General features: G+C 46.9%; 1 protein-coding gene across 1 annotated transcript; it reads right to left on the reverse strand.

Moving 5' to 3' along the window:
• Window positions 1-71245: 71245 nt before the first annotated feature.
• LOC146829404 (putative defense protein 2) lies at window positions 71246-189775 on the reverse strand. The gene is made up of 5 exons (XM_085606689.1): window positions 189458-189775; window positions 149114-149226; window positions 116986-117101; window positions 111538-111599; window positions 71246-71605 (listed from the first exon to the last, which is right to left on the reverse strand). Exons 1-5 carry the CDS (start codon window positions 189657-189659, stop codon window positions 71571-71573), a joined length of 528 nt encoding a protein of 175 aa, XP_085462815.1. The 5' UTR covers window positions 189660-189775; the 3' UTR covers window positions 71246-71570.
• Window positions 189776-288358: the final 98583 nt, after the last annotated feature.

The following is a 288358-nucleotide window of genomic DNA, read 5'->3' on the forward strand; positions in this document are numbered from 1 at the left end:
AGCTTTTTCCCTGATTTCCTACTGGACTGGCAGGGGGGACAGGACCTACATAATGCATCTGAGGCAGTCTTCTAGGGCCAATAGAAGTGGGAAAAAAGCCTGGCAAAGGTATTGTCCTGCCCCAGTTGTCCTGCTAGGGGATTGTCACAAGCCAACCCCAGTAGGAAGGTCCTGTCCCACTGAGAGACCACCAGCACACAGGCTGCCCAGGTCCAGATACCTTAGGCTCACAGTAATGGAGGTTATTCTCTTAATTGATTGGATGATCTCCAGGGGTATCATTTGCTGCCTGGGCCTTAGCTTGCCTCCTCAAGGCCTCAGAGTGGGGCACTCCTTCTGGGCTTTGCATAATTATTCTCTGGTGGGTCCACCCTCAACTTGCCATCCAGCGAGCTAAGGCAGGTCTCTCAGGACAGGTGTGCCCTCCCCGGTAGGCTCTAGAGCCTCCTCTTCAGGTGCCTTGTCAACCTGGACCGTGGGAACTTTAGGGTCCTTAGTTCATGTGCCCCTTGCCCTTATTATTCTTGGCAGCTGCCTGGGCCATTCTGCCAGGCTTCAGGCTCTCTTGACTCCCTTACTGGGCAGCCATGAACCTTATGGTCATACAGACCCATTCAGGCAATCCTAACATCTCCAGGTGTGACCTGAGCTCCACCTCTTTCCAGATAGTGTGCTCTAGATTGTTGCCCAACAGACAATCTACAGACATAGAAGGACTTGCAACTAATTTTAGCAAACCTGACCCCTCCCTAATCAAAGGGAACCAGAACTACCAGTAGATGAGTCTTGTGGTTGTCTCCGACTATGACTTGGTGAACTATTTCAGGGAAGTCCTGCTCTTAGGACACCAGCTGACACCTTACAGTAGACATGCTGGCTCCTGTGTCCCTCAGAGTTCCACCCGTAGCCCATTGATGGTAGCCCCTTGTTTATACTTAGAAGCATTGGAAGGCATATTGACTTTTGGCACCATCTCCTTATCCCCAAGGGACACTAGAGTAACCTCTGTCTGACCTCCCAAGCTAACTAGGGCCACCGTCTTCCCAAGCGCTACACTTGCCAACTCAGTTGTCTGCACACCGGTGGAGAACTGTCCCCTCCTGGGACATTTGGTGTCTCCCTTGCAGTGCCCATGCTTGTAGCACTCAGCGCCCTGGGGGACAAACTTCCCTGTCTGTTTTTCAAAGAATACTATCACAAAGGGGAGACAAGAGGGGCGTTATGGGGCTCACGCCTGCCCTTACTAATTCAAACACAAAAATTGTCGTGATACCCTCAGAGAAATGCTGTTTGCTTAATCAGCAAGTCAGCAGGTTAGTACCAGAGACCCAATAAGGTCTCTGTGTGCTGCTAGTTGTTACCTAAATTCAAGTCAATTCCAAGAATTGGATGAGGATGGCTCACTCACGTAATGTGACATGCTTCATCATTTGCAAAAACCAAAGGAAATGATGGACGGAGTGTTGAACATTGCAAGCACTCACCCCCAGTCAACTGATCTGGGTTTAATCCATCACTTGCCTCGTTGTTCGCCATAAGTTGGCAGGGTATGCTCAGACGTGAGTCCCTTGCTCACTTTGCCACTGGATTCAAGCAAGCCTGGCTGAAGACGGCTGAAATGCCAGAAACCGGTCCTAGGAAGCTTGTTTCCGGTCCAGGGAAGACATGGCTTGGCAGTTCGGGCTGGACTGTTCCCATGAGGCACAGGGTCAGACTGATTTGCATATGGCCATGTCTGAACTGGGGTGGCAGAGTGGGCTAAAGAACAGTGATGCATTAAACCCAGATCAGTTGACTGGGGGTGAGTGTTTGCAATGTTCAACACTCCGTCCATCATTTCCTTTGGTTTTTGCATGCTTCATCTTTTGCCACCCCGTCTCACCCTAAGATGTTACTACCAGGGCGGACTCAACAACAGAATTGGGCTTTTCTGAGGGAGTTCTTAGATATTTCTTCTCTCAGGACAATGATTTAGTTCCAGTTTATGACTTTAAAAAAAACATGGGATAATCCACTAAAGTATCCTTTAATTTGGTGGTATTCCTGGTTGATTAAAAGATTACCAAGGGGTAAATACAGGAGGCATACTCAGGTGTAAGGACCTGTATGCGTCACTATACAAATAATTCTGCCAACATGTTTCTGCCTCTAATCAGCCGTGGGTCTAAGGTATTTGTCAGGGCCATGTCTATGCCCCCTACACTGCAATTAGTAAGTGCTGGTTGGGCTTAGATATAAACAGAGGACCTACCTCTCAACTGGTATCATAATTAGTGATAACCTATGAGATAAATTAGCAAAAATTGTTGTTCATGAAATAGGTGAACAAGGAGTTACAGTTGACTTAACTTAGCACAATATTCGACCAGGGAAATGGTCACTTTTACCAAAAATGTTTAATATATGGAGCACTATATGACTCTGTTAGACCTGTCAGCCCTTTGGGTGGTCCCTCCTCATCATTATTTATTTTGTCCCACTTTTGCCTCAAACCCTGTTTGAATTTTTCCTTTTTGGGAACCACCAGACTTTTTAGTGTTGCTGCAGATTCAGGGAGCCATTTTAGCTACCCCTGAAACTTCTGTCTGAGGGCCTGAAGCACAAAATGGTGGCCACCTGTGACATCACCAGCATCCACTGGAACCTACCAGCACCTTCCAGAACATTCCAGAACTCTGTGACAGTTGGAGGCGGTTTGGAATGTTGGGGAGTTAAGAGAGAGAGTTGGCAGTTGGAGCTGGCAGTTGGCACCTGACTGGTGAAGAGAGAGCAGCACAACAGTGAAGGAGGAAGGAGTGAAGCAGCAGGGGTGGAAACTTGTGCCTGGAGTGGGGTCCATAAACCCACCCTTGATACTTGTCCCTACTGATGGATCCCAGCCTGTAGCCCTGTGTGGGAAGAAGCCAGAAAAACTCATCCTAAGGACCTGGACAGCAGGAACAGGCCTTAGAAGCAGAAAGCAGCAAGATCCTGACCTGGAAACTGGTTTCCCTGGAGTCCGGCGTCGAGTAGCCTAAGACCTGGAGCCCGAGGTGGAGAAGCGGCGCTGACTGAAGTAGCAGACGTCGTACCCGGAGCCGCCTGAGGTCGTGAGAGGGCGCCGACGGAGGTCGTGAGGAATACCAAAGGTCGAGGAGGAAGTTAACCGAGGTCGAGTGAGCGGCGTCATCGGAGGAGTGGAGTCCGCCCTCCGGAGTCGTCGGAGACCGAGGTGAAGTGTACCGGAGGTCGGGAGTGAGGATCGCACTCCGGAGTCGCCCGGAACCTGAGAGGAGGAGCACCGGAGGTCGGGGGTGAGGATCGCACCCCGGAGTCGCCGGAAGTCGACATCGAGGCCAGGCCGGCCGACGTCATCGAAGCCGAGAGCGCCATCGGACCGGAGCCGCCCGAAGTCGACATCGAGTAGAGACTGCCCGACGCCGTCGAATCGGAGGTCGAGATCGAACCGAGGCCGCCGACATCGGACCGGAACCGCCTACCGGCGTCGTCTAGAACTGACATTGTGCCGAGGCCGCCGAGACCGAACCGGAACCGCCTCACGGCATCGACACGACTCCAGCGGCGTCGGAACATCAGAAAAAGGGCAGTAAGTGGAGTAGAGGGCGCCTAAGGCCCTGTGGAGACCTGAGAGACTGCTCTAAGGGGCTAGGGAGGTGCTGGAACCAACCTGACTGTGCCAGGGGTGAATTGGGACTAACCTAGAGAGGTTGTGTGGAGAGAGAAAGCCAGGGCACTGGTATTCCCCCCTTGATCTACCTCAGTTTAGGCCTCAGCCTTGTCCCAGCCAGGGAGTAGAACCCCTCAAGCCTTCCACAACCCTACAAGCTGTGCCTGGGCCAAATCAGCCCTTAGGAATTGAAAAGTGATCTGATTACATGAGTGCTGCTGTATACTTTTAATTATTTATTGGGGGCACTGTATTTATTGAGTTTTTACATATTTATTGCTTCACTATTTATTGGTCTACAGGACTTGTTGGTGTACAATATTTATTGGTTCAGTATTTAATGCCTCAGAATATTTAATTGCCTGTATTACCTGCACTTATATTTATGTCCCTTGTATTTATGATCATCCCTATTTATTGAATCTCCAGACAGTATTTATTTGACCTGCACTACTTATATTTGTATATTGTGATTGTCTTATTTATTTTTCCAATCAGCAACCAAGAGAAAAAGATAAAGAAGATTATTTTCATAATTTTTACGGTGTAGAGTCGTTTTTGGAACGGATGCACGCATGGTTATTGTATGGGTATATTGTATGCTTAGCACGGTGCCTGTTTCCTGACCACTCGAGCCAAGCTACCACAGTGTGTTCGGGGAGTCCACCACCACCCTGCGGAGTGGGAGTGGGCTGTTTCCAACATAAATTGGTGGCAGCGGTGGGATTGAGCTGTGCCTACGTATACTCAACAATAACTGTGGGTAGTCCATAGGCCTACACCGGGAGTTTTCTCAAGAGCGGCCTTCCTAATTGTGGGTTTTTGTTTTTTCCAAATTTACTCTGGTGGTGGGAGGAGGTATTAATAAAGGTACCCCCCTGCATAGTTACTGCACAAAAACCTGTCCTCTAACCTGAGTGGGCGAGATGGAGTTTGTACTAGAAAATCTAGAAACGTACACGGTGGCCCAACTCAGGGAGTTTTGCCAGCGGGAGGGGGTGTACTGTCCCCCAGGAGCAAAGAAGGGTGCACTCCAAACCAGCTTAAGGGCTTGGGGGGAGGCACGCCGAGAAAGCAAGGCTGAGGAGGAGGACAGGGATAGAGAGCCTGACACCGAGGGGGCTGAGATGTACCAACCTGAGGTGGGGAACCTGTCAGCAGGGCCCAGAACCATTTCTAGGAAGGGCAGCAGTGCCTCTAGCGGTGGCTTGTCTGAAGTGGAGCTAACAGACCGGAGGGAGAAAAGACAGCTCACATGGGACTTAGCAAGGCTGGAAAAGGAGAAGGAGGAGCAGAGGATGGCCCATGAATTGCGACTGAAAGAGATAGATCTTCAGATCTTGAGAATCGGGGCACAACCTGTTCCTAATGGTGGCAGCCAAACCCAAGAGATCACCAGGAAACCATACCTGCCAAAGGACATAGTAGCTAGCTATGGGGTGGGTGATGATATCGCCAAGTGGCTAGCGGCCTATGAGGTCTCATTGAGGGCCCATGGGGTTCCAGAGAAGTACTGGGGAGGGGGATTGTACAAATACATGCCTCCAGCTGGTAGGGATGCTTTATTGGCCCTCGAGGAGGATGAGCAGACCCACTACCCCACCATGAAACTGGCGCTCATCAGAAAGTTTGGACTAACACCTGAAAAGTACAGACAGAAGTTCAGGGGTAGTCACAAGCTGGGCACGCAGAATTGGGTGGACTTCCTGGACTATGCGAAGAAGGCAATGGAAGGTTGGATTCAGGGCAGTGAAGTGAGGAACTACGAGGAGTTGTTTGACCTAGTACTGAAGGAACACCTGCTCGAGAAATGTTTCCCTGAACTGCGGCAACACCTGGTGGATAGCAAGCTGACCAGTCCCCGGAAGCTTGCTGAGGAGGCGGACATTTGGGCTAGTACCCGGGTGTCCACAAGGGGGACTGGAGGGGATACTCAAAAGGCCGGACAGGGCGCCCCCCAGAAGAAAGAGGGAGGGGAAAAGAAAAAGGAGTTCTCCAAAGGCCCCCAAAATAACTTCCAAGGAAAGGGAACAGGATTCACCCCTAAGGCTAACCCGCCCAGAAACCCTAATCCTGGCCAGAGTCAGCAGCCAAGGGTTGTCCATTGCTATGAGTGCGGTGGCGTTGGACACTATAAAGGAGATCCGAAGTGCTTGAAACGACCACCCCCTCCCACTGGAGGAAAGACCCCCGGAGTAGCTAGTGTAGTGCTCGGGGAGGAGATGCCCTTAACTAAGGGAAGGGAGTGGGCGGGTGTCACTTTAGTGTCCCTGGGAGAACGGGAGATGGTTCCTAAGATCCAGGTGCCCGCAAATACCGCAAAGTATGGGCAATGGGTCACCATCAACGGCCAAAGAGGGGAGGCTCTGAGAGACACAGGAGCCAGTATGACTATGGTGCGTAGCCAACTGGTGTCTCCAGAGCAGGTAATTCCCGATGTACTCCACCCAGCCGCGATGGCTGACGGCAGAACAGGCCACTATCCCGTGGCCGAGGTTCCCTTTGAATGGGGGGGGGTTGCAGGTTCACTTCGAGTTGCCGTAAGCCCTGCCGTGCCAGTCGATTGTCTGCTGGGGAATGACATGGAGCACAACGCTTGGAAGGAGGTGGAATACCGGACTCACACTGAGATGCTGGGTACACCTGATTGGGCCTGTGTGAGCACAAGGTCCGCGACTACCCGAAGAGGGAGTTCATTTCGGCTGGAGCCTGGAACAAAGGCCCAGCCAGCTGCCAGTCAAGGGAAGAACCGAGGACAGGAGGAGCCTGCCTCGGCGTCTCCACCCCGTAGGACGGATAGGCCACCGGAGGTGGTGGACCAGGAGTCTGCGGAGGGGGACGTTACCAACCTGGAGGACCTACCCATCCCGGCCGAGTGGCACGTGGAGGGAGGCCCGTCCAGGGAGGAATTCTGCCAGGGCCAGAGGGAGTGCCCTACCCTTGAGGGGCTGAGGCGACAGGCCGAAGCCCAGGCAGCAGGGAACGTTGAAGGGAACTACAGTGTTTACTGGGAGGATGGCCTCCTCTACAGTGAACCCAAGGCACCCCTACATGGATCGTCACGAGCCTTGGTAGTTCCTCAACGTTATCGAGCCTTCCTTCTGGAGTTGGCTCACGAGATACCATTGGCAGGACACCTGGGGCAAGACAAGACCTTCGCCCGTCTTGTCCCACACTTTTATTGGCCTCAGATGAAAGTGTCGTCCGATACCTACTGCCGGACATGTGTGTCTTGCCAAGCCAGTGGGAAAACAGGGGTGAAGCTGAAAGCTCCCCTGGAACCACTTCCTGTCGTTAGCACCCCCTTTGAAAGGGTGGGCATCGACATTGTGGGTCCGTTAGATCCACCGACTACAGCTGGTCACAGGTTTATCCTGGTTCTGGTGGATCATGCCACACGGTACCCAGAGGCAATACCTCTGAGGACCATAACAGCACCTGTTGTGGCTAGGGCCCTGATGGGAATCTTTACCCAAGTGGGTTTTCCCAAGGAAGTTGTGTCCGACAGGGGGACCAACTTCATGTCAGCGTATATGCGGGCGATGTGGAAGGAGTGTGGAGTGACCTACCGGTTCACAACTCCTTACCACCCCCAGACCAATGGTCTGGTGGAGAGGTTTAATAAAACCTTGAAGGGCATGATCAGAAGTCTGCCTGAAAGCCTGCGGAGGAAATGGGACGTCCTCCTACCCTGTTTACTTTTTTCCTACAGGGAAGTGCCACAGAAGGGAGTGGGCTTCAGCCCCTTCGAGCTTCTGTATGGGCACCCTGTACGTGGACCTCTCAACCTGGTGAGAGACGGATGGGAAAGAACTCCCAGAAAGCTTCCCCAGGATGTGGTGAGCTACATGCTGGCCTTCCGGAGCCAAATGGCTAAGTTGTGGAAGCAAGCTTCTGACAACTTGGAAGCCAGCCAAGCAGTGATGAAGGCGTGGTATGACCACAATGCTCACCCGGTGGAGTTGGAGCCTGGCCAGAAGGTGTGGGTGATCGAACCGGGAGAGCTTAGTGCCCTCCAGGATCGCTGGTCAGGACCCTTTGAGGTGTTGGAGAAGAAGGGTAAGGCTACCTACTTGGTGGACCTGAAGACCCCTCGTCAGCCCCTGCGGGTGCTGCATGCCAACCGCCTCAAACCCCACCACGAGAGGCCCGAAGTCATCTTGATGATGGTGACTGACGGAGGAGAGGACGTGGAAAGCGAGCCTCTCCCTGATCTGTTTGCGTCTCAAGAGAAGGATGGGTCGGTGGAGGGAGTGATTCTCTCCCCATCTCTAACTCCTGAACAGCAGGAGGACTGTCGCCAGGTCCTGGGGCAGTACTCCTCGTTGTTCCCCCTTGTCCCGGGTAGGACTCACCTGTGCGTCCATGACGTGGACACAGGAGACAGCCCACCTGTGAAGTCCAAGATCTACCGGATGTCAGACAAGGTGAAGGCCAGCATTCATAGTGAAGTCACTAAGATGCTGGAGCTAGGAGTGATCGAACCTTCTAGCAGCCCCTGGTCTAGTCCGGTGGTGTTAGTACCGAAAGCTGCACCACCGGGTGCCCAACCAGAACTGAGGTTCTGTGTGGACTACCGGGGACTGAATTCAGTGACAAAAACTGATGCTCATCCGATCCCTAGGGCGGATGAATTAATTGACCGGCTGGGAGCTGCCCAATATCTAAGTACCTTTGACCTTACTTCGGGGTACTGGCAGATCTCTTTGACAGATGGAGCAAGGGAAAGGTCAGCCTTCTCCACGCCCAATGGCCACTACCAGTTCTGTGTGATGCCCTTTGGGCTCAAGAACGCACCTGCCACGTTTCAGCGCCTGGTAAACCAGATCCTCACCGGAATGGAGAGTTTCTCCGCTGCTTATCTGGATGACATAGCCGTCTTCAGTAACAGCTGGGAGGATCACTTGCGTCACCTGCAAGCTGTTCTCCAGGCCCTGAGACAAGCTGGATTGACGATCAAGGCCAGCAAGTGCCAGATCGGGCAGGGGTCGGTAGTGTACCTTGGACACTTGGTGGGTAGGGGAGCGGTGCAACCCCTCCAGGCGAAGATCGAGGCCATCATGGCCTGGGAACCCCCCAAGACTCAGACTGAGGTCCGAGCATTTTTGGGCCTCACGGGATACTACCGCCGCTTCGTGAAGGGGTACGGTACCATCGTAGCCCCCCTCACGGAGCTCACGTCCAAGAAACAACCTCGACGGGTAGTCTGGACGGAGGCTTGTCAGCAAGCCTTTGAGAGATTGAAGAAAGCTATGTGCGAGGCCCCGGTCTTGAGGGCCCCAGACTTTTCCAAGGAGTTCATTGTCCAGACAGATGCATCAGAACATGGCATTGGGGCAGTGTTATCGCAACTCAACGAAGAGGGTCTGGATCAACCTGTGGTCTTCCTATCCCGGAGACTACTTCCCAGGGAACAGAAGTGGAGTGCAATAGAGCGTGAAGCCTTTGCAGTGGTATGGGCTCTGAAGAAGTTGCGGCCATACCTGTTTGGCTCGCACTTCCTGGTTCAGACCGACCACAGACCCCTTCGTTGGCTGATGCAAATGAAGGGGGAGAATCCCAAGTTGTTCAGGTGGTCTATTTCCCTACAGGGGATGGACTTTCAGGTGGAACATCGGCCTGGAGTGGACCACGCCAATGCAGACGGTCTCTCAAGGTATTTCCGCCTTAGGGATGAGAACTCCCAAGGGGTTGGGTAGCTCTCCCCACTTTCAGCTGGGGGGGACGCGTGTTAGACCTGTCAGCCCTTTGGGTGGTCCCTCCTCATCATTATTTATTTTGTCCCACTTTTGCCTCAAACCCTGTTTGAATTTTTCCTTTTTGGGAACCACCAGACTTTTTAGTGTTGCTGCAGATTCAGGGAGCCATTTTAGCTACCCCTGAAACTTCTGTCTGAGGGCCTGAAGCACAAAATGGTGGCCACCTGTGACATCACCAGCATCCACTGGAACCTACCAGCACCTTCCAGAACATTCCAGAACTCTGTGACAGTTGGAGGCGGTTTGGAATGTTGGGGAGTTAAGAGAGAGAGTTGGCAGTTGGAGCTGGCAGTTGGCACCTGACTGGTGAAGAGAGAGCAGCACAACAGTGAAGGAGGAAGGAGTGAAGCAGCAGGGGTGGAAACTTGTGCCTGGAGTGGGGTCCATAAACCCACCCTTGATACTTGTCCCTACTGATGGATCCCAGCCTGTAGCCCTGTGTGGGAAGAAGCCAGAAAAACTCATCCTAAGGACCTGGACAGCAGGAACAGGCCTTAGAAGCAGAAAGCAGCAAGATCCTGACCTGGAAACTGGTTTCCCTGGAGTCCGGCGTCGAGTAGCCTAAGACCTGGAGCCCGAGGTGGAGAAGCGGCGCTGACTGAAGTAGCAGACGTCGTACCCGGAGCCGCCTGAGGTCGTGAGAGGGCGCCGACGGAGGTCGTGAGGAATACCAAAGGTCGAGGAGGAAGTTAACCGAGGTCGAGTGAGCGGCGTCATCGGAGGAGTGGAGTCCGCCCTCCGGAGTCGTCGGAGACCGAGGTGAAGTGTACCGGAGGTCGGGAGTGAGGATCGCACTCCGGAGTCGCCCGGAACCTGAGAGGAGGAGCACCGGAGGTCGGGGGTGAGGATCGCACCCCGGAGTCGCCGGAAGTCGACATCGAGGCCAGGCCGGCCGACGTCATCGAAGCCGAGAGCGCCATCGGACCGGAGCCGCCCGAAGTCGACATCGAGTAGAGACTGCCCGACGCCGTCGAATCGGAGGTCGAGATCGAACCGAGGCCGCCGACATCGGACCGGAACCGCCTACCGGCGTCGTCTAGAACTGACATTGTGCCGAGGCCGCCGAGACCGAACCGGAACCGCCTCACGGCATCGACACGACTCCAGCGGCGTCGGAACATCAGAAAAAGGGCAGTAAGTGGAGTAGAGGGCGCCTAAGGCCCTGTGGAGACCTGAGAGACTGCTCTAAGGGGCTAGGGAGGTGCTGGAACCAACCTGACTGTGCCAGGGGTGAATTGGGACTAACCTAGAGAGGTTGTGTGGAGAGAGAAAGCCAGGGCACTGGTATTCCCCCCTTGATCTACCTCAATTTAGGCCTCAGCCTTGTCCCAGCCAGGGAGTAGAACCCCTCAAGCCTTCCACAACCCTACAAGCTGTGCCTGGGCCAAATCAGCCCTTAGGAATTGAAAAGTGATCTGATTACATGAGTGCTGCTGTATACTTTTAATTATTTATTGGGGGCACTGTATTTATTAAGTTTTTACATATTTATTGCTTCACTATTTATTGGTCTACAGGACTTGTTGGTGTACAATATTTATTGGTTCAGTATTTAATGCCTCAGAATATTTAATTGCCTGTATTACCTGCACTTATATTTATGTCCCTTGTATTTATGATCATCCCTATTTATTGAATCTCCAGACAGTATTTATTTGACCTGCACTACTTATATTTGTATATTGTGATTGTCTTATTTATTTTTCCAATCAGCAACCAAGAGAAAAAGATAAAGAAGATTATTTTCATAATTTTTACGGTGTAGAGTCGTTTTTGGAACGGATGCACGCATGGTTATTGTATGGGTATATTGTATGCTTAGCACGGTGCCTGTTTCCTGACCACTCGAGCTAAGCTACCACAGTGTGTTCGGGGAGTCCACCACCACCCTGCGGAGTGGGAGTGGGCTGTTTCCAACAGACTCTAATTAATTAATAACATCACCCCATGCCTTATTAGATGAAGCCTTTAAGGAAGAAATTAGGTCTGACATCAGGGAATACTTTGATCTGAACACGGGCTCGGTTAATACCGAAGCCTCATTGTGGGAGGCTTTTAAAGTAGTGATCAGAGGGAAATGCATAGCTCGCCAAGCGGAAGTACTCAAGGCAATCAGGGGACACTTGCCTCGTTGGAGACCAGCATAAGAGCGCTGGAAAGCGAATTTTATGCCACAGGGGACCTGCAGGTGACTGGCTTGATCAAAGCTAAATTATTAGACTATTCTGAGGAGGCGCAGCGGGAGATCAAGTTCCTGGGAAAGCATGCAGAGGCCAGGAGGTATGGGGAGGGAGACAGACCAGGGCGAATGCTGGCAGGCATGACAGGGGCGCCCAGAGCTGCAACATTCATACATGAAATCCACACTAAGATTGGGGAGGTGCTTCGCGGTAGGGAGGAGATTTTGGCAGCCTTTTCGGCCTTCTACGCTAGTTTATATAAAGCTACGCTGACTGACTGCCCTGAGGGTCTGCAATAATTTCTAGACTCAATCGCACTAGCCTGGTTCAATGATAATCACAGGAAATACATGGATCTTCCATACACGGCTACTGATATTGCGCAGATTATAAAAAGTTTACCCCTCGACAAGGCCCCGGGCCCTGACGGGCTGACCACAGCTTTTTACAAGGCCTACGCTGACGAACTGGCGCCAAAGCTGCTAGAAGTATATGGGGAAGCCCTGGAAACGGGAGTGTTACCTAGTTCAATGAGGGAAGCTATCATAATTACGCTACTAAAGCCAGGGAAAACAGAATCCCAGTTGGATTCGTACAGGCCACTTTCACTGATCAACGTGGACGTCAAAATCTGCGCTAAATTGATTGCTAATAGATTACAGCCATTGCTGCCCATGATTGCGCTTCCTGACCAATCCGGGTTCATTCCAGGGCGTTCGACTTCGCACAACCTATGTACCATTTTTTCAGTATTACATTATTTGCATCCTGAGGTCCAAGCTGCAGTGGTGTTTCTTGATGCCACAAAAGCATTCGACACCTTGGAGTGGCCTTTTTTGTTCACAATTTTAGGTCGTATGGGGTTAAGTCCGCTTTTTATTAATAGTGTACGGCTGCTTTACAGTTCCCCCAGGGCCAGGATCAAAGTTAACGGGCTGCTGTCTGACCCACTCTTGATATCCCGCGGTACCCGACAGGGGTGCCCCCTCTCTCCACTTTTGTTCGCAATAGCGATGGAACCACTCGCTGCGCGCGTACGCCAGCACCACACGGCACGTGGGATTGGATTTAGTTCTAGATGCCTTCTGATATCGCTATATGCGGATGATGTCACCCTCTTCCTCACTAACCCGAAAGAAAACCTGGACCCCGTTTTGAGGGAATTCATCAGATTTGGGGGACTGGCTGGGATAACCATCAACTGGTCCAAGTCGGTAATTTTCCCCCTAACAGCGGGTACGCTGCGATCGGACTCCGAGTATCCGTTAAAGTGGGAGGCGGGAAAAGTAAAATATTTGGGAATATGGATTAGCCGGGATGTGCAGGAGATCTGGAATTTAAACTTTGGGAGAGCCATGACATGGCTGGAAGAGAAGGTCAAAATATGGTCGAAGCTCCCCCTGTCTCTGACCGGTCGACTGGCTTTAGCTAAAATGATCGTACTACCTAAGTTTTTGTATTTATTCACGAATGTCCCTGTTCCCTTGACATCGCACTTCTTCAACACTCTGAGGTCACATCTTGTGGCACTGGCGTGGGCGGGTGGACAGGCGAGAGTATCATGGGATTTGCTCACACTCCCATTGCGACAGGGAGGAATGGGAGCGCCAGATATGCGTTTATATGCGCTGAGTGCTCAGGCCCAGTACTTACACTTTTGGGTGCACCCAACACCGTTCCAGCCGCATGTGGCGGTGGAGTGTGATGTGATTGCGCCTACTCCGTTAAAGGTGGCAATATGCAAACCTGCTGGCCGCCCTAGGGTGGACATAGACACTGCAGGCACGCTTAGATGGGCTTGGGAGGAACTGCGCAGGAGGGCGGGGACCCGGTGCTCTACGCCCCATCGCTGGCACCATCGCGGAATCCATTGTTGCCATGCGTGGTGGACGGAATCGATAGCACACTCGTGCAGAAACTGGGGCTTCGCACCCTTGCGGACCTGTTCCCTGACAATGTTTTTAGACCCCCCCCATCTGGGGAGGGAGGCCGTGAGGTGCCCTTTGCTGAGAGATTTCTGTACCATAAGCTCCGGGCGGCATGTAAAGCCCTTAGTGGGGATTTTCCGGCTGCCCCGCCGGTCCTGGCCGCCCTGGAAAACGTGGTTGGTTCCCCATCCCCTCGTAGGCTGGTAACGCGGATTTATAAGATCACGCAGGACTCGGCCCCGGTGGTTAGTCCCAAGTCCTTGCAATACTGGAATGATGAGCTGACCCTCCCGCTGTCTGAGGATAAGTGGAGGTTCTGCTGCGGGCAGTTAACTGAGCTGTCGCCAAATTACAGGTTACGTTTAATTCATTTCAAGTTTCTGCACAGATTTTATAGGACTCCTATAGGGCTGCACAGGATGGGGTTGCGCGCGGATGATGGGTGCTGGAGGTGTGGTTTCTCCCCTGCTACGTTTCTACACATGGCATGGGAATGCCCAAGGTTGACGGACTACTGGGCAAAGATATTTACCTCTATTAATCAAATAATTGGTAGATCTGATGTGCCTACGCCCGAAGTGGGGCTACTGGGATATGTCAAAGATACCCTGCCGAAAGCGCGTAAACTACATGCTCTGCTATTATTGTTTGCAAAAAGACAGGTGGCGGTGTGCTGGGGCGGGAAGCGGCTGCCGTCGATGGAGGGCTGGCTCGCTGCGGTAACATATGGACACACACAGCTGTCTACATTTTGGGAGCTCATGCCACCCACGTCCAGGCCGAGGGACATCTGGGAGCCCTTTCTGCAGTGGGCACCAAACCAAAGAGACGCGGATATGTAGATGCGAGGGAGCTCTTGGTTTGGGATGGCCCTGGGGGGGTGTGGGGGCCGGTAATCTGGCGAGATTACCTGCTCTTACACATACATTAACAAATGGTGCGCACACATGTATAGGTGTCACGAAACAGATGTGATAATCTGCGTAATTCTGCCGGAAGATACAGATGTAGAGCTGTAATGGAGGGAAGATATGACACTGCTGGCTCTTGTAGGGTTAGATACAGGCAAAGACGCAACTATGCATAAGGTAATGCAGATAATACCCAGATAAATGTGTGTTTTAATGATACATCCTTTATTCTCCAGGATTGCCCCACGTACCGAACATAAGTTGATGTGGTGATAAAATGTCCAACTGGCTTGTTTGTTATGTTGTTGTAATGTGATTTACATTATTGAAAATGCCAATAAAAAAAATAAAAATAAAATAAAATTAATTAATAACATTATATATGTCACCAAAGGCTAAAGTTAGTCTACTCACCCTAATCACTCATCTGCTGTTAATTAATTTGTGGAGGACAGCAGACAAGAAAGGGGCTGCTGCTGGTCATATTCTAAACTTAAAAACAAATGAAGCCCGTCTGGGCGCTGCGATATCATGGTGTATATATAATGGATACCAATCTGGACACGTCACATGTGTCTTTATTTCAATACATCCAAGGCTATCCGTTCTGTTTTAGTCCTGAGAAAGACCCGACATGATGTATAGTCAATAACACTTGAAAGCAGGGTCGAAACGTTGACAACATTACGTTATGTCCTATGTCAGCTATACTTGGAAATCTGTGATGAAGATATAAGCACACACTGAAAAAACTTGTTTGGACATTTTGATTATATGTGGTTCCAAGGTCTCCTGTCTGTGTATGTGATAACTGGTAGATTTTGATTTTCAATATGTATATGTTAATGTGATGTACTGTTCTTTATTTTTTCTGGCCAGCCGTCTAAAAAAGAGGAATATATGAAAAGATATATGTATGTTTTGATTATCTGAAAAATAATATATTTAAAACATAATTGATGTTTGTATTGTGTTGTTGGGTTTAAGATATTATTCTCTTCAAAGACTGGGGTTATTTGAGTCAGGGGAAGTTTCCCAGATGTTGAAAGGGTTTACTTATAGGCACTTCCAGTATTTAATGTTTAATGTATAACATTATTTACAATTCCTTTACCTAACGGAACTGTTTCTAGCTCATAACTATATATCCAGGTTCAGAGGGACACAGGATAACCCCATTAGATTTAATGCCATGGGAGATGCCATCAGTGGTTCAGCACATTTCATCAGATTCCTGGAGGGCTCCCCTTTCAGAAGCAAGAGGAGAAACACAAACAAACATACACCTCTATCCATACAGCAACAGGGCCAGAAGTATTAGAAGAAGCTAAGAAAGATTATTGTAAGCACATGTACTACGCCAGTGAGCATCACATATTTAGGGACTTCGTTTGAAGAAAAGGCAAGCTCTATACGGAAAGTGTCCTCTGGTTGCATTCTAGGTTTTCAGCAGTTAGGACCACTAGGTTCTGTGAGAAGGTAAGGACTTCTACATAGGGATAAATGTGGGGTGTACGCTCCTCCAAAGCAGAGGAAAATCCCCTTGCAAGCGTTAACTATGTCACATGAGAGGTATAAGAGGCTTGACACTTGGCTCCTGGTCCACATCAAAAAAGTGTATGTGATATGGTTGAGACAGCCCATAAGACTGGCAGCATGTATGACTACAGATCCTTTATAGTGCCACAAGAGTGAGCACTTACAAAGGTTTGCAAGAAATTGAGCAGATTCATGAAATTCGGTCGAGGAGAGCTTGCTGAAACAGACCAGTATTCCTCTGTTTGGGCCACAAGGAGTTTGCCGGGCTCTATGTCCTTTGATCAGGAGAGCTGAATACTGAGGAGGGAAAGATTGAGACACACAGGTTTGAGAGCAGAAGAGAATACTGAGGATGGAAAGACTGAGCCATATAATTTTTTTTTTTTTTAAAAAAAAAAACCTTTATTCGTATAAGTCAGATACACAGCTATTCAGCCGACATCCCGGAGGTTCGGCAGCTCATCAATCGACACATGAAGTCATCCATAGCTCTTATGCAGGATAAAGACAAAGGTTTCAATTTTTGAAAACTATCTAGAATGAACAAAACAAGCAAGGCAGTATACATCATAAGTTCGTGTCAGTTCCCAACGAGGGGGCGGCCCCATTTCCAACATCAGATCAAAGCCACCGATCGAGAGGATGAGGGAGAAGCAGAGGCGCTAACATTCTAACGGAGGTGCATCAGAAAGACCCAGGTTGGAAGTGAGGCTAGGGGGAAAGTTGCTCCTCTGGTGGTTCAGTGGCAGGAGGCAGACATATGCCCCCCCTATACTGGTTCCAACCTCCCCATACCTTATGCCATTTCTTAGGCCTCCCCCGCGCAATATACACCGTTTTCTCCCGAAACATGCTCCAGTCCATGTTGTCCTTCCATGCATCCAGGGTGGGAGGGCTATGAGAGCCCCACAGTCGTGCTATATCTCGCTTAGCCACCATATTGCCTAGGGTCACCCATTGAGTCTGCGCAGCATCATAATCTGTAGGACCCCACACATTCAAAAGACAGCGCCGCGCCTCTGGATGCAGTACAATACCCGTGACCTCCTGCATCACAACGTGAATCCGCTTCCATAACTCCGCAATCACACCGCACTCCCATATAATATGTAGAAAGGTGCCCACCATCCCGCAGCCCCTCTTACACAGCCCATCCTCGGAAAAACCCATATGGACCAGCCGGGGCCCAGTGACATAAACTCTATGCAGTATCTTAAGCTGGACCAGCCGTAGCCTGGCGGGGATTGCGGCCTCCTTAGGAGAGGAGACGGCGTACTGCCAATCCTCATCGTCCAGCTCAAGGCCGTCCCTAGTCCACTGATCCCGCACCCCCAGGAGGAGGTCGGTCCGAACGTTCACAAGCTTTTTGTAGATTAGGGAGATTGTGCTCTCCGGCATATGGCCGTCCAGGATCCGGTCCTCCAATGGAGAGGACTCAGGCACCTTTTCCCCCTCAACGAGGACCGACCGCAGCGCATGGCGCACCTGCGCATACCGGAAGTATTCCGTGCCCTCCAGCGCATATTCCTTCCGCAGCTCGTCAAACGACTTAATCCGCCCCTTGGTCAGCATGTCCCCCACCCTGGAGATGCCAATCAGATCCCATTTCTCGAATCCCTTAGAGTGCCAAAGTTTCCCCAGCACGTCGGAGTCATACAACGGAGTGGCGAGGGTGAGCCTATCCTTCCAGCCCAGTGAGTTCGTGACTGTCCTCCACACGTGCACCGCCACCCCGGTCGGCCCCGTGAGGGACCCAGCCGGGGGCCTCGAGTAAAGTGCTCTATAGTAGCCACCCCCACGCAGCAACCACCGGTCCATAGCAAAGCCAGGGCTAAGCGCCGGGCCGTAGACTCCATGATTGATCGCGCTCAGTTGGGAGGCCCAATAGTATCTTCTGATGTCGGGAAGCGCGATACCCCCATCGTACCAAGGGAGAGTTAATTTTGCTATCGCTATACGCGGACGGCCGTCCCACAGCAGCGTGCGCTGTAGACTCTCAACCTCCCGAAAGTAGCTGGCCGGCACCAGCTCCTGGGTGTTCTGCAGGGCATAGAGAAAATGGGGAAGAGACATCATTTTGAATAGCACAGCACGGCCAAGGAGGGAAAGCGGCAGCCGCCGCCAGCCCGCCACGTCCCGCCGCAGGCGCGCCAACGGAGGGAGCAGGTTCCTCTCATACCGTACCGTTGGGTCGGCAGAGATATAAATCCCAAGATACATGAAACCCTCCCGGGCGATCTGGATCGGGCAATTCCGCGGGGGAACCGGGACGTCTCCACACAGGGCATACAGATATGACTTACCCCAGTTAATGGTTAGTCCCGAATTCCTCCCAAAGGAAGTCAAAATGTCGCAGACAACTATGAGGGACTTCCGGGGTGAAGTGAGATAGAGCAGAATATCATCGGCATAAAGGGAGATGCGGTCTTCGTGGTCAGGTGACCATTGAATCCCCCTCACATCTGGGTGCCATCGTATCCAGGCCGCCAGCGGCTCAAGAGCAAGAGCGAACAACAGCGGCGATAGAGGGCAGCCCTGCCTGGTACCCCTCCCCAGGTCGAAGGGACGGGACGCCCTACCGTTGACTGCGATTTTAGCGAGAGGTCCTTCATATAATAGTCTCACCCAGCCCACAAATCCGGGTCCGAAGCCGAATTTCGCAAGCGCAGCCCACAGATATGCCCACTCTACCGTATCGAAAGCCATCGTTGCATCGAGCGCTGCCACAATGGCCGGCTCCCGCATCGTCCCCACCCTTGCGATCACTCCGTGGATGCGCCTAAGGTTCAACGCGGTGTTACGATGCGGGATGAAACCAGATTGGTCAGGGTGGATCAGATCACCGATCACCCTGACCAGACGGTTAGCGAGGATTTTGGCGAGGATCTTCGGCTCGGCATTAAGGAGCGAGATCGGCCTATATGAGCTGCACCTGTTCCTAGGCTTGCCATCTTTATGAATGACCACGATTGTTGCCAGGCGCTGGTCGAGCGGGAGGCAGCCCGTCTCCCGCGCCTCCACAAACATAGCTCGCAAATGCGGAGCGATCTTATCCGGCCGGAGTTTGTAGAACTCAATTGGCAGGCCATTCGGGCCCGAGGCCTTGCCCGTACGCAATGAACGGATAGCCCCCGCGATTTCGTCGACTGTGATATCGCCATCAAGATCGTCCCTGTCTATGTCGGAGAGGCAAGGCAAAGCAAGATCGCGCAGGAGTTCACACAAATCCCCCACTGGCCTGTCCGACACGGAGGTATAGACCGTGTGGAAGTAATCCGCAAAGCACTGGACTATGCCATCCGGCTCCGCGACCACGACGCCATCCTCTGTCACGAGGTCTGGCACAACACGATTGACCAGCTCCTTTTTATCCAGCCACGCGATTAATTTCCCGGCCTTGTCCCCGACGTCGTACAGACGGCCCCGCTGTTCCCTACTCAAGGCTTTGGCCGCGTCCGTCACAAGGGCCTTGTACTCCGATTGCTTAAGGCTCAAATTGTGCAGCGCCGCCGCCGTGACCTCCCCCTCCAGAGCCAGCTCTAGATCCGCGATCTCCGCCTCAATCTGGGCGACCTCCGCGTCTCTCCGACGCTTGGCCGCTGCTATCAAGGAGAGGGCCTCACCCCTAAGCACTGTTTTGAACGCTTCCCACAAAGACACCGCCGACGTGACCGAGCCGAGATTTTCCTGGAAATAACGATCGACCGCCTTCAGCACCGCACTGCGAGTCGTAGGGTCCCTGAAATACCACGGGTTAATTGGGGCCACCCTACCCCCCACTCCGCAACCAACATCCATACAGATCCACACCGGCGAATGGTCAGAGATACCCCGTGCCATGTGCCTGGCCTCAGAGACAAAGGAGGCGTGTGCAGCTAGGGTAAGCACATAATCAATTCTGGAGAGACTGCCATGCGCCCCTGAATGGAAAGTGTATTGTCGCTGTGTGGGATGCAACAGTCTCCAACAATCAACCAGACCAAGGGTATCTACAAACTCCGGAAGCCACTTCTGAGCCCCCCCCCGAACTCCTTGGCGGGTGTCTGTCAAGCAATCCGGAGCCAACCGCATTGAAGTCGCCACCCACCACCAACATTCCCTCTGGGAGATCCAACAATGTCCTCTCTAAGTCCGCAAGTGTAGAAGGCTGCAGTGCAGGAGGGACATAAACCGACACCAGGACCAGCGTCCTGCCCTCCCACCTCCCCGCTACTGCCGCAAAGCGTCCCCTGTCATCAACAGTAGTGGAGTCGACCTCGAATGGCAGAGAGGACCTGACAAGTATTCCCGCCCCTCTAGAACCCGAGGAAAACCCGGAGTGTGCGACAAATTTGTAGCCTTTCCTGTTGAGTGCATAGCACGTGTTACCAATCAAGTGCGTCTCTTGCAATAAGACAATATCAGGGGTACATCGCTTCAGAAATTGCAGGACAATCCGACGCTTAATACGATCCCCCAAGCCATTTACATTCCAACTGAGTATTTTTAGGCCCCTACCCCCCATCCCAACATGTAAGGAGAACACCACCCCCCGCGTGGAACCGCACTCGAGTCACAGAAGCTTGCATCTTTACGCCTTGCATAACCAAAAACAACAACAACCCCAACAACAACCCCCATCCACCCCCCACCCTGCACCCCTGCGTAAGCTCTAAAATGCCCCCCAACTTGCAGTGTGCCTGTCGCCCCATACAAAGACTAATCTACAAAAAGAACCCCAGAGGAGGAAAAAGCTCCCATACTGCCCCCGTTACCCCCCGGACTATCACCCTCCCGGGGGAACCGGAGTTCTAGTACTTAAGTCCTGGCTCATTGTTCATCCCCACCACCGTCTGCTCCACCGGAGCGTTCCACGCCAGTCCGTCCTTGGGGCAATGTGTCCAGCCAATCTCCGACCATGTCCGGTGATTCAAAAAAGAAAGTCCGCTCTTCGAACACCACACGCAACCTGGCCGGGAAGAGCATGGCGTATTTCAGTCCCATCTCTCGTAGCCTTCTCTTGACCGCCAGGAAGCCTTGTCGTTGCTTCTGCACCATCTGGGTAAAGTCCGGATAGAAACTTACGGTAGTGTTCTGGAATGGCATCGGGCCGGACACCCGCGATGCTTGCAGAATGGCATCTCGGTCCCTGAAGTTAAAGATCCTGGCGACAATCGGCCTCGGAGGGGCCCCCACCCTGGGCCTCCCGCCAGGGACTCTGTGGGCCCGCTCGACAGTAAAGAACTTACTGAGGCCTTTGGGCGCCAGATGGTTCACCACAAGGTCCTCCACAAACAGGTCCACCGACTGCTCCTCCGAATTTTCCGGGACCCCAATAATGCGCACGTTATTGCGCCTTGCACGGCCTTCGAACTCTTCCAACCGTCGGGCAAAGTGATCATTTGCAGTCCGCAGGGTACGGACTTCCAGCCGAAGGCCGGAGACGTCGCCCAGGAGGCCGGCAGTCTTGAGGTCCAAGGACTGAACCCGCTCATTAGTTTTCCCCAGGTCTGCCCGAATCAGATTGACGTCGATCGATATGGCGTCCACTTTATGCGCCAGGGTCTCAAATTGTTGCCCGATAGAGGACTTCATCCCTTCAATGTCCCCCATGATATCTTGCAGGGTTGGTTCCGCGGAGGGGGGCGACACGTCCTTCAAGGCCTCCAGTGCCCGGCCCGATCCGCCCGGAGACCCCTTCTGGTGGGCATAGCGGTCCATGTTGTTAGTCTGGGTGTAGCCTCCCCGCCTGGTACTCTTGGGCTTCTGTTTTTCGGCGTCCGATTTGCTCGACATCGCAATCTGCCGCGGAGACAATCTCCTTGCCCACACAGAGTAGACAAACCTGCAACCAGTGACTGGCACTACTCACGCCCAAGCCCGGGCGCGGTAGAGACAGGAAAGCGAAAGTGAAAGTGAAAGTGAAAACACCTTCCTTCCGACGACTCGCCCCTCGCACGGCCGCTGTTGTTCAATTAGTGCACGGGCACTGTGCCAACGCAAGTCCCGGGCACCTTTCGGGGAGTAGGCCACAAACTTCCAGGCAGTACAACTTCGGTCTCCGGTGGGCGATTTCGATCCGGACAGCGGCTCTCGCCTCAGCAACGGCTCCCCTCCAATATTCCGGGCGTCGAAAGCAGGATAGTAGACAGGATAGCTGCCGGAGGGAGCGAGGGTCTCGGGAGCTCTAGGCTCACGCGGCCATCTTGATCACGCGCTAAGCTCCTCCGAGCCATATAATTTTTGATTGGTGTTAAGGACAGCCAAAAAGGGAAAATTGCTGCAGTAAAACAGGGAGTCAGTGGAGAAACTTGAATCTCTTTAGTCAAAGATTTGATGAAAGAGGTCAGAGATAGTGGTTGCAGAAGGGTGAGTAAAAGTTAGGGGTTGGGCTCTCAATAGGATGTATTTTAGTTTGCATTTTGCAGTGTAACTCATGCTGGTATTAGCAAATATTGTGGCAATATTTGGAATCAAAAATCTATTACTGTTCATTTCACAGAGGTCATTGTCACAAATAAGCCCTGCAAGAGATGTTGGGACCAATTCTCAAAGAACTGAAAACGTGTTAAAAAAACATTGACATGCCATAGTTTTCTTCCTATGATTTATGTTCTGCTGTAAGGGTTCAGTTATTTGTATTAAATTATAGAAATACAAATTTAGGGATACTTGCCCAGCAACCGTACCACCAAGTTCACTTTTTCACAGCCTCAGCTCATCTTCTATACCATGCACTTTTTTTCTTTTTTATATAACAGGAACTTGGCACAAGGGCATTAGAGTGCTTTACATGAGCACGTCACATTTGTTTTGGCACTAACAGATTAAGTGATTTGCCAAGAATCACAGGACTTGAGCTAATGCCAGGACTCAAACCTGGGTCGCCAGTCCCAAAACTGGCAACTTTTGCCATTAGTACACATCTCCTCACCTATGAAGCATCCTCCACTTAGTCATTAGGGCTCATCACACCTACCAACTCCTGCTACACCCCAACAAATCCTACTCCAACTCTGTCCAATATTCAAAGTGGTCCCTCCCCTCCAAGTCTGTTCCTCCCAAACTATGAGTCCCAGTAGATTACCATCCACCATCATAAGTGCTCTAAGAGATTGAGAGCATGTAAGGGTGCTGCACTCTTTCAAGAACCAGTGCAGCACTGGTTTCCAAATTATACTAAGGATTTCTCTCTCCCACACAGAATGTTAGTGATCCTTTGCCTGCATGGTATTGTGAAAGATGTTTGTGCATTTATGTTTTTGTGCAATATTAACAACGTGCAAAAAGTGGTAACTACATTTCAAGGTCCTTCCATTAGGTCACTGTACCCTTTTCATACATTGATAATAGTTTGTTCATGTATCAATTTTGTTTCACTATTTCCGGATGACTTTAGCATAGAGGGGTAGAATAATTATTCATATTTAAGTAGTGGAATACTGCTTAGGTACTACGGCAATATGATGTTTTATGAGATTGTGCTCTGATTTGCTATAGATGTATAATTTTCAATAATACCAACTTGAATCTGCACGTCTGTTACTTTCATATGTGAAAAGAATGTATGCAAACTCTTGGTCCTGTTTTACTAGGGATGCTGTCTGTTTCCTTCCCAATTTTGCTGCTTATTTGGGATTTAGAATATTTTTAATTTTATTTTTCTCAGTAATATTCTATTTGCTGATTGCCTTCATTGCAATTCACCTGTATAACACTCTTGAATTTTTGTTATAAATCTTTAAACTATTCCACTGATCTAGAAGTCATTTATTGAGTGGATCCTTTCACTTAATTGGCTGTATTTTCTGATTTTTGATGTGTTGGGAAGTGACTCCCTCGGGGGATCCATTGCCTCATAAAGCTAAGGCTTAGCATCATCTTTAATTCATTGAAACTGTGGGCTTAATTTTTAGGTACATTTTGGGTTGTCAAAATTGTGAGGACCACGCGCACACAGTATATATCATATTTTTGCATGCCATTTGCTACCATTTATCCCTGACCAAGCCAAAATCAATTGTTTCACACTCATTAACAATAGATTGATAAATGAATATAGGCCTTTCTTCTGACTCCTTCCTACCTCCAACATCCACAAAGAAAACACAACCTGAGATCATTGGTAGATGCACCTGTGTCATGGACATGATGGTGGTGACCAAAGGATTTGAGTTATTGTGTCCACCTGGGTTCAGTTCCCGATGGGTCTATCACGTGCATTTCTTTTGGCATCCAGTGGAACTGGAGGAGGATCTCAGCTGCTGTGTTCCTGCTCTGTTCATGTGAAATGCTCTTATAAATATTTTGGAGCAGCTTGTCCTACTGTGACTCCACAGAGAACTGACCAACTTCCTCTTCAAATTTTTGTTGGTAACCCCCTTCCCTAACGTGTTGCCTTTCTGGAGTATTTCATATTTTCTAGATATGTCCACCTGTCTAAGAAAGTTTTCAACCTGCATCAGCGGGCAATTGGCTACTGCTCTGTGTAAGGTGAAACTGTTTGTCTTCCTAAAATACAATTTCTCTCTTTATTTGTCTAAAAGGGCTCATCATCCTCTTTTTCATATTTCCCAGTTTTTTGCACTCACCAAAAAACATTCCTTTCAATACCTGGACCAAACTCGAAGTTTCCCAGGATAGATGTATATGGAGATATGAAACTTGTTAGGCCCTGTCTGATCCCTATCCTATTCTACACTGTATGTGGCAATTGTTATCAGAGACCTGATCATATTGAAGAGTCTCATCTTTGTGAGGTATCCAAAGAAGCACCCTGCTACTGAATAGTCCAAGAAGGACCAAGTCTTCTTGGTCTACACTTTACAATTCTATACTGTAGCAAAGATGTGTCACCTGGTCTTATAATAATAAGTGAGGCATGCCCAGCCATTCTTTGGCCCAAACCTTGTGATCCAGCGAAAAGCCAGGATAAACCTTTCACACAGCAACGCATCATTTACAATGGGCTCATATACACATTCAGATTTCCTGACTTTCGCTGGGGGTCAAGTTTTTTTTTCTCTTTGATCTGAATTAGTCAATGCCTAACTAATCTTCACAGACCAACACTCTTGCTTTGGTCAATGGACCATTAGTTGAGTAGTTGATGATGATATTAACAAATTCATTAATTTATCTTATAACTTTTCAGTAAAATGATCACAGACTCCAAGTAAGATTCAATAGATTTTATCTAATAATTCAATCAAAATGAACTCGCATTTGTACAGCTTCACAGGGCAAACTCCATCAAATTTCATGGGAGAGAAAATGAATTTGACAAATAACATTCAAATACACAAATACATTCAACAATACCAACGCATTAGGAGTGATAGATGAAGAGACAAAAGACACAATAACTCATATTTCAAAGAATCTGCAAAAATTTAAGATGAGGAATAATTACTTAAGTAAGAAACGGGAAACCCAACCCATGGCCAAAAGGATTGGTGGAGGTCGCCTGATTTAAGAGTCAGTTGATAAAGACTATAGAACAGGTGTAGGATAGGATTATACTTACTACACTTCTCTAATACCCGACGCACCGGAGCGCATCCTCTCTTACACTCTCTCCCTCTTTGATATTCTTCTGCAATTCTTCAATCTATTTAGGTTGTCTTAAGCATTGAATCTTCTCAGTCTGTTCTTCCCAGTAGCAGTTCTTGCCCACTCCTCACTCAGCATCAACGTCTCTTCGTAGCAGCTCTCTTTAGCTTAATCTTAAATCACTCAAATTATACCCTTTAATTTTGCATGTCTGTAATGAAAGGTCTCAGATCTCCCCTGGACCAAGGCACTTTCCCAGGGAGAGAATATCAGTTCCAAACTTATAGAATATAACATATACACAGCACTTCCTAAGGTTGGCAAACTTTCAACACTCCCCCAAAGGCAAGGCAAGAAAACAATATACACATGAGTCTCCTCTAGACTAAGGTAACGCACACAACACTTCTCTAGTGCGAGATATACTTTGCACATCACTTGCCAGGAGTAGAACAACTTCCTATAACACAATTACCTACTAGAAGGGAATTCACCCATCCTTCTACAACAGAATACTTGGCCAAGAAGAGTCCACACCTCCTGCTACAAGGAAAAGAAGAATTCAAACATATGGAATATATACATTTATTAACACAATACTTCAATCACGGGCAGGCCGAATATATGTTGATCATGGCAGACTCTCACATACCAAATAACCGAATGAAATACACAATCAAAGCAAATATATATGTAGAAATATATATGTATGGATATAAGAATCAGAAAATAAGAAGGAAAGGAAAGAATCAGTAAAGAATCAAGAGACAGTTAGTAGCAGAGACACCTCATCTACTGCTTCATCATTTCACCCCACTTTGCTCAAGGAGAGTCCATTGCTTGAACCGGGCGAAAGCTCAGAGGTGACACCAGCCTCCACTCTTCCGTGACAACACGTCTGCTCCACGACGTGAACTTCCCTTCTAGTAGGTAATTGTGTTATAGGAAGTTGTTCTACTCCTGGCAAGTGATGTGCAAAGTATATCTCGCTCTAGAGAAGTGTTGTGTGCGTTACCTTGGTCTAGAGGAGACTCATGTGTATATTGTTTTCTTGCCCTGCCTTTGGGGGAGTGTTGAAAGATTGCCAACCTTAGGAAGTGCTGTGTATATGTTATATTCCATAAGTTTGGAACTGATATTCTCTCCCTGGGAAAGTGCCTTGGTCCAGGGGAGATCTGAGACCTTTCATTACATTTTGGCGTAGTCGGCAGGATGTGAACGTTGATTTAAAAGGGGAAGAAATATGTTTTCTAGAAATTAAAAGCTGGCTCTCAGATACCAATTGATTTATTTGAATGGGGGTAGCCCATATGGTGTGCTGGCTCGTGAAGTGAGCTAATTGTGCTGGGTTGAGTGAGAAGTGGTGTTTGTGTGTTTAAGTGTGTTTTGTAAAAAGTGCTTATAAATAGCTTGCTACGTTAGGCAGAAAGGGCTGGATCCCTTTCAAGTGTTTGTTAAGGAATGCATATAAAATGTTTTCACGTGGGAGTCCTCCGAGGTTACAGACTCTGGAGTTGCGATGAAGGGTGTTAATCAGCAGGAGATTAATGACATTTTAGACAGAGACAGCGGTGTTATTTTAAATGTGTTGGTTGATATGCATCAACCATTTGAGCATTTGCAAAAAGAACACTGTAAGCTGAAGAAACAGTTAGCTGATACCCAGTTTGAAAATATATTTTTGAAGACAGAATTAAACGTGTACCAGGCTCTAAAACCATTTGTTTTGCCCAGCTATTCCAATAGCCAAAATAATTCAGATATGAAAAATGTGACAGAGAACCCAGTCAGACTACAAGCTACACAGACGGTTTTAATTAATTCTTCTGAGGAGGTTTTTCAGCCAGAAAGGAATGTGCAGGGAGGTAAACAGACCAGTGTTTTAGTCTTAACGATCACCGGTTGCGGAGATAAATCAGACATGACAGTGAATGATACATTTTGCTTCAAAAGAGAAATGCAACAATATGATTTTGAATGTGAAGAACAGCAGATTGTGTACAATAATTCTGATATGTGGTTAATTCAGAAATCTGAAAATGTATTTTGTGAGTTAATTCAAGAGCAATGTGCCCTTTTTAGTTACAGGGAAGTGCAGGGTAAGAAGAGGTCACTTTTAAATTCAGATGCTGGACAAATGCTGTGCTTTTGCGCACTAAAAGATCCTGGACAGAACAGAATTGGAGAAACTGTGATTTGCCTATGGGAGGAAGCAATGGTTCTTAAGTGGCATGTACAGACAGAAAAACAGTTTGCACAGGATTTAATAGAAGGTCGAGAGGCGGAGTTTGAAACACAAGATTTCCAAGTGAAGGTGCCCCATATTACAAAGGAAATTCATTTGAAACAGTACAGAATGCCAGATGGGCGTGAAGGGATCAGTGAGATCATGCAGGGCTTGACAGATGCAGAGGTGGTGACCCTAATCACAAATGCTTGAAATGATTTTGTGTAACCTGTGTGCAAATGTGATAATTCTTGGCGCATGCCAGTTGATTATTGCGAATTGGACAAACATACACCTTCTTTGACTGATGCTGTCCCAGATATTGTTACAGAAGAAGCATGGGACTTGGTATGTGACTTTTGATATTGCCAATGCCTTTTTCTTTTTGATACCAATAGCCCCTGAATGTCAAGAGCAGTTCAGTTTTTTTTTCATGAGGTGGTACACAAATGACAGTTAAGAATTTGCCTGAATTAGTTAGACAGAATGGTGGAGCATTTTCAGATTAAAGAATGTGAAGTCTTGCTGGAGGTCAGGAGAGGTTAAAGCTGTTTTTCCTCTCTGACATGTAAAGAGTTGTTCTGGGAGTGGGTGCACGTAGAAATCTGGCACACGGGAAGAAATGAAATACACTGTTGGTGCTTCATTTGAAAGCGTCTTTGAGATGGATGTTTGGGAGGCTTGCAGTGAGATCATCCAGCAATGCTGAGAACAGTTCAGGCTTTCTGTGAAGACTGAGGAGGAATTCCTACAGGAGAGGTCATCCCAGCTCCTCGCCCCAGTAGACAAAGACAGCTTCTTGGAGATAGATGTTTGGGAGGCTTGAAAAGGCGCAGGTTTCCATCCCCCCATGAGGAGAGTTGCAGAGCAGATAGGAGCAGGCATATGCAAACCCATCCTACATTAAGGCTAGGGTAACATAACAAACTTAAGTCAGTACAAAATGGTGGTGGTTGAGGGTCATCATAGGGTGTCAGACCACAAAAGTGGCTCATTCACTACAATGTCCCACCCTCAAAGGTTGCAACTGTCTGTGAATCCTGAACTGTGATTCGGCCAGGGTAGGGGAGTTGTCATCACCTCATGCGGTCATCCCAAAATTCTTAATTAATTCTTTGTATAGTAAACCCTTCCGACTTAATTTATTCAATTCTCATGACATGACACTTCCTTTCACATGCATTTCACAAAATAGATAGATCCCATTTTAATATCATTTCTTCAGTTGAGGAATTTTCTCAAGCACACGTCCTTGGTTCTTGGCAGCCTGTCAATGTTACGGGCAGCAGGTCATTTCCCAGATCTTAGTGCGCAGACTCAACTTGAGTTACGTTTCACCTGCCATCTTTTCTTTTGGCTTAGCACATCAGGCCCAAAACATTCACTATTGACGAAAAAACAAAAACAGATGTTAGGTTCTCAAATATGTTATTATCACTGTTTACCTCCCCCTTCTACTCTATCCCATGTTATTTATTTCTTTGCTAAGCAAAGCGTTAGTAGCAAACCTTCTTGTTAAAATTCAGGTGAGCATATGCCAGGCATGCAGTACTTCAAGACCTACAGTTAGCAACTTATTGCACATGCGAGAGACTTTTCTTCTCACATGGGTTAACCACGTGGTTATTAACGCAGGTCGGGTATGCACATGCACAAGGTGATTTTCGGTTTCAAGGGGGATTTCAGTGATGTTGCAAATTATTCTTTGTTATTTAAGCAAGCAGAAAGCCTTTTTCCCTGTGTATGAATGTTGTGTGTATATTAATTTTCTTTCAAGTCTCTATTCCTACTTGTTAGTACTTGTTAACGTGAGGTTGATCCGAGCAAGTTTCTTTTCTTTGAATCCTTGCTCCATCAATTATAGTGATGCTCATCTTCCTTTTACCCTAGATAAAGGCAGAGCAAATGGGCTGCAGGTGGACTGTGAATCTGTGCTCTAACCATATGGACATGTATGGAACAGGAAGAAAATTAGCAGCAGAATCACAATTTTTACCAGACTATCCTCCATGGTCAGAACATGGCCTGGCTCTGCCATTTTCGTAAATCATTCCTAATCGACTCAGCCAGCTGGGGAAAGTTAGCTGAGATCAACACTTGGTATAGCTGATGTTAGAGTGGATGAAGTGGGTCATCTAAATGGGATATTTTGTATTAGCCAAATTAGTTCCTGAGTTGAGATATAAAGGGTAGGGCCTCCAACTTACATATGTTCAATCTGAAACTGGATACTAAGTAGAAATGGTCCAGTTCCCTCAGTAAGGGCTTAAACGAGTTCACAGGATCACCACGCTAAATGTGTATATCATCTACAAACAAGTGGACATCAACTCATTTATCTGTAGCTATATCTCGGTGATGTTTCTGTTTTACCGAATTATTTGAGCCAGCGGCTACTACTAAAGTGCAAACAGCAGCGGAGACAATGCACAGGCCTACCTAGTTATGTGGCTGATTTGTATGTACTCTGTGTTCCTGCCATTGACTCAGACTATAGTCGAGGGGGAGATATAGCCCGCCATGAAAAAACACAGAAAACCTGGATCTAGGCCTCTCTCCTGCACGGTCAATGTCAAAACATTAAAGCTGATAGAGACTTCTAGCTGCAGATTCCTTACCTTTGAATTTCCCGGGCATCAGGCTGAATCTGGAAACTTTTGCTCAGCAATACCCCTTGCGTGCTTCGTCTGGTGGCTCTGTTCGGCTCCAGCGTGACATCACCTGCGTCGTTTAATGTTGCGGTGCCTATATAGGTGCCACCCAGGCGCGGGGTGTCAGTTCTTTTCTTTCTGCGCCAGCAGCTGCAGCCGCTGCAGTTAAGAGTGGTGGGGCCAGGTGAGAGGGGATTTTGAGAGACGACCACGAGAGAAAATTAAACAAATAATACATTTTCCATCGTGTTTGTCTCTCGAAATCCTCCCTCAGTTAGCCCCACTGCTCTTACCTGCAGCAGCCGCAGGTGCGTGCCAGTTAAGCGCAGACCCGGGAAGAGTTACTCCACTACTGCCGCTTTTTAGCAGGTTTTTTCTCGACTTTTGTAAAAATTGTGGGATTCTGACTTCGTGTGTGAGGGATGTCTTCGAGGAAGACCGGTTTCAAGCCATGCGGGACTTGTTCCCCATGATGTCTGTCACCGATCCTCACCGCGTATGTCTGTGCTGTATGGAGCCCGACAACAATACGAAGTAGTCTTTGGACTGTTAGGCGATGGCTCCATAGACCTTGACGGGGCAACCGATGAAGTTACTCGCTGCGTGGCAGTTGACACCATCAAGCAAGACTCAGAGGAGGTCACGGTCACGGTCGAAGAAGAGGAGGGCGTGGGACCACTCACGCAGCCCTAAGTCCTCTTCCTCTCATTAGATGTCCTCGGAACACTTGGGGAAGAGGCATATGAAGAAGAAGAAGCCCAAGCAGACTTCGTCTTCACCTCAGCTGGCATCCCTCGTTGAGAGAGGTAAGGAGCACCGACGCTCTAGGCACGGTTTCACAGAGCCGAAGCCAGAGTCAACTTGACGTCTCCCACCCTTCCTGGGAGCTGGAGCGATTCCCGCTCAGATAAGAGTTTTACGCGGCCATGCGGCATGCATTTGAGTGGAAGGACCCCCTGGTGTGCCTTCAGGCCCCGCGGAGTGGGAAGGGACCCCATTGGGTTTGACGCCGTCTTCTCTGACCATGACGCCGTTGCTGCCCCAGGGATACAATCATGGATCCGGTTCGACACCTGGTGTGCCAACGCGACCTTCCCCGATGTTGAATCCAAAGTCGGTGCCAACGACGTCACCAATGCCCATCAGTTGCACAAACCCCATCCTCATCCCAGATGATACTGAGCCAGAACAGCGTCGATTGACGCCGATTCCGATGTCAACAGAACCCAGAGGTTCTATGTTGTCGCTTGAGCACTTTGAGGATGTGCTAGGCTCAGGAGAGGAATAGGAGGGGTCTTGGGACCCTCTTGAAACCCAGGAAGTCTCTGAGGAGGAGGATCCTTCTCTAGCATGCTCGCTCCATTAACAGTGGCTACGGTGGAGGGGGCATCCTATACCATGGTGGTTAAGTAGGCAGTCAAGGTCCTTGGACTGTAGCTGCCCTCTGTGCAGGTCAGGACTAATCTCCTGATTGAGGTGCTTCAACCTGGGGCTTCCACTTTCAAACCCTTGTTGCCCTTTAATGAGGCACTCACGGACGTCTTTCTGGGAACATTGTCCAAACCTGGCACAGGAGCTCCTGTGAATAGGATGATTGCACACCGCCTTTGCCCAGCACCGGGCAACCCTAGGTTTCTCAGCCAACATCCCACCCCAGAGAGTCTGGTGGTGCAGGCTTCTACGTCCCAAGGCGCATTCCTTTCCACCCCTCCAAATAGGGAATCCAAGTGGTTGGATGCATTTGGGAAGAAGTTGTTTTCTTCTTCCAGCCTGACATTGGGGTGAGTACCGCATGCTTATTGGGCTGTTTCTCCTATTCCTTTTGGGAGACGGTTGCACAAGTGCTTCCACAAGTCTTGGAGAAGGTCCCGCCTGTGCTCCCCTAAGCTGTCAAGGATGGGAGAAATGCAGCAAAATTCACCATACGTTGTGGCCTAGATACGACCGATTCGTTGGGTAGGTCGATTTCAACGATGGTGGCCTTGAGGAGCCATGCCTGGCGTCATACAACTGGCTTCTCAGGCAATGTCCAAGCCAATTCGATGGACATGCCCTTTGATGGAACCTACCTTTTGGGGGGAAAGGCAGACTCAGCCCTGGTCAGGTTCAAGGACTCTCGAGCTATGGCCTGATCCTTGGGCCTCTCCTCCACCCCGTGGCCAGTCTTCCTTTTGCCTCTTTTGTGGCAACAGAAGGGGTTTCCAGCCACGTCAACCTCATTCTAGCCACTGCCCTGCACTGACTGCCCAAGCCATGCGAGGACGTGGTGCATTCCGACCTCGGAATGGAGGCCAGAAGTCATTGGCCACACTGCCCCTAATAGCCGCAGCCTGCAAGCACTCCTAAGCTGATTCTTCAGGACCACACTACTCCAGTTGGTGGGAGAATTCATCCTCATCTCCCCCGATGGAGATCCATAACATCGGACAAGTGGGTCTTGCAGATTGTCCAGGAGAACTATTCTCTGCTTTTCCTTTTCTTTCTTCCTCTTATTCTGCCAAATCAGGAATGGCTAATGGAGGATCATTTAAAGTTGCCCCAAGAGGAGGATACGACTCTCTTGGCCAAGGGAGCTATAAAAAGGGTCCCGGTTTTAGAAGTAGGCAGCGACTGTTATTCCAGCTACTTTTCTGAATTCGAAGAAGGGGCTACGGCCCATTTTTGATCTTTGGACCGTCAATCTCTTCCTCAAAAAGGAGAAATTCAAAATGCTTACTCAGGCTCAGGTTTTGTCTGCCATAGACCAGGAAGACTGGATGGTAGCATTGGACAAACAGGATACGTATTTTCACATTCCCATCTTGCCGGGCCACAGGCACTACCTTTGGTTCAAGGTAGGCCATGAGCACTTTCAGTTTGCCATGTTCTCTTTCGGCCTTACCAGTGCCCCTCGGTGTTCACCAAGGTGATGGCGGTGGTCACATCTCATCTGTGCAGGTTAGGGGTGTCAGTCTTCCCCTACCACGAAGACTGGCTGTTGAAGGCGTCCCCGCCCAGGCAGTTGTCTCCCACCTTCAGACTGTGGCCAACCTTCTGCATTCACTGGGTTCTCTATAAACATACCGAAGTCACACCTGACTCCTTCTCAGACGCTTCCTTTCATCCGAGCTGTTCTCGCTTATCCTCCCGAGCAGCGAGTCCAGGATATTCAGGCTATGATTCTGATATTTTAGCCTCTATCCTGGATTTCGGTGAGGCTGACTCTGAGGCTGTTGGGCCTCATGGCCTCCTGCACCCTGTAGGTAAGACACACCAGATTGCATATGCGGGCTCTGCAGTGGGACTTGAAGTTCCAATGGGCCCAATATCGGGGAAATCTCTCCGACGTGGTTCAGATCCGGGAAGGAACTGCAAAAGATCTGCAGTGGTGATTAATGAACCACGATTGGGTCAATGGCAGACCTCTCTCCCTTCCCAACCAGATATCACAGTCCTGACAGATGCGTCACTTCTTCATATTTCCCAGTTTTTTGCACTCACCAAAAAACATTCCTTTCAATACCTGGACCAAATTTGAAGTTTGCCAGGATAGATGTATATGGAGATATGAAACTTGTTGGGCCCTGTCTGATCCCTATCCTATTCTACACTCTAAGTGGCAATTGTTATCAGAGACCTGATCATATTGAAGAGTCTCATCTTTGTGAGGTAACCAAAGAACCACCCTGCTACTGAATGGTCCAAGAAGCACCAAGTCTTCTTGGTCTACATTTTACAATTCTATACTGTAGCAAAGATGTGTCACCTGGTCTTATAATACTACGTAAGGCATGCCCAGCCCTTCTTTGGCCCAGACCTTGTGATCCAGCGAAAAGCCAGGATAATCTTTTCACACATCAACGTATCATTTACAATGGGTTCATATACACAGTCAGATTTCCTGACTTTCGCTGGGGGTCAAGTTTTTTTTCTTTGATCTGAATTAGTCAATGCCTAACTAATCTTCACAGACCAACACTCTTGCTTTGGTCAATGGACCATTAGTCGAGTGGCTGAAGGTGATATTAACAAATTAATTAATTTATCTTATAACTTTTCAGTAAAATGATCACAGACTCCAATTATGATTCAATAGATTTTATCTAATAATTCAATCAAAATGAACGCTCATTTGTGCAGCTTCACAGGGCAAACTCCATCAACTTTCATGGGAGAGAAAATTAATTTGACAAATAACATTCAAATACACAAATACATTCAACAATCCCAACACATTTGGAGTGATAGATGAAGAGACAAAAGACACAATAACTCATATTTCAAAGAATATGCAAAAATTTAAGATAAGGAATAATTACCTAAGTAAGAAACGGGAAACCCAACCCCTGGCCAAAAGGATTGGTGGAGGTCGCCTGATTTAAGAGTCAGGAGATAAAGACTATAGGACAGGTGTAGGATAGGATTATACTTACTACACTTCTCTAATACCCGAAGCACCGGAGCGCATCCTCTCTTACACTCACTCCCTCTATGATATTCTTCTGCAAATCTTCAATCTATTTAGGCTGTTTTAAGCATTGAATCTTCTCAGTCTGTTCTTCCCAGTAGCAGTTCTTACCCACTACTCACTCAGCATCAACGTCTCTTCGTAGCAGCTCTCTTTATCTTAATCTTAAATCACTCAAATTATACCCTTTAATTTTGCATGTCCCACCCTCAAAGGTTGCAAATGTCTGTGAATCCTGAACTGTGATTGGGCCGGGGCAGGGGAGTTGTCATCACCCCATGCAGTCATCCCAAAATTCTTAATTAATTCTTTGTATAGTAAACCCTTCCCACTAAATTTATTCAATTCTCATGACACTTCCTTTCACATGCATTACACAAAATAGATAGATACCATTTTAATATCATTTCTTCAGTTGAGGAATTTTCTCAAGCACACGTCCTTGGTTCTTGGCAGCCAGTCAATGTTATGGGCAGCAGGTCATTTCCCAGATCTTAGTGCGCAGACTCAACTTGAGTTACGTTTCACCTGCCATCTTTTCTTTTGGCTTAGCACATCAGGTCCAAAATATTCCCTATTGACGAAAAAACAAAACAGATGTTATGTTCTCAAATATGTTATTATCACTGTTTACCTCCCCCTTCTACTCTATCCCATGTTATTTTCTTCTTTGCTAAGCAAAGCGTTAGTAGCAAACCTTCTTTTTAAAATTCAGACGAGCATATGCCAGGCATACAGTACTTCAAGACCTACAGTTAGCAACTCATTGCACATATGTGACACTTTTCTTCTCATATGGGTTAACCACGTGGTTATTAACGCAGATCGGGTATGCACATGCGCAAGGTGATTTTCGGTTTCAAGGGGGATTTCAGTTACGTAGCACATTATTCTTTGTTATTTAAGCAAGCAGAAAGCCTTTTTCCCCCGTGTATGAATGTCGTGTGTATGTTAATTTTCTTTCAAGTCTCTATTCCTACTTGTTAGTACTTGTTAACGAGAGGTTGATCCGAGCAAGTTTCTTTTCTTTGAATCCTTGCTCCATCAATTATAGTGATGCTCATCTTCCTTTTACCCTAGATAAAGGCAGAGCAAATGGGCTGCAGGTGGACTGTGCATCTGTGCTCTAACCATATGGACATGCATGGAAAAGGAAGAAAATTAGCAGCAGAATCCCAATTTTTACCAGACTATCCTTCATGGTCAGAACATGGCCTGGCTCTGCCATTTTCGTAAATCATTCCTAATCGACTCAGCCAGCTGGGGAAAGTTAGCTGAGATCAACATTTGGTATAGCTGATGTTAGAGTGGATGAAGTGGGTCATCTAAATGGGATATTTTGTATTAGCAAAATTAGTTCCTGAGTTGAGATATAAAGGGTAGGGCCTCCTACTTACATATGTTCAATCTGAAACTGGATACTAAGTATAAATGGTCCAGTTCCCTCAGTAAGGGCTTAAGCGAGTACACAGGATCACCACGCTAAATGTGTATATCATCTGCAAACAAGTGGACATCAACTCCTTTATCTGTAGCTATATCTCGGTGATGTTTCTGTTTTACCGAATTATTTGAGCCAGCGGCTACTACTAAAGTGCAAACAGCAGCAGAGACAATGCACAGGCCTACCTAGTTATGTGGCTGATTTGTATGTACTCTGTGTTCCTGCCATTGACTCATACTATAGTCGAGGGGGAGATATAGCCCGCCATGAAAAAACACAAAAAACCTGGATCTAGGCCTCTCTCCTGCACGGTCAATGTCAAAAAATTAAAGCTGATAGAGACTTCTAGCTGCAGATTACTTACCTTTGAATTTCCCAGGCATCAGGCTGAATCTGGAAACTTTTGCTCAGCAATACCCCTTGTGCGCGACGTCTGGTGGCTCTGTTCGGCTCCAGCGTGACATCATCTGTGTCGTTTGATGTTGCGGTGCCTATATAGGTGCCACCCAGGCGCGTGGTGTCAGTTCTTTTCTTTCTGCGCCAGCAGCTGCAGCCGCTGCAGTTAAGAGTGGTGGGGCCAGGTGAGGGGGGATTTCGAGAGACGACCATGAGAGAAAATTAAATAAATAATACATTTTCCATCGTGGTTGTCTCTCGAAATCTTCCCTCAGTTAGCCCCACTGCTCTTACCTGCAGCGGCCGCAGGTGCGTGCCAGTTAAGCGCAGACCCGGGAAGAGTTACTCCGCTACTGCCGCTTTTTAGCAGGTTTTTTCTCGACTTTTGTCAAAATTTTGGGATTCTGACTTCGTGTGTGAGGGATGTCTTCGAGGAAGACCGGTTTCAAGCCATGCGGGACTTGTTCCCCATGATGTCGGTCACTGATCCTCACCGCGTATGTCTGTGCTGTATGGAGCCCGACCACAATACGAAGTCGTGTTCGGACTGTCAGGCGATGGCTCCAAAGACCTTGAGGAGGCAGGCGATGAAGTTACTCGCTGCCTGGCAGTTGACACCATCAAGCGAGACTCAGAGGAGGTCACGGTCCCGGTCGAAGAAGAGGAGGTCGTGGGACCACTCACGCAGCCCTAAGTCCTCTTCCTCCCATTAGAGGTCCTCAGGGCACTCAGGGAAGAGGCATATGAAGAAGAAGAAGTCCAAGCAGACTTCGTCTTCACATCAGCTGGCATCCCTCATTGAGAGAGGTAAGGAGCACCGACGCTTTAGGCACGATTTCACGGAGCCAAAGCCAGAGTCAACTTGACGTCTCCCACCCTTCCTGGGAGCTGGAGCGATTCCCGGTCAGATAAGAGTTTTACGAGGCCATGCGCCATGTATTTGAGTGGAAGGACACCTGGTGTGCCTTCAGGCCCCGCGGAGTGGGAAGGGACCCCATTGGGTTCGACGCCGTCTTCTCCGGCCATGATGCCGTTGGTGCCCCAGGGATACAATCCTGGATCCGGTTCGACACCTGGTGTGCCAACGCGACCTTCCCCAATGTCGAATCCAAAGTCTGTGTCAACGACGTCACCGATGCCCATCAGTTGCACAAACCCCATCCTCATCCCAGATGATACTGAGCCAGAACAGCGTCGACTGAAGCTGATTCCGATGTCAACAGAACCCAGAGGTTCTATGTTGTCGCTTGAGCACTTTGAGGATGTGCTAGGCTCAGGAGAGGAATAGGAGGGGTCTTGGGACCCTCTTGAAACCCAGGAAGTCTCTGAGGAGGAGGAACCTTCTCCAGCATGCTCTCTCCATTAACAGTGGCTACGGTGGAGGGGGCATCCTATACCATTGTGGTTAACTAGGCAGTCAAGGTCCTTGGACTGTAGCTGCCCTCTGTGCTGGTCAGGACTAATCTCCTGATTGAGGTGCTTCAACCTGGGGCTTCCACTTTCAAACCCTTGTTGCCCTTTAATGAGGCACTCACGGACGTCTTTCTGGGAACATTGTCCAAACCTGGCACAGGAGCTCCTGTGAATAGGATGATTGCACGCCACCTTTGCCCAGCACCGGGCAACCCTAAGTTTCTCAGCCAACATCCCACCCCAGAGAGTCTGGTGGTGCAGGCTTCTACGTCCCAACGCGCATTCCCTTCCACCCCTCCAAATAGGTAATCCAAGAGGTTGGATGCATTTGGGAAGAAGTTGTTTTCTTCTTCCAGCCTGGCATTGGGGTCAGTGAGTACCGCATGCTTATTGGGCTGTTTCTCCTATTCCTTTTGGGAAACGGTTGCACAAGTGCTTCCACAAGTCTTGGAGAAGGCCCCGGCTGTGCTCCCCTAAGCTGTCAAGGATGGGAGAAATGCAGCAAAATTCACCATACGTTGTGGCCTAGATACGACCGATTCGTTGGGTAGGTCGATTTCAACGATGGTGGCCTTGAGGAGCCATGCCTGGCGTCATACAACTGGCTTCTCGGGCAATGTCCAAGCCAATTTGATGGACATGCCCTTTGATGGAACCTACCTATTGGGGTTGAAAGGCAGATTCAGCCCTGGTCCGGTTCAAGGACTCTCAAGCTATGGCCTGATCCTTGGGCCTCTCGTCCGCCCTGTGGCCAGTCTTCCTTTTGCCTCTTTTGTGGCAACAGAAGGGGTTTCCAGCCACGTCAACCCCATTCTAGCCAGTGTCCTACACGGACTGCCCAAGCCATGCGAGGACGTGGTGCATTCCGATCTCGGAATGGAGGCCAGAAGTCATTGGCCACACTGCAAGCACTCCTAGGCTGATTTTTCAGGACCACACTACTCCAGTTGGTGGCAGAATTCATCCTCATCTACCCCGATGGAGATCCATAACATCGGACAAGTGGGTCTTGCAGATTGTCCAGGAGAACTATTCTCTGCTTTTCCTTTTCTTTCTTCCTCTTATTCTGCCAGATCAGGAACGGCTAATGGAGGATCATTTAAAGTTGCCCCAAGAGGAGGATACGACTCTCTTGGCCAAGGGAGCTATAAAAAGGGTCCCGGTTTTAGAAGTAGGCAGCAACTGTTATTCCAGCTACTTTTCTGAATTCGAAGAAGGGGCTACGGCCCATTTTTGATCTTTGGACTGTCAATCTCTTCCTCAAAAAGGAGAAATTCTAAATGCTTACTCTGGCTCAGGTTTTGTCTGCCATAGACCAGGAAGACTGGATGGTAGCATTGGACAAACAGGATACGTATTTTCACATTCCCATCTTGCCGGGCCACAGGCGTTACCTTCGGGTCAAGGTAGGCCATGAGCACTTTCAGTTTGCCATGTTCTCTTTCGGCCTTACCAGTGCCCCTTGGGTGTTCACCAAGGTGATGGCGGTGGTCACATCTCATCTGTGCAGGTTAGGGATGTCAGTCTTCCCCTACCTCGAAGACTGGCTGTTGAAGGCGTCCTCGCCCAGGCAGTTGTCTCCCACCTTCAGACTGTGGCCAACCTTCTGCATTCACTGGGTTCTCTATAAACATGCCGAAGTCACACCTGACTCCTTCTCAGACGCTCCCTTTCATCCGAGCTGTTCTCGCTTATCCTCCCGAGCAGCGAGTCCAGGATATTCAGGCTATGATTCTGATATTTTAGCCTCTATCCTGGATTTCGGTGAGGCTGACTCTGAGGCTGTTGGGCCTCATGGCCTCCTGCACCCTGTAGGTAAGACACGCCAGATTGCATATGCGGGCTCTGCAGTGGGACTTGAAGTTCCAATGGGCCCAGTATCGGGAAAATCTCTCCGACGTGGTTCAGATCCGGGAAGGAACTGCAAAAAATCTGCAGTGGTGATTAATGAACCACGATTGGGTCAATGGCAGACCTCTCTCCCTTCCCAACCAGATATCACAGTCCTGACAGATGCGTCACTTCTGGGATGGGGCAGCCATCTGGAAGAGGCGGAGATCAGGGGACACTGGTCTCCAGCAGATTTGGGGCTCCACAATAATTTATTGGCGCTCCGAGTGATCCGATTGGCATTGAAAGCATTTCTTCCCTCTGTCAAGGAGAAGTTAGTGCAGGTGTTCACAGACAACACCACCGCCATGTGGTACTGTAACAAACATGGTGGGGTGGGGTCATGGACCCTTTGTCAAGAGGCTCTTCGTCTCTGGACACGGCTGAAACAACCCTGTTGGTTCAACACCTGGCAGGTTCTTTGAATACCAAGATGGACGAACTAAGTCGTTGATACCTAGCAGATCACGAGTGGTGTCTCCAATCGGAGGTGGCGCAAGGTCTCTTTCAGCAATGGGGAGAACCTTGGTTAGATTTGTTCGCCTCCGAAGAGAAAGTGCAGTGTCAGTGGTACTGCGTGCTGGAGTTTCCAGGGCGGCTATCGCTCAGCGACGCCTTTCGTCATAAGTGGAGCTCAGGCCTTTTGTATGCCTTTCCACCCATACTACTCCTGCCCAGAGTTCTGAAGATCAGAAACGACCGGACCCAAGTCATTCTTGAGGCTCTGGACTGGGCGAGGAGAGACTGGTATCCAGAGCTTCTGAGAATGAGTATCGATCCTCTGATCAGGCTGCCCCTTCAGGAGGATCTTTTGTCGCAGCAGCAGGCGAGGGTTCTCCACCCGAACCTGTCAACTCTGCGCCTCCATGCATACAGATTGAGCGGAGGCAGTGATAGCTTTTGACCTACCTCCCGAAGTCTTAACGTTATTCTGGAGGCCAGGCGGCCCTCCACTAAGATGGTATACGCCTGCTGTTGGCAGAAATGTGAGTTATACTGTACAGAAGGTCTATTGACCCTCTTCCGGCTTCTTTCTACTGTCCTTTTATTCATTCTAACCCTTGCCCAGCAGGGCTCTGATTTTGGGGACTCAAGGGTTACCTTTCTGCTCTGTCGGCTGTTTTACGGCTGCCAGACCAGCGATCTCTCTTCAAGTCTCCAATTGTAAATAGATTTTTAAAAGGGCTGGCTCACTTTTTTCCACCTACGTACTTTGTCATGCCACAGTGGGACCTTAATTGGGTCCGTACCTATCTAATGTGTGCTCCTTTTGAGCTTTTGCCCAATTTTCGCCTCTGGCTGTTGTCTGTCAAAACAGACTTCTTGGTGGCGATCACATCTGCCTGGAGGGTGAGTGAGTTGCACGTGTTTTCTTGCTAGCCTCCATACCTTATGTCCTTTCCTGGCAAGGTGGTGCTTTGCAGCAGAGCTTCATTTTTGCCAAAGGTTGTGACCCCATGCCATCTGGGTGACTCCATCACGCTGCCCAGCTTCTTTGCTCCCCACACCCTTCTAAGGAAGAGGAGTGTCTCCACCGACTGGACCCAAAAAGAGCATTGTCGTTCTACCTCGACCGCACAAAAAAGTTTCGGGTGGATGGCCAACTCTTTTTGGGGTACCTGGGAGCAAAGAACTGAAATGTAAAAAAATGTAACTAAGACTGTCATTTCCTTTTCAGCGTTCAATGAAAGAATAAGTACTTCTGTGTGTTTCTTAAGTGGTATATGCAACCTGCCTCTTGGGTATAAATTCTGCTTAATGGGATGTAATAATTGTGGCATAAACCCTCATAAAACCTTGTTGTTAGGACAATGGCAAAGACATTCACATAAATATTTAAGAGAGAAATGGGGCAATATGACTCACATGGCTCTGGATCTTTGCGTGGCTTCAGAAGGACTGAGATCCTTGCCTCAGCCATTGGAGGAATGACATTTCTCATTTCAACAAAGTTAATAAACAGTTTAGACATAAAATTTGACATCCCTATCCACATCGCTTTGTAGAAAGGGAGGGGCATTTGGATTTGTCACTTTCTGAGGCTAGAGGAATTTCAGCACTTCAATCACCTCTTTTTGAGTGATGGGGTGCTTTAGGTCTTCCTGAGCTAAATCTGATATTTAGTCCTGCCTTTGTCAGATAGCCATATTCATCATGAACCTTGAATCCCGGATGTATAGCTGCTGTTAATAAGTATGAAATGCTCTGAGCCTGCCCACCTCACCACAACTTAGATGAAATATTTGTATTCATATGCTGTCCAATCTCTGCTTCTATAGCTATTCAAGAATGTTGTATTTCTTCTATTTCAGCACTATTGCTCTATTTCACATTTGATCTTATCATCCTCTATACACATGTATAAATTGTTCAGTTAGCTGTTACCTGGGTGATACCCTTGCCCAGACTATTGTGAAAGGTTCTATCTTTGCTCTTTTTTATTTTAAGACAAACCATATGTTTTAGTAATGTGACAAGCATTGCAAATACACATAATGCATTTCTTCTCTTAAATCTGATAGGAACAATAAGATCTTTCATTCAAATGTCCTCTTCCCTGTGTTTGTTACATCCTCTAAACGTGTACTCCCTTTCTAACTTTCAAGTTTTGTGTCCTTTAGGGAGGCAGATGTTGGTGCATTTTTCCCTCATTGCCCTGTAGAAGAGAGCCTACTCTTAATGTTAGTGCATATCATCTCTGCTTCATCCTCGTTCTTCCCTTTTATTTTATGGAAGGGATTTGTTTATCAAATCCTCATTAGATGTCTACCTAGCAACCAAATTCTTTGAATATTTTAATTTTCGAAATTTTGAATTGTTTTTTTTAAATTTGGTATCTCATCTGCCTTTTTATTCTTGCCCATGTCGTTATTCTTGTCAATCTCTTTTAGATTATACTGCAGCCGGATCTCTTTTAAAAGTTTTTTTGTAACATTTCCGGCTATATAACCACCTTAATGTACTCTGGAGCGTTTTGCTTAATCTTTTGTTTTTGCAATTTTATATAGCATGGACCTGGCCCGAAGGCATCAGAGCACTTTACAACAATTGAATGATGCAAGGGTTACTGTGGTATTCCATGATCTTAGTTTCTTGCTGCTCAGCCTGTGTGAGTGTGATGCAATAGAATGTTTATGAGTGCATGGTTTGGATGAGTGGTCAGCTGGAATGAGTGGGGCTGAGCAGCATGATGCTGTTCCCAGTGGGGCTGTTATCATCTTTACAGTAACTGAATAAACCTACATATTATACACTAATGGCTACTGGACTGATTACCTACTAGGACCTTACTTCGTTTCCAAAAGTGGTGACGATTGGAAAAGAAGAACCACGTGTGAAAAGCCAAGAAATTGCATAAGAAACTAAAAGAAGATTGTTGGGTCTGAAGAGAAGCTTGAGCAATGCCCTGGATGCCCCTCCGGTGTCTATTACAACCGACGGCCTACAGAATAGAAGTATTGGGGGTTCAACCTGTGTGATTTAAAGACTGTCAGCTTATAATATTTGTTTGACATATGTGGCTTGAAGCCAAACAGCCTACAGAATTGAAGTGTTAGACGTTGGTTATTTGTGCCTTGAAGTCGCAGAAGCCTGCTGTCATCTGATGTTTGGAAAGCCATATGCAAGTGTGTTATCGTGTTTCAAGTAAACTGCCAGCATTTAGTTTAATGACCAACCAACAGCCTTCAATTGGAATTGCATTTGAATGTTTTGACCTGCTCTGACCAGCTTTGATGCAGCTCACAACAATTACCTTTGGAAATATTGAATTCGGAATGAGACCGGTTGAGCTATTGCACGGTCTGATTGAACTGTGCTGTTGTCAAACTTTTGAAGACAACCTGCTTCTATGTAGGCGGCGAGCAGTTGGCAGTGTGCTTATTAGGCAGTGCTTCTGAGGAGGGGAGTCAGTAACTTAGGCCACGCTGAAATACGTTTGTGTGCATTAAAGTTTGTCTGCTGTAACCCCAGAGTACAAGCGACATTGTCTAGCTTTAAAAATGTGAAGAATGCACTCATGGGTCCTTCAACAGCAACATCGCAACTACAAGATACTGCTGCTTCCATTCTGGAAGCAGCACTGTGGGAGCACAGGCGCTGCTGCCTGATTCTGCTGAGACATCAGAGCAGCCCTTCTGGAATTGCACTGTGGGTGGAATGGGGTTTCGGGGGGGGGGGCGGCCGACCAACTGTAGGCCTGCCCCCCCCGGGGAGTTTTGGGCCGAGGGGGCAGCCGTAGACACGTACTGCGTGCCTAGGGGTCCTTTTGGGCTCGTTGGGCTGGGGTTGAGTGGTTTTTGGGCAGGAGGGTTTAAAACCGGCCATTTCGTATCGCGAGCCACCATTTCGGTGGCCGTGACACGACAGCTGGTTCGAGGGAGGCGGCCAGTGGTGTCGGTTTTTTGTTTCATAGGCCTTGGTGAACGGAATCGGGGCGTTTTGCAGGCGAAGTTTGCTGCAGGGCATTGGCGGCGAAAGTTGGTTGTCATCGCCACGTTTGGAGTCTGAGTGCGGGGACCGGCGTTTTCCGAGGCGTGCGATGGCCACGTGTGACGATCCGCGAGTAGCAGAGGTGCTTCGCTTGCTGGAGGTCGCGGGCCGCATGGATCTAGTGCAGCCCGACGTACGGGTAAGGCCCCCCAGGCGTGCCGCGAGTGGAGTGGCGGCAGCGGTGCAAGCGTGCACCGGCGGATGCAAGGAGGCGCGGCCGTGTGGCGCACGCAGCCGCCCCGGTGAAACGTTTGAGGGCAGGGAGGCGGGCAGGGTCGAAGCCGGTATTGAGGTTTATGGAGGGGGCGGGAGGGGCGGTGGTGACGCAGGGCTCGAGGGGTGGGTCTGTAAACACTGCCACAGCTACCAATGCCTCTTCAGGGGCCAAGGGGGCAAAGGGGACAGGCGTTAGGCGTGGTGCGGGGGCTAGGGGCGGGGGGGCTGTGGCGGGGCGCAAGGCGGTCGGGGCTGGGGAGGCCCCCATAGCAGGCCCCAGCAGGGCGGTTTCTCCGTTGCTGATCGAGAGTGAAGGTGAGGGGGCAGCGGAAGGAGGAGGCATGGTGGGGACTTCAGTAGTAGGGAGGTCGCTGGTTCGGGAGTGTGAGGGGTTAGGGCAGGAGCGGGGGTTCACGGGGGGGCCTCTGGGGGGGACGGGCCCGGTAGTCAGGGGGAGTACTCACGGGGGCCTGGGGGCGCGGGGGGCTGGGAGCGGGGTGGGGGGTGTTCCGGGGGGGCAGAGAGCTGGCGCGGGGGGTCCTCGTTCCGTGTTGGGGGTTGGGGGAGGGTGGGGAGGGGGGGAATGGTGGGCGAGAGTGGGCCGGACATGGGGGTGCGGAGGGGGGTGAGAGGTGGCGTTAAGGCGGGCGGCGGGGGCGGCACGGTTCAGTGGGAGGGGGAGGATGTGGGGTGGAGCGGATGGGGGAGGGGTGGCGTGGGGGGTCTAGTCCTCAGGGGCAGGGGGCGGGATGGGTGGGAGGGGCTGGGGGGTCGCTGGGGGGTGCGGCAGGTCAGGGACAGGTTTACCACCGGCATGTCGGACGCCACTTTTTTCTTTCGGCAGGTAGGCGTGGAGAGGGGCTCGGGAGAGCTTCATGCGGCTCCAATCCACCGAGGGGATGGGCTGGCTCTGCCTCATGCGGGAGGCCGCGCTCCGACGAGGGACCTGTCACGGGCGCCATCCAGGAGTCGGGGTGGTAGGTCCCCGCCAGCCTCACCTCGTAGGGTTGATGTTGCCTCCGGGGGTGGGGGCCGGAGTTGCTACAGTCCAGGCAGGGCACGCGGGCAGGGCACAGAGCGGAGGAGCGGGAGTGTGGATTTAGAGGACTTGCTGCAAACATGTAGGGAGCGGGCGAGGTTGAGCCGGCTGGAGCCCGTAGAAAGCGGTCGGTGGCCGGAACGTGGGCCGACAGGGCTGGAGTCCGAGGAGGGCGGCCCTTACATTTGGGATGAGGAGGGGGAGAGTGTGGAAGAAAGGGAGATTCGGGAAAGGAGGGGGAGGGAGGGGGGGAGCGTAATAATGTTTGTGCTAGTTCATTGCAGCCCCTCCTGCGCAACTGTTTAGGCGGCGGGATCCGGTGAGGACGCCGACCTTGACGCCAGGTAAGGCGAGACTAGGAGTGGGGACGGGTGGTGCCGCACCGGCGGGGGTATCGGTGGGCACGGATGCGAGGGGCGATGATGGGGGGGTGCGTTTGAACAAGGGTGTATACGTGCGGGACACAGGGGTGTGGACAGATGGCGCAGGGAGCGAGGGATCGGGGGCTTTGCGTGATAAGGGGGTTGGGGGGGAGCCCGCAGTGGGTACGGGGAAGGAGAGTCATGAGGTGCCAGTGCATAAACTCCCGTATATATCCCATTTTTTGTGACCTATGTATCAGGGCACTTTACCATGTTTACCATGTTACTGGAACCACTTGTCTTTATCCGATCCCCACTCAGTTCTCACTTTCCTCTAGCTACCGTCAACCTCTCCACCATTTTCCACTTTTCCACTCTTTTACTAGTTTTTTTACCGCCCTCTATCTTATTTTTGCTGAGGTTTTCTTTTTATCATCCTCATTCCGTTTACTCGCGTTTATTCACTATTCCAATATGGCGCTCATGAGTATTTTCTCTTTAGAGTAGTCCGCTCTTTGTTTGCCATTGTTTACCATGTTACTGGCATCACTTGTTTTTTATCCGATCCCCACTCAGTTCTCACTTTCCTCTATCTACCGTTAACCTCGCTACCATTTTCTAGTTTTTTTACCGCCCTCTATCTTATTTTTTCTTGAGGTTTTCTTGTTACCATCCTCATTCCGTTTACTCGCATTTATTTACTATGCAATATGGCGCCCTTGATTATTTTCTCTTTAGAGTAGTCTGCTCTCTTTGTTTACCCAGCCGGGACGTGTTTAAAAATCGGCGCTTCTGAGACCGATAGTCACCATCCTTTGCTGCGGACCTCACATTGGAAAGCTACGGTTCATTGATATAGGTAAGCGTTTCCATTTGGCGCTTCGTTCTTCGAGCGACCTGCTCTACGTGCAGCACGCTCTTTACCTTGCTTACACTCGCTTTCATCCCCATTTTTAGACTTTGCACGGCGTTGAATCCCGATCACCGCATGTATCCGTTTTGTTCCGCTTGGTCATCCTTAAGGTAACCCTCAAATGTTTACTTATTACTGAGGGGTTCACATCACTTGATCTTGTTCACCACGGGCTTCACTACGTCAGAGTCTAGATGTTTTTTACACGTTTTTCGTTCCGTTTCTAATTCATCTTTTCACGGCTGGTTCTCGGTGCACGTCATTTTCTTTGCTTTTCCTCCCTGCCATGAACTTTTTGCACTCTTTTTTCCACTCGGGTTCTTACCACACTTCTCGCTCATGTAATGACATCTAGTTGTTCACACAGTACACGGTTTTAATCTTTCCTCTATGTGTTTAATATTATGTTATTCAGGATTATGAAGCATGGTATTGTTTCTAAGCTGTTCTTACCCTAAGGTCCTATGTCTTGAAATTGATTGCAATCCGTTTATTTACCTATAGGATTACTATCCCCTGATGAAGAGTCCTTTGACTCAAAATGCATTGGGATTATCCAAAGGATACTTAAAGTAACTTGGACATTCAAGATTTGCATTGAATCCAATATATATTCACATATGAGAAGTATCATTATGATGAATGACATTGACAAATAAAGAAGAATTCTTGGAAAACTAAACTACATAAAGGCTTCTGTGGATTTGATTTAAAACTTAGTAGGTCTTTTGCAGACCACTTGCAGAGTGCAACAGAAGTACTTTACATTTTTACAGGACATGTATATTCTTCCACCTTTAGTCCTGTTTATTTTGTTTTCTGAAGGAAGGAGATATGTTGTATTCTATGATCTCTCAGTTCCTTGCTGCTCAGCCTGTGAGTGTAATGCAATATAATGTTTGAGCATGGCTTGGATGAGTGGTCAGCTGGAATGAGTGGGGCTGAGCAGCAGGATGCTAATCCTAGTAGGGCTGTACCATCTTACCTGTGACTGAATAAACCCACATAATCTACACTACTGGCTACTGGACTGATTACCTACTAGGACCTTACTTCGTTTACGAAAGTTACAGCGCGTTAAAGTAACACAAAGTAAACTCAGGCACTTGCTTCAGCAGATGTGACTACTCAATTGTAGCAGTTGGTCAAAGGTCGTACACAGTTCAAGCATTGATTAAGATGGTGGGGTCACATAACAAATGTAGTTCATATCCTGATGGAGAGAGTACTTAAGTATGGTCGAGGGTGTCTATCAAATAGGAGGAGCATGAGGTCCTTTTTGTAGGTGAATAGGCAGGTGGTTTGGCAGAGGGAGGAAGAGAGTTCCATATTCTTGTGGCACTGCCAGAGAGTGAATGTCTCATGTACCATTCTTTTTTAAAAATATATTTCTTTTTTATTAAATATTATCGACATGACATACCACATTGAAACATGTTTAGGAGACAGCATACATTTTAAGTATTTTAGTTCTGGGTTACAGAATTCAAGTCACAGTGCACAATATGTAACAATCAGGGGGGTGTAAGATTCTCATCTTCATCCAAGAGTGCCGGTGGGGTGCAGATATCTCCCCTGTACGAGTTCCAAGGCCCCCAGACCCTGTTCCATTTCTTGGGACACCCTCTGGCTATATAGACTCACTTCTCCCTGAACATGCACCAGTCTAGATCTTCCTTCCATATTTCTATTTTGGGTGGTTGGAGAGCTCCCCAGTGTCGTGCGATGTTCCTCTTTGCGATCATTACTGCTAGTGTTGCCCATTGCTTAGTGTAGGAGGTGAGGTCTGTTGGTTTCCAAATGTTCAGGAAGCACCTGCGTGCCTCCGGGCTCAAGTCTATTGTGAGCACCTCGCTGAGTGTATGGCATGCCAGTAGGTTTGTATTTGTTCACACTCCCATATAATATGGATAAAAAGTCCCGTCTTTCCACATATACGTCTGCACTCCCCACTGTCAGCCTTACCCATACAGACCAGTCCTGGGCCAGTTATGTATATCCTGTGGAGAATCTTGAGTTGTACTAGTTGCAGTCTGGCTAGGATCGCCACTTCCCTTGGGGAGGAGACTGCCTCTTGCCAGTCTTCCTCGTCTAGCTCAAGGCTCTCTTATCCATTTCTCTTTGAGAGACTGGAGTGGGTCTTCCATATTATTAGTTAGTTTTTTATAGATCAAGGAGATGGCCTTTTCGGGCAGGTGGCCATCAAGTATTCTATCCTCCAAGGGAGAGGCATCGGGGAGGGAGGACCTCCTAGTGAGGTGGGTCTGGAGAGCATGTTGGATTTGGAGATATCTGTGTTCAGTGTCCGCCAAGCTATACTGTTGTTGGAGGGAGGCAAACTGGAGGATTTCATCTTTAACCGAGAGATTCTTGATCTGGGAGATTCCTATAAGGTCCCATTTATCAAAGCCCCTGGTTTGCCACAGGCTCCCCAGTTTTTCAGAGTTCCACAGGGGTGTTGCCAGGGTGAGCCTACGGTCCCAACCCAGATGTTTGTTCACGACATGCCATATATGGACCGGGTGTGAGGTTGGTCCTGTTAGGGGGTATTTACAGGGTCTAGAGTAGAGCGCTCTACTGTAGTCTCCCCCTGGGAAGAGCCATCTGTCCATGGCGTATCCCGGCTCGTCAAGGCGACCATAGGTCTCCTGATTTATGGCCGCTAGTTGGGTCACCCAATAGTATTTTTTAATATCTGGGAGGCTGATGCCTCCGTCGTACAAATTTAGGGTGAGTTTGGTTAAGGCGATTCGGGGTTTTCCGTCCCACAGTAGATCCCTCTGGAGGCTTGAAAATATGATTTGGAGACCGGATCCAATGAGTTCTGGAGGGAGTGGAGGAAGCGGGGCAGTGCCATCATTTTAAAGAGGGCGGCTTTACCCAGCAACGAGAGGGGCAGAGACTTCCAGTTCCCTATGTCCTGTTTCAATCTCTGTATTGGTGGCAGGAGGTTTCGGGCGAAGCGGAGCGGGTGGTTCAGCGAGATAAAAATGCCCAGGTATTGAAAGCCATCTGTCGTTAACTGGATTGGACAGTTCCTCGGGAGGACAGGTGGTTCTCCTGGTAGGATATAAACAATGGATTTGGCCCGGTTTATGGTGAACCCGGAATATCTGCCAAACACTGCTAGAATCTCCATTGTGCATTTTAAAGAGGCTCTTGGGGGAAGTCAGATATAACAGTATGTCATCTGCATATAGGGATATCTTATCTTCCCAGTCTGGGGACCAACGCATTACGTGAATAACTGGGTCCTTGCGAATCCACGCTGCCAGGGGCTCCAGAGCAAACAGGAGTGGGGACAAGGGACACCCATGGCGTGTATAACGGCTTAGTTGAAATATCTCCGATTTGCGATTGTTCACCACAACTTGAGCCATTGGTTCTGAATATAGTAATCGGATCCAGCTCACAAATTCTGGCCCGAATCCCATCTTGTCGAGTACAGGCAAAGAGGTATGGCCACTCCACCATATCAAACGCCATAGTGGTGTCTAGCGAGACCAGTACTGCTGGTTCTTGGATAGTAGCTGCTCTTCCCAGTACTCTGTGTACTCAGCACAGGTTTAAGGTTGTGTTGCGATGTGGCATGAAGCCTGATTGGTCAGGATGTATTAGGCTGTCTATCACTTTTACTAACCGGATCGCCAGCAGTTTTGCGAGGATCTTGGGTTCTGCGTTGAGAAGGGATAAAGGCCTATATGAGGCACAGCTGGTTTTGGGTTTACCTTCTTTGTGAATGACCACAATGTTGGCTATCCTTTGATCCGTCGGGAGTGGCCCTTTTTCTTTGCTCGCTATAAACATCGAGCGAAGGTATGGGGCTAACCTGTCAGGTCCAAGCTTGTAGAGCTCGATTGGTATGTCATTGGGGCCTGAGGCTTTCCATGAGTGAATCCCCCGTATTGCCTGAGCTATTTAATCGTCTGAAAAATCAGACTCGAGGTATTCACGGTTTTCGTCTGTTAGAGTGGGAAGTGAAATATCATGAATTAAGGCATGATTGTCTTCTTCTGTGTATTACCCTTTCGTGCGGTACACTGTCTGATAGTGTTTGACAAACCGTTCAGCGATTTCTTGTGGGTCAGTGATAGGATCGGTATCCTCTACCTGTAGCTCATGTACAAGACGGCAGGCCCACTCCTTCCCCGCCTTATTCCCTTGCTCATAAATTTTACTTTGTGTTTCCCTCCCTTGAGCCCTGGCTCTGTCTGTTGCTAAGGCTTTGAACTCATCTCGTTTTAGATGCAAGAGGTGCAATTTCTCAGGGGTTACCATCAATTCTAGCTCTTCTTCCAATCTAAGTACCTCGTCTTCTGCCTGTACCATGTCTTTCTGTTTGTCTTTTTTCTTACCCGCGATCAGGGATAAGGCTTGCCCGCGGATTACCGATTTGTAGGCTTCCCATAGTGTTTGGGCAGATTCCACTGTACCCACATTTTCATGAAAATAATGGTCTGTGGCCTGGGTTATTTTCATTCGGGTGTCAGGGTCTCTGATACCACAAATTGATGGGGGCGACTCTCCCAGTACTCATTCAAAGCGGTGAGTGACGATCGGAGATACCCCTGCCTAAGTGGCGGATCTCTCGAATATTGAGTGCTTGCAACGCTGTGATGGTCACCCGACAAGGTGTATTGGACCCTATCTGGGTTATGTATCCTCCACCCATCCACCAACCCCATGGCCTCGAGAAAGTCGGGTAGCCACCTATGTGCATGTCTGATGTCTTGTGGGGGGTGTCGATCCAGTGCTCCAGAGACCACTGCATTAAAGTCCCCCCTATCATAAGGAGGCCCTCTGGGAGCGACAATAGGATTGCACCCAGGTCCCTAAAAGCATCACTCTGAAAGCCTGGGGGTACGTACACTGAAACAAACGTAATGACTCTACTCTCCCAGAGACCTGAAATTCCTATCTATCTACCCCGGTCGTCGGACCATGTGGATTGTATGGTGAAAGGGAATGAGTTCTTAATTAATATGTCTGCTCCTTGCGACCCGGTTGTGAAACCTGCTTGTGTCGACATTTTGTATCCTCCCCTGTTCAGTGCCTTACATGTGTTCCCCACCAGGTGCGTCTCCTGTAAGAGGATAACATCAGGGGCCTGTCTCTTTATGTACTGGTGAACCATGCTACGTTTGACTTTATCGCCAAGCCCATTGAAGTTCCAACTGAGGATCTTAACCCCCGTGTCCCACTGTGTACCCATCTGAATACATGCAAGTGTACTGCTCCTGTGCTGCGCTACATTTTGGTGTTGTCGAGAAAACAATTACTACATAAAACTCAAAACTTAACAACTTTAACGTCCCTTCCCGACCACACCCCCTCCCTGTGTCCCTGCACTCTGGGCTTCAAACTGCCCATGATTCAACTTGCAGAGTGCCTGTCGCCCCACAAGTTACCTAAACGTAGAAAAGTGGGGCACGTGGTGCTTCCTCCCCCTCCCTATTACAGATATTACTATTGTGCAATGCCCTTATGTGCAGGCCGGAATTTACTCCGTTTTATACATTAGGAAGATTCTTATCTTATATATGTGTCCTACGGCATGCTCCGGCGCGCTCCCCGATCCCACGCCACGGGCAGATGTCCCTTACAAGCTGATGCTACCATTACCTTCGTCCGTCGGCTCACACCCACCCCATCCCATTAATGTTACCCCACATACTGCATGGACTGCCGTTCAACGGCTTTCCAACCAGTCCGCTGCTGATTCAGGATGTTCGAAGAACCAGGCCCTACCATCAGCTTTCACCTGAATCCTGGCTGGGAACAACATGGTGGTCTGGTATCCTTTGTCTCTCAGTGTCTTCTTGATTCCCAGAAAGGAGCGTCTTTGCCTCTGGACCAGCCGGGTAAAGTCCGGAAAAAAGGTTATGTCCGCGTTATCACACCGAAGTGGAGGTCCTGTTCTGGCATGTTGGAGTATTACGTCTTGGTCCTGGAAGTTGAGGACTCTGGCCAGGATGGGACGAAGAGGGGCCCCAGATTTCGGATGACCCCCGGGGACTCTGTGAGCCCTCTCGATGACAAAGAATTTCCCAAGCCCCTTGGGTTGCAGGTGGTTGAGGATAAGGTCTTCAATGAAAAGATCAGTGGCCTGCCCTTCTGATTTTTCAAGGACCCCTAAAATGTGTACATTGTTGCGCCGTAGACGCCCTTCATAGTCATCTAGTTTGGCTTCCGTGAATTTCCGAAAATATTACAATTATTTGACGTCTGTTTGCAGCTGGGAATCTTCCACGAGGCTCGCGGTTGTGTGCTCCACTTGTTTGACTCGCTCACTATTTTTGTTCAGGTTCCCTCATAGCAGGTTGACTTCCACGGTGATCGTGTCCATCTTTTGTTCCAACGATGTCTTGATCCCCGCAATCGCTTCCAAGACGTCTTTGAGTGTGGGCTCTGGATCTACTTCTCCCTGTGTTCCTCCGTTCTTGCCCATGGGTGAAGGATCAGGCAAGGGTGTTTTGGGGAGAGTGTATCGTCCAGCCTGTTCTGCTGCACTGGTTTGTTGCCGCTAGTGGATGACATCTAGGCCTGGGCTACAAATCCGTTCCGCTCGCGGAAATTGCGATAATTTGACATTTTCGCGTTCCGCGGAGAGCGCGAAAATGTAAAAATTTCCGTAATCCGCATTTTACCGGAAATTTTTCGCTTGCTTGCGCTGTAAAATAATACATTCTCGCGTGCGTGCGATCGCCTTACCTGAATCCCCGCGTTCGCCGACAAGTTTTCCCGATCTGGTTGCGTTCTCTACGAGATGTTGGATTGTTGGTAGCCATTTGCGCTGTCTCGCGACAGTTCGCGCCCGCAGTAACGTCATTCGTCGCGCGATCACGTCTTTCTTCTCGCGATCATGCACCGCGAGACAAGTGAAAACAAGATGGCCGCGCAACGAGCAACCGCATGGGTAAGGTGGCGAGCCGCGACCACGCAGAAAATACCGCGAACGGGCGGGAAAAAAACTTCCGCATCTTCGCGATATTTCCGCGTGTTTGCGGAGATTTTTAACATTTTCGCGATAATTTGCGAAAGTGAATTTCGCAAATTCCGCCCACCCCTAATGACATCATGCCTCGAACAACTGTCTCAGGCGCGCCGGTAGTGAGAGAATGTGACAAGGCCAGCAATCTGCATCCACTCTGGGCGTTGAGGATGACGATTCCACTCTGCTCGGGGCTGCTGATGGTATCGTGGGGCTGGTCTTGTCTTTAGGAAGATGCTGGGCAGACGATTGGAATTTTGGTCTCATACCTCGTGCACCTTTCCGGCATCTAGTATGAGTTGCTGTTGCTTTCACCTGTGGAGGTCTGGAGTGTAGTGGCAATAGGGTGTTATACCAAAGGGGAATTTAGTGGTGTTTACAGAGCAGTAGAGCCCAGTGTTTATGTACTCTAGATAGTCACAGGCTGCTTTTTGCTCCAGTCCAGAAGTCTGTGAAGTGCACTGGCAGCTATGAATTCAGGGGAAATGTAGTTAATTGGAGCTCACTCTGGACATAGCGTTCGTGTATCTGTGGCAGTCCTGATGTGCTAGCCTACCACGTATTCTCCATTGTGATTGCCGTGAGATGCAGGGTGAAGCCAGCGTCTCTGTTCCCGTTATGGGGCCACGCGGCCTCTGCCCCCGGCCTGTCTCGAATTGATGGCCTGTGATATGGTGGAACTTGGAGCCAAGCGGTGCGGCGGACGTGAGATCCGCGAATCAGCCAGGCGGGGTATGTGCGCACACATGCCGCCTCTACGCGAGGCCCTGGCACTCTTTCCTCTATCAGGCCGCAGTCCCGGTGCGCTCCTATCTGGGGCACTGAGCACTTCGCAGAGACCGCTGCCCTGGGAGGAGACGTCAGATGCTCTCCGGTTGTCAAATTAGTTTACTGACTGTGCAGATCCGGATTTTGTGGCTTGGGCCACCGGGGTACCTGGACATGCGCTCCGTTTCCACCTCCACGCGAGGTCCTGGTGAGCGCCCCCCAGCAGGCCGCAGTCTAGACGTGCCGTTCCCTGGGTCTCCGGTTGATGCGCAGAGCCCGCCACTTCAGGATTTGGTAACGGATACCTTCCGATAGACCAATTCCACTTCTGGGCTACAGATAGATGTAGCGGATAGGCGGGGGAGGATAGGGAGTCACCTAACCTCGCTAAGCAGCGGACATCGCGCTTCGCAGCTCAGCCATGCCCCTCATGTACCATTCTTGACTGAAGGTGAGGGGGTTCCACAAGCAGGGATTGGGAATTTATGGAACCCCTATTTGCTCCATAGATTTTCAGTTTCTCGTTTAGCTAGGAGGGTGAAGAGGAGCACTCTGTGGGAAATGCAGGCGGTATTGAATTGATGATTAAATGGGAAGCCATTGGAGGGTTTGCAGGGCTGTGGAAATGTTGTCAAATTTCTTGAGACCTAAAACAAAGCTCCCTGCTGCATGTAGTGTGCGCTCAGTGGGCCTATGTAAACTTTGGGAATGCCTGAGAGAAAGGAAATTCCGTAATCCAGTCTGGAGAGAACGAGAGATTGCACCAATGTTTTGAGGTCTTGTTATGTTACTAATTCTTATAAGGCGCAACAGCTACCCGAAGGTTTCCCGGCACCACCTGATAGAAGCAAAAGAAGATGCAAGTCTATTGATTAAACAGCCAAGTTTTTAAGCCCTTTAGAAAGTTACCATAGACGGTTTCATTTCGAAGTGCCAGGGGAAGAGAATTCCACATCGAAGGACCCAGTCAAAAGAAGGACCGACCACCCACTTGCGACAATCTGCTCCTAGGGACAGAAAATTTGGCGTGAGTGGTCGATCTAAGAAGGCGAGGTGGTACATAAGGACAAGCTAGGGCATTCAGGTATTGGGGTGCCTTGCCCAATTTGATCTTAAACATGTAGCTCAGGGTTTTGAATTTTATTCGATTTTCCACCCTGAGACAATGGAGCTCTCGGAGATAGCCTGAGATGGAATACATCCTGGGTACCTGGCACAGCAGCCTAGCAGCCGCATTTTGCACCACCGGTAATTTGCGTATCACACCCTTATTGGCTCCTAGATACAAGATGTTACCATAATCCATTCTAGAAGTAACAAGAACATGAACCACCGTTCTTTGAGTGGAATCAGGCAGCATCCAGAGAATTTTGTTGAGCTATCTAAGGATCGTAAAACAAGTTGAAGCCACCTTAACCACTTGTTGCTTCATCTACAATTGATCATCAATGATGAAGCCTAAATTGTGGACTTGGTGTTTAGGCTGCGTTAGAGCACCCATTTCAGAAGGCCAGTGTTGAGGACCCCAAAGTTCTTTATTATTCCCCAAGATTAGCACTTCAGTTTTCTCGCCATTAAGCTTAAGCAAGTTGGCTTGCATCCAACTTGCAATATTCCGTAATCCACTTTGCAGGGAAGATGGCTTTAACACCTGTTCAGCAGAAAGGGAGAAGATTATTTGGGTGTCATCCGTGTAGTAAAAAATAGACAACCCAGCATCTTCCGCAATGGCAGCCAGAGGTCTAACATATACATTAAACAACAGGGGGCTAAGACTGGAGCCCTGCGGTACCCCATAAGGTGTAACATGGGATTTGGAACTGGCCATAGAGGAAAGTACCTGGAAAGTGGGGGGGTCTCTGTCACTTTCTCAAATTGAAGGGTTCTCTGTTTGGGATCCTTCCATCCCATGCCTCACCTATGGTGCCAGGAGTGGTGCTGTGCCGGCAGAGTTCTTGCCAACCGGCCTCATTAACGCATCAAATGTTAGTCATGCACCGTGGGGAGCTGCGTAACTGCCGTGTAGCGGCTGGTGAGCGGCAGACTAAGCTGAGAGCAGGAATGCAGAATGGCGAGCCCCCGGCGAGGCCATGCAATGAAACCAGCGTGGAACAAAGCCTGGCGTGTATCTTCTCAAATACTTCTGAGGAGGTCTGCAGGAGGTGAGACTGTTTATAAAATGGCAGACCTTAAGGTTTGTTCTGGCATTTAAACAATGGGTGGCTTCACCATGTAGCACTCGATATGTGGCACCGCCCACATTGCTGAGGTACCCCACATGCACTGGGGGTAGTTGCAGGCCCAGGTCTGCAGCGGGCTAGTTATTTTCAGGGCAGTGTGTGGCAGCAGACAGGTGTGGTATCTGGCCGGCTGGTTTCTATGGCATCCGTCCCTTGTTCAGCGGAGCTCCCTCCCGCCGCCCGCGCCCCCGATCGCTGCAGCATGCAGCCCTATCTGAACGCATGGCAGCACACACCAAGGGGGGGTCGCGGGGCTGGGCCGACAGCCGGACAGCATGGGCGCGGGGGTATAAACTGGCAGGGGGTCGGGAGAAACACCGGGACAGTACACACTCACCGCTCCAGCGCCCAAGTCCGTGCGCGTTACTTCCCTCACTCTGAGGCCCGTCAGCACGCCAGTCCGCTGTAGCTCTGGGCACCGCGACTCGGGCTCCTCCCGGTCTCACCCGAGGTGTTGTAACTTCATGACGGCTGCCGATCCAGAATCCACAAACGATCACCGGCGTGCAGCACCGCTTCATCCGCTCAGTACGCCACTGCCCGCTCAGAATGAGCCGCGATGTTCAGGGGAAATTTCAAATGGGCCTGTGCGGTCCCCGGAGCTCCTCTACCAAGCGGCCATCTAAGCCTCAGGCTTAGCCCTCCCCTCATCTGTGGCCTCATTAATATCAATGTGCGGTGTAATCAAAATTAGGGTAGGAAGGGCCATAATGGCCATGGCTGGATGTGTCCCTGAACCATATTCTGTCTTTCTTGGGTTGCCCGGATGTTTTGGTATATGAGCCAGATAGAGTGAATGGGATCTGCTTGTGGTCGAACCAGTTAGCTGGAATGGGATCGTATGACTGTAGGTTGGGGAAATTGGAGATTATCAGTTTCAGAATGGCGCATTTGTGGTGGGTGGGTTTATGGCAATGTTGTTGGAGATTATTGTCTTTGAGAAAGGAGATAAAGATGTCCAAATAGCTATTACCCTCGTTTCCCCAGTGGATGTTGAAGTTCACCAAGGAAGAAAGTGTTGTCCGAGATAAGTTGAGAGGTGAAGAGATCTATACATTCCTTGATGAAGGAGTAGTTTTCACCTGAGGTAAATCACATTCAGTCTGATGTAGGAGGCAGAGGATGTGGGCATTTCCAATGATATGCATTCGAAAGACTGAAAAGGAGTCATTGGGAGGGTCCCGCATCTCAGGGAGTTACTGGGGAATGAGTGCAAGACCTCCATCTTGTTTATCTTCTCAGTCTTGACGCAAAATGGAATGATTGGTAGGAAGTAGGTCTAGATGGTGGTTAGATGAGTTGTTGAGCCATGTTTCAGTAAAAATCTGGGTATTAAGGTTATGGCCAGGATCACGTCCGATATCTCTAGACAGTGTTCGATTGAAGACCGACAAGTGTGTGCCATGTAGTTCAGGGAGAAGAGGTTGTATTTCTGTGTGGCTGTTCAGGCAGGAAAGTTGGGATTTGTATCAAGTTAAGGGGGAATGATCATAAACCGGGACGGTGTCTGTGAGTTTGACTGCAGTCTGAGATGATGATGGAAATTGGGCGGCCCACTGCATGAAGAGAGGAGGAGGGGGTAGTGGAAATTGAAGCTGAGTAACTTTCTAGGAGATAGGATAGCTCTGAGTTGTCTCGGGGAGATCGTGTTCATTTGGCTAGACGGCTGTCTCTCGGTATACTGGAAGATTTGGGGGGAAGGGTCAGCGGGGGTGATGAGGGGAGCAGCAACGATAGGACGGAAAGACTTTTAGATGGGATAGAGCCGATGGGAGGATGTTGATTCTTCGTGAGAGGTGTTAGAGTGAGGAAAGTAGCTTTTTGACTGGAGGCCAATTGTGTTTCTCAATTATGGTTGGGAGAGACGTGGGTTGTTGGTATCTGGTGTTGGGAGAAGTTAATGCAGTGGTTGATAAAGGAGGGAAGGCTTATTGGCCGACTGTTTGGCGGAGACGAGGGTGGAGGAGGCAACCGGAGGAGGTAGAAATGGTTTGTGGGAGGTTGGAGAAGAACGGTGCAGAGATTGCCTGTGGGTGGGGGGTGTTGAAGGTCTGGTATTGGCGGTGAACAATGAGTTGAGGGGGGCATATCAGATTGCAGAAGGGTCCAGGAAGAGAGGGGTTGTCTGGGTGGACCATAAGGGGAGGAAAGTGAGTGAGGGGTTTTAGGGATGAATAGAGAAAGAGAACATGTGGATCACTGGAGGGTTTGATGGTGATATAAAGTTGATCGTGGTCAGGATTGTGTTGTTGGCTTGGAACATGATTTTCCCGTTATTGCCGATGAGGCCAAAGGGGAAAAACATTTAAGTGTGCATCCAAAAGGTATGTTAGAGAGAGAGTTAGATGGGAGGTAATTGCATAAGACCTGATCCTTAGGTCAGTGTTTTGTGTGAATAGGGGGAGGTTGGTTTTGAGGGCGCCTTTGCGTAGGCAATGGTATTGGTCTGCAAAGAGTGTTTCTGGGTAGTCTCTCGAGGTCCTATGTTTAGGTTTTTCATTGCGTGTTAAGAGGGTATTTGATCTTGAAAGCTTTGGTAGCAAACATGGAGGGATGTGATAGGTTGAGGCTGGGAGCAATGGTCAGTGCCATTATGTTGGAGACTGATACAGGACAGCTTTAACACTGGCATTGACAGATCCACCAGATCTTATCAAGAGAAAACTTCACTTTTGAAGCACTTAATATACTGGGACTTGTTTTACCATTTCAAAGAGGTGGCAGGTGAAATGAAATTCCATATTTGTAGCTGTAACTCTCTTTTTGATACTGCTTATTGACCATGGGCAAAATTAGCCCCATTCTTACTTTAGTTTTTCATCAAATATAAATTTGCAAGTGATGGTCAGCAGAACAGAGTTGTGGAGTGTTCTGTCACCCTTTTTTTGCTTGAAACTCTGATGTTGATATTTTCTTTGACCAAGCCCTTTCAAATGGTAGATATTCAATGTTCATAATTTCTTAGTTGTTAATTTTATATGCATTATTTTCTTGCTAATTTTATGTGATTTATGTCTTAAATGTAATTTCTTTCTTTTTAACACAGTGATTGCAAAGTGCCTCAATAGAGGACATCCAGCCTCTAATGACACTTTCCAACCAGCATTTTATGTTCTCTGTGTACCTTGGCTCTCAGCCGCATTCCATCAAAAGTCCCTGCTTCCCGCTCCATGAATAGGGACGTAAGCTTAGAGTCTTTCTTTAGTGTTTAGCACAAGAGATTCGAAACACTGTAAAGGTCAGCAAGATGAAGTTGTTGTACTTCAGGTTTTAGCAAAGTGAATGCTATGCACAGAAGAAAGAGTGTGTGGAAAACCGAGACACCCCTCTGCAGCTGAGGAACTGGCAAAGGCTTGTTATGAAAAGATGGGCCAATCAAAATCTTCTATCACTATGTATACAACTGTTTCGTTATCTAGCCTCACAGGTTTGGGATTCTGAAGAGACAGGTAGAAGATGTTGCAGCAAAAATCATTTGTCATGAAAATAAGTCATATCACTGAGAATGTAGTTCTCTAGATTTGTATGTCTTTCACAGTACACTCTCAGCACAAATATGACAAAATCTTTCTTTTCAGAATTGTTTATAAAGCCTCTGATTCAACAGTTCTGAATACACTCATGGATTGGAAATAAAAAATATTATGTTTATATGATTCAGAATTTTCACCTGAATTCTTCATAAGGGATTACTATTTACAGTTATAATTTCATTGCTATTTGAATTGATGCAGTAGTAAATACTTGTGAATATAATTTTTTTAATGTTCTAACCTGTGAAGTACTGAGGTAACGATGTTTAATTTTGACAGTTTACCTATGCCTAATATGTCAGAATGTATGTGGTTTGGGCTAATTTGTATTTGGAAATGTTTTGCCCACCTATGTCCAAGATTTAATGACCGATGTAACATTTGTTTTCTTTTTTTAAAATTATCATTTATTTATTAAATGTTAATGATTTCTTTTATTTCTATGGTAAATGTAGGTATAGTTGAACAAAATATTGACATGATAATAACATGACCTTGCTGTGTAAAGTTAGTACACGTTCACAAAGGACACCATTTGAACTACTACATATAAACATATTTTAAAAACGAGCTCTGGTGGAGTACTATCACTTTCTTTCATGTAATATTTAGTTATAATTAAGGCTCCCTGTTTTCCGTTTTTACTGATTTTTACATATAAATACAGACAGAAAACATTTATTTTCTTGTCTGTATTTATTTATTTATTTATTTATTTATTTTTTTTTTTAAAGTTTTTATTGAACAATAATTCGATTACAAGCACGGGCCTACAACCACCAGGGCCGGCCGCTAAGTACAGAATGAAATATACATTTATCAAAGCTGCAGTCGGTTCCCGGGGGTCGGCCCCGTAGTGAGTCCGGATAGTTCTAGAGGCACAGGAGACTTAGATCCAAAAAACACAGAAAACTAAAAGAAAAACAAAAGGCGAGGCATAAAGACAAACGGCGCAGGTCAGGCTTCCTCCGGGGAACTCCAGGTCAGACCATTAAGCAGCACACGAAAGGAAGGAGTACCGGGAGGCTGGGGACGGGGGGGGGGCCAAGGGAACTGAACGTCCATATGTAGTCATTCCGAAAGGTGCCAGGAACCGTCAAGGGTCAGGGGGACATGGCGATATCGGTGTCCACCAGGGGGGGCGTACAGATACCCCCGCGATATGCATTCCATTGCCCCCAGATTCTGCCCCATGTCCCCGGCCTACCACGGGCAACATACACAGTCTTCTCCCTGAACATACACCAGTCCATATTCTCCTTCCATACTGACACGGTGGGCGGCCGCTGGGCACCCCAAAGCTGCGCTATATCTCTCTTGGCAATCATGTTCCCCAGGGCCGCCCACCGAGTCTGAGCCGCGCTATAATCATTGGGCTCCCACACATTCAGGACACAGCGACGCACCTCCGGCAGCAGCACAACCCCAGTGACCTGTCCCATAACCGTATGTACCCGGCGCCAGTAGTCCGCCACCTCGCAGCACTCCCACAGGATATGGAGAAAGGTGGCACTGAGCCCACAACCCCGCTTACAGAGCCCATCGTCGGAATATCCCATCGAGACCAAGCGAGGACCTGTCACATACACCCGGTGAAGAATCTTAAGCTGTACCAACCGGAGACGGGCTGGAATGGCGACCTCTTTGGGGGACGACAGTGCAGACTGCCAGTCCTCGTCGTCCAATTCCACCCCATCCCCCGTCCAAGCCTCCCGAAGGCGCACCAAGAGGTCAGCCCGATGATTAATCAGTTTCTTATAAATTAAAGAAATAGTGCTGTCCGGGACATGTCCGTCAAGTATGCGGTCCTCGAGGGGCGAGGAAACCGGGATCGTGGTCCCCTCTCCAAAGACCGAGAGCAGGGCGTGTCGAACCTGGGCATAGCGGAAGAACTCCCTGTCCGTAAGCTCATATTCGGCCTGAAGAGCCGCGAAAGTCTTAACCGCGCCCTTATGCCACAGGTCTCCCACTTTGCTGATACCAATAGTGTCCCACTGGTCAAACCCCTTCGTAGTCCAGAGGCTCCCCAGGCGATCGGAGGCAAACAAAGGAGTAGCACATGTCAGTCGCTCACCCCAGCCCGTGGCCGCAGTGGCGGCCCTCCAGGTCCGCACAGCAATCTTAGTAGGACCCGTAAGGGTCCGGCCAGCCGAGCGGGAGTACAGCGCCCTGTTATAGTCCCCGCCGGGAAGCAGGAACTTGTCCATCTCATACGCCGGGTTCAGGCCAGGCGCATACGTGGCATGGTTGATGGCCGAAAGCTGCGCGGCCCAATAATACCTGCGAATGTCGGGAAGCGCGATGCCCCCGTCATACCAGGGGAGAGTAAGCTTAGCAAGAGCAATACGCGCCCGCCCGTCCCACACCAGTCTCCTCTGCAGGCTCTCTACCTCCCGAAAGTAGGCCACTGGGATGACGTCGAAGGAATTCTGGAGTGCATAGAGGAACCTGGGAAGGGACATCATTTTGAACAGCGCGGCCCGACCCAGCGGGGACAGGGGCAGCCTGCACCACCGGGCCGTATCCTCTCGCAATCGCCGAAGCGGACGCAGGAGATTCAGCTCATAGCGCGCCACCGGGTCCAGCGAAACGTGTATCCCCAGATACTTAAAGCCGCTCAGTGATACCTGGATCGGAAGCCGAGGCGGTAGGAGTGGAGGACCACCGGAGATCGGATAGACGCAGGATTTAGACCAATTGATCGTGAGACCGGAATTATTCCCAAAGGAAGTCAGAACGTCAAAGAGGACGTTGAGCGACTGCCGCGGTGAGGTGAGATATAGGAGAATATCGTCCGCATACAGCGAAACCCGATCTTCAAAGCCCGGGGCCCACCGGATCCCTCGAAGCGAGGGCTCCCAGCGGAGCCAAGCCGCGAGTGGCTCCAGGGCGAGAGCGAAGAGCAAAGGGGACAACGGGCATCCCTGCCTCGTGCCCCTGCCGAGGGCAAAGGGCCGAGAGACCCGCCCGTTCACCACCACCTGAGCCATGGGTCCCGTGTACAGAAGCTTCACCCAGCCAATAAATCCTTCCCCAAAGCCAAATTTAGCCAAGACAGCCCAGAGGAATGGCCACTCGATGGTGTCAAAAGCCATCGTGGCATCCAAAGAAACCAGCACGGCCGGTTCGGAGAGGAGCTCCGCCCTGGCAAGGGCGCCATGAAGACGCCGCAAGTTAAGAGCGGTGTTACGATGCGGGATGAATCCGCATTGGTCCGGATGAATCAGATCGCACACGACGCTCAACAGACGATTGGCAAGGACTTTCGCCAGGATCTTAGGCTCCGCATTTAGCAGTGAAATAGGCCGGTAAGAAGTACAGCGATCTCGCGGCTTGTCCTCCTTGGGGATAACGACTATCGTGGCCAAACGCTGATCGGCCGGGAGGGAACCCGCCGCCAGAGACTCACGGAACATGCGACTGAGGAAGGGCGCAAGCTTGTCAGGGCGCAATTTATATAGCTCAATGGGCAGACCGTTGGGACCCATAGCCTTGCCCGTGCGAAGGGAGCGCATCGCGGTCGCTATTTCATCCACCGACAAGGGGGCGTCCAGCCGCTCACGGTCCTCAACGGACAGGAAGGGCAAGGCGATATCCCTCAGTAGAAGGCGAGAGTCGTCCTCATCCCTGTCAGTCACTGGGGAGTACACAGCCCGGAGGTGGTCGGCAAAACATTCCACAATCTCGTCAGGCTCCGTCACACACACACCATCCGCAGCACGCAACTCCGGGACCACACGATTCACTCTCTCCTTCCTGTCCAGCCACGCGATCAACTTTCCCGCCTTGTCCCCGGCATCGTACAGTCGACCCTGCTGCTCCCTATACATAGTTTTGGCCGCGTCAGTGACCAGGGACCTATATTCAAACTGTTTCAGGCTGAGGGCATGGAGCCCGTCCGGAGTAACATTCGCCTCCAAGGCCGACTCCAGCCCCAAGATGTCAGTCTCCAGCCTCACCACTGCCTCACTCTTGACCCTCTTAGCCACCACTATCTGGGAAAGGGCGTGTCCGCGGATCACGGTTTTAAAGGCTTCCCACAGGGACATTGCAGAAGACACCGACCCCTCGTTATCCAGGAAGTATTGGTCCATAGCCTTAACCAGGCTGTCACGAGTCGTAGGGTCTCGCAGGTACCATGGGTTAATGGGAGCGATCCGCCCTGCAGACCGCGGCCCGGTGTCAAAAACAAGCCACAGCGGAGAATGGTCGGAGATACCCCGCGCCAGGTGCCTGACCTCTCGAATCCGACCAGTCTGCGCCGCGGGCATAAGGAAGTAGTCTAACCTAGAGAGACTCCCATGCGCCCCCGAGTGAAAGGTGAATTGGCATTGGGTCGGATGCATTAATCTCCAACTATCCACCAGGCCGAAGGTCTCCAGCATCCCACCCAGCCATGCCTGGGCAGCGGGGAGGGTCCTTGGTGGGTGACGATCCAGTTCACCCGAAACCACAGAATTAAAGTCCCCGCCCATGAGCAGGAGGCTGTCCGGAAGGTCAAGCAGCATTCGACCCAAGTCAGTGAAGGTGGAGTTCTGGAGGCCCGGGGGGACGTAAACTGAAACCAGGGCAAGGGGCTGCCCCTCCCACCTCCCAATCAAACACACATAGCGCCCTCTGTCATCCGAGACTATCTTAGTGATCTCCACCGGAAGTGAGGTTCGCAGCAGAATGCCCACCCCCCTGGAACCAGTTGTGAAACCAGAATGGGCCACGAGGCGGTATCCCCCCCTGTTCATTGCATGACAAACATTGCCAACCAGATGCGTCTCCTGGAGAAACACCACATCAGGAGTCAAACGACGCAAATATTGCAGTACTACACCCCGCTTGATACGGTCCCCCAACCCATTAACGTTCCATGACATAAGCCTCAACCCATCCCCCCCATCCCCCCCAATAGATCAAGGGTCCCCCAGCCTGCAGCACAGTTCCCAAATGTGGACAAAAATCAGTACCTCGCCCTGTAAACAAAAAACACACAGCAAAACAAACCCTCCTCCCCCCCATCCCCACCCCAGGACCAACTCCCCCCACCCTGCACCCCTGCGGGCCAAAAAACCCCCCCAACTTGCAGTGTGCCTGTCGCCCCACTAACCCCATTCTACGAAAAGAACCCAGAGGAGGTAAGGGACCCGTCCCCGCCCGCCCCCCTCACTGGTCCTGGTAAAACACAATATGCAAATGAAATAAGACCCGACTGTACAGTGCAAAAAGGCAAAATCAAGGACCAAAAGTCATTCTAAAGGGGACCCATCACCTGCGGTGCCCGCAGAGGGTCCGGGACGGCCACCTCCGTCCGGCAGAGAGTCCAGCCAGTCACTTACAGCCACAGGAGAGTCAAAAAAGGCTGTCCGATCCCCATGTTCCACTCGGAGTTTTGCAGGGTAGAGCATCGAATACTTTAGGCCCAGCTCACGGAGACGACGCTTCACCCCTTGGAATCCCATCCGTTGTTTCTGGACCAGTTGCGTGAAGTCCGGGTAAAAATTGATGGTCGAGTTCTCATGACGAACCGGGCCGTGGGTCCGTGAGGCCTGCAGAATAGCGTCGCGGTCCCTGTAGTAGAACAGTTTGGCCACGATAGGCCTCGGGGGGGCCCCCGGCCGTGGCCGACCGCCCGGAACTCGATGGGCCCGCTCCACGGCAAAGAACTTACTTAGGCCAGCCGAGGACAACTGTTTCAGGATAAGTTCCTCGACCACGAGGTCAACCGGGCGGCCGTCAGAGGACTCTGGTACACCTATGACGCGGATGTTGTTGCGTCGGGCCCGTCCCTCGAAGTCCTCAAGCCGCCGGGCCATATGGTCGTTAACCACCCTGATGTCTCCAAGCGCAGCCCGCAGATCCGACACCTCCGCACCGAGGGTGGAGGTCCGTGCGTCGAGAGCCTGGACCTTCTCGTTAGTTTTGGAGAGGTCGGCCCGGATCAGGGTGACATCGATCGCGACAGTGTCAATCTTACGGGCCAGGGCCTCATATTGCGTCGCGATGGTTTCCCTGATGCCATCAATGGCGCCCATAATGTCCTGCAAGGATAGTTCCGTAGTGGCGGTCGCGCCTCCTTCCGCAGTATCCGAGGGGAGGCCAGCAGCGCCAGAGGGCCCCCTGCCCTGGGTGTAGCGGTCCATGTTATTGCTCTGGACTGCCCCCCCGCGGAGGGAAGCCTTGGTCTTGCGGCCCTCGGGACCCCCTTTGCCCCCCATGTGAACACGGTCACCCGAGGGGACCTCCAATCAAGAGGTGTAAGGCACCAGCAAGAAGACACAAAATGTCGGTATAGGGGGTCCGAGGCGATAGGCGCTCTAGTGGCAGATGAAAGAAAACCTCATGCAGAGGCCCAGGAAGCACCTCTCCACCCCGAGCGCACCTCCCTGCCGGTCTCCTGAAGTGCAAAACCGAAACCGAAAGTGGTGGATCGGCAGCTGGCACCGCGCTGAAGCCGCTGTTGTTCAATTGCAGCCCGGTCCCTCGGGTCACCTTCACCCCGGTCACCTCCGTCGGGTGGGTCCCAAAAGTTCCGACGACGACAACTCAGGATTCCCAGGTCCGATTTGAGTTTTGAAAAGAGATATACGCTCAGCTGGTCTTTATCTCCCAGATTCCATAAGCCACGTCAGGATATTCTCAGGATAAATTCCGAGGAGCAGAGAGGGTCCGGGGAGCCCTGTGCTCACGCGACCATCTTGGATGCGCGCTAGGCTCCTCCCCCGTATTTATTTTTAAATGTGGATAAAAATAGAAATTGGGTTGCTTTTGGAGTAATTCTAAATACTGTCTGCCATGATTTCCAGGCCAATAGCTGCATGGATTGATAGGTAAGGGGTTAAAAAAGAAAGTAATGTTAGTAAAGAGGATTTAACAGCAGTAGATATGCACAAGGTTGATACTGAAATTGATCATATTTTCATATAAGTGCATTGATTTACCTTCTGCGGATGTTCACAGCATTGAAACCTGACAGGTATTCAAGCATGAGTGCATATTTATCGGTTAAATAAATGTGAAATATACTAATTTCAGCTTAATTTCTCCACAAAACACAAAATAAATATGGATAAATACAGATAAAATTAGCAAAATATAAATATGGATAAATGCAGACGGAAATGTTAAAAAAATAAATACCATAAAACCGGGAGCCCTAGTTATAATCTATTTGATATTAATTAACTGCTAAGGCTTTTAATTTCCAGTGTCTTATTTGTAATATTAATGCAGGTAGGATTTAAATGTATGGCTTCGGAACTGATTTGCCTTTGGCAGGACCTCGATTCACTGTGCCAGGAGTGGCTAAAATATACAAATACAAACATCACACCATGATAGCTGGCTCCCTCTACTGACTCCCTGGCTGCAAGACATCTACTCTGATGAAGAAGGACCAGGACATTCACATGAAGTATATAAATTTGGCATAAATTTGAAAAAGTAATGAATGCCTACTTTGATTACTGAATCCTCATCTCTTGCTGACCATAAGAAGCAGTTGGGAATGGAAAGAGTCCTCTTAGTCCTCTAGAGCACTATAGGAAGTGGAGCTAGTACCTTACCTACCGTCCTCCCTCTCTGTCTACCATCTACCTATACCTGTGCACTGTTTGGAACATTTTGAAAATCATTACAATTATTATGGGCCTCATTATGATGGTCGAGGGACCGCCACCGACAGGCTGTCAGTGACGGTCCATCTGCGATTGTAACAGGGATCTCCGTCCGCCATATTGCAATGGCTTCTGGACGGTGACAGGCGGTCTTTATCTGACCGCCTGTCGAACCTCCCTGATGTTCCAGAACGGCAGTGGTGCCTGTCAGGCATGGCCATAGGGATTACAATATACCTTTCTGCCGCTCTTTCTGCGGCGGCAAAACCAGAGCAAATCGGCAGACGGAAATGGATTTGGGGCCAAAAGCTGCCCCCCTAACCTCCTGGGCCAGGGACTTAGGCCCTGGGGGGATCCTATGGTGCCCCCCTTCGTATCCCTACACCATGTGGTAGACACCGCATGGTGCCTTCCACATAGTGCAGGGATATGTGTGGGGTGTCTGTTTTGTCTTGAGGCGGGTGCTGCAGAGCGCAGCACCCGCCGCAATACAAAACATGGACAATGCGACAGCCAAGGTGGTGGACGCATCCTAATGTGCCCTGTGGGACAGCCGCCTTGTAGGTGGGCGGTCCCAAATACAACTGGATGGCGGATGTAAGAAAGTCTGTCCACCATCCTAATGACCCCCTATGTTATGAATTTATTTTTAGGAAAAATTCCTTCTTGGGTTTTAACTGTGGAATATTGCAGACTTGCTTAAATAAACTGCTTTCCTTAACTCTATATTTCTTCCACAGTATATTCCATCAAGACTTCCTTTTCAAATCAAATCTTTCAACTATAAATTTGGGAGCCTGACATAATTTACATGCCTCAGCAGGGCAATGACAAGAGATATACATTTCATAATATGTTTTAAAACATGTCCTTGAACTCAGAGCAACTAATCCCAGGAGAGCCTTCCCTTTTTCCCACAATGGCTTCTCAATTGATGTCAAACACCAGCAAATGGCGCTATTCTCAACGTGTAAGAGGAATACGAAGTATTATGAGTGAAAGCGGATGAAGTAATGGTTAAACATGTGCATTTCAAATCACTATTTGAAAGATTTCTCTACCATACTTTTTTGCTACTTAAGTATATTTCGTTCCCCACCCATCGTTGGTGTTTTCCTTATGCTGGTCCGAGAAATTAAAACATGTTTATGAAAGAACCCATACAAAGTATTCGTTTTCATATTTGTTTTGCTGGGTACTCAATTCAGTTATCGGGACATAGGCCCTGAATCTAAAAATAGCATGTGAAAAAGAATTTTTAGACGTTAGGGCTAGTCAACCACCAAAGAGTAAAACAAGTCGTATTAATATGCTTTAGGAAATGTGTAAATAATGATTTTAAATAATTAATTTGGATGGAGGATGTTTCATTATTTGCTGATCATTCTGAAAACCTAGTTGGACTTTACTATGTTGTGGGTCGAAGAGTCCAGCCCTAATTTGTCTGAGTAATGTTTAACTTTCATCCCATAATATTAGCTGTTTATTTGTTCAAGATGTGTTGTAGAGAGCAGCATGCTGTCGAAGATGCCCCTAAACTCCTTAATGAGGATGTTTGTTATTTAACTCGAAGTGAAACTTGTCTGTACTAGGGCAAGAGATGTAAATGCAGAAAAATACAGATAGGCAGCGGGACGAATTTATAATCTGTTATCAAACATGGCCATTGGACTTCCAGACCCCTGTGTTCCTGCATTTCTTCATGCTGCTTCTGCACAATAGATGCCACAGTTATCCTTAGCTGTCATGACTGCTAGGTGCTTTTAATATGAGGCTTCCTTTAAGGACCAGATAAGGCAATGCCACAGTGATGCTACGGGCGTTGACGGAGGCATCCATGCTGAAGGCGCATATGCACCACCAGAAGAAGGAGAATGGTTGTGTTCCAGGTGATCTTACAAGCACCAGATGTGACAGCGGCATCAGTCACCAGAGCTGGCAGTGACCCAAGGTCACCAGGGCTGCTGGAGCCACCAGAGTTGCCATTGACACCAGAGCCACTGGAGCTGCCATTGAGACTAGAGCCAACAGTGCTACCAATGAGATCAGGGCTGCCAGTGGCACCAGAGCCACTGGAGCTGCCATTGAGACTAGAGCCAACAGTGCTACCAATGAGATCAGGGCTGCCAGTGGCACCAGAGCCACTGGAGCTGCCATTGAGACTAGAGCCAACAGTGCTACCAATGAGATGAGGGCTGCCAGTGGCACCAGAGCCACTGGAGCTGCCATTGAAACTAGAGCCAACAGTGCTACCAATGAGATGAGGCCTGCCAGTGGCACCAGAGCCACTGGAGCTGCCATTGAGACTAGAGCCAACAGTGCTACCAATGAGATCAGGGCTGCCAGTGGCACCAGAGCCATTGAAACTAGAGCCAACAGTGCTACCAATGAGATGAGGCTGCCAGTGGCACCAGAGCCACTGGAGCTGCCATTGAGACTAGAGCCAACAGTTCTACCAATGAGATGAGGGCTGCCAGTGGCATCAGAGCCACTGGAACTGCCATTGAAACTAGAGCCAACAGTGCTACCAATGAGATGAGAGCTGCCAGTGGTACCAGAACCACTGGAGCTGCCATTGAAACTAGAGCCAACAGTGCTACCAACGAGATGAGGGCTACCACTGGAGCTGCCATTGAAACTAGAGCCAACAGTGCTACCAATGAGATGAGGGCTGCCAGTGGCACCAGAACCACTGGAGCTGCCATTGAAACTAGAGCCAACAGTGCTACCGATGAGATGAGTGCTGCCAGTGGCACCAGAACCATTAGAGCTGCCGGAGCCATCGAAAGCACTGCCAGGGCTGCTAGATCCTCCAGAACCGCACGTAGCTGCCGCATCTGTTAATGCAAGGTAAAATATTGTCATATGTAGTCACCAAAGATTTTACCGATAACATATGAAAGAAGACATTTGAAATTATCATCACCAATAAGTAAACATACTTATAATGATCATAAACATGGACCTTATGTGCAATCAGACCTCCCTTGAACAGAATATATTTTTGAACTGGGACAAATTCCAGGCAGAACAGGTTAATTTTGCTACAATTATAGACTACATTGATTTACATACAAAAAGAAAACAACAGTTACAAATGAACGATGCATTTGGAAAAAATCAATATTTATTTGTGATTGCAATCATTTGAACTTTTAGCCATGCTAGTGGATCAGCTTTATACAGAGGGCTGCAATAAGAGGCAATGTCATACTATGTTATATACTATATATGGAGCACATCAACATCTACTGGCTTCTTGGTGCATCTCAGCGGCAGATTCCTGATTCATGAATTTAGTAGATGCTATATCTGGAGAGCTTCGGGGATTTCAAGGTGATTTTCTGCATATCAAGGTAGACATGGGAAGGAATCCCACTCTGCAGGGTGGTGATCAGTTCCTGTATGGCCTCCTTTTCCTTCAACTCTTTTAGCCACCAGAGCTGCCACATGTAGCTGAAGGTTCTGTTAACACAAGGGAAATACATGGAAGTGATTGTAGTTTTTCTTTTTAACATAAAGAATAATAACAACTGACATCATCAAGGTGTTGAAGTTCTGAAAGGTTGTGCAGAAATCTAGTCCTTTTACTGCTAAGGAAGCTTAAGGTGTCCTGAGAACATGCACAGCTTTGGCCTCCTTCTCTTTGAGTAAATGAACAACTTTTCAAAAGCAAAGGGGAGTGTGTGGCACTCACCTGCTCTTTCTGATTCCCACTTGAAAATCTGGAATGAGTGCAAGTTGCCCTCAGCCACAAGTGGTTTGTGGCACAAACTTGTCTAGGTATTAACAGATTTACCTGGAGGAAGTTGCACAGGAAAACAGTGTGGAAATGGTGAGACACTGGTCAATAAACCATAGAAAACCTGGATGTGAAAAGCGTCTGGGGGAATACTGTGACTCTGCGGTATTTCTTTCGGGTGTTTTACCAGCCCGTTGTCTCACGAGTCTCTGAATGAATCCGCGTGCAGAGAGGCGTACTTAGATAGTCTGCCACGGAGAACACCTGAACCCTGATAATAAAAGTCCTTGCAAGCAATAGGAAGGGCTTAAACTCGATGTGCAAACTAATAGAGAAGCACTGCATTTCTTGCAATTCAGAAGGAATGTGATCAACTTAACTTGCTCCAGTGAGGAAACCAGTGACCACATTTTGAAAGCTCTTAATTTACCCGCAATCTGTCCTTACCCCAGAACATCCAGAGTATGCAACCTGTGGGTTGACTGATTTGACTCTAAAACAGTTGCACACTGTATTGAAAACACTGATACCATGAGCCTCAGACAACCAAACAGTAACAAAACGCATTTCTAAAGCCACTGCAGTGTCTACACATGATGCAAGTACACACAGGGGCAGATCATCCAATTATTATCTTTCGTCTCTCAAAAATGTCACATCAACCTAGAAAACACAACAGGGCATTTGTTAAGCCCATTCCCAAAAAGCACTACAACAATACAACTCAGGAAGATACCAACTACAGATAGTATAGAGGCAGAACAGACCTACAAAACACTTTAGATGCAGAGACCTTTGTGGCTAACTTGTACCAAAGATATATCTCCTGAAGGAGAATTACCCCCACCTAGCAATACTTACCTGTTAACTTACTCACTGTAAATACCCAGTATCATTCTCTTGGGCTCCTGCCCATTGTGTAAAGCTCTGTTGCTTCCCATCAAGGTTCAGACTATACACACATATCACGGCATTACTAATATCCTTGATAATCTGCCTGTCTCAAATCAAGAAAACCAAACAAGTGGTTCAGTGATGAACTGGCCCAAGATAAGCATTCAACAGTCTGGAATGCTGTTAGAAAGTCATCCTTCTCCTGGTTCATCCTCAATTATTTTCTAAAGGACACTGGTGTTCACTGACTCTTACTGTACCCTGGGCTCTGCTAACCAGGCTCAGGGCCAGTGCTATGTGTGAAAAAGTATACGTAATAGGGTACGCTTACCATTGGCAATGATAGACCCTATAAGTCCCTAGTAAATAATAGGGCCAGGGGGTGAAAAGTACTTATAGACCCTAGTATATAATAGGGCATTGAAGCTTAGAGGCTCAGCAGATTTTCTGCACTTGCATGTGCATGCTGTGTGCATGCTGACCTTTTAAGGGCAGTCCTACCTTGCAGCCTGTCTTTTAAAGTCAATTCTCACAATTGGTATTGACACAACCTATAAGTCCCTAATATGCAAAGGGACATGGAAGTTTAGAGGCCAAGCTGATTTCCTGCACTTGCATGTGTGCAATACCAAGTGCCTGCTGTCATTTTAAAGGCAGCCTGGCTTTGCAGATTGTTTTTAAATGTAAAGAGTGTTCCAACTCGGCTTTGGTGGTATAGGAACTTAAAACGTGATAATCTACCTTATTTTTTATATATTAGTTACTCCCATGGTCTCCCTTAGTTTGCCCAGTGGTGGGGGGGTCCTGTAACTATAGGCAGGGGCATATAAAAGATGTTTTATAAGCCGTAGTGAGGGGGGAATGGCAAATGTCCTTTTTCCCCATTGTAGATACTTAGCATTATTTTATTTAGCTCTAAATATTGCTAGGAAATGTGTAAAATATCGTTTAAGGACTTACAAGATTGGTGCTGAATTTACCATAACTAGCACATAAGAGAAGTTATTAAACTTTCTCTTCTGTAAGTCAAAATCCAGCTTTCCAGTGGTCTCTGCTGATTGGTCAGCTTGAACAGGCTGCTTTGATTAGGTGATAAGTGGCCTGGCTGGAGCAGAGTTTATCTGATGAAGAGAGCTCTGATGCTGAGGAGAATGGGTCCTGCAGAAGTGTCTCAGTAAATCAAACTGAGTTCAAAGAGGAAGCAGATTAGTAAGGAATATAAGGTGTACATACCTTCACATCCTGTGCCCCAGCCAGATGACAGGTTTAGAACAGGAATTTACAGAGGTCAGGGGGAGAAGGACTAATGGAAATGAGGCACACTGTGGGTTGGTTTAGCCAGCTCTTACTCCTCAGGAGAGAAATCATCCATGTTGGATTTTGTAAGTGCAGTGCTTTGTGGGGCAAGAAGATGCCGCACTCTGGAGGAAGTTGTCATTCTTTTGGCTGGCACCCAACATCTCAATGGACAGAGGTGCCCCCTCCTTGACACCACAGAACACTGAATAAATATCTAGAAGTTGCATAGTCTCCCAGATCTGCTGCCAGAAACTACAAGGAAAAGAACGACTGCCCTACCCACCGGGCTTGAAGTGAACGCAGGCAATCTTGGTGGGACTGGTGTCGACGTGGGGAGCGCCCGTGGCGGACGGCTAACGGCCCGATTTACTGCGCCATAGAGACTGCTGCGAAGACAAGATGGCGGGTGCCGGCGGCTGCGGGCGGCTGCAGGCTTGACCTGCTCACATAAGGCGGACGCATGATATGCTGCGGTGAGTGCCCGGGCAATTAGTGGGATCATTGGCACTGCAGAGGGTGGTTGCTGAAGATATACCCACGACGATCGCACTACACAACTGCTGGCGGAGCCTTGATCGGGGCTTTCATACGAGGACGCCTATGCTCCTGAGCCCGACGCTGCTGCAATCCCTACTGTGTATAGTGCATGACTGACTGCCTGGGAGCCCGTCGGGGACGGTGGGCTGTAGTCGCTGCTCCCGCCTGTGTGCGTAAGGTAGAGGGCTGCCACTGGGACCGGGGAACTGCATTGCTGCCACGGCCGCTGCTGTACATTGGCAACTCCTGCCCCCTACTCTGTGGACAAACACACTGGCTACGGTGGCAGCCCCTGCCTGATTGGTGCCCTGGCTGTGGAACGTGCTCAGGAGCGAGCTGGGGGTGCGTTTGCAATGCCACCGATGGGACCGGCCAATTGACCAACATTTGTGAGGGGCCCGGAGTTGCTGGTGGTGCGCTCTAAGAGACCGAGCCCGGTGCATTGCTGGAAGTTGTGGCCCGAGGCGCACTGCTGCAGGCATTACTTGGCTGAGCCTTTGGACTGAGCCTATTTGTGGGACTATAGCTGTGGAGGGAAGTGCCCTGGTGGCCCCACAAGTGCACATCCTGGAGCAAAGACGTACATACTGATGCCGTGGCACAATGGGCCGCACTAAAAACAAACAAGCTGACGCAGCCGCCAACGAAAATGCGCAGTCTGCATTTGGCACTGACCCCTCCAATACTTCGGATAGCGTTGTGATACCTCCTACGGGTACAGATACCCACGCTGCTAAGCTGGATTTAATTCCAAAGGAGATACATGACTCACGGTCAGCACTTGAAACACAAATGGGGGCGATGTCCACCAACCTGGGCTTACTACAGGCGGATGACAAAAAGCTTACCGACAAAGTCAAATCGAATGAATTAGCTCTGGACGATCTCATACCCGAGCAGACTATGCACACCTCCTAACTAGAACAATTCCAGTGCCAACTGAGGGGCTTGCAGGATAGGGGGAACAATGCGGAAGGGAGGTCCCGCCGCAACAATGTCCGCATCCTTGGAATACCGGAGTGCAGCGAGGTATCCAACCCCACTCAGTTTGTAGAGGACTGGTTGAGAGATCATGTGGCGAAGGAAGGCCTAACAGCCCTATATAGTGTGGACCGAGCGCACCGGGTGCCGCCTAGTCCACCTCAGTCGGGCGCACCGCCCCGCCCACTGATCGCACGAATACTGCACTATCAGGACCGCGACACGATCCTGCGGGCCGCCAGAGAGAATGCTCCAATATGTAGAAAAAGGAACCTACGAGCGCGCAACTTGAAATATGCACTGCTTTTTCCAGCCCGACTAAAAGTTGTATACAGTCAAAAATCCATTTTCTTTGACAGCTCGGAGGAAGCGGCGGACAGGCTCAAAATAACCTTTACACCGGAGACCTCACAGACCTCACTTCAGTCGGTACAGCTGCGTCGAACCTCTCCGCTGCGGACTGCTGGGATTCACATGCTGGGGAACAGAAGTGTTGTGGAAACTATAGACGCTGACCCAGCTTCGGAACAGATCACAAACAGCCAAAAACATGCGCTTCTGACAGCAGCGGCGCTGGCCACTCACGATGCCCAGACTGCAGCGGCTACGACACACTCATCGGATGCGGCCACAGTGCGCTCTGACTCTGAGACTAGTCTGACATTGTTCCCCCCGATCACTGCACAAATTGCCAGAGACTTCTAGTGTTGCGATCTGGGATGGCCGGGAGTGGTAACGTATAAACTGCTTTGCAATATACATTGCTGTTGGTGACTGCTTTAGTAGGTCTAGTGTAACTAAGCTGTATAGGGGAATGTAACGACATAACAAGTTAATTTTTTTTCTAATGGGCAATGTGAAGTTTGTAAGGACCGTAGCAGTTTATGCCTTCACCCCCCAGGCGTTTGCGATATGGCATTTATTGTTTAGAGTCCATGTTGGACTTCTGTGTCAAGTTTGGTCCTCTGCTGTTTTATGGGGGAACCTAGTATTGGGGAGTTCGTTTGGTAATGCATGCTCGGCCCGAATGCAGCTACTATTTGCAGGGCTTCGATCTCCACACACTACATGGCAATCACACTACCTGCATCACGATGGCATCACATAATAAATACACCTACTACACCTGGAATATGAGGGGCATGGGTTCGATCCATAAGAGGCACCAAGTCCTGGCGCAACTAAATAGAAGGAGGGTTGCTTTAGCTTTCCTGCAGGAAACTCACCTTAACGCTGATGAGGCAGCTAAGTTACAGAAGTAATGGAGGGGACAACTGTTTGCCACAACATACTCAGCTTTTGCCAGGGGGGAGCGATATGGGTGCAAAATAATGTCCCTTTTAAGCTACTAGAGCAAAAAATAGACCTCAACGGCAGATATGTCCTGCTCCATGGCTTGTTGGATGGGGCTCATGTGGTTATGGGATGCATATATGCTCCAAACACTGGTCAAGATAGATATCTGGCGGCTCTAGGTGTGGTCCTAATGGACTGGTCTGACTATCCCATGGTGATAGGGGGCGACTTTAATGCTGTATTGGACATTGAGTTAGACAGATCTCACCCCCCTACACGCAACAGAAAGCAAGAGACAAGCTGAGGCATTCAGAGGGTGGGTGGAGGGTTGGGAATTACGTGACACCTGGCGAGCAAAACACCCAGGGCATAGAGAATATTCCTTTTATTCACCACCACACAGACTGCATACTCGGATTGATAGGTTTCTGTGTTCTAGGAACTTATTAGGTTCCATTACTGCAGTGCTCCACATGGGCAAGACATTGTCAGATCATAACCTGGTGGAGTTAACCCTTCAATGGGGTAAGATCCCCACACCGATACCGACCTGGAACCTGCAACCCATGATGCTGGAAGACTCGGTCTTCGGTCATGCACTCTCAGATGCGATTGCCCATTATTTCTCGGAGAACACAGGGTCTGCTAGTACACGCCTGTCAGAACAGTTATAAGGGGAGTGGCCATTAGCACAAAGACGAGAGTTCAGCTTGCTTTAATAGAACGGCTCACTGAGCTTGAGGGTAAACTGGCTACATTGGAAGAGGAAGTGACGGGGACAAATGAGCAACTGATGCAGCTACGAAAGGCTAACATACAATATGCGGAGCTCCTTGAGAAGCTGCGTGTTGTGGATCACCGGCTCTACACACAAACAACACACGGACAGGTCAGGACCGCTACTGGCACGACTAGTTAGAAATGCTTCCTCGCCCTCACCTATACTAGAAATTCAAAATAGTGAGGGTGATATAGTTAACACACAACTAGATATAAATACCGCATTCAGGCAATATTACGCGCACCTCTACAGACCGCCAGCTGGACATACTTACACGGACTTTGAACCCTTCTTTGATGGGTTATGCTTACCACAGCTCACACAACAGCAGAGTGATGAATTAACACGACCAATAACAGGGATGGAAATCCGACAGGCGATCAAAGCTCTACCACGTAATAAGACCCCGGGGAACGATGGCCTGCTGGTTGAATTCTATGCGGGATACACTGACTTGCTGATACCTCATCTACAGTGCATTTATCATGAGTCGTTGGGGACAGGTGTGCTCCCCGCTACTACACTACAAGTGGTGGTAGTTTCCTTACTGAAGCCTGGGAGGGATGGACTAGACCTTTCGAGTTATAGGCCTTTATCGCTCCTTAACTCGGATTATAAAATCTTGAGTAAATTGTTGGCTAAGCGACTCTGTCAACTTATCCCCAAACTGATACATAGGGACCAATGTGGGTTCGTACCTGGTAGGAATACGGCACTTAACATCAGAAGCCTGCACCAAATAATGCTGGGCACGCTCGGCACGGGAACCACGGAGGGTTGCGTATCGCTTGATCTACGGCAGGCGTTTGACTCATTGCACTGGGACTATATGTTCTATGCCCTCTCACGATTTGGTATACCAGATGAATATATCGCGTGGGTGTAATTATACACGAACCCCACTGCACGGGCGCGCACGGGTCCGCATATCTCACGACAATACACTGTGGCTCGGGGTACCCAGCACGGATGCCCACTGTCATCGTTGTTATTTATCCTGGCGCTGGAACCCCTTCTGCATAGACTCCGTTCTTTCTCAAGTTGCAGGGGGATAATACGAGGTCATACGTCTCATGTCATTTCCGCTTACGCGGATGACCTCATTCTCTATATCAAAGACATGGACATGGACCTTCATCCAATGCCTTCCACCTTTGTGTCATTCCAGGAACTTTCTGGACTGGCTATCGATGCTTCCAAGTCTTATGCTTATTTCTTTGATGGTCCCGCACGGAGCGGTCAGTTTACGTTTGGCCCCTGGACCTTTCATATAGCTCCTGATACTTTTCGATATCTCGGAGTACAGGTCTACCGCGATGCCGCAGATCTTCTGGATGGCAATTTGACATGCGCAATAACTGCTTTTAAATCTCAAGTTTATTTCTGGACTTCACTGCCCCTGTCAGTGGCGGGCCGTCTAGCCATTACTAAAATGGTGTTGTTACCAAGGCTGCTTTATTATTTCACCAACTTGCCTATACTCGTGCCCACTGGGATTTTTAAATCACTGAACTCTTTACCGATAGAGCTAGTCTGGGGCGCAGGACGCAGACGTATCAGCCTAGCGAAACTACAATTGAGTACCAAACAGGGGTGGCTGGGAGTACCAGACCTGCGATCGCATTGTTACGCTAGCCAACTGCAATGGCTGGCATATTGGCTAGCAGGATGTAATTTACAGGAATTGGATATGTCACAGCGAGACAGGGATAGGGGGATCATCCACAGGCTCTTGCTGCCCCAGGCCTTGCTTCCGGCATCAACGCCCCACTTACTACGGATAGCAATTACATACTGGAGGAACGCAGTGAGGTACACTGGACGGACACCACCGTATGCTCCCACCATTCCGCTGCTGGGTATCCCCATACAAACAGGGTTGGTTACTAGCCGTGCTCTGCGAGCGTGGACCGACGCGGGCATTACCACCGTGGGAGAGTTCTTCTCTGAGGGTATACTAATGTTGCATGAAACATTTATACGCGAGCATGGTGCCCCTGATACACTGTTCCTATTACATGCACATATATCCAGATTTATACGCACTACATGGTCACCAGAGGGTACCGAACCCGCCACAAATACGCTGCTTACCATGCAATATCTAATGGGCCATGGAGCACGCCTGACGAAATGGTTGACTTACGGGATCCGTACTGAAACAGCGATCTCACTGCTATCACTACGTGACAAATGGGAAGGGGACGGTGGCCGCGAATTCACAGACAAGGAATGGGACACCATACTGGGCTACCCTAAGAAGGAGTCTCGTAACCCTAAATTTAAATTTATACAATTGATGTTACTCCACAGAGCCTATCTGACCCCGTGTAGACTGTGCGCTATGTTTCCAGGCGCAAGTGCTATATGCCGGCGCTGCTACACACCCAACGCGGGACTGATACCCATGGTGGGGGTCTGTCCGAGACTGGGGCACTACTGAACGACAGTATGCAAGATAATGAAGGATATTGCCCCAGTGCGCAATAACGACACGTTGGAATATTGCATACTGGGACTAGGGCCCGAGGGAAGAAGGGTAATCCTATTTATAGGTTTGCTGATCTTGCGCTCCTGCTAGCTAAAAGGACCATTACCACATTTTGGAAGGCCGCTAGGTCTCCATCTCTACAGGATTGGCATGCGGAAATGATCAGGTGGGGTAAGGTGGAAGGGGCTGAACTACAACGAGAGGAATACAGAGGCCTACGTAAAACACCGATAGCGATGAGTTGGAATGCAATGATGGAGGAGTATGCAGCGGTAGATATATTATCCTACTGAGGGATCATGCTAACAGCTGTTAGGGCCTCGGACCACGGACAAAGATCGCGCAGTCTCCTTGCAGTACCAGTAGGTCTATTCTTCAATATAGCAGGGATACAGGGTACACACGGGACTGATTGTGGAGTTAGGATGCACGCAGTATCAAGAACTGGGCATGTGATTATGCTGCTATTGGAAATAGCTGGCCGGGCTTGCGGGGAGGGGGAGGGATGGGTAAGTTTTGTTAAGGTGGTATAGTTATAATAGGAAATGATAGATTTGATAGACCAAATATGTTATACTGAACTTTTCTGAGGCAGGTGAGTGTGATGTAAATCTACGCAATGTTTTACAGTCAAGGACTCATTCCATGGTTTCAAGACTTTCTTGCAAATATTTAAAGACTCTCCTAGATCCTCTGAAATACAACTGTGTACTCTGCTTGCTTTGTTGTAATCATATGTAACCAGTGCTGCACACGAGAACGTTAATATCTTCCATTGCAATGTCTGGATAATTGCTGAGAAAAGTCAATAAAAATAATTAAAAAACAAAAACAAAGGGACTGCCCTACTGGAATCTGGATCTGCGCCAAAAGGCCTTCACTCGGAATGACTGTGCCTGCAGCACAATCTGGTACTATAGCCCTGGGGACTCTGCCATGCTTCAAGAAGGATTAAGGAGTGGACTCCCCGCAAGCTGCAGGTTAACAGAGCCCACCTGCATCATTTGCACCGAGTCCCTATCCTAGAGTGCATCCAGTGGACTTTTAAGGATTTGGCCAGGGGCAATGTGGGAATTGTGGTCCAGACTTTCCAGAGTCCATCTAGGATATTCCATACCTTTGGACTCTGCAAGGAGAGCTTCAGGAAACATCTCCTGAAGTTTGGAGAACTTTTGAGAAAAAGCTACATAAGGTGACCGACCCGACCGTCAGAGTCAAGCTGACTACCTTCATCTGTGACCCGGCAAGGATTTTAGGTTTGTACCACTGAAACCTCTGGACATCCAGGGTTTGACCAGGGCCTCACGGAAAGTTAAGCCGGCGAACCCTCTCCGAATTCAGCCTGCTGTGGAGGCTCGAGTGCCGTCGGAAGAAAAAGCTCCAGATAAGTTTTGAAGTGTGAAGGTAAAATTTTGACCGGGGCCTCCGACCAGGATTCCATCACGGTCAGCCTGAGACATTTACTGGACCTTATATCATGTTAGTTGACTTATTATTAGTGGTAGATGCATACTTACCCCTACCAATAACCCACTTTCCAATAAATGCCAAAGAAGCAAACCGCAAATCACAACCTGAGGAGGACAAGCCACCCTGCAAGAGACATAGTTGGAGCCACCACCAAGCCATCAAATTTAACAAAAAGCTTTAAATCCAAGAAAATTGACAAGAAAAAAAATCAAGCAAAGAAACAAAGGGAATTTGATTGGCTGGTCATGGAGTACTGCGGTCTCAGGCTTGATGTGAGCTGTGATTGAGTTCTGAAAAAGAGTGAGGTCAACAATGGCAGATCAATCTTACTAGGGTTTAGGTATCCTAGGCAGGCCTTTGATAGCTAGGCCTATGCAGCAATATACACTTTCAGAGAAACGCGCAGGAGGCATATGTAGTAATGACACAATAAAAATATGTGGAATCATAATTTAAGGTTACAGCTATAAAGACTATCATTAAACACAGAGGTATTGCAGGAACAAACTAAGGGTCTGATCTAATAATACCCATTTGCAAACCAAGATGTGCAATTTGCACACCGGTTTGCGAACAGATGCATAATTTGTGATGCAACCTACATACTTGTCGTAAATTGTCTCTTTGCAGGGAGTCCCAAAATGACCTGCCGCATGAATATTGCTTAGACTATTTGCTACTCCCTGTGATTGACTATAATAATTTTATGTTAAATATAAGTAACTCTTTCTATATATTTATTTTAAACGTGTAACAAAATGGGCTGTTAAGTTAATTTTTAAATACATCTTTAATTAATGGAAATATATTAAATGTAAAAAAAATTGGGGAAGTTTATACTAAACCATAAATTCCCATCTCTTTTCATAAAAAGTATTGTTACATACATTTTTTAATTCACATAGGGTATTAAAATAATACAAATATCCAATTTTCTATATTTTTTAACATAATTATATTTATTTATATTTTTAGCTATTTCAAATAATTTAATTTTATTTAACATTATTTCATGTGGGACTTCATTTTAATGTTCCTACCTACATTTTGCTCCGTGGGAGGTTGTTGTAGTACCAGCGGTTGCTCATGTGTGGCGCTGCACTTACTACTGTTTTATTTTTAGTAGTAACTTACAGTCAGATTTTTTGCATAAACAAAAAGTAGTAAACTTACTCAAACCTGTAAATTGCTCAAAAGTATATTTTACCTTTGTGAATCAGGCCCACAATCTACAGGCATATTTGAGCATAAAGCTAATCACCTCTGGGCAACTGTTACCTCAGCACTCAAACCTGATCAGGACCGAAGGACATTCACATTCTGTGTGATGGACAGTAACTAACTAGAAGTCTGAAGCCTTACCAGCACCCTGGTCTGATTGGCTCAGGTCACTCACAGTGCATTCACAGTGTCCCAACTCACTGAGGTCTTTTGGAGGTATATTACTCTGTTCTGGGGCACACTCCACTGATCCTGAGGGACCACGGAAGACAAGAGAGCTCCCCTTCCACCTTCTGTGCAGACTGCATTAATCTCTGGTCCCAGTCTAGCTATCTTTTTGGTTATCCCACTAAAAGGAGGCTTCTTGGTGTACATTGCATCCCATCTCTACGTCATGATTGACGATAGTCAAAATACAACACCTTTATAGGGCTTCTCACCCCTTAGTAATTACCCGCTTATTCTCTGAAGTGCCATGAGACACCCCTCCTTTACTCAGGTTTTGTGGACCATAGTAAGCTCAGTTTCTTAATTTCACGTCCGCCAGAGTTCTTTGGTTTGGGGAACTGGTTCACTTTTGTTTTGATCCCACATTGTACGGAGTAGATTACACTAACCTATGTGGAAGCCTACCTCCCTATCACACTGAGGTCGGCGAGTCCAATAAATAAGCACACAACTCCAGGAAACAGTGACTCAAGATCTGCTCCTTCGTCTTCAAATTAAACATCAAAGGGAATAATATTGTAATCCTTCACCGAGCCACATAGTGCTTTTGAATATGCATCCACCCAATATTTCTAGGTTTGGTCACACTGTTAGGGATTGCCCCCACAATTCGCTCAGGTACTTTTCAGAGGTCAGCCCAAACCTCCTAATAGAAATGTATGGTTTGTAAGATTGTAGAGTTGAAAATTTCATCTGTGCTCCCTGTAGGCAACTTCCCATTAATCACTACATCACTACCCCCTGCCCGAAAAATTTCTATTCTGTCCAAGAACAACCTGGCTCATATATGGGGAGGCAATTGTTGATGCACCGATGACATAACAGGATGCCACTTCCCAGTTAAAGTGGGGCTTAGATTTGCTCACTCCTGCTCATTCACTGTCAATGCTACCACTACACCTTGTGCGTTTGTCTTCTGGGCTTCAAAATCCAATCTTCATATGCTTTATGTGCCCTCTTCATGATCCAACGCTTTTGTTTCCTCAATTACTTCCTAGCTGAAGCTACTTTCATTTTCTCTATTTCTTATAAAGTTTCTTTCTCTTAGGCCAATTGAAGCTGAAATTTCATTTTGGCTTTTGTGTACAACAACCTCAAGCCTTTGCTCTAATTGAGCTTTCAACTTGCTACAGGAGTTCTGCTGCTGGGGTTTGAGATGCTATGGCTGAAGGGCACAGAGGAAGAATGATGGGTCCATGCTGTTGTCTTTACATTTGTTGTTCTACCTTCCTCTCATGGAACTCCATGGTCTCCATATGTAGCTGACCCTGGCCGGTTTTCCACATCACTAGAGGATGGGTCTACAAGCAGAGTATGACAGGATTTCAGTGCTACAGAAAACAACTTCTCACACAATAGCTACATCATTAAGCTCAAGCAATGAGTATCACTCAGCTGAGGAGTCACCAGAGCACATTCAGGTCACATATTTATCAATGTAGGGATGCACAGAAAAGCACTGATTGGACAAGTGTAGAACAAGATAAAGCTTTGTAATAGACTAAGCTGGGCATTGCCCTGTGCTCCACTCTATTCCAACACAGTTCATGCAGGGCATTACACTCTTTGGTGAGGAATATCATTATCTCTTCTACAATGTTTCTTAAGGTTTTTGTAGTGTTTCTAGGGGACATGGAGTGTCAAGTAACAGGTAGATGTGGGAATGATACCTCAACATTCTTTCCATTCACCACTACTATCTCACTGTTTACAGCTAGACATGTTGAACTTTATGCAACTGCTTACCTTATTGGTTCTTGTCAGCGGTAGCAGTGTAAGCACATGTTTCCATCATGTAGTTTTCCTGGAAATTCGTCGTACATCCCGATGGCCATCTTATGAGTTGCGCTCTGTACAGGGGGACTTGTGGCTCGGAGTCTCATTCAACTTTAATTCTGAACTACTCTTCTCTGCGACTGTGTTGCAGTGTGCTGATGAATACTCACTGATGCCCTCCCATGTGGCTTTCTGCAGAGTTTTCTACTGCTGGCTTGAATGGCAGAGCTTTGTGGTTTTCAAGGCCTTCATGGGTCGAGACACTTTGTGGACACCAGTAGTGAAGCTAGTATCATGGTGGGCAAAGCCATCTCCTGGGTCCTGGAGGGCATGTGCAGCATATATCATCTGTCTTTTTGCCCCATGTGAAGGCAGTAAGAAGTCAGATTCAGGAAGTGAGAATGTCAGAGAACTATGTAGGGTTGGTAGGGTAACCACGGCTGTTTCTGGAGTTCTTGAAGGTGTTTTCATTTCTCCGAGTGTTACTATCAAAAGTCCCAGGTAAAGGTACATTTAGATGCAGCGCCATCTTTGGTTTTAAAAGTGCTGACCTTTTAAGCTTGTTGCTGCAAACTCGTTCTTCTTGGTTGCACATGTGTATTACCACTGCCTCAGACCAGCCATGTGTGATGGGTTTGGAATTTGTTTGTCTTGTGGTGGGTTTGGAATAACTACAAATGTATTCCTGCTTGTGCAATATTCACTTCTGATTAGGTCATGGCTGGCGGCTGTATGTTGGTGCAAGACTTGTTTTTTGTTTTTTTAATGAAAGCTGATAGGGAGGTGTATATAGTGTTCAAATGGGTCATCCTGAGTATTGTCTCATGGCTTCTCTTCGGCAGATGTAGATTCCTCTATCAGGTGGAGAGGTCACATAGCGGAAAAAACGTTGTGGTAACTAGCATATTCATTTAGCATAATGATTGATCCTGGCGCTGTAGATTACAATGTTCAAGTGGTATGCTTAAAGTTGTTAGCTCAGTTGTCCCATGAACTCAAGGGGTTGTTATGGAGTTCAGAAGGTAGATGACATTTGGCATTTCAATGAAATGTAGTAACATTTATAGGTCGAGTAGTATAAGCATCTCTAATGATGTAAGCAGCTGGTGGTAAATTAGTCCCTTGTGTGCCACTTTTGGTTTGTGTCCAACTTGTTGGTTGGTATATGTATCCATGTTGGTTCTTACGACACCTGTACCATCTGTCCATCTGTGTTCTTGAAGTCTGGGACACTAAAGCATGTTACATTCACTCTTTTCTGTTGCTTGTTAACTATGAGATAGCGTAAGCTGTCTGAAGTGTAAATTAACTTGGTATTGGCTGGCTGGGATGCAGCTTTCAGCTGCTGTTCTGTTTGGTGCTATTTGAATGCTGTGACATGTCAGTGAGGTGCAGTGATGCTTGATTTGGGTGACATTGCAACAGATGTGAGAAAAAGTGGAGCTATGCACTCTATTGGTTCATGCGATTGTGTGAGCAAGTGCGTTGCAGTTTGTCCTTTAGAGTTTGTTGCAGCTTTTTTCTGATCCGACATACTCATGCTGGTTATCGAAAGCCCTTTTATGGTGTAAATAGGTTTTTTAGTTCAGTAGTACATTTTTACAGGAGTGTTTGTCTGTGCACTAGATGTACGCACTCACTTAAATGTCATTATGTTTTTGTAATCTTTGATTTTACTTCATATGGGTCTCTCACTCCAGCTTTCTTTTTTGCTGCATACTATCTTTTAAATTTGCCATTCTGTTTGGCAAGGATCCTTCTTCTGATGACAACAGGTGGCGGCTCCTCCGCTAAGGCGGAGGAGAGTCACCCCACTGCTCGTTGAGCAGTGGAAAATAAAAATAAAATGACAATAACAAGACGTTATTATCATTTTAGTTTTCTTTGCAAATCCGACCATGTCGTGCGGGGCTCAGCTCCCAGCCATCAGAGGGAGCAGGAGTGGTTTGCACTGCGCATGAATGTTTGGCCAGCCTTCTGGGGACATGGGCCCTTGGACTTCTCTCCACTGGGCTGGCTGGAGAACATGGTACTCCCAGGTACTGCTTGAGCAGCCAAACAGGCCACTCTGACCAATCACAACGCTGCTCATGGAGTGTTGTCATTGACTGGGAGAATCCGGGAGCCTGGGTGCTTTTGGTGCAGCAGAGGAGAAGATGGAGGAGAGACATGCGGCAGCAAAGAAGAAGAAGGTACGTTTATTTTATTTTTTATCCCTTGCCCCCCCACCCCGCCACCCCCGTTCCGAGGCAGCCACCACTGATAGAAAGTATCATTGGTCACAACCTATGGAAACCAAACTAGCAGACATCTTTCTCACTAAGCAACAAACCCACTCCTTGCAATGCAAATAATATCACCACGTTTATGAAATGTCTGATGAATCTACACTGTTGAGCAGACTTGTCTCTGGACAAAAAATATATATTTATGAGAATGTCTGCTTCACAGGTCTTTCGAAGTGCCAATGGAAACTCCTTCATGAAACCCTGTAAAGTGGTTCATTTAAATCCCAGGAGAGAAAGTGTTACTGGAGAAACTCATCTAGTTTTTACCTATCTTGTCCTAGTATCAGATTCAGATGACCAAACTCCAATTTTAAGTTGGTGAATCTATGTTTTAAATCAATAACATGTTTTAACATTATGTCGCAGATTGGCACCAATGTAATACATGTATGGACAAAATATTTTTAAAGAGAGATAACAGATGAAAAAAGAGATATAATAGCAGCTCTTTTGACTATCTGGCGGATTGCTGTTTACTCCCTAGTAAGGTGTCGATTCCGATCCTGGAGAAACCGGGTACGAACCATCGGACGGAGCATTTTCTCCGTCCGACTCGTACCCGGTTGTAACACCTTACAAATATGCAAGTACGATTCGCACGGAAATACTATTTCCGTACGAATCGTACAAAACACCGACCGACGAAAATAAACATACAAATGTGATCCGGGAAAGCGCCGACGTGACGTCGGGACGCATGCAGCCTGCGTTTCACGAACCAGGAAGTACGATTCGTACCCACAGCAGTCCGGACGGCAATATTTTTACGGCACCCAAAAAGTGCCGGGAAAGCGAAGTACGCCGCGAAACGACCAGATTAGGGGGCCCAGTACGCACCGTACCCCCACCCGTGTATGTACACCCGTGTACATACGAGTCGTACCCCCACCCGTGTATGTACACCAGGGTACGTACGCACCGTACCCCCACCCGTGTATGTACACCAGTGTACGTACGAGTTGTACCCCCACCCGTGTATGTACACCAGTGTACGTACGAGTCGTACCCCCACCCGTGTATGCACACCAGTGTACCTACGCACCATACCCCCACCCGTGTATGTACACCAGTGTACGTACGAGTCGTACCCCCACCCGTGTATGTACACCAGTGTACGTACGCACCATACCCCCACCCGTGTATGCACACCAGTGTACGTATGAGTCGTACCCCCACCCGTGTATGTACACCAGTGTACGTCCGCACCGTACCCCCACCCGTGTATGTACACCAGTGTACGTACAAGTCGTACCCCCACCCATGTATGTACACCAGTGTACGTACGCACCGTACCCCCACCCGTGTATGTACACCAGTGTACGTACGAGTTGTACCCCCACCCGTGTCTGTACACCAGTGTACGTACGGACCGTACCCCCACCCGTGTATGTACACCAGTGTACGTACGAGTCGTACCCCCACAGTGTATGTACACCAGTGTACGTACGGACCGTACCCCCACCCGTGTATGTACGGCGCGAAACCCCAGCGCGTAAGGGTTTCGCGCTGTACATACACGGGTGGGGGTACGGTCCGTACGTACACTGGTGTACATACACGGGTGGGGGTACGACTCGTACATACACTGGTGTACATACACGGGTGGGGGTACGGTCCGTACATACACTGGTGTACATACACGGGTGGGGGTACGACTCGTACGTACACTGGTGTACATACACGGGTGGGGGTACGGTGCGTACGTACACTGGTGTACATACACGGGTGGGGGTACAACTCATACGTACACTGGTGTACATACACGGGTGGGGGTACGGTGCATACGTACACTGGTGTACATACACGGGTGGGGGTACGACTTGTACGTACACTGGTGTACATACACGGGTGGGGGTTCGGCGCGTATGCGGGCACATGTCTCCATGGTTGCTATGGGAGTTCGGTCCGTACGGTGTTTTTTTCATACGGTTGTAACATCGGACGCACGGGACGGATCGTACTTGCGCGCTCGGACTTCACTTTTCACATTTGTACGTAAAATCGTCCGGGGATGTGTCGGACACGTTTTCTGACCCGAGGACGTGTGGGGGAATTTTCCCAATGCGATTCGTATGGACTTTTTCCCATACGAATCGTACTTGGCAGTTTGTACGGTACTTGTACGATTCGTACGGTAAAAAATCCGGATACGATTCGTACGGGGAAATTTTTTCCAGGATCGGAATCGGCCCCTAGGTGTGGGGGAACTTTGTTGTCTGAATCGCAAATCAAAGTATCACTTTGATTCCCTCACTCAACATTCGTAATAGTTTGTCCTTTAAATCTGTAAGTGTGAAAGTGAAGGCCAGCTTATACCTGAAGACATTGTAGTTTGTCTTTTTTATCTTTTTAAAGGGGTGTCCACAACTCCACAAATTTGTATCAGAGATGCATTGAGGTACATAAAGCAATATCACAAATCACATTCATATATAACCAGATTAAATATTAAATATATTGAGATCCATATTATATAATAAATATAGTGCACTGATACAACTTGATGGTTTAAACCAAAGATAGCTTTTAAATATATTTAAAGGGTGAAAGTACCAAGTACTAAGAGTGTAAGTTTTTATTCACTCATAGAAACAAACAGATCCCAAAGCTTAAAACATTTTGAGGTAGAACTTTTTTGGGATAGCAAACAAAAGCTCCCAGTGCCTAACTCTATTAATTTTTCTGATCAAGCATCTCATTAATATTCCATTTATCTATATTCAGCTTGCACAGAATTTGAATCATTAATAGAAATTATACATACTGAAATATAGAAGACAACAGTTTATCTAATCTAGTGCATTCCCATATAATATAGGACCAATTTTCTACATCCGTATATTAATATCTAAAACAGTTACCAGGACACTGTGGATTGATATTATTTAAAACTGCAGAGTGTGACATATCAACCATTTAGGATAAAGTTATTTAATTTAATTCCAAACGTCAGGAGCTAGAATTATATTTTCCTGTTTGAGTATTTGCTAGAGATTTGTAGAAAGGTAATTTTTTGATTAATAGTCATAAAAAAAAATTCCCAATCCCTTAACTTCCTAGACACTGAATGTTCAATCAAATTGATTACTATTTCCTTATTTCTAAGAATCTAGCTTGGATCGATACATTTTAAAACAGAATATATGGTATTATATGACCACTGTAACCAGTTTTTAATAGTGGTACCTTATCAATGTCTAACCAGATTAATCATCTATCATTGAACAGAAAGTCGGATAATTTCACAACAAATGTATTGCATAGTTTAAAGACAAGCAGACTCTGTTAGACCAGTTGCGGTGTATTTGGCAACATACACAACCAGGGTGCACTGTGAAGGCGCCAAGGCTGGTAGACGTATTGCCCTGCTGATAAAGGTGTATCGCCTGGACACCCACATCATAGCCATTAAAGATGAAGCAGGTAAGCTGGCGCATAAAGAGGGTGAGATTATTCTACAGAGCCTTCGAAGGTTAATATGTCACTTTATATTCAGGCATGGAAGACCCTAGTGATGAGACTCTAAATAGGTTCCTTAATGAAGTGGGTCTCCCTCGGGTACATTAGAAACTCGTAGATGTGATGGAATCCTCAATATCTGATAATGAGGTTAGAGGCACAATTTAAGTACTGGCAAGGGGTAGGACGCTGGGGTCTGATGGAGTGCCAATAAAGCTTAACGCTACTTAGGCTCAATTAATCCTTAGGTTAACTAATCTCTTCGTCTGGAAGAGAGTGGGGATAGCTCCCGACAACAACAATTATTTCTCAATACTGAAGTCATTGCCAGATTCAGTAAGTATGTCTTCATACTGGCTGTTACTACCTTAAATACAAAGTACAAGGGGGGGTTGTGGCTTGCACGCTGACGAAGATGGCCACCTTCGTGTGAAGCTCTGCAGTGGACCAGGTGCCGGATCTTTTCTGGACAGACAAGTATTCCCTGCACTGTCAATATCAGAGTCCTTGAAGCTATGAAGGGTTCCGGACCACATATTGAACAACAAATGTGCCTGTAGTAAGCAGTTTGCTGAGGTTTTTTCTCACTTTCTGTCAGGTGCGTTTCTCTCATTGAACTCGTGCCTTCCATTTTGAATTCAACCCCTTCAACACTCTGCCTGCCTCTTCCAGTATTTTTGAGTATTTACAGCTTTTGCCCGCATTTTTTTCAATCTTCTTTGACTTTAGTTCTCTGCCTGCCTTTTCGAATGTGTGAATAACAGCTGTTATGTTGCCTGTAACTGCTTTCTGGGCATTTTTGCATGATATTAGGAGTGCTCATTAATATATCTATTGAGCAGGGCTTATTTCTATGGAAAAGTATTGTTTACGCCATATTCCTGTTTGCTTAACAGGCTGTAAGGTGCGGTTTTACCTACATATTTTTTCTCCTATTCTTTTGCTGGCTTTTCCAATATCCTTCTAATTTTTTGAGGAACCTTGACTAGTGTATGTCTCCAGTTCTTTCTGGTTTCCACATACACATTTTTTCCCAGACTCTTTGAAGTATTGCCTTATTGCCCATTCCTGGGCTATTTTTGTTTATGGGGAAACAAAACCTACTCAACTTATTGTTACTACTACTCCTATTTCTCCATCTTTGGCAGACTATAATCCTTTTAGTATTCTTCAAGACAACATGGAGCAGTACCATCTAACATTCTGCTTCCTTCATCTAAGCCTGCATTTAAGTTGATCTCCTCCTCATCGCTTTCGTCAAGCAAACTGATTAAAAAAGATCCTCCTACGCCTGCTCCATCTCCACCCCCAATATCTATGGAATTAATTCTTGAAGAGATACAAGCACTATAACCATATATGGAAGAAACATATGCGTCTCCAAACCATGATGATAAATGGTCAAATATGGAGCACAAAGTTCACCAAATGGAGCACCGAATTGACTCTTTTCAACATTTTGTGAATCAAGTTCCTTTTATTCATGTGGAAATTTCACACCTAAAAAACAAGTTGAAAACCTTGAAAATCGTGACAGACGCAATAACTTACGTATTACGGACTGATGGTGGGACTTGAAGGTTCCAACCTTCTCTCCTTTTTTCAATCTTTTCTTCCCAAAATTCTTGGTTTTCCTGAAACTCCAACATTAAATATCCAAAGAGCACATTGTTTGGGCCATAACCCACGTTCTGCATCTTTGTCAGGCAAACCAAGGGGCGTTATTTTGATTTTTGGGAATATACTGATCTACTGAAGGTGTTACAAGCAGTAAAACTGAAAGGCAAGCTCTCATGGCGGGGATCTACTCTTTTCTTTTCTCAGGACTATACTAAAGCAACGGCAGACAGGAGGACGACATTTTTGCACATGAGACCTGAATGAGGCCAGATATGGCCTTTTCCATCATTGCCTTTTTAAGGTGACTTATAGAAACAGAACCCCAAACTATGAGCATCCTGATCTATTGCAGCAGTTCTTGGATAATTGTAAAGAAGAAGAAATGGAAGTTGCCCGACTATCTAATGTTTGATTATTTGTTAAAATTTCTTTTTGAGTATAACTTTTGTTTTCTGTCATCTTTTATCACTTTGTTGCTATGTTTTTGTATAACACGTTTTCTTTCTCTTATGTTAGTTGTAGTTTTCATGTTTGCTCAGCGCACCTCCTAATCCGTCCGGATAATGTCTTCCCTTTCCCGTTCTTCGTCCTGGGATTCCTACTCGGTTGTGTTGTCTTCCTTAAGTGGATTCACCCCCCTCATTTTCTGTGTATGTTCTTCGTATGTCCTTTGTTTATTCTTTATATGTTTTCTGTCTCTATTTTTTCTATCTTCTCTTGCAGCTTTTATTCTATTCATATTGGCTTTTCCCATGGACTTTCCACATTTCTAACATGTATTTTTCTTCTTTCTTTCTCCTTTCATTCTTTTCCTTGTCTCTATTTACTTAATATTTCTTGCTTTGTGATTATGCCCTTTCCTCACATATACTATCCATTTCTATTGCTATATTGATGTTTTTTCTATGTTGATTTTCACTACATATCTGATATTGTGTGAAACATCCCGAACAACAAGGTCAGAGCCACGAATTCCCAAAGCCCGCAAGCATAACCACGCTTGTCCGAACAATGACTTTGCCTTAACCACACATGTGCGTGGTTAAGACAGAGTCGCTCTAGTGTTCGGGATGGTCGGGGAGAGAGGAGGGTCAGAAAGAGGACACAGACAGGTAAGTGGGGTTTCAGGGTAGTTTTCAAGGGGGTGTGGGTTCAGAATAGTTTTCAGGGGTGTGGAGGATCAGGGTAGTTTTCAGGGGTGGGGGTTTGGGGTAATTTTTAGAGGTGGGGTTAGGGGTAGTTTTTAGCGGTGGGGGTTTGTTCTAGTATTTAGGGGAGGTGGGGGCTCTGGGTAGTTTTTAAGGGGTGGAGGGTTTGGGTAGTTTTTAGGGGTGGGGGTTTGGGTAGTTTTCAGGGGTGGGAGGTTCGAGGTAGTTTTCAGGGGTGAAGGGGTAGTTTCATGTGTCAGGGGTTCGGGCTAGTTTTCAGGGGTTGGGGTTTGGGCTAGTTTTAAGGGGTGGTGGGGTTTCAGGGTAATTTTTAAGGTAGGTGAGGGTTTGGAGTAGTTTTCAAAGGTGGGGGTTCGGGGTAGTTTTTAGGGGAAGTTGGTTTTTGGGGTAGTTTTCAGGGGAGGTGGGGTTTCAAGGTAGTTTTAGGGAGGGGAGGGGGTTCAGGGTAGTTTTTAAGGGGTGGGGGTTCGGGATAGTTTTTAGGGGTGGATCGGGTTTGTGGACATTTTCAGGGGGATTCGGGGGTAATATTCAAAGGAGATGTTTTTATGGCTCAAGGAAGGGTATGATATTATTGTTTTTTGCTGATCGTTGTTATTGGTTTAAATCTTTATATCTGTTATCCATAGTATAGATGACTTTGAGAATTATATCCTAGAATGTTAAGGGTTTAGGATCACCTATAAAACGCCAAATGGTTTTGTTACATGCCTCTAATCTAAAAGGTGATATTGTTTTATTGCAAGAAACTCATGTAACTCAGGAGGAAGTATCTAAATTTAAACATCAATGGGTTGGGCATATTTTCGCCTCTGCAGGTTCAGGGAAGCATAATGGTGTATTCATTCTATGTGATAACTGTTTGGATATACAAGTTATAGGTCAAGATGCTGATACTGAGAGCAGATGGGTATCTGCCTCCTTATTAGTAACTAAAACTCCGATGACAATTTTTAATTTATATGCTTCGACCATTCCAGATGAGTCGTTTTGGCCCCAGATATTGTCTAAATTAATGCATTACAGTGATGATTATTTATTAGTAGGTTTAGACTAGAGCATGGTTTATGACCCACTTATTGATAGACGTTCCAAAACCAAATTCATTCCTTCACACGTACATTCTCCATTTACATAAACTGCACATCAAAGGTCCCTTGTTGATGTCTGGAGATTATGTAATCCTACTCTCCAAGAATATACGTTTGTCTGTCCTGTACATTTTACTCAGTCCCGAATTGACTATCTGTTCCTTTCTAAATCACTTAGTCTCATTCTGATATAGACTTCATATTAATTTAAGACCATGCTGCTGTCACGCTAGATTTAGATCTACTTCCACCCATTCAGAGTCTTAGGAAATGGAGATTTAACAACTCTCTTCTTTTAGATCCCATTTTTACTCCAGATTTTCAAGAATTTGCTAACACATTTTTTGTAGAAAATGAAACTACAGATAGTTCTCCGCAGATTGTTTGGGACATCTTTAAAGCTGCTTCTAGAAACTTCATTATTTCTTTAGTTGCTCATTAAAAAAAAATCTTCATTGAAAAATTCGCAGTCACTTAATTTGAGAATTAAACTATTAGAACAATCTTTTTATCCTACAAATGCGAACACTTAGCTTGAGGAACTAGGTAATGCTAAATGTACTTTTAATACACTTTCAACAAAAATTGCTAATTTGTATTTACTTAGATCTAGTGCTAAATAAAATGGAGGTCAGAATAGGGCAGGGAATATTCTTGCTTATTACTTAAGATTAAAAATGAACGTACTAGGATTGATTCCCTTCTAACTTCTCCTAATCACATTGTTCATAAAAATTAGGATATACTCTCAGAATGTACTCATTTCTTTAAGACTCTCTACACGTTGGACCCTCTTTCTTATCAGGATGATATTCTTCAATATGTATCCTCTGTCACTTCTCCCTCTTCTCTTAATGTAGATTATTCCTCTCTTGATGCAGAAATCCAGATTCATGATATTCTTACCACTATAAAAAGCCATTAAAAGAGGGAAAGCTCCTGGTCCTGATGGTTTAATTGCAGCGTTTCATGTCATTTCTCACAAATTCGTATTCCTAAATTACATCAATTGTTTGTTCATATCTTCCCAGAAATCTGGTGGGTCTTTTCAAGAAGCTTTAATATGTCTCTTTCCCAAAGATAACAAATACCATACATTGTGCAAATACTATAGGCCTATTTCTTTAATTAATTTAGATTGTAAGATATTCGCAAAAATACTTGCCCTCCGTTTAGATATTTTATTGCCCCAATCGATTGGAAAGAAACAATGTGGTTTTGTCAAAAGTAGACATATTTCAGATAACTCCAGATTATTTTATATTGTTCTAAGTCAATTTAACGCATATAAACACTCATTAGCAGCTATTTCTTCAGATGCTGAAAAGGCTTTCGACCGTGTTAATTGGTCTTGTATTTTTTCAACGCTTTCTTGGTTTGCTGTTGGTTCCAAATGTATTAATTATGTTTCTTTGCAATATTCTTCTCCTAAATCTTCTATTTTAGCTAATGGAGTTGTTTCTACATCATTCCTCCTTTATAGAGGTGTCTGACAAGGCTGCCCCCTATCTCCCTTATTATTTATTCTTTCCCTAGAAACTTTTTTAATAAAAATTTGTATGAATTCACATAAGGTTTTATCTATGGGAACACTTTGCTCTTTATCTCACAGCCACAAACTTCTTCACCAGCTTTTTTAACAGAGGTGGAGAATTTTGCTTTAGTTTCCGGCTTCATTTTAAATGTTGATAAATGTGAAATTTTCCCCCTAAATAAATTATGTTTTCATGCAGATTTTACAGCCTCTTCTTTCCACTGGAATTCAGGTAAATTTAAATACCTTGGACAGTGGTTTAGCTCTTCTATTAGAGAGAATGTCACCTTAAATCTGAAAGAATTACAATCAGTATTACTTTTGTTTATATGTCATTGGCATCCCTTGTTTTTATCTTGGTGGGGTCTTCAAAGTTCAAGTTCAAAAGACCTTTATTCGAATTTCATAAAATCCATAAAAGCACAACAATAAGAACAATTCGTTTTCGCAATAAATCAAAATACAATTTCATAATTATTAAAAACCAATACAACTCTCATCAGTCAATTTTCAGGGGTTTTCCATCATTTTACGTGTGCGTATTATCAGTCTAAAAAAAGTGCTAGTGCGAAAAATTAATTCATCTGTATCCAGGGAAAATAACATTGAGCAAGACTCCCCCAGAGAGAGGGGTCTTTGTTTTCTAAAATAAGGAGTTAAAAACCAGTTAATATATTTTAAATAAAATTTACAGAAGAATAGGAAGTGCAATTCATTCTGTGTACTAGTGCCATCGCACGGACATGGGTTATATTGTGTTGTGTGGTGATACTCAGGTGGGGTCTTATAGATACTATCAAATTAATGTTAGCTCCTATAATCTTGTTTTAACTGTCTAATATTCCTATAATATTTCTAATTCTCATTATAAAAAAATCTATAATATTTTATCCAAGTTTTTATAGAACAACAAGAAAGCTAGAATGTCTATTCTTAAATTCAAAAGACCTAAACCACTGGTCTCCAACCATTTCTGTACTGAGAGCTACTTATTTTCAATGAAACACATTGAAAGCTACTAGTATTATTACTGCTGTATAATCTCAATTTCTTTATATGTAAATTTAATTCAACCAAGCAAAAGCTTTTGAATTTAATAGGCTGGGCTGCACACAGGTGATCAACTCAGAGGTAGCTTGAGAGCTACAGTAGGTCAGCAGCTACGGGTTGGAGACAACTGACCTAAACATACGGGAGGTATCAACGTTCCCAATTTTCATTCTTATCATGCAGCTTTCGCTTTCTTTCTTAAACAATCTTCTTTTTTGTTATCTGACAATGATTCTGCAATCAATCCTTTGTGGGTAGATCTTAAAAAATCATTTCTTCATCCATTATCTTTTTAGGAGTATCTCTCCTTAACTTATAAGCCTTTATCATTATCTCTTCCTATTTTTAAAAATGCTTGTAAGGTCCTCCAGCCAATTTTCTATTCTCATCAAAACACTAAAACTCAATTTTTAACTTCATCAATTTGGTAAAATAAACATATTAAAATACATAATAAACCCATTTTTGGAAAGACTGGTTTGCTAAAGGACTTAGATGGACTTCTCAACTTTTTCAAGATGGTGTTTGCATTCCTTTTACGATGGCTCAATCACGTTTTTCTTTCCTTCATCTTATCAAACTAAGTATTTATCTTTAATCTCTGCGGTTCAGTTCCATATAATCAGTTTTCTCCTAACTATATACCTAACTCTCCTGCATCTAGTATAAAATTGATTAAATGTTCCTCTCCTTCTGCATCTCATATCTATACACACTCAACTTCATTTCGAGATAAAACAGAGGTGGAATGTTCTTGGGAGTCCGATTTACAAACCTCTTTTTAAACTTTATTATGGAATATAATTTGGAATAAATAAGTAAGTCTTCCAGAGCAGCAAATACAACTCAAACGTTATTTTTTATTTCCAATAAACTCTTGGGTAAACCAACTAAATTACATAGATTTGATCCCGATATTCCCTCTACTTGTTGGTCCTGCACCAGTACTCCAGCAGATCTTAAACATATGTTATTTGAGTGTCCTTCTGTCCATAATTTTTGGATAAGAGTTTGGCAACAGATAAATACTATTTTTCACACACAAGTTCCATTTTCCATATCTAATATTTTTATAGGCAGCGTTTGTGAGGATTTGTCAACTTAATCTAGCAATTTTCACATAATTGATTTACTTCTTGCTGTTGCTTTTCAGCAGATTACCAAGTCATGGAAGCATGCTTCTTCTATATCTTTTCAGGCATGGTTATATGAAGTCTGATATCATCACAAATTAGACAGAGCATATGTACCCCCAGTTGCTCTCACTATTAAAAGAGATTACCTCTGGTTTCCCATAACAAATTTTTATATTTTTCTGCAAGCAGGTCATGTACACGTAATCCTCGAAATTATGAGGTAGCTAAACCTCTGTTAACTTTTTCATGCTTGTTATTTATAATTGTACCATATCTGCCAGTTTTTATGTTTCTTCCTTTAGTAATATTATAGTTGTTCAATTTGCTTTGATGGTATACGATTGCTATTTTTCCTTCCCCTTCCTCTTTTTTCTTTCTTTTTCTTGCTTTCCCTTTCTACCATTGTTTATGCTTTATTCATTATAATTATTGCCCCAATGATGTCACTTTGGGTGATACAGCCCTTCGCTAAAATTGCAGCTTCTATGCCTGTCCATAGACGGAAGGAGGGTGGATGCCTAACAATGGGGGACTAGGAGGATAAGATGATCTGTGTACTCCCCATTCAGATAAAATGGGCAACAGAAGTGGAAGGTCCTTTAACAGAAAAAGATTGGATTAAAATACACAAGGGGGTTAAACGAATACACGGTTTAAACTGATCCAATGCAATTTTGTGCTTCAAACCCCCAAAATGCTGAATAGAATATACCCAGGGAAGTCCGGGCAATGTCCCCGCTGTGGTGAAAGGTACGCAGATTTTATACATATGACCTGGGCTTGCTCAACTTTAGACCCTTATTGGACCAAAAGTTTAGTCAAACTAAGGAAGCCACAGGATGGGTGATCCCTAGGGAGATCGGTACGGTCCTGTTGGGATTACTTCCTAATCCTAAACACAAAAACCTTAGTAAGAAATTCATGATGCTAGGGCTTGAACTTGCAAAGCGCTGTGTAGCCATATCCAGGATGAGTCACGCCCGCCAGGAGCAGCGATGAGGGTGAAGGATGCTTATGAATGGGCAACAGCAGAGGCTGTTCGATTGTAACAAATAAGACATGATGAGAAAATAGAAGATGATGTACGGCCTGGGAGGCAATGATCAAAGATATATGGGAAACGTAACTACCTGGAGCTCCTTTGCCTTTGAATCCTATTTCTGGGAACACTCAACAGAGAATAGAGTAGTGACTAACAACAGCCTGATGAGCCATGAGCCACTATATATTGTTTTTTAAAATTGAGCTCTGGTGTCTAGTGGGCTTTCTTTCCCCTCGGGGGCAGATTGGGGGTAATCACTCCCATCTGCCCACCCGGGGAGCAGAAAGACTGTCAGCATAATTATTGGGGGAGTGGAGGCATGGTCATGCTCATGATGGGCAGCCCTCACCCCGATATTTATTTTTAAATGTCCCTGGTGACTAGTAGACTTTCTGCTGCCCCAGGAGGGCAGATGGGGGTAATCACCCCCATCTGCCCCTAGGGGTAGCAGAAAGACTACCAGCATATGTTGTTAGGGGGACAAGGCAATGTCCATGATGGGCAACCTCCATCACTATTCTTTTTTTAATTAAGCCCTGGTGTCCCTGGTGGGCTTCCTGTTCCCCAAGGGAGGTCCTCTTGGGGGTAATAACTCCCATTCACCCATGCGGAGCAGAACGACTGTCAGCATATGTTATGGGGTGTTGGGGCATGCCATGTCCATAGAGGGCAGCCAGCACCCCTATATTTTTTTTCTGTATATCCCTGGGGTCCAGAGGCTTTTTGCCCCCCCTTGAGTGGATTGGGGGTAATTACCCCATTCTACCCCTAGAGGGACATTAAGACTGTCAGCTTATCTTTAGCGCTGGGGTCATGGCCATGCCCATGATGGGCAGCCCTCCCGTATTTTTTTATATTTCTCTGGGGGTTAGTGGTCTTTCTGCCCCCAGGGGTGGCAGATTGGGGGTAATCACACCCAATTGCCACCTGAGAGGGGCAGAAAGACTACCAGCATAGTTTTATGGTGGAGTTGGGGCATGGCCATGCCCATGATGGGCAGCCCCACCTCTATATTTGTTTTTATATGTCCATGGTGTTGAGTGGACTTTCTGCCCTCCCTGGGAGTTATATGGGGGGTATTCAATCCCTCAGCCCCCCGGGGGGAGGGGCAGAAAGATGCCAGCACATTTTGTAAGAGGTGGGGGCAAGGCCATGCTCTTAATGGGCAGCCCCCACCCTATATTTTTTTAAATTATTTCCTGGAGTCTAATGAGCTTTCTGTCCCCCCCCCCCCCCCCCCCACCCCCAGGGGGCAGATCGGATGTAATCACCCTCGCTGCCAGCCGAAAGACTGTAAATATCAAATGTAATGGTGGAAGCACAAACCCTTGCCTAGGAGGCCGCTCCCCTATCCCTGGTGTCTAGTGGGTGGATCCTTGCTTGGGAATCACTCTCCTGGGGCGATCCCCGAGCTGCGATCCACAGGGCAGGGATATCATTGGAAAGGAGGGGATTCTTCCCTTGCTGATATCTTTCCCACCCCAATCTGTGATCAGGCTGAGATATACCCCACGAGCACCGATGGAGTCAATGTAAAATGAGCCCATCGGCTAGTTTTACTTCACTTTAGTGTAATGACGTAAGCGCGCCCTGCGTGCTGATCGTCATTACAGTAAAGGTTAAAAAAAAGACACAGGCTGATCGGAAAGCTCTTGCAGAGCAGCCCGAGTTTAAAATATTATAAAGGGGTCCCGCACCAGAGGGTCATTTAAATACCTCCCCAGTGTCGGCCAATGGCTGAAAGATGCACTGGGAAGATAGTACAGGTGTCGACCATTGGCCGACACCCGCACTCAAAGGGTTAATTTAAAGTTAGTGTTAATGTAGATTTATAACATACTGTTCAAACCAGTGCAACCCATGTTAGGTTAATAGTTTTGGTACTAAGAGAAGAGTAACAGGAACAGCAGGGGTAATACTGCTCCACAGCATGCATCTGTATTATTCAAGGCTCTACAGCTCTATGCAATACTAGAATGTGTGAAAAACAAAAGTGTACCTCAGGGTCTATCTCTTTTTGTATTGTAGATATCAATGTGTGACAGAAGCCTGTGTGGTCGCTGTTGTGCTGAAGATTCTGGAGTTAGCCATACCGAACTACTGTGACATCATCCATGGAATGAATGCTGATAATGAGGTGAAAATGAGGGTTGTGATTTCATTAAACAATTTCATGGAACACCATTACTGTGAAATCATTTCACCTAAACTTTTTAATGTAATTTTTTTAGATGAATGGCATTTACCAGAAACCAATTTTTTGAATATAATTTTTTCTGAAATTGGCTATTGCATGTTTATATTTTTAATGTGTGAATGCAATGGTTGCAGGTCTTACTTACATTCTTGTCCCTGGTATTTATTTCAATGCTTTACTTCAGGGGACATTACTTCGGATGTATTTATTTTACGCTGGCAAATGATTACTTTGGATGCTTGGAACTGGCTGACCCCTTACCATCCCTAAACACCATTGATCCCTTTACACCTGCATCCATGCCCACTCACCAAGCCAAATCGACACCCTTCCCTGACACTAAAAGCCCCTTCTAACCCAAACTCCACCCACCCCTGTACCCTAAAAATTCTTAACCTAACCTAAACTACACCCATCCCTGATCTCTAAAACTCCACTATTCCTGAACCCTAAAACCCTCTTAATATCCTAAACTCCATCCATTCCTGAACCACAAAAACACATTTTTATGTCTAAACCTCACCCACCACTGAACTCTTTAAATCCCTTACAACCCCTAATCGCCAACCATCAAAACCCTTTGCCATCCCTAAATATCACCCATCCCTGACCCCTAAAACTCCTCGATACTACTGAACACCATCCATACCAGACCCCTTAAAAACCTTTTTTAAACTTAAACTCTACCAATCCCTGATAACTGAAAACTCCTTTCTACTTCTAAACTCCACCCATCTCTGAACCCTTAAAACCTGCACCACTTTAACTTCCACCCATTACTGCAGCCCCAAAACCTTTCAGCACTCCTAAACTCTACACATCACTCAACCTTAAAATCCAATCACAGCCCTAAATTCTGGCCATCTGCGAATACTAAAAAATCTCTTAACACTCCTACACTCTGCCCATCTCGGAACCCTAAGAACCCCTCACCACTCCTAAATTTCATTCATCCGTGAATCCTAAAAATTCCTAAGCACTTCTAAACTCCACCCATTCCTGATTCCTAAGAAATAATTTCTACACCAGAATTTGCATATTCCTGACCCCTACAAACCCTCATCACCACTAGTTAAGTTCAGTTCAAATAACTTTATTTGGTCTAGTTAGACCATAAAAGTATAAAACAATCACAAAGCATAAAAACATATCAGTGTGTGGTGATCCAAAAATAAATAAATCACCTTCAGCCACTTCACCTTCCGGAAACTCACCACGCACCTCCGCACTCAACAGATCCCCTGCCGCAGCTGGAGCAAAGTCACCGAAGACCAGCTCAACACCACCCTTGCCCGAAGCTCACCTGCCGACCCCACTGACCCCGACACTGCCGCCTGCAACCTCAGGCAATGGATCGACGACTGCTCCAACACTATCGCCCCGATCAAGAAACCCTCCAATAGACGCACTGACAGGAAAGCCAGCTGGTTCACCACGGACCTCCAGGCCTCCAAGCAAAACTGCTGAAAACTCAAGAAGGAATGGCACCGCGAACAAACACTGGACAGCTATGCAACCCACAAGAACGCCATCCGCAGACACCATCACCTCATCCGATCCGCCAAAATAGCCTCCTTCAAAGACCGCCTCGACAACAACGCACACAACAGCAAAGAGCTCTTCAACATCGTGAAAGAACTCTCCAACCCCAGCTACAACACCAACGACATCCCACCATCGCAAGACCTGTGCAACTCCCTAGCCACCTTCTTCCAAAGCAAGATCGCAGACATCCATGACAGCTTCAACAGTAAGACAGCCACCGACACCTCAGACCCTCCGGCCAACATCCACATCGACACCCTGTTCGCCTGGACCAACGTGGACCACAACAACACCATCAAAATCATGAGCGCCATCCACTCCGGCTCCCCGTCAGACCCTTGCCCGCACCACATCTTCAACAAAGCCAGCGCCACCATCCCACCCCATCTCCGCAAGGTCATCAACACCTCATTCAAGACCGCAACCTTCCCAGAGAGCTGGAAGCACGACGAGATCAACGCCCTACTTAAGAAGCTGAAGGCGGATCCGAGAGACCTCAAGAATGTCCGGCCCATCTCCCTGCTCCCGTTCCCAGCGAAGGTCATCAAGAAGATCGTCAACGGACAACTGACCCGCCACTTCGAGGAGAACAACATCTTGGACCCATCCCAGTCCAGGTTCCACAGCAACCACAGTTCCGAAACCGCCCTCATCGCCGCCACCGATGACATCAGGGCCCTGCTGGACAATGGTGAAACCGTGGCCCTCATCCTACTGGACCTCTCAGCCACCTTCAACACAGTTTGCCACTGCAACCTACGCACCCGTGTCCACAACGCAGGGATCCGAAATAAGGCTCTAGAATGGACCACCTCCTTCCCCTCTGACAGAACCCAGAGTGTCTGCCTCCTGCCTTTCCGATCCAAAGCCTCCGAGATATCTGCGGCGTACCCCAAGGATCCTCCCTCAGCCCGACACTGTTCAACATCTACACGGCACCTCTCGCCCACGTAGTTCGACTGCACAACCTCAACATCCCCTCCTACGCCAATGACAGCCAGTTGATCCTCTTCCTCACCAAGGACCCCGTCACCGCCAAAACCAACCTCCACGAAGGAATGAAGGCCGTCGCCGAATGGATGAAGAACAGCCGTCTGAAGCTGAACTCTGACAAGACGGAGGTCCTCATCCTTGGCTCCACCCCCTCAGCCTGGGACGACTCCTGGTGACCGACCTCTCTGGGAGCAGCACCGACACCCACCGACCATGCACGCAATCTGGGGTTCATCCTCGACTCCACACTCTCCATGACCAAGCAAGTCAACGCCTTCGCATCATCCTGTTTCAACACCCTCCGCATGCTCTGCAAGATCTACAGATGGATCCCCATCGAAACAAGAAGAACAGTTACCTAAGCCCTCGTCAGCAGCAGACTGGACTACGGAAACGCCCTCTACGCAGGAACCTCAGCCAAACTCCTGAAAAGACTACAACGCATACAGAACACCTCTGCACGCCTGATCCTCAACATCCCTCGCCACAGCCACATCACACCCCACCTAAGAATCCTGCACTGGCTCCTCGTCAACAAGAGGATCACCTTCAAGCTCCTCACCCACGCACACAAGGCCCTCCATAACACCGGACCGGCATACCTCAACAGACGACTCACCTTCTACACCACGAACCGCCAACTCCGCTCCACTGGCCTCACACTCGCAACCATCCCCCGCATCTGAAGAGCGACCACCGGCGGCATATCATTCTCCCACCTCGCCGCGAAGACCTGGAATACCCTCCCCATCCACCTGTGGCAGACCCAGGACCTACTTACCTTCAGGAGGCTACTCAAGACCTGACTGTTCGAGCAGTAGCAGCACCCTACCACCCCCCCAGCGCCTTGAGACCCTCACGGGTGAGTAGTGTGCTTTATAAAAGCTCTGATTGATTGATTAAAACATCACATAAGAACAGTCGCCTTCTGTTTAATGGCACGTTTAATGTATACAGCAGCAAGAATACTGATCTTGATGGTAGGCAAAGTTTGCAGATAAATGAAAGCCGCTCTGCAGTAGCGAATATTTGCCTCCCTAAGAATGAGCAATAGATAACATTGCCTCAACAGCAAGTAACATTTACCAAAAAAATAAAATGTAAAGTAGGTTGTGGTGATTGATCATCACAGGGGCGCAGAGGTAGTTGTGAAAAATAGGAGCTTTATGATGGAAAGTCAGCCAAAAAGTGCTGACTAGTAAAAATGTGTGATGGTTGTTGCCTACCGATACTCAGTATGGCACAGGACTGACGACCAGACTAATCCCCATAAAAGCCTGACTGTTGGCTTATCTACACCCTTCAGCATTCTGCCTTCAAGACATCCCTCTAAAAACGTGTTCTTCAAAGTAGCAATGCAGCTGGCTAGCGTTCTACTGGGAGGGGGAAACAAATCCTCCCACCCCAAGCTGCGCAGATGCTCTGAATATACTTTATCCTAGGAATAGGCAATGGTCGAGTTTCAGGCACTCTGCAAGCACAGCCCTATTAAAGAAAGTCTGGTTTTTAGTCCAAATTCTAAGCCACTGAAACAGGACTTGAATTTTTATAAGATCGCTAATGTTCCAATCCCCACTTCTGTGTGCCAAATAAGGGAGATAGCAATTTGGGGGACAGCTAAGAGCTTCTTAATAAAGCCATCCTCAATTGTTTCAAGGCACCCCTGATCTTCAATGCCCCACAACCCTGCCCTGTAAGAAGCAATACAACAAACAAATGATGGACGGAATGCTGACAATGCAGACATTCTCCCCCAGTCAAGAGATCTGGGTTAAATCCATCGTTCTTTTGCCCACTACGCCACCCCAGTTTAGACATGGCCATATGCAAATCAGTCTTGACCCTGTGCCTCATGGGAACAGTCCAGCCCGAACTGCCAAGCCATGTCTTCCCTGGACCGGAATCAAGCATCCTAGGACCGGTTTCTGGCTATCAGCCGTCATCAGCCAGGATAGCTTGACTCCAGTGGCGTAGTGAGCACGGGTCCCACGTCTGGGAATACCCATCCCACTTAGGGCGAAAAGCGTTACAACAAACAAATGATGGACGGAATGCTGACAATGCAGACAGTCTCCCCCAGTCAAGAGATCTGGGTTAAATCCATCGTTCTTTTGCCCACTACGCCACCCCAGTTTAGACATGGCCATATGCAAATCAGTCTTGACCCTGTGCCTCATGGGAACAGTCCAGCCCGAACTGCCAAGCCATGTCTTCCCTGGACCGGAATCAAGCATCCTAGGACCGGTTTCTGGCTATCAGCCGTCATCAGCCAGGATAGCTTGACTCCAGTGGCGTAGTCCTGGGGTGGTGTAGTGGGCAAAAGAACGATGGATTTAACCCAGATCTCTTGACTGGGGGAGAATGTCTGCATTGTCAGCATTCCGTCCATGCAGGTCAAACCCCTTATATTGGTCATAATTCTCCACAGTATGGACCTGTTGACAGAGTCGAAAGCAGAACTCAAATCCATAAATGCCAGGTTCAACTAGCCACACTTGGCCACAGTGTATTTGGCAATAAAGAAATATAGATTTAATGACTGCGCAACTGTGCCTTGGCCGGAGCGGAAACCAAATTGGAGTTGTGAATGTGTTGTGCTCCTCATAACTGCAAGCAGTCAAACAAGATTTTTCCCATGATCTTTGCCATGGAATTAATAAATAAGATGGGGCAATAACATTGGGGATCCGTTGGGGGGGACCAGTAACTAGGGCTGCATTGAGGACATTTATCAAGAGTGGGGCCCAAAATTAAGTGTTAGCTTTAAACATATCAGACGGAAGCCCATCTGGATCAGGGGCTCGCCCAACCCGACAACTTGCCACTGCCCACAAGACCTCACCCCGTTCAAAAGCTGGACCAGCAGAAAATTTAACGGAGGCTGCGAAACGGTAGAAGGGCTGGTCGGCGGCTGAGGTAACACTGAAGGAGTATAACCAGGGGTTTTAGAGAGCAAGGGACAACATAGAGCTTGGTGAAATGGGCAACCCAGATATCAGGTGGAATAACAGTATCAGTACCAGGATCTTTTTTAACCTCAAAATAGCTGCGATTCACTGTCGCTCAATAAGTCGTGCATTCCCTTAACTTGCTAGCCTGCACTAATGAGGAAAAAGCTGCCTCTCTAATGTTACCCTTCCTGGTTCTAAGGATATCTTGACACAGAGCTCTGCATCTCGCACAGCATCCTGATCTCTATGGATTTTTTTCATGGCAGCGAGTAGCTGGTTATGTGCATAGGTGTAGTTAACATCAAACACCTTTGCAGATGGCTTATAACTCATTTTAGCAAGAACCAGTAGGAGGTCATATGCTGCTCTGCAGAGATTATCAAAACTATTATGAAGCACTGGACCCGACCCCGATTATGATCAACTGCTAAACAGACCAGGAAACTGGCGATGTAGAGACCATTAAGTGCGCTAAAAAGGAAGGTTAATCAACCTTGGGCCAGGCCTTGATCACCCCACGATTCCTAGAAAATGATAAGCGAGAAGGTTGGACCACTAGAGACATTCTATGCATTTCATGCAGAGAAAGAGACAAAAGTCTATGGTCGCTGAGGTGGGAATCAGCAAGATTATAATCCAAAACCCAATCTCTTAATGATTTAGAGCAAAGAATAAAATCAATGTTGCTTGGGGTACCTCACCCCAAAAAGTGGGTATAATATTTGATTTTGAATTTAGGGCATCAAAGCAAAATATCAGGCTAAATTTAGTCAAGAAAAGATTAAGTTAATCCCCACGAGGACAATGTACAAAGTGGGATAGAGGAACCCCAGCCTCACCCTCCAATGCACAGATATTTTCCTTGGTGAACTGGCAGGCTTTTAAGGTAAAATCCCCCAACAATACCACAGCACTGCCCCCTTGAATAATACTAATACATTTCTCAATATCCTTAAGCAGAGAGCACGCTAGGTCAACCTTGGAATGGTCAAATACATTATTATATAAATTTATCAGCAGCAATCTTGTTGCATCTGATAGTATATTGAGTCACAGGTTGGCCATGTCACCTGTGCCGGAAATGTAAGTGAAATGAGCATGGTGAGACCATCCTTGGCCCTGCCCGTAATCCCAGCCACCGCAGGTGTATGGTAAGTAGCATACCCGTCCACAAAAATAGGGTCAGTAAGCCAAGTCTCTTGGAGACAGGTAACAGTATGGCGTTCAACAAACCTCAGGCAATCATGCCTGTCCCATTTGCTAGCTAAACCAGCAATATTTCACGGGGCTATGGACAATGATTGCTTTATTTGGCTATCAGTGTCCTCAATGGAAATAGGCATTGCTGCTAAAGGGCATAAGGGGCGTAGATTCAGTGTTAGGCCCAACCATAATGTAGTAAAATGGGAGGCAGGTAGTGGAATAGGGAAATGTAAGGCTGTTAAAGACTGAGAGCCTGATTCACAAAGGTAAACTTGCGCTTCAAAGTAAGTTTAAGATTGTTTGCTATTCACAAAGGTATTTACTAGTAATATATTTATGAGTGCAGAGTCTCAACACATAAAAAGGTAGGTCTTTTGATGTGCAGAGATTCCGCACTCGTAAAGATACTACTCATAAATCACTTTGTGAATAGCAAACAATTGTAAATTTACACAAAACTGTAAGTCTACCTTTGTGAATCATACCAATGGAAAACTGATTAAGTGAGGAGGAGTGGCATTGGGCAGTTCTTCTTTCCCTCTTCCATTACAGGCTTCATCAAACCACTTTTATTAGGTAGAACTATGTGGAGTGTTATGAAGACTTACATCACAGGAGAGGCGCAGCATTCTCAGATAACAGCAAACCACAATGGTACAGATCACCATGTGTCACGTTAACATTTGCCGCCAATACTACCAGCTAATGATGATGTTGCTGCTGCTTCTTCCCAACATTGCTGCTATTTTACAGGCTTAAAACACTAGTGTAGAGGACAAGATATGATGACGTGGCACAGGTAGCACAGCAAGGGTGCTGTGAGCCTTGCTGCAAACAGAGGAAATGGATAACCATCCACTGGTTTAGTAATAAACACAATGCCTAATTTGTGCCGGTGGTTTATGGTCCTCGGCACCGGCACTTAATTGCCGGCACCTGAACTAAATTGCCTCAACCTGCACTTATGACAGCTGCCACATGAGTGTGATGGTTAGTAGTTGTGTAAATACAGACAGTGACAATGTGTGGTGCAAACTGCGGTGGCCTTCTGATGAGGGCTCTGGCAATTATTTGATTACAAATTAAGCACTGAATAAAAGAAATGCTACAATGGGGGTGCAGTGGGCATGCCACTGCATCTGGTGCACTATTGTTAGTTACGGTGCTCTGTGGAGCTTTCAAATTATAGGTGGAATTGCAGCACTGTACCTCATACCTTCACCTCTGCATTGTGGCTCCCCAACAATCACCTAAATTCATATGTTCTGGGAGCTCTGGTGCAGCAGGGAGCATGAGAGATGCAAATGACAAGAATGCTGACAAAAGAAACAGCGGGAGGCAGCATGTTTGGATATGTCTACTACCATGCACACTCACATCCGTAACATACAAGTTCCACCTGCGGCCACTCTACCATATAGAGACTCACTACCCAATTTGGCCTAAACAATTTAGGGCTATATTCAAGCTACATTACTCATCAGACCTTAATAAATTACTATGTATATCAAGTCAACAACCATTCACTGTGATCAATGCAACACTATACATAGTATTTATTAGCTCATGTTTAGGTACTGATTTGCACTTACTGTACAGTACTGACTATATATGTATGGCAGATACACATAAGTAATAAATAATCAAATGTATGCATGCTTTGGCTGTTAAAACTGAAGGAGAAACTGCTTTAGAATCATCACAAGTGTTTTGGGACCTATTCACACATGTAAATTTACACGCAAGTAGATCTACCCATGTAAACTTACTCTTACACTTTGTAGTAAATGTACTTTTCTTGTTTAGTCACCATTTTCGAGTGTATTTACTACAAAGAGTAGACTTGCATGTCGCTACTTTCTGAAACAGGGGGTGGAACCAAATGTGTGTGTGTGTAAAGTTGCTACTAGTAATGTTTCACATGTAAGTGGAGGTCTCCGCCACCGGGGCTCCATATAGTAAAGAACAGGGAATTGTTTTCAATGTATTAAACTTTTTTTTAAATTAGTCAAAATATTATCATGTTACACGTTAATGCAAATTAATTGCATATGTTTATTTTAAATGTAGAGCTAAAAGTAATGCTACAGTACTATTAACTGAATTTTGAACTAAATATTAATGTTATTTAAATGCATTAAGTTTAATAAAAAATAAATTAAGATGTATTAATACAATTCCCACCTAAAGTAAAATGTTTACATGCAATTATTGTGAACTAAAAATTACAACATGTATTTATAGAATTAGTTTGAATTAATTATATTATTTAAAAAAAAAGTTATATTTGGTTTGAAACTAAAAAGGCTATTAAAATATTTATAATAAAATAATAGTTTTTGTTATTCATATATCTATTTTTATAACATTCAACTTAGAGTCAATATATTTCCAGAGTCAAAATAAATATTTTATTTTAACGTTATTTTCTATGGGGTCTCCATCTATATTATTTTCTATGGGTGGGTGTTGCAGTGCCAGTGGGTGGGCTTATGTGGTGGTCGACTAACTCCTGAGCTGGAGTACAGTTACCTTTTGGGACCTCTTTGACTGTAGTAGTTTCGGAAGTGCAGTTTGTGAATAACAAGGGGATTTTGTGGGTGGGTGGTTCTTTGTCCGTCTCTAAACTCTTCACCCTGCCCTAAGTTCCTCTTTACTCCCCCTAGTGCCGCCTATTTAGTGGTAAGTATTCCCCATTTTCCACCCACTCCACCGTTTCACCCAGATTTTTTACTAAATATAGACTTTCATGTGTGGAGGTCTCAGCAAGCAGGATGGAGACCACAGCATAGAACAGACAGGAGAGAAGGAGGCTGAGGTTTCTGCATGTAGATTTATGAAGAGAATTTTGTAGTATGTGAGGAGTATTATTGTAATTCTGATAAAAGTAGTGCAGTTAAGGAATAAGCCCCATTGTTTTTAGTTTAACTATGACCAATGTTCTGACTTTTAAAACGGTCAGAGAAGCAAAGTGGAGCCCAGTTTAGCAAAACATTAATTTTGATTACATATGAAACAATAATGCAGATATTATAAGACAGGTATGTTATCATCACAACGCAACCAATGCATCGAAATACAGTTACAACGAATAAGAACGCATTGTCATGTACCACTTTGTACATGTATTTGTGGTAACCTCTGATATCTTATAAGACACCCTGAAAATGGTAATGCATTGTAGACTTTGTAACACTGTTCACCAATTGAAAACACTTTGAAAATATAGGACTGTCTAATGGACAAATCAAAACGGGTGTCAAAGCCTCCTTTCGTTCTAGAATGGGTGGTAGAGCAGAGAAGGACTTTTTATTGTCTACCTGCTACATGAGAAAGTGAAGAATTGTAAGTCCCTCACTACAAGTTAGGTGTCTCAAAACAATATAATCATAAATTAACTCACCTCTATGTACAGTGAATGTTACTCCAATCCAATATGTGTTAAAGTCTTTCACAATAGTTGACCTGTGAAAAGAGAAAAGACTGTTAGGTAAGATTCATTTAATTGCTATTCTTCCATGGTGATAGTAGGGCAGGTTCATTTAATTGCCTTTCTTCCATGGTGATGGTAAGGCAGGTTCATTTAATTGGTATCCTTCCATGGTGATAGTAGGGCAGGTTCATTTAATTGCCTTTCTTCCATGATGATGGTAAGGCAGGTTCGTTTAATTGCTATCCTTCCATGGTGATGGTAGGGCAGGTTCATTTAATTGCTATCCTATCATGGTGATAGTAGGGCAGGTTGGGTTAATTGCTATCCTTCGATGGTGATGGTAGGGCAGGTTTGTTTAATTGCTATCCTTCCAGGGTGATGGGAAGGCAGGTTTGTTTAATTGCTATTCTATCATGGTGATAGTATGGCAGGTTCGTTTAATTGCTATCCTTCCATAGTGATAGTGGGAAAGGTTAATTTATCTGCTATCCTTCCATGGTGATAGTGGGGCAGGTTCATTTAATTACCATCCTTCCATGCTGATAGTGGGGCAGGTGCATTCAATTGCTATCCTTCCATGGTGATAGTGGGGCAGGTTCATTGAATTGCTATCCTTCCATGGTGATAGTGGGCCAGGTTCATTTAATTGCTATCCTTCCATGGTGATAGTGGGGCAGGTTCAGTTAATTGCTATTCGTCCATGGTGATGGTAAGGCAGGTTTGTTTAATTGCTCTCCTTCCATGGTGATAGAGGGGCAGGTACATTTAATTGCTCTCCTTCCATGGTGATAGTAGGCCAGGTGCATTTATTTGCTATCCTTCCATGGTGATCGAAGGGCAGGTTCATGTAATTGCTATGCTTCCATGGTGATAGTGGGGCAGGTTCATTTAATTGCTATCCTTCCATGGTGATAGTGGGTAGGTTCATTTAATTGCTATCCTTCCATGGTGATAGTGGGGCAGGTTCATTTAATTGCTATTCGTCCATGGTGATGGTAAGGCAGATTTGTTTAATTGCAATCCTTCCATGGTGATAGGGGGGGCAGGTTCGTTTAATTGCTCTCCTTCCATGGTGATAGTAGGACAGGTTCATTTATTTGCTATCCTTCCATGGTGATCAAAGGGCAGGTTCATTTAGTTGCTATTCGTCCATGCTGATAGTGGGGCAGGTTCACCTAATTGCTATCCTTCCCTGGTGATCGAAGGGCAGGTTCATTTAATTGCTATTCTTCCATGGTGATAGTGGGGTAGGTTCATTTAATTGCTATCCTGCCATGGTGATAGTGGGTCAGGTTCATTTATTTGCTATCCTTCCATGGTGATAGTGGGGCAGGTTTATTTAATTGCTATTCTTCCATGGTGATAGTGGGGTAGGTTCATTTAATTGCTATCCTTCCATGGTAATAGTGGGTCAGGTTCATTTAATTGCTATTCTTCCATGTTGAGAGTGGGGTAGGTTCATTTAATTGCTATACTTCCATGGTGATAGTGGGGCAGGTTCATTTAATTGCTATCCTTCCATGGTGATAGTGGGGCAGGTTAATTTAATTGCTATTCGTCCATGGTGATGGTAAGGCAGGTTTGTTTAATTGCTATCCTTCCATGGTGATAGTGGGTCAGGTTCATTTATTTGCTATCCTTCCATGGTGATAGTGGGGCAGGTTCATTTAATTGCTAGTCTTCCATGGTGATAGTGGGGTAGTTTCATTTAATTGCTATCCTTCCATGGTGATCGAAGGGCAGGTTCATTTAATCGCTATTCTTCCATGGTGATAGTGGGGTAGGTTCATTTAATTGCTATCCTTCCATGGTGATAGTGGGTCAGATTCATTTATTTGCTATCCTTCCACGGTGATAGTAGGGCAGGTTTTTTTAATTGCTATTCTTCCATGGTGAAAGTAGGGCACGTTCGTTTAATTACAATTCTTCCATGGTGATAGTAGGGCATGTTCGTTTAATTGCTATTCTTCCATGGTGATAGTGGGGCAGGTTCATTTATTTGCTATCCTTCCATGGTGATAGAAGGGCAGGTTCATTTAATTGCTATTCTTCCATGGTGATAGTGGAGTAGGTTCATTTAATTGCTATCCTACCATGGTGATAGTGGGTCAGGTTCATTTATTTGCTATCCTTCCATGGTGATAGTGGGGCAGGTTCATTTAATTACCATCCTTCCATGCTGAAAGTGGGGCAGGTGCATTCAATTGCTATCCTTCCATGGTGATAGTGGGGCAGGTTCATTTAATTGCTATCCTTCCATGGTGATAGTGGGGCAGGTTCATTTAATTGCTATTCGTCCACGGTGATGGAAAGGCAGGTTTGTTTAATTGCTCTCCTTCCATGGTGAGAGAGGGGCAGGTTCGTTTAATTGCTCTCCTTCCATGGTGATAGTCGGCCAGGTGCATTTATTTGCTATCCTTCCATGGTGATCGAAGGGCAGGTTCATTCAATTGCTATTCTTCCATGGTGATAGTGGGGTAGGGTCATTTAATTGCTATACTGCCATGGTGATAGTGGGTCAGGTTCATTTATTTGCTATCCTTCCATGGTGATATTGGGGCAGGTTCATTTAATTGCTATTCTTCCATGGTGATAGTGGGGTAGGTTCATTTAATTGCTATCATTCCATGGTGATAGTGGGTCAGGTTCATTTATTTGCTATCCTTCCATGGTGATAGTGGGGCAGGTTCATTTAATTGCTATTCTTCCATGGTGAGAGTGAGGTAGGTTCATTTAATTGCTATGCTTACATGGTGATAGTGGGGCAGGTTCATTTAATCGCTATCCTTCCATGGTGATAGTGGGGCAGGTTCATTTAATTGCTATTCGTCCATGGTGATGGTAAGGCAGATTTGTTTAATTGCTATCCTTCCATGGTGATAGTGGGTCAGGTTCATTTATTTGCTATACTTCCATGGTGATAGTGGAGCAGATTCATTTAATTGCTATCCTTCCATGGTGATAGTGGGGCAGGTTAATTTAATTGCTATCCTTCCATGGTGATCGAAGGGCAGGTTCATTTAATTACTATTCTTTCATGGTGATAGTGGGGTAGGTTCATTTAATTGCTATCCTTCCATGGTGATAGTGGGTCAGGTTCATTTATTTGCTATCCTTCCATGGTGATGGTGGGGCAGGTTTTTTTAATTGCTATTTTTCCATGGTGATAGTAGGGCATGTACGTTTAATTGCTATCCTTCCATGGTGATAGTGGATCAGGTTCATTTATTTGCTATCCTTCCATGGTGATCGAAGGGCAGGTTAATTTAATTGCTATTCTTCCACGGTGATAGTGGGGTAGGTTCATTTAATTGCTATCCTGCCATGGTGATAGTGGATCAGGTTCATTTATTTGCTATCCTTCCATGGTGATAATGGGGCAGGTTCATTTAATTGCTATTCTTCCATGGTGATAGTGGGGTAGGTTCATTTATTTGCTATCCTTCCATGGCGATAGTGGGGCAGGTTCATTTAATTGCTATTCTTCCATGGTGATAGTGGGCTAGGGTCATTTAATTGCTATCCTTCCATGGTGATAGTGGGGCAGGTTCATTTAATTGCTATCCTTCCATGGTGATCGAAGGGCAGGTTCATTTAATTACTATTCTTTCATGGTGATAGTGGGGTAGGTTCATTTAATTGCTATCCTTCCATGCTGATAGTGGGTCAGGTTCATTTATTTGCTATCCTTCCATGGTGATAGTGGGGCAGGTTTTTTTAATTGCTATTCTTCCATGGTGATAGTAGGGCATGTACGTTTAATTGCTATCCTTCCATGGTGATAGTAGGGCATGCTCGTTTAATTGCTATTATTCCATGGTGATAGTGGGGCAGGTTCATTTATTTGCTATCCTTCCATGGTGATCGAAGGGCAGGTTCATTTAATTGCTATTCTTCCACGGTGATAGTGGGGTAGGTTCATTTAATTGCTATCCTGCCATGGTGATAGTGGATCAGGTTCATTTATTTGCTATCCTTCCATGGTGATAGTGGGGCAGGTTCATTTAATTGCTATTCTTCCATGATGATAGTGGGGTAGGTTCATTTATTTGCTATCCTTCCATGGTGATAGTGGGGCAGGTTCATTTATTTGCTATCCTTCCATGGTGATAGTGGGGCAGGTTCATTTAATTGCTATCCTTCCATGGTGATAGTGGGGCAGGTTCATTTAATTGCTATCCTTCCATGGTGATAGTAGGGCAGGTTTGTTTAATTGCTATCCTTCCATGGTGATAGGAGGGCAGGTTTGTTCAATTGCTATCTTTCCATGGTAATAGTAGGGCAGGTTTGTTTAATTGCTATCCTTCCATGGTGATAGTATTTATTTTTTATTTATTGTGAAGGTTTTATATAGCGCAGACAAGACCCTTGCGGATATCAGAGTGCTGTACAGGCATAAATAGGGAACAAACAGTTCAAAGACGCACACAATGGTACTACAAGTTATATACAGAGCTCATGTGAATTTCGATAAAAGAATAGATTTCACTTATTTTTTTAAGAGATAAAAGACGGATTAAGTCTGGTTTTTGTGGCACTGCATTCCAAATCCTGGGCGCTGGCCCGGGTATAAGTTTTCTTCTTGGCAAAACGTTGTGGTTTCAGTAGATGGTTACTGGAGCTCCTGGAGGATCTGTTGCCACATGCGGTTTTTAGCTGGATCCTGGCTTCAAAAGGTAGCCAGTTGAGGGCTCTAGGGTCAGGGGAGATGTGACAGTTTCTTTTTGAGCCTGTGATAAGTCGGGCAGGTTCATTTAATTGATATCCTTCCATGGTGATAGTACGACAGGCATGGGCCAGGATGGGCAGCTCTTGGCCATGTTGCCTAACTGACCTCCGGTAGGCAGATTTGGAAGGCGCAATCTGCAAGATGCAATGGGCCTGATTCCAAAATATGTTTGCAGATTGAGGTGGAAAGAGGGGCCCAGATATACTAATACTTGGCACAGAGTTTGCGTTACTTTTGGAACACAAACCTGACGCATAGTGTTCTGCTGGAATTTACAATTTGTGTTGTATAGTTTCCCAAAGTAATGCAAAGTTGTGCTGTGTGTGCATGAAATTTTGGTAAATATGGGCCTGGGTGCGCAAAAAAACAATTTACGAATAGTAAATTCTTATCAAAGAATCAGGATTAGGAGGGCTTTACAATCGTAAATTGGTTTTTGTTTGAGTTAAACCTGCCTCTGTGGTGGATTTTCAATTTCTGGCGTGGTAGAGACTCCCAGCAAAATGCAGCGAACACTGTGAACTCGCAGGTTGGTGGGACCCACAAACATTTTAGAGAGAAACGCAAGCTCACTATTTATGAGACAGGCAGGTCTAAGTGTCTTTCTAAGGTGTCTTCTGCAGGTCCCGTGCTTGGGGAAAGGCTGTGTAAATGCTAGCAAATTCAGACATGTTGCGAATAACACTCACATGATAATCATGGTTTTTGCACAGTTCTTATCCAGAGCCACCCAGTGGTACGACGTTGAGTTTGTCTTCGGGTCCCTGTTGGCATGAGTAATTGCAGATCCATCCATTCCAGAACACTAGGAGAAAACATTTTCTGCATAAAATAGTTGCAAACAGAGCAGGCTACATTTCTGCAACGTATTTCAATGAATAAGACAGGCTGTCTGTGGGAGACCTCCCGGGGTGCCCCACCAGGCGCTGGCACAAAGGCCTGGGAGGGTTCTAAAGCCTGGCTTTGCATGAATGCGTGGCATGGAGTATCTGTAGCACTCCAAGAGCATAAGAGGTGGATACGTCCACCTCTAGTCAATATATGTTAAACAAAGGGATCCACCCTTATAAACATTAAAGCATAGTACCTCCGTCTCTATCCCAACCTTTAATAATACCAGCTTACAGGAACATTAAATTTATTTTTCTGCTGAGCCAGGTATTTTTTAATTATTCATCACTTTCTCTCACTTCTGACCCTTCCATTCACACTCCTATATCACACATAGTATTGTAATCAGTGCTCCCGCTTAGTCGTAGGTCGTAGCACGCCCCGTCCCGCAGCAGGCGGGATGACCCTGATGATGAAGCATGCCACCAAGGGTCCTTTTGGTGGGCGAGGGGTATTTTAACAAAGCTGTGTGCTTTCCCTGAACGTAGAAGACACACAAATTCTGGATGGGCACTTTTTTCCATTTTGTTCCATGTTTATAAGAATGGATCCCTTTGAATTCCAAATCATGTAATATGTCGCAGAGCATAATCGTGATGCAATACAGTAAAAAGAAAACAAAGATGTAACAACCAGACTGTAAAAACACGTTAGAACAAAACATGGTCCCAAGAAGTGCACGAGTCCCAAGGCACAGCGTGGAGTCCGAGTACTTCCCGAAAAATATACATCTTTAATCCCGAGGACAACAGGAGAGAAACTACCATAATCCCTTTTAGAGGTCTCCTGCATTAATATATGTACAGGAGCACATAGGCAAACAAGATTCAGTAATTAACACCCAGGCCATCTGGCAATATGTTGGGTCTAGCCTCTCACACCACTAGACAAGAGATGCCACTCTTCTTCTACCCCCTCACTGTTTCATGTGTTGATTCCCTCTGCTGCTTACTGCCTCTAGGAGCATTCAGGGCGGTCGTGTGTCCTCTTTGACATTCAGCTTAAATATCACAGCATCCCACAGCGCGATTCTGCAATGTCATCTGCCAGCGGGCTCTATACCATGTGAAACTTAACCTCTACAGTTACACTACCATAAATGTCCTTGGATAAATCCCACAAGTGCCTCCAACTGCTCTTCACTCTCCTTTCACTATCCCTTTAAAGGTCCCTCATAATACCTCTTTTGAAACCTCTAGCTCCAAGTTCCTACAGTGGGACCCATGCAGACATCTGCAGTGCACCCTATGAGTCGAAAAGCAAAGACTGAACCTCAGAGAGCCCTAGCAGCAGGGTTCAGTTCCTTCAACTCAGAAGAGTCTGGCTTTCAATTCCCTGCACAGCTGCATGCAGCCACAAGGTGTGTGCTCAGTTGATTAGATGTATTCATGTGCCACCCTGCCCTGTGTAGGGAAGGTGGTTCGGTCTGGTGCCTGGAACACTGGCCTATAGGACTGAGCCCCAGCCCTTTGTGTGAGCTTCATCTACCGCTCATTGGTGCTTCTTGGAGCTGCGAGCGCCCAGAGGAGCACTTGACTCACCACCCTGAGTACCACCCTGCCCAGGGTAGAAATAGTGGCTCTGGTCAAGGTCTACCGTTGTGACCCAGGGGACCTGTGCCACAGGCCTCCATGCAGAATTCCCCTCCTCTTACTGGGGATTTTTGGAGCGGGTGGGCCCAGAGGAGCACAAGATTTTGCCCTGCTCAGGCACCAACCTGCCCTGGGAAGAGAAGCTGGCTCTGGTTGGTGCCTGAAGCCCTGGCCCGGAAGATGGCCAAGGCTTCAGGCCGCCTTGTAGGCTTCACCTATTTTTAAACATAGCTTCTTGTAGTTGAGCAGCCCAGAAGAGCACAAGACTCCTCCCTGCTCAGGCAACACCCTGACCTGGTAGGGAAGATGATCTAAACCCCTTGTTGGGGATAGCAGGTACCTTGCACTCACATAGACTACAGGCTTCACCAAACTGCGACTGGGGTTTGTTTGACCTGGTGGCCCCCCATACTCGCTTGGAACGGCCAGCCTATTTGTTCAGGCCTGTATGCCCAGGTGTGCAATCTGCCTTCTGTGAACCAAGGCCTGCTTAGCCAATGAGGTTTAAGTCTTCAGCACCGTTCGGCACTATCCAGGAAACCATCTTCCCTCGACTATCAAGTACCACAAAGTTGGAGAACCCAGAGGGATGCTAGAGATAGCCATTCCTGTCAGTTCACCAGTTGTCTGTAGACAGCTGGTGGCAATATGGCCTTGTCTAGCCTTTGTGCAGATAGCCCAGGCTCACTGGAGTCACTGACTAGAGTTCCAAGGCCTTCTTGAGCCGATGAGCAGCTCCCCTCAATCAGTACCCATGCTGGACATATGAACTTCATGCAAATTTTCAAAGGGAGTGTGCACTTAACCCTGTGCCCGGGCAACCTAAGTACCCTGATGCATGTGGCTATGTGGTAATGGTCTCCCCCAAGACAGGGTCCTAAGGTCTGCCCTAGGTGCCCTAAGGGTAAGGGTACATTGTTATAAAAAGAAGGGGCAATATAAAATATGTTTTATATGCCCTTGTTGGGAAAAACTATAACTATTGTTTTTCCCTATTGTAGTGCTGCTAGTCCCATAGGCTAACATGAGAAGGCTTTATTAAACTTTATTAAAGACTGACTTTTGAATTGTTTGATTGGAGTTAGGTAGCAATATGATTCAAAGTATCAAAATAATTGTTACAATAAATCCAACAAGTTGCCAAAGACGGATTTATTATAACTATTACAGGAAAGTAGTTTTAGGACTTACTATCCTGAAGTTACCTAAAACAACACTGAAGCAGCGTCTGTTGATTGGCCAGCCTTTGACATCCTGAGCCGGTGAAAAGAGGCCTGGGGCTGAAACAATGCAGCCATTTACTGGGAGGAGATTTGCTTCCTGGAAAAGCAAGGTTGAGGTGGAGATAAGCTGGACTTCAAAGGCAGAAGAACAGTTGTCACAGATCTAAACCAGCTCCCACTTCCATGATCCTCAGCCAGATGGAAGCCCCCTAATTAGGTTAGGAGAGGAGCTGGAAGGGGAGTGTAGTGAATTGATAGCCACATGTTTGGGTTGGGTTTATTTTAGTATTGTTTTCTTTTATTTTTAGTCATTTGCTTTTTAATAGCGCGGACTTTACCCAGAGGTGTTAGAGAGAAGAAGGTTACATGAGAGATTTAGAGTAACAGTGTATTAGATGAATACGTATGGCTACTAAGGTTACTCATGGTGAGAGTTACCTACATACAAATTTGATATTCATTACAAATTACAGATTTAGAAAAGTTAAAACAAATAAGGTTATACAAATAAATAATATACATTTACAGAGTAGAAACAGGACGTTATAGCTCTTGAGAGTAACATGTAACAGTCAGAGTGACACCAATAAGTGTGAGGGAGTATGCCTAGTGAAAGGCTACTGAGGAGTGTTATTGAGAAAATGTCTTTGGAAGAGAAGAGTTTTTAGGTCCTTTTTGAAGACCTGGAAAGAGGTGGTGGTGCGAAGTTTTGGAGGTAACTAGTTCCCAATTCCAGAAGGGGGATGGGAGCACACTGCTACCTCCCAGCACAGTTCGCCCCTTTGCATCCTGGTACATGCAGTTCAATTTAAATGCTTACTTGAAATTTTGCAGAGTGTCTCACCAAAGTTGGTGCAGGTTAGTGCTGTTAATCTCTAGACACATGTGTTTCTGGATTTCATCCTTCTTCAGTAGAGATAAAACGAAATTCATCTGGGGTTTGCTGAGAAAGCTGCCACAATCCTCTCAGGTCTCTGTACCTCTCCCTGGCGCACAGGTGCCTCCCATGAGCTCGTCAGCTCAGTGGCTCAAGGGAGCCTTTTTGAAACAGAAGGGGGATGGGAGCACACTGCTACCTCCCAGCACAGTTCGCCCCTTTGCATCCTGGTACATGCAGTTCAATTTAAATGCTTACTTGAAATTTTGCAGAGTTTCTCACCAAAGTTGGTGCAGGTTAGTGCTGTTAATCTCTAGACACATGTGTTTCTGGATTTCACCCTTCTTCAGTAGAGATAAAACGAAATTCATCTGGGGTTTGCTGAGAAAGCTGCCACAATCCTCTCAGGTCTCTGTACCTCTCCCTGGCGCGCAGGTGCCTCCCATGAGCTCGTCAGCTCAGTGGCTCAAGGGAGCCTTTTTGAAACAGAAGGGGGATGGGAGCACACTGCTACAGTTCGCCCCCATCTCCCTTATCTTTCAAAAAGGCTGCCTTGAGCCACTGAGCTGACGAGCTCATGGGCGGCACCTGTGCACCAGGGAGAGGTACAGAGACCTGAGAGGATTGTGGCAGCTTTCTCAGCAAACCCCAGATGAATTTTGTTTTATCTCTACTGAAGAAGGATGAAATCCAGAAACACATGTGTCTAGAGATTAACAGCACTAACCTGCACCAACTTTGGTGAGACACTCTGCAAAATTTCAAGTAAGCATTTAAAATTGAACTGCATGTACCAGGATGCAAAGGGGCGAACTGTGCTGGGAGGTAGCAGTGTGCTCCCATCCCCCTTATCTTTCAAAAAGGCTCCCTTGAGCCACTGAGCTGACGAGCTCATGGGAGGCACCTGCGCGCCAGGGAGAGGTACAGAGACCTGAGAGGATTGTGGCAGCTTTCTCAGCAAACCCCAGATGAATTTCGTTTTATCTCTACTGAAGAAGGATGAAATCCAGAAACAGATGTGTCTAGAGATTAACAGCACTAACCTGCACCAACTTTGGTGAGACACTCTGCAAAATTTCAAGTAAGCATTTAAAATTGAACTGCATGTACCAGGATGCAAAGGGGCGAACTGTGCTGGGAGGTAGCAGTGTGCTCCCATCCCCCTTATAGTTCCCAATTCCAGTTGCATTACCTGAGAAAGATTGTGCCATAATTCTTTCCCTTTTGAAAGTTGGATGTTTGAGCAGCAGATTTTCCACATTTGCATTTCATGAAGGTCTAGAGTCACCTGACATCTTGAGTTTGGTTGTTAGGTAGCGATGGGTGAAGGTGTGATGGCTTTATGGGTAATACAAACAGTTTTGTATATGGTCCTAGTTTTAATAGGAAGCCAGTGAAGATTTATCAACATAGATGTGATATGGTCGTTACTTTTGGCCCCGTAGACGAAACACTTATCGGAGTGGGGGATTGATTTTAAAGGAGATAAGTGGATCTTCGGGAGGCCTGCAAGGAGGGAATTACAGTAGTCCAGTCCGGAGAGTACCAAAGACTGGACAAAAGTTTTTAGGTATTGCTCAGGAAAGTAATCCCCCAAAGAAGGATATAGGAGAAAGCAAGCATTTTTGGCCAAGGGATTGATTTGGGATTGGAGGTTAAATCTTTTGTCCAAGATGACACTTCGAGATTTGACACTGTCAACGATGGTAGGTTTACCGTTAAAAATGTTCAGATTATCCATCCATGATTGAAAAGGAGGTGGAGAATTTGAGGTAGAGATGAGAAGGAATTCAGTTCAGTTTTAGAGGGGTTCAATTTTAAGTGCTGGGACATTGTCCATTTTTGGATTGAGTTGAGGGTGGTGACAAGAGGTGAGATCTTGCGTGCGGAGGACACCTTAAGACAGTATTGAGCGTCATCAGCATAGAGGTGAAAAAGGATCCTGGCCTCTTTTAATAGGGATCCTAGTTGTTCAATTTAAAGATTAAATAGGGTCGGAGCAAGGATAGAGCCTTAAGAGACACCTTGATCCACAATTTGTGGAGTTGAGTGACAGTTTTCAATATTAATCACCTGAGATCTCCCTGTGAAATAAAACTGAAATCATTTAAGCATTACACCTTCATTCTTTGTTTTAGTGTGCTAAGAAGTGTAAGATGGTCTACAGTCTCAAAGGCTGCAGAGAGGTCAAGAAGGATCAGAAGGCAGGAGCTGCCCGAGTCTCGTACTCGAAGGGCATCATTGATAACCTTAAGCAGTGCTGTTTTGGTGCTGTATCCTTGACTGAAGGCGGATTGAAATTCGTTTAGAAGATATGTTGAGTGTGTCGCTCTGCTACACATCTTTCAGTGATTTTGTCGAGGAAAGGGAGGTTAGTGATAGGGTAGAAGTTAGCCTGAAACTTTGACTTTGATTTTGTCCTGGACCAGCGAGACCGGATAACCTTGAGTGACTTTTTATTTGCACTACAATGCATATTTTTTAATTTAATCTTTAACAATTCATATCTCTGCTCCCCTATATTGAATTTTTGTCATTTTGAAAATAAAAATATTTTATTTTTTATAAATTGGTGTTGGATTTTTATTGTGTTGTATCTTTTACTTATTTACTTACAAATACCTGTCTCCTAAATTAATCCTGACTGCTCGTTGCCAAGCTACAAGGGTTGAGCAATTATTTATTTACGGAGACTTGACTGGACCTCATTTGTGATTCTGGTATTATTACTAACTGAAGGCAAATACCCCTACCTACTACAGAGAGGCTCAAGATTAAGGAATAGGACAAACCCCTGAATGCAGGGCCTCCACCTTACTCCCAAAGGGGTCTTTTATGATGTGCTATTACTCACAGATCATGGGAGTAGGGAAGCCTCCAAGCCCCGGTCATGGAAGGCAGTGGCAGAGCTAGAGGAGGGCAGAGAGGTTGGCTGCACCTGGTCTCTTCCTTTTCCTATGCTGTTGTTGGAAATTGGGTTTTTGATTTGGGGGAGATGAGACCCCTTCTCAAGCAGAATCCACAATCCCTATCAGGGTGAACCACAAAAGTTAGCATTTTAACCTGTGTAACACTCTGGCAGTGTGGTAGAAAAAAGTCAGGCTTAACTTGTTTGAAGTGTTTATGCAGCACACAAACAGTAATAAAGTGAAAACTCAACTGTTAGAAATGGGGTCTCTAGTTGGCAATGGTTTGCACCTTTGTCCAAGTAGGGACCCTTCGTCCTAGTCAGGTTAAGGGAGCTGCACTTCTAAAATAACCCCTGCTCACACCCTTAATAGCTTGGCACGAGCAGACAGGAAGAGTGTATAGCATTTGTGCACACATACAGTAATACAGTGAAAACACTACAAATGGACACCACACCAGATTAGAAAAACAAGTAATCTTTATCTAAACCAAGCAAGACAAAATCGACAAAAATTCAAAATACAATAAATAAAATGTGACATTCAAAAGGTAGAAATAGTTCTGTTCATAGAAAATGGTGGATGCGACACTTTCAAACACATAGTACCGTGGATGCGTCAAAACAAGCAAAAAAGGGTCGCGGTGAAGGTGATGCATTGGTTCCTTGCTCCGGGGAAGGTGATGCGTCGGTTCCTTGCTGGTGCGTAGGAGAGGTGATGCGTTGGTTCCTTATCGGAGAGGAGTGATGCGTCTGTTTCTTACCACGTGGGGAGGTAATGCGTCTGTTTCTTACTGCATCCCACAGCTATGAGACAGACCTGATGCTTCAGTGCAATGCGTGACGATCGGGAGAATGTGATGCATGAAGATCCAGGATGCGCTGCGACGATTCAAGCCGTGTCCCCTCGATGCGCCGGTTCTTACGCAGCAGGGCCTGTGTCAGTCGGTGCGGTGATCTCGGACATCTGAGATTGGTGCACAGGACTCGTTGCACAGGTAACAAACAGGGGAATGATTCAGTCCAGGAAGAGCAGAGATAGGAATCCTAATACATGTGAGAAAAACAAAATACCTCTGACACCATAAATTGCAAATCACTTTTTTCCAATAGGATTTTTTAATTATCCCTGGATTATCATCATATATGTTAAATGTGTATTTTTCACTTATTTTTTACAAAACATGAAATCCCGAAACGGAACAAGCTAGAGCAACGCCTACTTGCCTTCTTTTATACAACAAAATCATAAAGATTTTGATCAAGAACATTTACAGTGCATAAACAAAACATAAACACTTGTACTTTTTTTTTCAATACATAAACCTTATCGTTTGTAAGATCCAATATACAAATAACATCCTGGATAAACATCAGGCGAAAAAGTAGTCCCACTAATTTTTCCAATAAAGAAAATCCAAGGACTGTTTTACTTTTCTGTCCTCATCCTCACAACTGTATAAGCCAATGAGAGGTCCACAAGGTGTTCAGAACTCAATGATAGAACCCTTCTCAGTGAGCGAGCTCTTTTTTGTCCAATTTTGGGACCTAACTTATACTTTGTTCTTAAAGGAGCCACTCAATTGTAAAAGGCAACGCGTTTCGACCTTCTAGGTGGCACGTCTTGATGGGAAGGTCTTCATCAGGGAGAAATATTTTCAAAAGGGACTTGTGTATCTAATTAAAATGAAACATAAAAATAAAAAACTTATGTGATTGTTGGTCTAAATGTGCACTAATTACAAGAGTGTGTATTTTAAAAGAGGAAGCTAGCACATACCATGTCAAAATTTGCATCTTGTGAATCGGGGTCGGAGAGAACCTCTGTGTTATGTTGCACCATTGATGTTTTCTGGAAAATCAGATGACTGATATAATTTTAGGGGCAAATCCGCTTTGCTAAATACATCTAGCTATCAATCTTTTAATTATGGTTTTTAAGTTTAGTGGGAGGAAGCGGTCAGGAACAGTGTTAAAGTTTTGTGTGACTAATTGCAGCTGGTGCACCCTTTGGACTCGATGTTGTGGGGAAAGAGCAGTCCTCTACTTAATAATGTTGAGCATATCTCACCCGTGCCAATGAGAAAGTGCTCCATGCACACAGCACGTATCTTAGTGAAAAACAATACCTTGTCTCTTTTCAAATGGGGAAGGCTATCTGCTATTTCTCCTTCACCAGCATTCCGGACAATGTTGGGCGAATCCTGTCACTTCTGCATATTTCGGTCGTAATTGACGTAGTTCCTATTGCTCGCAAAATTGTTTGGCAGGCAAAGTTGTGCACTTTGAAAGTGATCACCTGGATGGAATGTCGTCCGTCCGTCTTCTAGTGCAATAATTCCCGGCGACGCTTGCGATCTCGAGCTTCCGCTCATCGCAACGTAACTTTGTTTGCCTGACCTTGTCCCACTTCCGGTTCTTCGTTAGCGAGCTTCCTTATTTCCAGGCCTCAGAGCCGGTGTCTTGTACGATTAGATAACTACCCACTTAGCGATGAAATACATTTTTGTTGATTAAAGAGACAAAAACTGAAGTTGAAAAACCTGTGGGGCCGATTCACAGAACTAACTTAAGACAAAATCCTAAACTTACTACTTTTGGTATTCACAGAAGTTAAGATTTTGTCTTAAGTTTGTCTTAAGACAAACTTAAGACAGACTTAAGACAGACTTAAGACAGACTTAAGACAAACTTAAGACAGACTTAAGACAGACTTAAGACAGACTTAAGACAAAATCCTAACTTAAGTCTGTCTTAAGTCTGTCTTAAGTCTGTCCTAAGTTTGTCCTGTCTGTCTTAAGTTTGTCTTAAGTCTGTCTTAAGTCTGTCTTAAGTCTGTCTTAAGTTTGTCTTAAGTCTGTCTTAAGTCTGTCTTAAGTTTATCTTAAGACAAACTTAAGACAAACTTAAGACAAAATCCTAACTTCTGTGAATACCAAAAGTAGTAAGTTTAGGATTTTGTCTTAAGTTAGTTTTGTGAATCGGGCCCATAGTGTTTAGTCAAACAATTTAAGCGATAGTGAAAGGATGATCCCCAGTATTAACACAGTCTTGTGCTATTCCAGAAACCGGTGCTTGTTTTTTAATATTATTAACTTAGAATGCATAAGGGTTCTGCATCTAAGCACTTCTAAAATACTGAATCAAATAAAGAGGGGGAAAGAAGAGCCACAAACAAATGTTTTCTAAACCCAATGATTTATCTTGCTCATCTTATTGAGTCCATTATCAATTGTGTTTAAATATATAATGGTTTTAGCTTCAAATCTTGATAAAAGGGTGTCATTGTTGTTACCCGACACATGTTTCAAAATAGTCCATTTTATGTCATTGGGACCATGATGATGTTCTATGCAGTGTGCTGCTATGGGTGCAGTTATGATGCCACATCTTATTCTGAATCAATGTTGTTTGATTCTTTTTTTGATGGCTTGAGTTGTCTTCCCAATGTACGCTTTGGGGCAAGGGCACATTACACAGTATATTATATTGTGGGTGTTACAGTTTGTAAACTCCTCGTGTTTCACAAACTTGTTGCCATATGTAAATATGGAGCCTTCTAAAGTACTTGCACACGATGAACAGCTACCACATCTTCTATGTCCTTTGATTGGTAGTAACGAGAGAAGAGTTCGAAGTGACTGGCTGGTCTTTTTCTTCGCTGTGTTGGCCCGCACCAATCTGCCTCTTATACTCCTATTTTTCTTGAGGGCAAAAATGGGGACCTCTGCCTGTGGATTCAATGCTTTCACTGTACTCCAATTTTTACGTACAATTTTCTTTACATCGTTAGTGATTCCCAAAAAGGTTGTTATGCATACTAGTGGAAGTGACTCCTTGGGAGTATACCAAGCTCTCTTCATCTCTCTTTTGAGGAGTTTTCTTGGGTAATTGCGTTCAGCCAATTTTTCCAAGAGTATTTTGGCATTACAAAAGTAATCATCCTTCATGGTACAATTTCGTCTTGTCCTCAAAAACTGGCTGAATGGCAAATTTTCACGAAGGTTCCGTTGGTGGAAACTTAAGAAATGGAGTAGAGTGTTCTTGTCTGTTTTTTTCGTGTATAGTGTAGTATACAGTATTCCTTCCTCATGTTTTATTAAAAGATCTAGGAAGTTCATCTCCACTTTGTTAAAATTGATCGTGAACTGAATGTCTCTTTTCCTATTGTTTAACCAAGTCTGACACTCCAACAGTTGTTCTTTTGTACCCCTCCACAGCATAAAAACATCGTCAATATAACGACACCACATTTTTATGAGGCCATCGTATGGGTTACGATTGTAGATCCATCTGTCTTCAAATAAGGCCATGAACATGACTGCCATTTCTGGTGCAAATGGACAGCCCATGGCTACTCCCTTGACTTGTAGAAACTGGGACTCATTGAAAGTAAAGAAATTATATTTTAAACAAATTTCTGCCAGCTGGAGTAAAAATGAAGTTGGCACATTATGAGGTCTTACTCCTTTTTCTAAGAAAAATTCAATGGCTTCCAGTCCTGCTTCTTGGGGGATATTAGTATAAAGACTGGTAATGTCCAATGTTACTAAATATTCCTCCTCTTTTTCAAAATGTTGGCCCTCCAGTAATGTGATAGCCTGCATCGTGTCCTTTATGTAGCTTATGGTCTCACCTACTAGTGGTTTTAGGAAGGTGTCCAAATATTTAGCCGGTCTTTCTAGGATTGATTTTGTATGTCCTTATGGATTTGTGGTAGGACATATGCCAAAGGTATCCTCGGATTGTCATTAATCAGGTACTTTGCCTCTTTTTGGGATAGCCATCCTTCTGTTTCTCCAAATGATGTTAGCTGGATCAGTTTGTCTTTAATTAGTTTTGTAAAATCTTCACCAGATCTTTTATAATGGTCCTGATTGGACAGCTGCCGCTCCACTTCAGTCTCATATTTTTCACGTTGCAAAATTACAATCGCGCCGCCCTTGTCTGCGGACTTATTTATAATTTCGTCATTCTTCATCAAATGATCTAATGCTGATTTTTCTTCTCTCGTTAAGTTCCATTTTGTATAGGTTTTTTTTATTTTCCAATGTGTTCAGGTCTCTCATTACGTTTTTCTCGAAAGTTAGTACTTCGATTGGCATCAAATCAGCAGCAGGAAAAAAAGTTGCAGGATTTTTTAATCCAGAATAGTTTTTAGCTTCTGTCTCTAATTTTTCAGAGTAAAAGACTTTAAGTCTCATTTTTCTGAATAGCTGCAACATCTCCAGTTTTGTTTGCCCGATATCTGGTTTCACTGTATGTATAAAGGACAAGCCTTTTTGTAATACTTGTGTTTCTTCTTGTGATAACACGTGATTAGACAAATTGTAGATTGAGCTCTTGGACTCGTCTACCATCGATATACCTTCCTCCTGGTCGTGATTTCTCCTTGAAATTGTTGAGGAGGTGGTGGGCAATTATACCACTGTCTTGGTCTTGTTCTCCCTGTTGGTCTTCCACGTCCACTGTCTAAAAAAGGCCCCGGTTGGTAAAATTGCCTGGATTGGTTACCGCAGTTGCTGGTGGTAGGTTCTGAATCATTGGAGTTGTCTGAATACGAAGAAGCATCAGAGAAAGTGATATATTGTCTTCTGCTCCTGCCTCCGTAGGTGCGGAGCATGCGAATATTAGCTGGCTGTTTGTAATATTCCTTATCTAGATAAGGATAAGTCTTCTTCTCTGTGAAATTACTGATATCTTTTTGAAGTTTTGATCTTTTTAGATCTTCAGTATTTTTTTCGAAGATCTCTTTCTCTTTTTCTAGTTTCGTCAAAAGTGCTTGGGCATTCTGTACCGCTGTGTTGTTTAGGAATTCTTCTTCAAGTTCTTTTATTAATTCAAGTTTCTTTTGGCATAATCGTTCAGCTGTCTTGATGGAATGGAACATCCAGTCCCGTGAACATTTTGTTCCTATATGACTGAATCCATCTAAGTATTCTGGTTGATCTGTGAAGATTACTGGTACATTCTTCACCTGCAGTCCGGCAGGTATGGTGCCTGCCCTTAGATGTTCTAATAAGACTTCTCCATGTAGGGCCGTGCGTACTTGTCCTTTTTTTAAGCATGTGATTTTTTCCAGATCTGACTGTTGTCCTGGATTTGTTAATTTATTTATTTGCGAGTTTATACCGCGCTGGAATCGACTCCCAAAGGAGTATCTCCGCGCCTTTGGCCAACCATAATACAAGAAAAGAGTCCAAGCAGTATATCATGTTAGTCTTGAAATAGGAAAGTTTTTAATTGTTTCCTGAAAGGGAGGTGATCATCACAGAGTCTCAAAGATATTGGGAGGCTATTCCATAGAATTGGGCCAGCAACTGAAAGGGCTCTAGCTCCCTGTCTTGCTTTTTTTGCTCTGGGTACACACAGCAAGGCCTGTTCACTGGATCTCAGAGAGCGCGTGGGAACATAGGGGGAGAATTTGTTGGACAGGTAAGCAGGGCCTCTCCCATGTAAACATTTGTGTATAATAGAACAGATTTTAAACTTCACCCTCTGTTTGATGGATAGCCAATGAAGCTTGGTCAGCAGAGGTTTGGAGGGAGTGCGAGGGGGCCGGTTTAAGACAAGACGAGCAGCGGTATTCTGGACCACCTGGAGTCTGGAGATTACTCCTTCATTTGCCGACAGTAATAGCCCATTACAGTAATCCAATCGACTCAATACTAGAGCCTGCACCAAGGGTTTTCTAGTAGAGTCTGGCAGCAAAGGAAACACTTTCCGCAACAAACCAATGATGTGGAAACAAGAGCCCACCACTTGGTTGCCATGATGTTTTAGGGAAAGCTCCTGGTCCAGTTGAACCCCATAGATTTTTCACTACCTGCTTGGGCTCAGGGACTGGGCCGAGATCTTGAGGCCACCAGTCACGAGTCCACAGGAGTTTGGCCTCCCCGAACAGCATCACTTCCGTCTTGCCAACATTACATTGCAGGAAGTTAGATGCCATCCAGTGAGCCACTGCTTTCATCCCCTGGGCAAAGGAGTTCCTAACCTCAGCAGTGAGGATTTTAAAAGGAAAGAGGAGTTGGGTGTCATCCGCATATGACACTGGGATGAAACCGTGGGACCTCATGATGTTGGCTAGGGGGGCCACATAGATGTTGAAAAGAGTGGGGCTCAAACAGGAGCCCTGTGGCTCCCCCTTAGAGATCCCCAACTCCTCTGACCGATATGCACCCAAGGTGACCCTTTGGGTGCGGTCTGTTAGGAAGCTCCTCAACCAAGCCAAAGCCTTGTCTTCCAGGCCGATAGTAATGTGTTACTAGGATTCAATTTAGATGGGCGCTTCAGTAGTTCCTCAATTTCCTCCTCCCTAATGCTTAGGGTTTTTGGTTCTGCCATAAAAGAGCCTGATGATAATGTAGTTGGTGATGTTTGATAATAATACTTTGTGTGCTATGTTCCCATAAGCAGTGAATATTGCAATGGAGGATGGAGATGCCTAGCATTTGATGGCTACTGTGACAGTGAGAAATCTGTTTTGCAAAAAAATACTATTACATCAAAAAAGGTCTCAAGTACCTTGATGGTGGCACCTATGAATGGGCCATGTTATTAATTTTTATAAACCTTGCCTCGTAGGCCTGGTGCCTACTCTCAGAACAGGTAAAAAATAGGGGAATGATTCAGTTCAGGAAGAGCAGAGGTAGGAATCCTAATATATGTAAATGTGTATTTTTCACTTATTTTTACAAAACATGAAATCCCGTCACGGAACAAGTTCGAGTAACGCCTACTTGCCTTCTTTTATACAACAAAATCATAAAGATTGTGATCAAGAACATTTACAGTGCATAAACAAAACATAAACACTTGTACTTTTTTTTCAATACATAAACCTTATTGTTTGTAAGATCCAATATACAAATAACATCCTGGAAAAACATCAGGCGAAAAAGTAGTCCCACTAATTTTTCCAATAAGGAAAATCCAAGGACTGGTTTTACTTTTCTGTCCTCATCCTTCACTACTGTATAAGCCAAAGAGAGGTCCAGAAGGTGTTAAGAACTCAATGATAGAACCCTTCTCAGTGAGCTCTATTGTGTCCAATTTTGGGACCTAACTTATACTTGGTTCTTAAAGGAGCCTCTCTATTGTAAAAGCCAACTCGTTTCGACCTTCTAGGTGGCACATCTTGATGGGAAGGTCTTCATCAGGGAGAAATATTTTCAAAAGGGACTTGTGTATCTAAGTAAAATAAAACATAAAAATAAAAAACGAATGTGATTTTTTGGTCTAAATGTGCACTAATTACAAGAGTGTGTATTTTAAAAGAGGAAACTAGCACATACCATGTCAAAATTCGCATCTTGTGAATTGGGGCCGGAGAGAACCTCTATGTTATGTTGCACTACCTGATGTTTTCTGGAAAAATCAGATGACTGATATCATTTTAGGGGCAAATCTGCTTTGCTAAATACATCTAGCTATCAATCTTTTAATGATGGTTTTTAAGTTTAGTGGGAGAAAGCGAAAGACACACAATTGATGGACAGAATGCAGAACAAATCAAAACATTCTCCCCCAGTCAAGAGATCTGGGTTAAATCTATCATTCTTTTGCTCACCATGCCACCCCAGTTTAGACCTGGCCATATGCAAATCAGTCTTGACCCTGTGCCTCATGGGAACAGTCCAGCCCGAATTGCCAAGCCAGGTCCTCCCTGGACCGGAAACAAGCATCCTAGGACCGGTTTCGGGGTTTCATCCCTCTTCAGCCAGAATAGCTTGATTCCAGTGGCACAGTGAGCCCGGGACCTACGTCTAGGCATACTCGGCGCACTTAGGGCGAGAAAGCAAAAGACACACAATTGATGGACGGAATGCAGAACAAATCAGAATAGTGGGAGGAAGCGGTCAGGAACAGTGTTAAAGTTTTGTGTGACTTATTGCGGCTGGTGCACCCTTTGGACTCGATGTTGTGGGGAAAGAGCAGTCCTCTACTTAATAATGTTGAGCATATCTCACCCATGGACTCGTTGCACGGCAGACACTTCAGCCGCAGGCAGGCGCTTGCGCCGATTCTTCGGTGGCGGCGATGCATCGGAAATTCTTCTCGCACTGCTGTGATGCGTCGGAACCAGGCGATGTATTGATTTTCACAGTTCTTTAGTTTTTTGCAGTTCCCAGAAACAACCACCAGAGGCCCAGAACACTGGCAGGCACCTATTGGGAGGTCCGAACTCCCAGTAAAGTTGTTCAGGTGGGCCTGGAGGTGAAAACTTTGTGTCCCTGAGACTTCAAAACAGGAGGCAAGCTCTACTTCAAGCCCTTGGAGATCGTCCTCAAGCAGGGGACTCAGCACACAGCAAAGTCCATGTGCTTTCCATGGCAGAAACAGCCACTGAAGGCCAACCCCAGACAGCACACAGCAAAGGGGCAGTACTTCTCCTCAGTTTCTCCAGTTCTTCTCCTTGGCAAAGGTTCCTCTAGAATTCCAGAAGTTATCTAAACGTCTGAGGTCTGGGCTCCACTCCTTATAGCGCAAATGCCTTTGTTCTCTGGTGGCAGAGAAGCTATTTACCCAACCCAAACCAGTTCTGTCCTCTATGGGTCAGCTTCCTGGCAGGAGGTGGAGATGGCATTATCCAAGGCAGACCAGGCCCATTCAGGTGTGAAATAAATCTTCTCCCCCAACTCTGAATGCAGCCCAGGTCAGCCCTGACTCACCCTGGAAAGGCAGGACACACCTCACCCCCCAAGTGGCTGTCTGAACAGAATGCACATCTCCAGCCCCTGTCACTCCAAAGCCAGACAGTCACTACACAAACCTAGCAGAGGCACACTGGATGGCTGGGTAAGAAAATACCTACTTTCTAAAAGTGGTATTTTCAAACCCATAATGTAAAACTCACCCTTATTAAAAGATGCATCTTTACATTCTGAGTTCAGTCTAAACTCTATTTTCCAATCTTGGTCTAAAAAACTAAATTGGCAGTATTTTACTTTCAGGACCTACCACACACAAGGGTATGTCCTACCTTTCACATACACTGCACCCTGCCCACAGGGGTACCTTGAGCCTACCTTAGGGGTGACTCACATGTAAGAAAAGGGAAGGTTAGGGCCTAGCAAGTGGGTGCACTTGCCAGGCCGACATGGCAGTACTAGACTGTAGGTGGATGCAAGTGATGATACTATCACGAGAACCCTCATGCGAACACTGTATTACCATTAATTCAATCGTATCGAGGAAGACTGCAAAAACACATAATCAGAAAGATAACAAAACCAAATGGTCTAATTAAAAAAATCTGATTTCACAGATAAATTTATTAAATATTCACCATATATAAAAAAAAACACAGGAATTAGTTCATCTAAACAGTAATTCAACATAAATACCCTATAAATTGTGATAAAAATGAACAACCTATGCTGCTAAAACGCACAATATAACAATCAGATATACAGTATTAACTAGTATTTGAGAGTCAAGAATGGGGTCTTGAAAAAGATGGAACTATAAATTAAGCCATCGAAACGCGTCGACGCCTACTCTTCTACGCAAATCCGTTGACACGGGTGACAGTCAACGAGTACTAAATATAAAAAGTACCTGGTTCTACGCCCGACATATGGTCATCACGGATGTGTAACTGTTTCTATGACATATTTTGTCTGTCTATACTTGTGACTCTTAGCAATTTCGTTTGTGTATATGTGATTGTTATATTGTGCGTTTTAGCAGCATAGGTTGTTCATTTTTATCACAATTTATAGGGTATTTATGTTGAATTACTGATTAGATGAACGAATTCCTGTGTTTTTTTATATATGGTGAATATTTAATACATTTATCTGTGAAATCAGATTTTTTTAATTAGACCATTTGGTTTTGTTATCTTTCTGATTATGTGTTTTTGCAGTCTTCCTCGATACGATTGAATTAATGGTAATACAGTGTTCGCATGAGGGTTCTCGTGATAGTATCATCACTTGCATCCATCTATTTGGTCCAAAGGGTATCTCTTTTTTCATTACTTTACAGTGCCTCATCCCTTTGACTTTGAAGGGGCCCCTCTTTTTCTTGATAAAAAAAAGTACTAGACTGTACACAGACACTGCAATAGCAGGCCTGAGAACCTTTTGCAAGGCTGCTTCCGTGGGTGGCACAATCAGTGCTGCAGGCCAACTAGCAGCAGTTGACTTACAGGCCCTAGGCACACACAGTACTGGGACTTAGCAGTAAGTCAAATAAGCCAATAGGGACTTAGTAGTAAGTCAAATAATAACAATTTACAGGAAGAGTATATGCACAATAGCACTGATCAGCAGTGGTAAAGTGCCCAGAGTCATAAAACCAACACAAACAGGTCAGAAACAGGAGGCCAAAAAGTCTAGGGACAAACCCGCTTAAAAAGCCAGATCTAACATCAACACAAGAAAAATGAACACAAATTTAGAAAAATAGAGTAAAATTGAATAAATTATTTGACACCAAACCAACAACAAAACAATCAGTAGAATTGTTGAAAGTTATGGAGCGGGATTTGGATGCGTGAAGTGGATTGAGCCTGGTCTCTGCTTAAATTCGGAGTTAGAACAAATTTTGAAGAAAAATATTTAAGTTCAGCAAGGCCAGGCAGCCATCAACGTCTGAGAAGGAAGCGTTGTCACTGAGGAACTGCTGGACGAAGCAGCGATGAAAATTTTTACATTTGGACTTGGTCTCATTTTTGGAAGTCGAAACTCTTAAGTGGGACAAAGCTGCAGGCAGTAGCCAACAAGGGCTGCACGAGGCCAGATACCCTTTCCACGAGGAGCTGCTGAACAGGATTTGCTGCCTTGGGCGGCTCTATGAACAGGTAGGTTCTGGTCTCCTCTCAGCTCTCAAGGGGCACAGTTTGCCTGAAAATGTTCAAAGTTCCAAGTTTTGAATGTTTGGCTATATGGGCACCTTCAGCACCACTTTCTATGGTCCAGGATGGAATGGGAACCACTTGGAGGGTAGGAATCCCTTTAGGCAGGGACCAGGTGCATGGTTCAAATTGCTGGATCAGTTTGTGTGCCTATAACTAAGAAAAGGATGTCAGTCAACTAGCTCTTGGAAAAACTTAGGTAGTCATGGGTTCAAGCAGCAAGGCAGTCCACCAGCAGCAGGGTAAGTCCTGTGAAGGTTCAAAGCAGGCTACAGCAGAAGACCCATCCTCTGTAGTACAAAGCAGAAATCAAGCAGCAGGATAGTCCTCTGAAGTGCTGGGCAGTCCTTCTGAGTGTCCTCTGCAGGTTCAGGAGTGAACTGAAGAGTGAATCTGAGGTTTGTTACACCTGGCGCCAGCTTTGAAGTGGAAGAAACTTGTGTTTTTCCCCTACATATGTTCTGAAATTTCCCTCCTGTCTGCTCTGGTCCCAAGATGTCTGGGGTGACAAAAGGCTAGTGTGAATTTATGTGTGAGTATGCTGAGGCAGCTCCTTTGAAATGTAAATGGGGTGTGACCAACTCGGCCCCTCCCATCTTGGCAGGATGGCCCATAATGCCAATACTTAGTCCCCCTTTGAGTCACTGTCTGGGGTGTTATACAGAACGGCTAACTGCCATTCTAATCACAGTCATGTGATCCAGGAAACAGGCGGCAGGCACCAAATGGATAGGTTAAGAAAATGCCTATTTTATAAAACTGAAATCCAACTTTACCATTATAGAGGATTTTAAATTATAATAACAACACATGAAATTTCTACCTATTACCAAACACAAACGATCAATTATTAAATGTAATAAGGTAACCCAATGTTATCAAATAGGATAAGTAGGGCTTGCAATAGTGAAAAACTAATTTAAGACATTTTCACTACCAAGAAATATAAAATATGAAAGTACATCTCCAACTCTCCCCCCGAGTGCGAACATAAAGATAGTACTCATAAATGCCCTTTGTGAATTCCCAAAGTTGTAAAATTAGACGTTTGGTCTAATTTTAATCCAGACTTCTAAGTTTACCTTTGTGAAGCTGGCCCCTTGACATCTGCTGCCCTCCCAGTCCTCCTTGTTAAAGTGTGCAACCTTTGCCTCTTTTCTGGTGAATAATCAAATTACTGTTCCAAAGTTGGGAGGGCACCTGGGAGGAGTATATCCTTATAGATGGAAGACGTCCTATTGTATCTGGCAGACCAGGAGTTGACCATAGATGTAGATGTAAGATTTATTTGGGGATTATTCTGGTTTCGGCATTAACTGGGAGAAATTGGTTTTCTATCCACTGTCGGGGATTCAAATATCCAGGAACCTATATAACGAGGGAAAGGATTCTTACGGAAGAATCTGTACAAAGTCTTAGACACATTCTGGAAGTATATCACACATTGGTGAAGTTTGCACTGTTTCACCTAGGAAGGGCTGCAATGTTTAAGATGATGGCTCTCCCAAATTCCCAAAAGTACTCCGAACACTCCCTATTGGATACCAGCAGAGTTCTTTAGACAGGTGGAAATGGAAGTGAGGACACTGCTGTGGGATGGGATTGATCTCCACAATGTACAGGCGTACTACTGGGCCTCTCACCTGGCAAAAATTCACAAATGGGCCATTGCCCTGTGGAAGAGCCTGCACTGAGGATCAACAGACATGCAATGAGCAACAGGAGTTATCAGCCTGCGCTAAATAGGCAAGAGAGACAAACTTTTCTTCGACAGCATACTGTGGCAGTGGTTCGGACCTGGGAAAGAACATGTTAGAAGTCGGAGATCCCGCGCGCACCGTTGTTGTCAAGTGCGCGACCCGGACCCCCCTGCTTCCACGTTAGGCCAAGAAAGGACACCGTCCGAGACAGCCCTGCTCACCTCCTTAGTAGCTTCAAACGAGCAGCCAGGCTTATCTCCAAGGCACGAGTGTTCAGTATGTGCAACAACGCCCACAGCAATCCCAATGATGTCATTACAAATGGACTCCACACAAGTTTGTATAAAACGAGTATACTTTATATAGAAAGATATACGAGATGGCCACACAATACAAATCCAACATATACACAATGGGTTATATTGTTTCCAGTGGGTTGGGCGGTCCTAATCCCCAACCACCGCCTCTATCCAACAGTTACACTGACTTTTAACCGTTCTCAACAGGTTGGGTACGTTGTATCTCTAGAATCACACATGTTGCAAAATAAAAGGAATACTGCCCTACTTAACAATGGGTTCCTGTTCAATGCCACAGTGAAACAATGCAATGCGTAGCGTCACGATCATGTACTGAGTCAACAAAAAATAATGCAACTTGGATTGCTACCAGCATGCCCTGTTCAAGGAAGAAATACAGCAATGTGTCACGCTGCAATTACGTACAGTGTGATAGGAAGACAATGCAATGCGTATCACCACCAGCATGCCCTGTGCAAGGAAGGAATAAGGCAATGCGTCACCGTGCAATTCAGTAGAGTACAGTAAATAACCAATGCAGTGCGCCACGCTATGATCCTGTATCCTGCGAAAGAAACATAACGAAGAGCATGGCACACTAACCCCTGAGTTCGTTAAGCACCACTAGTGTCAGACGTTGTTCAATAGTTCGATAGTTTGTTAGCAGCAAATATGCAAAGTGTTATATGAATGTTTTCAGAAGTTGTGCGACCAGTTGCCCCCAAAACGGATCAACGATGACACCCAAGTTCCACTCCAGGCCCTGCCCCCTGTACTGCCCCGTCCGAGACCAGCATGGACCGAGATCTGGGCCGAAGCAACAGGCGCACACAGCTGCCAGCAGCGAGAGGCCGAGAGAGTGTTCCGCCGAGCCCGCACCCCGCCCCAGGCGATGATCCACTTTACCTGGGGGGTTGCGACCCCACTCTCCTCTCCTGCAGCAGCGGCTTGGCCGCCCTTCAGAACCTTGTCACCACGGGCAAGCCGCACTCTGGCCGGTAGTTCAGCTCCTGCGGGGCTGCCAGTCCGGACCCCCAACGTTCAGCACAAACTCCTTCCACACAACGCTGGTGCCAACCCACATTGCCTTTGAGGGCCTAATCACTTGGCCCTCCTCTCCAGCGCTGTTAGGACTTCTTCGCTCCCCGGTGCTCACCGCTCCCCAGTACTTCTCACCAGCACCTCCAGTGGCACCTTCGACACGCACCCCCGGCACGTCCAAGACTCACTCCTCCTCCGGCCTCCGATGACCATGCGCACCCCACTACGCCTCGTCTGGCACTTTGACACGCACTCTGCGCGTCTGAGTCTCGCTCCGTCTTCTGGTGCACACAAGCTTCAGGCACTCTCCTCTAGCGCCGCAACTGCACCCCCACATGCACCCTGCGTGCTGGAGACCTACCTCGTTTCTTGGTGCACATGACGACCCAGGCGCTCTTCACTAACACCCTGGCCACACCATGACATGCACACTGCGCGTCTGAGTCTCACCTCTCCTCCTTGTGCACACGAGGTACCAGGCGCTCTCCACTAACACCCTGGCTGCACCACCACACGCCGACACGCGTGTCGGAGACTCACTCCTTCTTAGTGCCCACGATGTCCCGGCGCTCTTCACTAGCACCTTGACTGCACTGCGACATGCAGCCCCTGCGTGTCCCGAATCTTGGCCCTCTTCCACGATGCCCACAATCCACAGGCGCTCCAACACCTGTAGCCGCATCAAGACACGCACCCTGCGCGTCAGTCTTGATTTGCTCCGGGTGCCCAAGATCACCTTAGGCACCCCTATGGAGGTCTCAGGCTGCCACGACACGGTCCCACCACCACGCCACTTGGGACTTCCTGGAAACTTTTATGTTCCTGTGTTTCCGAACAGGGAGCCAGCTCTCCTCGGGCCCTTGGGGTGCAGGATGCAGCACACAGCAAAGTCCTGCTCAGGAAGAAGGGGGGGCATGACCCACTGCAGCGCCCCTTCAGTCTCTCCTCGGTCAGGTGCTACAAACTGCCCACAAGCCCCAGATCACGAAGCAAGGGTCAAGAGTCTCCCGCAGCCTATTTAGCAACTCTATCTGAGGCAGGTTTTCTTCCCGATCGTGGACAGGTCAAAGCCGCCAGAGACTCGACCAGTCCATGGCGTCTTCAAAGCGCTCCCAGCACTTCTCTGACCGATACCGAGACCGTTCTCGACGACATCATCTACCTAACCAAAGTCTTGGGGTTACAGTTCTTCTAGTTATACCCCTTATTGTCTTTGAAGTTTACTTGTGCTCTGGGGTCCCTGACCCCTCCCTAAATCAGTCTTGCGTATCTCCCCCCCAGTGTCACCGTCCTCCCTTTGATACTGGGGGCCTGGATCTTTAATCAATCAGAGGGAGATGGGTCTATTGTTTATGGCTCTAAACCAGGCCTCTTCACCTCGCAAAGCCACTCCTTCTCCCCGCTCCAGGTGCAGGGCAGCCTGGCGCCGTCTCCACCCCTCCCCTGGGGCACGACCTCCCTCAGCCTTTCTCACGTCTTCCAGATACAGACAGGTAATTCACATTTTGCTGAGTCTAAAGCACAAACTCAGCCATTTTCTCAAACAGCGGCTTCTGGACACAAAGCGTCAAAACCATCTACCCACAAAGATGCGTTATGACGCTGTGAGCTCAGACATACCAAACTTCACTGTTCCATTTCCAATTCTTGGGAAACTAGGCTAACAATACTTCACCCAGCCTCCCCAATTCAGTCCTATGGGCAGGATGGCCTTTCACCAGGGAAAATGAAATGGAGCATTTTCCACTGTCAGGGCCTAGCACCCACAGTGGCACAGGTCCTGCCTTTTACCTACACTGCACCCTGCCTAGGGGTTACCCAGGACGTCCTACAGGAGTGCCCCCATGAGTATACAAAAGGGAAAGTAAGGCCTGACAAGTGGTAGCACTTGTCCGGACAACATGCTAATTTAGCATAATGCACACAGGCCCTACACTAAAGACCTATGTTCCCTCTCTGCGCATTTCTTTAGTACTAGCCCTGGCACACACAGTGCACATCACTTAGGGATCTTGCTAGTAAGGCAAACATACCAATCAGAGACAACCAATCACCCCTAAAATGTATACAGGGAACATCTGTACGTGCACACTGATTAGCAGTGGCAAGTACCTACAGCATCTAACTTCGCAACTCTCTGACAGGAAAACGGTCTAGGGGAAAAGCAAAAAGTTTAAGTGAACTTTAGCCAAAAAGGCCAAGTCCAACAGAACACTACACCATCTCAAGTGGAACAGGACCTTAACAAAAAAAACTTTCTGTGGAACAGTGATATGCTACAGGATGTGGGGAATTTGCAGGGATTTGGTAAATGGGACCGGATCGGGATTAGCAAATTAGGAAATGTATGGGGAAGAGAGTGGACCAAAAACCCTGACAGACACTGTAGAATTTAAGTACTTGCCATGCCTTGGTGGGTCACATCCCCTAGAGGCGATTCCCCCAAGGATGCAACCCCATGGAAGACAGACTTTTGTCACAAGGGAGTCCACAGAAAGCCATATCTTTAATATATTGTACCATTATAAACAGTACCCCTGACCCACTAGTGGATCTTAAGGTGAAATGGGAAGGAGGCATGGTTCTCTTAAAGAAGGGGGAGTGTGCGAAAGAGATTGCTGCACCGAGTAAGGTGGCCATACGGTCTAGCTTCAGATTGGTGCTGTTAAAGATCCTGCACAGGATATATGTCACTAGATCACTTTTGGCCAGGATTGGCTATGCTCCTACCGATCACTGCCTACGCAGAGGGGGACTCTCTTACATACCCTGTGGGACTGTCGGGAGGCACTTTGGTCAAGAATAGTACATTGACTTACAGATATAACTGGTATAATACGCCCTCTCTCATCAAAATTGGTACTACTTGATATCTTGGGGGATGCAGACCTACAACGTTATGCGAAAGTCTTTTGTAGGGTAGGTCTGAAGGTTGGTACAAGAAATGTAGTCCAAGACTAGAAGAAAATGGAATTGGAATGGTGCTCCCTGCACGAGAAGCAAAGAAGATGATGCCCCAAAAAATGGGAATGGATTTGGCAGTCAAGGGCCACACTGCAGACTGTGCCTTGACATCTTGGATCCTGGAGCATGATGTTTTCAGTAGGGTGGAAAGAATGGCTCCTGCATGCATGGGGTAGTCACTTACTGCTGTGTAAATGGTGGGGAACATGTGCAACTTGCTTATTGCTCTACATAGTTAGGCTGTTTGTGTCTTTGTTTTTGTGTTGAAAATCTTCAACACGATTTTGTAAAAAAATATATATATATATATTGTTCCAAAATATTGTGGTACAACAATTTTGTGTCAAAAATACAGTCAAGTCAAGAACATCATAGGACAGAGTATCAAAGATAAGGATATCGTTTTTAGGTATAGATTATGTTTATTATTTTGTTTTTTCAAATATTGTATATAATAATTCTTATTTTACTATAGTTATATTAAATATTATTTGTTAATTAATTTAATGTACATTATTTATTATAGTATTTTTTGGTGTTAGCATTGTTATAATACCTGATATTTTTGTTTTTTTGTACACTTTAGAAATATTAATAGATCAAAATGAATCCAAATCTCTACGAATGTTATGCGTGGAAATGGAAGCTCCACTCCAAATAGTTACACCAGTTTATTTGTGTCACCAAGAATGATGCGTTTCGGCATTTGGTACAGTAAACATAGGTCGCAAGCCGTCGCGGGCACCGGCATCATTTGGCTAGTTCAAGGTAAACTTTGGCACCTGGAGTGAAGATTAATAATATATATAGTTTTTTTACATTTAAATATTATAAATTATTACATTATTTTTAAATTTAGTAGTGGGTTGGTTGATTTGTAGGGGATTACAGTGGGAACATATTTATTGTCACTGTTAATTTACTATTTAACAGGTAAATAATTGTGTAAACCATTTAATTAATTATTATTATTATTTTTTTAATCATTTGTGATTTATTAAAGATTTATTGGGTTTGTAGAGGTTTAGGGCGAACATTATTGGTAATACAAATTATTGTTTTTTTGTTTAAAATGAATCAGTTAATTAATTAATAGATTAATTGATTATGGAAATTAATTGATTAATTAATTTAAATATTTGCTGTTTTCTAATCAATTGTTAAGTTGTTGACCAATGTATTTAATTAAAAATAATTATTGTATATGTATTTTTAGATCTATTCTTTCATTTAATAACTAATTTAATATTTCAATTATTGTATTTAAAATACCTCATTAATTTGTTTTGTTTCCTGGTGGGGTTTTTTAGTCAGTAGGTAAAGAAATGCAATTATTTTAAACATTTTTTAATTATTATAAGTTTTGTATTTTGAAATGTGTTATATGCATAATATTTAAGTGTATTCATTAATTAGGCATACTTTTACAAAAAAATTGTTTTAATATTTATTTTTCGTTATGCATTTAAATGTGTTCTAAAACAATTTTTAATTGGAATGGTATTGCTAATACTTCCAAAGCACAATGCTTTTCTTAGTGTTGCTTGGATTAGAGTGGAAATAGTAAATCGAAGCCCTCCAAAGTCCAACACGTTCCCTAAATTTGCACAGATTGGAGAATAATACATCTAACCCCTCCAAAATACAATGCTCTCCCTTCTGTTTTGTGCAGATTGTAGTGAAAAAAATATATATAACCCTTCCAAAGTCCAAAACTTTCCCTATTGTTGGTTATACCGTAGTGGAAATATTAAATCTACTCTCTACAAAGTACAACACTTTATCTGTTTTTGCTCATGTTGGAGGCGGAATAGTAAATCTAATTCCTCCAAAGCCCATCCTTTTAACTATTTTTGCTTAAATCTGAGTTAGAACAAATTCGTTCATAATACAGTACTTTTATTAGTGTTGTTTTTTTTTGTATTGCTGTTATTTATTATTTCTTTATTTTTTTATTTAATGTTTAACCTATTTTAAAAATTGTATTGTTATATTTTTTATTACATTTTTTATATTAATTCTATTGTTTGATACCTTTAATTTTGCAATTCGCGCAGTTCTTGGATGGGAGGTAGAACATCTCATGTAGTAATTAGTGGTACAAGTAATGTGTTGAGGAGGTAAAAGGTATGACCTGCGACTGCCTGCAGTCAGCCAAGAGAGAGAGGTATTACAGAGTTTCTGTGGGACGCACTTAGTTCCATGTTTGCTCTGTGCGCCCCATGTGTGAAAGACCAAACATCTGGTGACATGGGAGCTATCATACTTCTTCGAAGATTCCAAGTGAGAATGATGAATGATGCCAATGCCAAAGGAGGCACCTAGGCACGTTTGCTAATTCCCTCTACTTCAGCTCTGGCTCCTTTTATGGTGAGAGAAGCACATCTGTCTCTATGCCTGTACTGAAATATATTGAATACATAATTCTAAAATGAATGCCAAGGTACAAGATGCTGCTGAGAGAAGTCCCTCATTCTAAGCTCCTGAAGAAAGATGTGTTATCAATTTTCAAGATCACATTGCAGATTACATACTTATCATCAACTTCAGGATCCAGGACAATCTGGATTTTGAGTGCTTAAAACTCAGATGTACCGAAGAGAGGGAAAATCAGTCAATAGGGATGTTTCATACATAGGTGTATCATCCAGCTAGGACCTGCATTCTAGCTAAGATGAATAGAGGGGAGAGATTCTGGTTCAATTAAACAGATGATAGACAATCATGGGTGGTGCATCTATTGTGTAGTGTTCTCTGAAGAAGTGGGTCTTTTGACTGGTCGGATGTAGACAGAAGTGTTGTCCCATGTTGTGGGGGCACAGATGGTGAACGCTTGTCTTCTGTTACTTCTTTTATGTATTTTTTTGTTTCCAGTTTTATGATGTCATGGCTTCTAGTTTGGCATTGTCTGCCTGGGTGGTTATTTTCTCTGCTGACTTTGTATGCAATGTAAATGGTCTTGAAAACGATGCAAGCTTCAAGGTGGAGCCAATTGTAGTTTGTTCAATATTGGGTTAGTATGGTCTAAATTGTTCAGGTCTTTACTGAAATATGCTGTAGCATGTAGGATGACATTAAAGGGGTTTACTGTGGTGTTGGGGGACAGTAAAGCAGAGAGATGTCTCTGTCAACATGGAGTGAACCATCAAATGGACTGAAAATGGATGCTGCCACACACTGGGGAATATGTAAGAAACCATGTCAGCTGCACATGGTGATGGAGTACATGGACTTCTGCCACTGAGTGCCTCAGCCTGTCACAGAATGTGAGGGACTCAAGACAAAGGGGCCAGGTGTGAACCTTATGGGGGGTGTCTAACTCACATGAAGCTCACTTCTCCTTGAAGGACCTGCATAACATTCAGTGTCAAAGACATTTTGCCAGAATATCTCAAGCAGCAGAACACCTAATTCTGACATTCCACCAGCAAAGGGTAAGCAGATCACTACTTTATGAGGGTGCTGCAAATGCCTTTTTAGAACCAATAGCTGATGAAGAAGAAACAGATGATGAAGATGGGAGTCTTTAGAATTTCCAAAGTGGTGTCTGGCACAAGAAATAAGCGAGACAGCCAAAGTGCATGGTGATGGAAGGCCACATGAAGGTGAAGGCTCTCACCGGCATGGGAATATCTGTCAGTTTGAAGATTAAGGCACAATTCTTGAACTTCATGCCAAGACCAAAGCTATTTTCCACCAGGAGGAAAAAACATGTTTTTGGTGCTACCCAAATACGATGCTTGCTAATCAAGGTGTTTTTGAAGACTCAACAGGTGACAAGACTCAGAACAAGGTTTTAAACTTCCATCACATGGCCAACCTAGACAACATTCTTCAAATATTCATTCAACAGCTCTGCATACCTAAAAGCAAGGAGGATAAGATACACAATGATGACACTGTACAACCTATTGATTTGTTACACATAACAAAACCATTTCACTTCACTTTTGACCTCTGATAAAGCTTGATAGAAGTGTGTCCAAAATTCTAATAATTCAAGTTTCTCCTCTGATATGGGATTTTTCAGGTACAAGCGCTTGAGTATCACCATCTCAACAGACATGGAGTTTCCATAATGAGATCACAGAAGTTTTGTTTAGCAAGCATGTTTCCATCAACCTTAGCCAAGACATTTGGGTTAATGTCTTCTTTTATTCAGCACAGAAGCATATAGAAAGCAAGATGTCAAATTGGTAGTGAAACCCACAAATGTTGTGGTTTCTTTTGAGAGGTGACTTTGTCGCAGTTTCATTTCTGGGCTGATAGCCATGACTCACACTCACAAAGTACTGCAATGTGGGGGGCAGACCATTGTAAGATCTTCGAGGATATCAATGCCCCACTTATAGCTCATACGACATAAGGGTATTTTGATCAGACCAAATTCACCAACTTGTTTTTGGATGACAGACATCTTTGTTTGAGGTAACACTATGCAGATGTGCAGTTCTGAGCTTTCAAAGCGATGCGTTGGTTCAGAGAGCGATGCGCTGATGGTACTCCTGCAACCGGGTTGATCCATCGGTTCTGCTACACGCCGACTGGAGTTGGGTCGATTTCTGTGATGCAAGTATCTGGCTCCACTTCCAGTGAACCCCAGGAGCAGGGGTAGAGACTTTGATATCACTGAGTCTCAAGCAAGAGGAGGCAAGCCAACAAGCTATTGGAGATCACTTTGCTGCAAAAGCAGAGTCCAGCTCTCCTTAGTAGAGTCAGAGGGCAGCAGACAACAGGGCAGCACAAGAGAAAATCAGGTCTTTCAGGTCAGTGGTCCAGCATAGTGTCAGTCCTTTATGCAGCACAGCGTCAGAGTCAAGTTGGAGGTCCTGAAGTATCTACTTTGAGGGGGGGTCAGAGGCCAAGTACTTATACCCAGTTTTGTCTTTGAAGTGGGGGTGACTTCAAAGAAGGCTCTTGGAAATGCACAAAGGTCCTTTTTTTCTAATTCTGTCTTCAGACTATCAGTAGGGGGTAATCAGCCCTTTGTATGGGGGCAGGATACGTATACAGTTGTAAGTGTCAGCTCTTCCCTCCCTTCCTTCCCAGGAAGGGCCGTCAGAATGCAGATGAGGGCTCAGACAAACCTAACCTTCCTGTGTTTGTGGCTGTCTAGAAGGAATGCACAAAGTGAAGCTGTCACCTTCCCTAGATGTGTATTGCAGACAAGCTGAAGGCACACAGAGCAGTAAGGGCAGAATAATGCCCACTTTCTAAAAATAGCATTTCTAAAATAGTAATGTTAAATTCAACGTTACCAGTAAAGAGGATCTATCTTCACAATCCCAAAGATATAAAACATGATACAGCTACTTCTTTCTAATCAGGAATTACAGCTTTAGAGTGTATTAAGGAATTCACAATGTCAACCTATGAAAGGTATAGGCCTCATAGTAGTGAAAAATGAATTTGGGTGCTTATCACTACCAGGACATGTAAAACTTAAAAGTACATGCCCAACCTTTTACTTACACATCACCCTGCTCTATGAGCTACCTTGGGCCTACCTTAGGGTTGATTTATGTGTAATAAAAGGGGAGTTAAAGGCTTGGCAAAGGGTTTTAAATGCCAAGTAGAAGCGGCAGTAAACTACACACACAGGCCGTGCAGCGACAGGCTTGATAATGGTTTGATAGGCTACTTGTGTGGGTGGCACAATCAGTACTGCAGGCCCACAAGTCACATTTAATTTACAGGCCCTGGGTATATGGTATACCACTTTACAAGGGACTTACAAGTAAATTCAATATGCCAGTTGTGTACACACCAATGTTACCAAGTTTTAGGGGAGAAGCACATGCACTTTAGCACTGGTCAACAGTGGTAAAGTGCTCAGAGTCCGAAGGCCAATAAAAAGATACAGCAAAAAGAGGAGGTAAGCTGGCAAAATGTGATGAACTGCATGATGGTATGTTGTTGTCATTTATTTTCATCTTACTAAACATAGTTTGAAGCATTCTTGGAAGTTAACGATAGTTACAATTCTAATTGGACATAAAATGGACTTTGAATCAACACATGGATCGGTTGAGTGCACGTTTGCACAAGAGTCATGTGCACAGATTACTACATGTGCCTTACTTTGCACTTCTTGTATTTGAAAAATGGAAGTGCGTGATTGAAGTGTTATCTTCAGCTCCTCCATGCATATGTACATAAGTCAGGAGTTTGCCCAGATTTCATGGCTCAGAAGTGGTACACCATCTCATAAGGAGGCTTGCATGAGACAATAGGCATCCATTCATCATCACAACAAGGAGCCTGACATTAAATCAATCTTCCTCTCATACTATGATCATGAATATACATACAAAATGATGAAAAAGTGCAGCTTTGACAAATCAAGAACTAATATAGGCCACAGGAGTGCACCAACGCTTGACTGAACAGACACCACCATATGAAATGCAGTGGCCACTTCCACTTGAATAGGAACATTGAATACATCTGTCCAAATTATTCTTACATATAAATATTCATGGCTGCTTGCACTCTTCAATGCATAATTCCACATATAATGGTTCTTCTACAGTTGTTAGAGGGAAAACAGTTTTAATAAGTGCATGCGTGTTGCAGATGTGTCATGTTCGTTTTAGACAAACCTTTGAGTAATATGGGCTCTTCTGGCAAACATCTCAGCAAACACATGCCTATCAAATTGCGTATACTCATAAAGTACTTTGGATATGTTATTTTTAGTATTAAGTGTGGAACTCCAGCCAACAGAGTCAACTCTGAGCTTCCATATTAACATTATATTCTGCACATTTCAAAAATTCTCAAATCAGAAATCACTGGACGGAGTTCACAGAAGCAATAAAATTATAATCTGACCAGCGACCTGAGTATCTTCGTATAGTAGACCTCAGACATGTACAGGAAGATCGGAGATGGGCTAAGGCAAAGCAGAAATGAGGAGTGTTGCAGGTTTGTAGGTTAATAAGTTGGAAAGAGCAGTCATGAGTAGTGCAGGAAGGCCAGTGGTCACGTTTTGGGAAGAGAAGCAGGTGGAGTGAAGGCACTGATTGAACAAAGGTCACCGATTACGCATTCTGAAGCACAAGGCAAATGGAAGGAGATTCAAAGCAACCAATCACAGCACTGAAATAGTGTATGGCAGCGAAAGGGAAGGGGAGGCAACTCCAAAGCCCTTAGTTGAGTGATATAGGCTTGAGCTAAATTTCTGTATGGTTTACCTGGTGCCTCCCCAACACAACAGTAGATATATTTGTTCATTTATATTGATGCTTAGCTTGCATTGTTATTTCTATATATCTATATCTATATATCTATCTATCTATCGATATATATATAGATAGATAGATATATACATATCTATCTATATCTAAATATGGTACAACTGTGAAGATTCAAAACCCATAGATGGGTGCTTAGAAGCAGTTATTACAATAAGCGGGCAACATCCAAGTCTTCACGCTCACTCGCTCAAACCTACCTGCAGGAGCCTGGTGTTACCAGGTGGGTTTTTCCAAGCGCCCAAAGGTTTTGTCCCGTTAACTTCTTGAACTTTTATAAACATCCCCATATAATCTGGACCATTAATATGAACTGTGAATAAATGACAAGGCAATCATTATACATAGCCATTACCTTTTTACTATTTCTAAATATCTCACGATGTCCAATTTTTGCTAGAATAACACCACTGAATGGAATGACTTGAGTTAGCAGGCACTTTTTTCAATTGAAGTTTTATCGCTTGGTAAAGCCACAATATCACACCTACTTTCTTTAATTTGTACACCTGTGTCTATCACACAAGTTTAACAATCTGTTAGCTAGACTGAACACGAAGTTGAGTGACTCTGCATAGGACAGCTACCCAAATGCCCTCTGTTCCTAATTGTTAGTCGCACAGGATCATCTCAGTTCAGACAGCAGTAAATCTACCATACCGAAGCCATCATTCACGCATTCTAACTTTATAGTTATGACTTATTTCACAACCTACACTAGTCCAGTGTTTTAACTGCAGACATAATAGGACAAGGAAAACTGTTCAAGAACAGATTCAAAAAATATTTGCGACCCCACCCCCCTTCTTTTGCTTTATTCTAGATATCAACACCTTCAAAAATGCAGCTGGAACATAAACCTTATGTATGTATGTATATGCAATGTATGTAGTATATGTACAGCATGAACCTAGCCACAAGAGTCGAAGACAGAGATACCATTAGAGGGATTGAAGGTGGGTGCTCTGGGATGAGGTGGATTATTTACTGTGTTTCGATATAGTGTTCTTTAAAGAGGTGTGTCTTCAGCTGTTTCATACATTGGAGCAGAGATGAGGCAGTGCTTATGGATACGGGGATGTCATTCAGATCATGTATGCGTAGATGAGTGCCTGTTGCCTAGAGCTTCTTGCTTGCACTTCTTCATCTCCAGTCTGAAGGTGTACTGGCTGAAGATGTGCTGAGACCCACCAGAAATGACAAGCTTATCTACAGACTTGTGGGCGTGTCGGTGGGGATGGCTTTGCAGATGATGCAACTGCCACTGAAGGTAATGTGGGCCTGTAAAGGGAAGCTAAAGGAGTTCCATATGGGTGTTGGGTTGTGGTCATTTGTTCTCAGGCCCTTGATGAACCATCCTGCAGGGTGTATGATGCCCTTACGAGAGGATAGGGTTGTGTAAAGAAGGCCACAGAGAAGGCCATTACCACCATCCAGATATCAAACTTTTGAGAGCTTGAACAGCAGTTCTAAAGTTACTGTCTAGAAGAATGGTTATAATTTCTCTAGTAGAGAGAGCTGACATCAAGCTGTCTTGGTTTCTTAGTAATGTGTTCTTTTAAGTTAAGCATGGTGGTTCGATGGTGTGTTAGAAGGATATTGCCTTGGGCAAAAGCTGCAATTTGAATCTATCAGGGTCTATAATGTTGAACCAGGTTTGGATTACTTGACTGCAGTTTTGCCGAATATAAGCAATTAGGTTTTGGTGCAGTAAATTTCAGGTTGGTTATGCACATCCATTTTTGGTTGTTAAGCAGCCATGCTTGAGGCATTAGATGTCTAGCATGGAGAAACCTTTTATGTAGAGTTGTGTGTTGTTTACAAAGTGATAGATTTTAATGCTGCTATCCTTGAATACAGTTCCATACATAGGATTAATATAACTTGGGACAAAATAGATCTTTGGGGATCACTGCAGGTGATGTGGCACTTGCAGGACATTGAGAAACAAATGCCAATGATGAGGTGTTGGTGGAGAGTTAGGAGGAAATCCAGTGGAGGAAGTCACCACTGAATCCCAAACCAGACTTTAGGATGTGGCTTGTTCATGGTGGCAAATGCTGCCCAAAGGTTCAATAGTATCAGGAGGCAGGTAGGTCATCTTAATCTGTGGTGAGGATGGCCTCATTCACAATTTGTAAGGTAGCTATTTCCCCAATACAGCATGATCTAATGTCGAAGTGGTAGCTGTCCAGAAGATGGTTGGCTCTGATGTGATCTTGGAGTTGTGTGAAGAATACTTTTTTCAATGATCCTGCGGATGTGGGATAGGTGAATGATAAGCCAGTAGTTTGTAAGGTCAAAAGGGTCTACTGGAATCTATTACTTATGAAGAGATCCTGTGTCACGTGTAAAGGGGCAAATCTGTAGGGCTTGGGTACTCTGTACTTTCTTCACACCACGTGCAACAGTAGCCGTCCAGCCTCCTGTACTTCCTGCCACCACCCCTAATGTGGGTTTTCTCGTATATAACATTAAATTTCCAAGGATAACAGTCATATCTTCTATTTCCTTAATTGACACAACACTAGAAAACATAGTTCTATGTCACGCCAGGTTTACTCTATGTTGGGTTACAGTATATTTGGGGCTGGAAAGACAGTCTAAAGTGGCGACCCCATCCCTGTTGCATAGTTATTCCGTCTAGCACCCACTCCACATATTATTAGTAACATCCAGATGGGCAGTCTTCAACAGTTTCCTAGGGTACAGCAATACCATTCATGTTTAGTGCATTTAATATAACGCTAAACGAAAACAAAACTTAAACTTGTGCAGAAGGGTGTCATGTACAAAAATCTTACAAATTACATTAGGATGATTTCAATGCAAGGGTCTCACAACAGGGCCGGTGGTGTCTCCCCTTGTGTGGCCATTCATCTCTTCCCTCTCCACTTGTTCCCAATAGTTTAACAATCTTGGGGCACTTGGTCTGTCTCTGCTCCATAATCCCTCTGGTAGGAAGGGGCCATTGTATTCAGCGCCTCTACATCAAACTACTCATTCCTCCCCCTCCTCCTCACTAGTTGTACTTGCTGGTCTTTCCCAGGACACCATAGACTCCTTCCATTGGTCAGCTATGGGGCGCTTACGCATTCCTTTAGCCTCTTCCCAGCGCAGCACTCTACCCTCTGCCCCGGCCCAGCCAATCACATCTTGGTTCCACGTTTCAACTTGGCGTCCAGTCACTGATTTCCATTCTTACGCTATTCTTCGTTTGGCAAGTGCCAGGGCTAAGTCTATCAGCCTATTCCCGACTTTGCATTTTTGTGGTCGAGGGAAGAGACCGAGCAGGCATACCTGCACTGTTAGGGTTAATACCCTTCCCAGTTTACTTTTAATCTTGGCCAGGACTGCCTCCCAGTAAGGACGTATGCACTGGCATTCCCAAGTCATATGCATGAAATCTGAATCGGTTTGAGTACATCTTGGGCATTTTCGCATCTCCCCCCATAAGTAACATAAAGATGGTGGGGCATCATGTAGGACATGTGTATAAAGTTGAATTGAATATACTTTATGCACGATTTATGGAAGATCTTTTTGGGAACTGCAAGATCATACCCCATTCTGCATCTGTGAGCTCCCTACCCACATTTCTCTCCCATTACCCCCGCAGTTCACACAGGGGGCCGAGGGACGCTGCAGTTAAAGTAGCATAGAACCATTTCACTTGATGCCCCGCCAAGCCAAGGGTAAGGCGTGCAACACTGGGTGCGTCTCAGGTTCTTCCCTCCCTCTTCCCCATAGTTGCTTGAAGGTGAGAATCAGGGCCTCATATTGCAGAAACTGCCCTGCGGGGAGTCCGCAATTGTCCAATAACTCCTCAAATGGGATCAGATTTTTTCTGGGTAGCAATTCCCCACATTTCCCAACCCCGCCTCCGTCCTGAGCGCCAACTGTTCGGCTGTGAATATTGTCTTAGGGCCACCATGGGGCAAGCCCACAAGGGGCAGCCTAGGCATGCATCTTGGGGTCTGCTGTAGCTTGTTTTGGCATCTTTTCCAGGCCTGCAAGGCAGTGCACTGCAGTGGAAAGCAGCATGGGATGGGCGTTGTTGATACTAACAGTTTTGCCTTTAGTAGGCTAGTGCGAGGATCCGGATCCGTCAGACAAGTGCCCACCTCATTCACACCCTCTATCCACTGTCTCAGCCATTGCAGTTGGGCGCCCAATATGTAGAGTTCAAAGTTCGGTACTGCCAATCCTCCCTCTGATAGGGGGCATTACAGAGTCTTCAATGACATCCTCGGGCACCCGTCACCCCACACCAAGTCTCGCAATAGGGAGTTCAGCAAGCAGAACCAACTAGCAGGCATCAAAACCGGTAGGTTAACAAAAAAAAAGACAATAGCCGGGGTAACATAACCATTTTAGATAATGAAATCCGAGCCATAATAGGTAACTATAAGGTACAGTAGAAGTACTCACAAGATCAAAGAGATCGCAGGGCCCTGTTCAGATTTCCCTCTCTCAGATCCTCTAGGGAATGGAAGACATGGATACCCAGATATTTGAATGACCTAGGGGCCCAGAGAATATCGGCCATCAGGGTCTCAGGCCTGGGCAGAGGGCCCGCCACAGGGAATAAGTATGTCTTGGTTTTGTTAACCCGGCGGCCTGAGCACTATGGAAAGCTTTCCAGTAACAGCACAGCCGAGGCGTTTCCCATCACCGCCTCTTCCAGATAGATCAGCAGGTCATCCGCGTATAAAGAAATATTATGTGTCCGTTCACCCACTCAGAGTCCTATCCTCTCACCTCCCAATCGGATTCTCTCTGCAAGTGGTTCTATTGCTAGGGCACACAGGAGGGGTTACAGGGGGCACTCCTGTAGAGTTCCCCCGGAAGATCTTTTATTATTTGGAGATCGTTTTGCCCGTCCTAACCCTCGCCGTGGGCAATGCATAGAGAAGCCGTACCCATTTCACCCAACCTTCCCCTAAGCTCATGTGCACCATAACTTCAAACAAGTACTCCCGGCTAACCGTGTCAAAGGCTTTTTCCAAGTCAATTGACAACACTACTGCCTGCTGTTCAGTTGGTGTTTTCATGTGGTAGAGGATAGAGTAGAGTCTGCGGAGATTATAAGAGGTGTTACGAGAGGGAATAAATCCATTTTGGTTGGTATGAATGAGAGATCTCATGTGGGGGAGTAACCTTACTGAGAATTTTTAATTCTAAATTAAGCATGGTTATGGGCCTAGAATCCACTACCATAGCACTGGCTCCTTAGTTTTAGGGAGGGGGATCACAAGCAAGTTTTGGGTCGATTCGGGAAGCTCCCCTCGCTCAAATGACTCCGCATATAGCTGCGTTAGTTGTGGGGCTAGACTAGCATTGAATCGCTGGTAAAATTCCACCAAGAGGCCGTCAGGCCCCGGTTTTTAACCCAGAACCTAGGGCTGTATTGGCAGCTTTAATTTTTAGTAAGGTTACTGGACCCCCCAGTTCTTCCTGCACCTGATGATCTACAGACCGGAGGGGCAGGGGATCCAGGAAGTCCCTAGTGTGTGACGGGTGGGCTGCTGCCAGAGCAGCGTACAGTTTTTCATAATATTCTTGGAAGGAGTCATTGGTTTCTTCGGGATCATCTCCTGTATCTAACCGGAACTGTGTAATTGATGACCCACAAGATTCTGGTTTAATTAACCTTGCCAGGAGTCGAACAGCTTTCCCCTCCTCCCTCAACACCTTATCCAGATATTCCTTATAGCTATAACACCGCAGTCGTCCCAGTACTTCATTGCAACTTGCAAGAGGTTCTTGCAACCTTATAGAGAAGTGGTATCTGATCCCTGAGCATTGTCCAACTGGCGTAATTTTCCCTCTAGATCTAGGATTTCGTGACAGATGTTCCATTGTGCCATGATTAGATTGTCTCATGCAGTGACCCCTTACTACCACTTTGTAAGCCTCCTACTCCACTTTGGCAGAGGATGCTGTATGGGCATTTATGGGGCAGAATGTTTCGGTAAGTGTATGAAAAAATGATCTAAAAGGGGAATCTTCCAATGACAAAGGGTTTAGCTTCCATGAGGTAATTGGGGGCCACCTCCCCAGGGTTAAAGCGTCATCAGTAGTGGGCTGTGATCAGACAGTGTGCGCCCCAAGTATTCAGTATGCGTGATGGAGCTGTTGAAGGCCGGTGTACAGAGGAAGGTGTCAAGCCTGTTATGCATCTAGTGGATCAGTGAGAAAAAGGAGTACTCCCTATCCCTATCATGTTGTACTCTCCAAGTGTCCTCAAGGCCCCAGTGAGATGGCCAATCCCGAAACACCGCCGCCGTGCAGTGGGATTGTGCACCCGGCATCGGAGGGGTGAGAGCGGTCAGCCGCGATATCCGCAACACCGTTGAAGCCCCCCCCCCTAATATTACCTGTCCATTTAAGTAGTCAGCCATCTTAGCTGAGAGGGAAGAGAGGAAAGCAACCTGGTCTTGATTAGGAGCATAAATGTGACCCAGCGTCACCTCCCGACCCTCCAGTCTCCCTGCCAGAAGGACATACCGCCCCTCTGTGTCTATTAACGTACATGTAGGATCAAAGGGGACCCCGGGCCTTATCCAAATCAAATGTCCTCAAGCAAAAGCCAACGAGGTTGTTGTAAAAACCTGTCTTCTCCACCATCTACATAACTTCCCGGCTTCATCTTTGGTCAAGTGGGTTTCTTGGAGGAAGTCTATGTGTATATCTCTATGCCTCAAGCAGGAGTAGATATTATGGAGCTTAGCCATGGACCCCATCCCACGTATGTTCCATGTTAGGAACCGTATTGCATTGTGCGTGTGTGCCATGTTTTTAGGGTATCACTCAGTGGCCACCCTGCAGGGTCCTCCCTCATCCCTGACCTTTGTAATGTAAACCAGCAACAGAAACCCCACGCTGAACATCTCCCCAAACCCAGGGCAGTCCGATAACGGTCGGCCGCCCAAACTTCATGTGAAACATCAAGCACTAGATGAGGCCCAAACCCAGCAAGGCAAGGATCTCAGTGGGGTATGGCTAATCAGTGATGTTGTTTAAGACATGTAAGTTGCGTTTAGCGCATCGGCCCAGTACTGAGTGAGCCAGTCGGGGTCCTGGGTTACCCACCAGAGGACTCCAACCTCCCAAAGAATCCACAGAAGCCACAGAACTGTCTCCATATCAAATGATCTCATCGGACGTCTTTGAAGTCACCACTGGCAGTTTTACACTATCACTGCGGGAGGTGTCCGAATCAATCTCCTCAGTCTCCCTCAAGGAGCAAGTCCCGGCCTCTGAGAGGGGTTTCCTGTCTTGCATAATTTCCACCACTGCATGTAGCGCCTCTGCTCTCTCCTTTTCGGTTTGCGAAAAAGTCGGTTTCTTTGTGGCACCCCGTTGGGGGCGCCTTCTGGATCGTCTCCTGGGCTCCCGGTTTCATGGTAATTTTGTACTTGGTCAGGCTTTCTGGGGGACCCAAGCTATGTAAGCTTCTATCCATTCCCACACTGTCTTTAGATCCTCACAGAAGTGTGCTTTCCATCAAGGAGTATACGCAGTCAAGCAGGAAATATCAGAGAGTACTGGAGGCCCTCCTCCCTTAGCGCCTTCTTAACCTCCAAAAAGGAGGCTCTTCTCTTCTGAACTTCCAACGTATAAGCAGGGAAGATGGAGATTCTGCTGTTGCCCATGGTGTCAGTCGGCGCTCTTTGTAGCAGGATGTCCCTATCTTTGAAATGGAGAAGCCTGGGCACTACAGGGCGTGGCGGTCGACCAGGAGCCAGCGGCCTAGCTGGCACTTGGTGAGCTCTCTCAAGGGTATAAAATGTTGACAAGCCCTCTGGCGCCACCACTGTTCGGAGCCACTGCTCCAAGAAGGCCACCATGATGTTGCCCTCTGCTCCTTCCGACAGGCCTAAGACCCTAATATTGTTCCTCCTGTTGCACCCTTCCGTGTCTTCAGCCCTCCGCTCCAGCAAGTGGACTCGGTCCGTGAGTTCCCCACCTCCGATGACAGTGATCTTTGTGCTGGCACGATATCTACGATGCTGGTCTATTAATTTTACCCCCTTGGACAGCTTCTTGTGTTCCTCTCTGAAGAGGCCAAACACCCTACCGATACCGTGCTGATATCTTGATGCAGAGTGGCCTTTGTTTCAGCAATGGCCTCCAGTATTTTAATCAACTATTGCTGCACCGGGTCCTCAGGGACTTTCTGCATTTGTTCATATAGGTTTTCCTCTAGGTCCTGAGCAGGATTCAATCACTATAGTCCATGCAGGGATGTTTTAGTGGCTGTTGCTCAGGTTCACCCTTCAGCGCGGCAATGTACCCGAAGATCGCCTCCCAGTCTATGGGCACTCAGCGCCAGCAAGTTACCATTCAAGTTCCAGCATGGAGATGTCGCAAATTCCCGGGGGTAAGGCTACCTCTCCTCACTTGCTGTGGCGGCACTCCACCCCAGTGCCCAGTGTGTCCCTACTCGCTCAGCAGTGCTTTCTCGTGCCCAGTCATAGCCCTCAAACAGCGCTCCCAAACAGCGCTCCACTGATGGGTCAGCCTCCAGCTCTCGGAGACTTAGACTAGGGCCCAGGGCTGTGCTCTGGATACCGGAAGTGTGCACTCTCATTCAGCAGGTTCCTTAAAGATCACCAAGGCTGTTCTCTCTTCTGGTCGTGCTAGCATCTGGCATCCCCGGCCCCAATCCGGGCCCCAACTGGCCGCCCTGGCCGAATCCTTACCCCTTCTCTGAGTCTCGCCGTCTCAGGGCGATCCGAGTGTGTGCACACCCGCCCTGGAAACTCCACTGCGGTTTCTGCACTGCGACCTCAGACGGGCTCTCAGAACCCCACCCGCATCCCTTTCAGTTCTTCCGCGGGGGGAGTTTGATCCTAACAGGCATCTCGACTGTCTTGAGGTCGCCTGTTTCCTGCTGCGGTCTTCAGTAGTTGGCCCGCCATCTTGGGAGCACTCTGTCCGGGCCGCCGCCACCGCGTCTCCGCTGCTTCAATTTACCAAGTCTGCGGGCATTCTGGAACCACTTCCGGGTCCCCCACTGTCATCGGGCCCCCTCCGGCACGTGCCCCCAGGTCCCGGCTGACACTGATTTTTACGGATAATCGGCAGGCCGGCGTGTAGCTATAAGCACACGCGTCTGCCATCTTAGGCACCGAGACCACGGCCCCCCATGAAGTGTAACTCTTTTGTCACTCTTGTCGTCACTATCTCCATCTCAATTATTCTAAATTTTCCATGTATGACATGCCATCCTACAGGTCTGTGTTACACATTCATGTCCCACACATCCCAGGTCAAGGAGCCATGCATTCAAACTCTTAGTCATCTTGCAACTCCTGCCCCGGAACATCAGCCCACTGCTGCTCCTGATACCAGGGCGGGTGTTACATCTTGTGCTGAATTATGGTGACAGTCCTGTACCAACAGTTCTGTACCAGCTGTGCACATGCATGATGACAGAGGGCCCATCTATGAAGATGTGGATGACACTGCCACCTTTTACCACAAGCTGCACATTTTAGAAATTCACATTTACAAATCTTACCTTCACACCCTTCCTGCTATCAGCTATTACCATTGCAGCACATTTTATTTTATTTATTTATTTAAGAAGTTTTATATAGCGCTGGCCTGACCCTAGGGTATCGGAGCGCTTTACAGCAGGAAACATTGCATAGATTCACAACAACACAAAACAGAAGAGTGACACAATAACAGTGCAGGACAGACTTAGTCTTTGGAGTCCTTCGGAGCCTTGGCGTTGGAGCAGTGCGCGGTGTCAGCTAGCTGCTCCGATTGATCCTGTCCACTCCCTAGGGAACGGTTTGTTGCAGGGATTCTGCTTATGCACAGAACTATGCGCAGGAAACCAGGACCTCAGTGAATTGCGGTGTACCAAAAACTCACCTCAGAACCCAGAACCCCTTATCCGACCAGCATCAGTGTCCCATTCGTTATCCGAGGTTTAGCTCGGCGGTCCCAATGTATAGACAACCCAGAACACGCGACTTAGGGTATTCTCAGGAATGGTGGGAATCAGAAATACCTGTTCGTAATTATTCTCATATCAGTCCACAACAGAATAAACAGAGACACGGTAAAGTTTAAAGAGTTTATTTTATAAACCTCGTGTCCTAAGATGCAGTACTTTGGCTAACATAAGCAGACAAATGATTAAGATCAAAACCATCAGCATTGTTACAATACCATAGAAAATGAAAGGAGTAATCATAATAAAATGACAGTGGATTTCAGCCACCTTCCTTTCGCTAGTAAACTAATAATATTATTATTAGACTAATAAAAGGTCTCTAGGCTCGAATGGGGGACCCCATACCGTAAAGATCAGCTTAGTGGAATCACATCACGGGATCAGCTAGAATCTGCTCCTGGGAATGCTCTTCTTCCGAATGAATCTAAAACATGCTGCACTGCAATATTAAAAAGCACTCGTCTTTCAGGTATTAGCAGCTGCGTGCGTGTTATGACTAAATAGTGGGCCGATCAACCTGTACCCAACAACATGCACTGTCTGGTGACCCAGACTGTTTCTTTACACAATGTGCAGACCAAGGTCGCTGCTCACTGTTAAGGATGTTAAAAACAGACAGTTCTCATGTGAAGCAAAGTCGAGTAAGCATTTCTCAATTAATAACATGCAACCACAGTGTCGTGTGCAAAAGCAGCAAAAGCTGCAAGATGGCTTTCTAACATCTAACGCGGTTGTGCTAACTTAGCATTGTACATATGTAGATAGTAATCTTCACTACACCCCCCCTTGATCGGACCACTAACCAGTAGGGGCGCACTTTCTAGAATGCAGAGTTCAAGTTTGATAGAACGGAACCAAGGGCATGAACTGTAAGTCCATATAAGGTAAGTGAAAAGTTCGAAGAGAAAAAAGAAAAGAAAAAAAGAAAAATGAATCGTGAAAAAAACCATGTAAAGGGAGAAAAAAATAACATCGATGGATGCACAATGAAACGAAGGGGAAAAAAGTCAATCCATCAAGGTATATGCACAATAAGTTACAACAGCTTCCAAGAGGAAATCATTGGAGCGTTCTGCAAAATTATCTGCCATCCAGTTTAGCAAGGGGAAGGACAACCGGAGCCTCTAGCACCATTCGAGGAAAACTGGTATGTTCTTCAAGATAACTTCTCGCCAAGAATTCTGCTGCAGCCGCTCCAATGTCCCAATTCCCAAGGACTCCATGTGCTGCTCCACAGGCCATAATCCTGACGCCAGAACAGTCCAACTCATGAGCCACTAAGGGGCTCATTAGCTGATCATAATCCGGGGCAGGAGACACTGAGTTCGAAAGGCACAAATCCAGAGCCCATTGGAATGGACAATCTAGGCAATGAAAGACGGGCTGCACACACATAAAGTAGGGAAACCGGAAGGACAATCCATAGGCTATGCTTAAGGTCGCCAGTGGTAAAGTGCCATAGTATTCAAGCATCCGGTTACGAAGATGGAGCAGCCGGGGCATGCTGTCTTGTAACACAAGTTGTGCATCCATAGCGTAGTACGCAGATCAATAAAAGCACTCCAGCTACGAGTGCGAGAAGCAAAGGAAGACCTCTGAGGACGCTGGAAAAAATAGAATGAAAAAATGCGGGGATCATACCAAAAATAGTTTGAAAGGAAGTCACGAGGCCGGAGCCCACAATTTTAAAAAAATGAGCCAGGCCAATTGTTGACGAGGCATTAAAGATAGTCTGAATCAGGGCGCCAAAATGAAGTGGGAGATCAGTATTCAAAAGCGCTTGCACCTCCGTGCGTGTGTTTGCTACGTGAAGGACGAATGTTTCTCGGGATGAAGTCAACGCGACTTCTTTTTGAGACAATAGAGCCCTTATTCTGCTCATCTTGTTGAACTCTGCTTTCAAGGTTGGAATGGAAGGCCAGATGGATACATCGAGCCGTCCATGCGGGGGTGGGAAAAGGACGTTATTACAGCAAACTACCCTCTGTGATACCGTCACTGTGTAGGGAATTCCCACTAGCATCCCACAGCAAGCTTCATTATTTATTAGCAAATAACTACCGTTAGCAAGCAGCTTAAAAGGCGGAGTTATAACTGGCACCGGAATCCCTTTCAGGACGCAAGCTAAATTAGGAGCGTGCACATTACATGCACCATGCAATTGAATGTGCCTACACACTACAGAGTGATCTGGGGTGGAAGTGCACTCTTCACCTTTTAAATAAACCTCCTTGCCGTCCCTCACGCATCTATATGTGAATGGGAGTGACCAAACTTCGTGCAGGAAGGCAGTACCAAGTTTTTCATATCTGCCCAGGGCATAATGTTTCATGCACGAACTGAACTTAAACAGGGGGAATGGTAACGTTATCAACCCGTGGATAAGCCACACAGCGGAGTTTAATTCAGCCACAGAGAAAGGTAAAGGTTCTAACTTTTCAATGTGCAGCAATGAGTATGTAGCATGAACTGTTGTTTTGCAGTTAAATTAAAAGGGAGGAACAAAGATGAAGTATTCATGTAATCCCAAGAGACTTTCCCAGCCTTTAACGTTTGCAACGTCCATGCAAACTGCATAATGGAACGCAATTGATTTTAACCATGATACAATACAGACAAATCATCCTGCACAATGTCTACCACAGATGAAACAATATTATCTAATGTATAAATTCTGGAAGACAGGGTGTTAATGCTATTATCTATTACAGCCAATACTTTCTCCATATTGGCTTGGTCAATAGCTCGTAATCTGGATGCAGCTTCGATCTTTGAAAGCTTCCAAACTTCGTTGTAAATAGCATATACCCATCTTTTGGACCTGCCAACCGAAGGACCCTTAACAAAATCATTCAAATCTATTTTGTCGTTCAATCGTGATAAATGAAGTTTAACAGACGCTAAGGTGGAATGTTGCAGCCAAGACTGGCATAACTTCCCTACCGAGTAGGTAGTCACTGTGTGAGAAGATTCAAAACGGGGGTCTACACGAACCTGTGTATATCCCGGTGCTAAATCCAGAAACCGATGTTGACAGGAATCTGAGCTCGTTTGCCATACCAACCACCCTTCAGGATCTAATTCAGAAATATTGAAGGATGTGTTGGAAATGTATGACTGTAACTTAGCAAGAGACAGATCTGTATGATTATCCCAATTAGGATAAGCACCCAGATCCGGAGTGGAGGGAATTAAATTTTTTAGATGTAGCCAATCCAAAACAGGTGGTCTGAAAAATTGACGAATTCAAAAATAACATGTGGTTCGGGATGAGGCAGGCACGATGCAAGGCTTCTGTTCCCTGTACCTGCCACGGTCTAGAACCCCAAACCTATTTAAGATCGATAGTAGCTTTCCACAGATCATAACCTCCGATTGCCAATTCGTCCATAAAGGACTTGGAATACAACAATTTGGTGTGTGTCAGTCTAACTTTAGAAGCAGACTCAGCCGCAACCTTAAAATAAAAGGAGGGTGGATTCGACACACTAAAATCAGAAAAGTATGTGAATTTGTCCACTAACGTGGTGGAGCTGCCAGGCATAGGGGCTGGACAGTGTTCCAATTGCTTATAATTTACAAAATTTCTAAACGTATTTGCTCTGTGTAGGAAATGTGTGCCATAATGTTGATAGCAGAATTGCTCATCATAATTTGCAGTATCTAAATACAAATCTTCAGCATCAAATGCAGCATAATATTTCAAATCAGAAAACAGTGCTTCTATTGCTTGTACATCCCAATCATCCGAGCGGATGTTTTGTTTAACTACATCACCCATAGAAAAACGAAAGACATTTGGCACATTGATTACTTCAATGGGGCCATGAATTTGAAATTTTACAGCATCCCAAGCGATCCCATCACGTACAGGCCAGGCAGTAATGTTCACAAAAGTCTGGTCCCTTTTCATAATATGTGATGAGGAGTGGGGGGCCAAAGTTCCATCAATTAGTCCAATTGTAGATCTTTCATTCAGGTAGTGTTCATTTATTAATCTGAAAAACACTACCACAAAACCAACGGACATAAACAAAAAAACACATGTGAGCACCAGCCAAATGTAAGTCCAAGCGAGTAATAAAAAGTGTCTTTTGAACCAGGTCACAAAAATCGAAACTTTCGATGGGGCAATGGAAGTCATTGAATTAGTGTCAAAGGAGTAACGTGACTGGTTAACTGTGGTGGATTGTAAAAGAGGCAACGGGACATCCGCAGGATAAGCATACTCAGCATCTTCAGGTAGACCACCAGGTGTCGGTGGCAATAAAGGACCAGTAACTGTATGCATCTCGACGGCAACATCAGGCAAGGTGTTAGAAGCTGGGGCCACAACAGAATTTCTCAGCATCGAAGGGCAAGAAACCGCTGGTGTCATACTAAGAAGAATCGGCCACTCGCTGTAGCTTGACATTGTCAATAGAGATGTACCTGTTATCCTTGCGACCAGGAAGTGGAGGTAAAATGACTGTACGTGTACCCTGTACTCCAAGCACCGGAACTGGTGCACGATAAGAGGGGCCGAACTCCTTCTTGTTCTCCACCTTCTCACGGACCAGATCACCAACTCGAGGTAGCCAGCCGACTACCGGAATCTGAAGCGCAGCTTCGGATGTGGAGGGTACGTGTTCCTTCGCTAGACTGTCTCTGGCTTCTTGAAGATTCTGCAATACAGCACAGTGATCATCTACGTCAAAGGGTGCGGCTGACGCCGCCATGTCTAGACCATCAAGGTCCGGGACAAACATTCGTATGCCAAAGAGCATCATGTATGGGGTCCGCCGACCCAGAGACCTTCTAGGGAGATTATTAAGTGCACGTTGCACGTCATACAAGTGGGCTAGCCAGTTCCGGCCAGTACCTAAAACCCTGGCTGTCAAAGATTGCTTTAAGTCACGGTTCATTCGCTCCACCACACTAATACCCTCAGGTCGGTATGGAGACGAAAATTTGACTTGGACCCCCAAATTTCTCATGGCATCTTTGTACGCCTTAGAGGCGAACGCAGGGCCCTGATCAGAATGAAAGGTACCACATGCAAAACTTCCAACAAAGACACGCAAATCCTTGATGACAGTACGGGCATCAGCACTCCTTTGTGGCCACACCCACAGAAAAAGTGTGCACGAATCCACTGCAACCAAGATGTATTTGTACGCAGTATCAGAGGTAAAAGGACCGCAATGTTCTAGATCTGACAACTGAGTTTGTGGTGGGCGCGCCGCAGATGAAGGTTTTATCTGCTGGCAAATGTCACAATTAAGAACATAGGCGCGAGCTTGTTTGTATAACCCAAACCACCAGTAACGTTGTTGTAACAGAGATACGGTAGCTGCAATGCCGGGATGCGCGGATGCCATGCCCTCGTGAGCTGCTAATATCAAAGAAGGTCTGCAGTCCGCGTTGGGAATCAATCTGCCACCAACGTCGTTAATCCTCACTAGTGGGACGTTATCAGGACTTAAGCGATAATGGTAACGAGAAGGGAAACCTCTTGGATATTTTGTTCCCTTCTCTGTAGCAGCAATAGCTGCCAAGATGTCATCATCGATCTTACTTTGTGATCTTGTAACTGCTGCTACTAAGTATGTCGCCACTGCTGTTTTTGCTGCCTCGTCAGCCAAGCTGTTGCCGACAGCATGGACGCCAACTCGTTGGTGAAGAAGAGTGTGAATAACATTCACAAGAGGCAGAAGTTCTTTAAGTTCTGCCACTCGAACCCAAAGCGTTTTATGCTTAACTGTGCTACCTTTGAAATCACGATAGTCATTTTGAATCCAAAAGTGTAGATTGTCGTTGTAAGATTGAACACAATAAAACGAGCCACTCACTATAAGAGTAGTGACTCGAGGATCAGCAAACTCCAGTGCAAGCACCAGAGCACGAAGCTCCGCCAATTGTAAGGTACAATCACCCAATGACTGCGTATGCACGACATCGGATTGGAATTCACCATTCACGAAAGTACCGACCACAATTGCGCAGGCCGCTGAATAAGCATGCTTCGATCCAGTAGCCGGTTGCGCAGAACCGTCAATGTAAATGACACAATGGTAATCCTCGAGCGGGCGCAAAGACAGAGGAGCTGGATGAACGAATTCATACTGCAAGAACTCCTGTGTCTGTAGTGCCGCGTCAAAGATATATGTGACGTCAGGCGATGTCAAGGAAGTGGCCCATTGTTTCCACCTTGGATGCAAAGCCTTAGAATTAGGTACACTTGCCTTCGTCACCGCCTCAAGGGCAGGATACGGTGTTACCACCAACATGCGTTTCCCCTGCGATAGCGCTCGTTCTTTCAGAATCGCCATCTGCACTGCCGTCAGAGCCTTCTCGACAGCGGAAAATCGCAGTTCAGCCGAAGTGTACAAGTGTGAATTGTAGGCAATGGGGACGGTGTCGCCCTCATTGAACGTTAAGTACGTGAAACCCACTGCGCCCGGCACAATTCTAATGACCAGGTTAGTGTGGTTATCACGCGTCAGTAAGTATTTTGAAGCAAGAAGATCAGCTTGCAATGATTGCAATATAACTGAATGCTCCGGCAGCCAACAAGATTTGGAAAAAGTAGGTTGTACCAAGGCATAAAGTGGCTTGATACGCTGGGCATAATCAGGAATGTACTTTCGGACGAAATTCAGAAAGCCCAGTAGGGATTGTAATTTCTTCAGTGTCGTAGGAGCACGTAGGCATGCACATTTCTCTAGGAAGTGAGGAGCCAATCCACGACCTTCATTGTTGAGTTCGTATCCCAAGAACAACACTGTGTATTCCGCAATATGAGACTTCGCAAAGTTAAATTTGTAACCGAAGTCTGCAAACAAAACGATAATGCGATCAATGCGACGCAGATGTGGTAACAACTCGTCATCTGTGAGATAAATATCATCCACATACGAGTACGCATCAGGGTCTATGCTCTCTAACAGAGAGACTACACAAGCGGCAAAGACACCAGGGCTGTTTTTATAGCCCATCGGTAATCTTTTAAAATGTTTTTGTTTGCCACCCGAGGTAAACGCCGTCCACTCACTACTGAGAGAGGACAGGTTATGGCTATAGAAGCCGTTGGAAATGTCAAGTGTGGTTTTAAACCGTTTTCTCACGAGACTATCGATGAGAGCCGAACTGTGGGTATTTTGTACTGCGCATGTCCGGCAATGAGAGTTTAAATGCCGGTAATCCAAAACCAGGAATTACGACCCGTCAGGCTTCGTCACAGTGAATAAAGGATCATTCATTGGTGACACACGTTTCAATTACACCTTGATATTCCAATTGTTCAAGGATAGACGCGACGTGAGGTCTTGCTTCGCGACGCATGGGATATTGGGGTTGCCGCTGGGGCGTGGACCGCAACGGAATCTCATGGCTGGGAGACAATTTATCCCAGCCAACCTGATTACGATACAACGCAGGTGCAAGCACCTGTGCCCACTCCTCGGCAAACTTTTTAGCTTGGTCCTTTGGCACTGTGTGCGCAAAGGATGGGAGGATCATCTCCTCCCCTCTAGGAGCATCTAAAACGAAAGCCGGAGGCCAATCAGCCTCCACCAATAGAATATCATAGGTAGAGGTCAGATTATCCCAAAAAATCCCTTGAATTGTGCGTTGTATGTCACCCTCAATTAAAGGGACTATATTATACAGTCTGTCAGGGGGAGCTACTCGAGTGTCAGCAGTTTCAACAGTTACGAATGTATCAGTTGCTGTCGCCACCAGATATGGACGCAGTGCTCGTCGCACTACTGTAACTTCCGCCGCGCTGTCGAGCAGCGTTAGTGCCCATGTCAGGTTATGAAGCTGCGTCCGTACTATCTGTGGCATACCTCGGTGTTAGCGCTGCCACTTTTTTCTTCTGAAACGGGGGTCGTTGATGTGCAGACTCGTCCTGCTTGCCTTTGCCGTCAGTCTGACGGGGTTGCTCACGACCTTGGGCACCCCTTCCTTTCCCACGGTCTCCGCCACCGGATTGTGAAGCCGATGTTTCCTGTGAAGAACGAGGAGAGCGTTGTTCAGAAACCTGAAATCTATCAGGTGACTTAATACGAGAGCGTTCGCTAGACGACTGGACGGGTGAGGCAGGACGAGACCCCTGTTTCTGTTGCTGCTTCCCCTGTTTCTTTGCCCGCCAACTTTGTTTAGGAAAATTCGGGCGTTCGTCTTTAGTAGACGAGCTCACCTTAGTTTGCTGTACTATATCAGGAATTACCACGGTTGGTTTAACACCCAAAGCACTACGGACCACGGTCCTGTAGGCTTTCGCAATTATTTTAGCGAACTCCTTGGGCTTGTCGAGTTCATCCACGAGGTCCAGCATATTAGCTACTTGGAACTGCATGGCATCGCCTTTGAGGTTGCCCATTACCATGGAAGCCACCACATCGACACCTCCGACAAGCCTCATTCCCAATTCAACAGCAGCCTCCGCACCGTGATTCTCTTGAACACGTTTGATGACGGAGGGTAGTACAGACATAGACGGAGTGCCGTAGCACTTCGAATAGGTTGCAGCAAAGACCGTGCCCCAGTTTGTGCAATCGGCCATATCCGGGACCAGGTCTTTCGGCAAACTAATGGTGAGAATCCTGTGTTTCTCCACAGGAGTGGTATGCGGAAAAACCGCCTCCAGTTGGTCAAATTTCTCAGCAAGCCAATAAGGAAATTTATCCTTACTTTGGGGGCGCTTGCCCACTACCGAATTCACCATAACAGGACTAATAACCACCGCGTGGTGGTCCGTTGGTTGTCCCGCAACAGCAGGTGCCCCCACCTGCATGTTGCGTGACACGTACTGCACCAAAGCCCTATGAACTGTAATCAGGGCTGTGTGTAGCACCCGCAACTCAGCCACCGCCACCGTGAGATAGCGGGGATGAGGCGTAAAGCCGGCCAGCACCGGCCATGTGGCCCCTGCAATAGACAACGGGCCCATTCTAGCCGGTGCAACCGCATGGGGAAGGGAGCCATTAAACCAAATGGTATGCTGCCAGGCAGAGATAGGAATCTCCTGTGTCCTATACGGGCTATAGACCGCAGGTAGCTGTGTGGGAGTAAAGGAATGAAACGTATCATCGTCATCCACTGCCGGAAAAGTCACCCACGAGTAAAACAACTCATACGGGTAAGACGCATCAGCGCTCACCACAAAAATAACAGCCATCCCTTCATCGGGCACCCCATACATCGTCAAATGACGGCGCAGAGGGGTACGATTATGTGCGGCTATGTCGACCGCCATAAGGACACACTAAGGAGTATCAACGATATCTACAGTAGCACTGGGGTTCAGTAAAAATAACCTTTTTAATGATCAAGCTTGAAAGAACCTATTAGTCGAAACCCAGGTAGGTTAAACCGTCACTCCCGTTAACCGGAAACCAGAGTGAGGGTGTCGTGGACTAATATAAGCACTACTAAGGCGTTTCAAATCAATAGACCAAACATTAAGTGCGCCATGTTGCAGGGATTCTGCTTATGCACAGAACTATGCGCAGGAAACCAGGACCTCAGTGAATTGCGGTGTACCAAAAACTCACCTCAGAACCCAGAACCCCTTATCCGTCCAGCATCAGTGTCCCATTAGTTATCCGAGGTTTAGCTCGGCGGTCCCAATGTATAGACAACCCAGAACAAGCGACTTAGGGTATTCTCAGGAATGGTGGGAATCAGAAATACCTGTTCATAATTATTCTCATATCAGTCCACAACAGAATAAACAGAGACACGGTAAAGTTTAAAGAGTTTATTTTATAAACCTCGTGTCCTAAGATGCAGTACTTTGGCTAACGTAAGCAGACAAATGATTAAGATCAAAACCATCAGCATTGTTACAATACCATAGAAAATGAAAGGAGTAATCATAATAAAATGACAGTGGATTTCAGCCACCTTCCTTTCGCTAGTAAACTAATATTATTATTATTAGACTAATAAAAGGTCTCTAGGCTTGAATGGGGGACCCCATACCGTAAAGATCAGCTTAGTGGAATCACATCACGGGATCAGCTAGAATCTGCTCCTGGGAATGCTCTTCTTCCGAATGAATCTAAAACATGCTGCACTGCAATATTAAAAAGCACTCGTCTTTCAGGTATCAGCAGCTGCGTGCGTGTTATGGCTAAATAGTGGGCCGATCAACCTGTACCCAACAACACGCACCGTCTAGTGACCCAGACTGTTTCTTTACACAATGTGCAGACCAAGGTCGCTGCTCACTGTTAAGGATGTTAACAACAGACAGTTCTCATGTGAAGCAAAGTCGAGTAAGCATTTCTCAATTAATAACATGCAACCACAGTGTCGTGTGCAAAAGCAGCAAAAGCAGAAAGATGGCTTTCTAACATCTAACGTGGTTGTGCTAACTTAGCATTGTACATATGTAGATAGTAATCTTCACTACAGGTTGAGGAACAAGATTTTGAGTTGGCTTTTGAATTTTATAAAGGAGGGAATGGTTCTGATGTGGGTGGGAATAGAGTTCCAGATTTTTGGAGCGCTACCGGCGAAGGACTGATCTGCAGTTTTTTGTTTTCGAGTTTTTGGTGGGTTGAGTAGAAGGGAGTTTGAGCTTCTGAGATTCCTAGCCTGACCGGCTTTTTTGAGTTTTTTTGCCAGATATTCAGGTTTGCCAGTGTGTAGTGCTTTATGTGTGAGGCAGGCTGTTCTGAAGCTAATCCGCATTTCGACAGGAAGCCACTTAAGTTCCCTGAGTGCAGGAGAAATGTGGTTGAATTTCTTGATACCGGTGATCATTCTGGCTGCCGCATGCAGCATAGTTTTGAGGGGAGCCAGGTGTGATTTTGGAATTCCAGATAGGACTGCATTCCCATAGTCCAGCCTTGACAGTACCAGAATTTGGGTGGCCTGTTTGAGATCACTGGGAGGAATGAAGGGTTTTATTTTGTTCAGTAGTCTGAGGTTAAGGAAAGCGCTCTTGGCCGAATTCTTGATGTCTGGTCATGTTCAGTTTTGGGTCTAGAGTGATGCCTAGTGATTTGACAGAGTCTGCTATAGTGAGATTTCCTTTGAGCGCATCAACAGCCTTCAGCCATTCAGCAATTTGGGGATTTTCTTCCTTATTCGAGATGAGGAGTGTCTCAGTTTTGTCCGGGTTTAGTTTAAGGTGGTTGCATGATAGCCAGTGTTGAACAACTCTCAGTACGTCATTGAGCCTTTGAATGTTTTTGAGGGAGGTAGTTTCCAAATAGATCTGAGTATCATCAGCGTAGAGATGGAAGCGGACGTTGGCTTTTTTGAGTAGTTTGGAGAGAGGCTCCATGTAGATGTTAAAGAGTTGCGGGGATAGCACTGAGCCTTGCGGGACACCCTTGTTGACTTGGTAGAGGTCGGAAGTGAAGTTTTTGATTTTTATTTTTTGCGTGCGATTATGCAGGTGGGAGGAGAACCATTGGAGGACCACTTCGCCAAGGCCGGCTCTTTCTTGGAGAGCCTTAAGGAGCAGATTGTGATCTACCGTGTCAAATGCTGCTGAGAGGTTAAGGAGAATGAGGAGGCAGCATTGGTCAGAGTCAAGTGATCTGTGGATATCGTCAATGATGTTGAGGATCATCGTTTCTGTGCTACAGCCTTTTCTGAAGCCACATTGGTGGGGGTCCAGTAGGTTGATGTTGTTCAGGTGTTGGGTTAGTTGTTGGAGAACGCATCTTTCTAGGGTTTTGGACAGAAGGGGGAGATTCGAAACAGGTCTAAAGTTATTCAGCTCCGTAGTTTCAAGGCCGGGTTTTTTCAGCAAGGGTGTGACTTGTCCCATTTTAAGGCAGTCTGGAACGACTCCATTTTTTAAGGAACTATTTATGATTATGCACCAAAACGGGGGTAGGCCGCCCTTCAGTTTTCTGATCAGTAGGGGAGGAATGGGGTCTAGGACATGAGCTGATGGTTTGGAGGTGGAGATCAGCGTGACAATCTCGGATTCTTGTATGGGGCAGAAGCTGAGCCAGGGATTGGAGGAGGTACAGGGAGAGAAGTCGAGCGACCCGGACGTGATGCTTCTTGTAGGGTGCGTATTGATGACGTCGAGTGCAAGTTCGATCTTAGTGATTTTATCCTTGAAAAAGTTGGTGAAGTTGTCGCAGAGTTCTTTGGACGCCTGTATAGAGGAGTTCACGGGTTTGGAGGTTTGTTTCCTGATGATGCTATAGAGCTCCTTAGGTCTTTTTTTTCCGCTGTCCAGCGCTGATCGGAAAAAGCTGGATTTCTTGTTTTTTATGTGGTTGTTGTACTTCCTACGGGCTGTTTTGAGTTGTTCGCGGAGGATGGAGGGAGGGTTATCCCTCCAGCTTCTTTCATTGGCTCTTAGTTTTGTCCTTTCAGAATTGAGGTCAGAGTTGAACCATGACCTGGATGGAATGGCTCTGCTTTTTTTCAGTTTTATGGGAGCTAGCTGGTCAAGCATGGTCACTAGCTTTGAGTTGTAACGATCGGTGAGTTCAGTTGTGGAGAGGAGGTCGTTGGTTTGGGGAAGAAGTGAGCTTATCCTTTCTTCAAGGACTACCATGGGAATCTGTGAGAAGTTTCTGATCCATTTGGGAGGCTCTTGCATAGACAGTTGGGAGACAGTTTGTTGGTTGATGTGGAATGAGATCATGTGGTGGTCCGACCAGTCCACGGGGAGTATGTGGTTGATTGTAATTGCGTTTCGTTGAGCGATGATGGCATCCAGGGCGGCTCCTTTGTAGTGTGTCTCCTCCTTGCAGAATTGGGTTAAATTGTTGTGAGGAGATTGGAAAGCGTTTGAATTAGCAGGTTGTTAGTTTCATTCCACCGCAGGTTAAGGTCACCAAGGATTAGGTTGTTGGCATCTCCTAGTGCACATTGAGCTATCAGGTCAGATAAGTGATCCCCGAACACGGAGGTGTTGCCTGGTGGATGGTAAAGAAGGTGGCAGAGCAGAGTTCCGTTATCTTTGGTCTTTATGTTGGTTGAGAGACATTCAAATGTGTTGTATTTGCATGATTCTATTTCCGAGATGACCATGTTGTCTTTATGAATGATAGCTACCCCTCCCCCTCATTGGTCTTTTATGTCTTTGTTAATAATGGAAAAACCTGGGGGCACAAGCATGTCTAAGCATGGTGAGGAGAGCTTGTTGAGCCAGGTCTCCGTGATGAATGCGATGTCGATGTCCTGTGAGAGGATGGCTTCTGCTAGTTCCTTAGCATGCATGGACGCCGATCTGCAATTAATGAGCAAGCAGTTGGTGGAAGGCTCTTCGTAGCTGGGGATCTTTGCTTTGGGGGCCCTAGTTAGGGTGGAGAGGCAGGACAGTCTAGGTTTTTTTTTGCAAGGAAGGTCTTTTTGGAAACCCATGATCACTTGGATTTTGGGGAGTTAGTGTGAGGTGTGTCATATGAGGAGGCTAGATCAGCTGCTTCTTTGTCCGTCATTGCTGCTTCTGTCCTAGTGGGTCTTGAAGTCAGAGGCTCGATATTGGTATTTGAGCGTCTCTGAGCCAAGTGTGGAGTGCTGAGTTTCTCAGGGATATTTGAGGCCAGGTTTCCACGTCCGGTCTTGGTAGCCTCTGCAATCGTGCCCCGGTGGTTGCTGAGGGCCAGGTAGGGCACTTGTGGTGGTTGGTGTTGGATGTAGAGGGAACCCGGGGGGGGGGGGGGGGAATTGGTTGGACCTGCGTTCCTTGTCTAGGTTGGTGAGGATTTCGGACAAGCCCCGGGAGATCGAGTCTATCTGGCTTTCTAGTGACGCGAGACGCTGTCCCATGGAGTTGTGTGAGGGGGTGAGGGCATCTTGGGGGGATTCGCCCTGTGTGGTGTAGTTCATGTTTATGGAATGTTGTCTGTCCTTCATTGTGTAGGACATGGTGTCGCTTTTTGGGATCATGCGAGGGGGGTGAGTTGGGTCATGATGTGAATTCGGATTTCTGAGATCTGTGCGGGAACTAGTGTGGTTAAAGGTCACTGTCGGCAGAGCTTGTTCACAGGGTTCTGGTGGGTGGGTCCAGTTAGGAAGAGGGTTAGTACTTTCTTTAGAGAGTTGGAGAGCAAGCTTTGTGGAGGCGCCGTAGTGGGGTGTGCCTCGGGGGAGGTGGGCAGCGGGGGCGCAGGGCGGGTGGCGATAGTTTGTGTATCATTTGGGAGCTGGGAAAAGGCGGGTCGAGGCAGGTGGGGGAGAGCGGAACGGAGTGTGGGAAAGAGGGAGTCGAAAGCCTCTAGGTTCTCGTTATTTGCCTGAATGAGGACAGTGCCGTTAGTGTAGATGGTCACGGACGTGATCCCTCTACTTGATGAACGATTAGGGAGCAATGATGTTAGTTTGCAGCTGTGTGGGGTGGTTGTGGTTTTGGAGATGTAGAGTTGTGCTCTGAGAGTGGTGTTCCAGTCTTCTGGTCTCTCAGTGTGGAAGATTAAGTCCATCTTAATCAGTCCTTTAGAGGAGCAGTGGTATATGTCTGTAAATAGGGTTTCCCTGTGCTGTCTAATCAGTTTCTGCTTGAAGTTTCGTCACGCTTTAGCAGACAGATTGGGGGGGAGTTAATAGTGTATGCGTTCACGCTGTGAGGTTTCAGGTGGGTCGGTAAGGGTTGCTTGGGGTGAATTAGCATGTCCAGAGCCATAATGTGATTACTACAAGATGGGGGATCGAGCCTCTGAGAGGGAGTTTAGGAGATTTTGGTTAGATAAGACAGATCAGTATTGAGTGAGCTATAGCTTGTCGCCGAAAGGATGTGTCAGGAGGATGCGATTGTAACTGACACACCAGTAGAGGGTGATCCTGTGGTACTGACTTCAGGAGGTCACCCTTTTTCAGGCCTCCAGATCAGGTGTGAGGGTGTGAAGGGTCAGCAGCCGTAGATAGGAATCCCCCTCGCCTCAATTTTTTTTTAGGCGGTTGTAGCTTCTGACCAGTTAATGGCGGAGCGAAGCTGCAGTTGTTGAGGGAGGAGTTTGATTATAATTTACCAGGCCTATCTAGTTGGCAGTTGACTCGAGCAGGAGGATATGGAGGATGACTGACGGGGTTGAAGTCCTTTTAATATTTTCTTAGGGGGGGGTGAACACTGTGGTGGTGAAGATGACCAACTTGACACAGGTGAGGGAATTGCAAGCTGGGGAAAGAGGTCAGCGTAGCGGCGTGATAATTATAAACGTATGGGTGATTAGACTCGGTACTCGATGGTCGGGGCCGTCCATCTTAAGGCCAGGCAAGGTCCTCAGAGGGAGAGTGGCTCCGTGGTGGACTTATGCGCTCTTTTCCAAGTCTTCTTTTGTTAGGGATAGAGCCCGTTATCTCCTTGTATAGAGCCCTTGCATCTATTGTTAGGCTTAGTGAAACTAATCAATTCTATACATCCTATACACATAGCTGTCCATCCACACTTATCATTCAATGAACTTTGACTATTGCTGTGAGATGTACAGTATCTTAAGGAACTTCTTGTACTGATGTAAATACATGTCAATAACATGACATGTTAGATAGTAAGTATAGAGAATAAGAAAGCTCCAAAAGGAATAAGTGAAACGCAGGGCTAGAGTATGAACATTTGGAATATTAGGAACACAAATAATATTATAAAAAACTAACAATGCAAACCAAGGCCATCATTCTAGCTGTGAAGCAGAGATTGGGGTAAAGGTAGAAAAACACAGTTATAAATGAAGTATATGAAAAAACAAACAACGGAAAAAAATCAGATGCGCAACAAAAGTCAATCATCATCAAAATATTTTTGAAAAAAAGACTCCTTTCCAATCATTGTTTACAACACTGTAGCAAAAGTTATGGTACGTCCACACCTACAGTGAGCATTACCATATCCATTTATTCTTGTTCAGCCAGAGTGACCTGAAACTTGGCACCTCCACATAAGCATGAAGTGGAAGAGGTTTGCACGGATTAACATGGTTCACAATCTGTACTTTTGGTGAAGGGGCAACTTTGTAAGAGGATAAGGAGAGGATCCCTTGACCCTACGATTGTGCTAGTAAGGGATACAGGTGAAGACCACATCTACCCAAGCAGAATCCCAATGGGAAAACTGTTAATCCCCCTAATTACCTGCAGCGCTATGGGGAAGCGTTCAGCAATCATTGTGACAAAGTTGTAATTTCTTTCTTTTTTTTTTTGCAGCTTTATATATGGAGAACTCGACCCGAAGGTATTGGAGCATTTTACATGAGCACCATTTACATTACACAAGGCTACATTCTTTTTTTTTTTTTTTTGAGGCACGGGGAGATTAAGTTATTTGTCTAAAATCACAGGATGTCGAGCCTACGCCGAGACTTGAACTTGGTTCACCATTTCCAAAGTCAGCAGTCCTCGCCAAAATGCTGCATCCTCTATGGATTAAGTCTGAAAGAATATTGTTGCTATTTAAAACCTTGATAAAGAAAGAGGCAAAGAGGAGCAGGAAGTCTTCAGGCTCAGGACCACCAACCTGAGAGTATCAGCTATGGGAGGGTCTCACCCACTACAGAAAGTGATGAAGGGGGTGAAGGGGATGGAAGGTCAAGTGCTCATGGCGCAAGATGAAGAGGAGGAGAGTAACAAACAAGGACCTGGGTGTTGTATCTCCTACCTCAAATCTACTATAAAGGGACAATATGTGATGGTAAACATATTTTGAGTTCAAACGTGGCCCTAACCACGATGTGTTTATGGCTCCAAGAATGTGTTATGAATAATGTGAAATATTGTATAAACTACAAACCATGTTAATAAAGTTATTAAAGGAAGAAGAGAAGGCTATAGTCAGGGGGAAAACAGCAGTTCTGGGCAATCTGCAGTTCCTCTTGGAGATCCATCCCTCAACTTCCAAGGCTTTGGGCGTCAGCTGCCCATAAACACGATTCCCAAGATGCTCGTGGTCTTTAAGTAACTTTCACTCCTACCCCACTAGAGGCCTGCTTCCCACTTTTATATCTGTGTGGAAAGCAGTGCCGCTGACTCGAGTGTCTGATACAGAGCCAATTGTAACATCAATACTTAGATGGCATATCTGATTGAGATCTCAGCAAGGTGCTTGAGCATGGATGCCAGAGAGAAGAAAAACTGCAGACCAGCTCCTTAGCTCTTATTTCTCTTGGAAACAACTGTAAGTGAGGTTGATGTGTTATATGGTATGATTTAGAGTTGGTTGGATGGGTTACTCCATCACAAATGTGATTAATATATCCCTCACCTTATTACAAGTGATATAGGATATAACACACTTTTAAGAAGGAGAAGCCATCAAGCTTGCAAGGGGGGAGTAAATCATCTGCCAAACGCTTAATCAGGCACTTATGCCTAAATTGAATATATATAAATGCCATCCTACCTCCATGAGTTGCAATAGGCCGGAAAGTCTTTGTATCGTGGGAATGGGCAGCTTCTAACAAATCCTCCCACATCTTGTTTTCCCAATTCCTGCTTGCCAACCTGAGTCTTTTTATAATGTGCCCTGGCTTCAACTATTTTAGCATTATCTCTTATTTGATTGCAAAAAATCAAAGAATTCCTACCTACTCTATAAGTGTGCATTAAAGAACTTTTCAGTTTTAAAGAAAAAACACCAGCCGGACATTGATTTTTTGGGGTGTTAATGTTGTGCATTCTTGTGTTTTGAGTTGTTAGCACATGACAACTTGTTGAGACAGCCTGTGACTGCTCTGACTCAATATCCTAGAGATTCAGATTTTATACTGTGAACTCTTTCACAAACGCACTATGAAGTGGGGTTACAGTGCTAACTTTTTAAGCAATGCAAGACGAAAAGTTTACATTTACAACTATGTTACATCTATAATCTGAAGTTATTCCCTTGATCAACACCTTAGAGAAGGACTGTATGTTGCTTAGCACTAATGAGACCTTCTGACACAGATCTCTAGTTTAGGTGGTGCTAGATAGGTCTCAGTTTCATTGAGTATATTTATAATTTTATGTTTAGTGTTTAGTTTGCATGAATTAAGGTCCTTTTTCCTTTTAAAAGTAAAACCACTGGACATTGACTAATTAAAAGTATTGTGCAGGTGGCTTGGAGCCCGGCGGTGATGGCGGTGCCGTAGTGAGGCTCCCGGACCGGAGCAAGAAGACATCGCCGTTTGTGCATCATTCTGGCCAGTTTGCGAAGCGGAATGCGGGTGAATTGACACTCACAGAGATGCTACGGCAGTGGGCACTCTCCCGGTAATTTTCGCTCTTTTTTTTTTTGTCAAACTGAGCGCATCGGCAGAATCGTGCTATATCGGCCGCCATTTTGTTTTTTACGCTTCCTTTTGTCGTGGCTGACAGAACCTGTATTTACATACCAAATGGGCATTATTCATCATTTATGCCTTCCTGAACTTCAGTTTGGCCATTTCTATCCTTTTATGGTGGCATGTGGTGGCGCAGCAACCTAATTTTACCTCGATACCTCTGGATGTTGCAGTGATTTGGATGTAGCCGCCATTTTGCCGTGTCTGCTGTTTCTTCTGCGAATGCTCCTGAGTCGCTAAGGGAACCCCTGTCTCAACGGTTGCTTCATGTACGTTGAGTGGTCAGCATCTTCCTATCAACTGGTGACTTTACAACTTAACATCTACCTCCTCAGGCAGGGTGGTCCCTCTCTCCTCACACATTAACTGCCTCACGCAGTCTCCTCAGGCTTTCAAATTACCGTCCTGCGTTGGTGACTAAATAGACTCTAGATCAAACCTAGGTCCTATTGCTTATTTTTACTTACTTTTCTTTTGTTTATTTATTTACTTCTTCTTCCATTGCTCACTTCACGGTTCCTCTGTATTCCTCGTGGTTTGGGTCTGTGTCCTGCATTTCTACCAATAAGGATCTATGGGACGTACAAAAGGGACTTCCTCTGTCACTTTGAAACCCAAACGTATCTTTATTAAAAACTCAAAAGTTTTTTCAGAACTTTCCCATTTGACTACCTCAGGTCTCCTTGTACCTCATTTGTGCAACGCAAGTATGGATCCTACACAATCCGCTAATGGAAAGGTTAATATGAAGCGTCTTGAAAACCGGAATAGAAGGAACAACATGCGCATTTATAATTTGGAAGAGGGAGTTGAAGGTACAGATCCTATCGCTTTCTTCAAGTCCTTTCTCCCGAAGGTTCTCCATTTACCAGAGGATACTATGCTGAACATACAACGTGCTCACAGGTTGGGTCGCGTTGCCTCTGCAGCGGCGTCCTCACAGAAACCGAGGGGTGTTATTCTCTACTTTTTGGAATACACAGATTTGTTAAAAGTTCTAGCTGCTGCCAAAGCTCGTCAGAAGATTTCCTGGTCAGGAGCTACATTATTTTTTGCGCAGGATTATTCCAGAGCTACGGCGTCGAGACGCAAGGCCTTTCTAGACATGAGACCGGTTCTCCGATCCATTGGCGCTAGGTATGGATTATACCACCCGTGCCTGTTCAAAGTTACCTACAATAACAAAACCACTTCCTACGAGGATCCAGTGCGTCTGCAAAGCTTCATCAATGCACACAAGATAGACTTAATGGATTCTTCGAGACCCTCCTCTTCACATGGAACTTGATTGGTTTGAATTTTCCTGTTGAGATTGCTCTCTCTTATTTACTTTGTTTTTTCTCTTGTCGATTGCAGGAGCTATGTTGTTATATATTTAAATAATTACGTATTTTGTTCTCATCTTAGAAATGGTTAACTGATTTCTTAATCTTCATGTTTCTTCCACAGCCACGTTTATGTCTTGGCGTGTCTTCCCATGGTTCCGGTTTGAGCTTCACCGGATGGCCCGTCTGTTTCACCCTGCTCCACCTTACCCCACCTTCTCGTTCCCTGATTGTAGGTATGTCTTTCGTTTTGTATTTCGTCTTTTGTTTAGTATTTCCATTTTCCCTTATTCTAGCTTCTGGTGTCCTATCTATGTCTATTCATTCTTATTTTCTGCCTTATTTACCTTCCTTCACTTTTTTACTTTCTACTCTTTCTAGTCTCTGGTCTCACTACTTTCCCCTCACCAATAATCTGTCATATTCTTTCCAGATCTTCCTCTTTTCTTCAACATTCATGCTTTCAGATTATCCTTTTTATTTCTTATCTGAATTTTATTCTTGTCTCCAACTGTTTCTATTTTCATTCATTTGTATTCATTGGTGTATTTATAGACTGATTGTGCGTCCCACAGGTTTGGGTTACTATTTTCTAAGTTATTTATGTCATTGAGATGTATTTCATGGAACGTTAGGGGTATGAATTCGCCCATCCAAAAGGCAGAGAGCCCTCGCTCATTTAGCCAGATTGAATGCTGACCTGGTGTTCTTGCAAGAGACTCATTTGAAGGACATCGAGTCATCAAAACTAAAAAGAGGGTGGGTGGGAGAGGTCTTCTCATCTCCAGGTGATGGGAAGCGTAACGGAGTAACGATACTTTGTCGCAAGTCACTTCCAATTTCACTCTTAACGAAAGAATCTGAGGGGATGGTAGATGGTTGCTTGTCAAATTGTTGTTAAAAGGAGTCCCAGTATCTCTTCTTAACGTTTATGCTCCTACTTCGGGTGAGTCTTCCTTTTGGTCTACATTGGCTAGACAGATTACACATGCTATGGAAGATAATTTTATACTGGCTGGTTATTGCAACCAGGTTTTTGACCCATTTATTGATAAGAATTCCAGATTCCCTTTTGTTCCTACCAAACAGCACAAGTCCTTTGTTCATACCATTAACCAACACAAACTTCTAGATGCGTGGCGCTTGTGCAATCCTACTATTAGAGAATACACTTTCTACTCTCCTACTCATCATACCCAATCTAGGATTGACTATATTTTTGTATCCCATAACATTTCACAAACACTTACACATGCAGAGATAGGCCCTATTTTGCTTTCAGACCACGCTCCCGTTTTGATTAGTGTTGATATCTCACCCAAGTCTTTAACCCCTAGAAGATGGCGCTTCAACAATGCGCTTCTCTTAAACCCAGAATTCACTGCTTCTTTCACTGCTTTCTCTGACGAATATTTTCAACTCAATCACACTGATTGCCTACCGTTTTCAACAATATGGGATGCTTTTAAGGCCTCAGCTAGAGACTTTATCATCCGTTTTGTTGCTAAGAAACGAAGAACTGTCCGCTTACATACCAAGAATCTTCTCCATGATATCAAAAAGCTGGAACACTTGTATTACACATCTCACTCAAAAGATTGTTTGACAGCTCTTATTAATGCTAAAATGCAGTTCAACAAAAAATCGACAGACGACGCTTCTTGTACTTGTTGAAATCTAGTGCAAAGTTTTATGGTGGCAAAAATAAGGCTGGGAAAATACTGGCTAATTATTTAAAAGTCAAGCAAAACAAATTAAACATCGATTCAGTCTACGATATTAATTCCAATCTAAAATTTAAGGATGTAGAAATTTTCAATGAATTCTCCCGTTTTTACCAGTCTTTATATTCATCTGAAACGCAACCCACTGCGGATTCCCTCTCACACTTTTTTTCCACTATACCAAGACCAAATCCCTCCTCTCTGGATTTGTCCCCTGTGGAGTCGGACGTTACGCTACAAGAATTAACAGATGCACTTCAACATCTTAAAAAAGATAAGGCGCCTGGCCCGGATGGTTTTACCATTGAATTTTACCTTCATTTTTCCAAGATCCTTTTGCCCAAATTGTACCTTTTAACACAGTCCTTTAGTTCTTCCAAGAAATCCTCTGGCTCCTTTTCTGAGGCACATATTTGTCTCATACCCAAGGAGGGTAAGGATTCTAAATTTTGTAAAAATTATAGGCCCATTTTCTTAGTTAACATAGATTACAAAAAGTTTTCAAAAGCTTTAGCTATTAGATTGGATTCTTATTTGCCGAATTTGCTGGGGAAGGAACAATCTGGCTTTGTTAAGGGGCGTTATATCACTGATAATACCCGCCTTCTCTTCAACATTTTGTCTAAATCATCGCGGTTAACGCACTCCTTAGCATCAATAGCATTGGATGCGGAGAAAGCGTTTGATAGGGTTGAGTGGACTTATTTGTTTTACACTCTTAATTGGTTTGGTCCTAAATTTATTTCTTTGGTTTCTCTCCTTTATTCTAATCCTCGCGCTGCAGTATGTGCTAATGGTTTAGTCTCTTCCTTCTTTGATTTAGGCAGAGGAGTTCGTCAAGGATGCCCCTTATCCTCTTTTTTGTTCAATCTTGCTTTAGAGCCTTTCCTTTCTAAACTACGCCACGACCCTAACATACACGGCTTTCAAACGTCCAACTCTCATATTAAAATGGCTGCTTATGCTGATGATATTTTGCTTTTTGTTTCTAAACCAAATGAATCGATTCCTGCTTTTCTAGCTGAAGTCAAGGCATACTCCCTCATCTCTGGATATAAGTTAAATAACGACAAGTGCGAAATTTTACCCCTAACCAAATATACTTTTCAACCAGATTTTAGTGATTCCAACTTCACATGGAGCCCCAAGCACATTAAGTACCTAGGATTGTATATTACACCTAATATCATGCACAGTGGCCTTGTGCATGAGCAGGTGTACTCAGAAGCTTTCGGACCTGACCATTAAGTGGCATCCCCTCTACTTATCCTGGTGGGGACGTTTAGATACAATTAAAATGATGTTGTCACCTACAGTCCTATATACTATATCTAATATGCCTGTTCCGATTCCTGTTAGGTCACTTAATAAGATTAATTCTATACTAGTTTCCTTTCTATGGAACAAGAATAAGCCCAGAATGTCCTTGCAACGGTTAATTTGCTCCAAAGATAAAGGTGGAGTTAACTTTCCGGATTTCCGAACGTATCACCAGGCATTTCTTTTACGCCAGGCATCTTTTTGTTTGCTGGAGTCCACGGATGATTGTCCTCTATGGACTTTAATCGAGCGTCTTTCTATATCCCCTTTTTCTTTTCAGGAATACCTGGCCTTTTCACGTCCACCGCAGTCCATTTCTACTCCCATAATCAGACTGACTTCCAAACTTCTCCATTTATTGCATCCCTCTGCACAACCCGCTAAGGATTCCTTCCTCCAATCACCCATTTGGCATAACAAGAACCTTCTCATTCGAAATAGGCCCTTTTATTGGAAGACTTGGAGACAGAAAGGACTTCTATGGGTCCACCAGTTATTTTCTCATTCTAACTTTTTATCTTTTCCCTCGCTTAGCCAACTATTTAACTTACCTCCTTCATTCATTACCAAATATAACCTTTTAAAGGTAGCTGTGATGACTGCTTACACCCATTTACCCGATGCACCAAACCCTGCCAATAATCTTGACTCCCTTTTACAATTTCACAACATGTTAAAGAGTACTCCTAAAGATTCTACCATATATAGTTTTTTGCAGGAGACTCACGTAATCAGACAGAAATCAAAAACAGAGGAAGCATGGGAACATGATCTTCACACCTCTTGGCCAATTCCTCTCTGGAAGAGCATATGGATAAAGATTCGTAAATCCTCTAGGGCTGCCAATATCACGCAAACATTGTTTTTTATATATAACAGACTCCTATTGACACCGCATGCCTTAAATAAAAGTTTTTCGGATGTACCGGATGCATGTTGGACGTGCTCTTCCCCAAACGCTGATTTGTTCCACATGTTATTTTCTTGTACGCGTGTATGTGATTTTTGGAAACAAGTCTGGGCTCAAATTAATCTAATTTTTGGTACTGCATTTTCTTTTTCCTTTACTAATGTCTTCCTCGGCAGTCTCTCTCCTGTCTGGGAAAACATAATGTCCAATGTTAAGATTATTGATTTGTTAATTGCAGTTGCTTTTCAACAAATTACTGTTAATTGGAAAGATTCTACAAAAATCTCCTACAGAGCATGGTGGTATGCTGTCTGCCATAACCATAGACTGGATACGGCTTTTGTTTACCCTGCACATTTGGCAGCAAAACGTCTGGCGTTATGGTCGCCTGTTACACAATTTCTTGATAAGAATGCTAAACAGTTTTCTCAAATGCAACCATCACAACAAGAGGTTCTCAAACCCCCCTGATCCCCAAATTGTTCCGAATTTTCTTTATAAGTAATGGATACTCGATTTTTTTTTTGTGTATTATTAATCTGTATTATTAATTTCTCATTTATTGTTATTCATTTATCAGTCTGTATATTTCTGAATATGCTTATCTGGATATGCTGAAATGAGGTAGATGTTATGTATTCTTTATGGACACCTTTATGTTTCTTAATAAAAATTTCTTTTTGAACTTAAAAAAAAAAGTATTGTGCACTTTGTGGAATGGATCATTTAACTTTCATTATTACCCCTTTATTGATTTAACTTATTCTTTTTGCTTTACCTTTTACCAAGGTGTTAATATCCAATTCCAGATACAACAAGCATTTGCAATGCAATAGGTTGCGCATTTACTCGAGTTTAAACTATTGGCATTGTAAATGATAATGCCTTTTATTTATGTTTTAAAAACGAAAACAAAAATAAAAGACATTGTTATTTGCAATGTCAATAGCTCAAACTTGCGTAAATGCAAGATCTATTGCATTGCAAATGCTTGTTTAAGAGCAGGCATTGGTCCATGAGACAACTGCCTGCTGTTAAAAAAATATGTTTTTAACATTATCAAAGGGGTTCACAAGAGACCGCTTACCATTTGCCGATGGGTTACTACCAGTTTTAAACGGGTGGTAAAGTATTACTGTTTTGCGACCGGCATTTGATCACAAAACATTAATACATATTTGGTAGCAAACTGCAATTAGGTAAGAAGTTACCGGTTTGCAATTTGCCTTTTGTACAATTTAAACTTTTTTGGGAGGACGTAAAAAAAAGCTTTGTACATCCGGCCCCACGTCATTTGCATTTCTTTTTATGCAGTAGCATAACTCTTATTTAAAACTGCTTCTCTGACATTGGTCGTTATTTCACGAGATGCACAGGGGGACCATCTTTGCTTGCTACAGTCTTTTAGGGTACGAACTGTGGTGAGGAGAATGGACGAGGTGTTAAAGAGCCAATTGCTTGCTTCAAATTTTTGATTACCCTTATATCTTCAGATTAGTTCCTTGATAGTAGCCCTCAACCTGTGGATGTTGAGGACTGGAATTAAAAAGGCGGAAGAGGTTTAGGCCTCAATTACTTCTTGCACGGAACTGGTAAACCCTCACCTGCAAACACTGGTACCATGGCGGCAACACCTCACCAGTAACATGCAATTATTAATCAATTTCCACAGAAGGGGAATAACTGTGCAACCCGGTCTGGGCAGAATTATGCACAGTATTCACTTTCCCATTAACACATTTAGCACTTGCATGGAGTGATGGGTCATTGCAAAGTAGTAGAGGGAGGGTGTGGGGAGCGTGGGCGAGGGAAGGAAATGACATTGCTTGGTAGAAAGGAAGCACTAAATGCTTCCCCTGTGCCTTGGTAGGTGGTTGAGCAGGGATCATGATGGAAATGGGCGGGATTTCATTACAGCCCATTCCCAAGACAATTGCACCAGGAGGATTTTTATTCTATGTTTTGGGGAGCAACCAAGTTGCCTTTCACCAGGCTGAAGCCTTGCTCTTGCAAAATAAGGTCAGTAACACAGAATGCTCGGACTCGGAATACTGTAGATTACTAGTAAATAATATTGTCAGCATTTTCCTTCCCCACAGCGTTACTTTTCCTGATTTAATAAAAAACTATGGCAAAAGGTTACTCAGCATCTTATCATGCCGGAAGCAGGCCTATGAGGACGATCTTTAGTCACCGCACCCTCCCTAGCCTCCTCATCAAAGTACATTCAATCATTGTGTTTTAGGAGGCTTCTGGATATCGAATCAGTTATTGAAAGGTCTCCATGCATCTGGAATGTCTGATAGCGTCACAATCAACAACAGGTAGTCATGCATAATGGCAAGAAAAATTATTCCTGGAATGCCTGCGGTAATTAGACATTGAACAAACTCAATAAAGCAGACCTCGGCTCAGGTTATCGTCTTGCCGTTTCCTTTCATGCAGTCACGTGGCCTGGCATGCTTAATTTCGTCTAAGTACGCTCTTGCCTCGACAATGCAGATGGGGCTGCGGTTTTCTTTCCCGAAACAGATGTCATTCGTATCTAAATCAACATCTCTATCAACGCTGGTGCGGCTTAAATTGCTCTGTGTGAGATTCAATATGTTGCAGGCACAGGCTCCTGTGAAGAGGAAACAAGCATCGCGGCACCGACGCTTTACTTTTAATGTTAAAAGTAAAGCGCCGGTGCCGCGATTATACCAAAAGTAAAGAAATAGATTTTTTTTCTATTTCTTTACTTTTGGTATAATCGCGGAACCCGCGCTTTACTTATAACATTAAAAGTAAAGCACGGGTGCAGCGATTATACCAAAAGTAAAGAAATAGAAAAAAATATATATTTCTTTACTTTTGGTATAATCGCGGCACCCGCGCTTTACTTATATCAAAAGTAAAGCACGGGTGCCGCGATTATACCAAAAGTAAAGAAAACAAGCGGCACTGAAAGCGATCACGTCGCGATCACTATTTTCAACAACTAGTGGTGCGCGCACACCACAGCGGAGGGGGAGGGAGCGTGACAGCAAGGCGAACGTGCGCTGCTGCGCGTGCTAGCCACTGTCGGGAATGGGCGTAGCAAAGGTGGGACATGCGCCCAACTTTGCCCAATCGCATGCCTTTTTTTTGTAAAAAAAATCACCCACAAGCCAATGCCTGACGGCGAAAGCTGATCACACTCACGAGCATGTGGTCAGCTTTCAGACCCCATACAAAAAGGCTCTCGCACCGCAAGCAGTGCTGCGCACTGCAACGCAGGCACGAGCCCTAAAAAGGGGTAGTAGCTCTAGCATAACCTTAAACTTCTAGAGTGCCTTGCTTCAGTCACATGTTTGATGACTAATGACTGTATTAATTGTAATGCTGATAAAACTGAGGTGTGCTTCTAGACCTGGACCTCTGTTTGACGGTCACTGGGTCCTAGCCTAGTCATAGTACCTGCGCGTATTAACCAACATGAGGGTGTTACTATCAAAGCTGGTCGTACCTTCTGCCAGATTGTCAACAAGATTGCTACTCCATGTTACACAATTTTGCAGAGATTATTGAAAATTCGTTCTTGCTTCTCAGTTGTAGGAAAAAAGTTGCCAATCCAAGCACCTATCTCATTCTGTTTGAATTACATGAATGTAGATTTGCTTGGCTTACCTAAATATTGTATCTGTTACCTTCAGATTGTGCAAACTACAGCTGCCATGTCTGTTGCTTAATTTACTTCTCTGAGCTTCAGTTAATTCCCAGTTAGACTTCCTCCACAGGTTACCAGTAAACAAATGCATCTTATTTTAACACAATTTGCATATCACACAAGGCACTTGCAGACACTTGTACTGAAAGTTGCGGCTAGCAATACTTGCGGTTAGAGGGTAGTAGGGGGTCGTGCGGGGGTTCGTGCGGTGGTGGCAGGGGTCCCACGCCGCCTCTCCCACATTTGGTTTTCCTGAACAGGAACGGGCATGCTCCCTCCCCTCCTGTGAGCCCTCTCATGAGCCAATCACAACGCTGCAATGGCAGCATTGTGATTGGTGCGGACAGCCTGTATGGAGGCCGTTTTCTCTATGTAGGCTGCATGTAGCCTACATAGAGAAAATGTAGAGTGCGCATGACTGGTTTTGTCGGCTCCAGAGGGCCGACCAAACAGTCAGGGTACTCAGAGTGGTGCAAGACACAATCCTCCCTGGCCTGCCCCCGACCAGGCATACCCTCCCGCCGTCCCTCAACCAGGCATACCCTGCCTTCTGCTTTCTCGCAGTGTGAGAAGCAGAAACATAAAATGTTATTTAAAATACCATTTTATGTTTCTGCTTCTCGCACTGCGAGAAAGCAGTAGGGCAACGCTCCACCGCCCTAATGAAGGAGCCGCAGCCACACCCTGTGTCCTGAGCATCTCAGCTTTCAGCTTCAGTTTTAAGTGCTCTCTAAGATGCTTGGTTTCTCTTCTTATGCATTTTTTGTTGTTCCAATGTTCCATCCAACCACAACAGGCAGATTCTCTTTCTTGGTTCTTGCTCCAATTCCCAGTACACCAGAAGTAAAATACTCTGCTCATGCCAGTGCAGGGTGAGCAGTGTGCTTGTCAGAGTGCAGGGTGCATCATATTAAAGCCAGGCAGACTGGCATTGCCAATGCTTGCCTTTTAGTTGGTGTATCATTTCAACTCTCCAGGGAGTGCTTCCACAGGGAATACCTTACAATGGAAAAGTAGAATCAATCATCATGCTGCTTGCCTCAGCCAATTAATTTTTTTATCTCCTCTATGCCTTACAGAAACAAATTATTTTTTCACTGGCAATGCCAATACGTCAACCTTTATTGTGACAAACAGTATTTGTGCATGTAATGCATGTAAACCAAATACCTGAGTGCCTGTGTTTACATGTGCTGGCACATCAAAGTCAGACATCAAAACTTTTACCTGGGCCGACAGATCCCCGAGACTCAGGTACAACACGACCACCTGCCCTCTGCAACAGGAAGGATTGGTGGTTCCCATTATTCGCCTCTACTACCTGATGGCACCAGAGAGATATGTGGTGGAGCAGCTCCAAGTGAAAACTGACAAACCATGGTGCTTTATAGATTAGAGTATGTCTGACCGACCATTAGCTGAAGTTCTCCAAGCTCTGGCGGTCACAACACTGTCTCAGTCTTTACCTGTCCTTGGTTACAAGGGTCACCCTGGAGGCCTAGGACTATCGGTCTAGATACAAGGGCATTACGGATTATCCATCACCGCTCACCCCATTACACAGGAATAGAACCGGCACCCCCGGTTTAGATAGTTCACAATTTTGAATATAGATTGAATGCACTTGATACAGGCTCTGAGACATGTTTCATGAAGTTAGCGTCCACACCTTTAAGGATATTAAGCTCACATACTGCATCTCGGAACAAGAGAGATTTAATTACTGGGAAATTAGACATTGGGTCCCTCAGCCGGCCCTAAAAGCAGTAGCCATGAGAACCCTCACATACTTTGAGAAATTCTTGCAGAACCTCTCCGCAACGCGACACTTAGTCACTCAAATCTACTCCACTCTGCTCCTCAATACCCATCAGACGTGCAGCGCATACAAGATTAGGTGGGAGAAAGACCTGGGTTCTGCTCTGGATGGCAATTAATGGAGTACTATACACACCTGCACAAGTAATTTCAAGAGATATGCCCAGGGTAGAGAAGCCCTTTATAAGAGCTTGTATAGATGGCACTATACACCCGTTCACCTACATGGGTGGAACAATAGCAGGTCTGGAGACTGCTGGAGGGGTTGTTGAGGTACGGGAACTCTATCTCATATTCTGTGGTTCTGTCCCCACCTAGCCCAGTTCTGGGGGAGGTTCTGGAAACTATTGTAGCTATGTAGGGGAGTCCTTTGATTGGTGACCCAGTCCCCATTCCCGAGACTCCCCCAGAAACACTCCAATCCACTTCATTTCCCTAAAGGGGAGAGGATATCCCACCTCTTCTTGGCGGCAAAACAAACCATCTTGGGCCTCTGGGGAAGGGACAATATTTCGAACACTTCAGGGTTGGATTAAAAATCGGCCCAGGCACACTAAAAAAAGTAGCCCAAATTTTCGTATTGCCTTTCCGCAAAACACTGCTTTGGCAAAATATTATTAAAAAAAAGGGGGAGGTTAAAAAAAAATGCATGGATTACTGTACACTGGTGAAACACACCTGAAAACAAGTGAGGCCACTTTGCTAAGGCCCCCTAACCCCCCCCCCCACCCCTCAATATGCATAAATTAATGGGCCGGCCCAGCGATAGAAAGGGAGTGACACCTCTGCCGTTGATAAAATGAAGTTAATCAACCCCCATCTGCCTCCGGAAAGGCCACTCAGGCACCCACTGGGGGCATCGAACAACGCAGAAACCGCCCAAATCGGCCCACCAGGCTGCTCAAAAAAGCAGCCCACAGCTGGAATTCGGATACCGGTCCCTCGGGCATTGCCCGAGTGCCCGCATTACGAATCCAACGCTGGAACACTTCCATGTGGATGCAGAGAATCTGTCGGCTCTTAGCCAATGAAAATGTAACCTATGATATGCAGGAAGCTCTGGTAAATTCACTAGGATGTAGGACTCCATCCTAGAGTTACTCAGTCAATGTAATAGACCTCACTTGCCCAAGTCGCCTTAGAGTACTAGGCCTACTGTCTCATCCGGTGGCGAGCTCGAACGGCACCTGATAGTATGGGGGATCGGACACACCACGCTCTTGCTCACCCCGCTTAGTTGGGCTAAGGTGGTGGCATAGGGGAGGGGGTTCACGTTGGGGATCAGTTCTGTTTTCGAGGTGGGTATGCCCGCCTTAATGTTGTATACTAAAACACCAATAAATATGATGGAAACTAAGTCAAATATCTTGACTTTGGCAAAGAAGGTTTTCATGAATAACCCAATCAGTTATGACCAGGAATTAAATGAATGATAGTAACATGTCCTAGCGCCATGCAAAATACACTAATAACCACCGAATCCCGAGATACTAAAGCACCAGTTCAACAATCACAAGTACCACTATTTCTAGAAATAAAAAACCTGCACATCGTATTACCGTCAAATGCTTCGGCGTTCTTGGCGATGTTCGTGACGTCTAAGTAGTATGGCGAAGGGCCGTCCTGAGGCTTGTTTCCTGGGTGCCCGGGCGTCATATCCTCGCAGGCTGTCAGGGGAGCGCCGTCTGGGTAGGCCACAGAGAAGGGCGCAGGACAGACGGCCAAGAGAGCGGCGAGCGCGGAGAGAGCGGTCCTGGCCATGGCTGGGGAGCGCGGCTTCCAGTCAGAGCTCTGCGCAGCCACTGAAGACGGAAGCACCGGGGCTTGCAACGCTCAAGAGGCGGTGAGAAAGGGAGGGGCGCACTCTTGCAAAAGGTGCCTGGGAGTTCCCGTTCCGTCTTTTTCCACTCCATAATTAATTACATCATTCTTCCTTCTTGAATGTAATTAATTGCTCGGTAAAAAAAAATAAAAAAGGTAACATTTTAAAACAGAATATTTCTCTCTTTTGATTTCACGTTTCAGGTAAAGTGACTTTAGAAACTTTGTCAAGATAAGCAAATGATCGAGCACTTTGATTTGGATAAACGGGATGACCCGAAACGTACCGTCCTTTGGAGTCATAATGACGTGGTTGGCAAAAGTTACAAATGCTAAAAATAATAATAATAATAATAATAATAATAATAATTCTAGGGTGTGCCCGAGTCACGCTGAAGAATACACGATTTGAGATTAACAAATGTCTCTTTAACTGTTGGCGGGTGCCGGGGTTCCTCCCTTACACTTCCCGCACTCGCTGCTGAAGAACAGCGAGTCCCTTGCTGCCGCCCATCTCTGGGCTCTGCTCTGCAAGGACTTTGAAAATCTGTGAGGTCGTCAGCATCATGGCAGGTCCTAGAACTTCTGGGGCCCAGGCGAAAGAAAAGATGTGAGGCCCCTCTAATTTGTATGTAACATTACAAGAAGTGACATCACAGAAAGTGACACCCAGGACTGTTGATCTTTTTTGGCATCACTGAAGAGACCTAATGTGGATATCAGTAACATGGGAAAAAAGATAGATATAGAAATGAAATAAGTCCAAAATACCTTAAAACTGGATTAAATGAATTACATTTGTCGCATTGGATGGAAAAGCTAGGTGCAGCTCTCACAAAGATGGATATGTTTTACTCCATGTTAACTGATTGTTTCCAGATGAGTACATGATCAAAAATTCCAGTTCTGTCTCAGGAGAGATCCCGTTGAGGTAATCAGGGGCGGGATCATTCAAAATATAAAATGACACAAGAGAAAACCTCTCACATCATTTCAAAAGGCTCCCTTATCTTTCTGTGCCATTATTGTGCCATCTTAGGATGACATTAATACTTTAGTAATATGTTTTAACGTAAATCCTCTCACCAGTTTCACACACGCACATGATAAGAGTCGTAGGACAATCTTTTTTGTGTGTGGGCTCTTTATTCGCCAGAATTATGTTAAGTGCAAAAACACAACGCATACAATACAAAATTACAAGACACCATTGCAAATAAATAAATAAAGATTGTACATAACTAAAAAAAAGACTTAGAACAACTGAGACCACTGCTAAATCATACATTGACTTGAAGGTATGCTGCAGATTCAAGGGGTTTTCAAATCAACGTTTTTGATTTGGTGTTAGAACTGTAGGAAGTGGAAGTGGCCGGCTGTAGAGCTGGTGGAGCCCTTTGCGATAATGTTTGCTGGTGCCACTCAATTACTCCCTCTGCCACGGTTTGCCTCACTACCACCCTTTATCAGTCTCCCTCAAGTCTCCATAACCACATTCTCGCTCAGATACATTTAATTTGATTTACATGATTCACACACATTACAGAGACAATCAATATTACTTGTATAAATCACTGTGTAGGAAATGTTTCATAAGATAAAGGACTACAAGGTGTAGGAGTCACATGACAATCATACTAGTAGGCAGTATAGTTTAATAGTGATTGGTCTGGAGAAACACAAACTCTGAATTTAGAACGTAATACCATGGCTGGGGATTCTCTTTAATAACCAGAATGATTTCTATCCAAATGAACTCTTTTTGCAACATTAGGATTGTGGTAAATATTTCATTACCGGTACTATTTTTTATGCGGTAAAGTCTAGTAAGAATAACTCAGTAAAAATAAGAGGCAGAATCCGTGGTATTAGAGGTTCTGAAAGGCTTTATTCCTCTACAAAGGAATTACGGTTCGAACCGTAGGCTTCAAATTCCATCACCACGAAGGTTCAGGAAGGGAAGGCAATACATTATTGACAAGTAATGATATTTATATGAAAAGTATTACATTAAGACAGATGCAGGAGGCGTAACAGCTGATAATACAGATAATGATACACATACGTAATGAAAAAAGGCGTACATATAGGCGTAACTAGATACGTCATTAAACATGATGTCACAAGTGGGTGGATCCATAAGAGAATCCTGCAATGTCAGCAGAAATATTTGGCAGAGATGCGCGCGCAGCCGCATGACGTGTGATTGACGTGCAACTAGAGGGTGAAGGGGACTTGACATTTAGCTCTACATGTGGAGACAGAAGTCTGAGGGGTCATGTCAACCTAATCCCAAATCATATCTAATATCTTATGTTTAAAGAACTGTATTATCCAAAAGGAAAGGTCTCTAGGACGGAATCTATTCTATACTGACTGTTAGTGCGTGTACAAGCGTCTAAGTGTCTACATGAGATGCGAGGGGGCAGGAATCTTCCATGGTAACAGAGGCTATGATTTACTTGCATGAGGACTGTGAGGCCTGGCCCTTTGCTCGGTAGCTGGAAGAATGTTTACCTAAACTACTAGACAGGAATGCATCGGATGAGGAGCGGAGCAGATAATCTTGAAGGTGAAATACAGTTTTTGGCAGGCAACGGCCGGATCAGGCACCGTTAGCCGCGCAGGGAGTAGGACAAAGTTCATGGATACAGATGCGGGCTCGGACTGGAGCTTTCAGAGGCAGAAGGCAGGAAAAGGCTTGATGGCAGAATTCAGGGCCTACTCGCCTGAATCTGTAAAATGTGGAAAGTGAACCACATAGAGTCGGTGGCCTTTCATACTTAGGAATGGAATATCTGACCCATTCATGGCGGATCTGAAAGAGGACATGTTGACGGTGGACGCACATGTATTTGCGTCTTCATAACTGGAACTGGAGGGAACATACATGTACTTGTAGCATGCACATGGAGCCGTTGGGGTCTACGATAGGGGACATAACTGATCACAAAATTCATATTTCCTCATTCCCTCCTTGTCCCCTACGGACCCTCAGGAGATATCGATCTTCATCAATCCATCGATCTGTTCATATAGCATCATTTGTTCTTCTTTCTTCTTCCGGGATCTTGAACGAAAACTTGGATGCGGGATACACGATGTGGCACACAGACCACAAATCGCTGGCCCACATTGTAGACATAAGCAGCAACTGAATAGTATGAGAAAGCCAATACCTAGGAAGGATAGGATCCTCCATCCCCAGGCTGACAACACGCTCCAGAACCAACCGGACCAAGTCCAGGTGCCTGGACTCTGGTGTATCTGGCTTATAATCTTATGAAGGCGAGTTATGGCTTTATATACTGACGGCAAGTTTTCTGGTATGAAAACACAGCAACTTGATCCGATGACCCTACAAGCTCCGCCCCTATCGGCCAGGATGACGTCAAGGACAAGACGATTTTGAAGCACAACAATCCGCATAGCAGACTGCTCTTCTGTTAAATTGCCTAAGGCGGAAGTAGTCTCGTTCACTACTGCTTCAAGGGTTCTAGTTAATCTACGTATCAGTTTACTATTAGTGACTGTACCTATATAGGGAAAGAAACCTTTATTGAAATCTGTGTATTGCTCCCATGCCGTTTCAGTGTAATCGACAATCGGGAGATCTCTCTGCTGTCTATTGTGTATTAAATGGGTATTTCTGTGATAATCAGGAGGGGCTAGGAAAACAGGTGGCAGAAGGAATGCTATGTAACAGGTACCATCCCAATCTAGAGGTAAACGTATATATGCAGTCTGGCCACATATGAAGTAGGAATGACGAGAGGCTCTGAATGTAGACTTGCCTTGATCACTGAATTTTATTACAGTGGTGCATTTACTATGGCCCATGTGTATGGAACCATTCTTTCTTACACATAATTCTCCTTTAACTGGAAATACTGACATAGCGGGCAAGATTGGTGTAGCTTCGGATTCAACATTCAGAATCATGAGGTTAAGTGTAAAGTTACCTAATCCATATACTTCATTTTCTAGATCAGTTCCTGTTCTTTTGGGAAGTCCCTCCTTGTTAGGGTAGCAGACTTTAAGCAAAACTAGGTTCAGGTTTCCCCATACCCAGTTGTCTTGATAAACTGCGGAATTTGAATCTAGGGAATTAATCAAACTAAACCATGCTCCACAGGAGCCATTGTGTGTGAACGGATACGGAAAGAGGGGCAAAACTCCCTTATAGTTCTGATAGGGAGGGAGTCGGCCACATATCCAACAATTGGTAGCATTGCTGGTCTGATGGGAATGATGTAACATACTAATAAATGTGTTGTTGCGCAGCGCAAATCTATAAGACAACTCATGCGGAGGTAATTCGCTAAAAGAATGTTCAGCAGTAACATTGTAAGCACGTTTGGAAATAGGGTAATACATATGTAGCAATACACTAGAAATGATGATCAGAAGACTTAGAAAAAACAAAATTAATAATGTCACTATGCAATGACTACGAAGCGATTTACAGTACGCATGTTTTCTAATCTGTATCTGTCTATTTCTCTCTCTATTTCGGTCTAGAGGATACATGTCAGAGACAAATTCAACCGATTCACCTTGGAGAGGACTTAAACAATCAAATTGTCTGACTTGCTAGACCTTAGTTTCAGTTTATAGAGTTCGTTTTTTGTCTGTTCAACCAAGGGGAGCTTTGAGTCTGTCTGTGAGGGAATGCAGGGCTGAGTGTTCACATCGGACGGTAGTCCATAAAATTTCTTGATATGACTCGAATGCAACCACCCTTTACGTCCCTCAATCTTCACGGCTGTCCTGGTTGTCAGCAAGACGAGTTTGGGCGACTTCCACCTAGGCTCCAGCTGGGTCTTCCGGTCGAAATTCCTCACAAGAACCAGATCCCCTGGAGCCCTGTTCGTGCGCCAATTTATGTGGTAAATATTTCATTACCGGTACTATTTTCTTCATTTCTAATAATTCAATTTTAGTTATAGGCGTGTACACAAACACGCGTGTAAAGTTATTATCTTCACCTCTGATTGGGTGCACTTCGCGTAAGGGATTCTGTCTATCTATGTGATACATTTTTCTTCCCATAGTGGGAACTGGAACATGTTCTGGGCATACGAAAACTATATACTGGTTTCGAAATTCTAGAATTTCTTTAATTAAATCAGTACCTGAACCTCTCCATTTATTCGTGAGTAATTCGGTCAATATGTCAGGTAGGGGTCCAGGATCGGAGTGTTGGCTTTTATATAATATAAGGAGGTGTTGAATCATATATATACCAGCTAAACGCTGTTCGTATGGGGCAAGGTTCAGAAACGTGTGTGCTAGTGCATCTTCACTGTATTTGTCGGGACTGTCAGCCCATTGTACTGCTGACCTGGCTAATTCTTGTTCATCCATGGAATCGAGCATATGGTACCCCCTTCGGTCTCGGAGTAATTTATCAGCGGCTTGGAATAGGTGTTCAGGAGACCTTGTATTTAACATAGGGGCTTGAAAATGTCTATTACATTCTGGACGTATCGGACGTATCGGATCATTAAAGCATCTGGTATTATTAAAAGATCTTCCTTTACCTACATAAGCCATCGTTTCTAATTGTCCTGTAGGCATTTCGTCTTCCTCTCCCTCTGATTCATGTTGATCTGACTCTAATCTTTCTGTATGTATTCGTTCTACTTCTTTGCGAATCTTACGGCACATAACTACTATACATGTCTGTTTATCATGTTTCCCTTCTGATATATTCTGGCCCCATCTGTTAAGTACCTGCATTTCCTCCGGATCTACCCCAGGCCTATCTCTGTTTCTGATCACACAGTTTATGAAGAAGCGTAACAGTTGTCTCTGTACATCCACTTTCTGGTATTCCATAGCTTCGTCAATACTTTCAGGGCCTCGCCCTGATTGGACAAAGTGATATATATTGTCTAAATGTGCCACCATTCCGGGTAGCGTCGCTAAATACCTTGAAGCTCGTCGTATACGTAGTGATGACAACAGCATACCGTCCCGTCTACCGGGCACAGGATCATATCTACAATCCACTAGATGCTCTTTAAACATGTCGGAAGTTGCTAGTTGGGGTGTACGTTCGTATGCTAAATCTCTAAGGGATAATTTATTTCCTCGGGGTGGCGTGGCAAAAATTTCTGTCGTACCTCCTGTCGCACCGTCTGAGGTGCTAGGCACGAAAGGGTTTGTTGGATGTAAGATAGAAACTGTAGATGTAGGAAAAGCGGTAGAAACAGATGGACCTGTGGGAATGTGCGTAGGAGTTTGTTGTTGCGGGGATACAGACGGATGATATTGGCGTTGAGCACCATCGGTGGGCGGTGTGTGTGGCGGAGCATTAGCATATTCAGGAGCTACATCATCTAAATAGGAAGAAAGGAAAATATCTTTTGCTGTTTTGGGATGTGCTTTTATCGGGAGTAATGGAGGTGTCAAGTTTTTCGGTATTTCCGGGGTGGCCTGAGGTAACCCTTCGGCCAGAAGAGGATACATACCATTCATAAGAGTGTTTCGTTGTCTGTCTACTTGTTCTGCTTTTACTCGGGTACCTTCCTCAATTAATAAATTTTCTCGGGTTTTATTCGAATTCTCCCTACCTTTCTCTTCCTGTCTGAGCGCTTTTTCTGTACGTCTATATGATTCTTTACGCCATAATTCAATGGCATCTTTCTGTGACTGTCTGGCTTTCTTTTTCCATAATTCTTCTTCTACTCTCATGATGCAATCTGCATCCCAGGTCCCCGCTGCGGGCCACCTCTGACTCTCTGGTAAATCCTTGGTGTAGTCCACCCATAGATCAAGAAATAATACGGCATCTAGTCCATGCTTATGATACATAAAGTACCCTGGAGTGTCCCTAGGTGGAATGGGAACAGCTTCTTCGAGTACCCCTTTTCTGGTTTTGATCTGTCTTAATTTTGAAAAGAGTGGCATTTTTAGACCTTATTATTTGAACACACCTAATACAATAAACACAATAATGAACAATCATTCACACCACAATATGTAGAACGTATTAAAACATTTAACATTTAACAGTTTAACGAACGATGATAACTAATAGAAAACTAATTACTGACATAATACTAACACTAGATAATACTGAATTATATGCAAGACATACTAGATATACTGCTAAACAGTACAGATACACTGCTGAAACAGTGCAGACCGGATTTGTGTACCCAAACCCGTCTTGACCGGCACAACCTATGTGCACGTTTAAATGCCTCCCCGGCAACGGTACTCACCGGGTAGCGCGGAACGGAAGGCCTCGGAACTGAACTGAAACTGGACCGGACTGGACTCGACTCGACTGGACTCGGAACTTCGGAACCTGGTGGGCCTCTGTATACCTCGGATCTTGCTCTCTCAGCTAGGCTCTGGTCGGGATACTTCGCACTTCTCACCGCCTCGTCTGGGTGTTGATCGCAGCCTCAGTCACCCCCGCTTGGCCGGAGGGAGATGCAGGTACGCGTTTTTGTCCGTTCAGCTGTGGCAGGAGACCGGGCCTGCAACGCACCTCCGGCGCCTGAGATGAGAAAGTGTCCCTGTTCGGGCGCCAATTTATGTGGTAAATATTTCATTACCGGTACTATTTTTTATGCGGTAAAGTCTAGTAAGAATAACTCAGTAAAAATAAGAGGCAGAATCCGTGGTAATAGAGGTTCTGAAAGGCTTTATTCCTCTACAAAGGAATTACGGTTCGAACCGTAGGCTTCAAATTCCATCACCACGAAGGTTCAGGAAGGGAAGGCAATACATTATTGACAAGTAATGATATTTATATGAAAAGTATTACATTAAGACAGATGCAGGAGGCGTAACAGCTGATAATACAGATAATGATACACATACGTAATGAAAAAAGGCGTACATATAGGCGTAACTAGATACGTCATTAAACATGATGTCACAAGTGTGTGGATCCATAAGAGAATCCTGCAATGTCAGCAGAAATATTTGGCAGAGATGCGCGCGCAGCCGCATGACGTGTGATTGACGTGCAACTAGAGGGTGAAGGGGACTTGACATTTAGCTCTACATGTGGAGACAGAAGTCTGAGGGGTCATGTCAACCTAATCCCAAATCATATCTAATATCTTATGTTTAAAGAACTGTATTATCCAAAAGGAAAGGTCTCTAGGACGGAATCTATTCTATACTGACTGTTAGTGCGTGTACAAGCGTCTAAGTGTCTACATGAGATGCGAGGGGGCAGGAATCTTCCATGGTAACAGAGGCTATGATTTACTTGCATGAGGACTGTGAGGCCTGGCCCTTTGCTCGGTAGCTGGAAGAATGTTTACCTAAACTACTAGACAGGAATGCATCGGATGAGGAGCGGAGCAGATAATCTTGAAGGTGAAATACAGTTTTTGGCAGGCAACGGCCGGATCAGGCACCGTTAGCCGCGCAGGGAGTAGGACAAAGTTCATGGATACAGATGCGGGCTCGGACTGGAGCTTTCAGAGGCAGAAGGCAGGAAAAGGCTTGATGGCAGAATTCAGGGCCTACTCGCCTGAATCTGTAAAATGTGGAAAGTGAACCACATAGAGTCGGTGGCTTTTCATACTTAGGAATGGAATATCTGACCCATTCATGGCGGATCTGAAAGAGGACATGTTGACGGTGGACGCACATGTATTTGCGTCTTCATAACTGGAACTGGAGGGAACATACATGTACTTGTAGCATGCACATGGAGCCGTTGGGGTCTACGATAGGGGACATAACTGATCACAAAATTCATATTTCCTCAGGATAATCAAAGACTCGGGAAAAATCATAATGCTCTAATTTACACCTTGGAGTTTGCATGCATCTATTAATAGCTCACTGTTCTATGTTAGGATTTTGACTTATAAACTGCAAGTAACAAAAGAATCTCTCTGACAAAAGCAGTAGCCCACTGACTGATTCACATTATGTGCACTTTGTTATCTGCATGGCACATGTTCTTTGCAGCAGGCACATTAACCCTCTGCACTACCTTCCCACAAGTCAAAACTTCCACTTGACAAATCTCCATTTCTCTCTAGGAAGAACATTAATCACCAGAGATATCATGATAGATTTAGTGGCAGGGATAATGGAATTCCCATAGCCCAACGCCCGGGACATATGGCTTGGGTTCAAGGGCAACAAGTTTTCACGTGTATTTTGTCCTTAGGACAAGAAGGCACAACCCCCTGGAGCACGAACCCTTCGGCTGCTAGTTTGCAGTGCCATATTATGGATCAGGGAAGGGCACTGTCAACAGTTAAGGTAACATTTCTGCCCATATGCTATTGCTATTCAAACTTATATTTATGGTTCATTATTTGAAAGCCTTTATTATTAGGGGGAGTGCTCTACTGCGCTTCTGACAGTGGTTCCTGTATCAAAATGTGTACTCAAGTTTTTAAAGTTTAACAATATGATGCTATGTATAATATTCCCAGAATGCTCTCTGATTAGATGCAAATATTTGGAGAAGCGTGAAAGCAAGATTGATGATTCTTTGCTTTCAAAATAAAATGTTCATTAAAAAAATGAAAGTTGGAAAAACAAATTTGCTATACTACTGTAAAATTTCTGGTACCAATTCTTTGCAGCATCATTTAGCAAAATGTGTTGATGCATGCTAGTATTTTCCAAAAATATTCATAATGGAAAATCCGTGTAACCAGTTTCAATAAGATTATGGGAAACATAACAATAAACAAGCATTGGCAAAGCCAGTAGGTCTGAAATTGGTGGTCAGCTTTTTAGTTTTGTCAATGTTTGACTTGTTTTGGAATGGTTTTTGTAAAACCTTATTGGTGTGGGAGCTGGCGGGCCCTCACCATTATAACAAACATTGGGAAAAGCAAAAATGGTTTTGGTCTCAATAAGCACACACTGCCACAGTAGTTGCTGACACTGAACAAAACTACTTTGTGTGCTGATATGCTCCTTGTGAAAGAGCAGAATGCTGTCACTCACAGTGAAGCCAGCCGATACAGAGAGAGAGACAGAATTGTAATAAACACAAAAGGTCATGGTTAACGCCAGACCAAATTAGGGGCCCAATTATTAAAGAAAGTCTCAAAAGTGTACCCATGGTATATGTCCTTGCATTTTGTGCAGCTATACAGCTTTCATGAATTCCCAAGAATTTACAGAAGTAGGACAAGAAATACTAATCCTAGAAAATATTTGTGAACTGCATTTTAGCATGAGCAAATGTGCATGCGCAGATTTGCTCATGCACAAATCTTAGTGTTTGTAAGTTCACTTTCCCTCCAACCACTTCTTTCTCCAACTCTGGAAAAAGGTTTACATCTGCACTGTCAGGAGTACATTTCCAACATTTATCAGTATGGGAAAAGATTAGAGAAGAGTTTTTGAAAACCTTCAAAACATGCAAGTTAGTAGGTTTGCACAGACTCAAAAGGGCATCCCTGGAACAATTGCTTACCACTACCTTCATCCTGCAGTATGTAGATCTGCGGAAACGTGGCAACATAAGTGGATTGCTAGTATTCAAACACTACTATGGTATGAGTCTTGGCATAATCAGAGAGGCTATATCAGAACTCTTATATATTGAGATTGCTGCCATAATCTGTTGCCGCACTACATGGCACCAAAGGGATAAGTTGATTTTGTTACAGGACAAGTATATTTGTGAAGCAATCTGCCCCATTGACAAGTAGATATTTTATTAAATTCCACCCCCTTAAAGTGCTTTTAAAAACATAATATACTTGCACACATAATGCCCCCAACCAAAGTCAGCGCTCAGTGTGATCTCACAGGTCGCACCACCCTAGAGCCTCCCTGCTCAAGGGTCCTGTGATCTCAGTGACAGAGTCACTGTTGCTCTAGGCTGTGCTGCTTCGTAGGCCTGCCCAAAAGATTGGAGGTGAGCTTCAATAGGGGTTGTGGGGGACAGCCTTTAAGGTTAACCCACACTTGCCACTGTTAGGGTCCACCTGCTGGTGCTAAAACACCAGGGCTTCTAAGGTCTTGCAGGCCTTCTAAGGTCTAGCAAAGGAATGTGCCCCCTCAGGAGAGTGGACTGGTCATAAAGGCTAAACCTGGTTCCCCAGCTCCAAATTTGGCAGCTGTCACCATAGTGCAAATCATCTCCCCCACTGAACACCATACTGCCTGTTGGACTTGGCCCTTTGTGGCTAAAGTTCCTTAAACGTTTTGCCTTCCTCCTAGACTTTTTTCTGACATTATGTTTCCAACTTAGATGCTTTGGGCACTTTGACACTGCTGATCAGTGTCAAAGTGCAAGTGCTCCCTGTATAAAGTGTAATGGTAATTGGTTGTCCATAATTAGTATGTTTGCCTTACTAGTAAAGTACACTATATGTGCCAGGGCTTGCAATTAAAATGCTACTAGTGGGCCTGCAGCACTAATTGTGCCACCCACACAAGTAGCCCTAAAGAGAGAACTTAGGCCTGCCACTGCAGTGCCTGCACGCAGTTTGCTTACTGCCATGTTGTCCTGAAATGTCTTGACCCAGGGGAGGAGTAGGTGAGACAGCAACAGGCTGACCCGCATCTGGAGTGTAGGGGGGAGGAGTAGACCCCTTGGATGTGAAGAGGCCTGGGCTGCTGTCATAAAAGAATGGCTCCACCTCCTGCTGAGTGATTGAGGAACAAGACCCCCACTATCAAAGGAAGAAGGTGCCACTGGCAGCAAGACACCCAGAACTGGTTTGGACAGGGGTCAGTGCCCCCTGAACACAAAGACTTCAAAGACATTTAGGGGTATAACTATGAGAGCTGAAACCCCTGGACTTTGGACTGATCAAGACTGAAAAGGATTGAAACTACTTCGTGGTCAAGAGGATCCTCTGCCAAGGAAGAACAGCTGAAGAGACTGAAGAGAAGGACTGGCCCTTGCTCTGTGTTCTGGAGCTGGCCTGCAGTTTTCTGATTTAATTAAGTAGAGGCTAAGGGACTTTGCTGTGTGCAGTGTACTGAAGTAACTTGTCTCCAAGGGCCAGAGGAGAGCTGGCTTCCTGTTGTGGAAACGCAGGAACATCAAACTTTCCAAGTGTGTCTCAGCGGCACTGTGTGTGTGTGCTTTTTGCAGCCTGAGACCTTTGTAAGAATTGCCCCGGGACTGTGTGACCCGAAGCCCAACCGAGTCTCAGCGACGCTTTGAGCGTGTGCAGCCTGAAACTGCCGTGGGGTCCGTGGTGCTGGTTGGAAAGTGCCCCGTGACTGCAGTGCCCCCGCAGCGTGAATCATCGTCCATGCTGCTGTGTAGCTGTTTGTGGCCCGAGCAGTCATCGTAACTGAGGCTGGGAATCAATATCGCCGCAACGTGCTGAAGGATTTCGTAAAGCTAAAAAAGTCGTGAGGTAATAGCGATCGTTGTTCGCAAGAGGAATCTGCCCAAGATTGTCAGAAACGGAGAAGGCAGTGCCGTAGTCTGTCCGGGTACAGTGTCGCCTTGCATCGGAGCTGCGTCGTCATCGGGAGCGCCCAGTAGGACGTCCAATGAGCGGGGAGAGAGAGAGAGAGCGAGGCAGCGCATCCCCCAGGTAAGGCTTGGACTCCGGTCAGGAGCCGCAAGCGTGTGTGGCCTGGGGAGGTGTGCAGGAGGAGTACAGGAGTGCTCACTTCTCTCTTCCGCTGCACTGTGTTAGACGCGCTGAATCCTCGATTGGCCCGGACCTTCCCGGCAGTACCGGGGCCGCCCTCAGAAGTTCAGGACTGTTGTCTGTGGTTGGGGCCTCGTGGTGCCCGCGCTAATCACGTCGATTGGCCTGATATTATTCCTGCATTACGAACCTCCTTATTACTTGCATTAGGATTGTATTAGTCCTGCATTACGAACTGCCTTATTACTTGCATTAGGGATTGTATTATTCCTGCAATACAAACTGCCTGATTATGTGCATTGAGGATTGAATTATTCTCACATTACGAACTGCCTTATTACTTGCATTAAGGAGTGCATTATTCTTGCATTACGAACTGCATTAGTCTGACAATACGAATTGCATTACGAACTGCATAGCATTGCATTAGGACTGCATTTGAATAATGTGAACTGCTCATTAATACCACAAGAACCTACAAGTGTTTGTTGGCCTAATAACCGGCAAAGTGAAATATTACGAATACGCATATGTAGGATTTTTATCGTTTAGTCTTACCGTATTTTTCTTCTTGATAAAGATCCCGCTATTTTCATACATCAGTGTGGTGTCCATTTGTGGTGTTATCACTGTGTCTCTGGGAGTGTGGTTGCAAATACTTTTCACATTGCCTTGAAGAAAAGCTTGGCTGCTCGTGCCAAGCTACCAGGGGATGAGCAGGGGTTATCAAAGAGCGTGTCCCTCCTTTCCCTGACTAGAAGCAAGGGTCCCTATTTGGACTAAGGTAACTGCCTCAGCCAACTAGAGACCCCCAGTTCTAACACTGCCCCACTGAGAGAAACTCTCAATACCTTCAACTGCAACCCAATTGCGCCCCACTATAAACACCTAGATGCGACTCAATTCAAATTACGCACTAGACAAGAGTAATATGCTCTCAACAAAAAGAGGGTGGGGACCGGGAGCATAATTAGAAAATAGGTCCAGTACCCATGCTCCCTCAAAATCACGTATTTATATTGAGAGGGTAGCTGTTCCTAAAGATAGAAGTAGAAAGATCTGCTGTGTGTGCTCTGAGATTGGTTGGGCCGGAATGAGTGTGGGGAATTTCTCCTTTGAAATTTAGTGCCCTCACACACCCTTTCAGGTGTCCTGCTTCATCATAGGGCGTTGCTCCTCGTGGGGGTGGCGCTGCAGTCCCCCACGGGCCCCGCAAGAGGGCTCTTTGTCGGAGTTCTTTTAGGAGACGCCGCAGTTGTGCATGGGGGTGTGTGGGTATGACTATGAGGGATGTGAGTGGTGCGTTAAAACTACTAGGTAGAAACCAAGACCTTTATTCACGGCTCTATCTAGCATTGATTAAAAATGATCCTGGAGGTCCTCAAAGAACAATATAATGAGGGCAGATATAAAATTTACTGCAACTCTCAGGATAGGTGAGTGAATAGGGAGTGAAAGTTCTAGAAAAATAGGGTCAACATGTTTCGCGCTTCAGAGTAGGTCCTTAAGGGATCCGATCGCGCTTCGTCAGGACCAAATCAGACAGGTGTATCTAAAAAGTATATGAATGAGAAGAAATAGGCTCCAATGAAAATGAAGTACTGTGAACCTATAGTACCTTGATAGTAAGGGGAAATTGCGTCCTCGCGCTGGTAGGTGCTCCTTCTTATTGGAAAACCTACACCCAACCCTATGAGATGAAAGGGAAGGGCTCCGTCAGCGGTTCGGATTAGGCGACAGAGAAAATGTGCTCAGTCGCCTATGGAGTGGAAACCTACCCCTCCTCCGTTACGCGCCGGATCCCGTCGCCTAATCCGAACCGCTGACGGAGCCCTTCCCTTTCATCTCATAGGGTTGGGTGTAGGTTTTCCAATAAGAAGGAGCACCTACCAGCGCGAGGACGCAATTTCCCCTTACTATCAAGGTACTATAGGTTCACAGTACTTCATTTTCACTGGAGCCTATTTCTTCTCATTCATATACTTTTTAGATACACCTGTCTGATTTGGTCCTGACGAAGCGCGATCGGATCCCTTAAGGACCTACTCTGAAGCGCGAAACATGTTGACCCTATTTTTCTAGAACTTTCACTCCCTATTCACTCACCTATCCTGAGAGTTGCAGTAAATTTTATATCTGCCCTCATTATATTGTTCTTTGAGGACCTCCAGGATCATTTTTAATCAATGCTAGATAGAGCCGTGAATAAAGGTCTTGAGGCCCGATTCACAGAACAAACTTAAGACTAAATCCTAAACTTAGTACCATTCTGGTATTCACAGAATGCACCTAGTACTTCTGGTATTCACAGAATGAACTTACTACTTTTGCTATTCACAGAATGAACTTAGTACTTTTGCTATTCACAGAATGGATTTACGACTCCTAAACTTACGTCCGCACTCGGGCCGGAAATTCCGGCACGGAGGCGGAGCTTCCGGCCCGGAGGCGGGGCTTCCGGCCCGGAGGCGGAGCTTCCGGGCCGGAGGCGGAGCTTCCGGCCCGGAGGTGGAGATTTCAGCCATAGCTAAATCGGCCGGAATCCCCACCTCCGGGCCGGAAGCTCCGCCTCCGGCCCGGAAGCCCCGCCTCCGGGCCGGAAGCTCCGCCTCCGGGCCGGAAGCTCCGCCTCCGGGCCGGAATTTCCGGCCCGAGTGCGGACGTAAGTTTAGGAGTCGTAAATCCATTCTGTGAATAGCAAAAGTACTAAGTTCATTCTGTGAATAGCAGAAGTACTAAGTGCATTCTGTGAATACCAGAATGGTACTAAGTTTAGGATTTAGTCTTAAGTTTGTTCTGTGAATCGGGCCCTTGGTTTCTACCTAGTAGTTTTAACGCACCACTCACATCCCTCATAGTCATACCCACACACCCCCACGCACAACTGCGGCGTCTCCTAAAAGAACTCCGACAAAGAGCCCTCTTGCGGGGCCCGTGGGGGACTGCAGCGCCACCCCCACGAGGAGCAACGCCCTATGATGAAGCAGGACACCTGAAAGGGTGTGTGAGGGCACTAAATTTCAAAGGAGAAATTCCCCACACTCATTCCGGCCCAACCAATCTCAGAGCACACACAGCAGATCTTTCTACTTCTATCTTTAGGAACAGCTACCCTCTCAATATAAATAAGAGTAATATGCTGCCTACAAAAAAGTGACAACATCCTGGTAAGAGCAAACAGACATAGGGAATGCAAGATTAAGTAAAGCATGTGAAATGTAAAAAAGAACAAATTGGTTACCTTAACGCTTTTGCACTTATTATTCAGAAATCAATGAGTGCTTTTGCATGAAAAGTTAAGGACATGACTACAGGGCCCAGAAGGGACCCATTTCAATGTCCATTGCTTATATCCTTACAAAACGTAAGCAGTATGGTTTAAAAAGACCACATTCGTGACTACAGAGCCGCAGCATGCATTTTGTTTTCCAATCCACGCATCAAGCAGGTATTGCAGTACATCCAGGAATAGTGCACTTCCCCACCTGGGGAAAACAATGCTGTTCAGAGAAAGACAAGAAAACAAAAGTAGCGCTTCACTCTGAAGGAAAGAAAAGAGGGAGTAATGGCTACAAGGACCAGGGAAGGGGGGGCCACACCTGCACCTGACAGCTTGTTCCAGTGCTTAGAGGCCCAGGGAAAGGGGGCCCCCTCCACTGGACCTTTAAGCAGTAACGAGGCATTTTAAAAACATTGCCCTACCACGGCAGTTCTACATACATTTTAAATACACATTCCCATCAAAAAAATCTTTGCTATGGATGATGCAAAAGTTAACAAAAGCCAGTTGATCTGGCTGCTCCCTCCTCCCCTCACCAACCTCACCTTACCTGTGTCCGGCTGGTCCTAAAAACAAAGGGGCCTTTTGTCGCCTAGAAACAAAATCCAGAAAGGGAATGGCCGGTACTTAACAGAGGTGCTGCTGGCCCAGCTGCTGTGCCTGGGCCCCATTCTGTTGGTTCCTTCCCCTCACCTGTGCACCCCCAGGAATGCCACCACGCCCTGACCAGCAAGGTCAAGACATCTCACATTTGTATTGTGACTGTGTGGGGCAGGGGGCCCTGGAGGAGCAGGTGGGCTACCTGTGAAAGTGTGGCCTTTCACAGTGGAGCGGGCCCACTGTTATTTAGCTGAGTGTGAGGCCCTGGGCAGCTGCCCACACTGCCAGTATCTAGTGCTGGCCCTGGTCAGCATGAGTGACATGCTGGCGGCTCCTCGTCATGAGACTGAATCTAAAAAACATGTCTGAAAAGTGTATGTGTAGCATAAAAAAACTTTTGGAGTAACTTTCTGAGTTGGACTTTACAAAGAATTTCAGGAGTAGTTTTGAAGAGCTGTTGGGAATTACGAGCTAATAAAAAGTGAAAAACATGTTCACTCGCATAATTGTTTGAAGTGTAGATTTGCGCATGCAAAAATATACTATTCAAGTGTAGTTGCACTTACTAACGTTTTAAATGCATTTTTTTCAATAGGCAAACTATTTGTGCCTGGGGAGACATCTTACTGTGACAACTGTAACATTGTCGGTTGTGTTTCCCTCTTATTCCTACCCTGGTTACCAAATTACTTCTGCACTTGATAGGAATAAATCAATTGTATCCAGAGTAGTAATGAGCACCTTAAAAGCATTGACTTCTATTTACTTTCTTTTCTCTCCTTTTTCTATCCCTTTCTCTTTTCTCGCTTTCTTTTTCTATAAAAAATGTATACAATATAGATAATAATATAACTGGTTCATTTTACTGTTTCCCTATTGTTTGATTTGTATCATATATCTTCTTGATTTCTTCAGGGATCTCTCGACTAAATGCGTCTGTTGACTTTGTACTTATCCAATCGTTATACTTCGTTTGACTACTGTATTGTTTATTACTCTTAATCTTAAATAAAAAGTTATTGAACAAAAAAAAGGATTGACTTCATATTGGCACATGTGTGATGGTGATTAGAAGCATGGATAAACATTTGTAAATAGTCACGATTTTACTCTACCATGCAAAACGTCTATCGAACAAGAATCTGCACAGACCATTGCGAGACACTGGTCTTAATACAACCTGCCCGGCGCTACTAAACCCAACAAAGGGAACCTGCCTGCATGCACTAACAACGGTCTAGATTAAGTTTTAATAGAAGTGGTGGGCAAGCACACCCTTTTAACTGCATCTTCAGCAGCTGCGCCTCCGTCTCAAATGAGATGTCATCTAGTATATTGCAAGGTTAAAAACACAATTTCAACGAGTCGTGTCGCATCTTAAAAAATATCATTTGTGTTTGGATAGTCTGAGCCTGGAAACATCAATTACATTTTTTGGGGGGTCTCATAAGTATAGCATTTACCATCTGGAAAACTTAACTTGCATGCGTAATTTTCGCACATTGACCCGTGTTATCGCATGGAACAAACAAATATGCTCAGAACGTGTATAAAATGACATAGAAGAACAGAAAAGATGTCATTTTCTGTTGCCAACTAATTTGCCATTGCACTATAAAGCCAGAAGCCACTATCCAAGTGCACGTTGTGTTGCCATTTGGACCCAAACTCCACTGCAGACAAGCACCCTTTACTCAAAAAAAGTGTGGATAACCTGCACACCCTGTTTTTAACAAAATCAAACACAAGTATAATTAATTATAGTAAATGTAACCTATGAATTATTGGTGGTGCTGCCCTCAGCAAAACCTGAACGGCCCCTGTCAGGCAACAAAAGTTCACTATATGTCAAACAGAAAACTGTCTGAACCTGAGGACGGACTTTACACAAGCCCAATATGGTGCTTAAATCTCCACAAAATTTGTTGTAACTGGATCAAAAATTGCATCAAAATATTCAAGTGAACAAGTTCTCTTTACAATGTATTCAATGATGAAATGTAAAGAGTACTTTTCAATGAAAATATGTAGCCCAAAAAGTAAATAATGCAGAAAGACAGGGGGCCCGATTCACAGAACTAACTTAAGACAAAATCCTAAACTTACTACCATTTTGGTATTCACAGAAGGCACTTACTCATTTCGATATTCACAGAAGTTAGGAGTCCTAACTTTAGGACTCCTAAATGCCTTCTGTGAATACCGAAAGTCTTAAAATTAGGATTTTTCTCAGTTTAGTAGTAGTATAGTTAGGACTCCTAACTTTAGGACTCCTAAATGCCTTCTGTGAATACCGAAAGTCTTAACATTAGGATTTTTCTCAATTTAGTAGTCCTAAGTTTAGGACTCCTAACTTTAGGACTCCTAAATGCCTTCTGTGAATACCGAAAGTCTTAAAATTAGGATTTTTCTCAGTTTAGTAGTAGTATAGTTAGGACTCCTAACTTTAGGACTCCTAAATGCCTTCTGTGAATACCAAAAGTCTTAAAATTAGTATTTTTCTCAATTTAGTAGTCCTAAATTTAGACTTAGGACTACTAAATTGAGAAAAATCCTAATTTTAAGACTTTCGGTATTCACAGAAGGCATTTAGGAGTCCTAGAGTTAGGAGTCCTAACTATACTACTATTAAACTGAGAAAGATCCTAATTTTAAGACTTTCGGTATTCACAGAAGTCATTTAGGAGTCCTAAAGTTAGGACTCCTAACTTCTGTGAATACCGAAATGAGTAAGTGCCTTCTGTGAATACCAAAATGGTAGTAAGTTTAGGATTTTGTCTTAAGTTAGTTCTGTGAATCGGGCCCAACGTGACTGCATGAATCAAAGAAACGACTGCGCCAAACACAATCATGAACAGTTCAAAGCACTGTGTCCTTCTTTATTTTCATTTTTTGTCTTTTCATATCTTGATAGCATAGAACGACATCAAAACAGTTCACAATGCATTTCGGTGTAAAAACACCTTTGCCAGGGGAATGCTGTGAAAAATATATACAAAGCAAATGTTCAAAGTGACTTGGAAATGGTAAAACAAATACACATTTAGAGCAATAATATATGGAATTGACAGGCCAAGCCAATATGCAAGAATAAAAGAAGCGGTGAAAACCAGTGGAAGGAAAAGAAACAAGAGCGCTACCTGAGCGTATGCTGTATTTATATAATAAGTGTTTAAAACTGCGCAGAATAGACAAATGTACTAATCTCCTGTGCTCGAAAGAAACCATTAAATAGCAGAGAGCGAATGTTGTAAACAAAATCAAACGTGGACACACCTATGCCCTCGTCACCCCAAACAAAACAAGTCCTGAGGGACTCACCTAAATGTATGCCATCAAGATCTGCGCAAAATGAAGTGCGCGTATTCGACGCTGAGAAAGTGACCAACAAAAAATAATATGAATAACCAAGTGAATTGAATGTAAAAAAAAAACGTGCCAGACCGTGATACACGTGTTTCGTCACAACGTGTAGCTATTTACTGATACTGAAAGGCTGATTTATTGGTCTGAATTCAAGAAATTTTGCTCATAATACGCCTGATGTCGACCTTTGTGATTACATAACAAGAAACTTCAGACATCTATTTGATTTTGATGGGCACGCCCAGAACGCAATAATTTTTCATACGTGTGCACAGGACTTCATTTCCTTTTGCTTGATGTGGGCCATGACCCACTCATTAGCAGGGGTTATTTCCTTGGGTTTGTTCCCCCTGACCTGGTAGCACCGGAAACACTTGATCTCTGTGACACCAAGCGCCAAGCTTCCTCAACTTCAACCAAACCCTCACCTCTGCTACTATCATATACTGCAGGAAGGGCAGCCGCATTGCGATGCAAACAAACTTCTGACATTTCATTCAAGCTCTCTCTCATTGATATGGATAGGGATAAGGTCGCATCAGATCTCTTCGAGAATCTAGCCAAAGGCATTCCGCTGACCAGCACAACCACTAACAGCAACACCCAACGCAAGGAAGGACTCAAAGACAAGTTCATTAAATTGGAAAGACTAAAAAAGACAGAGAATTCTCGTTGGTGGGACAGCGCCTCCTTGAAACAATACCTAAGGTTGAACAGAGTCCCTAGAGGACTACGCTCGCAAATATTCCCAACATTTGACGATCTTGATGACGACCTGTTGGGGAAATGGGAAGAAACCTTAACCAATAACTCAAAAACACTAATTCACATCCTGATAGAAAATGCGGAACGAAAAGTAACTAAACTTCAATTGGAAATCACAAACCTGGAAAAAGAAATAGAAGAGCTTAACTTGAAAGAGGCAACTGAGAAAAATTACGTCATCCTTAACGAGATCCTAGCTAAACACCAGAACGACATAAAAGAAAGAAAAACCAGACATCTCAAAAGAGACGAAGCGGATTACAAGGAAGGCCAAGTCTTCACTTTTGCTCGCAAATACGACCAACTGGTTCACAATCCCACCAAAGCTGATAATATTTCTAGATCCTCTGTCTCCTCAAGTACATCATCTCTCAATACGATACTCACAAGCGACAGCGATTCAGAAAATATAGGACAATCCAATCCTAAACCAACAACTTCCAGTTTTTTACGCGAGGTACAAGCTATCAGACGAGAGACCAGAACACAGCAGAGACTAGGTACAGGATACAAAAAACCCGCAGAGGGAAAAGATCTGGAAAACTAACAATACAAAAAGAAACTGAGATCTGGGGACGGAAAGAAACAACAATAGATAACACCAACATTCAAGTAGTCAATCTCTCCTCCATACCACTCAACACTAACATGATCTCTCTCCTGAACAAAGGCCACAATTTCAATCCATACGAAACTGGAGATTTGTGTAGATCCAAGATAGATCTCTTCAAATTCATCAGGAATCTGAAACTCAAAATACACTTTGAACTCATGCCCCTGCCAACCAACAGAACAGGGAGTACTCATAACATCAGTCACATGGATTCTCAAACCATTAAAGATGTCAATGACACACATCTACTCCTGTCCATCACTGAGACTGACGATCCACCACGCAGTTTAGAATCACTATTACAAGATCTAGACATCGATCCATATGGGACCATCCCCAGTGGCCTAAAGACCAAGTCCAAATGGACACCCTCCCTCCCTGGAGGTAATGCCATCGATGTTTTTCACAATCTTATACTGGAGGATCTTGACAAATATGAAAAGAGATTCATGAGCAAAACTCATAGAACCAAAGACAACCTAACCAGAGGTGAGAGATTGGCTCTCAAAACGCTCAGTGCTGACCCTAACATCATCATAAGAGAAGCAGACAAAGGTGGAAATGTGATTGTTATGAACCGTGTGGACTACCACAATGAGATATTAAGTCAACTACAAGATGAGACCTGCTATGAACATCTTAAACATAATCCCATTGGCTCCTTGAGCAATCTCATTAACAAAAGAATACAAACCTGGCAAACCCTTGGTATCATTGATGAAGATGAGGCCCAATACTTGAAAGTAGCCAAACCTACCTATCCTATACTATACACTCTACCCAAGATCCACAAACAAGCACCTTTTCCCCCAGGATGCCCGATAATCTCGGGCATAGGGGGTCCCACAGAAAGACTATCACAGTATGTTGACCTTTTTCTCAACCCCATTGTCAAGAATCTGCCATCCTACATACAGGATACCAAACACATACTTAGCATCCTCGCAGACATACAGTGGCAACCCAATATGATCATGGCTACTCTGGACGTAGTTTCTCTCTACACATCCATCAAACCGGACCTAGGACTAGAGGTAGTGACCAAATCTCTTCAGCACCGATCAGCATCATTATGGGAACACACCAATATGATCTCCAGCATGATGGAGATCATACTCAATAACAATTATTTTCTGTACGACAACCAATGGTACAAACAGATAAAGGGAGTGGCTATGGGTTCAAAATTTTCACCATCCTTTGCCAATCTATATATGGGTGCCCTTGAAACAGAATGGTTATGGGGTAAAAAAGCAGCCCAATGGACAGATTATATCGTCTATTGGGGACGGTATATTGATGACTGCTTGTTGCTTTGGTCAGGCTCACAAGATAAGCTTGACTCCTTTTGCGTATACCTCAATTCCAACAATATGGACATGAAATTCACCTGCCAAGCTAGCAGTAACTGTGTCTCTTTCTTTGACATCGAACTATACGTTAAAGATGACATCTTACACAGCAAGCTCTACCGCAAAGAGACTTCTTGCAATGCGATCCTACATGCCAGCAGCGCACATCCATTGCACCAAATACAAACAATTCCCTATGGAGAATTCTCAAGGGCGAGGAGAAATTGCAGTGAGGATACTGAATTTAGGAGTTGCATAAACGATATGCAACACAGATTTTCCCAGCGTGGCTACAAACCACAGATCATTAAGAAAGCGACCAACAGAGTCAACAATATCCAAAGAGTCACGACTCTACAACCAAAACCCCCCAAAGAAACAGACAAACAAACTTTGAGACTAATCACGGATTACAATGCCATCAGTACCACCATGCGAAAAAGCTTCAATAAACATTGGGGTACCTTATTGACCGACAAATCATTAAAGGATAACATAACTGCTCGACCACAAATCACCTTCAGAAGAGGAAGAACTCTTGGCAATAGGCTATGTCCTACAACACCACGCTCTGTAGCGATCTCGTCTTGGTTGACCAACCACACTGTTGGTTTTTTCAAATGTGGAAACTGTGGAGTCTGCAAATGGGCCATGAATGGCACCAAAGAATTCAGTGGCTGGAATGGTAAAAAATACAACATCACCTGCAACATCAACTGCAACTCCAGTTTTGTCGTTTACATCCTGCAGTGCACTTGCAAACTACAATATGTGGGTAGCACGATCAGATCTCTGAAGGAACGTATCAGTGAACATGTCAGGGCGATGCACAATGAAGATGCCAAGTACCCTATGGCTTCGCACATAGCGACATGCAAAACACAAGGACCACGCAAGAGTTTATCATTCTTTGGAATAGACATCGCCAGGAACAGTGTAAGAGGCGGAAATCGCGAATTGAGATTGAGAAGACAAGAGGCGTCATGGATCATGCGTCTTCAATCGGTCAAACATGGTCTCAACATCGACCAGGAACTTCAATACTTTCTGGGTTCATGATCCCTCCTACCCAGCCTTTATCTCTATGTACTTGCATATGTGTTTTTGCTTTTCTCTTTGTTCTTCCAGGTTTTGCAAGCTCTCTATCGTCAAACTCTCTTGAATATGGTTGTCTACCCATTCCTGTGGCTCACCTGGCATCATACAGCACCAATCCATTGCATCATGTGATATTGCAAGTAGCTTGTTCTGTTACTTATGCTTTTTTAGATACTGAGGTTTTACACTTGTATCTCTTAGATTTGTCCTATTACGGAACCCCACCCTTCTTTCTTATATTCATCTCTCCAAAATCATTTTCTCATTAACCTTTGCAATTCTCCTTCCTATTCTATTTTTTAACAACTCTGCCACTTCTGTGATTTATCGCCACTTCTATTTCTCCTTTTGCTACCTGTTTACCACATCCCATGCTCCATACCCAGTCTCATTCCACACGCTCCTTCACTATAATTAGCTAGTCTGTTCTATTAGCTTTCGCCCTATACTCCGCGCTTATTTACATTTGTCAATGCCTTACTATTTTGTTCGCGCACGGCTTCACCATAGCAACCCTTAATGATCCTCACTTCCGGTTTATGCACCGGAACTACCGCCACACATTCTAGTCTTTTGACTCGCCCCTGCTCATTTACTTAACTTCCGGACTACCCTTGACGCTTTGTCCTGCACCCTGGAATACAATGAAGATCCCGTATCCGAGATCTCTCTCTCACTGGTAAGCTAACGCGCCTCTAGCCCCGTGTTAATCTATTTTATTGCGCACCATTATTGCTTTCCCTCACTTTCACAACCTACCCCCCGTTTTTATGACAGACCCAGATCAAACCGTACGCACTCGTCCGGTTTTGGCTTACCGCCGTTCATTTCCTTGTGGGGAGTTATTTTCCTCCTCACGCTGAGTTCCGGCCACCAGTACCCTTTCGACACAATTACGAATACCCTCAAACAGGTAGCTCTTACTTCTTCTTACTTCCTCTTTTTCCTTCTCTACTTTTGACTCTACCATGTCCTCACCAATTTGTACTGTTTTTACAACGTCTGTCGCTCTCCTGACTATATCGTCATATGTTAATTATCATGGTACACTAGATCACCCCTCAAAATGTAGGTGTGCCTGTACCTTGTTATGCCACGTTGCAGTTCACTCCACGTATTTTAATATCATCATTTGTTGTGCATTTACTCATGTGTTGACTAAGTTCTGTACTTTGCATTGAGCAATACTCTCTCATGACTGCTATGATGACAAATTGATGCGTAACCAGCGTCTTCCATCACAATAATTACCTAATAGAAATGTGTCTTAGAATGTTTTAAATCTTCGTTTGTGTACGACTATTATGTACACTCTAAGTCACCTAAGCATATAGCTCTTTGCACATCACATTGCCATGGTGACAAATTGATGCGAAACTAGCGTCTTCCATCACAATTATTGCCAAATATAAGTGTATCTTAGTTTGTTTCAATTATCATTCAAGTACGAATTTTATGTATACTCCAATTCACTTAAGTATATAGCTCTAGCACACTACGCTGTACTTCACTTTCCTTCCTACGTTAGGATGTGATCTATCTTCCACCAGTAGTCTCAGGTGCTCTTTTTCTGCCTGATCTACGCTAAATATTGGACTGTCAATATCACTACATGTGATCCTACGCTTCACGTGTCATACACACATTATGTGTACGCACCCTACGTTTATTATTTATTTTCCAATGATCGTGGTTCTTACCTTTGATTCACACCCACAAACTTTCCTTGTGGTGTCCTTTTGCTCTCTTCACGGGGATGTAGTGTTCTGACAGCATTTGTTTGGATACTTTTCTCTGTTGCTGTCTTTAAGTGAATCACCAAGTGTATATTTATATGCAACTTTCACAGTACATTGGTCTCCACAGTTTATCCTGTTTTTCATTTCTCTTCACGGCGTTCTGACAGTGGCTCAATGTGTCTTAGTTTGTCTTTATTTTATTGCATTTTCTTATCTCTTTTTCCTTTGTTCCTTTTGTCCTTCCTAGCCCTGATGAGTCACAATAGCAACACGTTGTGACAAAACACGTGTCGGCTGATTTACTTTCATGTTGTATTGGTCTGAATTCATGAATATAAAGAAATTTTGCTCATAATACGCCTGATGTCGACCATTTGTGATTACATAACAAGAAACTTCAGACACCTATTTGATTTTGATGGGCACACCCAGAACGCAATAATTTTTCATACGTGTGCACAGGACTTCATTTCCTTCACCATGTGTTTGGAGTACCCTTCCATGTCCTGGCAGTCCCAGTTTATTATTTGCCACACTTGCATTTTTTCTCTAAAACCCTCATTGTATTGCAGCCATGCATCGCCCTGATACTGTTGCTGCGCCTCGTGCACTTTTGCTTCATACAGGAACAGGGCCGCCACTCTTTGGGGACATTTTTCAATGAATACCTATGCTAGTGTTCTGAATGCCTTCAGCCAATTTTCTATTGACCTTTCTACCCTGGGTTTCCGGGGGGCTCTCCTGTCGTCGTCCTTTTTATCCTGCACCTTGAGGTCTAACCCTTCCTGCCATACTTCCAAAAGTGAAAAGATGTCTATGAATTCTTTTCTCCAAATTCCTCCGCTCCAGACCTTTCGCCCTGACGCGCCTGGCTCACCGCGCCTGCCTCTCTCTCTGTTGCCCCTGTTGCGTGGCCTCCCTTGTCTGCCCGTTCGTCTGGTGCCGGGCTGTTCCCTTGGCCCCCAGGGCCCCATGCGGTGTTCCCCTGGAAAGGAGCCCCCATCCCTGGCCATTGCCACCAGGGCACCCATGTTGTTGGCTCTGCTGCCGCCTCAGTCCACTCCTCCCCCCGGAACTCAGGTCTCCCTTGGTTAAAACCCGACTGCCACGGCGGGTGCATGGGCCATACGCCTTGCATCGCCACGTTACTCCCCCCTAATTGTATACTCATGTTAACGTTTTGCCCTATGTTGCTTTGCGCTGTTTGCCCTTTCCCGCACCCCTGCGCGCTGGGCAGTGCACCATGCTCACCATTTCCCCTGACGCTTGTGCCATCTTCTCTCTCGTGCCTCTTTGGAGGGGCCGCCGTGCTGGCCACAGACCCCTCCTCATCGCTGCTCCCTTCTTGCTCCGAGCTGGACACTCTCACCGGCGTCGCCGCTCTCTTGCTCTTGGCTTGTGAGGTGCCCTTCCCCTTGTTGCTTGCCACCTTTCTGTTCTTCCCAGGGGCCGCTGTTCTACCTGCAGGCCCCTTTTTTGCTGCCTTCGTAGACTTTCTTCGTAGGTTTTCTTGGGCCCCCTCACGGATTTGTTGGTCCATCCAGCACCGTCCCTTTAGCGCCACCAGGGCCATGGTCTGCTCCAGCATGGCCTGCAGATCATCATCGAGGTCCGGTCCTGATTCCTCGCCGCGTCTCATCTGGCCTTTCTTCGGTGGTGCTGGCCGTTCCTGGTTCTCCCTGAACCGTTCCGGGGGCTGTGCCTTTCTCCCAGGTGCTCTTTGCTTCCCGGCCATCCTTGTTTGTTCTTGTGATCCTGTTACCAGTGGTAGGCTTCTGCCCACTGCAGACCACGTGGCCTGGTGCAAAAATCCAGCCGAGTGCGTTATAAGGCTGTGCAGCACTGCCTCTGTTTCCTTCTGTCTTTCTTATCTGCCTGCTCCTGTGCCACAAGGTTGATGGAGTCCGCCCTTGGCGCCGCACGTGCTTGCTTCTGGCCAGCTCGGGGGCCCAGGATGCACTACCAAACCAGCCTGCCAGCCACTTTTCAATTTACGTTCTGTCCTGGAAGGCTGCTTATGTCCCTTTAAATAAGATGCGAGCTCCTTGGGCTGGCTCCGTCCCCTCGCACCGTTTGCCTCTGCTGCGAGGGGCACAAAAGTTTTCTCCCGCTCCGCTGCTCTCTTATGCCCAGCGGGATGTAGCCCCGCTCACGCCGCGACCCTGCCGGTCGTGACTGGAGGTAGGGGGGATGTGGCGGGAGCCCGAAAGCGGGAACCCACTCTTGCTGCTGGTGGCAGGGAGAGGCTGTGTCTGGAGCCTGACTCGGAGGCAGAGGGATGCAGCGGCAGCCCGAACCGGCCACTCACTTTTGTCCCAGGTGCTGTTCCCGCCTCGCACACAGTCCGGTTGCTGGGGCGCACAGAAGCTGGATGCTTTTTGTTGTGCCGGCGGGGGTGGAGGCTCCTCTTCGCGCTGTTCCCGCCGCAGGCTTCACTTCAAAGATGGCGGGGATGGAGGCTCTTCTTCACGCTGCTCCCTCCGCAGGCTTCACTCCGGAGACGGCGGGGGTGGAGGCGCCGCTGGACAGGGGTGACAACCGGCTTGGCCTGCACCGGACCGACGATCCGATGGTATTTGAATTGTTAACAGGTCTGTTCAAGTAAGTGTTCTGTATGTGCAATGTTTGATTGAGCTGACAAAACAAGAATAATAGCGGTGCAGACTATAATTTCTCAGAACAACAGTCCTCACAAGAGGTTAGCTCACATTGTTTTTACATTCATCTGGTTTTGGGCATGTTGTTTTATGATTTAGCCAACACGACCAACAGTGAACTCAGTGATAGAGCAAGGGCACCTGGTAGATATGTGGAGTAGAAAACATTTAGGTGCCGTTTCCAATCCTGTAAAACCCGGGTACGAATGGTCGTACGGAGCGTATTCTCCGTATGACTCGTACCCGGGAAATCCACCTTACAAACCAGCAAGTACGATTCGTACAGAAATACCATTTCCGTACGAATCGTACAAAACTAAGTACGGCTAAAAAATACCAACAATTCTGATCCGGGACATCGCGTACGTGACGTCCGTACGGAGTCAGGCAGCGTTTTACGGACCAGCAAGTACGATTTGTGCCTACGTCACTCCGCACGGCTCATTTTTTACGGCAGCCAAAAACTCCCGGGAAATTGAGTACGACGCGAATAAAGAGCACCGGTACGCGACGGAAAGCCATGGACCCCATCCTACGTGTCATCCCGGCCCTCCTAGCCTACGACCTGGTGCACCGAACCCGACGCACACGCCGCAGAAGGTGAGAACTCCCATGGGTCAAGGGGGGGTGAGGGGCATGAAACATACCCCCTACCCAAATTAAAACAAACAATATGGAGGACATACATTACCTCCAGGGTCTGGTCACTTCGGGGGGCGTGTCCACCAATCCCTGAGTACCGCAACAACGGAAGTGGACGTGTACGCGTACCCGTCACCACTACAATGGTGGTACGAACCGTACCCACGCTCTGAGGGTGTGGGTACGGTCCGTACCACCATTGGAGTGGTGCCGTAGGGGTACGCGTGGTACGGACCGTACCCACGCCCTCAGAGTGTGGGTACGGTCCGTACCACCATTGTAGTGGTGATGTAGGGGTAACGGTGGTACGGACCGTACACACACCCTCAGAGCGTGGGTATGGTCCGTACCACCATTGTAGTGGTGACGTAGGGGTACGCATGGTACGGACCGTACACACGCCCTCAGAGCGTGGGTACGGTCCGTACCACCATTGCAGTGGTGACATAGGGGTACGCGTGGTACAGACCGTACTCACCCTATGAATGCGGGGGTACGGTCCGTATCACCCGTACCCCTATGGCACCAGTACATTTGTGACACAAGATGTACACACGCCACGAATGTTGGCTTAGGGCCTGGTGCAGCATATAACCAGTATATTGGGGTGTGTGTATGCCCAGGACAGCAGTGTACTGCACCAAGGGTGCGGGTGGGTGGGTGGGTGGCTGCCTAGGATTCCCAGCAGTGGACAAAGACGTGAGGTGTGGGTGCCTATCACTCCCAGCAGTGGACAGAGACATGTGAGGGGTGGGTGCCTATCACTCCCAGCAGTGAACAGAGACATGTGAGGGGTGGGTGCCTATCACTCCCAGCAGTGGACAGAGACATGTGAGGGGTGGGTGCCTATCACTCCCAGCAGTGGACAGAGACATGTGAGGGGTGGGTGCCTATCACTCCCAGCAGTGGACAGAGACATGTGAGGGGTGGGTGCAGAGGAATACCAGCAGTGGACAGAGACATGTGAGGGGTGGGTGCAGAGGAATACCAGCAGTGGACAGAGACATGTGAGGGGTGGGTGCCTATCACTCCCAGCAGTGGACAGAGACATGTGAGGGGTGGTTGCCTATCACTCCCAGCAGTGGACAGAGACATGTGAGGGGTGGGTGCCTATCACTCCCAGCAGTGGACAGAGACATGTGAGGGGTTGGTGCCTATCACTCCCAGCAGTGGACAGAGACATGTGAGGGGTGGGTGCCTATCACTCCCAGCAGTGGATAGAGACATGTGAGGGGTGGGTGCCTATCACCCCCAGCAGTGGACAGAGACATGTGAGGGGTGGGTGCAGAGGAATACCAGCAGTGGACAGAGACATGTGAGGGGTGGGTGCAGAGGAATACCAGCAGTGGACAGAGACATGTGAGGGGTGGGTGCAGAGGAATACCAGCAGTGGACAGAGACATGTGAGGGGTGGGTGCAGAGGAATACCAGCAGTGGAGAGAGACATGTGAGGGGTGGGTGCAGAGGAATACCATCAGTGGACAGAGACATGGGGGTGGGTGCCTATCACGCCGCAGTGGACAGAGACATGTGAGGGGTGGGTGCCTATCACTCCCAGCAGTGGACAGAGACATGTGAGGGGTGGGTGCAGAGGAATACCAGCAGTGGACAGAGACATGTGAGGGGTGGGTGCAGAGGAATACCAGCAGTGGACAGAGACATGTGAGGGGTGGGTGCAGAGGAATACCATCAGTGGACAGAGACATGGGGGTGGGTGCCTATCACTCCCAGCAGTGGACAGAGACATGTGAGGGGTGGGTGCCTATCACTCCCAGCAGTGGACAGAGACATGGGGGTGGGTGCCTATCACACCCAGCAGTGGACAGAGACATGTGAGGGGTGGTTGCCTATCACTCCCAGCAGTGGACAGAGACATGGGGGTGGGTGCCTATCACTCCCAGCAGTGGACAGAGACATGTGAGGGGTGGGTGCCTATCACTCCCATCAGTGGACAGAGACATGTGAGGGGTGGGTGCCTATCACTCCCAGCAGTGTACAGAGACATGTGAGGGGTGGGTGCCTATCACTCCCATCAGTGGACAGAGACATGGGGGTGGGTGCCTATCACTCGCATCAGTGGACAGAGACATGGGGGTGGGTGCCTATCACTCCCAGCAGTGGACAGAGACATGTGAGGGGTTGGCGCCTATCACTCCCAGCAGTGGACAGAGACATGTGAGGGGTGGGTGCCTATCACTCCCAGCAGTGGACAGAGACATGGGGGTGGGTGCCTATCACTCCCAGCAGTGGACAGAGACATGTGAGGGGTGGGTGTCTATCACCCCCAGCAGTGGACAGAGACATGTGAGGGGTGGGTGCAGAGGAATACCAGCAGTGGACAGAGACATGTGAGGGGTGGGTGCAGAGGAATACCAGCAGTGGACAGAGCCATGTAAGGGGTGGGTTTAGAGGAATACCATCAGTGGATAGAGACATGGGGGTGGGTGCCTATCACTCCCAGCAGTGGACAGAGACATGTGAGGGGTGGGTGCCTATCACTTCCAGCAGTGGACAGAGACATGTGAGGGGTGGGTGCCTATCACTCCCAGCAGTGGACAGAGACATGTGAGGGGTGGGTGCAGAGGAATACCAGCAGTGGACAGAGACATGTGAGGGGTGGGTGCAGAGGAATACCAGCAGTGGAGAGAGACATGTGAGGGGTGGGTGCAGAGGAATACCATCAGTGGACAGAGACATGGGGGTGGGTGCCTATCACTCCCAGCAGTAGACAGAGACATGTGAGGGGTGGGTGCCTATCACTCCCAGCAGTGGACAGAGACATGTGAGGGGTGGTTGCCTATCACTCCCAGCAGTGGACAGAGACATGGGGGTGGGTGCCTATCACTCCCAGCAGTGGACAGAGACATGTGAGGGGTGGGTGCCTATCACTCCCATCAGTGGACAGAGACATGGGGGTGGGTGCCTATCACTCCCATCAGTGGACAGAGACATGTGAGGGGTGGGTGCCTATCACTCCCAGCAGTGGACAGAGACATGTGAGGGGTTGGTGCCTATCACTCCCAGCAGTGGACAGAGACATGTGAGGGGTGGGTGCCTATCACTCCCAGCAGTGGATAGAGACATGTGAGGGGTGGGTGCCTATCACCCCCAGCAGTGGACAGAGACATGTGAGGGGTGGGTGCAGAGGAATACCGGCAGTGGACAGAGACATGTGAGGGGTGGGTGCAGAGGAATACCAGCAGTGGACAGAGACATGTGAGGGGTGGGTGCAGAGGAATACCAGCAGTGGACAGAGACATGTGAGGGGTGGGTGCAGAGGAATACCAGCAGTGGAGAGAGACATGTGAGGGGTGGGTGCAGAGGAATACCATCAGTGGACAGAGACATGGGGGTGGGTGCCTATCACTCGCCACAGTGGACAGAGACATGTGAGGGGTGGGTGCCTATCACTCCCAGCAGTGGACAGAGACATGTGAGGGGTGGGTGCAGAGGAATACCAGCAGTGGACAGAGACATGTGAGGGGTGGGTGCAGAGGAATACCAGCAGTGGACAGAGACATGTGAGGGGTGGGTGCAGAGGAATACCATCAGTGGACAGAGACATGGGGGTGGGTGCCTATCACTCCCAGCAGTGGACAGAGACATGTGAGGGGTGGGTGCCTATCACTCCCAGCAGTGGACAGAGACATGGGGGTGGGTGCCTATCACACCCAGCAGTGGACAGAGACATGTGAGGGGTGGTTGCCTATCACTCCCAGCAGTGGACAGAGACATGGGGGTGGGTGCCTATCACTCCCAGCAGTGGACAGAGACATGTGAGGGGTGGGTGCCTATCACTCCCATCAGTGGACAGAGACATGTGAGGGGTGGGTGCCTATCACTCCCAGCAGTGTACAGAGACATGTGAGGGGTGGGTGCCTATCACTCCCATCAGTGGACAGAGACATGGGGGTGGGTGCCTATCACTCGCATCAGTGGACAGAGACATGGGGGTGGGTGCCTATCACTCCCAGCAGTGGACAGAGACATGTGAGGGGTTGGCGCCTATCACTCCCAGCAGTGGACAGAGACATGTGAGGGGTGGGTGCCTATCACTCCCAGCAGTGGACAGAGACATGGGGGTGGGTGCCTATCACTCCCAGCAGTGGACAGAGACATGTGAGGGGTGGGTGCCTATCACCCCCAGCAGTGGACAGAGACATGTGAGGGGTGGGTGCAGAGGAATACCAGCAGTGGACAGAGACATGTGAGGGGTGGGTGCAGAGGAATACCAGCAGTGGACAGAGACATGTAAGGGGTGGGTTTAGAGGAATACCATCAGTGGATAGAGACATGGGGGTGGGTGCCTATCACTCCCAGCAGTGGACAGAGACATGTGAGGGGTGGGTGCCTATCACTTCCAGCAGTGGACAGAGACATGTGAGGGGTGGGTGCCTATCACTCCCAGCAGTGGACAGAGACATGTGAGGGGTGGGTGCAGAGGAATACCAGCAGTGGACAGAGACATGTGAGGGGTGGGTGCAGAGGAATACCAGCAGTGGAGAGAGACATGTGAGGGGTGGGTGCAGAGGAATACCATCAGTGGACAGAGACATGGGGGTGGGTGCCTATCACTCCCAGCAGTAGACAGAGACATGTGAGGGGTGGGTGCCTATCACTCCGAGCAGTGGACAGAGACATGTGAGGGGTGGGTGCCTATCACTCCCAGCAGTGGACAGAGACATGTGAAGGGTGGGTGCAGAGGAATACCAGCAGTGGACAGAGACATGTGAGGGGTGGGTGAAGAGGAATACCAGCAGTGGACAGAGACATGGGGGTGTGTACATCATTATCAGATGACCACAACTCCATGGGTGTATGTACGCATCCCTAATTTTTGACTATGTTGATAGTGCCATAACAACACATCACTGACAGCAGTGTCCCTCTCCCATGAGGATGGATGTCTTTCCCCCACTGCATGACACACCACATGTGGGTGTGAGGACAAATGACACATGCATACCCACCCCTGGCGGATGCAGCACAATACACACACAGAGATCATGCCACAAGACTGTATAGTCATGTCAATGCCTACTAAACTAAGAGAGCCAAAGGGAACACACACTGTCACGCACATCCCAGGACTGATAGGAATGTACAGGTGCTGGGACAGCCACCAAGATGTTGTCTCTCATGGAAGGAATAGGGTGGAGTTCCCACAGATACAATGCCCACAATTGTGAGTCAGGTGCCCAAATACCCTTCAGAACAAGTACCATATGTGTGCTAGGCTGGGATTACACACATGCATAGTGCGGAAAAGGGAGAATTTCTCCATGAAGGCATGTCAACATACTCAATACACAAATGCAGTGACTAGCAAGGATGGCACAGACGATGCAGCCGGAGACATTGCTGAGCAGGCATGGCCATAGTTGAAGGGATCCGTCACCAACAAAGGGAATGTATACAAAGGTCAGCACAACAATTGTGCAACTCTCTGCAGGGAAGATGTCAGGTGCCACGGAGGAAGGAACACTCCTTGGTACAATGTCTCAAAAAACAAATAACACACACGACCAAAGATCCTTTGCAGAGACATTGTGATGGCACGCAGATCCCATGGGCCACCTCATGACCATCAGACTCGAACCTTTACCAGAAACATAGCACATTACCACAACCCCAACTCCTGGAGCATCAGCACCAACATCAATACCTGAAATGCAATAGTGTTCAAATTAAAAAGAAAATGCTTTAATCAGCATAATTTGTTTTTTTCAAGAACACTATATACAAAGGCCAATGGCCAGTCCAGAATAGAAGTCCTTGGGGGGACACATGGGCACGCGTCTCCCCTAGCTTGCCTGCACAGTGGAACCCTCAGGTTCGTCGACTTGGGGGGGGGGGGCATCATGTGGGGAAGGACCAGGCACCGCAGGGACAGGAGGTGTAAGGGTAGGTGTGGTGGGTGCAGGGCCGGATGCCTCCACCACAGGGGGTGGGGCAGCGCCAAAGGTGGAGGTGAGCTCGGCGCTGCACACTTCTGCCAGGACGTCCAGAGTATCCCCTGCACCGGAAGAAACCACAGGCACAAAGGAGGGGGGGGGGGGTCGGAGGGATGGGGTGCAGCGCTTCTGGGGGAGGGGGTCGACATGGGAGGGGACTCAACTACCCTGCCTGGGGAGTCCCTTGCCCGCTTGCGGGCTGGTGACACAGTGGGGCTGAGGCCCAGCACAGACATGTAGCTCTCCTTGTCTGACTGTGTGGCAGGGGAGCCAAGGGGAGTGCTTTTGGAGGGACTGGGTAGTGAGGCATGCGGACTCAGACTGTGGCTGTGTGTATGTCTGTGTGCCCCAGACCCAGTGGGTGTGCCTTTATCCCCCTGAGTGTGCGTGCCAGGAGGTGTGTGCTTGCCCTTATGTGGTGGTGTGCTGCCTGTGGGGTGCGTGCTTGGGAATGTCTGGGTGTGCATGGGACAGGCATGGGAGTGGGAAGTGTGGATGGGGCTGGGGTAGGGGGGGAAGAAGCGCTGCAGGAGACTCACTGCTGCCGTCAGTGAAGAGTCCATGGACCTCAGCAGCATCCGTTGGTCAGACATCGTTGCTGACATGCCCTCCATGAACGACACCATCTGTGTCAGCAGTGTGGTGTGGCCATGGAGGACATTCAGCATCGATGTCTGGCCAACCTGCAACTGCCGCTGAATGTCCACAGACTCTGCAGTGAGGGCAGCAGGGGTGACGGGGCAGGGGGTGCGGTGCCTGGCATGAAGGAGACATGGTGGTGCCCTGCACGGACAGAAGGGACCAGAGCAACTGGGAGGGCGGTGATGGGAATGGAGGAGGCGGGGACAGATGTTGTGCTGCTGCCAGGTGTTGTAGCAGCCTCCGCCCCCTCGATGAGTTCAGACTCGGACCCGTCAGCGTCGTAGTTGGTCTCGCCACCAGACAGGTCCTACGCCTGACTCCCCTCGCCCTCCATGACACTTGCTCCCGCAGACTCGCCAGCACTGGTGGTACCGGTGCTGGATCCCTCCTCCAGGTCCGTGCAGGTGTCTCCCTCGGTTTCCTCCGATGATGCTGTGGGCAAGGTGAAGATACAGAAAATAATCAGTCACCTGTATACATCTGACACATGAGTCAAAACAAAATAGGTCACAGTGCATATCAGGCAATGCATCATGAGTAACATCTAGATTACTCCGCACATATGTAAGCCCTGTACTCCCCAGTTGGTTGACCCACCATGCCACTTGGAAACAAGGAAAACTAGGACACAACAGCCAAAAACTTGAATTAGAAATATACTGAGAAGCTAGTGTCTGGGAACAGTTGAGCACAGCAATACTATGAAGGCATGCCACCTCTTGTTTACTGTGAAAGAAACAGTATTGGTGCACCCAAGGCTAAATAACAGACCTCAATGCTAAAGGTGTCCCCACACTCAGAGACCTGTAAGTACTTTGGAAACCCAAACGAAATACATTTTGATCCCTTGGGAATCACACCACTTTACACAATATACATGTTTAGAATGTGTGAATGTGCCACTTTGTGAACAGAACACACATGTGCCTGTATAAAAGAAGTCACACAAGGAGGTGCACCCAAAACTACATTTACACAGTCATTGTATGAGCTGCCAGCCTTATTCAAAGAAGCCACTGTTAGAAAGAAATGGGGTTTCAGAAAGTACATATACATGGGACCACGGCGGTCTGGATGACTTGACACTCGTAAGTTGGTATCACCAACAACCAAGGACTTACCCAAATGCCACCACACTGTGGGAACATGGATATGTATAATCTGAAAAACAGTCTTATTCGAACTGCCTTTCTTTAAAATGTGCTAGCGTGTTCCCTGAAAGTGTAAAGGTGGTTTCTTGTGCACTTCCTTGCGAGACATCTGTCATGCAGGCACATTATTGTCCTTCACAACAAAACATCAAAGTCAAGCATTGAAAACATGAAGATATGTTGACAAGTGTAGTGAGTGCCAAGGTACAAGACTTTTTGACTAACAACTTGAATCATGCCACCTGTCACATGGCCATCCGTACCATGATGACACAGTTGGCAACACATCTGACCCACTGCCTGTCATGTGGAATGGCACACATGTCCAAACACAGGACAATGCATGAGCTAATGGGCCTGCAATTGTGTTGGAATAAGGCACACCTGCACTGAGGAGACACCCTCATGGCAAGCCAGAATGTCCACACAGATGTCAGCACACAAAGACAAAACTACGTAGCATCTGGACCACACACTGGTGCCAAAAATGGATGAGCAGGAATCATGTATTTAAACTTTTGACACATGCTGCAAAGCACAAACATTAAACCCTGCACAACATCACTGGGTCACTGCATGTTGAGTGTCTGTCCAGACAATTATCACACACAGGTCAGACCTGGCAAGGAGACATAAGGTTTGGACATGTAGGCCTCGCACGCACAAACCCCCATACTTGAGACAATGTGATTGAGACAGATCAAGAAGTATCAAACAACAACCTGAACTAGTCAAGTAAAAGAACCTAACCTAGGGGGATGGGAGGTGTCAGAAAACCAATTGATTCTGAAGCACACCAATTATAGAAAAGGGGAAAAATTGTCCTTTTCTTGAGTCCCCTCACTCACCAGGGTTTCCCCACGGTGACATGCTTCATCATTGGGGTCCTCCCAGTCCTCTACGGACTGAGGCGTGCTGCGAATTGCGAATTACGTAGGAGCACTAAAAAATCATCAGACTATGTGTAGATAAACAGATCAAGAAGTGACACCTCTTAATCAGGGTTTACAAAAATGTGCATCAAGAATTCCCAAATGTACTCCTCATCACCTCGTGAGGCTGCCAACACATATTTGTGACAAACAACCATCAACAGATAGTTGTGAATAGAAACATAGGCACTGCCCAGTGTGAGTATGCACAAGCCAAATGGGGTCACCCTGTCCAGTGAACACATGTAGCACACTTTAGATAAATACAAATGAGGCCAGGGAACAATGCCACAGAGGCCAACCTATGCTGAACACACAGAGAATGGGCACAGTGTTGGATGACACACATGATTACGAGGCAAGAGTGTCTCAGGGGACTGTAGTGGGCACACTGCTCCATGGTCCTGGAATGACCTGACTGTAACATGAGCAACCGTCCCAGCACTATGCATATCTCCCACTCATGCTCATCATGTCTGAGGCCACAACATCGGTCATGCATGCTGCAAGTCTGTTCATTTGAAACCTCACACTCCTATGTTGAGACTCAGCATCAGTGCCAACAAATATGGACCCCCAAATGACTGAACAGGACAGGGCACAGGCAAGGTACCAACACATGTCACAGACCACCCCCACACATGATGCAGAAAGCAATGTGCACTTGGATTAACTGGCAGCCTAGATGACCATGTGCAATAGTGATTACACACAGACCAGGGAACACATGTCAAGGAGGGGAAGGGAGGAAGAACAGCACCGGCTGACTTGGGGGAACAGGATATGCACTGCACATATAAACCCTGGCAGTGTATCCAGGCGACTGAGCACTTCCAAAAGCTGGTGACACACAACAAACACAGATGTACCTACCCCCTCCTTGCTGCTGTCTCTCCTGTAACTACCTATCCATGTCAGGGAAGACCACCGCCAGGACACGCCTTATCTGGTGGGTCAGGCGTCGGCGCCCACCATGGGGGCGTGGAGGTGAGTCCCCCAGCTGGACCCGGGCAATCCTCCGGGTCCAGCACCGGATGTCCTGCCACCGTTTTCGGACTTGGGCTAGTCGCCGACTGCGACCCTCCACCGATCTCACGGCCCTGACGGCCCACTTCCAGATCTCCCCCTTCTCGTAGGCAGTTACCTGTGAGGATGACAAAGTGAGACAACATCACTACACCTGCTCCATGTCAGAAAGAAACACATTTGAACATCTTTGATATGTTGAACAGGGCATAGGATGCTGCCAAGGAATAGCATCTTTGTCATATGGACATTGGCCTCTGTGGAAGCCCCAATGCACTACATGGCATTGAAAGTACAAAGGTGGCATGAGGGGTGCGACACACTCCATGATCATGGCACACACTGTGCATCACAAGCAACACCAGGCTGATGGACAGCACCTCCAAGCAGTTACATGCCCCAGGCCACTGACGCAACCTCAGCAGAGTACACAGACACACACAGGCACAGATCAATCACCTGCCATTGGCAACAGTGGATACAAACCTCACTCTGCACATGTGCCACTTGCCTGTGGGGTGTCACAGGTGTGGGGCTAGCTCAGCAAGTCAGACACACAGCACGGCTTACTTCTCACATCAGATGGGTAGAGCTGTTGCCTCCTCCATGCAGCTGTGGTGCAACACTTCACATAGACACTCACCCACATGACAAGGAACATTCACACACATCAATGTCCAGGGGGCGTACACATCACTTGGACACTCTCACCACAGCTCCACTCAACTCACACACATCTGTGGGTACAGTCACCTGTCACACCGGGGGGGACCACTGAATCACCTCAGGACTATAGACAAAAAAAGCCACAAAGGATTAGCCAGGCTGAATGTGTCATGCACTATGCAGTGAATGTCACAGTAAGCACAATGCAAGTGAGGAGTGCACACATGAACTACATCATGCTCTGCATGGGATACATAAGCAATTCCCCCCCCTGGGACCCACTCTAAACAACATTGCATGTCTGTCACACCTGGACACAATGCCAGAAGTGACAGTCACAAAAAAGGTGCACAGTCAAAGGTAGTGGAGTCAGCACTCACCTGCTCCCCTGGTCTCCCATACAGGCTGGTATACTGTGGGAGGATGACATCCAGCAATGCCTCATTCTCCTCCTGGGTGAATGGCTGGGCCCTCTCCACATACCTTGACATGGTGCCAGAGGGAGCAAAGACAGCAGCAGTGTTGTCAACAGGAAAGTTGTGCAGGCAAGTACCCTCTCATGGGTTCTGGCTGACTTATGTCTGTCTTGCTGAGGGGCATTCATTTGGAGGAGTACATAGTGATTGGTCAGATTCATTCGAATCTTACGTTTACTCCAATCCCTTTCCACATACACCAGTGACAGCATTTGCATCGTTCAAATTTTGAGCATCATGTCAAGTCAACAACCACTTTGCAACATTGTATTTTATGGCCAACTGACTTTTCCAGGACACCTGATGGAAAAATTTAAACAGAAAACTCGGTATCCATGACAAACAGCATGCATTTGTCCCTTATGTGTCCCCTATGTAATTTTCAAATCCACACACAGGTACGGTGCGTTTCACACATACCCCTACGGCACCAGTTGCACAGTGCGTTTGACACGTACGTGTTGGCACTGGTAGTACATGTACCCGTACATGTACTACCAGTACCTACACGTACGTGTACTACCAGTGCCTGCACATACGTGTATGCACTGGTAGTACACGTACCCATATGTGTACTACCAGTGCCTACACGTACGTGTAGTACCAGTGCCTACACGTACGGGTACGCACTGGTAGTACACATACGGGTACGTGTACTACCAGTGCCTACACGTACCTGTACTACCAGTGCCTACACATACGGGTACGCACTGGTAGTACACGTACGGTATGTGTACTACCAGTGCCTACACGTACGTGTACGCACTGGTAGTACACGTGGTAGTACATGTACCCGTACGTGTACTACCAGTGCCTACATGTACGTGTACTACCAGTGCCTACACGTACGTGTACGCACTGGTAGTACACGTACCCATACGTGTATACGTGTACTACCAGTGCCTACACGTACGTGTACTACCAGTGCCTACACGTACGTGTACTACCAGTGCCTACACATACAGGTACGCACTGGTAGTACACGTACCTGTACGTGTACTACCAGTGCGTACACGTACGTGTGGGCACTGGTAGTACACGTACGTGTAGGCACTGGTAGTACACATACCCGTATGTGTACTACCAGTGCCTACACATACAGGTACACACTGGTAGTACACGTACGGGTATGTGTACTACCAGTGCATACCCATACGTGTAGGTGCTGGTAGTACACGTACGTGTAGGCACTGGTAGTACACGTACAGGTGCGTGTACTACCAGAGCCTACACGTACGGGTACGCACTGGTAGTACACGTGCCCGTACGTGTACTACCAGTGCCTACACGTACGGGTATACACTGGTAGTACACGTACCCGTATGTGTACTACCAGTGCCTACACGTATGGGTACGCACCGGTAGTACACGTACGGGTACGTGTACTACCAGTGCCTATACGTACATGTATGCACTGGTAGTACACGTACCTGTTTGTGTACTACCAGTGCCTACACGTACGGGTATGCACTGGTAGTACACGTACGGGTACGTGTACTACCAGTGCATACCCGTACGTGTAGGCGCTGGTAGTACACGTATGTGTAGGGTCTGGTAGTACACGTACGTGTGTACGGTCCGTACCACGCGTGCTCCTACGGCACCACTACTATAGTGATATGGACCGTACACACGCCCTCAGAGCGTTTGTACAGTGCGTTTCACACTCGTACACTGGTGATAGGATGCGCACACGAAAGGAATGGAGGTCTCAGACTCACACAAGGATGTACATCAAGTCATTGTCATTGCAGTCCTACATGTACAGGGCCTAGGTGTGTCAGGCAGTGATATTGCACATGTCTCCTCATGTATTTGCACAATTGATGTGTGATGACCTGTGTACACATGTCATGTGTGATAGGGCACTATGTGGCACACTTCCCCTTCATACTTTGCACATATCTGCATGTAGTACAAACGGGTCAAGCACATCATCACTGGTATGGCACAGTCACCACCACCTGCAAATGTCCCCTGATGCCAGGGACAGGGACACTAACAACTGACATTTAATGACCAGCGTGCCCCGATGTGACTATGTCATGGGTGTGTCATGTGTTCCCATGAGCTTGCTGTTGGTGTTCCGTCAACTGCATCTGCTGTTGCTGCATCCAACATGTGTCTGTGTGTAGATGGGCATGGCACACATCTACGCACACAGTGGATTCCCACGTAACGTGTGTCTGTATGCATCGAACATGATATTTAGACATGAGGACATATCTGCGTCGTCTCAATGTCTGTGTTTTCTGTTTTCACGTGTACCCCTTCATCGCAATGTGTGTGATCTGTACATTTGACATTCCATGTGACCTGTGCGTCTAGCTTGCCGTCAGGTGTCTGTGTGAGATGACATCCTTCAAATGCAGATATGTGGATATATGTCACTCTTGTGATGTCTCTGGCTGTTCACTTACACTGGCCCACAGCTCGTTTCAGGGCATGTCATGTAGACTTGCCAATCAACGGGTGTAGCTTGCTTTTCGTAGGAGTATCACTTGGCTGGCATACGTGTCCTGGATGTATTGCACAGACCAGACTCTGTATTTAGCAGATGTGTATTAGCAGTTGAGCATGTGCTCAGTTCATTGACATTGATGTAGTTATGTTCTCACTCTTCGTTCTTCATTCCAATTTTCTGCAGGGCACCGCCTGTCCCCAGACCAATGCCAGACTTGGGTGCCATGAGGGAACGTGACTGCATACGACGTTACAGATTCACCCAACAGTTGATTGAGGACCTGACTGGCACCACACCTCCAACCGTGACACAGGTATCCTACTGTGCTGACCCCCAAGATGAAGGTGATGGCAGCCCTACATTTTTTTGCCACAGGTACGTTTCAATTCACCATAGCTGATGTTGGTGGCATGTCACAGACGATGTTCAGCCATGTCCTGCATGATGTTTTAGCAGCCATGTTGGAGCATCAATCAATCAATCAATCAGGACATTTATAGAGCGCACTACCTACCCGTAGGGTCTCAAGGCGCTTGGGGGGGGGGGTGTCGCTACTGCTCGAACAGCCAGGTCTTGAGCTTCTTCCTGAAGGAGAGGTGGTCTTGGGTCAGGCGCAGGTCGGCCGGGAGGGAGTTCCAGGTCTTGGCGGCCAGGTAGGAGAAGGACCTTCCTCCTGTAGTGGCTCTGCGGATGCGTGGGACGGCGGCGAGGGCGTGGCTGGCAGATCGGAGGTGGCGTTTGGGAGCGTAGAAGTTGATGCGGTTGTTGAGGTAGCTCGGGCCTTGATCGTGGAGAGCTTTGTGTGCGTGGGTAAGGAGGAGGAAGGTGATTCTCTTGTTGACCGGGAGCCAGTGCAGGTCTCTTAGGTGTCCGGAGATGTGGCTGTGTCGTGGGATGTCAAGGATGAGTCTGGCTGAGGCGTTCTGGATGCGCTGGAGTCTCTTCTGGATCTTGGCGGTGGTTCCGGCGTAGAGTGCGTTGCTGTAGTCCAGTCGGCTGGTGACGAGGGCCTGGGTGACGGTCTTCCTGGTCTCTGTGGGGATCCACCAGAAGATCTTCCGAAGCATGCGCAGGATGTTGAAGCACGACGAGGAGACGGCGTTGACTTGCCTGGTCATGGAGAGGGAGGAGTCCAGGATGAAACCCAGGTTGCGAGCGTGGTCCGTCGGTTTGGGTGCGGTGCCCAGGGCGGGGGGCCACCAGGAGTCGTCCCAGGCGGAGGGCGAGGAGCCCAGGATGAGGACCTCCGTCTTATCTGAGTTCAGTTTCAGGCGGCTCGTCGTCATCCACTCGGCTACCTCTCTCATCCCTTCGTGCAGGTTGGCTCTGGCGGCGGCGGGGTCGTTGGTCAGGGAGAGGATCAGCTGGGTGTCGTCGGCGTAGGAGATTATGTTGAGGTTGTGTTGGCGTGCGATGGCCGCGAGGGGACTCATGTAGACGTTGAAGAGAGTCGGGCTCAGTGAGGGTCCTTGAGGGACGCCGCAGATGACTTCGGTGGCCTCTGACTTGTACGGTGGTAGGCGGACTCTTTGTGTTCTTCCGTTGAGGAAGGAGACGATCCAATCCAGTGCCTTCTCCTGGATTCCGACGTTGCTGAGGCGCTGCACTAGGGTGCGGTGGCAGACCGTGTCGAAAGCCGCGGAGAGGTCTAGGAGGATGAGGGCCGCTGTTTCTCCGTTGTCCATCAGGGCTCGGATGTCGTCAGTGGCGGCGATGAGGGCGGTCTCGGTGCTGTGGTTGGCACGGAATCCAGACTGCGATGGGTCGAGGGATCCATTCGTCTCGAGGAAGGTGGCCAGCTGTTTGTTGACGGTCTTCTCGATGACTTTGGCTGGAAACGGGAGTAGAGAGATGGGGCGGTAGTTCTTGAGTTCGGTGGGGTCTGCTGTAGGTTTCTTAAGTAGAGCGCTGAGTTCGGCGTGCTTCCAGCTCTCGGGGAAGGTGGCGGTGTCGAAGGATGTGTTGATGATGTCTCGCAGGTGGGGTGCGATGACAGCGTCGGCTTTGTTGAAGACGTGGTGAGGGCAGGGGTCGGTCGGAGATCCGGAGTGGACGGAGGTCATCATGTGGACGGTGTCTTCGGTGTTGACCGGGGTCCAGGCGCGGAGGGTGGTGGCGGGAGGCGTTGCTGCGGTCGTGGCGTGCGTCGGTTGAGTGCTGAAGCTGTTGTGTATGTCTGCGATCTTGTTGTGGAAGTAGGAGGCGAGGGAGTTGCAGAGGTCTTGCGATGGGGTGATGTCGTTGTTTCCGGCGTTGGGGTTGGAGAGCTCTTTTACGATGTTGAAGAGTTCCTTGCAGTTGTGAGCGTTGTTGTCCAGTCGGTTCTTGAAGGCCGTTTTCTTGGCGATGCGGATCAGTTGGTGGTGTTTCCGGGTGGCGAACTTGAGGGTGGTCCTGTTGTCCGGCGTGGGTTCCTTTCTCCAGGCTTTCTCGAGGGCTCGGCAGTTCTTCTTGGATCAATTCATCCATTTTCCGACTCCTGAGGAATTAACAGGTGTCAAGGGTGATTTCTATGTCCTGGGAGGGATGCCCCATGTAATTGGGTCCATTGATGGGACACATGTGGCTTTGGTACCACCACAGGCACAGGAGGTCACCTATCGCAACCGTAAACATTACCACTCTATGGATCAATTCATCCATTTTCCGACTCCTGAGGAATTAACAGGTGTCAAGGGTGATTTCTATGTCCTGGGAGGGATGCCCCATGTAATTGGGTCCATTGATGGGACACATGTGGCTTTGGTACCACCACAGGCACAGGAGGTCACCTATCGCAACCGTAAACATTACCACTCTATAAATGCCCTTGTGGTGTGTCTTGCTAACATGCTGATTGCCCATGTCTGTGCACGTTTTCCAGGGTCAGCACACGAAGCCCACATTATGAGGCATAGCAGGGTGCCACAAATGATGCTGCGGCTGCACAACGAACGAGCATGTCTTGTGGGTGGGTATACTCTGTTTGTCCTGTGCTTTGCGGTATCTTTGTATCTTACGGCATCTCCTGACCCACTTCTTTACATGATGTTTCCATGTAGGGGACTCTGGCTATCCCAACATGCCATGGCTGATGACGCCTCTTCGCAACCCAAGATCAGCTGCAGATCACCGTTACAACAATGCACACGGGCAGACCAGGCGAGTGATTGAGAGGACGTTTGGCCTCCTGAAGAGCCGATTCTGGTGCCTTCACAAGACAGGTGGGTCCCTCCCATATGCACCGGCAAAGGTCTGCAAAATCTTCCTCGTCTGCTGCATGCTGCACAACATGGCAGTGGAGAAGGCAGTGCCACTCGTCCTGGAGCAGGATGAGCAGGAACACCCACCCGTGGAGGATGAAGGGCTTGGTCACGAGGCAAGTAAGGAGGAGGAGGAGGAGGAGGAGGATATCCAGAGTCATCTCATACGCGACTTCTTCTCATAATGGTGAGTCACTGGGTCTGAGTGTGCACGCTTTGAGCCTTGTGTGGCATGTGTTGCAATGTGTGTGTCCAGCTGACTGTATGCTAAGTGACTTAGATGTGTGTTCTGATGTGTCACTCGAGTGATGATGTCATTCCACACATTTTAGCTGAGACACTACATTTTCTATTCGCATGGTGACAACATTGACCATGTATGCGGATACCAATCTTTTAGCTGACTTCTTGTGTGTCTGTCATCCACAGGTTCTTGCGCATGTTGTCTGGTCGTGTCATCGTTGGCCTCCTGCTATTCCTCATGAGTATTGCAACGTGTGCTGAATCAGCGTTCCATGCACGGACATGGGGAAAAGTCATTTTGGGTAAGGATTGCAGCAAGGCATTTTGGGGGTGGTACGTGTTTGGAATGTGTGGGGACTGCTCCTGTGCATGTTGTATTACCATGCATACATATCGACTCACCATGGGGCACATGACATGTAGCATGACTCCCATGAATTGATAGTCAACCTTTGTGACAGTCATCTGTAATGGTTTGTGGATTCTGATGAAGGAATCAATGTGTGTAAAACTTCCCTCAGAAACATACGGGATGCTACGGGTGGACATAGTGTGGGACATCCCCATAAGAGGCTCAATGGGGAATTGCAGCCTCTCCGTGTGCAGCAGGGGGTGTTTGGCTCATCCCCTTAACTTGTGTGCCAGTTCATTTGGATTTACAACATCTGTGTTGTGAAGGGGGTGTCCAGCGTAGGTCCCACATGTTCAGCCAAATGACCTGTGAGTCTGTTCATATTGATGCATTTCCCTTAGTGTGAGCCTGAGTAATAAAGGTGTTACTCACCCTCCAAGGTGCCTCATCTCTGTCAATGCAGGTCTCTTGCCACTTCGCATGCGGCATCTCTGGCATAGTTGTCAAAGATTGTGCATATGAGTCTATGTGTAGTTTGGCAACATGCATGCAGTTCTTCATGGGTTAGAATCTCTATTGTGCATGAAGTCCATGGTTGTGTATATATTTGGGGATGTTTGTCCCCACAACGGGCCGTCAACGCATGCTGAGGGTGTGTCTCCTGTGCGCAGCTCGGCCTTCTTTTTCCTGATCCTGTGTCAGTCATCTTTGGTGATTGTGCATCCATTTTCTCTGGGTGTGCCATGGGTAACCGGACACTTCTTCCTTTACATAAGCCTGTTGCAGTTGTCCTTTCTGACATCCTTGTCTTTGTGTGCTACTTTTGGCATAGTTTCCAGGACATGCCACCTGCTGCTGCGGCCCCTGCAGTAAGGGTCCACAAAGTTGCCGGATTTGGCAACACACACGCCTCAAGGATGCTCCTCCCTTCCTCCCTCCACCCATTAATTTGGCTGTCATCAGCTTGTCTGTGCCACTGTTGCGGCCACGCGGTGCCAAAGGCAGGACCGTCAGCGCATGCAACATGCACATTGCACGACCCACATGTCCTTGCATGACCCACATCACACTACAGTCTGATGTTGCAGCCACCCTCCAATCAATGTCCATCCGAAAATCAACTGCCTGCTCTCAGGCATACCCTAAGCGCACACACGACACCTTTGCATGCTGAGTGTGCAACTCCAACTGCTTACACAGCGCTGCCCCGCCTTCCAGGCCCTGTCACACCAACCACGTCATGTCCCTCCTACTCCACACCGGCTCCGTACACCAGCAAGGCCATGGGAGTGGGACTCAAGCCTTCAGCATGTAGTATAGTGGCGTCATCTGGCACATGGCCCAGGGCTCATCTCTCAGCGTGTCAATCTTCAATGTGTCCAGGACCCCCCTCTCCACCATCACATGCGCACACAACCTCATTATCAGCTCGTATGCCATTGACAGCCAGGTGCTCCTCACCCTCACCACAGACGCAGCCATTGCCAGTTCCAACATTCAAGAAGGCATGAGGTCCGTTGATGAATGGCTGAACATCAGCCACCTGAGGCTGGACTTTTACAGGACTGAGTTAATCATCTGAGGATTGTCCCCTTACAGCTGGGTCAACTCCTTGTGTCCCACCCGCCAGGGCCCTACACAAGCACCCAGTGCCCATGCACACAAGATGGTGTGCATCATGGATTAGTCGCTCACATTTGCCATGCAAATCACCAGCATCTGTACCTCATGCTGCAACACCCTCTGCATGATGCACATGATCCACAGATAGATCCACTCCAAGGAAAGACAGACCATCCCCCAGGTCCACGACAACAGCCGTGTCAACTACTGCCCCGCCCTCTTCGGAGCAAGTACATCCAAACTCACGGGAAACTTTTCCACATCCAGGGTGCATCTGCACACCTCAGCTTCAACATCCCGCACCCCAACCACATCACCGTCCACCTGAGATAGCTGCAATGGATCACTGTCTGCTGCAGGATGACATTCAGACTCCTCAACCACACTCAGGAGGCAGTCCACAACCCCAGACCCCAAACAAACCTTGGACGTCTGTCATCCGAGACCCCGTTGGGCCAACTCCGTGCATCCAACCTTGCCCTGGCCACCATTCTTCACATCCACCGTACTCCAGCATGCAGGACATAGTTCTCCCACCTGGCCAAACATACCTGGTACTCCCTCCCCGGGAACATCCACATGAGCCATGACCTCTACGCCTTAATGATACTCTTCCAAATTGGTCTGTCCGCACAGTATTGCAAGCCCCCCCTCAGCAGCTTGAGGCCATCACGGGTGAGTATTGTGCGCCATGTCTGTATTGGATGATACATTGTGACACATGTGTGTCCTGTACCAGACTCAGATCCCCGGGTATGGATGGCTGGAGGTAGCTCAACACTCAGGCATAGTTTGACATTTCCTCACACGTAGGTTGTGTACTCATGCAAAATGACTGCAACATATAATTAAAGAAATTTACTTTTATTCTCGGTGGGGGGCATGTTTAGTGTGGAAAAATAGTTGCTATACAGTGTGCATAGAATCCAAAGTTCACAGGGGGAGATGGGATCCTTGTCATTTGAAGTCATCAGAGTCCAGACCACAGTGTTTGGCATCATTGGTCAGACTGTGACCAGCAAGTCCATGTGGCAGAGAATGTCATTGAATGAGGTGCTGCTGTTGCGCATGAGGGCCAGGTGCCAGGCCAGGTGACCTTGGAGATGTGGATGGTCCGCTGCCTCTCACTGTCTTTTCCGTGGACGACCCACCTTCCTCCGGGGACCCTCAGATGCAGGCCTTGACGATGCTTGGGACGCTCCGTCAGACGAATCCTCCTCCTCCTCCCTCCCTGTGGCTGGTGGTGGTCTTCGCCTGGGGGCACAGGGAGGGGTGGCCATGTTGTCGGCGATCCGACGGAGTGAACGGCTTATGTCCATTTGCACCGCCAGGAGCTCAGCCAGTCTTGCCTCCATCCGTCCTTGGTGTTGTTGTTGACTGGCGTGTTGCTCGGCCTGCTGGTTCTTAATCTCTGTGAGGGTCTCCACTACCTGGCTGATGGCCCTGGTGTCACGCCGGTATGTGTCCAGGATGTGGCGTATGTGTGACATACCGGTCCCTTCAGCTGGCTGGTCAGGTTCTCGCCTCCGCCTGCCTCCACTCCCACCACCCCTGCCCACACGAGCCTGGCCTGCCATTGTGGGCACATCGGGTCTACGGGACCCCTGAGGGATGGCATTTGCGGGGTTGTCTGCCTCCTCCTAGGTGCCCGGAGAACCTTGTCCCTCCAGGTCAGACTGGCTCAGTTGTTCAGTGCGGGCAGGGCTCCTGGGTGTCTCCTGGGATGTGGCAGGAATGGGGGTGGTGGTAGGCACAGATGTACCTGAAGCAGGTGCTGCAGGGGCTTGGGCACCAGAGGGTCCAGGTGGGTTGGGGTCATCCAAGGAGTGTTGAGAGTCGTCGCTGCCGGTGGGATCATCTTCCTGCCGAGCCTGGGACTGTGATTCTTCCCCCCCATTGTTGGGGGGAGATCCATGATGTTGCCCTGTGTGTGAGAAAGAGACAATGTTAATGCTGTTTCATGCGACATCCATGTTTCATACATATTCAAGTTGGCACAGTTCCTCCAGGTAGTTGGATGTGCCTAGCATTCCTCTCAATGTTCACTTGTGGATGGGTATGTTGCGGGGGACAGATTGATATGTTCTCATGAGTGTTTGCCATGTAGATTTTTGGCTGTGATGCTTCTTTGGCTATGGATTGATCTTGTTGTGTCACATGTCCATTGTGAGAGTGGGTAAATCCATTGCCTGCCCTGGGGGTGTGTGCTTGTGTAAGGGGTGTGTGTGACAGGGCCTGCTGTTGGGTGTAGTGTGATTTGGCATTGGGTCTCCCAGGTGATGTGTCTGTCCCCTCATGGAGCATGCTGGCATGACAGTGAGTGTGAGTTCCTGTCCTAGAAATCTGAGCTTGTGGCGTTGGTGTTTGAGTTTACAGTGGTCACAGGAGGGCCTTGTGCTGCCTACAGCAGGGCCAAGTGTCAGCTACCTTGTCAGTACTTAGCCAGTCCCTGTGCATTGAGCATGGTGCATGGGTATGTACCTGGGCCATATGGGCTGAGGGCAATGATGACTGCTTCTGAGTTGAACAATGTGTTTTATGAGCCCCACCCTCCCAGCATCACGGACATCCAGTCTTGTGTTTGTGGTTCGTGTAGCCTGGGATATGGCCTTGCTTTGTGAATGGGGCATGCACATGTTAGTGGCATGACCGTTGTTTTTGAGTGTGGTTGTGTCAGGTGAGGGCTTGGGGGTAGTTGCGTGCATTTGGTGTAGTTGGGGTGTGGATGCCATTGCCCCATGTTACGTAAGTTGTTGGTGTACTCACCAGGCTCTGCAACTCCTTCGACTCCGTGTACTCCCGCCGGCGGAAGCAGGGCCATCACCTTCTCCTCCCAGGGATGGTAATGTACCGGTCTGCGGGCAGCCCACCTCCAGTGATGTTGCTCTGGGCGTAGTCCTCGTTCATTTTGCGCTTGACTGCCCTCCGCAGATCGTACCACCTGGCTTGGCATTCATTCCTGGTCCTTCTGATGGGCGCAACAGCATTCACCCTATCGACGATCCTCTGCCACAAGCGTGATTTTTCGGCTATGCTGGTCTGTCTGACCAATGTTCCAAAGAGCTATGGCTTGACTTCGTTGACAAGGATGTCCAGCTCCTCCCTTGTGAACTTTGGATTCTTGTCTGTGGGCATGGTGTGGGTTGAGGGTGTGGATGGTTGTGGGTGTGTGGGTGTGAATGTGACGGTGTGGGTCTGAATGTGAAGAGGGGGTCTGTGTGAAGGAGGTTGTGTGAAGGTGTGTAAGTTAAGGTGTGTTGGACCCGGCCTCGTGGCGTGGTCCTTAACCCCCTGGATTGTGCCCGTTCCCCGCCCCGGCCTTCACGGGCCACCCGTCTGAACTGCACCAAGGCCCTTCAACCGGAGCTGCACGTGGTCGCATACTCCTCGTGGCTCCGCCATCTTGTTGGCATCCACGTCACACCGTGCACCAGCCGGCGCGACCCCGCTCAACCCGGCCTCGACCCCAGCGAAGCCCCGACATCGAGGCACCACGAACTAGCCAGGGGGTGCCGCAGGAACCATTCATCGCCCCCGGCGGAGGACAGTATCGATGGGACCCCCAACTGTCCTCCCCTCTCGAGGTGTGATCGCCCTGCAACTCCCATGGGCCTGGCGCCTCTCCTGCTGGGCGTCTGGCCACCTCCACCCGGCCACTCCGCCCCCTCGGGCGCATAGGTCCGGACATCAAAGGGCTCCAGACCTATATCTGGGCCGACCCCACCACAGCTCGGCAGTTGTATCCCGGAGTCGAGAGCCCTGCTGATTGAATCGCGGCTGACCCTACGGAGAAGAACTCTTGTCGGAACCATCACGAGCCCTGCTGACTGCGTCGCGGCTCCTTCTTGTGAACCCTTTCTGAACCACCTGGAACATCGGAGCCCTGCTGACGCTGTCGCGGCCCAACCTCGCTGAAACCTTCCTCGGAGCCCTGCTGACGACGTCGCGGCTCGAGCTGAGCAGAAACCATCTTGAGAGCCCTGCTGATTGAATCGCGGCTCTCCACGAACTGTACGCCAGAGCCCTGCTGACGCCGTCGCGGCTCGACCCAACCGAGATCCGGAGGTCCTCCAGCTTGAGGATAAGAACTGGGCCCAAGGTACCCTCGTACCGCATTCCTGCCAAAGACTGTCCCGCTACCCCGACCCTTCCAAAGAGACACTGAGACTTTTGGTGGATCCCTCGATCCCTTCGTGTAAATATTGACCTCGTAACCTTTTTATTGCTGATAAAGAATTGCTTGTCACAAGACAACCTCCTTGAGTCCTGTGTGGTGGTGTTACTGTGCTAGTACGTGATAGGAGAAGGATCTCTCAGGAGACTTCTCGGCAGCGCTCGGCTACTTCGTGCAGTGAGGGGGCCCCCCCTTGGTGGTCTCACCGACTCCTCGGGGTCCGCCTTCCAACATTTGGTGGCCAGCGACGGGATCCGAGCCGAACGCAGTACGTACCAGCCAGTACCCACTAGCTACCCATCCAAACGAACAGCATCATGAGCAGCCAGGAAAACAACGCGACAATGGAGTTCCAGCCCGAACGGCTGGAAGAATATACGCACAAAGAATTAAAACAGTTCTGCAAAGACAAAGGCATTGCAACCACCAGCCTAGGTACCAAAGAGGAGATGCAGAAAGCTCTGAGGGCATGGTTGGAGGCCGGGGCAGGCCCCTCCCAGGAAGAAGGGCCCTTGCCCCTGACTGAGACCACAGCAACCGCACTGACTCCGGCAACCGGAGGAAGAAAGAGCCTAGAAACCGGCCTCTCCGAAGAAGAAATACGAGAGCGGGAAAAGGTCCGGAGCCACGAGCTAGAGCTCGCCCGACTGCGGCTGGACGGCGAACTCCAGCTGGCAGAAAAGAAACTGGCCCTAGAGCAGCTACGCCTTCAAGAAGAGATAGAGGAGAAGAGACGACACCGGGAGTTGGAGGAAAAGAAACTAACTCTTGAGCACGAGCGCAGTCTCAAGGAGCTCGAGATCAAGGCCAAGAACGGAGGGACCGACACCCCCAGTACTAGAGACACTCTACCGCCTTCCGAGGCCAAGGTACATATCCCGAAAGAGGTCGTCAAGGAGTATTACAAGAATGACGACATCCAACAATGGTTCAAGGCCTACGAGGTGGCCATGACCTCTCATCGGGTGCCCCGAAAAGACTGGGGCGCGGGCCTGTGGGGGCGGTTCCTGAGTGAGGGGCGGGACACGCTGCTCCAGCTACCGGAGGAGGTGATGACCTCCTACGATCACATGAAGGAGGCCCTGCTCACCCGCTACGGGCTAACAGCGGAAATGTACCGCCAGCGGTTCAGAGACTGCAAGAAAATCCCGGGTACCACATGGGTGGAATATGTGGACTTTTTCAGTCGGGCCCTAGAAGGGTGGATCAAAGGGAGCAAAGTAACCACCTACGGGCAGCTGGTCGACCTCATCGTGTGGGAACACCTTTCCAACAATTGCTTCGTGGAACTGAGACAGCACCTCCTCGACAGCAAAATGACCGACCCGCGAAAACTTGCCGTCGAGGCCGATCGATGGGTCAACTCCCGGGTCCCCCGGAACTCAATGGGGGAGTACCAGAGGAACCCCAACGGACCCCCCCGCCAGCGCGGTGGGGGGGAGGGCCGAACAGGAACCGAGACCCTCCCGCCGGGGCCCCCAGGAGCCCCCCTCGAGGGCCACCGCAGCCACATCTCTCCCCGAGCCTAGCCCGAAGGGTGGGCCCGGCCCGGCCCGGACCACGGCCACCAGTGACCTGCTACGGCTGCCAACAAACCGGACACTTTGCCAGCGATCCGGCCTGCCCTCTGAACCGAAGAAACGGGGCCGGCGGGCCCCCGCCCCGGCAGCTGACAGCCGCCGCCTTGGGGGGAGGAGAAGAGGAAGAGGAGGCCCTCGACCGAGAGAACACTGAGTGGGAGCCGGCAGCCATGTCCCTGGTCTGCCTGGGTAGCCGAGAGATGGTACCCTGCACCCCCATCCCAACCAACACCCAGAAGTACCGGCAGCAGGTCATGGTCAATGGACAACGGGCCGAAGCCCTTCGTGACACAGGCGCCAGTATCACCGCTGTCCGCTGCCACCTGGTGACCCCTGAACAGATTCTACCGAATGTGCTGTGCCCCGTACGGACGGCCGACAACAGTGAAAGCCTATGCCAGATGGCCCTGCTCCCCTTCGAGTGGGGAGGGGTGACGGGCCTGCTGAAGGTGACAGTGCGCGACGACGCCCCGGTCGACTGCCTCCTGGGGAACGACTTGGAAAGTTCCCCCTGGGCTCAAGTAGAGCGACGAGAGCACCTCCGAATGTTGGGACTGGCGGATTGGGCCTGCGCCATCACCCGGTCCATGACCGCCCAGGCCCCCCGCTCATCCTCGACCTCCGGGACCGCCCAACCCGAGGGGCTCACACCCCCTCCCACCAGCAGCGAGGAGGAGGCGGACACCGACCCTGGACCCAGCGAATCCTCCCCTGAAGAGATGGCTTCTCCGAGCGCCCTACCAGAGCTGACACAATGGCGACACGAAGGGGGCCCCACCCGAGAGCAGTTCCAGCAAGAACAACAGTCCTGTCCCTCTCTCGAAGGGGTCCGACAACAGGCGACCGCGCAAGCCAACGGTGACCAGACCGGCACCCACTGGATCTACTGGGCCGAGGGCCTGTTGTACAGTGAACAGAAAGTAGCAGAACTCGGGGCCAGCCGCGTGTTGGTGGTCCCCCTCCGCTTCCGGGAGTTCCTTCTCAACCTGGCCCATGATGTGCCCCTCGCCGGACACTTGGGGCAAGACAAAACGTACAGTCGTCTGGTGACCCACTTCTACTGGCCCCGGATGCGGAGAGATGTGGACAACCACTGCCGGTCCTGCCAGACCTGCCAAGCCAGCGGAAAGACGGGGGGTCGGGTCAAGGCCCCCCTCCAGCCCTTTCCAGCCGTCAGCACCCCGTTCGAACGGGTCGGAATCGATATTGTGGGACCCCTGGACCCCCAAACCGCCCTGGGCCACCGCCTCATCCTGGTCCTCGTGGACCACGCCACCAGGTACCCGGAGGCGGTCCCGCTAAGAACTATAACGGCCCCGGTGGTAGGCCGGTCCTTGATGGGGATCTTCTCCCGAGTGGGATTCCCCAGCGAAGTGGTGAGCGACCGCGGCACGAACTTTATCTCCAGGTACATGCGGTCCCTGTGGCAACAGTGCAGGGTCACATACAAGTTCACGACCCCCTATCACCCTCAGGGGAACGGACTGGTTGAGCGGTTCAACCGAACATTAAAAGGGATGATCCAGGGCCTGGAAGAACCCCTCAGGCGGAAATGGGATGTCCTGCTGCCCTGCCTCCTGTTTGCCTATCGGGAGGTCCCGCAGAAGTCCCTGGGGTTCAGCCCGTTTGAACTATTGTATGGACACCCGGTCCGCGGACCGCTCAGCCTGGTCAAGGAGGGCTGGGAGATGAAGCCCCGAGGCGCCCCTCCTGACGTCTACCGATACCTCCTGACCCTCCGAAACCAGACCCGCAAGTTCCGAGCCATGGCCGAAGCCAACCTCGAGGCCAGCCAGGAGGACATGAAGCGGTGGTACGATCGCAACACCTCTACTATAGAATTCGAGCCAGGTCAGAAAGTATGGGTCATGGCCCCGGTCGAACCCGGCGCCCTCCAGGACAAGTGGACCGGGCCCTTCAGGGTGGTGGAGAAGAAAAGTCCCGTCACCTACCTGGTCGATCTGGAGTCCCCCCGGAACCCCCTCCGGGTCCTACATGCCAACAGGCTAAAACCCCACTTCGCCCGGACCGAACTGAGCCTGCTGCTGGAGACCGACGAGGGGGGCGAGGACGACTCCGAGCCCTTGCCCGACCTCTTGCAATCCGACATTCACGATGGATCGATCGAAGGGGTCCAACTCGCCTCGTCCCTGACCCCGGAACAGCGCAACGACTGCCAGCAATTACTGCGGGACTACGCAGCCCTCTTCTCTCTCACCCCGGGGGTGACCCACTAGTGCGTCCACGACGTCGACACCGGGGAGAGCCCCCCCATACGACACAGAGCCTACCGGGTGCCTGACCGAGTGTGGGCCTGCATCCAGGCCGAAGTAGCGAAGATGCTGGCCCTGGGGGTCATCGAGCCTTCCGACAGCCCGTGGGCCAGCCCTGTCGTCCTGGTGCCCAAGGCCGCAGCTCCCGGTCACCCCCCGGAGTTGCGATTCTGCGTGGACTACCGAGCCCTGAATGCAGTAACCAAGACAGACGCACACCCGATACCCCGGGCCGACGAACTCATCGACCGCCTAGGGGCCGCTCGCTACTTGAGCACGCTGGACCTCACCGCCGGGTACTGGCAAATCCAGCTCACCCCCGGCGCCCAAGAAAGATCCGCCTTTTCGACCCCGGATGGGCATTACCACTTTCGGGTGATGCCCTTCGGAATGAAGAACGCCCCGGCCACCTTCCAAAGACTGGTGAACAAGGTTTTGGCCGGGCTTGAGGCCTTCAGCGCGGCCTACTTAGATGACATTGCCGTGTACAGCAACCACTGGGCCGAGCACCTCCTCCACCTGAAGGCCGTCCTGGCCGCCCTCCAGCGGGCCGGGCTCACAATCAAGGCCAGCAAATGTCAAATCGGCCACGGATCCGTGACCTACCTGGGCCATCAAGTGGGGAGCGGGCAGGTGGCCCCCCTCCAAGCGAAGATAGATGCCATCCAGACCTGGGAACCCCCCACTACCCAGACCGCTGTCCGGGCCTTCCTGGGCCTCACCGGATACTACCGGCGGTTTATCCGGGACTATGGGAGCATTGTTGGCCCCCTCACAGAGTTAACGTCCAAAAAGCAGCCCAAGAAGGTACACTGGACACCCCGCTGCCAAACAGCCTTCGACACCCTAAAGACAGCCACGTGTACTGCTCCGGTGCTGCAGGCCCCGGACTACCAGAAGGAGTTCGTGGTACAGACGGACGCCTCCGAGTATGGGATCGGGGCCGTCCTATCCCAAGCCGACGAAAAAGGGCTCGACCGACCAGTGGCCTTCATCAGCCGACGACTACTGCCCCGAGAGCAACGCTGGAGCACTATTGAGCGTGAGGCCTTCGCTGTGGTGTGGGCCCTCAAGAAGCTCCGGCCCTACCTCTTTGGCACCCACTTCCGGGTCCAGACCGACCACCGGCCCTTGCAATGGTTAATGCAAATGCGGGGCGAGAACCCCAAGCTGCTGCGGTGGTCCATCTCGCAACAAGGAATGGACTTTGACGTCGAACACCGGCCCGGCAATGACCACGCCAACGCCGACGGCCTGTCCCGCTTCTTCCGCCTTGGCGAGGAGAATCCCCAAGGAGATGGGTGACTCTCCATGCCTTCGGCTGGGGGGGACGCCTGTTGGACCCGGCCTCGTGGCGTGGTCCTTAACCCCCTGGATTGTGCCCGTTCCCCGGCCTTCACGGGCCACCCGTCTGAACTGCACCAAGGCCCTTCACCCGGAGCTGCACGTGGTCGCATACTCCTCGTGGCTCCGCCATCTTGTTGGCATCCACGTCACACCGTGCACCAGCCGGCGCGACCCCGCTCAACCCGGCCTCGACCCCAGCGAAGCCCCGACATCGAGGCACCACGAACTAGCCAGGGGGTGCCGCAGGAACCATTCATCGCCCCCGGCGGAGGACAGTATCGATGGGACCCCCAACTGTCCTCCCCTCTCGAGGTGTGATCGCCCTGCAACTCCCATGGGCCTGGCGCTTCTCCTGCTGGGCGTCTGGCCACCTCCACCCGGCCACTCCGCCCCCTGGGGCGCATAGGTCCGGACATCAAAGGGCTCCAGACCTATATCTGGGCCGACCCCACCACAGCTCGGCAGTTGTATCCCGGAGTCGAGAGCCCTGCTGATTGAATCGCGGCTGACCCTACGGAGAAGAACTCTTGTCGGAACCATCACGAGCCCTGCTGACTGCGTCGCGGCTCCTTCTTGTGAACCCTTTCTGAACTACCTGGAACATCGGAGCCCTGCTGACGCTGTCGCGGCCCAACCTCGCTGAAACCTTCCTCGGAGCCCTGCTGACGACGTCGCGGCTCGAGCTGAGCAGAAACCATCTTGAGAGCCCTGCTGATTGAACCGCGGCTCTCCACGAACTGTACGCCAGAGCCCTGCTGACGCCGTCGCGGCTCGACCCAACCGAGATCCGGAGGTCCTCCAGCTTGAGGATAAGAACTGGGCCCCAGGTACCCTCGTACCGCATTCCTGCCAAAGACTGTCCCGCTACCCCGACCCTTCCAAAGAGACACTGAGACTTTTGGTGGATCCCTCGATCCCTTCGTGTAAATATTGACCTCGTAACCTTTTTATTGCTGATAAAGAATTGCTTGTCACAAGACAACCTCCTTGAGTCCTGTGTGGTGGTGTTACTGTGCTAGTACGTGATAGGAGAAGGATCTCTCAGGAGACTTCTCGGCAGCGCTCGGCTACTTCGTGCAGTGAGGGGGCCCCCCCTTGGTGGTCTCACCGACTCCTCGGGGTCCGCCTTCCAACAAGGTGTATGGGTGCAGTTGTTTGTGTGTGGTGTCTGTCAGCAGTGGGTCTGTTGCAAAGGATCATGGTTTGTGGTTTGTGAGTGTGGGCCCTTTTTATTGGTCCATTTGTGGGTGTGGCTGGGTTTGAAATTTTGGTGGGTGTGTTATAAGAGGTGGTTGTGAGTTTGGGCCTCTGTTTGCCTGTTTGGATGTGCCAGGTCAGTAATTTAGATGTTTTTTCTACTGTAGACGTGTTTTGTGGTGTTGTGCGAGTCGAATTGACCGTCCTTGTGCTGTTTTACAGTTTCCTGGTTCTGTCGTTTTAGCGTATGTAAGGTGCGTACATACGCGATGTTGTTGTACAGTGCTCACATGTGCAATGTTGTTGTACGGTTCGTACATACACGATGCTGGGGTACGGGTACGGTGGTGGGGTACGGTGCGTCCAAGTACGGGGCTGGGGTACGGTCTTGGGGTACGGTGCATACAAGTACGGTGGTGGGGTACGGTGGTGGGGTATGGTGCATACATGTACGGGGCTGGGCTCCGGTGCTGGGGTACGGTGCATACATGTACGGGGCTGGGGTACGGTGCGTCCAAGTACGGGGCTGGGGTACGGTGTTGGAGTACGGTGCTTACAATTACGGTGCTGGGGTACGGTGCGTCCAAGTACGGGGCTGGGGTACGGTGTTGGGGTACGGCGCGTACATGTACGGGGCTGGGGTACGGTGCGTACAAGTACGGTGCTGGGGTACGGTGCTGGGGTACGGTGCGTACATGTACGGGGCTGGGGTACGGTGTTGAGGTACGGTGCGTACATGTACGGGGCTGGGGTACGGTGCGTCCAAGTACGGGGCAGGGGTACGGTGTTGGGGTACGGTGCTGGCGTACGGTGCGTCCAAGTACGGGCCTGAGGTACGGTGCGTCCAAGTACGGGGCTGGGGTACAGTGTTGTGGTACGGCGCGTACATGTACGGGGCTGGGGTACAGTGCTGGGGTACAGTGCGTACAAGTACGGGGCTGGGGTACAGTGCTGGGGTACGGTGCGTACAAGTACGGGGCTGGGGTACGGTGGTGGGGTACGGTGCATACATGTACGGGGCTGGGGTACGGTGGTGGGGTACGGCACGTAGACGTACGGGGCTGGGGTAGAGTGCGGACATGGGGGGGGTACGGTGCTGACATATGCGGGGGGAGGGGGGCTGTACGACTCGTATCCCGGGCACAAGTTTACCCGGATACGAGTGGTACGGTGCTCGCTCCATACGGGGCCTTTTCCATGCGATCGTGTTTTCGGAAGGGCGGTACGGATCGTACTTGCGCGCTCGGACTTCAGTTTTACGATTTGTATGTAAAACTGTCCGGGTACGTCTCGTAGACTTTTCCCGAAGTGATTCGTATGTATTTTTCATGTACGAATCGTACTTCACCGGTTGTACGGGACTTGGACGATTCATACGTACAAAAATACGGATACGAGTCGTACGGTAATTTTTTTTAACGGATCGGAATCAGCACCTTAATGTGACCCTTATCAGCTGTTTTCCTTATTATAGTTTATAAAATAAATGTGTACTATGGCTTCGTGTTCAGGGATGTGGTCTTTTTAAAACCATACTGCTTACGTATTGCACTACACTTTGCAGCAACACAAGTCATATTTTTTAGTAACTTTTAATCCTTTTGAGCTACGAATATTTTTCTTGTTAAAATCCTCAGATTATGCTGCAGATAATGTATTATTTGCAAACTAGAAAATGTTGCCATTCATCTTTGAACTGCTCTTGTGGATAAGGGGAGAAGTGCTGATATCAGAAACGACATGGCTCGGAGGCAAATGGCTTGTGATTCAACTTTTGAGTGTATTTGGGACATTTTATGATTGGAAACATATCCCACTTTGTGAATGTAAATTAATATCAATAGCTCATATTAAACCTTAAATAAACGTGTATCCATTGGTTTAAATAAATACCATAATAAGGTGTAACGTGTTAGTGAAATGCCAAACAAATACTACAAATTGGGATGTTTTGCTCTTTCTGGCCACACCTCTGTCTCCGCCCACTGACCCAGTCTCCAGGTTATTCCCACCGTTTGATTCCCTGCCCACAGTTCCCCTACTTTTTTTCCACACTTCGACCACTGCATCTATCTACGTCGCATGCTCTTGTTCTAGACCGAGCCCCCCTCCACCCTTCTTAGACAATCTTTTGGTTGCGGCATTGCCCTGGGGTGGCAGTGGATAACACCCCCCACACACACAAGCACAATACTACACTCCCTTCCAACAAATTATGCAATCAGAATGTTAGCCTTGTGCTCCTTAGGACTATTCCCATACAGCATGGGGTTCATGAGCCCAGTTTAAATAAGATTTCAAAGTTTATCCTAGCGCCTCAAGTCGGCCTACCACCCGCCCCAGCGACCCTTTCTGACCACACCGCTTTCTAATGTAAATATCAACAGTTAAAACAAGAATCATAAACTCCTACAGCCCCTAAAAGAAATGTAATCTACTAACAGATACCATAGGCCGCTCATTTTAAGCGGGGCTTCTAAGCGCTCTAGATATTGTCAGATAAGGGCAATTGCGTATATGGAGAAACGGTATGTTGACAGGACTACAAAGTGTGGTGAACTTGGGGAGCTGGGATTCGAAGTGTGGTATTGTGCCGCTATATGGCTTTCATTAGTGAAGCAGGCTGATATCCCTGAAAAACCCACTGAACTTTCATTATTGCTGTATTTTATAATTCATACAGCAGCCGGAGGGGGTGAGGGCATTTTCTTCCTTGCGCACTGGCCCACTAGCCACCTCTAACTGTGTATCTAAAACGTAGCGCCATTTATAGAGCCTTGGAAATAATCAGCCACTGATATCTGTCAGGAACCTGAGTGGATGTTTAAAGTAACACACTGTATGGTAATCTGTACTACAGAACCATCCACCTCCAGGCGCTACCATCAAGTGTCATGTTCCAGTAGCAGTTCTAGTCCTCTTTTGTCACACACTCTTTCTGCTCCTCTATCTGCAGTTCATTCACCAATTCATGCACAAACTACCTGCCACTCTCTATCTTCCTTTCCAACTATTCTGTGCAGCTTTCACCTCTATCTATTCACCATGCCGCATAATTCCAACACGCAAGTACACTACACACCACACAATTCCACCACACACAATTCCACAACTAACAATTCCAATCCAACACACATAATTCCACTTCACACCACATACATCCACTCCACTACAAACCAAAATGCATGGGTAAAAGACCCTGTAATTTACAATGCCCATAGCTCTAACTCTCTCAGATGCAAGACTGATTGCATTGCACATGCTTGTTTTAATTTACAATCCATCACAATCCTTCGGCAACAACAGTTATCTATACCTGACAGCCATCCTCGTTCCAATAAATGCCTCATACCACTTCAGAAAGGTCCAGTAATTGGACGTTTGGATCTCTAGAAGTAATCATCGTGTACTAGATAGTCTGAGTCCAATGGCATTACCATCCTGCTGTTGTTGTTTCACACCAATTTGAGCCTGTGGCTCCTAGTCATCGCCATCCGACTCTGCTTCTCCATCCTCCTCCCTGGCCATGGGCACATGTCCCTTCACACAAATGTAAACTAGCATACAACGCAGGGGAGCTTTGTTGCACACCTTGTCTGGGGGGTAAGCCACTGCACCTCCTGGTTGATGAAAGTACCTGAACCCGGCCTGTAGTAAACCAAATGTGTGCTCACTAGTGTTGCAAGTCCAGCTGCTTGCTTGATTATATGCCCTTTCTGCTGCTGTTCCAAGATCCTGCAGTGAAGTCCTGAGCCGGGGCGTCAGTGGATAGCCAGAGGTATCTGGAGAAACATGAGCTGAAGTTGTGCATTTGAATGTAATCATAATGGCACATAGTGACAAAGGCCTTCATCAATGTCAATTCTAGATACAAGTGTTGTATGGATGAGAGTTTGGCAATACAACTACAACTCCCACAATGCTTTGTAATTGAATTCTATGCTAAACCTGTGCCATTAACTATTATTTTTTGGGTGGCATATGTTGAGCACATTGTTGGCATATCTTGTGCATTTGAGGCTTGATTACTGCCAGTTGTACTGTTGTTGAGTTGGGCATTGTATGTGCTCATCTAGCAGCCATGTCCTTTTTGGGAAGGAGTGTTCCATCTTTCTTTATTTAATGATTGAAGATGTAGCGCGGTGCGGCCTGGTGTCTCAGTTACTGTCGCTGCGCACAGTAAAAGGACACGCGTGAACCAGTGTACTGTTCTGGGCTGAAAAAGACCACGTGCGGTCTTGCCCACGTTTATTTATCCCCTCGGGACGAGCCCGCCCCGAAGGGTGTAGGGATGCATGTATAGTGCTACATTGTACAGGCGAGTCCGGGTGGCTCTCTACATCCCTCCTTTCTTTTAGTTCAAAATCCGTGTTCGCCCCATCACGGGGAGGGGCATACAAAGTCTGCCAGTCTTTGACTGGGGATCGGGTTAGGATGGAGGCCAGGCCTCTGGCTTCGGGTGTAGGATACCGGGGTACTGGGCGGCAGAGCAGTCGGTGACCTCTTCTCACCCGGATCCGGACCAGTGGGTCTTTGACAGTCCTCGCCCCCCTGGGGCGACCGCTGGCCGGACACCGGAGGGGACAGCGCTCCGCCGGGAGACATCGGGGCACCCCCATCCGAAGGAGGGTATCGAGATTGGGGCTCTTCCCCATCGGTGCCCACTTCCACAACGACCTTGAAATTCGACACATTCCTTGTAACAACCTGTTGGCCTCGTCTGGCTGTGACCATAGTCCCTTGAACCGCCGTTACGGTCCACACCTCTGGCTCATAGGGGGTCCGTAATTTCCATCCCGGGTGCCGATCTTTCATGACCACTCGGTCTCCGACTCGAACTTGTGGCTCTTGGGCTCTTCGATACTCGCTCGCCTTCCGGTTCGTGCCTTCACGCCTCGCTTGGATGGCCGCTCCGTCTCTATCAGCAGGGACCCACCCTGGATCGGATGGGATAATGTCCCGAGGGGCCCGCTTGAACAGGATGTGGGCCGGAGCACACTTGGTTGTGCTGTGGGGTGTTTGGTGGTACACGCCGAGAAACTGGTCCAAGGCTGCCTCCGGATCTTCTCCGTTGTCCACGGCAATCCGCAGTGCTCGATTGAGCGTCCGCATCAGTCGCTCCACCTCCCCGTTCACCTGGGGCCACAAAGGAGTTACCTTCCGGTGTCGGATCGCTAGATGGGCCAGGTACTCCTGAAACTCCCGCCCCTGGAAGGGGGGCCTGTTGTCCGTCTTGACTTCTTCTGGCAACCCCATCGTCGCGAACACTCGGTCTAGGGCTAGCCTGACAGAGGGAAATGCAGTTGATGCCATTACTTCGACGACCGGGAACTTTGAGAAGGAATCGACGACAACCATCATGTGTCGGCCATCCGGGAAGCTTCCGAAATCCATGCTGAGATGCGTCCATGGTGTCTGGCACGCTGCTTCGGTGATTACAGGAGCAGGGGCCGGGTCACCTCTGGTGATCGTACAGGCATGACATTGACGAACCATCTCGTCTGACCTCGAGTCCATGGCTGGGAACCAGACCTTGTCACGTAGCCGGGCTTTAGTCTTGGCCATCCCCTGGTGACCCACATGCGCCAGTGCAAGAATCCTGTCCTGGAGGCTTTCAGGGACTACAATGAGGCGACCCCTTAGGATTATTCCTTCTTCTCCCACGCTGATCTCACTCCGGACCTGCCACAGTTGCTGGCGCGCATGGCTGATCTCGGGTCGCAGGGCTCGAGCCCCATCCATGAAGCGGGCCCACCCGTTGCTGTCCAGAGCCCGGCGGACGAGCGTGAGGGTGGGGTCGTCCCGCGTGGCTTGACCGATCTCCTCCAGTGTCATGGCCTTGGGGCATGCACCCTGCATGATCATGCTAACAAATGCCTTGGTGCCACATGTGTCTTCCGACGTGGCGGACGGTGTGTTTGGCTCCGGGTGACGGGACAGATAGTCTGCGGGGTTGTGAGCCCCTGGCCGATAAATTACTTTAAAGTTGTATGCCTGAAGCTGTGCAGCCCACCTTTCAATCCTCGGCGGTGCTAGCCTGGACAGTCCGGTGAACAGTGGGATCAGCGGCTTGTGATCCGTTACAACAGTAAAGTCTTGTCCGCACAGATATAGATGGAAATGCTGGCAGGCCCATTTGATAGCCAGCGCCTCCCGTTCAATCTGGGCATACCTCGTTTCAGTGTCAGTGAGGGCCTTGCTGGCATACGCGACTGGCTTCCACACTTCGTGACTATGCTCCTGCAGGAGGACAGCCCCGAGGCCCACCGGGCTGGCATCCACCACCAACTCCGTTCTCCTTCGAGGGTGAAAATAGGCCATGATCATTTTGTTGAGGAGCCCCTCTTTGATTTCTCGAAATGCCCTGTTGGCTTCCGTTGTCCATTCCCATGGGTGATCGTGGCACGTGAGAGCACATAGAGGCTCTGACATGGCGGCCAAGTTAGGGCTGAAACGCCCGCAGTAGGTGGCCATCCCCAGGAAGCTCCTCACTTCAGTAGGGCTGCAAGGCGTGTGGCGGGTCTGATGGCCTCGGCCTTCTTCGGATCTACCAGAAGCCCTTCCTGAGTGAAGGTGTATCCAAAGAAGTCCACGCTGTCTTGGTAGAAAGAGCATTTTGCCTTGTGCAGTGTCAAACCACATTCTGCCAGTCTCTTGAGCGTGGCCCTGAGGTGAGCGTGATGTTCTTCTAGCGTGCTAGAGAAGACCAGGATATTATCGCTGAGGTTGATCACCCCTTGCAGCCCAAACAGGGTCTCACGGATCGCATTTTGGAAGACCTCCGCCGCTGAAGAGACTCCGAAGCTTAGCCTCTTATACCTCCGGAGACCGACATGAGTCGAGAATGTGGTAATGTACCGGCTGCTCGGGTCGAGCTCCAGCTGGTGATAGCCGGCATTTAGGTCTAGCTTCGAGAACCATTTCGCCCCGTTGAGGTCCGCCACAATGTCGTCCATCGTAGGGGTGATATGCCGTTCCCTTTTCATGGCTGTGTTGGGTAGCCGCATATCCACACAGAGTCGGAATGCCCCCGGTTGCTTAGGCTTGGGTGCCACAACCAGCGGGGACACCCAGGGGGTGGGGCCAGACACCTTCTCAATAACATCCAGCTCTTCGAGCTTCCACAGCTCCTCTTCCACTTGAGGGCGTAGGTTGAATGGCACCCTCCGATGCCTAAGGGCTACCGGCCGTACAGACTGGTCTATGTGCAGTTTGAATCTCTTGCTCTTGAGCTTCCCTAGGCCGGTGAAGAGTGTAGGGAACTCTTTGAGTAAGACTTCAGCGTGGGACTCGTGAATCTGGTTTGCGAAGAACACTAGACCGAGGTCTTCCGCCGTGTGACAGCTGAGCAGCGTCCCTTTCTTGCCTTCCGTGACATGAAACTGTGTCTGAGTGGAGTATTCCCCACTGGCGATGGTGGTGCTGATGACGCCACGGAGCCCTGGATGGCGTCAGGGGGGGTCGCGGTGACAGCCGGTCATATTGGTCAGAGTCCATCACGTTGAACGAGGCCCCCGTGTCTATGAGGGCTTGTATCTCTGTGTCTCCCACTGAGACAGAACACATGGGTGGCAGCCTTCGCCGGAAGCCTGTCCGGCTAACGTATGACACCACAAAGACCTCGTCGTCTTCGTCTTCATATATTGGGGCCCGCGGCTGTGGCTGTCGGTCTTGGTTTGGCAGCGGCTCTTCATGTGAGATCTGGCGCACTTGCTGGGGCCCGACCCTGGGCCTCGACGGCGGCTGTCGGAACCGCCCGCCCCGGCACACTCGGGCGTAGTGGTTCATCCGTCCACAGCGGGAGCACGCCTTCCCTTTCGCCCCGTATATGGCTGTTGCTGGGTGGTCATCACCACAGTACCCACACGATCCTCCTGGTGCGGGTTTCGGCGCTTGGCGGGGTGTCGCGGGCCGTCGCTGGATCGCCTCCACCTTTTCTTCCTTGATGGGTGTGCTCTTGAACCCCGACCCCGTAGCCACGGGGGCGTGGAGGGCCGCCTCCATTTCTTCTGCCCGGGCATCCGACAACTCATGGGATCGGGCGAGCATGAGGATCTCATCCAGCGAGATCCCTGGCAGCCGAAGGATCAGCTTGCGTAAGAGCTTGGAGCGACAGCCTAGAATGATCTGGTCTCTGATCTCCACTCTTTGGTCCACGAAGGGGCACGTGCTGGCCAGCCGGCGCAGCCGCACATAGAACATGTCGACGGATTTCGTGTCGGTTTGCCATGCCCTCCGGAACTTGAACTTCTCGAAATCAGGGTTGAGCTGGGGGTCAAAATGCACATTCAGCGCAGCAACCGCTGCGTCGTAATCATCGTCGTTCCCTGTGTTGGGACGCGTGTCGAACAAGTCATAAATTTCGGCCCGCCATAGTAAATGAGTAGTGACCGCTTGACCGTCCCATCGGTCTCCCGGGTCCCCTTGAAATAGTGGTTCAATCGCCCTACCCAGGTCTTCCACCTTGGCGCCGCTGTGGCCGGATCCGAGGTCTCGCTAAACGGTGGCAGCGGTGCTACTGCGGTGTGGGAGACCACCGGTGGTGGCGGTGGATTGTTGCCGGCGCCTTGATTGGACCCACCTGCTTGCGGTGCGCCTGCACCTGCTGCCGGCACCGTGGACATCGTGCGGCAGTACTGGGCGTGGCTGCGGTGCTACTACTGCGTGGTTGGCTCAGGGTCGTCTTTTCCCCACCTAGTTGGGTGGCCTTGCCAATGCTTGTTGCAATTGTCCCTTGCTTGGAAGTGATATTGCCCCCACGTTGCTGGTGTTGCCAATGCTTGTTGATCTTTCCTCCTACTTTTCCTTGTTTTTGTAACTTTGCCCACACTTGGCTGGCTGCGCCAATGCTTGTTGCTATTCACCAATCCTTTTTCCTTTCAACCGGTGCTTTATTGTCCACTCTCCCCTCACTTGTGTAGCTCTCTGCCTCGTTGTGCCCCAAAGGATGCTTCACTCGGAGCGAGCGAGCAGCCAGGCAGGCAGGACCAGGACAGCTCACTCGAGGCCCCCTTCCTGGAAATCGGCCGAGGCAGCCAGCGCGATGAGAGGCACCCACGTGGGCCCCAGCGCCGGGGGCAGGAAGCGGATGAGAGCACGGGGGCGCCCGGGCAGCCACTCACCCCTCAGACGGCGCGTAGCGTCACGGGCCACAGGTCCTTCTCTGGCAGCATGCGGGTGGGCGCCGCGAAGTCCCCGCAGCACAAGGTGAGCGCCAGGGGCAGCGGCGATGCGGGTGGGCTCCGCACCAGCCGGGCTCGCCGTTAAGCACACGAGGTCGCGACCGGCCTCGTCGCCAGTGTAGCGCAGTGCGGCCTGGTGTCGCAGTTACTATCGCTGCGCACAGTAAAGGACACGCGTGAACCAGTGTACTGTTCTGGGCTGGAAAAGACCACGTGCGGTCTTGCCCACGTTTATTTATCCCCTCGGGACAAGCCCGCCCGAGGGGTGTAGGGATGCATGTATAGTGCTACATTGTACAGGAGAGTGGCTCTCTACAGAAGAGTCATTTGTTGATCCCGGGAATTGTGTGCAGAGGTCGGTGACAGGAGATCTGAATCACACACCAGCTATACATTCATGGTGTGGTTACTTATATAGTTTCTATATATTTGTTTTGATGGCTTTGGGGCACTAGGGCTATAGATGCTCAGTCTATAGCCACAACTACATCGGGGAATGAGCCATTGACCCTCTGGGGATCAGCTGGATACATGATGTTCTGGGGCATTAAGGTGAGACATGCACTCATGACCTGCCTTAGAAGCTTACAATATGTTGGCTGTGACATTGCACATAGATGGCAAACAGAGTTCTGGTCTCACCTGTAGACATGCAAAGCAGACAACAGTTTCATAAGGGAGACTGCTGACCTGAAGTTGATGTTCAGTCAAGGGCATCCCCAGTATTACTGAGGAGATAGTGTATAGTATGCCTATCCAGCCCAAACATTAAAAATAAGTAGGATGGGGTCATGTCCAAGGCGTACAGGCAAATTCTGGATATCCTGGCCCCTCTCCTGTCCTTTGGTGCTGTACATTTTCCCCTACACCAATGAGGGCCTGCTGTATGATGATGTGGGTCTCATTTAGCCCCGATAATGTACTGTGGGTGCTGACTGCATGGTCAGCCAGCAAGTGAAAAGTGAGGCTATGGGTATTGAATTCGGTTTTAGGCCCTGTGGGTAATATGAGTCCCCTGAATCCTTTGTTGGCGATGTGGGTTTTTTGTTTTCGCACATGGTATTTTGTGGGTGTGGTTGTTGTGCTAAACAATTTTGGTGGTTTATGTTAGGATATTGGGTATACCTAATGTCTTTTTGCTGGTTTGAGTACATTGATACCCACTCTAAGTGGGAGGAGTGTTTTGATGGAAATTTCTCATGTGGAATAGTTACCGTACAACTTACGTTATCAGTGTGCGAAATGTACGCATGCAGATTCACCACCGTGTAAATTTTACAAATTTTTTCTGCATTCTACATGTGTTTTTTCCCCATGTGGATTTACCACACGGAAGGTGTGCGTGCAAAAAACTTTCAATTCTGTGGAGTGAATTTAAAGCATGAAAGGATGGGCTAGTTTTACACCGCTTGACTGATTATAGGGGCCCTAATGGCTAGAGCTGAAAACAGCAGACTTCATCCCTGAAGAACTTGCTAACTGTTTAAGCAGCAGCAGCACCCAATATTAAAGTCAATAAATAAACTAACAAAATTATAAAACCTATATAGCAAAAAGTTGAACCAGTTAATAACATTGGTCAAAATTGGATATAAATCCATCAGTCTCAGTCAATTATAAACATTAAGGAAATACTAAACATGCCAATGTAAGACATGGTTGTTTTTTGACCTAGGCATGTCTTCAGGTTGTCCAAGATCAAGTGGAAGCCAAGTAAGCATAGCGGTCACTCCGGTCAAAAGTTTACCTTTGAACATGTTTTACAGAAGTCCTACCCCTCCAGCAGGCAGGGCAGCATGATGTAGCCAGTAGGGGTCCCTCAATGTCTGATATGTCAAGTAGGGGCTCTGACTGAAGCCTTCAGTTTTAGCGGTAAAAGCAGGAAAAACAAGGAAACAGAAGCTGCCAGGTCATTCATCAAAAATATTATGTGTATATTGGCTAATATTTGCCGTGGTTATTTTTAAAGAAAACATTTTTATTTTTAGGTAGCGCTTTTTCCACTCCATACATTGTACTTAGAGTTTACATCATACTGTAGTAAACATGTTCTTATTATGTGTCGCTTTAAAGTGTGAAGCCTTTTCCCAAGATGGCCTCTGCGTTCACCAAATAGTTTTCACTATATGTAATTTTAATATTTTCTAGGATGTTGGATCATACAACAGTCAATAGCATGAGATCAGATAATGTGTTCTTCTCTTAGCTAATCTAAAACGTGATTGACAAAGGCTCAAAGCAATTGTTGATGGGTGTGTGACCACACACCTCTCCTCTTTATATTGGAAAAAAAGTTCATGCAAACAGTAGACCTTTACCATAGAAAGACCTACCTAGCAAGCCCATTGAGTGAAAAGGCCTTTGATGTCTTGTCACTGCAGAGACATTCCAGTCTAAATAAATATTAGGCAGATCCCACTTTTGCACATTATTCACCCAGTCCTCGTGAGTTTCAAGTTACTAGTTATGGATAACTCATTTAATTTTAAAAGTACGTTTTTACACGTCAAAACAGTTTCCTTTGACATAGGCTTGCTATGACATTTGCCTGCAGTGAAAGGAATACTTTTACATTCAGAGATGTAGGTGGTGTAAATGTACACAGTCGCCTGCATCTAAGATTTTATTTTTATGCCCCTGATATGTATCCTAGCCTTATTTATAAGTTAACTAAACCAATTGAGGTTAGCCAATTTTACAGCATGGTTAGCATCACAACACATACAATACGACTGCGCTTCCCAAACGTTTTAGAGCCACAACCCATTTTTTAGAACAACAAATTGTCAATTTTCAATGTAATAGTAGGCATGCTTTAAAAATGAGGTGAATTACGAAAATATCATACAGATAAAAAGTTTTCACGTTCTTCTCTAATAGCAATTGTTTGTAAATCTCATGGCTTAATGCATGTGCCTTACTCCTGCAATGGGTGCAATTGCCCTTCAACCCAAAATTCTAATGATGTCAAAATTGTATTTAATCACACACTTAGGACACAGGAATTTTAATTGAATCAATAAGCAGTACAGCAAACTCCACATATATTATCCATACATAAGGTATAAGAAGGTATTCTATACAAATGTCTCTTCTCAGCCTGCAATTGTCATTAAGCAGCTCCAAGGTGCTACACACTCACACAAAAGTTTTCAGAGGTTCCAACACACAAATAACTCAATTCAGTGCCCTCTTAAATGCCTTACGGAAAGCTTATCCTTCAGTTCCTTCACTTATATTCAGCATTCTGTGCACAAGGTTACAATGTAGAATTGCTCCATGGGCGCCTAAACAGTTTCAGGGATTCATAAGATGAAGAGATAAAGGCAACACAGATCTGGAGAAAGGATGCCCTACAGGAAAAGCTACCCATGGTCCACATACAATGGCATATAAAAGTGAAACAAATCATGCTAAATGGAACTGTGCAGATGATTTGGCTGCGAACGTGAAAGAAGATTGGTGCAGACATAGTCGTGGTGATACAGGCAACATTGACGGTTTTCCTTCTGAGTATTCTTATAGCATCACCAAAGATAATGTTCTTATGTTTTTTATACCTTGGCTTGTGAATAGTCATGCACCGTATGAGAGAAAGACAGATTAGGTCTAATTAGGGCGGCTCATGAAGGGTTACCTTTGGCTCATGCAGGCATCAATGCTACTGTATCAGTACTAAAGTAACCATATTGTTAGCCATAGCCACAAAACAATGCAAAGAAATACGTTCAGCAACTTAACATTAGTGAACAAAAGAAACATTCCACTGTTCTAAGACCAGTGGATACTCTCCTTATGATTTACAATAAGCCCTCCAGTGCTATTTATCTCAACCATGTTGGCTCACTGCCAGCAGTCATTCAATTTGAATATACATTGTAAGCGTTTTCTTCCTGCTGTAGATGCTGTGGGTGTGGCAACAAAAGACTACCACTGTTCGAACAGCCATAAAAGACTTGCAGTACCTCTTAGCAGTGGGAGCAGTTCATTCCTTTCATTCAGGCAATGATACTTCTTTCACAGCAAAGCCATTTATGAAGGCTACGTCTAATCTTGAAGTATGAGTGCTATGCTTGTACCAGTTTCATCTGAAATCAACCGGTGTTGTGAAGCGAGCCAATGGTACATTAAAGAAACAGTCACGGCTACTACCCCACACCTGCAGTGGGGCGAGTGGGGGGGATGACCGGGTAAAAAAAACAAAAAAAACATCTCCTACTTCCCAGCCAGCCAACTAGCCGTCTGTCGCTGTCTCTCCTGCGTCGTCTTCCTTCATTTGAGAAGCAGGAACCAAGAAGCAGGTCTCTCACACTCCCTACAGCCAATCATAATGCAGCATTGTGATTGGTCTGAGTGCCGTGACACAGCGCTCAGCAAGGGGTTGTCAGGGTGGGCATGTCCTCCATGCAGGCTGTCATGCAGCCTGCATGGAGAAGGGGGAAAGTGTGCACTTAGGAGGGTTGTAACCTCATCCCCTGCTCTTCAGCGCCACCCCACCCCCTCACTCCAGCTGCTGCAGCAGGTGGACAAAATAAAATGATAATGTTATGTTATTATCATTTTATTTTTGCCTTTCTTTTGCTGCATGAAAGCAGTGGGGCGACACACCTCATCTTAGCGGAGCAGCCACCACTGTAAAGAAAGCCTTTACTGCTAGGTTTTTAGATTCAGGATTGTCATGCTGTCACAATCTCTATGTGGCTCAAAGAGCACTCAATAACTTGTGTAGAGGAGTACCAGGTGGCAGAACACCATATGAAATTCTCTTTGGCATTCTAATGTATGTTTCTGATCTAGATCTCTCTAGAAAAACAACATTTGGTTTGTCAGACCCTGCCTCATGGTTGCACTTGTTGTGGGACATCTGAGAAGTGAAAAAAAAGTTTAAAGCATGTTAGACTACACCATTGAAATCAAAGATGCTTTTGACTGTTGGCTCCCAAATGTGGGAGAGACAGTTCAGGAATGTACTCCTGATAAGAAGGTCTTTCAACAATCCTATAGACCACCTGTTCCAGTTCTTAGGGTAGAAGGCACACACTATAATCCAGTCACTACTGCCTGGTGCGAATTAAAACTGGAAAATGTTGATCGATCAAATAAAGAAACATCATGTGACAATTCTGTTCGGTAGCCCAACACCAATGGCAAAGTGCCTCCAGATTAGTCCAGTACGTACTCCTCATATTCTGGAGTTACTGGAAGAATAGAACCTGCTGAGATAAAATCATTGGTCCTATCCCGGTGACAGATGAGCCTACTGTGTCTCCAGCTTTACATCCATCATCAAGTACTGTTCCAGATGTGGTGCAATCAGTGTCTTCAACGATTGAACCTGCTGTAACATCGACTATCCTTGCTACGATTTTTACTTTCAGTTGAAATGATTCAAACGCAAGACATTTTGCTGTCTGGGAATGGGCTCAATCCAGATGCTGAAACAGGAGCTATTTTCCTCCCGTCTCTTCCAGAAATATAAGAAACATCAAGGGCTACATTTAGTCAATTCTACAGATTTTTTCTTAACTGTTTCTGGGGCTGGGACAAGTGTATATGCCCACCATGGTCCTATATTTGGATGTTTGCTGCAAAAGCATACTTTCTTTTGTGGCTTACCATGTTGATAAATATTTTGTTGATGGTGAAAAGGCATTCTCTTCCTAACAGATTGACACCATCTCCTGTAATACAGGAGTTGCAAGTACAGAGAGTTACAAAAGACTCTCATACAGTTTACATTAGTGCATTTCCATTATCTGATGGGGTTATTTGGGAAAGGGTGCCATTTCAGATTTTGGGCCAATAAGAAATAACAAAAATGTCCTGATTTGAGAATTTTATTAGATGACCCTTTCACACTAGGTTCTTTTGCAGGTTCATGGGACATCAATGACGTTAAACAACTGATGATTGATTTATGTTAAAGAATCTGTATAGTTTAATTTGTATTTCAATGGCCTAGAATTGTGCTTGGTCAAAAAAGGATGTGACATGCCCAAGGTAGGTATTTGTTCCATTCCCATTTTACTCTATACAGATGATGAAGTGCTGAAGTCTAGGACTGCAAGTGGAATACAAAAATGTTAACTGCTTTTACCGGTTATATGGAGAAGCTTTGTTTAAAAATAATTTCGCTAAATCTTTCTGATTTGATTTATAATTTATAAAGTGCATCATATGCCAGGAGGCATCTTGGCACTCCCAGATAGGTGAGTGAATGGGTGCAAGTGGCTCTCTGGCTACTAGTCACAACTGAACAGTCAAGTCTTCAATGCTTTCCTAAGCCCTATTAGGGAAATTATGGTTTTTAGCCCCTGAGGTAAAAAAATCCAATTTTGAGGTAGCACATACGACAATACTTTCTTAGTGATTTGCGGTCCTAGGTCTACTAAGTCACATTCTCTTTCAGAACTTAGGGGCATATTATCAAGCACAGCGTTCACATTATCGCCGGTTTAGCGGCAGAAAACTGCGGCTAAAGTGGTGATAATGGGCATGATAATATGCCCTTGAGAATTCCAATAGAAGTCCATGTTTTGGTGTCAACATGGGCTTCCATTGGAATTCTCCAGGGCATATTATGAAACCCATTATCGCCGCTTTAGAGGCAGTTTTCTGCCGTTAAACCGGCGATGATTTTAACGCCGTCCTTGATAATATGCCCCTTGGTGCTTAGATAGAGAGGGTTCACACATTCTCTTATCTTGGTATACATTTTGATGGAAATTGGACTAACCAGAGAGCCAGCAGGAAACTACAATTTGATAGCGCCATTAAGTCATTTCTTAGATTTGCAAATAATTGGTTCAAAAGCCCTTAAAAGAAATGTGTACACTATACAAATCTAAATGTATTTCATTTGGAAAACTGTTTCTTACTAGAGCCTTAGTGGTGTTGTCTAGTTGTTCTAAATTTATAGGTCATTGGGAATTCGGTCTAGACTATTTAGAAGATTTTATTAGGTTATGCCCCCTTAAGCTGTGGCACACTATATGGTCCAAACCAGAAACGTCATTTATGCCGTTGGTACTACTGAATTGTTTAGCTCTTGATCACGCCCGTCATTTCCCGTGACTATCCTATATAGCATATTTATGTGTGAGGTTGGGGTAACCTGTGCTCTTTAGCAATCCTGATTCTCTTTGTATCATTTCCAAAAACAATATTAGATCCCATTTCTGGACTGGTGCAATGAGAAATGGTTTCAGATACAATCAAACAAAGAAAACAATGCTGCTCATTCTTTGTCCCTAATTTCGAGGGCATGCAATTCTATCTCTCTTGCATTACCAACTTTGAACACAGGTACATGTTTTCCCGCTTCTGCTTAAACATAATACATTATCAGGTTTCTTTTCTGAAAATGGGTGAATGGTCTAGAGATCTCCCTCTTTGTCAGTCCGAAGGAATTTCTAATCAAAGCCCCATACTTTATATGTTTTTTTGCAAATACTGTATATAGTTTATATTATGTTGTCTGTGTCCATTATTGACAATATTTTGGCTTTAGACAATGTAGAACCGCCCTGATATTTTTGCAGCAGTTACAAGTTATGCTCACGTGTTTCCTTATGTGATCTTTTTTTAAAGAATCATTAAGGGTTATGAGACAGCTAACTCCTACCCAATATTAGATTTTTTGCCAATGTCAGTATTCGTTGATATGTTTTTAATGTTGTTATTTTGTTTGTGGTAAATATGAAATTATTGTTGAATTGTTGATTGTTATCTTTTATGGTTGTTTAACCAAATAAAATGTTTATGGATTGACTGACTGATTTACATTTGTATGCTCATTGGCCAATGAAGCTCTGTATCTTTACGCAGACCATTAGGGGCTGTTCATCTTTTATCAGTTTGAGGACTTCTACATTCATCCATCAAATAGCTAAAGAGAAATATATAATTTTACACAGTGGAAACATTGTGCAAGACCACCCATTCAGAGTCCTAAAAGTTTTTGAAATAGGTTTTCCTATTTCAATAATGATAACAGATCAAGCCTGCTTGTATTTTATTATTTGCATGAAGCTGAAAAGTTAAAAAACATTTTGATTGCTTGTCATAGAGGTATATAGTGTATAGATTCATTTTTAGGTCAAGCCTATAGCGGCAGCGCGCATGCGCTGCTCGCTTTGCGAGGCATGTAGTATTCAGTATGGAGAGGAACCTCCACCCACTCTTCGCCCTTCTTTTTTATTGGCTTACTTCCTAAATGCTGCCTTCCCATTGGTTTTAGGCATGTAAGTCCCTCCTTATGATGAGCATGTCGTTATTTGTATCATTTCATGGCTTCCGGCCCCTTTACTTCGAGTGTAGCACAGTATGTTTCATTTATACTGTGAGCACTATTTTCTTCCCGTGCACACGCTCGTAGTCTAGCTGAAATACTGCAAGTTTGTATTTCTTAAGGAATATGATCATCTGAAATGTCTTCAGATGCAAAAACTTACTTGAGAATCGGGAGCCCTCTTATGTAATTTCAAGCCTGGTAAAATGCCCCCGCCTTGCTTAAACATAAGTTTTCTAGCCCGCTCGAAAAAGCTCTCACTTCTCTTCAGCACCTTTGCCAAAACGTCCTAACCTACATCCTCAATGGCGAATTCTAAATCACCATCCAAATTCATGCGCGGAGGGGAGTAACGCAGTTTTATTATTTAAAGCAGCCTGTTTTTCCCTTTTGACGCAGGAAGAAATGAGGAAATAGTATGTACGTCATTAATATGGCGCCAAAATATTTTTCGGATCATTGACAAAATATCGAGAGACACAATATTGTCTTCCCAAAATATCGGGACATAAATATCGATGTAAAAAATATGGACATCCTATCTTCATATTGGTACTAAAATATTGAGTATAAAAATATTGTTGCTAAAAATATCGAAGTACAAAATATCGTTTTTTTAAATAAGTAATACATATAATGTAAAAATAAATTAAACATACATATATAAAATGTATATCTAATTAATAATAATTAATAAATAATTATTTTAATAGATTATAAAATGTTAGAAATATATTACAAAATATAAATAAATATATATATACATACACCTGTAACATAAAAATAGAAATATATATTATAAATTAAAATATTCAAATATTTATTCATTTTTAAAACTACACTTTACACTACATTTTGTGCAACAGTACGGAAAGCGTTGGATAGCAGGGGTGAATAAATTACTATTCCCACTCCAGCAAGTGCAACAGTAGGGAAAGTGTAGGATAGCGGAGGGCAATCATTTACTATTCCTACTCCAGCGAGTGCAACAGTTGGGAAAGTGTTGGGTAACAGAGGGGTAAAAATTACTATTCCCACTCCAACGAGTGCAACAGTAGGGAAAGTGTTGGATAGCGGAGACATAAAAATTACTATTCCCACTCCAGCGAGTGCAACAGTAGGGAAATTGTTGGATAGTGTAGGGATAACATTTACTATTCCCACTCAAGCATGTGATACAGTACGGGAAAGTGCTGGATAGCGGAGGGGAATAATTTACTATTGTCAGTCCAATAAGTGCAACAGTAGGGAAAGTGTTGGATTGAGTAGGGGATACAATTACTATTCCCACTCAAGGGAGTGCAACAGTAAGGAAAGTGTTGGATATCAGAGGGGTAAAAATGACCATTCGCACTCCAGCAAGTGCAACAGTAGGGAAAGTGTTGGATAGCATAGGGGTAAAAATTACTATTCCCACTCCAGCGAGTGCAACAGTAGGGAAAGTGTTGGATAGCGGAGGGGAAATCATTTACTATTCCCACTCCAATGAGGTCAACAGTAGGGAAAGTGTTGGATAGCGAAGGGGAAAAAATTACTATTCCCACTCCAGCAAGTGCAACAGTAAGGAAAGTGTTGGATAGCGAAGGGAAATGATTTACTATTCCCACTCCAGCAAGTGCAACAGTAGGGAAAGTGTTGGATAGCGGAGGGGTTAAAGTTACAATTCCCACTCCAGGGAGTGCAACAGTAGGGAAAATGTTGGATAGCGAAGGGGTAAAACTTCCTATTCCCACTCCAGCAAGTGCAATAGTAGGGAAAGTGCTGGATAGCAGAGGGATAAAAATTACTATTACCACTCTAGCGAGTGCAACAGTGGGGAAAGTGTTGGATAGCGGAGGGGAATAAATTACTATTCCCACACCAATGAGTGCAACAGTAGGGAAAGTGTTGGATAGCAGAGGGGATAAAACCAAAGATTACAACTATTGAACCTAAATCCCCAAACAAAATAAAAACAAAACAATTACCAAAAATATTTATCAATCAATAAATGAATATTAATGATCAACTAATTCATTGAAACTAAATGCCTTTCCACCCTCTACCCCAATAAACACCAAAACACACACCTAAAAGTATTTACACAATTTCCATAACTAATTTTACATTAATAAATTAATAACAATTAACAAAAAATCATTAATTAATTTAAAAAAATCTTCCCAACATTTGCAACTATAAAGCCCACAACTCACACATCAAAATTATTCCACAATTCGCATCTTTAATATTGAATTATTAATTACTTATAAATAATTTACCTCCCACCATATTCCTCTATAAATGACACCACCAATGTTGTAAAGAATGACACAATTAACATAATTAATTAACAATTAATTAGTTAATAACTATTAATAAGCAAAATAAAAACAATTATTAATACATTAATTCACACAATTAACACTATAAAATGATGTTAAATTATATTAAAAATATTAAAAGATTTATTAAAATGAAATAAATTTCCACCCTACTCCCCTTTCAACCCACAACCCGCTCCTAAAAAATGACACAATGAACATAATTACCAAATAATTAATACTAATTAACAACCAATTAATAAATACTTAATAATACATTAATGACCACAAATAACAATAAAATATATTAAATACATAAATATGAATTAATAAAAAATATTAATTAATTTATTTATTATAATTAAATTACTTCCCACCCTATTCCACTAGAAACCCACAACCAGCTACGGAACTAAAACACAAAGGGGTCGATTCCAATCCTGGATTTTTTTTCCCCGTACGACTCGTATCCTTTTTTTTTTACGTACGAATCGTACAAGTCCCGTACAAACCGCGAAGTACGATTCGTACGTGAAAAATACATACGAATCGCCTCGGGAAAAGTCTACGAGACGTCCCCGGACAGTTTTACATACAAATCGTAAAACTGAAGTCCGAGCGCGCAAGTACGATCTGTACCGCCCGTCCGAAAACACAAGCGCACGGAAAACGCCCCGTACGTAGCGAACTTTGAACGACCCCTACCCCGAGTACACTTGTGCCCGGGGCACGCGTCGTACGGCCCCCCCAGCCTCCCACCCCTCCCGCGCACATCCGCACCGTACCCCCCACCCCCATATGTACGGACCATACCCCCGCGTATGTACGGACCGTACCCCCCACCCCCCGTATGTACGGACCGTACCCCCACCCGCGTATGTCCACACCGTACCCCTGGCGTACAACAATCCTCGCGTATGTACGGTCCGTACATACGCGACAATTGGGGTGTGCCTGGGGTACGGTGCGGACATACACGGGTGGGGGTACGGTCCATACATACGGGGGTGGGGGGGTACGGTCCATACATACGCGAGCATTGGGGTACGCCTGGGGTACGGTCCGTACATACGGGGGTGGGGGGTACGGTGCAGACATACGCACCGTACATATGCACTGTTGGGGTATGCACCGTACATGATGACATGTACGATGTGGGTGATGGCGTGTACGTCGCGTACTGGGCCCCCTTTTCCTCGTGCATCGCGGCGTACTTAGCTTTTCCGGCACTTTTTGGCTCCCGTAAAAATATAGCCGTGCGGAGTGCTGTAGGTACAAATCGTACTTGCTGGTCCGTAAAACGCTGCCTGACTCCGTGCGGACGTCGCGTACGCGCTGTCCAGGATCAGAATTGTATGTATTTTTTAGCCGTACGGTGTTTTGTACGATTCGTACGGAAATGGTATTTCTGTACGAATCGTACTTGCTGGTTTGTAAGGTGGAATTCCCAGGTACGAGTCGTACGGAGAAAACACTCCGTACGACCATTTGTACCCGGGTTTTACAGGATCGGAATCGGCACATAAATGTACTTAAAATAAAATTAATAACTTCTAAAAATTTAACACATATATTAAAAAAACAAATGCAATACTTAGACAAAAAAATCTAACACATACCTTTAAACTACATATTAGAATACATAACACTTACTGAAAAAACGATATTTTTAACAGCTATATTTTTGCAAATGATATTAATGACTTCGATATTGTGAAAAAACGATATTACTTACCTTAGACTCGATATTCTTGACCACGATATTCTTGTATCACAATATTTTGCACTCGATATCAGTGCAAGTCGAGATTAAAAATTCGATATTCTGAATGGTTACCAGATTTTTCAATTCGGAGGGTGGATGGTGGTGTGGAGGCTGCAGCAGTAAGAGACTGCTGCCGCTGTGTGTGTGTCGCTTGAACTAAAGGAAACGAAAAGTGAGGGAGGGGGAAAAGAGGAGGGTGCAGAAAGTGGGCTTTACCAACGTGCGTTGCGAAACCAACCTGATCTGACTTGCAGCAGTTTACAACCTGAACCCTCCAAACTGCGTGTGTGTGTTTATATCAGAGAGAGAGATGCGAGAAGGTGGGAGAGGAGGCAACTCGCACTGTGATAAGCAGCCTTTTGATCCTCCAAACAGAGACTTTCCCCGGTTGGTTCCATCTGATAGCAGCGGTCATCTCCTTTGGAAACGTTTCATCTGTGGTACAAACATGAAGTTAGTTTGTATCCATTCCTAGAAGAGGTATGCACGTCTTGTTTTTTTATGGGATAAACTGTTTGGCTGTCCCGGATTGATCTTATCTTTTCGTGTTTTCCAATGACCCCGCTCCCCTTCCCGGCCTTTAATTTTTTTTTGCATTTCCGTTGCATTGTTTCCCTGGCGTTTTGATTGAACTCTAGGACATCGTCGCTCCTCGAGCCTTTAGTGAGGGTGGCACTGTAAGGCAAAAATCTCCCGCCGTCAGCTCGTTCTCACAGGGTGTTGGTGAATGGGAAGAGGGAGTGTGCAGCATGCAGGCTGAGGGATGGTGTATGTTGGCTGGGGCAGCTGCATCTGGATGGGACAGGGAAAGTTAAACAACTTTTTCAATGTTTGCTGGGGGGACGTCATTAATGGCTGTGGCATTCAGACCAGTGGTCGCCCATTCGCGCACTTTGAGAGTATGCAGGGTGCCAGGTGGACTGTGTGTTTTTTGGGAGGGGCAGTGGTTCATGCCCCATCCCCAAAAGATAAAACCATGCGGAGCAGCATAACGCTGGAGAGGGGCATGCCTGTGCGAGATGACAGTGGGAGCGTACTTCAATTTATCCTAGCTTTTTGAGAACATCTTTGGACACTTTGGGATTCTAGTGGTCGAAAAGGTAGTGGATGAACAATCCTCCACGCTGTTGAAAAAGTAATGACGTATTAGAATAGTCACCACCTTTTTTCCTCCTTCCCATAACAAATAGTATAGTGACCACACCGTCATCCGCTCCACTCAACATGCAAGCACAGACGTCACCCAAAGATTACACTGACACTTTCATTATGGGTGAAGAACTGCTGCAGGTTTATTTCCTACAACATAAGTATGACGATAAGTGGGTTATCTTACGGGCGATCCAGGGCAAGCAGCCCCTCGCTGCTCCGCCCGCCTGGCGAGCCAGCACGCACGGTGGGTCGATGCCCGGCAGTGTGGCACATTTTTTCCAGATCCTCCTTTGGATCAGTCTCATACTCCCGCCCCTTTTAACGGGAGCGGAGCGTGTTGTGGCACACCCCCGGTTGGTCAGGCCCCCCAACCGCCCGAAGGACTAACGGGGCGCCGTCGCGGTCTTCCCAGAACCTCCTTCGGCTCCCAGACCTTGGCTCGGGCACCCTTACTGTGCCTGACAGGGGTACCCTTACTGTACCGCCTGTCGCAGAGGTACCCTTACTGTACCCTTCTGCCTCCAGATCGCCCTGTAACTCCGCCTTCAACGCAAGAAAAAACATTAAAACATTCCAATAGCGCGCTGCCTCCGCCGCGCAGGGTAAGCGGAAAGGGTGGGAATTCGCGTGGCCAGGAGGAGCGGCGCGGGAAGCAGAGGAAGAACTGAGGGGGTGAGGCGCCTAAAAGGGGGGTCTAGCCTCGCCCATCCTTGTGGCACGCCTCCCCAGGACAAACCCATTGGGGGCCTCCCCTCCCCGAGGCGCAGCCTACTAGAGAGGCGGAGCAGGGGGGGAGAGGGGGGGAGGCTCCGACGGGCGGCCACTAGAAGGCTGCCCTGCTGAATGTCCCCCTGCGTGGGACGCGGGCAGCGGCATAGTGACCACACCGTCATCGGCTCCACGCAACACGCAAGCACAGACGTCACCCAAAGATTACACTGACACTTTCATTATGGGTGAAGAACTGCTGCAGGTTTATTTCATACAACATAAGTATGACGATAAGTGGGTTATCTTACGGGCGATCCAGGGCAAGCAGCCCCTCGCTGCTCTGCCCGCCTGGCGAGCCAGCACGCACGGTGGGTCGATGCCCGGCAGTGCGGCACATTTTTTCCAGATCCTCCTTTGGATCAGTCTCATACTCCCGCCCCTTTTAACGGGGGCGGAGCGTGTTGTGGCACACCCCCGGTTGGTCAGGCCCCCCAACCGCCCGAAGGACTAACGGGGCGCCGTCGCGGTCTTCCCAGAACCTCCTTCGGCTCCCGGACCTTGGCTCGGGCACCCTTACTGTGCCTGACAGGGGTACCCTTACTGTACCACCTGTCGCAGAGGTACCCTTACTGTACCCTTCTGCCTCCAGATCGCCCTGTAACTCCGCCACAGCTCTGGGGAGGCTTCCGTCGCTGCCAGAGCCCCCCTTCCTCCCTTCGCTGTTATGGGTGCCCTGCCCCTGCGAGCTAGCCTTAGTGGGCTAAATTATGGGTCCTGTTCTGTAACCCGTAAATGACAGCATTAATTTGCAACATTACTCAGAAGCCCAGGGCAGACTAACAAAGGATGTCTATTGGCCCCACTGCCGTTCAGCTTAGACGTGAATGGTGTTCCTAACTTTCTTAGCGATGCCACTGCAGATCTTCCTAACGTAATTATGGGAAGATCTAGCACCTACATATGGAGCCAGAACTGAACCATAGCTGAAATTCTTCAATCCATCTATTCCCTTCATATCCTAGCACGAAAGGTTTTAATTTCCACTTTGTCTACAAAGGTGATGTATTGATAGCGTCATGGTTCCCGGATTGCTGCTGCTCCGAGGATTGCATGATTTCTCGGCAGGGCAAAACATCAACGTAACTGCTATATGGACGCCTTTTATCATGACTCCGGATAAAGCCAATATGACTGACTGAGCTGCCGAAGCATACATCTCTCAGCTCGAGGACCCGAATTTGTGAACGTTTCCCAGCTCCCTGGCTCCAAGGAAAGGCTGAGCGAGAAGAGCAACACCTAAATCTGTTTCTCAGGCTGGAAAATATGGCATGGGTAACAAGGCATTGGTGAAATAAGCGCTTATGGACCTGCACTCCTATTAAGATTTTGAATTGGCCAAATTAGGGGCCTTCCTGGCTTAGCAGTGTGTTCCCAACAGCTACAGCACAATAAGCAGGGTGAAGGTAACGTGTGTGTTAACCACTTTCCCTACGTATATAAACACAAGCTGACATCACGAGTATCTAATGAGGGGATGGGCCCTTAAAAGCTGTGAGCATCAGACAGTATGGGGGCGACAGCCTCTGTCCATGTACTCTCCCTAGCACACGGGAAACATATGCTCACTGTCCCTGGCTGCTTCATGTCACTGTCTCTGAATGGTTACTGCCACAAACCTTAGCTGGTGACAGCATTGTTGGCAAATGATTCGCTGAGACAATCCCACCTTCCTACAGCATGCCAGACCAAATAAATGAACAATCGATAAAACTGCTAACTCTGCCATGTTTACCTTTTTGGCCATTAACTCCCTAAGTTTGCTTAATGTCATTGGAAAGCAGCACATTTCTGGTCATGCTCATTTCAGAAGGTGTTAAGCCCCTTCCATTACTAGAAAGTTTTAGTGCAAAATTCAAGAGGTAAGGTCGCTCTCTGCTCTCTCAATTATTACCATGTAGATGAGGGCATGCCATTCTGGGGTGTCTGGTTGAAGTATGCACAGGTAATTGACACTCGTTCTGGGGTGTCTGGTTGAAGTATGCACCGGTAATTGACACTCTCCCACGTGCAGTGCTGTGAAACGTTTGAAGTAGTTCATCAAATTCAGCCAGCCACCCCCCTAGGTGGAGGCTTGCACTCCCAAACTTCTGCTAGTGACAACCCCAGGGGCCTAATAATGGGCTGTGTATATGCGGCCCAATATCACCATGAACAATTGGCTTGGAGTGGATGGGTGTTAACCTAGACTGGCTGAAGGCAAAACCTTATGTTACGTGAATCAGGCATGATGTATACGTTAGCGTTAAGGGAGAATTGCTATAGCCATGGGGTGCAGTAAAGGAGCTGCTGAGAGGGTGCTGCGTAGGATGAACAGTGGAAATGTACAACACCAGCAGGCACTGGCTGCACGCTTCGATGGGGACTGAAGAGGGAGTGGCTGTTTACCTTCTCAAAACTCTCACAGCTTCACAGAGGACTCCTCTAGGGGCGTTTTACTAGTACTGCATCACTTCTTGTCTTTTCATGCCCTCTCTCCCTTTCCATGGCGTGACAGGCATTTTCACACAGATACTGCAAGCTATCTTCCTTTTTCACCTCCTTACACAAGACACCCATCTCCTTAGTGCTCACACATCAACAAACCACCACTCCTCTAACCACAGCGCTTCACATATTGCTAACAATGGCTTCCCCCAAGCCACAGCATAGCCCGCCTCCTCTACTATTACACCCACACTGCGATCTCCACCCTCCATAAATGCATCACAAGCCATTGCCCACCCACCTCCCTGAACAAAACTGGCACTGACAGCCCTTCTCTCACACATTATGCCAGCCTCCTTCTGCACACTGCGGATACTTAAACAACGCATCTTCCTCAAGCCACAACCTCTCTTCGCACCTACCCAGCCCTCCCACTTTTATTCCACGCCACTGTCTTTCCAGCCCCATTTTACCCTCTAACCTTGCATCCTATAGCGCAAGACCCGCAGTACTACTCGCCCACCTCGCATGTACTCGTCGGCCTTGTTTGTTTAACCTTCCACTATATGATTAGTTCTGTTAAAACAAGCTGCTTAACACTCCTTCTGGACTAAGCCTGAAGGCTGCTCTCCACAGCTACCACTTAGAGAACTTTCTATGGTTGTCTAAGACTACTAAAATCACCATAAGGGTTGTCTGGATTAGTGCAAGTTGCTTCACTTAAGAAAGTGTGCACCATACACTAAGCCAGCCTCCTACAAGTGGTATGACATTATGCCTGTTCAATTAACATTCACCTACATACTCCCTTTGCTCATTTAACAACCAGTGCATGTGCTTTCAAACTCTTTCTAATAACTTTCGTAAACTTCTAATGCAAGATCCTGGTAACATTATGGACAATGAACACACCACTGCAAACAAAAATAAAAAACATTTTCATTTACAGAACCAATAGCTTTAACTTTAACAGATGCAAGACCGATTGTATTGCAAATGCTTGTTAAAACAAGGTTATACATATTGGAAAGAGAATAAAAATGAGAAGAGTGTGTGAGAAACGATATCTTGGCCAGCGCAGGTAACAGAATCCTTGTTTTCAGGGTAAATGTACCCTACAGTGCAAAACAAGGTTCACATATAATATAACATTAATTGGTTGAGACGGGATAGCCTTATGGCCAACAGTAAATAATAGGTTTTGTACTGGTACAGGATTTCTAAAAAATAATTGTTATTGGTTTTGTATTCAGTCCATGCTTAATATTCACATTCGCATTCCATTAATCAGTGGCATTCAACTGCGATGCTTGATGTTTCCTACTCCTTAATTACAAAGTCAAGTCAAAAGATACTTTATTTCAGCCTTACAAGACCTTAAAAGCACATATAAAACAATTACAAATTCATTACAATTTATCAATGTAAAAATTTATGTATACTCATGAGAAAATATAAGAACATCTAAAAAGTTAAAAAGATAAAATATTGAATAGCTTGGTAGGCATTAAGTATCTCGATCATAAAATGCAAAGTCAAGTGTATTAAAAGATAAAACTAATTAAAATGCGGTGTCCGGAGTCTTGGAAAGTGCAGAGGGTGGGCAGTTTAAACTTGTACTTTCTTTAAAACTGCACAACGAGCACACCACATTGTGAACAAATAACGGGAGACAGAATAAACAATTGGCATGCCAGTATCATATTTCAGGATTCTGTAGGCCTGTAGGCAATAGGAAGTTCCAAGGTGCCTACAAAGCTGTCTTAACTAACGAGCCCTTATAGCCTTGTAGGTGGGGCAGAAAAACAACACATGCAAGTCGGTCTCCATGCAATTTTTGCAAGACGGACAATCTTTCGTCGGACTATCCCCCACTTATAGGTAACAGCACATAAGGGGAGTACACCATACCTGAACTGCATGTAGAGTTTTTTTAGCTAGGGAGGGCTGTATGTCATCAATGCTAGGTTCTAAGAGGTATAGGAATTTGACATCTAGAAAGGATGTAGTAAGTGTGTCTGTCCTGGGGCCCCTCTGGAGTAAATTGAGATGGTGACCCTTAAAGTTTTTTATCATGACTTTTCTTGGTGTTACCGAAGAGCTTTCTTCCGGGCTATCCCATAAGTCTCCCATTCCAATGGCTACAAAGGAGTTCTTAATATAGGTGAGCCAGGAAATTTTGCTTGCCACCCTGAGATTGGCCACTTCCCTCAATTCCTCCTTTTATGTGGATAACACTGGGGTACTCCACAGGCGGCGCCAGTAAAGTAGGGGTCTGCGCACACCTCCTGTGCCATTGGGCTCACGCCCAGGTCCATTCGGAGCGGAGTTAAAGGGGTACTATTGGGAAAAACCACCAGCTGTCTAAGGAATGAGTTTTCGATCCTTACAAGTTGTTCGGTTGGCCTATGGCTCCATAATTCAGCTCCGTACAGGGCAGCCCCTCTAACTTGCGCCTTATAGATTTCCAACACCGGCCCCAGCATCTTACGTACACACTTCCTCTGCTGTTTCGCAAGGCCCCCTGACGTTTGCGTCAGCTTGAGACAAACCTTCCTGATTTGATAACCCCTCTCCATTTTCTCATTGAGGATGAGGCCCAAACAGTCACAAGCAGAGACTTTCTCTAAAAATTCCCTGGCTAGTTGTGGATTGGGACGCTTTGAGTTGCCTGCATTGAACACCATATATTTTGTTTTCTGGGTGTTTATTTCCAGGCCACTGTTCTAGAAGAATAAAAAAAAAATATCCAGTGCCCTTTGTATACCCATCGGTGATTTTGACAGCAGGAGGGTGTCATCTGCGAACATCAAGGCAGGTACCTTGCGGCCCGCGAGTTTTGGAGCGTCTGTGTCCCCTTCCGCTGCCAATGCTCTCACTAGGCCATTTATAAAGAGACAAAAAACGGTTGGGGCTGGAACACACCCTGTCTCACACCTCTCTCTATCGGTATACGATCAGTGAGAACTCCATTCTTCCCAAATCTAATTAGGGCGTAGTTGTTCGCATGCAATCTTTTCAGAATCTCGCATAAGTACGGAGGCACCCCTAAATCAGATAGGATAGCCCATAATTTTTCTCTAGGGACAAGATCAATGGCCGATTTCAAATCCACAAATATCATACAGAGACGGCCACCCTCCAAAATTACTGTTTTCAGTGCAGTAATTGCAACCTGAAAACTTGGTCAATTTTGGACGTTTTTGTACGAAAACCGGCCTGAAGAATGGAAAACTCCTCCATCCAGTTCTGCAATCAGTCCAGGAGCAAAGATTTTTTGTGCGACATCAATGAGGCTAATGGGGCGATAGTTTGCAGGATGGAGGGGTGAGCCCTTCTTTAAAATAGGAATAATTTCAGCCCCTAGCCATGTTATGGGGATCTCTATTCCCTGTAGTATAGCGTTAAATATGCTCCAGAGGTAGGAGGCCCAAACACTAGGTTCATTGCGGTAGAGATCACCAGGGATCTTATCTAGCCCCGGGGCCTTAGCAGGTATTACTCGGGCAATTGCAGACGTTACCTCTTTTAGAGATATTGCCGGGGTTTCCGAGCTGACTAGGTGTGTGAGGGAGGTGGAGGTATCGGCTTGCTCAGGAGTGCCCTCTTCCCTAGAGTAAAGTGACTGAAAGTGTGTCATCCAGACCTCGGCGCCCAAGTATGACTCGAAAGCATGTTTATCCTCCTTTGTGTCTAAGCTTATTAATTTCCAAAAGGTCCTCATGTCCCTACTGTTTAGAGCATCTCTCAAGCAATCCCACTTTTCTATTTGCCACTCCTTTTTAGCTTGTTTATTTTCATGTTTGTATAGTATCCTATTTCCTATTATCGCCAGCTTATCATTACTTTTAATAGCTGTCAACAGGTTTGTCTTAGCCTTACGGCATTTGCCACTGTACCAGGAATGTCTAGGAGTGCTGCCTGCCTTTACTTGTATTATTCTTACAAAGCTTTCTGCCAGAGCCGCCACTAATCCTTAGTGATTTTCTGCTATTTTACTGAGGGCGCAAACAGAATCTCCGGACTCACTTAGGTGTCGATTCCGATCCGGAAAAACCCGGGTACGAACCGTCGGACGGAGCATTTTCTCCGTCCGACTCGTACCCGGGAAAACCACCTTACAAACCCGCAAGTACGATTCGTACAGAAACACCATTTTCGTACGAATCGTAAAAAACACCGTACGGATAAAAAATACCCACAATTCCGATCCGGGACACCGCGTACGCGACTTTCGCACGGAGTCAGGCAGCGTTTTATGGACCAGCAAGTACGATTCGTACCCACAGCACTTCGCACAGCAATATTTTTACGGAACCCAAAAAGTGCCGGAAAAGCTAAGAACGCCGCGATGCACGATGAAAAAGGGGCCCGGTACGCACCATACCCCCATCCCTACATGTCCGCACCGTACCCCAGCACCCATACATGTACGCTCCGTACCCCCACCCCAGAACTACGTGCTGGGGGTACGCACCGTACATACGGGGGTGGGGGTATGCACCATACATATGGGTGGGGGTACGCACCGTTCATACGGGGGTGGGGGTACAGTACGTACAGGTACGGGGGTGGGGGTACGCACCGTACATACGGGGGTGGGGGTACGGTGCGTACAGGTACGGGGTGGGGGGTACGCACCGTACATACGGGGGTGGGGGTACGGTGCGTACAGGTACGGGGGTGGGGCTACGCACCGTACATACGGGGGTGGGGGTACGCACCGTACATACGGGGGTGGGGGTACAGTGCGTACAGGTACGGGGTGGGGGTACGCACTGTACATACCGGGGTGGGGGTATGGAGCGTACACGTATGGGTGCTGGTGTACGGTGCGTACATGGGGGGCTGGGGGTACGGTGCAGATGTACGCAGGAGGGGTGGGAGGCTGGGGGGGGGCCGTATGAATCGTACCCCTTGCCCAGGTGTGCCCGGGGTAGGGGTGGTACACAGTTCTCTCCGTACGGGACATTTTACATGCGGTTGTATATTCGGACGGAGCGTTTTACATGCGTTTGTATATTCGGACGGACAGTACGGATCGTACTTGTGCGCTCAGAATTCAGTTTCACGAATCATACGAAAAACTGTCCGGGGGCGTGTCGTAGACTTTTCCCGATGTCATTCGTATGTATTTTCCACGTACGAATCGTACTTGGCCGTTTGTACGGGACTTGTACGATTCGTACGTAAAAAAAAATACAGATAAGATTCGTACGGGAATTTTTTTTACCGGATCGGAATCGGCCCCTTAGTTGGATTGCAACCTCCAAATCAGGCAAAATTGTTCAGTAGAGTGAGGATAATCTGTCTTGGGATTCACATAGGATGCCCCATCTTACTCTCCTATCCTTAATTACATCTGTAGTGGTAAACAGCGATCGTACGTGTGATTGTCTGATGAAATATCAGCAACAAAACATCGCCAAAAAAATTGCCCAAGAAAATATTGAGTTCACAAATCTCTACTTCATATACCTAATAAAGTCAAAAATATTGGTAAAATATGGAAGACCACAGTATTGTCAACAAATGAGTAAGTATAGTAAATTTGAACTATTATACACTTTATTAACTTTACAAGATATATGACCCTTAAAAATAATATTACATTAAAAAAAACCTATAATTTAAAAGTATATATAATAAAGTTATAAATTACAATCATACATTTAAAATATAGTCTTTAAAATAATTGCAAAAAATAAGCATAATATTTAGCAAGCATTTATATTCAAATATAAATATTACAAGAATACTAATACAAATAATAAATACTGAGGGGTCGATTCGGATCCTGGAGAAACCGGGTACGAACCGTCGGACGGAGCATTTTCTCCGTCCGACTCGTACCCGGTTAAAAAACATTACAAGTATGCAAGTACGATTCGTATGGAAACAGTATTTCCGTACGAATCGTACAAAACACCAACCGACGAAAATATACATACCAATGTGATCCGGGAAAGCGCCGACGTGACGTCCGGACGCATTCAGGCTGCGTTTCACGAACCAGGAAGTACGATCCGTACTGACGTCACCCCGCACAGATTATATTTTCCGGCAGCCAGAAATTGCTGGGAAATCAGGACGATGCGCACAAGGAGCACCTGTACGTGATGGACAGCCATGGACCCGAACCTACGTGTCATCCCGGCCCTCATAGCAGTCCACCTGCTCTACAGGAACCGACGCAGACGCCGCAGAAGGTCCGAACAACACCCAGGGGCTAAGGGGGGGGCAGGGGCAGGACACATAACCCCCACCCAAGTCACAAATCAGACATGCCCTGTACATACCTGACCTCCAGGGCCTGGTCACTTCGAGGGGGTGGGGGCGTGTCCACCAAGGCCTGTGTCCGCCACAACGGAAGTGAATGTTGATGCGAACCGGCAACACAATAATTCTGGTACATACCGTACCCACGCCTTAAGAGCGTGGGTACGGGTCGTACCACGCCCACCCCTACGTCACCCCAACAATGGCGGTACGGCCCGTACCCACGTCCCAAAGGCATGGGTACGGGCCATACCACCATTGTAGGGGTGACGTAGGGGTACGCGTGGTACGACCCGTACCCACGCTCTTAAGGCGTGGGTACGGGCTGTACCCTTACATCACCCCAACAATGCCGGTACGGCCCGTACCCAGGCCTTTAGAACGTGGGTACGGGCCGTACCGCCATTGTTGGGGTGACGTAGGGGTACGCGTGGTGCGACCCGTACCCACGCTCCTAAGGCCTGGGTACGGTGCGGACCCCCAATGTTGGGGTGCTGTAGGGCTACGCACCGTACCCAGGCCTTCAGAGCATGGGTACGGGTCGCACCACGTGTACCCCTACGTCACCCCAACAATGGCGGTACGGCCCGTACCCAGGCCTTCAGAACGTGGGTACGGGCCGTACCCAGGCCTGCAGAGCGTGGGTACGGGTCGTACCACGCCTACCCCTAGGGCACCAGTACATCATTGTAACATGGCTACACGCCACGAATGATGTCATAGTGCCTGGTGCAGCATCTGACCAGTATATTGGGGGGGTTGATGCCCAGGTGAGCAGTGTACTGCACCAAGGGTGCAGGCGGGTGGGTGTGTGTCGTGCTACAATCCACAACAGTGGACAGAGACAAAGGGGTGGATGCCCATCACTCCCAGCAGTGCCCAGACATAGGAGGGGTGGGTGCAGAGTTCCCCCAGTAGTGCCCAGACATAGGAGGGGTGGGTGCCTATCACTCCCAGCAGTGCCCAGACACAGGAGGGGTGGGTGCCTATCACTCCCAGCAGTGCCCAGACATAGGAGGGGTGGGTGCAGAGTACTCCCAGCAGTGCCCAGACACAGGAGGGGTGGGTGCAGAGTGCCCCCAGCAGTGCCCAGACACAGGAGGGGTGGGTGCAGAGTCCCCCCAGCAGTGCCCAGACATAGGAGGGGTGGGTGCCAATCACTCCCAGCAGTGCCCAGACACAGGAGGGGTGGGTGCCTATCACTCCCAGCAGTGCCCAGACACAGGAGGGGTGGGTGCAGAGGCCTCCCAGCAGTGCCCAGACACAGGAGGGGTGGGGTGGGTGCAGAGTCCCCCCAGCAGTGCCCAGACATAGGAGGGGTGGGTGCCTATCACTCCCAGCAGTGCCCAGACACAGGAGGGGTGGGTGCCTATCACTCCTAGCCGTGCCCAGACATAGGAGGGGTGGGTGCAGAGTCCTCCCAGCAGTGCCCAGACACAGGAGGGGTGGGTGCAGAGTCCCCCCAGCAGTGCCCAGACACAGGAGGGGTGGGTGCAGAGTCCTCCCAGCAGTGCCCAGACATAGGAGGGGTGGGTGCAGAGTCCTCCCAGCAGTGCCCAGACATAGGAGGGGTGGGTGCCTATCACTCCCAGCAGTGCCCAGACACAGGAGGGGTGGGTGCCTATCACTCCCAGCAGTGCCCAGACATAGGAGGGGTGGGTGCAGCGTCCTCCCAGCAGTGCCCAGACACAGGAGGGGTGGGTGCAGAGTCCCCCCAGAAGTTCCCAGACACAGGAGGGGTGGGTGCAGAGTCCTCCCAGCAGGGCCCAGACATAGGAGGGGTGGGTGCCTATCACTCCCAGCAGTGCCCAGACACAGGAGGGGTGGGTGCAGAGTCCCCCCAGCAGTTCCCAGGCACAGGAGGGGTGGGTGCAGAGTCCTCCCAGTAGTGCCCGGACATAGGGGGGTGGGTGCCTATCACTCCCAGCAGTGCCCAGACATAGGAGGGGTGGGTGCAGAGTCCCCCCAGCAGTGCCCAGACATAAGAGGGGTGGGTGCCTATCACTCCCAGCAGTGGCCATGGAAAGAAAAGGGTGGAGTATCCACAGATACAATGCCCACAATTGTCCGTCAGGTGCTCAAAGACCCTGCAGAACACGTAACAAATGTGTGCGAGGCTGGGAGTACACACATGCATAGTGCGGAAAAGGGAACATGTCCACATGAAGTCATGTCAATATACTCCATACACAAGTACAGTGACCACCAAGGATGCCACAAATGATGCAGGTGGAGACATTGTCCAGCATGCATGGCAAAAGTTGAAGGGGTCCGTCACACACCCAGCAAATGTAGACACAGCTCAGCACAACAGTTTGAAAACACCCTGCAGGGAAGATGTCCGGGTCCACAGAGGAAGGAACACACCTTGGGACAATGGCACCATGCAGTAACAGCTTACATTACCAAAGATTGTTAGCAAATACCTTGTGATGGCTGTGTGGTAAATTTAAATTACCTGTACTTAATTTATGCGGTAAAATTCAATAAGGATAACTCAGAATAAATAAGAGGCAGAATCCGTGATATTTGAGGTTTTAAAAGGGGTTTATTCCTTACAAAGGAATTGGTTCGAACCAGGCAATCGGATTCCGTCACCACGAAGGTTCGGGAAGGGATTGAGCATACTTTATTGACAGGTTATCATATATATAGTCAATGCATTACAGTAAAGGCAGATGCAGAAAGCGTAACAGCTGAGAAGAGAGATAAGAATACACATACGTAATGAAAAAGGCGTTACAATAGGCGTGCATAAGGGCGTGTACTAGAAACGTCATTATGAGGATGTCACAGGTGGGTGGATCCATAAGAGAATCCTGCAAGGTCAGCAGAAATAAATGGCAGAGATGCGCGTGCAGCAGCATGACGTGTGACTGACGTGTAACTGGAGGGTGAAGGGGACTTGACATTTAGCCCTACATGAGGAGACAGAAGTCTGGGATGTCAGAACAACCTAATCCCAAATCGTATCTAATATCTTGTGTTTAAGGAACTGTATTATCTGGAAGGAAAGGTCTCTCAGGCAGAGGCTATCCTATACTGACTGCTAGTGCGTGTATAAGCGTCTACGTGTCTACATGAGATGCGAGGGGTCATGGGCCTACCATGGTAACAGGAGCTATGAATTACTTGTACGGAGACAGTAAGGCCGGGCCCTTTGCTCTGCAGCTGGAAGGATGTTTAGCTAAACTACTAGACAGGAATGTATTTTTCGAGGAGCGGAGCAGATAACTTGAAGGCTAAATACAGTCTTGGCAGGCAACAGGCCGAGCCGGGCACCGTTAGCCGCGCAGGGAGTAAGACAAAGGTCATGGATACAGATGCAGGTCCAGGCTGGAGCATTCAGAGGCAGAAGGCAGGAAAAGGCTCGATGGCAGAATTCAGGGCCTAACTTGCCAGAGCTGAAAAACGTGAAAGGTGCACCATATAAAGGCGGTGGCAAGGCATACTTAGGAACGGAATATTCGACCCATTCATGGTGGATCTGAAAGAGGACATGCTAACGTTGGACACAAATGTATTTGCGTCTTCATAGCTGGAAGTGGAGGGAACATACATGTACTTGTAGCACGTACATGGAGCCGTTGGGGTCTAAGATAGGGGACACAATTGATCATAAAAATTCATATTTCCTCATTCCCTCCTTGTCCCCTACGGACCCTTCATGATATATCGATCCTCAGGAATCCATCAATCTGTTCATGTAACATCATTTGCTCTTCTTTCTTCTTACGGGATTTTGAATGAGAACTTGAATGTGGAATACATGATGTGGCACACAGGCCGCAAATCGCTGGCCCACATTGTAGACACAGGCAGCAACTGAATACTATGAGAAGGGCAATACCTAGGAAGGATAGGCCCTTCCATCCCCAGGCTGACAACACACTCCAGAACCAACCGGACCAAGTCCAGGTGCCTGGATTCTGGTGTATCTGACTTGCAATCTCATGAAGACGAGTTATGGCTTTATATACTGATGGCGCGTTTTCTGGAATGAAAACACAGCAACTCGATCCGATGACTCTACAGGCTCCGCCCCTATCGGCCAGGATGACGTCAAGGACAAGACGATTTTGGAGAACAACAATCCGCATCGCAGACTGTTCCTCCGTTAAGTTGCCTAGGGCAGAAGTAGTTTCATTCACTACTGCTTCAAGGGTTCTGGTTAATTTACGTATCAGTTTACTATTAAAGACAACACCTATGTAGGGAAAGAGACCTTTATTGAAGTCTGTGTATTGTTCCCATGCCGTTTCAGTGTAGTCGACAATCGGGAGATCTCTCTGGGGTCTATTGTGTACTAGATGGGTATTTCTATGATAATCAGGAGGGGCTAGGAAAACAGGTGGCAGAAGGAATGCAATGTAACAGGTACCATCCCAATCTAGAGGTAAACGTATATATGCGGTATGACCACAAATGAAGTAGGAATGACGGGAAGCTCTAAATGTAGACTTGCCTTGATCACTGAATTCGATCACAGTAGTACATTTACTATGACCCAGGTGTACTGAACCATTCTTTCTTGCACATAATTCACCTTTGACTGGTAATACTGACATAGCAGGCAAGACTGGTGCAGCTTCGGATTCAACATTCAGAATCATGAGGTTAAGTGTAAAGTTACCTAATCCATATACTTCATTTTCTAGATCAGTTCCTGTCCTTTTGGGAAGTCCCTCTTTGTTAGGGTAGCAGGCTTTAAGCAAAACTAAGTTCAGGTTTCCCCATACCCAGTTGCCCTGGTAAACTACGGTATTTGAATCTAAAGAATTAATCAAACTAAACCATGCACCACAGGAACCATTGTGTGTGAACGGATACGGAAAGAGGGGCAGAACTCCCTTGTATTTCTGGTAGGGAGGGAGTCGGCCACATATCCAACAATTTGTAGCGTTGTTGGTCTGATGGGAGTGATGTAACATACTAATGAATGTGTTGTTGCGCAGCGCAAGTCTGTAGGGCAACTCATGCGGAGGTAATTCGCTAAAGGAGTGTTCGGCAGTAACATTGAAAGCAGAATGTGCACGCTTGAAAATAGGGTAGTATATGTGCAACAGTATACTTGCAGCAATAATCAGAAGATTTAGAAAAAACATAATCAATAATGTCACTATACAGTGACTACGAAGTGATTTACAATATGCACGTTTCTTGAGCTGTTTCTGTCTATCTCTCTCTCTATTTCGGTCTAGGGGATACATGTCAGAAACTAATTTAACCAATTCACCTAGGAGAGGACTTAAACAATTAAATTGTCTGACTTGCTAGACCTTAGTTTCAGTTTATATTCCTGGGAAGCAGTTTTCTCGGCCAGGGGGAGTTTTGAGTCAGTCTGTGGAGGAGGGCAGGGCTGAGAGTTCAAATCAGAAGGCAGTCCGTGAAATTTCTTGATATGGCTCGAATGCAGCCAACCCTTGTGACCCTCAATCTTCACTGCTGTCCTCGTGGTCAGAAGTACTAATTTCGGCGTTTGCCAGCGAGGCTCCAGCGGGCTCCTCCTGACGAAATTTCTTATAAACACGTAATCTCCGGGAACCACTTCATGGGGCTTCACCTCGGTGTTGTCGGGAAAGGCTGCAGCTACCTGTGAACGGCAAGATTGTAGTGCAGACATCAAGGAAGCAAGGTAATCTGTCAGCATATTACAATCAACATCAGTGATTTTACGAGGTATAGGCGTCCCCCACATATTTGGTGGCCTACCGAAGACCACCTCGTACGGGGATAGCCCTGTTCGAGAATGTGCTATCATTCTCATGTAAAAGAGCGCAACTGGTAAAGCTACTATCCAGTCAACGCCTTTCTCTCTGCAGATTTTAGAAAGTCGAATTTTCAGAGTCTGATTATGACGCTCCACGAGACCTGCTGCCTCGGGATGCCGGACACAGTGGAATTTCCACTGATAGCCTAACAGGAGTGTAATGTGTTTCACTAGCTCGGATGAGAACGGCTGACCGTTATCTGAGTACACGATACGGGGCAAACCATACCGTGGGAAGAATTCACGAACCAGCTGCTTGGCAGTGGTCGGAGCAGTGTAATCTGGGACTGGATATGCTTCTGTCCATCGGGAAAGTGCGCATACAACTACGAGGACATATTTGAATCCTCGACAACGTTCCATCTGGATATAATCCATCTGGAGGACTTCAAAAGGGTGATCGGGAGGTTGAAATCCACCTTGCTCTACAGGAATGCTTTTACCTGGGTTGAACTGACAACAAATCATGCAAGTACGCACTTTCTGTTTGGCTGCTGCTCGTAAGTGTTTATTGGACCAAATGTTTTGAATACTGTCTAGCATAGCTTTCTCTCCTAAATGCGCTGGACTATGTATTGTGTTAATGATAACTTGAACCATGGAGTCGGGGAGAAACCATGTAGATTTTCCCTTCGTCATCCATCCCTGATCTGTTTGGATCCCTCCTAGTTCAGTCCATTTCTTGATTTCCTCTGGTGTAGCATGTGTCTGTATGCCAATTACATCAAGGGCGGGATCCCTAACTGTCATGCAGTGTGTCGATGTCGGAACTATTGTCTTTGTCAAGTCAGTTGCATGAGTCCGATTCTGCGCTGTTTGCTTAGCTGTTCGGTCTGCCAGGTCGTTACCCTGGGAAATGATATCGGTGACTTTTGTATGGGCCTTGCACTTCATGATAGATATCGCAGTAGGCAGATGTATTGCATCTAACAGAGCTTGAATGAGGGGACCGTGTTGAATGTTGGCACCGTGAGAAGTTAAATAACCTCTCTCTCGCCAGAGGACTCCGAAGTCGTGTACAACTCCGAATGCATAACGTGAATCTGTGTATATGTTAACTCTTTTATTTTTGGCTTGAATACAGGCTTGTGTCAGAGCGATGAGCTCTGCTGCTTGAGCTGACAAGGTGTCAATACAATTTGTTTTAATAACTTCGGTGTCTGTCGTGACTGCGTAAGCGGCCACTAACTCTCCTGTACTTGTTCTCATGCATGAACCATCCACATAAAGTGTCAGGTCTGGATCTGGTAATGGAATGTCTGTCAAGTCTTGTCTGGGTTTCGTCGTAATAGTAATGACTTCAATACAATCATGTGCCAATGGGTCTGTTCCACTTAATGGCAAAAGTGTGGCAGGATTTAATGTACTACAGCGTCTGATTTCTATGTGTGGCTGAAACAATGTCAATTCATAACCTGTCAGTCGTGCTATAGTCAAGTGCTGGGTCTGTGTTCGGTTTAAAAGAACTTCCACGGAATGTGGAACTTGCACTGTCAATTGATGTCCTAATACTATGGAATCGCTTTGTCTGATCTCTAAAGCTGTTGCTGCGACTGATTTCAAACACGTAGGCAGAGCCTGGGCTACTGGATCTAATGTGCTAGAAAAATAAGCACACGGTTTGTGTGAACCTGCTTGTTCTTGAGTGAGTACTGACAAGGCAGTACCTTCGCGTTCTGTAACAAAAAGTGTAAAAGGCTTACTGTAACATGGTGTCGCTAAAACAGGTGCTTGACATAAGGCTTTCTTTAAGTCTTCAAAAGCTTGTGTATGTTCCTGAGTCCAAGGGAGGACAGTCGAGGTCGCTGCCTCCTGGGTTGTCAACTGAATGAGTGGCTTTACTAGAAATGCATATTGGGGAATCCATTGTCTACAGTACGAAGTGAGACCTATGAAGGCCCGCACCTCCTTTTGTGTCTTGGGTGGTGGCATGTTTACAATTAACTGGATGCGGTCAGATGTGAGCTGTCTCCCCCCTTTGGACAGCAAGTGCCCAAGGTACACAACTTGCTGAACACAGAATTGCAGCTTCGAAGGGGACACCTTGTGCCCCTTGTCGGCCAGAAAATGTAAAACCGTAAGTGATGCTTTTTCACATTCGGGCTCGCTTCGGGCGGTGATCAGCAGATCATCGACATACTGGAGCAGGGCAGTGTTAACAGGCATGTGAATACTGTCAAGTTGTCTTTTCAGTGCTTGGCTATAGATGCTGGGGCTTTCTGTGAATCCTTGAGGTGCGCGTGCAAATTTGAAGCTTCGTCCATTTAAACAGAATCCGAACAAATATTGGCTTTCCGGATCGATTGGGACGCTAAAGAAGGCGTTCTTGAGGTCAATTACAGTAAAGAACGTTGCTTCTGAATCAATAGCTGTCAATAATGAAGAGATATCTGGAACCACGGGATACTGTGGTACAATACATTTATTCAATTCGCGCAGATCAATAATTAATCGATAAACTGGGGGTGCATTTGGATCAGTACGTTTAAGAATTGGAATGATTGGAGAATTACATACATTGGAGTCGGTTTCCACAACCACTCCTTGTGCAATGAGCTCGTCAATGATTTGCAGCAAAGCCACTACAGCATCTGGAGGTAACTTGTATTGTCGAATTCGTGGTAATACCACTCCTGCTTTGAGTGTGACTCGATATGGTGTGATGTGCATACAACCT

Source organism: Triturus cristatus, chromosome 5_2 (genome assembly GCF_964204655.1).
Source record: "Triturus cristatus chromosome 5_2, aTriCri1.1, whole genome shotgun sequence".
Lineage (NCBI taxonomy): Eukaryota > Metazoa > Chordata > Amphibia > Caudata > Salamandridae > Triturus > Triturus cristatus.

What these genes read in the sequence shown, in the direction of transcription:
- LOC146829404 (XM_085606689.1), bottom strand. Translation starts at nt 189,659, where the DNA reads ATGGCCAGGACCGCTCTCTCCGCGCTCGCCGCTCTCTTGGCCGTCTGT. An exon ending in GCAAAAACCATGATTATCAT is followed by an intron (nt 111,600 to 116,985) that starts GTGAGTGTTATT and finishes CTCTTTTCACAG; the next exon opens with GTCAACTATTGTGAAAGACT. An exon ending in AACATTCACTGTACATAGAG is followed by an intron (nt 71,606 to 111,537) that starts GTGAGTTAATTT and finishes TTGTGTTAACAG; the next exon opens with AACCTTCAGCTACATGTGGC.